Below are 285470 nucleotides of genomic sequence, written 5' to 3'. Positions count from 1 at the left end.
CTTATTTTGAGTAGCACTTAACAAAGTCAGGTTTTAAACGCCGCGAGAGGGAAAAGTAATGATTACTTATTATAGGCCTATTTAATTTTGGCGTTTAATATTCATTTAAAGTTCTATCATGCGCGAGCCACCGGGTTGTGTTCTGTTTACAAATCTCACAAACCGTTCGAAATTAGAATGCCCCACAAACTAACTTTATCGGTTACACAAACCGGTGATAACTGTTTGGGGGGAAACGTTTTTAAACTACAGTCGGTTAGGCTACTGTGTGCAAAATAAACTTTATTCTATCAAAGACAATATTTGTTTTTAATGTCTTAATTTAAAAAAAAGGATGCCCTCGAAATCATACCAACATCCGCCTTTTTGTTTCTTTAAAGCATTCAAAACAAAGTGCTTTTCTACAATGGTAATTAATGCAGACAAAAAAGTCAAGAACACACACGTATTACGCAACTGAAAGGTGAAACCGAACATTCAAATTTATTTGAAATAGTTCAAGAGCGCTCTCTGGTGTTTCTTATGGACTTAAAGGCAGCCTGCTGTAGTTTCTAAAAATAATCACTCACACGTATACAGCAGGTTTACAGTTCAACAGGTCCGATTTAGTCCATAAATGCGCTCCCTGTAGTCAAACAAACATATCATATACCTCATGCACTCTTTTCAATTATAGCAACCCACCCAGTTTGCTGCTCTGTCTGTGACACCCTGATCTAAAACATCATAAAAACCCCAGAGTACACTTATGAGAGGTGTTTGTCGCATAATAAGCTGTCAAATGATTATATTTCTGAATCTGTTGATACTCTAAATGAAATGAGATTAATCTTTTATCTCTATTTGCTCTTCTCTCATTTAGTCTTTGCCGTCCCAGTCCACTCCAACATACTCCTGCATGTTGCCTCCTTCTCCTTCTGCCCTCCCGCCTCTCTCCCGTAAATTTGACTCCTCATCTTACACCTCTCCCCACCTCCCTCCCCCACCCACGGCCAGCGCAAACACAGGTGAGTGACGTTTTGTAACATACTCCACCCTCACATCGCAATCCACAGGCCAAAACACAGCATGAGCAAACAGTGTGTGAATATGGTTTAGCCACTTCTGTGTTACAAATAAGTCATTAGAGCTTGCCACGAGTGAAGAACGCACTGGTAAAGGCCTTGTGTTTCTTCCAGGATTCTTTCCCGGTGTTTCCGCAGCAGGGCAGACTGCAGTTCAAGGCAGTGATCAGGAGCTGGGACATGGTCTAGGGCAGTACTGGACCAGGCTGCAGTAAAAACACACCTTATCATTATCAGACAAAACCAGCAGAGCTTCAATCAGCGACTTTGAGCAAATTATTTAACAAAACGTGTGTCAGGAAACCCTACTTATTTAGATTATGTACACATCAGGGAAGCAGTCTATGTAAGCCATAATCCTGTGGAAGAAATAAAAACGTGGAGCTCACTAACCTGCACAGATGGAAGAGAAAATGGACTCCAGCCTTTTTGATCTGCATGGTTCTGTACTCAGCACCATGCCAGACAATAGCACAAACAAGTCTGGTTAACATTCTCAGCTACTGGAGTTAAAACAGTGCACATCTAAAAAAATAGCTGAGGCCAACACCTTGCCTCATGTTGATGCAACGGGAAAATGTTGTTTAATTGATGTGCCACTTAAAATCAATGTGATAAACTACATGTGTCTAAAAATGAGGATGTTTTAAAACTGCTTCTGTAGCTGCCGTTCAAAAGTTTGGGTTTGGTAAGATATTTTAGTGTTTCTTATGCTCTTATAGAGGGTGCATTTATTGACTAAAAATACAGTTAATGCTGAAATATCTGTAAAACTTAAAATACCTTATTATTATTTAAATATGTATATTTTAAAGTATAATACCTTTGAAGGCAAAGCTGAATTTGCAGCATCGTTACTCCATTCTTCAGTGTCAAATAATTCTCCAGAATCATTCTAATATACTGATTTACTGCTCTATAAACATTTCTCATTATCGATATAAATAACACTTTTGCTGAATAATGTGATACATTTTCCCCAAAGGATTCTTTGATAAACAGAAAGTTCAAAAGAACTGCATTTATTTGAAATAAAAATATTTTGTAAATTTATAAATGTCTATATGTCACCTTTGATGAATTTAATGTATTCTTGCCGAATAAAAGTATTATTATTATTATTATTTAAATCTTACTAACCCCAAACTTTCGAACGGTAATGTAGATTGATGGTACTGAAAATGATAGATTTAGATAAGTCCCATCAGTCACCAGCCGTCATAATATTGCACTGAGGGGGAGAAACCAATGACAATCAAGCTAATACACAAGCTAAGCAGTGACAATCAATCAAGTGCACAAAGTAGCTCAAAAGAATCAAAACTGAAAAATAGAAATAGCTGTTGCCAATGACAATCGAAATACATTATTGCAAAAGGCTGCAAAGACAATCAAACATACTGACCATGTGTAATATACTGAAGTTAATGATTTATTACTGTACATTGTTAAATGGACATTACTGTGAATTGATTATTGCTTTATTTCATCACTCTGTAACATTCATAGGTTTTTTTCCCCGTCAGATCCCATGAACTCACTGTAGGTTTGTATGTTTGAATGTGTGTGAATATGAAAGAGAGAGACAGCAATAGAGAGAGACAGTGATAACATTTGAACATGTATTTATCATTAGAATTGTGAACTTTTTAGTGTAAACCCTTTTGTGGAATTACTAAACATTGAAATAAAAATATAACATTGAAAAGAACTACATGCATGTGTTTTTGCCTGTGTTTTCAGTCTGCATCATGCAAATTATTTTTAATTTTCATTTTAAGTAGTTTTAATTCTTGGTGCATATCCCAGAACACTCTAATGAATTCCTTTTTTTTTTTTTTTTTTTTCTCATCTTTTTCTCTAGAGTAACTGTGAATTGGTTAACTAGCGGCCGTTTGGGTTGTGTTTACTTCTTACTGTCACTGAACAGTAGCATTTCCTGCCTGTGTGCTGGTGGATTTCCTGTTTTTGTTACTTACATCACCACACCCATTGAAAATAATGTTTTGACAAAGCTATTCTCACAGGGACTCGGACAGCACAGCAGTTATGAATAACTTTGATGTCATAAGATATTTTCATCTCACATACCAGAACACAAATATTGATAATATTGACACATGGTTATATATTTGCACATAATAACCAAAGATAGATTCAAATGAAACTTGGTTGAACAGAATTTCCTTAGGGCACTCACAATGCCGATCAGGAAACTGGAACAGATACACTTAGAGGTCTGACTCTGCCCAAATCTGAGATTTATCCTGCAAATTTCCGGGGCACTACACTTGATGAGTTTAATTAAGGTTGATGTTAACGTGCTGTGGAGGGCAAAGCACGCAAATTTCTTCGTTTGAGGAGAGGTCACTATAATAGTCACGTCTCTTCTATTCCCATAAGGCCTTGAGTCCCCAGTCAGTCTTTTATCTAGTCTGTGTGAACATGGGGTCTCCTCCCTCAAACTCATCGCTCCATCTCTACGCCTCCCTCTATCTGTTCATCTCTTGCCCTCTGCACACAGTCGTGGCCTGTGGTTCTCACATCCTCTGTTTCTCATGCAAACCTCCCTGGGACAGCTGAATGAGACAGAGACAAATTCTGATGCATTTGACTATCGTTTAGATTTTAAAAGGACATTTCTTTTTGAGTACAAGTTAAGCTCAGATGACAGCATTTGTGGCATAAAGTTGATTAGAGCTGATAAATAAATAAATATATGTTCTCTAAATGTATGTGCATATATAATAAAAACCAATTTAACCACATTGCTACCATGAAATGTAATGCTGTAAACCCTATAACCTAACAACAAGTTTAACAAAAAAAATATATAAACAAAAAATGTGAACAGATTTATAAAAAATACAAAAATAGATATAAAATGACAAGCTTCACATTTCTGCTTTTAAAACTCCCCCCCCAAATCGGCCTCATTTACTTCCATTGTATAAGTGACTCACACTAATGTCGATTTTATAAAAGAAAACAAAGGTCAAAATGCTTTTGGTGTTAATCAGCATTATGCCATGCATGAATGCTGCTGATTCAGAATCCAGAATATTCTTCCAGCAACTCGCCTCATTTGACAGATCCTTTTCTAATCCAAAATTATTAAAATATTGGGCACATGGCAGTTGGGCCTGATAATCAAAAGTAAAGCTAGTCATGTTACAATTCTAGCACACAGGTTAGGGTTCCTTTACTATATAGCTATATACTATATTTACTATATAGTAAATAAACAATAAGAACAATTCAGATACATTTCTTTTTTTTTTTCAGTGAGGGGTAGCCAGTTTGAACTTTGCACCACATTTGGAGTCCACCAAACTCTCTCTGTGTGTGTGTGTGTGTGTGTGTGTGTCTCTCTGAGAGTTCTTTGCTGGTTTCCTGTCACAGAGGAAGTGCCTCACCCAGCTGTGTTGCTCCCTATTGGCTCACGATCAGGAGAACAGTGATTTTGGGCTGATAGGGTGGCCGAGCGAGGGATAGATAGAGGGAGTGCAGAGCGGAGAGAGGGACAAGCAGTCAGGACAGGTCAGAGGGTAGGCAGGAAGAAGAGCGTGCACAGCTAAATAAAGACAGGCAAGATGAAGAGAGCAAGTGAAGGAGGGTGCAGACGCGAGAGCATATCATCTCTGCTAAAGAGGAAATAACTCTGAGGTAAGACATCAGAGAGCAGATGAAGCTTCAGAGAAGAAAAACATAGTTGCACGGACAGATATGAATTTACAAGTAGAAAGAAAAAGCTTGAGAGTTAGTCAACTTTGGACGATGAAGAATGTTGCTGCTAAGAGGCTTCTGTGGTAACTACAGATTTTATTTTCATTTCTGTACTGATATTTTCTGTAATTTCTTGTTGATGAACGACAGTGTGATCTTTAAAAATGGTGTACACTTTCAACGGTACATAACCCTGAATATTTGCCAAATTGTATATTTCTTAATCTCTCATTTCCTTCTCATAAATCTGAATTTCCTCTTGCTCTTTTTTGGTCTTGTCAGAATACCTTTTTTCTTGTTTTTTTTTTTTTTTTTTGCTAATGACTTACCTTTTCTATCATTTCTCATCTAAACTTTCTCAACAATTGAGTTCATAACATGTTACTATTCTCTGTTTCTCAGTCTGACCGTCCATCTCGGTCTCTCCCAATCCTTGTACCAGTGTCTGATTTACAGATGACGCTGGACGGGGTTTGGGGGGGGCTGAGGGAGGACAAATTCTCCCCAACTTTCCTGTCATCAATAACGACAGTCACCAAATAACTCTCTTTTCTCAGCGGCTGAAAATTATGTTGGTTTTTGACTGAAAATAAACCCTATTTGGTGAAACACATAACTGAGTGATTTTATTTAACTTTTTTTTTTTTTTTTTACAATTATTTTACTTTAGAGTGCATTCACTTCGTCAAAACAAAAGTTTGTCTTTAACATCATGCAGCACACAAGACTGACAGAAGTGAACATTATACCCTATAAACAAAAGTAAACATTGCAAACAGACATTTGTATATACTACAAGTAGCATAAAAATTAGGAGCTCTACTCTTAAAAATAAAGGTGCTTAAAATGTCCTTCATACGCTAGCGATGACATCAACAGTTAAAGTTTTTTTTTTTTTTTTTTACGAATCATCTTTCTTACGTTTTTAAAATCTGAAGAACCTTCTTTCGCCGCAAAGAACCTTTTGTGAAACAGAAAGGTTTTTTTTTTTTTGTTGTTTTTTTTTTGTGAAACAGAAAGGTTCTTTATGGAACCATTAAGACAAAAAGGCTTTTCAATGGCATCGTGAAGCACCTTTATTTTTAAGAGTGTAGACTACTTAAAAATGGTCGAGCTGAGGAAAACTCTAGTCAATGAAAAGAAAGTTTGTTAGGATACTGTACCATTTTAACATAGCATACTGCAAGCTTGAACCCTGTCCATTGGGAAAATGGCTTCGTCCATCGCTGCTCCTCATGACATGCGCAGTGCTGAAGCACTACTGAACTCGGTCACTCCGTAGGACGGACTAATTATTGACGCGGTAGTAGCGAAACCCGTGTAGGTAAGGCGAGGCTCTGCCGGTATCGACAGGGGAGTATCTAAAACATCGATATGAATGATATGAATCACAGCTTCACATCTGATTTGATTCGCTGTGAGATCTGACCCACGTCTACCCACGTCTGAACTCTCCAATAACATCAGACACAAGTGACTCTTAACTCGTCTGAAGTTTGACAGCTCGCGCGGACTGTATCCGTTTTGATAATAGTAGGCAAACCTTGTTTTAATAACACTGACGTTGTCGTTGCGTTCGGTTGCGTTCAGTTTTAACACAACTCCGCTGATTCCTTCGGACGTCGAGGTGACATTATTAACCAGGTATGAACTTTTGTTTGAGACGGGTGTTTTCTGGTGATATTTGATTTCATCCAAAACAGTCTGTTGTTATCATATTTAAGACTGAATATTTGCTTGACTTCAGGTGTAAATGGTAGCTTGTGCCATAAAAAGAGTATCACGGATTCTTCGTATATTTCAAGAGTGAGGCAGAATTAATGTAAACTATTTTATTAACATGTTTTTCCCTTAGTTTCAATCAGTCATTAATTTATGCGTTAAGTACTAACTTGATATTTCACTGACACACAAACAGCCCACATCTCTAACCACATCTATATGATGAACTTTGTAGGTGTCTATTTTGGCTGTTAGTAACTTGTACCTTTAGTAGCGATTTACCTACAGACATACTAGACATCTACAGAGTTAGTTATTGATCTGGGGTTTAAGTTTTTACTTGTAGAAGGCCACTAATACAGCCTTGGTGTACAACTGAAAACATTCAATAAGGGTTGCGTTTCTACATGTCAGTGTGTAAAAACAAAAGCAGGGAGCCACAGTCACTTGATGACACTGAGAGACTTCGAAACTTTTGACTCTCTATGCTTGTTTCACTTGACAGGTAAAATGAAAGGACATTGTTTTTCACTTGTCTTTAACATATAAAATGCTATTCCAGCCTGGCCAGGAAGGTGTCAGTCTAACAGTTTTGCAATGAGGTAAAGTCCTCTTCTGATCTGAGTATGTATCTCTGTATTGTGAGGGATAAACATGCCACTATAGCAGAAGCTGGGTGATGATGATGTTTTCTCGCTTCTGCTGTCGAATCCACACTAACTGGTTAGAATTGTGTTTGTTTACATATTTCTAGCCTTTTATGGTATTATGTAAAAGTATACTAATAGTCTTTAGACCACCTCTTATTTTACATTTTACTACAATTATGGGTATATTTAATAATTCACGTATGCATTATTTCTCACATAAAGTCCAAAGCAACATAGTAGTTTATATATATTAAATAAAAAACTCATTTTCTACCATAATGCGTGTGCCATAAAAACTGGCAGGGTCTAGTCTCAAGCAAGTGGGGTGAGGAGGAAAAGATGAACAGGTCCTGTAACAAACACATGAAAACATGTCAAGTGTTTTGTGTTGTGAAACTGCCTTGTTCTGCTAAAGAGAGAGAAAAAAATTGCATAAACACAGTGGAATTTACAAGATCTGATGAGTCGTAATAACCTGTAAAGAGGAGTGAGTTGCAAGCAAAATGCTCACAGTGAATGAGAAGAATTACTGGATTGATAATATGCTCCACAAGAATGGTCTTGCTGCTGTTCTGATGACAGCTGTCTGATATTAGACTTCTATACCACACACACACAAACACACACACACACACACACAAATACACTGATATGTACTAATATATATATTACCATGAAGACACAAAGTCATGTTTTCTTATGAGTTAAACAAAATCAAGAAGAAATATCTGTCCTTGGGCTACAAAAACTTGTTTTCCCTTTCAATTAAGTTTATTTTCTGATCCCATTTGAACTTTTTAAATCATAAACTGACTTCATTTTGGTCCGTTTCTCTGTCATTTTTCTTTCCGAGTGGATCTTGAATTAAGAACCTTTGAAGTGTTGCTAATACAGCTCATTTTTTCTCCATGCACACTTACATTTAGAGATCATATTAAATAAAATATTGATGAATTCCAAGTTTAATCCAGTAATCAGGCATCATATCTGCAGAATGGGGTGCTTCTGTCTATGATGGGTATATTTTGAGTTATTATGCAATCAAACAGAAACCCTACTTAGAGGGCAGTATATATAGATGAATGTTGTTGTCATGTTTGAAATGTTTGTGAAAGGCTATAAATGACGTAGATATAATGACTGAGGTTAACAGACTGGAACTTCCAGCTCTCATTCTGTGTCTGTGTATGTTTGCGTGAGAAATAACTCATGTAGCCAATGTGTCTGTAGTTGTACTTTCACTTCCTTCATTTCACCCACTATGAATTGAAGTACTGTTGAAGTAACTCACTTCTCTTTCGATTGGATGGATCATTGGCTATATTTCAAAGTGCCCCATTAATGGTTTATGAAAGGTTCATATGTTGGTTTTAGGGTGTCCCCAATATCAGGTTGACAATGATGCAAGGTCAAAAAACACATTTATTGTCTTATATTATGCTTTTATTTTTTACCCTATTTTCTCAACGACTCCCAAACGATTCGCTCAACGATTCATTTTTCCAAACCCCTCCTTTGGGTGACGCTAATCTGTGGTGATTGGTCGATTCATCTCTTTTTCATTTCATCATGAGCTTGTAATGTCCAAGCGGCAACCTCTCGCTCTCTCTGATATGGCATAACATCTGGAAATTACCTCATATATAATAAATCACAATTACATTTCTTTCAAACTCATTTATAAATATTGCCCCAGTAACTTTTTCCTTGTAAACAGATTTAACTAGGATATTACACTGTATACATTTTTTGGTCTACATACAGGAAAGTTTTTTCATTTATTTTGGAGTTGTCCTTGCTCAGCCAATTTTTGGTCAGATTTCTGTTCATTTGTAAGAAAATATATCATGCCCAGCTTTCAACTTTGTTTTGAAAATGTTTTATTTGTTTTTTTTTTCACTTATGACATGTCATTCCATAAGGAATACTATTTGATTAATTTATCACTTTTGCTGGCAAAGTTTAGTTTCATAAATGCAAGTAGGGCAATTATGAACCATTGTTTCTTACTTTGAAATCAGAAGTTAAGCAGTACCTAAAATCTATTTACAATCTGACAAACAAGAAAGCTGTTAAGTGTATTAATGTATGTAAACATTTCCATATATGTATGTAATTTTTTTTCCATTGTAATTTTGTTTTTCTTTTCCTTGTGTTCACCCCCTGGCTACTGTAAAATGTTTAATTTGAGTGATTCAATTAAAAAAAAAATGTAAAAAAAAAAACCCTCTCTCTCTCTCTCTCTCTCTCTCTCTCTCTTTCGTGAAGCCAAGGAAGGGATTTAAATTGTAATTCGTCGACTGGCCGCTTGGAGGTCAGGAAGTCATTCCCATAGACTTATCATGTTAAAAAGCATTACAGCAGAAATAAACGTTTATGGCCTTGTACAAAAAAGGTTTTGGTCTGTATAGCTAATTTTGTCCTTCATGACAACTGTGATAGGGGTGATTTTTTTTTTTAAATATATCTTATCCCTTTTAAGTTATATTAAGCCTTAAAGTTCTGTATAATTAAGGGTGTGGCCACTTGAGTGACAGGTGGATTGCTGATATCACTGCTGTCAAGGCAGGTGGGCTTGGCTTCAACACCCAGCCTTTTTGCCCATATTCCCAAGATGGCGACGGCCCTCTCCGCCCACATTGACATAAATCAACAATGTTTTTTTTTTTTTTTTACAAGATATGTACTTTGAATCAACTTAATGTCTTTAACAGCATACAAAATAATTTCTGCTTTTCATATTTTTATTAAAATATTATTTGTGACCCTGGACCACAAAAGCAGTCTTAAAGGTGCAATAGGAGATCTTGGAAAATACAACAATTAGCCTGATAGTACTGAAAGCGAGCGTCCCACCCTCACTGCAATCGTCGTCCAAAGCCACGCCCCCTGAACGCATTTATGCTCACAGACCAGAATACCAGAGACAACATTATACAAGATAATTACTGCACCTTTAAGTTTCAGTTTTTCTAAATTATGATTTCTACATCATCTGAAAGCTGAATAAACAAACTTTCCATTGATGTATGGTTTATTAGGATTGAACAATATTTGGTCGAGATACAACTATTTGAAAATCTGGTATCTGAGGGTGCAAAAAAATCTAAATACCATAAATAACACATATAACACACACACACACACACACACACACACACACACACACACACACACACACACACATATATATATATATATATATATATATATATATATAGTATGAATATTATATAATACATATTATATAATACATTTACAAAATATCTTAATAGAACCTGATCTTTACTTAATATATCATAGTCTTAATATCCTAACTCTTTCTTTTGAGAGACAATAACATTTTGCAGGATAAGCAATAACAACTTTGCAGGATGTTTTCATTCACTTAGAGCTGTGTTACACACTGCATGAAAGATCATTTTCAAAAATCCATAATACAGTAGGGACACTAATGCACAATTCTTCACTGAAAATTACACATACAAAGTGTGCATTGAACTCCGGTTAGTCAGTGCTCTGGTTTTGTTTTTTTACTTGTGGAAAGAACATTGGAAATCCTGAGTGGTGTTTTTTATTGTTGCATAATATGAAAGTGTCCTCACATTTGAAAGAGTTTTGGTTCTCTCTCTGTCTTAGCGATGGCAGACGGAGTGGTCAGGCCTGCGTCCCCCTCACCCTCCGTCTCCCTCCTGGAGATCAAAGCAGAGGCACGGTTGGTGCTGAAGTCCTTTCTGCGTCACTCTCTCTCGATTCCTCCTGGGGAGCGCCCTGGAAGGATAGGAGGAGAATACAAGGACCCAAACAAATACAGGTGACACAAATCATTCAGACCAATACAGAATTAAACACTGTAATGAAGCAAAATTTAATTCACAATTCATTTTGTAAGTACTGAACATCACAGACATATACAAAGACATTTTACATTTAATCATTTAGCAGATGCTTTTATCCAAAGCGACTTACAAATGAGAACAACAGAAGCAGTAAGGGTCAACAACAGTATACAAGTGCCATGACAAGTCTCAGTTAGTCTAATACAAAACGCATAGCCAGGTTTTTTTTTTTTTTTTATAAATGAAAAGACAAGAAAAGAAGGAAAAGTGCTAGTATTAGTTGGTTAACTGCTGGCGAAAAAGATGAGTCTTTAGCGTTTTTTTGAAAATGAGTAAAGACTCAGCTGTTTGAACTGAGATTGGGAGACAATTATATACTTGTTATAAGCAAGCACCAGAGATTATCATAATCTATCTGACCTGTCTCTGAAGTGGACTTTTTAATTCCTTCTTGGCTTCATTCATGTTATATTTAGGGCTCAAGCCCGAAGGGGCGAAGAGCCCTATTGTTCTTCTAAGGATTATTAGGGCTCAAGCCTGGAGGGCGAGAGCCCTATTGTTTTCCTTAGGATTATTTTTAGGGCTCAAGCCCAAAGGGCGAGAGGCCTATTGTTTTCCTTAGGATTATTTTTTATTAGGGCTCAAGCCTGGAGGGCGAGAGCCCTATTGTTTTCCTTAGGATTATTTTTTATTATTATTATTATTATTATTATTATTATTATTTTTTTCTAACGTTACGGGGGCTTTTGGGGCCCTTAACATGCTTAAAAAGTCTTGAAAATTGGCACACACATTGGAACCTGCGGCCATTAGGGCCGGGCAGAGACTGATACACGGGCGTGGCACAGGGGCTCTACAGCGCCCCCTGGAATATGGAGGGCCATATATCATACATACTTGTACGTAGACATACGAAACTCGGTACACATATAGAACTCATCAATACAAACAACTTTCGTATTGCATATCATAGGCTCCGCCCAACAGGAAGTTGGCTATTTAGGGTTTATTATTCATATTTGTCGTCAAAGTTGTGGGGGCTTTTGGAGTCCTTAACATACTCAAAAACTCTTGGAAATTTGCACACACCTTTGGATCTGTGGCCTTTAGGAGCCTGCAGAGGTTGGGACCCGGGCGTGGCACAGGGGCTCTACGGCGCCCCCTGGAACACAGTCATTAATATTGATGTATAGCTCACACATACTTACACGTATTAATATGAAACTCAGTACACATATAGATCTCATCGTGCCGAACAACTTGCGTATTGCATGTCATAGGCTCCGCCCAACAGGAAGTCAGCTATTTAGAGTTATGTAAAAAGCACATGCTCTGGAATTTGATATACTTGTCATAGGTTTTTTACTCGATTGCCACCAAACTCGGTCAACATGATCTCAAGACATTGGGGATGAAAAATTGCCAGGGGATTTTTGATATCTCGAACGGTTTGCTCGTAGCGAGGCGTTTAATTTATGGCGAGAATTGAGAAACAGGAAGTGTCTAATACCATCCACATACATTTCCTAATTTTAATCAAACTTCATCAGATTATTCATTGTATGATGTCGATCGCATATATGTGACTATTAGGAGTCAAAGTTATAGCGCCACCAACTGGCAGCAGGAAGTGTGTCATTTTCAAAATGCTTTGAATTCAGCATCTTATTTTTACTCGATTTGCTTCAAACTTCATCAGAATAATGTTAAAACACAGCCGATATAAATCTGCTGGGGGTATATTGATATCTAAAAATATTGTTGCCGTGGCAACATGTCAAACTGGAATACTTCTCAGGTGATTTTGAGGCATATAACATGCTTAGAATTTCATCAAACTCAGAACACATATCAGTATTAGTGACAGCTAGACACTGGCAAAAGTTCATAAGAGGGCGTGGAAGAGGCACTCTATAGCGCCACCTTTTGTCAAAAGTGAGGGGGTTAGTTTTAGCTACAGACACCAAACTCAGTACAAAAATTGTTCTTATCAAGACGGACAACTTTCTAATTCACAGTCATCAGCTACAACCAACAGGAAGTCGGCTATTTTGATTTGAATGTGGATTGTTTTTTACATTTAGCTGTGAATTAATGCATACTGCTCAGAGGAGAGTAACACTATACACACCAAACTTGGTGTACATGTTGAAAAAAACATTGAGGAACTTAAATTGTGAATGGGTTTTGGATAGCTTGGATGGTTTTGTCGTGGTGATTTTTTTAAATGACAATAAAGATGGAACTATTAATTTTCCTGCATTTTTAAATTCCAAACACTTCAAAACCTTTTTTCATACAGAAAAAAAGTTATTCTGAGTAAATATGCATAGTTTAATGACTTTACAACACTGTATGGATAACAGAAAATTAAAAAACTGTCAGACATCTCATCTCACTCTGTCCCTCTGTTTGAGTATTATGTGCTGAGACTTACATTGTCTGAGAGAAAATGCGCCCCTACAGGTTCAATTCCTGAAAGGGAAATTCGACTGAAAGGGAGGAGACTCTCTTTTAGTTTCATTTTTAAATCGGTTAAAATACAAATAAATACTTAGATTTAATTCACACTGACAAGCTAAACCAACATATATGATTATTACCGGTTCAGGGCTCATGGATAAATTATTTCTGGCCAGAGATACGTGAGAAATAGGAGAGATGAATCACCGCTGTGACCACGAGCGTCTGGAGTAAAGAGCTCAGAAAAAACGAATTTATTCCTGTTTTAAAGCTTTTAAAAATAAAGTATTGCAGCGATATCACACAATTCACCAATTAGAGCACACCAAGAGCTAAATTAAGATGTTTTTGAACTGTTTGTGTGAAAATGATATATTCGCGGCTGCCTATATCTGAAATCACTGCCTCTGATCAGCGCGCACAGTGTCACAAGTTCAAAACTAACGAATTTATTCTTGTTTAAGAGCTTTTTAAAATAAATTATTGCCATAAACGCACACAATACATCCATTATAACACAACACGAGCTAAATGCAGGTCTTTTGTGACCCGTTTAAGTGTGCAAGACTATTTGAAAGCGCGACTGGCAGAATAACATATATCTCTCGAGCTGCAGGATTCTGCCTTTCGTCGTAAGAACGAACACTTCAAGGACAAGATTATTTCAAAATACATAATAGCTTGGCTAATATAAACGAAAACAGCCACGTGAACATAAACTGTTGAGAAATAAATCTAAAGTGGATCTACTGGAATTTAATATTAAGTGACCGCATACCAGCTGCTTCTGTCTTCAATTTTAATCTATATAAAAAATTAAACTCATTCATCTTGGCTGCTTGTTTAATGTGTGTACGTATCTATTTATTATTTTGCTCTAACAAGACTTAATCTATATTTAATTAAATCAATTACATTTTATTTTACATTTTATTTTTCCATTTCTGCATCTAAACGCCTAAAAACTATTGTATACTATTGTTAGCAATTTCTTTATCGTCCAATTTATCCGGTGTACACGCTTTTATTTTCATAATAAACTTGTTTGTTAGATTATACACAGTTATAGTGGTCTATAATAAATATTGACAGGTTTTATTCAAGCTGTTTAGAATGATTGCCTTAGGCTAATTTTTTAAAATGTAAATCCAAAAAAAAAAAAAAATAAAAATAAAAAACATTGGAAAACAATAACTTGTACTTTTTTATACATTTTGTATAGTTTCATAGTTTATGCATTATAGTTATAAAAACAAACAAATTTAGCCACTCACATAGAAATCTTAGGCCTTATCCTTTTCTGACAGTTTTAGGGATTTTTAAAAATCCTAAAAAACCTTATTTGTGCTGCAAATAATAATTTCAAACTAATTTGATACTGACCTCTGACATCCTGTGACATGATATTTATTTGAATTTACATAATCTCATGGATGTAACAGTAAATCTGTTCAGCTCACAGATCAAGACTAAGCTGTAATGCAAGCAGAACTTTCACAAATGCTTGTAGGTCAATAAAATCATTACAAAACACTTAAAAATCATTTAAGGGATTTGATAACACTGTAAAATAATGTCTAATTTGTTAACATTAGCAAATGCATTGATAACACTTTATAATAACTGCACTCATTAGTAAATAGTCAGTTCATGCTTTATAAAGCCTTGTCCCAATATTAATAGTCAGTAGTAAGCAGTTTATAAATACAGCTATAAATAGCTTGTTCTTGGTTTATAAGCACATTTATTAAAAAGGAGAATAAAGGGTCAGTTATCTTCCTATGAAAAAAAAAATAAAAAAAATAAACAAACAACACAGATTGATACAGAACTCAGAAATGTTATTGTGGATTTATGATAAACTCAGCCTGTAAATGAATTCATACTCCTCCAAGAAGACACAAGTAGTTCACACCAAACTTTTTTAACATGAAGCCAATATACTGAAGATGTTAAATTTCGAATGGGTTTAGGATACCTTAAATGGTGTGGCCATAGCGATTTATTAAAGTAACATAAAAAAAATACAATAGTTATTTTACTATATCTTTAAAATTTTTAATTCCAACTCTTCATAATTTTTTATATACGTAGAAGTCATCATTTGAAGGAAGCACAGTAAGTTTCATAGCTTTATCATTTTCAAGAGCCAGCATAAAATTAAAACTATCATAACATATAAATCAAGCTTGCAATTCTTAGTACCAATAATGGCCACCAGATGGCGCTATAGGATTACTTTTAAATAATTATTGTAGAAACAAGTATGATTTAAATCATTTATAGAAATCTTTCAAAGAAAAATAATATGAATTTTATGTATTTTACTGATAAAATGACCCTCACTTAATTAGAATAACAAGCTGAAGTATTGTGAACTGTATATTAAGAATAATTCTTTATAGGCTTTATGGACAAATACGTTTTGAGTGACTCTTGAAGGATCAGCACCACATCCTCTTTTACCACTGTTTAAAGAATGTATCTAACAGTACAGGTGCGGATGAATTTTGAATGGCTTGAATGGTCTTGTCGTGGTGATTTTTTGAAATAACAATAAAAAAGTAACCGGTAAATGTCTTTACTTTTTTTAAGTGCAGCTTCTAAACACTTCAAAAAAATGTACACATAGAAGACAAGTCATTCTGAGGAAATATGCATGGTTTCATGACTATACAACACTATATGGATGATAGAAAATTAAAAAACTATCATACATCTGATGTCACTCTGTCCCTCTGTCACTGTGGGTAATGTGTGTGTGTGTGTGTGTGTGTGTGTGTGTGTGTGTTTTAAGTGAATTAGTTATTAAGATTGATATGGTTTGGAATTGGTAAAATGTGCTTGGAAAACAATCACAAAAAAACAATGTTTTAATGTTTAAGTTTGGAATATTAACTGACATGAATGAATGCTATATAAATATTGTTCATGTTAACATAATGTTTAGAAATGAAATATTATTGTAAAGTGTCACTAAAGTTATATATATTGTTCTGTGAATGTGATTTTAAAGTCTTGATGATTCTGATTAACCCTTTAACTGCCTTATCCTTTAAAACCTCACTGCCAGAGGGATATTGTGAATGCATGTGCCCGCTGGGCACAGTTTACCTGATGCCACCGGGGTGGCGATGGCATTGGTGGCTTGAGCCCGCCATCGCTGCTTGCAGCTATATTTATTATTATTATTATTATTATTATTATTATTATTATTATTTTTTTCCAACGTCTCGGGGGCTTTTGGGGCCCTTAACGTGCTTAAAAAGTCTTGAAAATTGGCACACAGATTGGAACCTGCGGCCATTAGGGCCGGGCAGAGACTGATACACGGGCGTGGCACAGGGGCTCTACAGCGCCCCCTGGAATATGGAGGGCCATATATCATACATTCTTGCTCGTAGACGAATGAAACTCGGTACACATATAAATCTCATCAATCCAAACAACTTTTGTATTGCATATCATAGGCTCCGCCCAACAGGAAGTTGGCTATTTAGGGTTTAGTATTCAAATTTTTCGTCAAAGTTGTGGGGGCTTTTGGGGTCCTTAACATACTCAAAAACTCTTGAAAATTTGCGCACACTTTGGAATCTGTGGCCTTTAGGAGCCTGCAGAGGCTGGGACCCGGGCGTGGCACAGGGGCTCTATGGCGCCCCCTGGAACACAGTCATAAATGTTGATGTATAGCTCACACATACTTGCACATATTCATATGAAACTCAGTACACATATAGATCTCATCGTGCCGAACAACTTTCGTATTGCATGTCATAGGCTCCACCCAACAGGAAGTCAGCTATTTAGAGTTATGTAAAAAGCGCATGCTCTGGAATTTGAAATACTTGTCATAGGTTTTTTTCTCGATTGCCGCCAAACTTGGTCAACATGATCTCAAGACATTGGGGATGAAAAATTGCCAGGGGATTTTTGATATCTCGAACGGTTTGCTCGTGGCGAGGCGTTGAAATTATGGCGAGAAATGAGAAACAGGAAGTGTCTAATACCGTCCACATACATTTCCTGATTTTAATCAAACTTCATCAGATTATTCGTTGTATGATGTCGATCGCATATATGTGACTATTAGGAGTCAAAGTTATAGCGCCACCAACTGGCAGAAGGAAGTGTGTCATTTTCAAAATGATTTGAATTCAGCATCTTATTATTACTCGATTTGCTTCAAACTTAATCAGAATAATGTTAAAACACAGCCGATATAAATCTGCAAGGGGGATATTGATATCTAAAAAATTGTTGGCGTGGCAACATGTCAAACTGGAATACTTCTCAGGTGATTTTGAGGCAAATAACATACTTAGAATTTCACAAAACTCTGAACACACATCAGTATTTCTGATAGGAACTTAAATTGTGAATGGATTTTGGATAGCTTGAATGGTTTTGCCGTGGTGATTTTTTTAAATGACCTTACAAAGGGAATCATTATTGTATTTTTAAATTGCAGCTTCCAAACACGTCAAAGAATTTTTTCATACAGATGAAAAAGTCATTCTGAGGAAATATGCATAGTTTCACGACTTTACAACACTGTATGGATAACAGAAAATTAAAAAACTCTCAGACATCTCATCTCACTCTGTCCCTCTGTTTGAGTATATGTGCTTCAGACTTCCATTGTCTGAGAGAAATTGCGCCCCTACAGGTTCAATTCCCGGACTTTTACTTTCACTTTTAAATCGGTTAAAAATACAAACAAATACTTAGATTTAATTCACACTGACAAGCTAAACCAACATATCTGATTATTACCGGTTCAGGGCTCATGGATAAATTATTTCTGGCCAGAGATACGTGAGAAATAGGAGAGATGAATCACCGCTGTGATCACGAGCGTCTGGAGTAAAGAGCTCAGAGAAAACGAATTTATTCCTGTTTTAAAGCTTTTAAAAATAAATTATTACAGCGATATCACACAATCAACCAATTAGAACACACCAAGAGCTAAATTCAGATGTTTTTGAACTGTTTGTGTGAAAATGAAATATTTGTGGCTGCCTATCTGAAATCACGCCTCCGATCAGCGCGTACAGTGTCGAGCTCAAAACAAACGAATTTATTCTTGTTTAAGAGCTTTTTTAAATAAAATATTACCACAAATGCACACAATAAACCCATTGTAACACTACAAGAGCTAAATGCAGGTGTTTGTGACTCGTTTAAGTGTGCAAGACTATTTGAAAGCGACTGGCAGAATAACATATATCTCGAGCTGCAGGTTTCTGCCTTTCGTCGTAAGAACGAACACATCACGGACAAGATTATTTCAAAACACAAAATAGCTAAGCGAATATAAACGAAAACAGCCACGTGAACATAAACGGTTGAGAAATATATCTGAAGTGGATCTACTGGATTTGAATATTAAGTGACCGCATATACCAGCTGCTTCTGTCTTCAATTTTAATCTATATAAAAAATAAATTCATTCATCTTGGCTGCTTTTTTAATGTGTGTACGTATTTATTTATTATTTTGCTCTAACAAGAATTAATCTATATTTAATTAAATCAATTACATTTTATTTTACATTTGATTTGTCCATTTCTGCATCTAAACGCCTAAAAACCTAAAACATGCTCTATTATACTATTGTTAGCAATTCCTTTATCGTCCAATTTATCTGGTGTACACTTTTATTTTCATAATAAACTTGTTTGTTAGATTATACACAGTTACAGTGGTCTATAATAAATATTAACAGGTTTTATTCAAGCTGTTTAGAATGATTGCAGTAGGCTAAAAAAATTAATAAAAAACATTGGAAAACAATAACTGTTGTACTTTTTTATACATTTTGTATAATTTCATAGTTTATGCATTATAGTTATGAAAGCAAATAAATGTAGCCACTCACATAGAAATAGGCTTTATCCTTTTCTGACAGTTTTAGGGATTTTTAAAAATCCTAAAAAACCTTATTTGTGCTGCAAATAATAATTTCAAACTCAAAAAGTAAATAGTCAGTTCATGCTTTATAAAGCCTTGTCCCAATATTAATAGTCAGTAGTAAGCAGTTTATAAATACAGCTATAAATAGCTTGTTTTTGGTTTATAAGCACATTTATTAAAAAGGAGAGTAAAGGATCAGTTATCTTCCTATGAAAAATAAAAAAATAAAAATAAACAAATAACAACACAGATTGATACAGAACTCAGAAATTCTATTGTGGATTTATGATAAAATCAGCCTGTACATGATTTCATACTCCTCCAAGAAGACACAAGTAGTTCACACCAAACTTTTTTTAACATGAAGCCAATATACTGAGATGTTAAATTGTGAATGGGTTTAGGATAGCTTAAATGGTGTGGCCATAGCGATTTATTAAAGTAACATAAAAAAATACAATAGTTATTTTACTATATCTTTAAATTTTTTCATTCCAAACTCTTCATAATTTTTTATATACGTAGAAGTCATCATTTGAAGGAAGCACAGTAAGTTTCATAGCTTTATCATTTTCAAGAGCCAGCATAAAATTAAAACTATCATAACTTATAAATGAAGCTTGCAATTCTTAGTACCAATAATGGCCACCAGATGGAGGTATAGGATTACTTTTAAATAATTATTGTAGAAACAAGTATGATTTAAATCATTTATAGAAATCTTTCAAAGAAAAATAATATGAATTTTATGTATTTTACTGATAAAATGACCCTCACTTAATTAGAATAACAAGCTGAAATATTGTGAACTGTATATTAAGAATAATTCTTTATAGGCTTTATGGACAGACACGTTTTGAGTGACTCTTGAAGGATCAGCACCACATCCTCTTTTACCACTTTTTAAAGAATTTATCTTACAGAACAGATGCAAATTTGTTTTGGATAGCTTGAATGGTTTTGTCGTGGTGATTTTTTGAAATAACAGTAAAAAAGTAACCAGTAAATGTCTTTTATTTTTTTAAAGTGCAGCTTCTAAACACTTCTAAAAAATTTACACATAGAAGACAAGTCATTCTGAGGAAATATGCATAGTTTCATGACTATACAACACTATATGGATGATAGAAAATTAAAAAACTATCATACATCTGATGTCACTCTGTCCCTCTGTCACAGTGGGTAGTGTGTGTGTGTGTGTGTGTGTGTGTGTGTGTGTGTGTGTGTGTGTGTGTGTGTGCGTGTTTTTTTTTTGTGTGTGTGTTAAGTGAATTAGGTGTGAAACTATCAGGGAGCATTTAGTCTCCAGCGCCAACATTTTACAGAACTGCCACTTTCCTGGAGTCTCAGAATTACAATGTGTCAGGTTCTGAGAGATCTAAGATTCCAAAAAATGATTTAATTAGAATACCATGAAGTTTTGTGAAATACTAAATATTAAGGCTTTATATATAGGCTTTATGAACAGATTAGAGTGACTCGTGAAGGACCAGCACCACCTCCTCTTGTCCGATGGTTTGAGGAATATATCTTCCAGAATCCGGGATTAAGATTTAGGAGCTCATTTTTATTCCACCTCCTTTCCTGAAAAGTCTGTCTTGCAGAATTGACTAAAAATTTATCTTCACATTAATTCCTAATTATTTTGCAATTCTTTTTGTCAGTTCTTCTTGACCTGTTTTTCTCTTCCAGCTTTCCTGGACTATTGTATAGCACTCATAAATGATTAAATAAAAAATAATGGTAGTTATTAAGATTTATATGGTTTGGAATTGGTAAAATGTGCTTGGAAAAAAATCACAATAAAACATTGTTGAATGAATGCTATATAAATATTGTTCATGTTAACATAATGTTTAGAAATGGAATCTTATTGTAAAGTGTTACTAAAGTTATATATATATATATATATATATATATATATATATATATATATATATATATTGTTCTGTGAATGTGATTCTAAAGTCTAAATGATTCGGATTAACCCTTTAACTGCCATATCCCTTAAAACCTCACTGCCAGAGGGATATTGTGAATGCATGTGGCCGCTGGGCACAGTTTACCTGATGCCACCGGGGTGGCGATGGCATTGGTGGCTTGAGCCCGCCATCGCTGCTTGCAGCTATATTTAGGGCTCAAGCCCAAAGGGCGAGAGGCCTATTGTTTTCCTTAGGATTATTTTTTATTATTATTATTATTATTATTATTATTATTATTATTATTATTATTATTATTTTTTTCCAACGTCTCGGGGGCTTTTGGGGCCCTTAACGTGCTTAAAAAGTCTTGAAAATTGGCACACAGATTGGAACCTGCGGCCATTAGGGCCGGGCAGAGACTGATACACGGGCGTGGCACAGGGGCTCTACAGCGCCCCCTGGAATATGGAGGGCCATATATCATACATTCTTGCTCGTAGACGTATGAAACTCGGTACACATATAAATCTCATCAATCCAAACAACTTTTGTATTGCATATCATGGGCTCCGCCCAACAGGAAGTTGGCTATTTAGGGTTTAGTATTCAAATTTTTCGTCAAAGTTGTGGGGGCTTTTGGGGTCCTTAACATACTCAAAAACTCTTGAAAATTTGCGCACACTTTGGAATCTGTGGCCTTTAGGAGCCTGCAGAGGCTGGGACCCGGGCGTGGCACAGGGGCTCTACGGCGCCCCCTGGAACACAGTCAGAAATGTTGATGTATAGCTCACACATACTTGCACATATTCATATGAAACTCAGTACAAATATAGATCTCATTGTGCCAAACAACTTTCGTATTGCATGTCATAGGCTCCGCCCAACAGGAAGTCAGCTATTTAGAGTTATGTAAAAAGCGCATGCTCTGGAATTTGAAATACTTGTCATAGGTTTTTTTCTCGATTGCCACCAAACTCGGTCAACATGATCTCAAGACACTGGGGATGAAAAATTGCCAGGGGATTTTTGATATCTCGAACGGTTTGCTCGTGGCGAGGCGTTGAAATTATGGCGAGAAATTAGAAACAGGAAGTGTCTAATACCATCCACATACATTTCCTGATTTTAATCAAACTTCATCAGATTATTCGTTGTATGATGTCGATCGCATATATGTGACTATTAGGAGTCAAAGTTATAGCGCCACCAACTGGCAGAAGGAAGTGTGTCATTTTCAAAATGATTTGAATTCAGCATCTTATTATTACTCGATTTGCTTCAAACTTCATCAGAATAATGTTAAAACACAGCTGATATAAATCTGCAAGGGGGATATTGATATCTAAAAAATTGTTGCCGTGGCAACATGTCAAACTGGAATACTTCTCAGGTGATTTTGAGGCAAATAACATGCTTAGAATTTCACAAAACTATGAACACACATCAGTATTTCTGATAGGAACTTAAATTGTGAATGGATTTTGGATAGCTTGAATGGTTTTGCCGTGGTGATTTTTTTAAATGACCTTACAAAGGGAATCATTATTGTATTTTTAAATTGCAGCTTCCAAACACGTCAAATAATTTTTTCATACAGATGAAAAAGTCATTCTGAGGAAATATGCATAGTTTCATGACTTTACAACACTGTATGGATAACAGAAAATTAAAAAAACTGTCAGACATCTCATCTCACTCTGTCCCTCTGTTTGAGTATATGTGCTTCAGACTTCCATTGTCTGAGAGAAATAGCGCCCCTACAGGTTCAATTCCCGGACTTTTACTTTCACTTTTAAATCGGTTAAAAATACAAACAAATACTTAGATTTAATTCACACTGACAAGCTAAACCAACATATCTGATTATTACCGGTTCAGGGCTCATGGATAAATTATTTCTGGCCAGAGATACGTGAGAAATAGGAGAGATGAATCACCGCTGTGATCACGAGCGTCTGGAGTAAAGAGCTCAGAGAAAACGAATTTATTCCTGTTTTAAAGCTTTTAAAAATAAATTATTACAGCGATATCACACAATCAACCAATTAGAACACACCAAGAGCTAAATTAAGATGTTTTTGAACTGTTTGTGTGAAAATGAAATATTTGCAGCTGCCTATCTGAAATCACGCCTCCGATCAGCGCGTACAGTGTCCAGCTCAAAACAAACGAATTTATTCTTGTTTAAGAGCTTTTTTAAATAAAATATTACCACAAATGCACACAATAAACCCATTGTAACACAACAAGAGCTAAATGCAGGTGTTTGTGACCTGTTTAAGTGTGCAAGACTATTTGAAAGCGCGACTGGCAGAATAACATATATCTCTCGAGCTGCAGGATTCTGGCTTTCGTCGTAAGAACGAACACATCACGGACAAGATTATTTCAAAACACATAATAGCTTGGCGAATATAAACGAAAACAGCCACGTGAACATAAACTGGATCTACTGGATTTGAATATTAAAGTGACCACATTTACCACTTGCTTCTGTCTTCAATTTTAATCTATATAAAAAAGGAAACTCATTCGACTTGGCTGCTTTTTTAATGTGTGCGTATTTATTTATTTATCTTTTTATACATTTTGTATAATTTCATAGTTTGTGTATTACAATTATAAAAACAAAAATAAAATTAGCCACTCACATAGAAATAGCTTAGGCCTTAACCTTTTTCTGACAGTTTTAGGGATTTTTAAAAATCCTAAAAAAACCTTATTTGTGCTGCAAATAATAATTTCAAACTCATTTGATACTGACCTATGACATCCTGTGACATTATATTTATTTTAATTTACATAATCTCATGGATGTAACAGTAAATCTGTTCAGCTCACAGATCAATACTAAGCTGTAATGCAAGCAGAACTTTCACAAATGCTTATGAGTCATTTAAGGATTTGATAACACTGTAAAATAATGTCTAATTTGTTAACATTAGCAAATTCATTGATAACACTTTATAATAACTGCACTCATTATTAAATAGTCAGTTCATGCTTTATAAAGCCTTGTCCCAATATTAATAGTCAGTAGTAAGCAGTTTATAAATACAGCTATAAATAGCTTGTCCTTGGTTTATAAGCACATTTATTAAAAATGAGAGTAAGTTATCTTCCTATGAAAAATAAAAGATAAAAATAAACAAACAACAACACAGATTGATACAGAACTCAGAAATTTTATTGTGGATTTATGATAAAGCCTGCAAATGAATTCATACTCCTACTCATACTACTCCATACTCCTTTTTCAACATGATGCCAATATACTGAGATGTTAAATTGTGAATGGGTTTAGGATAGCTTAAATGGTGTTGCCATAGAGATTTATTAAAGTAACATAAAAAAAAATACAATAGTTATTTTACTATATCTTTACAATTTTTCATTCTAAATCTTCATAATTTTTTATATAAGTAGAAGTCCTCATTTGAAGGAAGCACAGTAAGTTTCATAGCTTTATCACTTTCAAGAGCCAGCATAAAATTTAAACTATCATAACTTATAAATCAAGCTTGCAATTCTTAGTACCTATAATGGCCACCAGAGGGAGCTATAGGAATACTTTTAAATAATTATTGTAGAAACGAGTATGATTTAAATCATTTATAGAAATCTTTCAAAAAAAAATGAATTGTATATATTTTACTGATAAAATGACCCTCACTTAATTAGAATAACAAGCTGAAGTATTTTGAATTGTATATTAAGAATAATTCTTTATAGGCTTTATGGACAGATACGTTTTGAGTGACTCTTGAAGGATCAGCACCACATCCTCTTTTACCACTGTTTAAAGAATTAATCTTACAGAATAGGTGTGAATGAATTTTGGATAGCTTGAATGGTTTTGCCGTGATGTTTTTTGAAATAATAGTAAAAAAGGAACCAGTAAATGTATTTTTATTTTTTTAAAGTGCAGCTTCTAAACACTTTAAAAAAAAAAAAATGTACACATAGAAGACCAGTCATTCTGAGGCATATTTCCTCAGAATGACTGGTCTCATGACCATAGTTTCATGACTATACAACACTATATGGATGATAGAAAATTAAAAAAAAACTATCATACATCTGATGTCACTCAGTCCCACTGTCACTGTGGGTAATGTGTGTGTGTGTGTGTGTGTGTGTGTGTGAAGTGAATTAGGTGTGAAACTATCAGGGTGCATTTAGTCTCCAGCGCCAACATTTTACAGAACTGCCACTTTCCTGGAGTCTCCAGAATTACTCGGTGTCGGACTCTGAGAGACTTAAGATTCCAAAAAATGATTTAATTAGAATACCATGAAGTATTGTGAAATACTATATATTAAGTCTTTATATATAGGCTTTATGCACAGATTAGAGTGACTCGTGAAGGACCAGCACCACCTCCTCTTGTTCGATGGTTTGAGGAATATATCTTCCAGAATCCAGGATTAAGATTTAGGAGCTCATTTTTATTCCACCTCCTTTCCTGAAAAGTCTGTCTTGCAGAATTGACTAAAAATTAATCTTCACATTAATTACTAATTATTTTGCAATTCTTTTTGTCAGTTCTTCTTGAACTGCTTTTTTCTTCTTCTTTTCTGACCTCATGACCCAGTCAGTATTTTTTGTACAATGGTCAAGTCTTAACTTATCCATTTCTGTATTGCATTTGTGTTTGATATTTCTCATGGGTATTTCATAATTTTCGACCTTACAGTTTGAGTTAAAAGTCTATTTTAGCGCATTTCATCTGTAAAAGAAAACATGCCTAATAATTCTGCACACATGAATATAAGGAGTTTTTCTCTTCCAGCTTTCCTGGACTATTGTATAGCACTCATAAATGATTAAATAAAAAATAATGGTAGTTATTAAGATTGATATGGTTTGGAATTGGTAAAATGTACTTGGAAAAAAATCAAAATAAAACAATGTTTTCATGTTTAAGTTTGGAATATTAACTGACATGAATGAATGCTATATAAATATTGTTTATGTTAACATAATGTTTATAAATGAAATCTTATTGTACAGTGTTACTAATATATATATTGTTCTGTGAATGTGATTTTAAAGTCTAGATGATTCGGATTAACCCTTTAACTGCCGTATCCTTTAAAACCTCACTGCCAGAGGGATATTGTGAATGCATGTGCCCGCTGGGCACAGTTTACCTGATGCCACCGGGGTGGTGATGGCATTGGTGGCTTGAGCCCGCCATCGCTGCTTGCAGCTATATTTTATTATTATTATTATTTTTTTCCAACGTTACGGGGGCTTTTGGGGTCCTTAACATGCTCGAAAACTCTTGAAAATTGGCACACACCTTGGAACCTGCGGCCATTAGGGCTGGGCAGAGACAGATACACGGGCGTGACACAGGGGCTCTACAGCGCCCCCTGGAATACTGAGGGCCATATATCATACATACTTGCACGTAGACACACGAAACTCGGTACACATGTAGATCTCATCAAACCAAACAACTTTCGTACTGCATGTCATAGGCTCCGCCCAACAGGAAGTTGGTTATTTAGGGTTTAGTATTCATATTTTTCGTCAAAGTTGTGGGGGCTTTTGGGGTCCTTAACATACTCAAAAACTCTTGAAAATTTGCGCACACTTTGGAATCTGTGGCCTTTAGGAGCCTGCAGAGGCTGGGACCCGGGCGTGGCACAGGGGCTCTACGGCGCCCCCTGGATCACAGTCAGAAATGTTGATGTATAGCTCACACATTATCACACATATGCATATGAAACTCAGTACACATATAGATCTCATCGTGCTGAACAACTTTCGTATTGCATGTCATAGGCTCCGCCCAACAGTAAGTCAGCTATTTAGAGTTATGTAAAAAGCGCATGCTCTGGAATTTGAAATACTTGTCATAGGTTTTTTTGCGGATTGCCACCAAACTCGGTCAACATGATCTCAAGACATTGGGGATGAAAAATTGCCAGGGGATTTTTGATATCTCGAACGGTTTGCTCGTGGCGAGGTGTTGAAATTATGGCGAGAAATGAGAAACAGGAAGTGTCTAATACCATCCACATACATTTCCTGATTTTAATCAAACTTCATCAGATTATTCTTTGTATGATGTCGATCGCATATATGTGACTATTAGGAGTCAAAGTTATAGCGCCACCAACTGGCAGCAGGAAGTGTGTCATTTTCAAAATGCTTTGAATTCAGCATCTTATTATTACTCAATTTGCTTCAAACTTCATCAGAATAATGTTAAAACACAGCCTATATAAATCTGCTGGGGGGATATTGATATCTAAAAATATTGTTGCCGTGGCAACATGTTAAACTGGAATACTTCTCAGGTGATTTTGAGGCATATAACATGCTTAGAATTTCATCAAACTCAGAACACATATCAGTATTTATGATAACTAAACACTGGCAAAAGTTCATAAGAGGGCGTGGAAGAGGCACTCTATAGCGCCACCTTTTGTCAAAAGTGGGGGGGTTAGTTTTAGCTACAGACACCAAACTCGGTACAAAAATTGTTCTCATCAAGACGGACAACTTTCTAATTCACAGTCATCAGCTACGATCAACAGGAAGTCAGCTATTTTGATTTGAATGTGGATTTTTTTTTTTACATTTAGCTGTGAATTAATGCATACTGCTCAGAGGAGAGTAACACTATACACACCAAACTTTGTCTACATGATGCCAAAACATTTTAAACAACTTAAATTGCCAATAGATTTTGGATAGCTTGAACGGTTTTGTCGTGGTGATTTTTTTTAAATGACATTAAAAATGGAATTATTAATTTTCCTGCATTTTTAAATTCCAAACACTTCAAAACCTTTTTTCATACAGACAAAAAGTCATTCTGAGTAAATATGGATAGTTTCATGACTTTACAACACTGTATGGATAACAGAAAATTAAAAAACTCTCAGACATCTCATCTCACTTCTGTCCCTCTGTTTGAGTGTATGTGCTTAGACTTCCATTGTCTGAGAGAAATTGCGCCCCTACAGGTGCAATTACCGGAGTTTTAGTTTCTCTTTTAAATTGGTTAAAATACAAATAAATACTTAGATTTAATTCACACTGACAAGCTAAACCAACATATCTGATTATTACCGGGTCAGGGCTCATTAATAATTGATGTGTGGTCAGTGATACGTGAGAAACACAAGAGATGAATCACTGCTCTGAGCATGAGCGTGTGGAATGACGAGCTCAGAAAAAACGAGTTTATTTTTGTTTTATAGCTTTAACAAATAAAATATTGCAGCGATATCACACAATTCACCAATTAAAACACACCAAGAGCTAAATTCAGATGTTTTTGAACTGTTTGTGTGAAAATGAAATATTTGCGGCTGCCTATCTGAAATCACCGCTCCGATCAGCGCGTAGTGTTACGAGCTGAAAACAAACGAATTTATTCTTGTTTAAGAGCTTTTTTAAATAAAATATTGCCACCGATGCACACAATACACCAATTATAACACAACAAGAGCTAACTGCAGGTGTTTGTAACCAGTTTAAGTGTGCAAGACTATTTGAAAGTGCGACTGGCAGAATAACATATCTCTTGAGCTGCAGGTTTCTGCCTTTCGTTGTACGAACGTACTGGATTTGAATATTAAAGTGACCACATTTACCACTTGCTTCTGTCTTCAATTTTAATCTATATATATAAAAAAGGAAACTCATTCGACTTGGCTGCTTTTTTAATGTGTGCGTACTTATTTATTTACCTTTTTATACATTTTGTATAATTTCATAGTTTGTGTATTACAATTATAAAAACAAAAATAAATTTAGCCACTCACATAGAAATAGCTTAGGCCTTATCCTTTTTCTGACAGTTTTAGGGATTTTTAAAAATCCTAAAAAAAAACTTATTTGTGCTGCAAATAACAATTTCAAACTCATTTGATACTGACCTATGACATCCTGTGACATTATATTTATTTGAATTTACATAATCTCATGGATGTAACAGTAAATCTGTTCAGCTCACAGATCAATACTAAGCTGTAATGCAAGCAGAACTTTCACAAATGCTTATGAGTCATTTAAGGATTTGATAACACTGTAAAATAATGTCTAATTTGTTAACATTAGCAAATGCATTGATAACACTTTATAATAACTGCACTCATTAGTAAATAGTCAGTTCATGCTTTATAAAGCCTTGTCCCAATATTAATAGTCAGGAGTAAGCAGTTCATAAATACAGCTATAAATAGCTTGTCCTTGGTTTATAAGCACATTTATTAAAAAGGAGAGTAAAGGGTCAGTTATCTTCCTATGAAAAATAAAAGATAAAAATAAACAAACAACAACACAGATTGATACAGAACTCAGAAATGTTATTGTGGATTTATGATAAAATCAGCCTGTAAATGAATTCATACTCCTCCTCATACTACTCCATACTCCTTTTTCAACATGATGCCAATATACTGAGATGTTAAATTGTGAATGGGTTAAGGATAGCTTAAATGGTGTTGCCATAGAGATTTATTAAAGTAACATAAAAAAAAACAATAGTTATTTTACTATATCTTTAAAAATTTTCATTCTAACTCTTCATAATTTTTTTATATAAGTAGAAGTCCTCATTTGAAGGAAGCACAGTAAGTTTCATAGCTTTATCATTTTCAAGAGCCAGCATAAAATTAAAACTATCATAACTTATAAATCAAGCTTGCAATTCTTAGTACCTATAATGGCCACCAGAGGGAGCTATAGGATTACTTTTAAATAATTATTGTAGAAACGAGTATGATTTAAATCATTTATAGAAATCTTTCGAAATAAAATAATATGTATTTTAGGAATTTTACTGATAAAATGACCTTCACTTAATTAGAATAACAAGCTGAAGTATTGTGAACTGTATATTAAGAATAATTCTTTATAGGCTTTATGGACAGATATGTTTTGAGTGACTCTTGAAGGATCAGCACCACATCCTCTTTTACCACTGTTTAAAGAATTAATCTTACAGAAAAGGTTTGAATGAATTTTGGATAGCTTGAATGGTTTTGTCGTGGTGATGTTTTGAAATAATAGTAAAAAAAAGGAACCAGTAAATGTCTTTTTATTTTTTTAAAGTGCAGCTTCTAAACACTTCAAAAAAATGTACACATAGAAGACAAGTCATTCTGAGGCATATTTCCTCAGAATGACTGGTCTCATTACAATAGTTTCATGACTATACAACACTATATGGATGATAGAAAATTAAAAAACTATCATACATCTGATGTCACTCAGTCCCACTGTCACTGTGGGTAATGTGTGTGTGTGTGTGTGTATGTGTGTGTGTGTGTGTGTGTTAAGTGAATTAGGTGTGAAACTATCAGGGAGCATTTAGTCTCCAGCGCCAACATTTTACAGAACTGCCACTTTCCTGGAGTCTCCAGAATTACTCGGTGTCAGGCTCTGAGAGACTTAAAATTCCAAAAAATGATTTAATTAGAATACCATGAAGTATTGTGAAATACTATATATTAAGACTTTATATATAGGCTTAATAAACAGATTAGAGTGACTCGTGAAGGACCAGCACCACCTCCTCTTGTTCGATGGTTTGAGGAATATATCTTCCAGAATCCAGGATTAAGATTTAGGAGCTCATTTTTATTCCACCTCCTTTCCTGAAAGTCTGTCTTGCAGAATTGACTAAAAATTAATCTTCACATTAATTCCTAATTATTTTGCAATTCTTTTTGTCAGTTCTTCTTGACCTGTTTTTCTCTTCCAGCTTTCCTGGACTATTGTATAGCACTCATAAATGATTAAATAAAAAATAATGGTAGTTATTAAGATTGATATGGTTTGGAATTGGTAAAATATGCTTGGAAAAAAATCACAATAAAACAATGTTTTAATGTTTAAGTTTGGAATATTAACTGACGTGAATGAATGCTATATAAATATTGTTCATGTTAACATAATGTTTATAAATGGAATCTTATTGTAAAGTGTTACTAAAGTTATATACATATATATATTGTTCTGTGAATGTGATTTTAAAGTCTAGATGATTCGGATTAACCCTTTAACTGCCATATCCTTTAAAACCTCACTGCCAGAGGGATATTGTGAATGCATGTGCCCGCTGGGCACAGTTTACCTGATGCCACCGGGGTGGCGATGGCATTGGTGGCTTGAGCCCGCCATCGCTGCTTGCAGCTATATTTATTATTATTTTTTTTATTTTTTATTAAACCTTCCGGGGGTTTTTGGGGGCCTTAACATGCTCAAAAACTCTTGAAAATTGGCACACACATTGGAATCTGCGGCCATCAGGACGCCACAGAGACTGGGACCCGGGCGTGGCACAGGGGCTCTACAGCGCCCCCTGGAACACAGTCAGAAATCTTGAACCATAGCTCACACACACTTGCATATATTTATATGAAACTCAGTACACTTGTAGATCTCATTGAGCTGAACAACTTTCGCGCTCTATGTCAAAGGCTCCGCCCAACAGGAAGTCAGCTATTCATGGCTGTTTAAAAAAAGCATGTTCTGGAATTTGATATACTTGTCATAGGTTTTTTACATGATTGCCACCAAACTCGGTGAACATGATCTCAAGACATTGGGGATGAAAAATTGCGAGGGGATTTTTTATATCTCGAACGGTTTGCCCGTGGCGAGGCGTTGAAATTAGGGCAAAAAGTGAGAAACAGGAAATGCCTAATAACATCCACATACATTGCCTGAGTTTGATCAAACTTCATCGGTTTGTTCGATGTATGATACCGATCGTATATATGTGATTATTAAGAGTCAACGTTATAGCGCCACCAACTGGCAGCAGGAAGTGAGTCATTTTCAAAATGCTTTGAATTCAGCATCTTATTTTTACTCGATTTGCTTCAAACTTCATCAGAATAATGACAAAACATGGCCGATGTAAATCTGTTGTGGGGATATTGATATCTTATATATTGTTGCCATGGCAACGTGTCAATCTTGAATATTCTGTTATGGTGATTTTGAGGCAGATAACAACCTCAGATTTACATGAAACTCAAAACACATATCAGTATTCTTGATAGCTAGACAATGGAAAAAGCTTTTAAAAGGGCGTGGAAGAGGCACTCTATAGCGCCACCTTTTGTCAAAAGTGGGGGGGTTAGTTTTAGCTACAGACACCAAACTCGGTACAAAAATTGTTCTTATCAACACGGACAACTTTCTAATTCACAGTCATCAGCTACGATCAACAGGAAGTCAGCTATTTTGATTTGAATGTGGATTTTTTTTTTACATTTAGCTGTGAATTAATGCATACTGCTCAGAGGAGAGTAACACTATACACACCAAACTTTGTCTACATGATGCCAAAACATTTTAAACAACTTAAATTGCCAATGGATTTTGGATAGCTTGAACGGTTTTGTCATGGTGATTTTTTTAAATGACAATAAAAATGGAATTATTAATTGTCCTGCATTTTTAAATTCCAAACACTTCAAAACCTTTTTTCATACAGAAAAAAAGTCATTCTGAGTAAATATGGATAGTTTCACGACTTTACAACACTGTATGGATAACAGAAAATTAAAAAACTGTCAGACATCTCATCTCACTCTGTCCCTCTGTTTGAGTATATGTGCTTCAGACTTCCATTGTCTGAGAGAAATAGCGCCCCTACAGGTGCAATTACCGGACTTTTACTTTCACTTTTAAATCGGTTAAAAATACAAATACATACTTAGATTTAATTCACACTGACAAGCTAAACCAACATATCTGATTATTACCGGTTCAGGGCTCATGGATAAATAATTTCTGGCCAGAGATACGTGAGAAATAGGAGAGATGAATCACCGCTCTGATCACGAGCGTCTGGAGTAAAGAGCTCAGAAAAAACGAATTTATTCCTGTTTTAAAGCTTTTAAAAATAAATTATTACAGCGATATCACACAATCAACCAATTAGAACACACCAAGAGCTAAATTCAGATGTTTTTGAACTGTTTGTGTGAAAATTAAATATTTGTGGCTGCCTATCTGAAATCACCGCTCCGATCAGCGCTTACAGTGTCGAGCTCAAAACAAACGAATTTATTCTTGTTTAAGAGCTTTTTTAAATAAAATATTACCACAAATGCACACAATAAACCCATTGTAACACTGCAAGAGCTAAATGCAGGTGTTTGTGACTCGTTTAAGTGTGAAAGACTATTTGACACCGCCACTGGCAGAATAACATGTATCTCTCGAGCTGCAGGATTCTGCCTTTCGTCGTACGAACGAACACATAACGGACAAGATTATTTCAAAATAGCTTGGCGAATATGAACGAAAACAGCCAATTGAACATAAACTGTTGAGAAATAAATCTGAAGTGGATCTACTGGATTTGAATATTAAGTGACCGCATATACCAGCTGCTTCTGTCTTCAATTTGAATCTATAAAAAAAATTAAACTCATTCATCTTGGCTGCTTTTTTAATGTGTGTACGTATGTATTTATTATTTTGCTCTAACAAGAATTAATCTATATTTAATTAAATCAATTACATTTTATTTTACATTTTATTTGTCCATTTCTGCATCTAAACGCCTAAAAACATAAAACATGCTCTATTATACTATTGTTAGCAATTTCTTTATCGTCCAATTTTTCTGGTGTACACACTTTTATTTTCATAATAAACTTGTTTGTTAGATTATACACAGTTACAGTGGTCTATAATAAATATTGACAGGTTTTATTCAAGCTGTTTAGAATGATTGCAGTAGGCTAATTTTTTTAAATGTAAATCCAAAAAAAAAAAAAAAAAAAAAAAATTAATAAAAAACATTGGAAAACAATAACTGTTGTACTTTTTTTATACATTTTGTATAATTTCATAGTTTATGCATTATAGTTATAAAAACAAATAAATGTAGCCACTCACATATAAATAGGCCTTATCCTTTTCTGACAGTTTTAGGGATTTTTAAAAATCCTAAAAAACCTTATTTGTGCTGCAAATAATAATTTCAAACTCAAAAAGTAAATAGTCAGTTCATGCTTTATAAAGCCTTGTCCCAATATTAATAGTCAGTAATAAGCAGTTTATAAATACAGCTATAAATAGCTTGTTTTTGGTTTATAAGCACATTTGTTAAAAAGGAGAGTAAAGGGTCAGTTATCTTCCTATGAAAAATAAAAAAATAAAAATAAACAAACAACAACACTGATTGATACAGAACTCAGAAATTCTATTGTGGATTTATGATAAAATCAGCCTGTAAATGATTTCATACTCCTCCAAGAAGACACAAGTAGTTCACACCAAACTTTTTTTAACATGAAGCCAATATACTGAACATGTTAAATTGCGAATGGGTTTAGGATAGCTTAAATGGTGTGGTCATAGCGATTTATTAAAGTAACATAAAAAAAATACAATAGTTATTTTACTATATCTTTAATTTTTTTCATTCCAAACTCTTCATATTTTTTTATATACGTAGAAGTTATCATTTGAAGGAAGCACAGTAAGTTTAATAGCTTTATCATTTTCAAGAGCCAGCATAAAATTAAAACTATCATAACTTATAAATGAAGCTTGCAATTCTTAGTACCAATAATGGCCACCAGATGGAGGTATAGGATTACTTTTAAATAATTATTGTAGAAACAAGTATGATTTAAATCATTTATAGAAATCTTTCAAAGAAAAATAATATGAATTTTATGTATTTACTGATAAAATGACCCTCACTTTATTAGAATAACAAGCTGAAATATTGTGAACTGTATATTAAGAATAATTCTTTATAGGCTTTATGGACAGACACGTTTTGAGTGACTCTTGAAGGATCAGCACCACATCCTCTTTTACCACTGTTTAAAGAATTTATCTTACAGAACAGATGCAAATTAATTTTGGATAGCTTGAATGGTTTTGTCGTGGTGATTTTTTGAAATAACAGTAAAAAAGTAACCAGTAAATGTCTTTTATTTTTTTAAAGTGCAGCTTCTAAACACTTCAACAAAATGTACACATAGAAGTCATGCTGAGGAAATATGCATAGTTTCATGACTATACAACACTATATGGATGATAGAAAATTAAAAAACTACCATACATCTGATGTCACTCTGTCCCTCTGTCACTGTGGGTAATGTGTGTGTGTGTGTGTGTGTTAAGTGTGTGTGCTGAGTTTGTGTGAATGTGTGGGAGAGGGGATGGGCTTGGTGTCAGAGAGAGAGAGAGAGAGAGAGAGAGAGAGAGAGAGAGGGAGGGAGACTTAATCATCTCTTTAATCACCAGCAGAAAAAAAAAGCAATTTTGTGTTGTTGTTGTTTTTTCATCATTACAGCTTAAGAAATATCTTAGGCCTCAACATCAACTGTTGCTGCTTTATATAGCCATCTCCCAAAATTAATAGTCATTAGTAAGCATTTTATAAATACAGCTATAATTAAATTGTTCATGGTTTATATGCACATTTATTTTGAGGAGATTAAAGGCTGTAATCTTCCTAAAAAAAATAAAAAAATAAAAATAAAAAAATAAACAAACACAGAACTCAGAAACATTTATTTCAAGATGCAATAAAAGAAAACTGTACACTATATATACATATATATACAATTGCATAAGTTTATATTTAATTTTTTTTATCAAGTGTACAGCTAATAATAATAATAATAATAATAATAATAATAATAATAATAATGCATTTTATTTAAGGCGCCTTTCAAACCACTCAAGGTCACCGTACAACAAGTAACAACAGTAACAATATTAAAACAAAAAATAACAGCAAATAACAATGTCAGTAAAAAACCACAATAATATTAGAATAGCACAACATATTGTGGAATACTATATTAAGACTTTATATATAGGCTTTATGAACAGATAGGTTTTGAGAGATGCTTGAAGTACTAGCATCACCTCCTCTTGTACGACGGTTTGAGGAATATATCTTCCAGATAGTACCGCCGCTCCCTATATGCAGAATACGCAGTCTTCGTAGGGCACCAACTCCCAGAGGAGGCACCATCCCAGTAAAATAAAACATGCGCCATTCTCCCATCCGCGCTCGCGACCGCTCGGACATTTGCGGATGAATGTTCGTAATTGATGGATGGACATCTATGCCCGGGTAAAAGTCATCAGCAATCCGGCACAGAGAAAAGAAAAATAAAGTAAAAAACAAAACAAAAACAGGCATAAATTTGGCTTGACATTGGACATTCAAGAGTCTCAAATTTAGGGACCGTCTCTTAAGTTACATGTGATATTGTTATACAATTTTCTAACGTCAGTAGCATTTGAAGAGAATGACTTACAGTCATAAAAACAACTGTAATTGTTCATCTAGGTGACAGCTATAATGCACCATTAAATTGAATGTTTGATATTTATTAAAACAAACTGTAAGTCATATGTAAATTATGCTACTTTTTCACATGGACTCAAAAGCAAATTTGAAGCTCAATAGCATTTGAGGAGAAAGACTTGCAGTCATAAAACAATTTTAATGTGTTAATTTAGGTGTCAGCTACAATGTACACCTTATACATTTATATATATATTAAAATAAAGTGTTACTAAAGTTATATATATTGTTCTGTGTATGTGATTTCAAAGTCTAGACGGGTCGGATTAACCCTTTAACTGCCATATCCCTTAAAATTTGATTGCCAGAGGGTTACTGTAAATGCTTATGCCCGCTGGGCACAGTTTTCCCGATGCCACCGGGGTGGCGTTGCACTGACGGCTTGAGCCCGCCATCGCTGCTTGCAGCTATATTTAGGGCTCAAGCCCGAAGGGGCGAAGAGCCCTATTGTTCTTCTAAGGATTATTCTTCTTCTTATTATTATTTTTTTTATTTTTTATTAAACCTTCCGGGGGTTTTTGGAGGCCTTAACATGCTCAAAAACTCTTGAAAATTGGCACACACATTGGAATCTGCGGCCATCAGGACGCCACAGAGACTGGGACCCGGGCGTGGCACAGGGGCTCTACAGCGCCCCCTGGAACACCTTCAGAAATCTTGAACCATAGCTCACACACGCTTGCATGTATTTATATGAAACTTGGTACACTTATAGATCTCATTGAGCCGAACAACTTTCACACTTTATGTCATAGGCTCCGCCCAACAGGAAGTCAGCTATTCAGGGCTGTTTAAAAAAAGCATGCTCTGGAATTTGAAATACTCCTCTGAGGTTTTCAACCCGTTCGCCACGAAACTCGGTGAACATGATCTCAAGACATTGGGGATGAAAAATTGCGAGGGGATTTTTGATATCTCGAACGGTTTGCCCGTAGCGAGGCGTGGAAATTATGGCGAGAAATGAGAAACAGGAAATGTCTAATAACATCCACATACATTTCCTGAATTTGATCAAACTTCATTGGTTTGTTCGTTGTATGATACCGATCGTATATATGTGACTATTAAGAGTCAACGTTATAGCGCCACCAACTGGCAGCAGGAAGTGAGTTATTTTCAAAATGTTTTGAATTCAGCATCTTATTTTTACTCGATTTACTTAAAACTTCATCAGAATAATGACAAAACACGGCCGATGTAAATCTGTTGTGGGGATATTAATATCTAATATGGCGTTGCCATGGCAACGTGTCAAACTTGAATGTTCTGTTATGATGAGTTTGAGGCAGACAACAACCTCAGATTTACATGAAACTCAAAACACATATCAGTATTAGTGATAGCTAGACAATGGCAAAAGCTTTTAAAAGGGCGTGAAGGAGGCACGCTATAGCGCCACCTTTTGTCAAAAGTGGGGGGTTTAGTTTTAGCTACAGACACCAAACTTGGTACATAAATTGTTCTTATCAAGACGGACAACTTTCTAATTCACAGTCATCAGCTACAACCAACAGGAAGTCGGCTATTTTGATTTGAATATTTAAATTGAGCTCTGATTTAATGCATTCTCCTCAGAGGAAATGTTCACTATACTCACCAAACTTTGTCTACATGTTGAAAAAACAATGAGGAACTTAAATTGCGAACGGATTTTGGTTAGCTTGAACCGTTTTGTCGTGGTGATTTTTTGAAATGACAGTAAAAAGGGAATCATTAATTGTCTTGTATTTTTAAATTGCAGCTTCCAAACACTTAAAAAAAATTTCATATTGAGATCAAATCATTCTGAGGACATATGCATAGTTTCATGACTTTACAACACTGTATGATTAAAAGAAAATTAAAAAACTGTCAGACATCTCAACTCACTCTGTCCCTCTGTTTGAGCAATGTATGTGTGCTGACTGAGTGCATGTGTGTGTGTGAGTGTGTGTGTGTGAGTGGGGGATGGGCATGAGCTGAGTGGCAGACACAATGAGAGAGAGAAAGAGAGAGAGAGAGACTTAATCATCTCTTTAATCACCAGTAAAAAATGTATTTTAAATTGTTATTTTTTGTTGCTGTTGCTAACATTGCTGTTTTCATTACAGCTTAAGAAATCTCTTAGGCTTTATCCTTTTCTGACAGTTTCAGGAATTAAAAACAAAATTCTAAAAATACTTATTTGTGCTGCAAATAATAATTTCAACTCATTTGATACTGACCTATTCCATCCTGTGACATGACATGTATCTACATTTTTAAAATCTCATGGATGTAACAGTAAAACTGTTCAGTTCACAGATCAAGACTAAGCTTCTTTCACAAATGCTTATAAGTCATTAAAGGATTTAATAACACTGTAAAATAATGTCTAATTTGTTAACATAAGTAAATGCATTGGTAACACTTTATAATAACTGCACTCATTAGTAAATAGTCAGTTTATGCTTTATAAAGCCTTGTCCCAATATTAATAGTCAGTAGTAAGCAGTTTATAAATACAGCTATAAATAGCTTGTTCTTGGTTTATAAGCACATTTATTAAAACGGAGAGTAAAGGGTCAGTTATCTTCCTATGAAAAATAAAAAAAATAAAAATAAACAAACAACAACGCAGATTGATAAAGAACTCAGAAATGTTATTGTGGATTTATGATAAAATCAGCATGTAAAAATGAATTCATACTCCTCCGAGAAGACATAAGTAGTTCACACCAAACTTTTTCAACATGATGCCAATATACTGAAGATGTTAAATTGCGAATGGGTTTAGGATACCTTAAATGGTGTGGCCATACCGATTTATTAAAGTAACATAAAAAAATACAATAGTTATTTTACTATATCTTTAACATTCTTCATTCCAACTCTTCATAATTTTTTATATACGTAGAATTCATCATTTGAAAGAAGCACAGTAAGTTTCATAGCTTTATCATTTTCAAGAGCCAGCATAAAATTAAAACTATCATAACATATAAATCAAGCTTGCAATTCTTAGTACCAATAATGGCCACCAGATGGCGCTATAGGATTACTTTTAAATAATTATTGTAGAAACAAGTATGATTTAAATCATTTATAGAAATCTTTCAAAGAAAAAGAATATGTATTTTACTGATAAAATGACCCTCACTTAATTAGAATAATATGCTGAAGTATTGTGAAATACTGTGTATTAAGAATAATTATTTATAGGCTTTATGGACAGATAAGTTTGGAGTGACTCTTGAAGGATCAGCACCACATCCTCTTTTACCACTGTTTAAAGAATTTATCTTACAGAACAGGTGCGAATGAATTTTGGATACCTTGAATGGTTTTGTCGTGGTGATTTTTTGAAATAACAGTAAAAAAGGAACCAGTAAATGTCTTTTATTTTTTTAAGTGCAGCTTCTAAACACTTCAACTACACTTCAACAAAATGTACACATAGAAGACAAGTCATGCTGAGGAAATATGCATAGTTTCATGACTATACAACACTATTACAACACTATACAACACTAGAAAATTAAAAAACTACCATACATCTGATGTCACTGTCCCTCTGGGTAATGTGTGTGTGTGTGTGTGTGTGTGTGTTTGTGTGTTAAGTGTGTGTGTGTTAAGTGTGTGTGCTGAGTTTGTGTGAATGTGTGGGAGAGGGGATGGGCTTGGTGTCAGAGAGAGAGAGAGAGAGAGAGAGAGGGAGGGAGACTTAATCATCTCTTTAATCACCAGCAGAAAAAAAAGCAATTTGGTGTTGTTTTTTCATCATTACAGCTTAAGAAATATCTTAGGCCTCAACATCAACTGTTGCTAGCCTACTCCCAAAATTAATAGTCATTAGTAAGCATTTTATAAATACAGCTATAATTAAATTGTTCATGGTTTATATGCACATTTATTTTGAGGAGATTAAAGGCTGTAATCTTCCTAAAAAAAATAATAAAAAAAAATAAACAAACACAGAACTCAGAAACATTTATTTCAAGATGCAATAAAAGAAAACTGTACACTATATATATATGTATATATATATATATATATATATATATATATATATATATATATATATATATATATATATATATATATATATATATATACAATTGCATAAGTTTATATAAAAAATTTTTTATCAAGTGTAAAGGTTAATAATAATAATAATAATAATAATGCATTTTATTTAAGGCGCCTTTCAAACCACTCAAGGTCACCGTACAACAAGTAACAACAGTAACAATATTAAAACAAAAAATAACAGCAAATAACAATGTCAATAAAAAACCACAATAATATTAGAATAGCACAACATATTGTGGAATACTATATTAAGACTTTATATATAGGCTTTATGAACAGATAGGTTTTGAGAGATTCTTGAAGTACTAGCATCACCTCCTCTTGTACAACGGTTTGAGGAATATATCTTCCAGATAGTACCGCCGCTCCCTATATGCAGAATACGCAGTCTTCGTAGGGCACCAACTCCCAGAGGGGGCACCATCCCAGTAGCTCAAAAAAAATAAAACATGCGCCATTCTCCCATCCGCGCTTGCGACCGCTCGGACATTTGCGGATGAATGTTCGTAATTGATGGATGGACATCTATGCCAGGGTAAAAGACATCAGCAATCCGGCACAGAGAAAAGAAAAATAAAGTAAAAAACAAAACAAAAACAGGCATAAAGTTGGCTTGACATTGGACATTCGAGAGTCTCAAATTTAGGGACCGTCTCTAAAGTTACATGTGATATTGTTATACACTTTTCTAACGTCAGTAGCATTTGAAGAGAATGACTTACAGTCATAAAAACAACTGTAATTGTTCATCTAGGTGACAGCTATAATGCACCATTAAATTGAATGTTTCATATTTATTAAAACAAACTGTAAGTCATATGTACATTATGCTACTTTTTCACATGGGCTCAAAAGCAAATTTGAAGCTCAATAGCATTTGAGGAAAAAGACTTGCAGTCATAAACCAATTGTAATGTGTTCATTTAGGTGTCAGCTACGATGCACAACTTATACATTTTTTATATATATTAAAATAAAGTGTTACTAAAGTTATATATATTGTTCTGTGTATGTGATTTCAAAGTATAGACGGGTCGGATTAACCCTTTAACTGCCATATCCCTTAAAATTTGATTGCCAGAGGGTTACTGTAAATGCTTATGCCCGCTGGGCACAGTTTTCCCGATGCCACCGGGGTGGTGTTGCACTGACGGCTTGAGCCCGCCATCGCTGCTTGCAGCTATATTTCTTATTATTTTTTTTATTTTTTATTTAACCTTCCGGGGGTTTTTAGGGGCCTTAACATGCTCAAAAACTCTTGAAAATTGGCACACACATTGGAATCTGCGGCCATCAGGATGCCGCAGAGGCTGGGACCCGGGCGTGGCACAGGGACTCTACAGCGCCCCCTGGAACACCTTCAGAAATCTTGAACCATAGCTCACACAGACTTGCATGTATTTATATGAAACTCGGTACACTTATAGATCTCATTGAGCCGAACAACTTTCACACTTTATGTCATAGGCTCCGCCCAACAGGAAGTCAGCTATTCAGGGCTGTTTAAAAAAAGCATGCTCTGGAATTTGAAATACTCCTCTGAGGTTTTCAACCCGTTCGCCACGAAACTCGGTGAACATGATCTCAAGACATTGGGGACGAAAAATTGCGAGGGGATTTTTGATATCTTGAACGGTTTGCCCGTAGCGAGGCGTGGAAATTATGGCGAGAAATGAGAAACAGGAAATGTCTAATAACATCCACATACATTTCCTGAATTTGATCAAACTTCATTGGTTTGTTCGTTGTATGATACCGATCGTATATATGTGACTATTAAGAGTCAACGTTATAGCGCCACCAACTGGCAGCAGGAAGTGAGTCATTTTCAAAATGTTTTGAATTCAGCATCTTATTTTTACTCGATTTACTTAAAACTTCATCAGAATAATGACAAAACACGGCCGATGTAAATCTGTTGTGGGGATATTGATATCTGATATGGCGTTGCCATGGCAACGTGTCAAACTTGAATGTTCTGTTATGATGAGTTTGAGGCAGACACCAACCTCAGATTTACATGAAACTAAAAACACATATCAGTATTAGTGATAGCTAGACAATGGGAAAAGCTTTTAAAAGGGCGTGAAGGAGGCATGCTATAGCGCCACCTTTTGTCAAAAGTGGGGGGTTTAGTTTTAGCTACAGACACCAAACTTGGTACATAAATTGTTCTTATCAAGACGGACAACTTTCTAATTCACAGTCATCAGCTACGACCAACAGGAAGTCGGCTATTTTGATTTGAATATTTAAATTGAGCTCTGATTTAATGCATTCTCCTCAGAGGAAATGTTCACTATACTCACCAAACTTTGTCTACATGTTGAAAAAACATTGAGGAACTTAAATTGCGAACGGATTTTGGTTAGCTTGAACCGTTTTGTCGTGGTGATTTTTTGAAATGACAGTAAAAAGGGAATCATTAATTGTCTTGTATTTTTAAATTGCAGCTTCCAAACACTTAAAAAAAATACATCTTCATACAGAGATCAAATCATTCTGAGGACATATGCATAGTTTCATGACCTTACAACACTGTATGATTAAAAGAAAATAAAAAAAAACTGTCAGACATCTCAACTCACTCTGTCCCTCTGTTTGAGCAATGTATGTGTGCTGACTGAGTGCATGTGTGTGTGTGAGTGTGTGTGTGTGAGTGGGGGATGGGCATGAGCTGAGTGGCAGACACAATGAGAGAGAGAGAGAGAGACTTAATCATCTGTTTAATCACCAGAAAAAAAAATTATTTTAAATTGTTATTTTTTGTTGCTGTTGCTAACATTGCTGTTTTCATTACAGCTTAAGAAATCTCTTAGGCCTTATCCTTTTCTGACAGTTTCAGGAATTAAAAACAAAATTCTAAAAATACTTATTTGTGCTGCAAATAATAATTTCAACTCATTTGATACTGACCTATTCCATCCTGTGACATGACATGTATCTACATTTTTAAAATCTCATGGATGTAACAGTAAAACTGTTCAGTTCACAGATCAAGACTAAGCTTCTTTCACAAATGCTTATAAGTCATTAATGGATTTAATAACAATGTAAAATAATGTCTAATTTGTTAACATTAGTAAATGCATTGGTAACACTTTATAATAACTGCACTCATTAGTAAATAGTCAGTTCATGCTTTATAAAGTCTTGTCCCAACATAAATAGTCATTAGTAAGGAGCTTATAAATACAGCTATAAATAGCTTGTTCTTGGTTTATAAGCACATTTATTAAAAAGGAAAGTAAAGGGTCAGTTATCTTCCTATGAAAAATAAAAAAATAAAAATAACAGACAACAACACTGATTGATACAGAACTCAGAACTGTTATTGTGAATTTATGATAAAATCACCCTGTAAATGAATTCATACTCCTCCAAGAAGACACAAGTAGTTCACACCAAACTTTTTCAGCATGATGCCAATATACTGAAGATGTTAAATTGCGAATGGGTTTAGGATACCTTAAATGGTGTGGCCATTGCGATTTATTAAAGTAACATAAAAAATACAATAGTTATTTTACTATATCTTTAAAATTTTTCATTCCAACTCTTCATAATTTTTTATATACGTAGAAGTCATCATTTGAAGGAAGCACAGTAAGTTTCATAGCTTTATTATGTTCAGGAGCCAGCATAAAATTAAAACTATCATAACTTATAAATCAAGCTTGCAATTCTTAGTACCAATAATGGCCACCAGATGGAGATATAGGATTACTTTTAAATAATTATTGTAGAAACGAGAATGATTTATATCATTTATAGAAATCTTTCAAAGAAAAATATGTATTTTATGTATTTTACTGATAAAATGACCCTCACTTAATTAGAATAACAAGCTGAAGTATTGTGAAATACTGTATATTAAGAATAATTCTTTTTAGGCTTTATGGACAGATAAGTTTTGAGTGACTCTTGAAGGTTCAGCACCACATCCTCTTTTACCACTGTTTAAAGAATTTATCTTACAGAACAGTTGCGAATGAATTTGGATAGCTTGAATGGTTTTGTCATGATGATTTTTTGAAATAACAGTAAAAAAGGAACCAGTAAATGTCTTTTATTCTTTTAAAGTGCAGCTTCTAAACACTTCAAAAAAGGTACACATAGAAGAAGGAAATATGCATAGTTTCATGACTATACAACACTATATGGATGATAGAAAATTTAAAAACTATCATACATCTGATGTCACTCTGTCCCTCTGTCACTGTGGGTAATGTGTGTGTGTGTGTGTGTGTGTGTTAGGTGTGTGTGCTGAGTTTGTGTGAATGTGTGGAGGAGGGGGATGGGCTAGGTGTCAGAAAGAGAGAGAGAGAGAGAGAGAAAGAGAGAGGGAGGGAGACTTAATCATCTCTTTAATCACCAGAATTATAGGTCAATAAAATTATTACAAAACACTAATAAATTATTAAGAGAGAGAGAGAGAGACAGGGAGAAACATCTCAGAGTTAACATCTCTTTAATCACCAGCAGAAAAAAAAATCAGTAATTTTGTGTTGTTGTTTTTTTTTTCTTTTTTTTTCATCATTACAGCTTAAAGCTGTAGTAGGTAACTTTTGACACTCTAGCGGTTAATAAACAGAACTGCTTGCATCTTGCGGAAGAACATTGTAGCCGGAACTACTTCTCTATGTTTATGTCTGTGAAGAATCACAAAGGTACTGGGTTACTCCGCCACGGTACCCCTGAAGCAATCTAAAATAGTCCGAATATAAACACTTATTATAGGTGTACTTTAGTGATTCAGGACAGGCTGAAAACACGGTTTGGAAAATGGATTCATGGTGTACTCACTTATTATGTACATTTTGTAAATCTTGAACACAAAAAAAAGTTATGGACCGTAGCTCTGATTGGTTGTTTCTTAACGGGAGCGGTGCATTTCTGCAAATGGCAATAGGACCACTGGGAGGAGCCAGAGGAGCTTGATTTTTTTCACAAATTATCCATCTCATATACTACTGTCAGAACATAATGACAGGTTAACAAATATGTAAAAAAATATTTTTTTATAAAAGTTACCTACTGCAGCTTTAAGAAATATCTTAGGCCTCATCATTTTCTTTCAGTTTTAGGGACAAAAAAACTAGTACAAGTTGATTTGTAATCCTAAACCAGTTAATTTAATTAATTTACATAACACCTTAACTGGAAAAGAATTAAGAATTAAAGTGAAGGATTAGGTGTGAAACTATCAGGGAGCATTTAGTCTGCAGCGCCAACATTTTACAGAACTGCCACTTTCCTGGAGTCTCAGAATTACAATGTGTCAGGTTCTGAGAGACTTAAGATTCCAAAAAATGATTGAATTAGAATACCATGAAGTATTGTGAAATACTATATATTAAGACTTTATATATAAGCTTAATGAACAGATTGGAGTGACTCGTGAAGGACCAGCACCACCTCCTCTTGTCCGATGGTTTGAGGAATATATCTTCCAAAATCTGGGTTTAAGATTTAGGAGCTCATTTTTTAATCTTGCAGAATTGTCTAAAAATGTATCTTCACATTAATTCCTAATTATTTTGCTATTGCAGTTCTTCTCGACCCGTTTTTTCTTCTTCTCCTTTTCTGACCTCATGACCCAGTCAGTATTGTTTGTACAATGGTCAAGTCTTAACTGATCAATTTCTGTATTTCATTTTTGCTTGATATTTCTCATGGGGATTCCATAATTTTCGACTTTTCAGTTTGATATAAAACTCTTTTTTAGCACATTTCATCTGTAAAAGAAAACATGCCTAATAATTCTGCACACATGAATATAAGGAGTTTTTCTCTTCCAGCTTTCCTGGACTATTGTATAGCACTCATAAATGATTAAATAAAAAATAATGGTAGTTATTAAGATTGATATGGTTTGGAATTGGTAAAATGTGCTTGAAAAAAACACAATAAAACAATGTTTTAATGTTTAAGTTTGGAATATTAACTGACATGAATGAATGCTATATAAATATTGTTCATGTTAACATAATGTTTATAAATGAAATCTTATTGTAAAGTGTTACTAAAAAATATATAAATATATTGTTCTGTGAATGTGATTTTAAAGTCTAGATGATTCGGATTAACCCTTTAACTGCCATATCCTTTAAAACCTCACTGCCAGAGGGATATTGTGAATGCATGTGCCCGCTGGGCACAGTTTACCTGATGCCACCGGGGTGGCGATGGCATTGGTGGCTTGAGCCCGCCATCGCTGCTTGCAGCTATATTTTATTTTATTTTAACCTGTTTTCGAAAGAATAGTGGAAGCTGGAATAGTGCCGGATGAATCATTTCTCAATCATTAATAATTATTTGAATATATAAACTGTTGCTAACCTCACTACTGTGACAGTTTCTCAAGGATCCTCACTACTAACTCTAACTAACATTTATTCAGTAGTCCAGGGGAACTGCTAGTGGTCATCTAATCTTGTGTTATCCTTCATTATGTAAACATGCTAATTTGGGTAGTTTACCCCAAAAATGAAAATTCTGTCATACATTATTCTCCCTTAAGCTGTTCAAAACAGCTCAAAACTGAGTTTCTGGACACAAAAGAAGTTATTGAAGAATGCTGGTAACCAAAAGATTGCTGGTCCTCTTTTACTTCCATAGTATGAACTGTCCTTTATTAGAAAATGTACCTCTTCAAAAAAGTTGAATATTTTTTGTTAACATGGAAAATGAAAAGGATGATCCATCTTTCTCTTTTTAGAGCCTCAACAAAAGACAAAATAAAGAAAGATGCAAATGGATGGGACTCCTTAGATGAAGAGATCAGTGCCGTAGAGGAAAAGAAACATGGCATTAAAAATTTAATAAAGAGAAGACTGAGACCCCGTTCATCTTTGATCCGCCGTGCTAAGAAAGACGGCAGTTCTGACCCGACTCCAAACAACACCCTGGAGAAGCTGAGTCAGCTGGGACAGTCTGACAAGCCATCAACAAATGGAGCACACAGTTTACCCAGAAAAACTGAGGTAAAATCACAAACCTAAGGCCTTTTTTTATAATGCCAAGCAACATAGGGTTTATTTGTCAGATAATATGTAATTTGCTCATTTTATGTAGCTTCAGAAAAAACTTGCATTGCAAATGAATTTGATAATCAAAACTTAAAAGTGCATTTTTAAAATGAATTGTAGCCTTCTACACTTTCAGCTTTTATACTTTGACTTGTGCTCATGATGGTAGTGTGTGACCTCTTACAATAGGCACCAAAATAAATACGCATTGCCTGACATAAGCAAACACTGTTGACTATATCTGTAGAGGCCAAAACTAGTTATTGTTTCATCTGGTGCATGAACTTCAAAGCGAATTAAAAAACTTTTATGGGTTCACTATTAAAAATTTACTGAACAGCCAATCAGCAAAGATGCATTGCAACTTCTTTCTGAACAGTATGTGCATTAACATTGCTCTTCAGATTTAATGAGACCTTTTCTTTTAGGAAGAGATATTCCCACCATCCTCTGCATCTGAAGAGGAAGGTGACAAGAAATCGGGGGACAAAAATAAGAAAAAGAAGAAAAAACTGAAAATATCTAATATACTCAAAAAAGTGTCATTCAAGAAAGAAGAGCCTCGTCCTCAGCGCCCAGCCTCTCTGAATTTAATAAGTGCTACAGATGCTTCAAAACATGTGGATAGTCCTGTTTCACCATGTAAGTTTCAGAAGTAAAAGAGTTTCTTTAACTTGTTTTCTGGATACAGAAGTTGAGACACAGTTAAGGATGTTTTAGATCGTCTTATTATGCCTGTAGTCTCTTCTGCTCACCAAGGCTGCATTTATTTGATTCAGAATACAGTAAAAGCAGCAATATTGTGAAATGTTATTAGAGTATAAAGTAACTGTTTTCTATTTGACTGTATTTTAAAAAGTAATTTATTCCTGTGATTGCAAAGGAGAAACTTCAACAGTCTTTAGGGTCACATAATCCTTCAGAAATCATTTTAATATGCTGATTTGCTGCTCGAGACACATTTCTTAACATTATAAACGAAAAACGGTTTTTTTTTTCTCCATGATCCGTTGCTAAATAGAAATGTCAAAACAATAGCGTTTATTGAAAATCGAAATATTTTGTAGCATTTTAAAAAAGGCACTTTGCATCAGTTTATTGCACTCTTGCTGAATGAAATGTGAAATCCTACCGAGCCCAAACTCTAGAATGATAGTGTGTGTATGTGATATGTGATCTGTTTTCTCTCAGCTCATCCCCCTGAGTTTTATGACGGCGTGGCAGAAACTCTGGACAGAATCGCACAGAAACACAGTGTGAAAAAGAAATCCCCTGTTAAACCAGAGCCTGTGCCAAGCGCACACAAAGGTACATGTGAAACCATAAGCCAGACTTGTTTAGGTTTAAATGTGATCTTAACGTTCATAGTAGATGCATGGTCAGTATCAAAGCAAGAGCAGTTGAATACTAAACAGATCTGTTGTCTTAGATACAGAAATTCATATTCAGTCCTTTAACAACAGCTCATTGTTATAATGGATTGATGGTCTAGCTGATGTTTTTTGACTTGTATTGTTTGGATATTAAGTTACACTTCTTTTCATTGTAGACAGTGACAAAGATGCTGTGGTTCAACAACTAGTTCAGATATTAACTTCAGAGGGGGATGCCATAAACGGGAAGGTACAAGTGATCCCTAAGTTTGCCAGTCTTACTGGGATAAAGAGTAATCTTGGCTTCTTATCGTAAAGTTTTTCTGACCTAAGCAGTGTTTTGACTGTTCATGGTTATTTTTAGTTGATTAGTTTGTGTTTATCATTGTTAATGTTGTAGATAAACGCCAACCCCTTCCTGCGGTCCACCCTCACACGCCTCTCCTACCCATCGTTTGCCAAACTCCTCGACACGTACGCCAGTCAGAGTGAGGAGCCCCCCGCTCCGGCTCCGGTCAGCCCTACGCTGCGGCGTCTCGCCATCACCATGGATGTGTCTCGACGGGTGGTCACGGCCACTGGAGTTCAGCGTCTGACCGGGTATGCTGAACGCTACATGGAGAGCTTCGCACCATGGGTGAGGAGTCACGGAGGATGGGTGAGCAGTCTACTTTTGGCATTTTGCTCAGTCTCTCTAGGACAGGGGTCTCCAACCCAAATTCTGCAGGATGGTAGCTCTCCAGGAGCAGGGTCGGAGGTCCCTGCTCTAGGATGTGCTGTGTTTTGTATTTGTTACTTTCCTCCAGAAGGGGGCAGAGTTGTCAAGTAAACGTTGTGTGTGTGTGTGTGTGTGTTTTCATTTGCAGGGGAACATTGCAGACCTGGACGATGTTCTGGAGTGTGATTGACCTCTGTCCAGTATGAACTCTGAATCATGTAGCATGACCTCTGTGAGGAAAGGACGAACAAAAACCAGCCAACTGGGCAACTGACACTACTTGATTATATGGTTTTTGTGCTGATGTATTTATTTTTTTACTTGTAATTTGACTTTTATACCAAAATACATGATTCCAATCATCTACTGTTGTATTGCATCCTTATTTAGTTGTAATGTCCTTAACAGACATTAATGAAGTACAGAAAATTGGTTTTTTGGTTGACCACAGGTTCTTTGCAAGGGTATTCAACAAAGAGTGCAATAATACTAGGATTTACTTTTCCACCTGCTGTATACAGTACATTCACTTTATATTCATTTAATCATCGTCTCTTAAGCACAAATTAATTAAGGCATTTACCTGGTAAATGAATTTCTCTGAATTCATCTGAGCCTCTTCCTAAGTGGAACTGCATAATTTATGTGCACATGCATATCACTATGGAAGCATATGGGTAGCATTATTCAATTTGGGATGTAATATGCAAAGTGACGATGCAATATGTAAAATGGCAATGCATTTCTGTATTTACACTTACATTTTCCAATACATTTGTGCAACGTTTGGTGCAAAATGACAATGAAAATTAAATTACATAAGTTTAATTTGCCATTTCATACACCAGTTTTAATATGTAAAATTAATATTAATTTTAACGCTTTATAAGTTGCAAAATTAAAATTAAAATGTATTACAGAAATGATTAGATATGTCTAACATGTTCAAGCAAAAACTGTGGCAAAATGATCTTTTAAATGCTATTTTTCTTAAATGCAGTAACACTTACAGTCAAGACACTTGCGATTGCATTTTCATTCAATTGACAGGGCGGGAGGGGGCGGAGATGTGATCGGCTCGGAATGCATTTTCAATGTGCTCATTGAATTTTGCTACATTCATTGCGGGACTTTGAATGCAAATGCAATCGTAAGTGTCTTGACTGTGAGTGTTAATGCATTTAAGAAAAATAGCATTTAAATGATCATTTTGCCACAGTTTTTGCTTGAACATGTTAGACATTTCTGTAATACATTTTCATTTTAATTTTACAACTTATAAAGCGTTAAAATTAATATTCATTTTACATATTAAAACTGGTGTATGAAATGGCAAATTAAACTTATGTAATTTAATTTTCATTTTCATTTTGCACCAAACGTTCCACAAATGTATTGGAAAATGTAAGTGTAAATACAGAAATGCATTGCCATTTTACATATTGCATAGTCATTTTGCATATTACATCCCAAATTGAATAATGCTACCCATATGCTTCCATATATCACGTTCAGTATCTCTAATAGGCAAGTCCATTTAAACATTTATTACATATTCAGAATTGTGTTTTAAAGTGCCCCTGGCACAGTGGGCCAAAGATAGGGTCAGTCCATGTACTTTTCTGCTCGTAGGATTTGGCAGTACATCAGCATGGAGAACACCAGAGCAAGAATCTGGAGGGAGAAAATGCAGTCGCATTATACCTGAGTGCATGCAGCAATTGAATAATAATCTGAATATATGAGAAACATGAGTTTCAAAGTACCTGAACGATTCCAATGCAAACTCCAAACCCAAGCACTGAGGTGATGTTAGCCAGAAGCCAGTCTTTGGCCTTCTCATAACACGGCTAAAACACAAAATAAAGAGTAATCAGGTTCAGTCAGCTGCTCATTATGACAAAATTAATTCTGACATGACAATCAGGGTCTCTTATCACACTAAAACAGATTATGTTGCTATAAATACTGGATGGAAGTACATTATCTTTGATTATTGTTAATTATTTATGAATTATTCCTGAATTTTCGGCAGTCTTCAGTGTAACATAATCCTTCAAAAATCTTTCTAGTATGCTGATTTGGAACGAGTCAAGTAGTTCAAGGAGCCATATAACAAAGAGCATTACCAGATGTTTGTAAGGTTTGTTCTTGCTTTCATTTTACATTAGGCATATGGTTGCAGTTACCAATAGTTGGTGGGATTTAGGAGTATGTGGTACTTAGCTGACCCCGTGACCCCAGAAATGATCTGACCTCTTCCCAGTGATGGCAGTCCTCAGTATTATCTCTACAGCAGGATTCAGGAGGTTTGCCACTGGATGTTTTGTTGTGCCAGTCAGTGTGGTTGCTCACACCACAGCACTTGAACTGAAGGAAACACAATCCATGATTCACGCTGAACAATCTCAGCCTTCATTTCTGGGACTGTTATAAATTCGACTCACAATTCTCTGCATGTTGTCCCAGGATTTTTTTAGCTCCTCATTTGTGAGATAGCCTCTCATTCCCTCTCTTAGGTCATCCTTGGCTTTCTTGTCCAACTAAATGGGTAAAACAGAGAGAGAAGCAGGAAGCAGGATAAACAGGAAGTTAGAGGAAAAATGTTTTCCTGAAAGGAAAGGCTGAAATATTTGCCAAGCTCAGACGTTAGTCCCTCACCTCTTTATGATACACACTCAAAACCAAAATCAGCGCCACTTCTATCAGGACTAGAAACAGAAGGGTCACGAAAAACTGAAAGAACCAGAAAGAACTATTAGACCACATGAATGATAACTGTATATATCTAAAATGAACAGACGTGGTGTATTCTGACAGGATGCCCATCTAGGAAAGACAAATCACAAATGAAATATTTTTAATATCTCAGTTATTTATCTTAGGCAGCAATGAGATTAAACACAATAGCATTTAGAAACTTTTGTTTCTAATATTTTTTTCTCCTGAAAAAAACTAACAAAAACCACACCTGCTTTCTCCTCAGAAGAGATCTCAACAATGTATCAGTTTGGCCTCAGATTTGTCAAGATCAACGACATTCTTGGATTAAAATATTTCTTATTAAACACTAGTCCAAAGTATCTGAGCCATGCACCAATTTCACACTTCTTTACTCCATAACTGCCTCTCGTTTGTTTTATTTATGTGTCCTCTAAGGAGAAACACCAGGGACAAAGAACTTTATAATCAAAATAAATAAATAGATCGACATGTCATTTTTATTATTTAGCTTTGCAAATTGTATTTCACATATACATACTATAGGTTTGTGGTTGGTAAGATTTCTAACGTCTTTGGAAAGAAGTCTTTTATGCTCAGGATGGCTGCATTAACTGATCGAAAAACAATACAATTATCAAATATTATCACAATTGAAAATACTATTTTCTACTTTCATATATTTTAAAATGCCATTTATTCCTTAATGATGGAAAAGCTGATTTTTGTTTCTTAACTCTTCAAATAAAGGCTTCAGTGTCACCTGATCCTTCAGAAACCAGAAGCATCTGAGATGAAGATGATACAGGAATTAACCTTGTCCTCTGGACAGTTTCGCACACATGTGTTTTACGGATGTCGGTCAGGATCCCGGGATCTTACCGTCATCAAGAGACACTTCTGCTCCTTCAGAGCACCAAGGCATCCGAGGAACCCTGTCACCATGGTGACGCCTCCAGCAACAAGCAGCAGGTTGGCCGCAGAGAGTGAAGGGAAGGACAGCGGTAGAGAGGAAAACTCTGACTGTGTGAAGGCAAGCCACACCCCCACACCAAATAAACCACATCCTCCCAACTGGTGAGGGGAAATAACGGTACCATCATCATCATCATGTTCAGAGAAATCACTTCCCATCAGTGTAAAGCAGATTAGGTTGTTCTGAGGGACTATATTGGCCTTCATAGACTTTAATTAAAGTATAGACTACTTAATTGCACATCCTTACATATTGTATACATGTTAAACAGTTCAGGTTGGAATACATTACATGACTTTAAAATTCTGAACAGTTTTTAAAACACTAAGTACTCGCTACATTTTTTGAGAAATAATGCATTATACACTGAAGAAGTGGGCATCACATCTCACTCCACACACAATAACCTGAAGCAGAAGCATGTTGTGCCTCGTTGCCAGGAGACTGAATGACAAATGGAACGATATGAGTTCTAAAACTGTCTCAAAATATCAACCTGGACAGAATTATAGTCTTAAACTAGACAAGTGATTTCCGTGAAAACGGTCAACTTTAATATAGTACAGAATCTGCAGACTGGCTTTGACTTTCGTCAAGTGTAAATCATCTGCAAACGTTACACCACTAGGGGGCTATAGTCAATGAACCGATTCGCCTAGTGAATTATTCAGTGATTCAATCGAAAGCCACTAGTGTTGTGTGGTTCAGAGATGCTAACAGTTGATAGTCTACTGTTTGGACTTTGTTGGGAATTGTAGATGGAGAAATAAAGTATCGTGTAAGTATTTGTTTAAGTATTAAAGGGATAGTTCACCCAAAAATGATAATTCTGTCATGAATTACTCTTTATGGAGGAACGCATGGGTTCCTCTGCTTGTAAACGAGACGCAGTGCGTGTTCTATGTCTTCAGCCATACAAGCACATCATGAATGTCGGCGGACTGACACAAAAGAGAAGAAATTATTTATTAAAGTCATTATTTTATTTATTAATATTTTTGTGCACAAAAATAATTCAGTAGATTCATAAAATTATGGATGAACCATTATTGTCACATATAGGCTATTTTAACAATGTCCTTACTATATTTCTGTGCCTTGATCGTGGTAGGAACCTTGCTGTCTATGGAGGGTTAAAAAAGCTCTCGGATTTCATCAGAAATATCTTAATTATTTTCCAAAGGTGAAAGAAGGTCTTACTGGTTTGGAACGATGTAAGGATGAGTAATTAATGATAGAGCTTTCATTTTTATTGTTAACTGAACTGGTGCTGTATTACAGAAACTTCCAATCTTGATTCTTGATTTAAGATTGGAAGCGTTTTGTTTACTAAGTGCAATCACCATGGTTACCAGGCAGAATACCTAAGTTAGGATATTTCTTTAATAGAGCCCCTTTTGCCTAAAAACACTAACACTACCTTGTGTGTTTGAATAGCCTCATATCATTAAAAGCTATGGTTTGAGTTCAAGAAACTCTTACGGGTTCGATCACTGCTGATGTTCTACTGAATAGGGTTCCACAATCAGCCAAATTGATATTCGACAGGAGAGAAAAGCAGAACTAACCCAGAAGATGAGGTTGAAAATGAACATGAGGTATTTCACACAGCAGAGGCAACCTCGTGACACAGACATTCTGCATGAAAGAAGAAAGACAGGAATAGGGTCACCAAACGACAATAAACGTATTGTGTGTGTGCTTTTAACATGTGTAAACTCTCACACTCTCCTGAACTGTTGCATGGAGAGGAAGTGCTGTTTCCAGACAGGAAGAAACCACCCTTGTGTTGTACTGCTATAAAGCTATAAAGTTATTATTATTAAAGCTATGATCCATGTCTGAAACATGTACTCATAGGTCCTCTCTTATACGTTAAACTCAACGAATGCTGTGGACTTTTAATAATATGTTCCACTTCATTCTCCATGAGCGATCATGTTGGCAGCAATCATGTTGGTGGTTATTTTGCCCTATTTGTTCCACAAAATACAGTTCACATGTGACCACAGAGTATATTATGAGCCAAAATGTAAACATATAAGCCTTCTCAAAGTTTAGGCAGCTCATGGATTTATGACCTGATTTCAGTGGTATGTCAGTAATGCTTCTGGAAATTGGCACCATATGTATTTGTGAATTAAAATGCGTTCTTTAAATATGAGAACACAGAAACTTAATCCTACATAAAAAAATATATATATATATATATATATTGTCATTAGAATTGCTTAAGAAAGAGGGGAATTAGCTCAAAGCATAAGTTTTCTTTCTTTTCTTTTTTTTTTTCAAGTTCTAAAAGTCAATAAAATATTTTTGTTTTCTGATCTGAATATCAATATAAATATCTGGGTTCCATAAACACATGATACTGAATAAAAATTGTCATTGTTTTCTTTGGTACATTTCAAAATGTACTCAAACAATATATTTATATTGAAAAATGTTTATTAAGCCTGAAGCAAAGTCACTTTACCTTGATTTAGATGGAGACAGAAAAAGTGATGGACAGGCAAATGAAGAGTTTCTATGAACAGAGTTGAGTTTTCACGTTGTCCTGAATCCAGAGCTTCCTTTATTGTCTTTTTGTTTCGTATTGATGAAGTTCATGAGACCTTGCTTTATTTATTTATAGATCAAAATGATCCACATTGCAGATGTGATTCCTCCAGTTCTTCTGGTTGTTAATGACTCTTCATAAGATGCAACAAAACCATAAAGGCTTGAGATATTGTTCTCGCAGTTTTGTGGGTTAGAGAATTCTTCATAAGCTTCTCTTTCTTTGTTGTTTAATTCCTTCAGACTCCTATAATTTCTCTCCCAGTTTTCTCTTAAGGTTCCAAAATATATTAGATTTTTTATGCAACAAACAACTTCAAAGTATTTGTTTGCTTGTTAATTCCCTGAACCCTGATTACTAATTTCTGGTTCTCCCTTGGTTTCTATGTTTTCTCTCAGCTATTTTCCTCCCTCTCTTGTTCCAAATAAGTTCCAGATGTAGTTATCAGCCCTCCCCTCTCACTCTTTCCATCTCTCCTCCTCCCGCTGGTCTCCAGAAATCCATCCTTTTCCAAGACCCTCCTCTCCTGAATCTTTCTCCCTCCCCATTTCTCTTGGTTTTGTCCAAACAATCCTGATGGATGTGGCCAGCAGACGCACATTTGAGGCTTTGTAGTTCTCTGTGTGTGTCGTTCTGTTTAGTCTGTAGACCTTTAATCTATTAAACACAAAACTAACACTTTGTAGAAACCCTTTTTTGTTATTAACATGTGTAGTTTAATTTATTCATGTGATATAAGAGGAGTAGGGGACTTATTCGTGTAATTCTATCACACACACACACATATATATATATACATATATTGCTGAATGCAGAATTTTTTCATCTTTTTTAATTTCATGTAAATGTCAATCAATAGGCTATTAATCACAGCTGAGTGAAATTTGCAGTGAGAATATTTGTCGGAAATCTTGTTGTGCGCTCCATCTGGTGGTCATTTGGAATATAATTTTATTTTATTGAATATGCCTTACTGTATTATTTTTTTTTTGCTGTAAAGATATTTTAAACTAAAATATCTAGCAATGTCTATGTGTGCTACAATTTCAGAAATCCCCAATGAAGTATCTTAAAAATATCTTGTTGGATTTTTATGTATTATATATATATTTAAAAATAATAATAATAGCCCACCTTTGCGCCCTTCCTGTATCACTGAGTGACATTTCTACTTTCTGTTTGGCACACCCTTCCTTTCCAAGATTAGAAGGGTGCTGTCTTCTGATTTTTCTTTTTGATTTGGTGAGGTGTGGACCTGTTGCTAGCTACACCCCAAGCAATATTTTATTTCCAGCCATCCTTGGGTCTCTTAATGTAATTATAGGGTAAAAGAGACACAGCTCAGTAGTGCTGATTTGAATGTTGTGCCTAAGTAACTTCTTCACAGAAGTGTAATGATTATACTTGATCATGTTAAGCATCTAGAAATGTCTGCTTAACACCAGAGAACATTTAAAAAGACTCTGAAAAGTGTTTGCAATTAAAAAAAATATATACAAATTTATTGCATATTTTGCCATGATCAATATCCTATGCCATAAATCTATACTTACAGTAAACAAAAGTTTCATTCTCAGAATGTAAGTCTTAAAATCTTAAAGGCTAGCAGTATTGTGTGCTGTAATCAATGAATTTATGTGCACTGTCAATAACCTCATTCCTGTATCTTTAGATGTGGATAAAGATGCAGACTGTGTGATTTTAGATACATCATAGCAAACATTTGAAATGGATGAATGATGCTTAATTAATACAACCATTAATATCTCTTTTTAAAGTGCGGTCACAAATTTTCATTTTGAAATCCAGTCATTTCAAAAGCAATCCATGCAGTCTGCAAATTTGCATGAAGGTTAAAGCTTTCCCCACAAATATGTTTCAGTTGGTCATATGAATTCGCAATTTTAACGAATGGACTGCTGCTTGGTTTCAAAATTAATTTCTATACGAACTGTGATTCACACACCAGCACACTATTGACAATAATTAAAAATTTTTACTCTGCAAAATTTTGCAGAAGTTGCAGAAATATGACCGCACTTTTAAATATAAACCAACTGAGGAATTTAAGAACATCATTAAATGTTGCACCATTGCTCATAATGAATTGTGACAGGCAAATAATATATACAAAACTATATTACTTAGTCCTTTTAGTCCTAATTTGTTAACACAAACTACGTAATCATGTTCATTTAATCAACAGAAGACTTTCAGACAGCTGTGGTGAGACAGAACGTTTCTCCTTCGCTCATCTTCTTCACTTCCCTTTTTTCAACTCTATTCTGTTTTTCGCTCTCTTCCAGTGTTTGTCCAGTCTTGTCTTCATCCACATCCTCATCTATGTAAAACAGAGGCTCCTCCTCGTCCAGTTTCTCAGCCTCCGTGGGACCGCCCCCACCCACTAGACCATTAGATGCATGTCCTGCATCCAGAACAGTGAATGTGCTGAACACCATATCATCTCCATCCTGTTTCCCATTATTAGACATTAGACCCTCCTGTACCAAAGCGTCACATTCATTCCCCACCTCCATTCTTACGGGCCCCGCCCACGCATCATCCTCCACCCCTTTTTTCTTTTTGACCCGTTTACTTTGTCCATTCGTGTACATGGGGCTGAAATTCCTTGAGGCGGTTTTCCTTCGCCGCTGGGTGCACACAATTATGCCCACACACAGGGCAAAAATAATGGCCACAGACACTACTATTATTATTAATAAAAATGTGGATTTAAAGGTCAGAAAACCTCCCTCAATAATCACGGCGGTTGCTGTGGTGGTGAAATGGGTGGAGACTGATTCTTCGTCAGAGCTCATTGATGGGTAATCAGCATTATTTTGAGGGAGCTGAGTGGTTGATGCTGATGTTGATTTTGATGCTGATGTTAATGTTGACATTGATGATGATGATGTTGATGCTGATGTTGATGCTGATGATGATCTTAATGCTGATATTGATGGTGATGGTGATGTTGATGCTGATGGTGATGCTGATGATGATGATGATGTTGATGCTGATATTGATGGTGATGCTGATGATGATCTTAATGCTGATATTGATGGTGATGGTGATGGTGATGTTGATGCTGATGGTGATGCTGATGATGATGATGATGTTGATGCTGATATTGATGGTGATGCTGATGTTGATGCTGATGCTGATGCTGATGTTGATGCTGATGCTGATATTGATGGTGATTCTGATGCTGATGTTGATGATGATGCTGATGTTGATGCTGATGCTGATATTGATGCTGATGCTGATGTTGATGCTGATATTGATGGTGATTCTGATGCTGATGCTGATGTTGATGCTGATGCTGATATTGATGGTGATTCTGATGCTGATGTTGATGCTGATATTGATGCTGATGCTGATGTTGATGCTGATGCTGATATTGATGGTGATTCTGATGCTGATGCTGATGTTGATGCTGATGCTGATATTGATGGTGATTCTGATGCTGATGTTGATGCTGATATTGATGCTGATGCTGATGTTGATGCTGATGCTGATATTGATGGTGATTCTGATGCTGATGTTGATGCTGATGGTGATGTTGATGAAGTTGTGGTGGAGGTTTCAGTGCTGTTGTCCACGGGGTAGGAGATGGTGGATGGAGACTCAGTCCAGTCTGCAGGTGGTGTGGTCAGGATGGATGTAGTATTGAGGGCTTCTGATGAATCAGTAGTCATGGCCACAGCTGCTGTGGTGAGTTCATCTGTAGGACGTTCTGTAGGACTGGTCGACTCGGGAGAGGTGAAGCCAACAGTTGTTTCATACTGACTTGTGCTTGGGGTGTCTGAAGTTATCTGTTCAATCACTGTTGTTTCCACATTAACAGGCAAAGTAGAGGTGGACAAAGTAGAGGTGGACAAAGTTGGGGTGGTCACTGAGGTCAGCTTCGTTTGTACAATTGTTGATTCAGGAACAGATTCTGGTGATGTTTGTTTAGTACTCAGTGGTGGAGTACTCTCACCTGTTGGTTCCTCAAACATGGTGTTTGTGTCATTAATAAGTGTTGTTTCTGGATTATCCAGATCCGCTTCTGTTTGTAGTTGAGTAACTGTATATTCAGGTGCGGCGCTGGTGATTTCAGAACTTAACATTGACTCCATAGTGTCATTATTTGGTAATGGGATGATGGTGGTCTTTTCATTTATCTCTGTTGTTGTCTCTTGTGCATTAGTGGACTTGAAACTGAGTCCGAGAGCTAGAAACAGAAGCAAATTACCCAAAACAAGCCTCCTAGTGAGCATACTGCCTGAAAACATCACTCAAACTAGAAGCTTCCTAAAACAATTTCAGTGTTTGTGCAACCTAAGTGTTCAGGTGAGCTGATATTGTCTCTGGAGAAACAATTTTTGCCTCAAAAACTGTTGACTATATTTTAAGAGGAAACTGTTGGCAGAAAAAAATTCATCTTTTTTACTTGTTCCTTGTGTGGTTGGTGTTTTACAGAGGTAATCTTGGGTGAATCTGGGCCGGAAGTTTTACACAGGCCTGTTCCTTCTTCTTTTTCCTTTTCTCTGTCTCTCTCTCTCAGTGTAGCATGTGCAATTCCAGCTTTCAAATAAACATGTGACAGTAAAATAGACACTGGAAGAAAAAGACAGTTAGTAAAGAAAATAAAAAGATAACTCTCAAGAATATGTTTTTATTTTTATTTTTTATATTAAATAAGATTTGGTAATGTTTTTTAAAGAAGTCTCTTATGCTCACCAAGGAATTATTTTAGTGCTGTCAAATAATGAATCACATTAAAAATAAAAGTTTTTGTTTACATTATTATATGTAATATGTACTGTAAATGTATGTGTATTGTGTATGTTTATTATGTATATATAAGTGCACACCCATACAGCATTATGAAATATTTATTCATGTTTATATTTATATTCATATTCATATAAATTATATATTTAATAAATAAATGTAGCATATTTTTCTTAAACATAAACATGCATGTGTGTGTATTTATAAGTGGTCGGCATAGATTAATTTTCTGCCTGTTTCACACATACTCCGTCTGCAGTGTGTATGCGTTGCATATTTTTTTACACACCCATGTTAACGGATTCCAGTTGCGTTTCAGGAGCGTTGCGTCTGCAGCAGTGCAGCGATCGTTTACGTACCGAGTAGTGGATTGCAAACGCGTCCTGTGTGAAAGCACATCGAGTCCGTGCTGCACCACATACGTAACGCACACGGACTGCATACGCACTGCAGCAAAGTATGTGTGAAACAGGCGTGAGGGCCATAGCTGGGGTCAGTGGGGACCCGGTGAAGGTTGTACCAGTGGGCCCTGTTTGAAATTGTTTAATTTGTATGTTCGTTATTTTTTTATTTATTTTTGCTATTTACACAATGCTTAAGTTTTTTTTTTCAAGTTTGTAGGTGTCAAGGTACAGAAACCAAATAATTAAATGTAAAATAGCACTGGATAGTCTTCAATGTAAAAATGAAATATATTACAATCAAACCTTCATTTATTCAGACACCTTCAACATTTCTCACATTATTACAGTTTTGCTATATATATCAAAAAATATATATGGTTTCTGAATAATTTTAATTGACTGTTAAAACTACAAAGTAATTCATTCAAGAGCAGTGAGTGATTTTCATTTTCATTTTCTTGGATTAACATTACAGCAGCCATTAGCTAAATTAGGCGCGGTCCCTTTAAGAGACGATGAACGCATCCAATATAATACACATCCCATTCTTTCCCTGAACTGTTTACTTTCACTTAAGAAATAACTGACAGTTTTTTCGAGCATAATTTCCAAGGTGGATATTTTGACATATTTTGTATGTATTTGTCGGCACAAGAGAAAAAAATAAGCAAATTCGATGTTCAAGTGTTTTGAGACGCCTTTCTCTGCGTGAGCCCTGAACACCAGAACACCACGAGAACTGAATTGGGCTCTTTCACATCTTTTTGTTTGTTCAAACTGTGATTTGTATTTGTTCGTTCAGGTGCAGGAGGGACTTCGAGGAGAACTTCGGAGAAGAGAGCTCGGTTCAGTGTCACTGTCCGTGATACGCGGCTCTCTGTCTCGTGCGCGCGCGCAACCAGATACTCTGTTAAGCTTCTCCGCGTCTTGTGTTTGGATGCTTTAATGTTTAAATCGACAAGCAGTAAGGCCTAAAAACACGTGAAAAAGATAAGCTTTCGTGAAGATGCGCAGCAGTGGCCTGTCAACTGTCCTGAGCATCTTTTTAGGCTGGCCTCAGCCAGTCGGTTATATAAAATATCAAGGTGAAAGTCATCATAGCTTGCTTAGTATTGACCCAGCTCCCAACCCAACTTTGAGAATAGATTAACCGATAAGAGTCTCACTTTAACTCAACACGTAAACGCCGATAACGGCCCACCACTATAAATATACCCAATACACACAAATATATTATGTAAACATGACATTATTTTGGATGTGATTAATCGTTTGACAGCACTACTTTATTAATTTGATCAAAAACTGATTTAAAACAGTAATATCCTGAAATATTGTTCCAATTCAAAATAACTGATTTCTGTTTTACTCTATGTGACCCAGGACAACATAACCAGTCTTAAGTGGCAATCATCTGAAAGGTGAATAAATAATCTTTCCATCCATGTATGGTTTGTTGGGATAGGACAATATGCCGAGATACAACTATTTGAAAATCTGGAATCTGAGGGTGCAAAAAAAAAAAAAAAATCTAAATATTGAGAAAATCATCTTTAAAGTTGTCCAAATGAATTCTTAGCAGTGCATATTACTAATCAAAAATTACGATTTGTTATCTTTACGGTAAGAAATTTACTAAACATCATGGAACATGGTCTTTACTAAATACCCTAATAATATTTGGCATAAAAGAAAATAATTTTGACCCATACCATGTTTTTATTTGGCTATTGCTACAAATTAACCCCAGCCACTTCAGACTGGATTTGTGCTCCAGGGTCACATATTTGAAGTATAAGTTATTCCTGTGATGGCAGATCTGATTTTTAGCAGCCATTACTCCAGTCCAGTACTCCAGCCATCACATGATCCTTTAGAAATCATTCTAATATGATGGTTTACTGCTCAGTAGCCTAAACATTTACTTTGTTCAGAATGATTCAGAATGCAAAAATATATCATTTATCATTCTAAATAATATATACTTATTTATTTTTGCTAGAAGGTAGAATTAAGTTCCAATGCTTTTATCCAACTGACGAGTTTTGGGAGCCCCATGAAATTGGCATTGTTTGTGCAACGCTCTCTAACTGAGCTAAACGTCATGTGACGGGCAGAACAGCGGTACATCCTCAGGTTATTTCAGTGCTACCACATTTATTACAATGCAATTCGAGTGCCAGCATGATGTTAATGTTTCTGTATGCTGCATGTAGTGTTTCTCTTTCTTTTTTGTCTACATGTCCTTAAAGCATCTTACACCATCACAGCCACAACCTGTTTACAGTTTGTCCCCCATTTGCTCCCTTTATGAATAAGTGCATTTTCCACTTACCTTCATGCCTCTGAGAAAAGACACTGCACACTCCAACACCTCCAAGACCAAACTACACGTACACACTCCTGCATGCAGAGCACACCGATATCCTGTAAATTTCTCTTCCTCTCTCACTCCTACATGCCCTCTTTCATTTCTCCACCCTCTGAAGATGTCACATCACTGCTTGCATCTGAGAGAGGCTGCAGCCAAAAGATGATAAAAAAAGTGCCAAAAGTGTTAGGTTATGGTATGAATTATTATCTGAGGCTGAAGTAAAAAAAGGGAAGCCAGGCTCGAATGGGAAGCTCTGTGCAGGGTTGACACTTCTGTGGGTTTTGACTATGCTTTGTCTGCACAACTTTGCTGTGTGTTTGAGTGTGTACATGTTATGCGTGTATGCGCTTGTCGGCTGGAGGGTATTGCAAACTTAGAAAAGTGTGAAAATATGTGTCTAAAGTGAGGTTTGCTCAAACACTTCTAAGATGTACATCCTTTCCTTTCCTATTTCATAATCTGAATGACACAAATCTAAAATAAATACAGGATTTGGCAACTTTACCAATTGCATCTATCACTGAGGTTCAAGATGGTTCATTTACTTTGACTTTAATATGTTTTGTCTTTTCTTTTCTTTCTGTTGATGTTTAACTTTAGCAGAAAACTGCTGTGACGAATCGCTTTCATTTCCTCTTTCTGAACATTTAGCGCCTATTAATGATATTTGTCTCACTCTCTTTTTCGCCACTCAAGTACGACGCAAACCTGCATCATCTGTTGTAAATCTTTCAAATGAATGATTCGCACCATCTCAGAATCAATATTTATTTTACTTCACTTTATTTTTAAAAGATAATCTTAACAAGTGCAAACAAGCACTGTGAGATTTCCAAAGACAATGTGTTATCAGAGATTTCTGCCCCTAGAATTTTTCTTGGGCAAGTTATCGCAAGTCCTGACCTACTGATGGTGGCAACCTCTTTATGGACTGAATAGCTTTTTAAATGTTTTTACATTCAGTACTGTTTGCATATCAATAGAAATTGCTGCTTTCTTTTTTTACTGCATATTATTATTCATTGAAAGGTTACTCACAAATATGTGAATTTCTTTATGTTAATAGAGTGTAATGGCAAGAGAAAGCAATGCTAATGTTTATTTTATTCTATTTTAATTAGTTTTCAGGGATTGACCTTTTTTTTTTAAATAAAAAAACCCTAAGAACTTCTGGATATTTCAGCAGTGTATCAACAATGTATGTGGTTGGTGTGGGACTCCCCTTCACTTTTCCAAGTAAGAAGAAGTACTGTTTATCTTTCTGGAGTCACATCACTCTTCTTGTCCAGATTTGAGATCATCTGATGTCTGAGAAGTTTTATTTGACTTACTGACACATGCATTTAATTTCACTCTACAAAAAAAAGTTAGTTGAAAAAACTTGATTATACTTATGGGAAAATGATGTATTAACTTCAATTAATTGGCCTGTGCTTTTATTAAACATAAAATAAGTTCTGAATAATAAACTAATATATAAACTGGTATTTTAAATAAGATGACATTAACATTACAAAAATATTGATGTAGAGCCTTCTTAGATTGCCTAGCTTGTGTATTTGTTTGTTGAGCAAACTGAAAAGTTTATAGCCTACGGCATTATATCTACACACCAAAACAAGTTGTGCATGGGTATGCTCGCATGAAATGGAAGGAACTTCACATTTTAATGGTGACTTTGAACAAAACACAACAAAATAAAATCAACAGCTAAAACCACTCATTCTGTAAAACAAATATTTGTCATCATAAGTCCCCATGCTTTCACCAAACACACAAGTTATTGCATCATCAGCGATCAAACTAAGCATGCTCAGCTGCTGTTAGCAGGACCCTCACCACCAAACTTGAGACTGTAACACTGCCTTCATGTGCGAGCTAAATTTCCAACTTCCCAATTCTGAAGTTGTCACGAGTTTGTTGTGTTTAAGTGCTTTGTTGTTGAAAAGAATAGAAATCAAGGAAGACAGGAGACTCATTCTTGCCCATTTCTTGAGGATTTTACTGGAGCCAAAATGTATTTAGTTAGAAGACATTTAGTCAATATCTAACAGATTTTGAATAAAATATAGCATCCCATTAATTTGCAAGGATATAAACATTACCCAGCACTATTGTACATAGTCACTGTACTATCTATATAGTCATCTCGTTGGTCAAAAAACAAAAACCATTGCTATAGGCAATATGCATCAAATGGTTACTTATGTACTTAAACATACATAAGTTTAATGGTAAGAAAAAGCAATGCAAATGTTCTGGGAAAAACAAATAAACCTTAACAGTCACTATCGATGGTTCTCTCCTCCATCATGTTTAAAGCTCATGGCCCACCCAACTCAGAAACTTGTGTATCACAATGATCTAAATATGACTTAGGCCATTAATGTGCCGTTTCTGCTTGGGAAACTCATATTTAGGATACTTCCAATAGCATGTGATTGCAACATAGGCTCTTCCTGTTTCGTTCATCATTTAATGTCAGCTTTGTCTATTATGAAATACTTCAATCAACCTAGAGTTTGTCTTTTTCATTTTTATTTATTGTTTGATTTTTTTGGGCCACAGCTGAACACAAATCCCTGACAATTAAAGGCGATGTGGTATCACAAACACATCATTCGGACTTCTTATTCGGACTTTTTAAGTCAGTAACTCAAACAAAGGCTCCATCAAAATCCCCTCACGCTTTAGACATAAGTCCAAGTAGATTTCTTCCGAAGCCTTTCAAAGTTTGTATCTACGTGTCCTCTGTCCTCTCCTCCTTGGTGCGTCTGTTTGCGTACCAGAACTCAGTTATGTCTTCCACAGTGACTCTAGGCTGAATCCACAAGCTGTTCTCCTCAGTATCCTGCTCGCGTCCTCTCGTCCTCCTCCTCCTCCTGTCCTTCCTGTCGGCCTCCAGCGTGGATCCGTTGACGTACCAGAACTCCACTCTGTCCTGCACCGAAGCTTTGGGGTCGGCCCACAGGCTCTTCTTCTCACACGTCTCACCTCCTTTTACTCGCCGCTTCATCTTTTTCTTGGAGACCGACAGACGCACCCAAAGAAATATAGTAATTCCTAGAAATATGGAGGCGGTCATTGCTAAAGTCCACAATATGAGGAAACAGACCAGCTTGGATGGCCAAGAATGATTTTCTTGTGTTGGGCTCAAACATGGAGGCCTCGCTTTGTTTTCTGTGTCATTTGTGTTTGAACTGTAGTTTGTGGCATTCAGGCTGTTGTCAGTTGTGACAGAGACGTTGATGTTGGTGGGGGTACCGCCGGGTGTGTCTGGTTCTGTCCGGTTTTCTCTTCCTGTGGTTTCTGTGGGGTTTGTGAACCTGTATATATCCCCCTGTGTCGTAGAGTGAGTTGAGTTGATCTTGAGATGAGTTGAGTTGAGTGAGAGGGGGTCTCCACTTGTTGAGGTGTGGTCTTCAGGCGCATCTGTAACCGTGGGGTAACCTTGAGCCGTTGTGTAAGACGGTGTGGTTGAGGGAATATCTGTGTTTTGTGGAGTTGACCGGTTGTTACTCACTGTTGCTGTTGTATCACTGACATTGACTGTATTCGCTGTTGTGTAAGACGGTGTGGTCGTGGGAATATCTGTGTTTTTTGGAGTTGACCGGTTGTTACTGACTGTTGCTGTTGTATCACTGACATTGACTGTATTCGCTGTTGTGTAAGACGGTGTGGTCGTGGGAATATCTGTGTTTTGTGGAGTTGACTGGTTGTTACTCACTGTTGCTGTTGTATCACTGACATTGATTGTATTCGCTGTTGTGTCATAATGTGCCTCGCTGTGTTCACTTGAGAACGTGTAACTTCCCTCAGTGCCTCGTGTTCCTCGCGACTCCTCGTTCATATTTGTAAATGTGGCCAGGGTGGAGTTAGTTTCATAATTTCCTTCGTCGGCGTTCGTTCTCTCATCCTCTTTCTCTGTGGAATATCTCCAAGGAGCTGTTGAGACACTGTCGACTGGGTCTGAAGAAGTGTCTGTAGTCTGAACGGTGCTCCTGTCAGAGTTGTAGCTCACACTTGGCGTTGTTCCTGTCTCAGTGCTGTCATTCGTCTGTGTTGCGAAGTTCGTGGAAACTGTTGTATGACTTGTATTGTCATCACTCACAGTCACATTACTAACATTGGTTACGCTCTCGCCATCATCCATCATGACATGTTGAGATGGAGAACTGCTGGTGTTCAGTTGTTGCAGGGATGCTGTTTCCTGTGTGGGTGTCACATTTGGGGTTATATTTGTCTGTGTTTGCACTTCACTGGGCAAATTGGTTATGGTTATATGCGTTGTTGCAGTCAGAGGTGACGAAGGTGTTGCATAAATAAGGGTATTTGGTTCGGGGTTTGTTTTTGTTGTTGCTGAAGTTATTTGTGTGGTATCTATGAAGTCACTTGGGGTGTATGTTGGCTGTGTGCTGAAATTAAGAGCCGAGACGATGAGGAACTGAGTGAACCACACTGTGATAAACAATAGAGTCATCTCCATTGTGACTTCTGTAAAGAGCAAGAGACGACATGAGTACAGACAACGTGACACGAAGACAGGAAAACACATTAAAACACACTAATACAAAGTTCAGTTCATCAATGCATTACGTTCCTGTCCTCGTGAACTTACAATGAACATTTTTACATTTTTTGAAGTTATCATTCATTTTTTATTTATATTTGTTCACTATGCATTAAATTGTGTTAATTGAAATGTTAGTTTATTAGTGTATATAGAGACTGACGTTAATTAAAATTAATGCCAATTAAATATATATTCTATCAAATATATCAAAAAATCAAATATATACTTATATAATTTATATATATATATAAAATTAACTTTTTTCTACATACTTAAATAGATTTTACATTGTTACTCTTTCAGATCAACATATTTTACTACTTTTATTATTTTCTACCCTCGTGGAGACCGCAATCCCCACAATGTCAAACATTTCAGGTTTTACTATCCCTGTGGGGACTTTTAGTCTCCACAATTTAGCATAAACAAGTACACACAGACACACATATAGTCTTGTAACATGGTAAATGTCTGCTCTCTCACTTGTGATACATATTTATTGATACCATTTTTACTATTATCACAAGTCAACTCTATAACGTTGTTAATGCTGCTAAATAACAGCTCTTTTAATTTCATTTGACTGATCTGAAAAACAATCCAGGCCTACAATGAACGCAACACGTCACAAAGCTTCACACTATGTTTGAATGTGCTAAAAATAAATGAGAACTCTTAGATAAGCTTCATCTGTATAACTTAACATTGAGTTTTAGGCATTTGATAGAAACAAGTGAACTCTACCTGATGTTCAGAACGCATCACGCCGTCTCTTCCTGATGCACCGTGATTTCTTCGCGTGTGCTGTGGTGCCTTCTGGGATACTTCTGTCCTCTAGATGAAGCTCTCGAATGACATGAGGAAATGACAGTTTGATCACCATGCCAACAGTGGGATGAGGTGAGAGGCTGGGGTAAAGCAGGATGTGGTTCAGTGACTCCGCCTCTTCCCTCCATCAGTGCTGCTGTGGAAAAAAAACTGAGAACAGAGATGTGAACACTTCCTGTTGACTCATATAACATTCAGATTGATCAGTTGCACATCACTAATGAGGACATCAAACTTACCAGAAAGATGTGTGGACAAGGTGACGAAGATGTCACTGCAATTCTGTGGTGTATGTACGTGTATATAAACACACACACACACACACACACACACACTATAAACTATTTCCAGCTAATTTCTTATTTCTAAACATGTAAATATTTAATTTAACATACGAAGTTTAACAGGTGTTTGACAAACAGAAATGGAAAAATGAATCCCTGAAGATCTATAAATCCTTTACTAAGTGATCTTTAGCAGTAGGCTGTATCTTTACCACACACTTGAATATAAATACGTATATACCATATTTATCCTTATTGCAAGTGAATCTGTATTTATTTTTGATTTTGCATAGTTTTGTTCATATAATTCATCCTCCCCATGATGACATCTGCCCATTTTGACTAGCCTATACAAAGTCCATCTATCCATCTTCTTCTGTTTATTCGGGGCCAGGTCACAGGGGTAGCAGTTTAAGCAGAGACCCCCAGACTTCCCTCTCCCTAGACACTTCTTCCAGCTCTTCCGGGGGGATACAGAGGCGTTCCCAGGCCAGCCGAGAGACATAGTCCCTCCAGTGTGTTCTCGGTCTTCCCTGGGGCCTCCTCAAGGTGGGACGTGTCCGGAGCAGCTCCCCAGGAAGGCGTCCAGAACAGATGCCTGAGCCACTTCAACTCCTCCTCTCGAGAAAGAGAAAAACTGAGAAAGCTCATTTTACTGCCTTTATCCAGGATCTCACACAGCTCATGACCATAGGTGAGAGTAGAAATGTAGGTAGACCGGTAAATCTAGAGCTTCGTCTTGCAGCTCAGCTCACCATGACAGACAGGTACATCAACCGCATCACTGCAAAAGCTGCACCTATCCGCCTGTCAGTCTCCCGCTCCGTCCTTTCCTCAATCCTAAAAAAAGACCCCAAGATTAACTGTCACGTGATCTTTCATAAATCATTCTAATATGATGATTTGGTGCTGAAGAAACATTTATTAACACTTTTGAAAACATCAACTGCACTGCTTCACACTTTCAGGATTCGTTGATGAACAGAAAGACATTTATTTGAAACTGAAAACTTTTGTTATGCTTACTATCGCTTTTTAATTAATTTGCATCCTTGCTTAAAAAAGTATTGCTTTCTTTCAAAATTGCATTACTGAACTCCAACAATTGAATATCAGTGTATGGTTACTTGCTTTTAATTTTTGTGCATTTATTACATTTTGTTCACCTGCTGTTACCTTATTAGGCCACGATCCACCAGTTGAGAAGCACTGTGACTTTATTTACAACTTCTCATTTTTATTACACTTCTTTCTGTCATCTCTATTCATTCATTTATCCTAATCTCTATATCCTAAATCTGCTATATTACTCCGTTCTATATTTGTCTGTTTATCTCAGATTCCCTTTTTGTCCTTTCATTGATGCCATACGTGCTGTGTCCGTGTTTAATTGAGGATTGTCTTGGATTAGCTGTTTGAGAAAGCCTTAATCTGTTTGAGTCACTGAGACACAGTTTATGAGAGAAGAGCTGAGGCTAATCACAGAGAGTGCCTGTGCTAGTTAACCTGAGAGAGACGTTTGTGGAAAAGCAGATCTCTTTGAGCAAAGACCTGGGGATGGATGGCGAGGCTGTGAAAGACTTACAGAGTGAGGAAGACATGGAGCAGGAAATGTCCTCTGAGAAAGAGGAGGACAGTGAACCAGAGGAGGAAGACGAAGCCGAGGAGGAAGTGGCAGGAATGCAGGGCAGAGGGGATCTGAGGGACATGGAGGTCTGGAATGGGTTTATTTCGGGAGCAGGAATTGCAGCTGAAGAGGAGGCGCTGCTGGACTGGAAGCCAGGTGACCCTGTGACCCCTCAGTATGTCCTCAGGCTACCAGGATACACAGACGGTGAGGACACCAGGTTATTTGTGTGCTGTTGTTCTTTTACTGCAATACTGTCTGTTCTTTACTGTTATGTGTTATGTGTACAGACTACCTGTGCTCCCCAGAAGACAACATCTACAACATTAGCTTCTCACGGTTCAAAATCAGAGACCTGGAAGGTGGATCGGTCATTCTGGACCTAAAGCGGCACTGTCCGACAGGTGAGTTAGTGCCTTTTAACACGTATTTTCTGTTTCACATGGGTGATTTTGTAGAAGACACGTAACTTGGCTGTGTGATATTTCAGATGGTGTTTGAGATAGGAATGTGTTTATGCTAATGAGGAGCCAAACATGTCATTTGACCTCTACATGATGTGCAGAAGCATTTAAAAAATGTCTTGTATTTTATATTACTCTCTCTTTTTTCATTCTTTCCTAAATCAGTGTTATGTTTGTATTACTTTATTTATATATACAATTATATAATAGTATTTATTAATATTTTGATTAAGCATTTATTTTAAAATTTTCAGTTTGTTTTCATTCAAGATTGTGTTCTTGATTTTATTATGTGATGTTGTCAAATAATGCAATGTATCAATGCATCGTACACTTATGTATAGTGTTTATTTACACTTTGAAATACCATTTATATATATCATGTCATGTTTTTTTTTTCAAATAATACAATGTCAAAGCATTGTTTTGTTTTTTTACTACGATTGTATTTATTAATATTCTGAATTAGCATGTATTTTTACATTTGCAGTTTATTTTTATTTTTGGTTAGGTTTTAATTTGTTTTAATGTGCTTTTGTCATTTTTATTATTACAGTTTTGCTTTAATTAATTTTTTATTTACTTCAGATGCAATATTTCTCATTTTCAGTTGAAATCGAACAAGCCCTGTCCTAAATATGGTATAAATTCCTCTTCTTTCTCTCACAGAAATAAAGGATGTCATAGAGCTGGATGCAGGCCGTTTCATTCAGTATCATTTCAGTCCTGCTTTTCTCAGTCTCAGAGAGATTGGAGCCACGTATGTTTGTTTTGTTGTTGTTGTTGTTTTGTTGTTTTATGCTTTGAGGTCTTTAGAATAGACTAAATTTTTTAAAATCCAAATCAGTATTTGCATGATGTGCAATCTCTCTTCTGAACAGGCTTGAGTTTACAGTGGGTGGTAAGGCAGTCAACAAGTTTCGGCTGATTGAGAAGCATTACTTCAGGGATCTGCTGCTGAAGACGTTTGACTTTGAGATCGGTTTCTGTATCCCACACAGCAGAAACACCTGTGAACACATTTACTGCTTACCAGATCTGGATGCCCACACAAGTGAGTAACACACACAACCATTTTACAACTTGCATGAAAAATATTCACGTGAACATAAGAGTACAGTGTTGACTATGTTGTGTTTTTTCAGTTGAGGAGATGATCAACCACCCTTTTGAGACACGCTCAGACAGCTTCTACTTCGCCAATAACACACTAATCATGCATCATAAAGCAGAGTACTCCTTCAAGCAGTGAGAACCAAGCCTAAACATCAATCATAAAATATGGCAGCAGAAGACATATGCAGAGTAGTGCTGTATATTTGGTTTCATAAACCATAAACTATAGGAAAAGGCATTTCTTTGTTACTTTCCCGATGTTTGTGCTAGAGAGATGTTGTGTTGCTTGCACACTAATAAAAAGACCTTTATCAGAGAACATGCTGGTGATTTGATGTTTTGTCAACTCAGCAAGAATAGATGAGATAAAGGGAAGCCCTAATATCTTGAGGATCCATAATATGCATGGCTTATTTATTTATTGCAATTAATGTTTGCATTTATTCATTCACTTACTCCAAAGCTCATAGCATCCTGTCTTTTTTTTTTTTATCTGTGAAGTTAGTGAAAATGTCCACTGGCTGCACACTTGAGAATCTCAGCTGATGGGTAATATAGAGACTGTTTGTCTGTTTCTTGAGTACTGTGTATTTGGGCATCTTTTTGCGACATCCTCCTTTCTACAAACTATAGAGCATACACTGTAGTACACACTATGAATGAGCAGTGTTTAGTACACTAGTAGATAGTGTCAAAGCTAACACAGGGGACTAAAAGCTAAAAACAATATATTTAAATCAGTATTGGATTCTCTTCAGAAAAAAACTATAATTTCTTTTTATGTAATTATTCTTTCTGTATTAGATCTTACTGAATAATGTAGTAAAATAAAACACATGAGGCTTATTTTCTGTTTGTTGTTTACATCCAAAATGAATTCAGCCAGAAGCAGGCTTTATGATTTTTTCCACCAAATTAGCCCACTATTAATAGTTTTTGGAGATCATAAAATAAATACACAGAATATAAATTTCTTATTCTTTATCATACTTTATTCAGCACAGGGATGCAATATATTTATCAAAAGTTCCAGTTATGACATTTATAATGGTACAAAAGATTGTTGGAAAAAATGTAGCACAAAAAATATTAAGCAGCACAACCGTTTTTAACACTGATGATAAGACATGTTTCTTGAGCTCTGATTTATAATGATTTAGAAAGAACGGAAGAAAGACAGAAACAGTGACACTGAAGAGTAATGACTGCTCAAAATTCAGCTTTGCTATCACAGGAATAAATATATTTTTATAAAAAAAGCTAATTTAAATTGCTGTTAAACTGACGTTTTTACTGTATGTTTGTTCAAATAAACTTAAAAAAACATCTTACTTTGAAGCACACAAACACGCTTGCGTGGGTGAAGCGAGTGAGTGGAGTTGTGGGAAATGTAGTCCACAGTCAAACCTCGAACTTTATCGCGAGGTAGTCCCGATGACGTCTAAATGAGCGTTATCTATTCATTCTAGGCAACGTTGCGTACATCGTTTTTATTTTACAAGGATTATTTGCTACAGAATCGCTGTGTTTTCGCTCGTTTTGCCACAGTTGCTCGGTGTTTGGCCTGTAACGGTTCCACTGTCGTTCTCTCCCTGAGCGGGACCATAGAGGTACGTAGCTCTCGCGTTACTGTAGCTCGGCGAGCCGTTAGCATGCTGTACCGTGGAGGGGTCCTGCTAGCACACAAGGCACAGCTAGCGCGCTGAAACAACTCAAATACTGTTATACAAAGAAACACTGAGGGTATTTAGTGAGTAACGTCGTTACATAAACACTTAAAGTGAAAGAATATCAGCGGGTTGTTGTGTGGAGGAGGCATTAGCAGCACAGAAGGCCTCGGCCTGTTGCTGGCTTCAACACTAGTGTGTTTAAAAGCCTTGTGGGCGCGATACAGTGTCTCTAACGTTATTAAAGCACAATGAACAGGCTACCTAGACAGCATGACATATTATGGCACGTTGGGAGCGTTTACCTCGGCTTTAAAGCTACATTTTTAACATATGTTTGTGTACAACACAGTCTCTGTAACGTTAATTATTAAACAGCCCATAACTGATTTTGAACCAAACTGCTTTACTCTTCATATACATATATCTTTCCAGTAATGTCAGAGAGAGTGCTGAATCTTGGTACTTCGGGACCAATGGTGTTAGTGATTCAGCACATTAAAAGATGCACTTAACGTACATGTCTGTAGAAAGCCATTGGTTTGCATCATGGTGTGATTTGGAAAAACATTGTAAATTTGCAATTCTGGGCATTTAAGGGTTGCATAAATTCACTGCTATTTTCGAGACATTGAGTACAATACAACTACATCCCAATTATGACAATAAATGTCACTATTTGATCATATAAAATAAGAAACCATATGTTAAATGTGTCATACTTCATAAAATAACTGTGTAATGTTAATTGAATTAGAAATTAATTGAATGGGTTCCCTTTTGTGTGAACAGATTAAAAAAAAAGGAAAATAAATAAATAGGCTAAGCTTAAAAATAGGCATCATATTTTTGGTCAACTTCAGGGCATTGTAAGCATTTTCCAGTAACTAGGCAAATAGAAATAACATTGAAATTATTAAAAACTGTGTTAGTTGCCTGGCACAATTTTGTGTGACCTAAGCAAGTTCTTTATTTACCCCTATTTAGTGTATGTTAGGTATTATTTGTTTTATACAAACTTGCTGTTCTGCTAGGGTCTCGAAATAAAGATAAATCCGCTCAAGCTTGGCATTTTTGCATGGTTAAAAATAAAGTCAGCACATCAAGTTGTCATTTCTGTTAAATCTGTTTTTGTTACATTGTGAATGTGATGAGTCAGCAACAAGAAACTAGTACTTCTGTAGTTTTAATTCCATTTGGCGTCCTTCCTTCTCTATTAACTGTTTACATGTTTTAGTTTACTCCAAAAAAATTCAAAAAGGTAATAATTGTTATTTACATGGTTAAAGCTCACCATTAACCACAGATGCAGAAGGCAGCACTCGTTTATTCACATTATTTATGTATCAAATGCTTTTACCCCAGCCAGGGCCTCTTACGGTGTTGTGATGTGCAAAGTTGTTCAGTTCAGTGCTCACTCATGAGTTCTCATGCTGTGTCTGGCCTCTCAGAGCAGAGATGTATAACGGTATCGGTTTGACCACGCCGCGAGGCAGTGGCACCAACGGCTACGTTCAGAGGAACCTGTCCAGCATACGTGCAAAGAAAACCAGGGACGAGCGCGGAGGAGAGCGGGACGAGAAAGACCGAGAGAGACTGGAGAGCCAGCTGAACAGACAACCTAACGCTGATATCCTCGAGCACCAGAGGAAGAGACAGCTGGAGGTGAAATGTGCCGAGCTGCAGGACATGATGGAGGAGCAGGGGTAAGATCAAACAGAATAGGAAAAAAGTCCCTGTATTTTTGGGTTGCATTTAAAATGAATTAATCTAGGTGGGCACTATATGAATTTTGTTTGGAGTCTGTAAGATTTAAAAAAATTATTCAATACTTTTTATTCAACTGTGATGCATTAAATGTATCAAAAGTGACATTAAAAATGATATACAAAATATCTGTTTTCAATAAAAGCTGTTTGAACTTTATCACAGTTTCCAAAAAAAAAAGAATAATTATATATATATATATATATGTTAGTAATCTGCTGTTTTAATCATTAATCTAAATACTGTAGTAATGACTGCTGAACATTCAGATTTGAATTCAGATTTGTAGGGCTGCACAATTATGACAATCATAATTGATGATTATTGCCTTGAAATTGCGACTATTAATTATGATTATCACAATTTATATTAATGTTTATACCATTGTTTAATGCAACTACATTGCTGCATTTTTAGATAAAAACAAGCTGAAAACTAAAAAAAACTTTTAGTGCTTTTCTATAGTATTAAGCCTCAAATGTCAACTATTTATCAGATTGGTTCTTCTTAAAAAAAAAAAAAAGGTATTATAATGTTGAGCTAAAACGATGGAAAACCCCTTAAGGTAACTTGTAGAAAGAAAAAAACGCATCTTAAGCAAACTTTGAATGATTAATTGTCACTTTGAGCGATTGTACTTGTGGTATCCATAATTGTAATCACGATTAGAAATTTGATAACTTGTGCAGCCCTACTTGGCCGTATAAGAGACTTCTTTCAAAAACTTGACAAACTCCTCCTGACCCCAACATTTTGAACTGTAGTGTTTTTATGATTTTTCCTGTGCTCTACACTTGGGTTTGTGTTCTGGAGAAGGTTCTTCAGGAGCAGATATTAAGAGCATGCTGTGTGACAGGTACTCTGCAGAGGAGATCGAAGAGAAAGTCAACACCTTCCGCTTGATGCTGCAAGAAAGACAAGAACCTGCCCCTGCTCCAGCAGACAGGCCAGCGTGAGTATTACTTCAGATCATCCAGACAGACGTGAAGGAGCTTTCATTGCCTTTCTGTGCACTGTTAGTAGTTTTATTCCCTTCCATGTTTCGCTCTTTCTCACAGCGTGACTGAGACTCATGCACTGGCAGCTGCTAACCAGCAAAAAAATGACCGTCTGAGAGAAGCGTTCGGGATCAGCTCTGACTACGTTGACGGCTCATCCTTTCATCCTGACCGGAAGGAGCGAGAGAAGGAGAAGAGGGAGCAGGAGAGGCTGGAAAGAGAGAAGCAGCAGCAGCAGAAGTACCAGTGAGTAGACGGAGGGGAGATTGAAGGGGTCTTATCATGAGCAATCACTTTTATCTTTCTCTTTTGAAATAAAAGAGCTTGATGTACTGTAACTTTCAGAAGTACAGACTTTGACGTCTTGTATCTTATCTGAGGAGTTACCTTATGTTCTGTCTTTGTCTCATCATTTTGTTTCAGAATTATTGAGTCTGATAAGTCGGATTCATCTCCTGAGCGAAAAAAGAGCCGGAAGAAGAAAAAGAAAAACAAAAGCAGAGAAAGGTAAACTGGAGAATGGAGAAGTTATTTGGAACACTTTAAGCGTTAAGAGTTTTATAAGAACAATATATTAATGAGTCAATTTTCACTCTTGTAACAGCTCTGAGAGCCCATCACCTTCTCCTCGACGAGAGAAGAAAAAGGACAAAAAGAAGAAAAAGAAAAGGTTTCATTTAATGCCCTTAAATTACAATATTCTGTTCATACTAGGTCTAGATGTAGAAAATCTGTTTTATGTGTTCAAGAAATGTTTTAGCATTAGAAATGCTCAAGAACTTGAGAAGATTCTGGATAATTTTTTAAACTGCTTAAAATATAAATGTTTGCTTTCAGAGAGGAATCTGTGAAGAGTGACACAGAGAGGTAGGATTTCTCCTCCTCATCACTCCGTTACCTCTGATAACTAGATGTATTATAATTGAAATGTTATCATTTGTCTTCCCACAGTTCATCAGATGACAGAGAAACAGCCAAAAGAAAAAGAAAGAGTGACAATGAGTCTCCTCCTCCCAGTAAGAGCCGAAAACGGCAGAGTGCATCCTCCAGCCCAGCTCACAGGTATCACATGCACGCTGTGGGATCCATAATATAGTATGCCTTCAGGTTTTACTCTTTATATTCTTATAGCAATTACAAGAACATTTTCCACTATAAACAAAATTTCTCCTTTTCAATGTTTTTGGTTTTAATTGTCCTAAAATACATCAAATATGTATGCTTGCTCAGCGTTTCAAATTTAGTTTATCAAATATTCCTAATTAGTAAGAGTTCATGTAAATATAGATGCATGACTTCTGTTTTCAGCCCGTCCCCCCAAAGAGGGAAACCACAGAATAAATCAGATTCTCGTCCAGACGAGGGGAGGAAAGGGAGATCACCTGACAGAAGGCGCCGTGGCCGTAGTGAGGAAAGCCCAAAACGGGTGGAAGTCCGAGAGGTAATGTGTAGTTTTGGAAGTCACGGAGGCATATGCTGTAATAATTTAATCCTATTTATTCATTGTTTGTTTCATTGTTGTATTATAGTATTTTCTTTTTAAGTAAGCATTATAGTTTTACAGTAAACTTACTAGTATGTATTCTATTCTGTAACAACAACCAAACACATTCAGATGGTCTTTGGCCTTTGTTGCATCTCCTGTGTTGTATTGTTTTTTTGATCCTCTTGCCACGACAAGCATTGCATTTTAATATAGTATGTCAAGATAAAAATAGTCCAGTTTCTAAAAATGCACCTCAAGAACTCATTGAATGCAAGAACTTGTCTTGTAAACACTTGATGGCTTGGCCGAGATTAGTTGAGCAGTTCAAGCAACCCTCTTACTAGTAAAAAAAAAAAAAAGTTTTGCACCTCTGTAATTCTTCGTCTTCCCCATTTTTAGAGGTCACCAAGACGCTCAAGATCGCCTGAGCACAGTAGAAGAGACAAAGGCAGAGAACACGCGAGAGAAAAAGTGCAAGAAAAACCTCAGAGAAGACGATGCGACTCCTCATCGCTATCTCCTCCACCAAAGCAGCAGCAGGACAGACGACCACGGAGCGAAGAGAGACGGAAACCCCCTCAGACAAGAAGACATGACTCTTCACCCTCTCCACCACAAAAGCAGCAGCGAGGGCGGCGACAACAGAGCGAAGAGAAAGAGAAACCCTCTCAGCCGAAAAGACCCAACTCTCTGTCTCGCTCTCCGTCTCCTAAGCGGCAGAGAGACAAGAACCGAGGGGACAATGAGAGAAAGGACAAAGGTCAAAGAAGACATGACTCATCCTCGTCCCCGTCTCCTTCTCCATGTAAAGATAGAACAAGAAGAGGACACAGTGGGGAGAAAGAGAGAGCTGTATCCCCCAGGGATAGGGACACAGAGAGGCATGGAGAGAGAGCGAGACACAGACAGAGGAATTGTGATAGAGATACAATCCCATCTAGTAGAAAAGATGACCGAGGACGGGAGAGTGATAGAGGGAAGGAGAGAGACCGAAACCGATCAAGTGACTCCATGTCTCCTGCCAAGCCCTCGCCTTACGCCAACGGAAGGCAAAAAGAACGAAATCATGAACTAGAGAAGGAACGAGAAGAACAGCGAGAGAAGGATCGAAGACGGGAGGAGGAGATGAAAGAAGAAGCTTTGAGAAAAGCCAGAGAGAGTGACGTAGCACAGGAGAGAAACCGCAACAGAAGAGAAGAGGTGTCTCGATCAGACAGGACGTCCTCCTCTAGCGGTCAGCCTGAGGACAGACGAGGCGCCAGAGGAAGCGAGACAGAGCAAGAGGTGGCCAAGAAAGACGGGAGAACAGAGACGAGTCCTCAAGACCAGAAGATGGACAGACCGATGCAAAAGGAACCGCCTGGGAAGAAAGACAAACTAAAAGCTGCGAGCAGCAGCAGCAGCAGTAGTAGCAGCAGCAGCAGCAGTGAAAGTGACAGTGACAGCTCCTCCTCGTCATCCTCATCCTCCTCCTCCTCCTCTTCATCATCGTCATCCTCGGAAGATGAAATGAAGAAGAAGAAAAGTTCAAAAGACAGCGGTGCTTCAGGTATGCCAGTTTCTAATGCTGTCATAGCTCAGGCTATTGCGCGCCGAGAGAAGGAGAACCGAGGAAGGAATGCAGAGAGTGATGAAGGCAGGAAGATGTACCCTCCTCCCACACAAACACAGAGCTCACCTCCTGAGTCCCAGAGAAAAAGGGACGAGCGGAGACCTGGCCACTCCTCGTCTCCTTCCACAGGAGCCAAAGATCAGGAGCGTGGAAAAGAGAGGTACACTCCCACAGGGAGTTCAAGTCCACCTCCCTCACCCCCTCAGAGAGGACGGGACAGAGGAGCCCCAAGTGGGGACAGGTACACGCCTCCAGTAGAAACCAAATCTCAGAGCAGAGATCGAGGAGGCGAGCGATACACCCCGTCAGAGCTGGAACGAGTCTCTTCACTTCCCTCTCCTGACAGGGGAAGAGACCGACAGAGTGACCGAAAGAAAGATGCGTCACCTTTGTCTCCGAGGGGGAAAGGAAGGAACGACGTGCCACCGGTCAAACAGACGGCTTCTCGACCTTCACCAAAACGCACTCCACCACGACAGTACCAGAACCCACAACGCTCTCCCAGCCCGAGACGAGGAGCGAGGAGACCATCACCTCCACGAAACTCATCCCCTTTCCGAAGGGACCGCAGCCGGGAGCGCCTCCGAGAGCGAGAGAGAGACCGATTCAGGGCAAGACCATCGGACAGAGACCGAGAGCGTTCTAGAGAGAGGAGAACAAGGAGCAGCAGATCTAGGAGTCCCCGAAGACCAAGTCCTCTTTACAGGTTAGTCAGAGAACCAGTTTGTGGAAAGCTAAACTCAACCTTAAAAATAGACAATACAGAAGACAATCTGTGGTTTTTATTTTTGTTTTCACAAGAAGTCTAACAGCAGTCAGTGTTCCACACAGAGATCTGATCATCATCAGTCTGTCAGGAATAACATGAAGAAACAGAACAAACTGAGACAGACTCAATCCAGAAGAACTGTGGACCAAAAAATCTACCTGCAAAGCTTCCTGACAAACTACGCCCAAGTGCATCTAGGGCAAAACTGCTTTAAACGCAAAGGATGCTCACACAAAATGTTAATTTAATTTAGTTAATAGAAGTGAATTGATAAAGTAAATCTAGTTATGACATTATTTTTGAGAGCCTCTTCATTTTACAGCATTTTTACACAAGTGCCTAAAACTTTTAGCTTGTAGCTTTGCAGGTTCTTGGAGACGTTGCCACAATATACACTTGTCAACATTTGAAGTGAATCAAAACCTTTCATCGAAGTTGTCATAAAAGCTAAACCTAAAATGTGTTCTTGTCTCAGGACAAATTTGAGGTACTTTTTTTGATCCACTACAAATGTTGACTACTGTATATTTTTATGATACATAGACAAGACGGAGTGACCGAAAGAATAAGGGTTTTCACGTGTCTTGCCAGTGACATGCTTGAACTATTTTAAATTTATAGATATATTTAACCCATTATTATATATATTAAAACCAATTTCAAGGATCACATGATGCTATAGAAATCATTGTAATATGTTTGTTTGGTGCTTAAGAAAAATGTTTTCTCAATCTCTGCAATCTCTTCTCTCTCTGCACCCAGGTCTCGGCGTTCACCGTCTCCTGTCCGCCGACGCAGAAGTCGTTCACTGTCAAGAGAGCGAGAGCAGGAGAGGAGGAGGAACCGAGAGCGAGAGAGACAGCGTGAACAGGAGAAAGAAAGAGAACGGGAGCGAGAACAAAGAACGAGGGCGCCCCCCAAAGATCCCACTCCTCCACACCGCTCTTCATCATCATCCTCTTCCTCCAGTTCATCCTCTTCAGCCTCGCCCTCTCCTCAAAGACAGATGAAGGGTGTGAAGTCTACAGATGCAGAGATTGACAGATCAAGGGAAAGTGATGAAAAGCAATCAGAAAGGAACTCGAAACGTCCGTCTCCTTCCCCTCCCAAAGACAGCCGTCTCCATCCCAACCAATCACATCGTGAAGCACCTGTCCGTTCTAGATCACCAATGACCAGCCTGTCACACAGCAGGGGTCCACCTGGTGACCGATCAAGAGGCCAGTCCCCGTCATCTGTCCCTGAGCGGCACCACGGACCGCCAGCAAGAGGGAAGACTGCCTTGAATGGGAAACCAGAGAAGGAGAGCTCTGGCCAACAGCAGAAGAGAAGCAGCTCAAGCTCTTCTTCATCTTCCTCATCGTCGTCCTCTTCCTCATCCTCATCATCATCATCCTCATCCGACAGCTCAGACTCTGAGACGGAGAAATCCAAAGGGTAAGTGCCAAAGCTTTCTGCATTTATTCAGTTAAATGTGTGTGTATATATGGTACCCTTCGTTTCAATGTTTGTTTTTCCAGGGGTGTTAAAGCAAGTACAAATAAAGAAGCAAGCAAGAAGGCCAAAAGCCGAGCTTCTTCATCCTCCTCATCCTCTTCCGAAAGTGAACAAGAAGATAAGACAAAAAGGTAGAATATTTTGCTCTCTTTTTTCTCAGCTAAAGAAATGTCGAATTTTCCACTGCATTTAATTCAAATTTTAATTTGACCCTCCAGGTTTGCATGCATGAACCAACAATCTTACATTTTCAGTCTTAGGTTACTAAGGTATTGAGGAAAAAACAAAAAAACTTCACATTGGCTGTGATTTAGTTAAAGAAGGAAACATGTTCTGTGTTTTTCAAAGTAAAACACTGTGTTCTATTACAAGAGAGCAGCTCTAATCCATTGATTTCAGATTCTCCGAGTGGCTTGGTTTACACACATTCCTTTCTGCATCTGCTCTGAATCTGGGGCACTTGTAATGAGTGTTTGGGAACACATGAACCACCATCCCAGACTCGTAATGAGGAGCGCTTACAAACTGCCTGTGGTCAACAACCGAGAAGCTTTGTGTGCTCTCTGCACCTTTCCACCAAAATAAAATCCCACTTTTATGAATATTTTATAAAGGTGTGCTGTAAAATAAAATTAATATTATTTTTATTTTTATTTTACAGTAAATTTACAATAGTACAATTTTTTTCTTGTCTTTTTATAGTCTGATTGACATAATTAACAAGGTTTTGGTCATTGTCCAGCCCTTTAAACAGCCACAGGAAACTTGGATTTCAAAAAAAATTAAAATAAAATAAAAACACTTTTTAAGTGGCAGTTGATCATAAAAAAACTTCTGTGAATAATGAACAAGTAAAACTAATTAAAATTCTGTCAAAAGTTAATAGTAATTTAATGCCAGATAAAAAAAAGTTTATAAGACAAAAAAATCTATCTTCCCCCATGCATTATTAGATAAACTTTTCACATGAATTGCATCCCATTTCACTGCTGTACTCTGAAACACTGTCTCAATCATTTCCTTTGACCTCTGCAGTCCTCCGCGGCCGAAGAGAGTGCCAGCAGACTCCCTGAGAGACTCTCGCTCACTCAGTTACTCTCCTCCAGCGAGGCAGCGAAGACCTGCACGTTCTCCAGCCTCACGACGGTCAGTTCTGAACAGATCTACATCTCGTTACTGTCATTTTCAACTCTCGGCTCTGGCTGATACTGATCTTCATCTCTGTTTTCCACCAGCACTGCGAGGAGGAAGTCGAGAAGCAGATCTCCAGACAGTCGACGGAGGAAATAAGTGAAGCCTCTTTTGTTTTCTGGACTCTCTTATCTGACCCTCACTGGACTGAATCATCTCAGTATCAGACGGATGAGACTGGAAATGTGACTAGTTTTAATGGTGATATTTTCACCATTAGTAGAGGAAGGTCTCTCGGCACCTGGTTCTTTGTAACTCAATTTATTTTTTACTTTTATTATGGTGTAATTAATGGATAAGGAAGAGCCAGCTGAGACACTGAAGATCTTGACAACTATTGTTCTTTGCCCACAGATGCTGGACACTATTTGTACACACACACACACACACGCATGCATACACAATCAAATAAAATCACATGAGTCCGGTGGTTTTCTGTCTGCTACATTGTTCTGAATGTAGATGAACATCTGTAATTTGGGGATCAGAATGGACTATATTCTGTTCCTGCATATGTGGACGGGAGTCTGTTCCTTTTTGTTTATTTGTGGGAAAAAAAATTATGAATAATAAAATGGCAGTAGAATCTTGTCTGTAGTTTGTGGCACCGAAGGAGAAGCTGATGCTAATAAACAGCACATCAGAAACCGTACATTGATTCACACATACAGAGGTTTATATATTCCTCAAAACTGGTGTACATCTTAAAAAAAAAAAAAAAAAAAAGACATTTCTCATTGGTAAGATGAAAGGTTGGATCTGACCCATTCTCATGTGTTTGATATTATTATATCAATATAACAAACGAAATGTAAGATAATATAAAAAGTGACTTTTTAATTATTTTTATTTTTGCTTATTTTCCCCTCTTGCGTGTTTTAAGGTTAATCATGGTTTTTTAGAAAAAAAATTAACACTGAATTAATTAAATTGAATAAATAAATAAATAAAAGCTATATTAAAACCATCTGTCTTGCAAAAACGTGCCATGGTGTAAGCGGTTTCCCACAAGCACTGGTAAATAATACAAGCGTTGTAATGTGTCATAAAATGATCTTATTTCGAAAGATTACTAAAGTATTTTACCATATTCATGTTTGTTTGTAATAACGAAGGTAATGTGTCTGGTCACCGAGGTAACCGAACTGTTGTAGCGCGCGAGTGAGTAGAGGCCGGTTGTGTGTTGCGTCATATTTACGCGATTATCTCTCTCTCCCTCCCCCTCACTCTTTCTTTTACTGTATGCGCTCCCTCCATCTCTCCGTCTCTCTCTCAGTTATGGTGGCGTTGTTAGCCAGCTGGTCTCTCAATGTTTGTTAATGCGCGTGTGTAAGCTCTTCTGTCTGTATCTAGTGCGTGTTGATGTTTTTGTTCTTACAGTCTTTCAGTTGATCTGAGTCCAGATGCATCCGAGGGGAGCCAGAAGCCCATCCTTAAACTGGTTAGGCTCAGATTGAGTTTGTATGGATAAGCAAACCCAGTTATGAGCGAGAGACTGATTCTCATATACTGCAGACGCACAAGAGAGTGATAGTTGGGTTTGATGACTTTCATTATTGTGGGAACTACCTGAATCTGGTTTCAAAAGGTTGTTGCAATGTCTCATTTCTTACAGGACTAGTTTTGAAATCCCAGAGATCAATGCAACGATCGTTAACCCAAAGGTCTGTACTTCATCTATTTTTGTTGGTTATTTCTAAAACATGCTCTTCCTTAAGTAATCATATTTTGTTTTTTACTCGTAATAAATGGTTTAGTATGATTAGTATACATTCTTTTAGCTCTGTACATAAAAAAACAACAAGAGATAACATATTTGAGGAACACTAGCTGTTGCTTTTGTTTTTAGAGGGCAAATGGCACACAAAAATAGTCACTATTTTGTGCAAATGCTGAAAAATACATTGGGGAAAATATAAAATATATATACACACACACTACCCGTCAAAAGTTTGTGATTATTAAGACTTGTGATGTTTTTTTAAAAGAAGTCTCTTCTGCTCATCAAGGCTGCATTTATTTCAAAAATACTGAAAAAAAACAGTAATCTTGCAAAATGTTATTACAATATAAAATAATGGTTTATATTTTAATATCCTTTAAAATATAATTTATTGTGTGATTAGCCATTACTTCAGTATAAAGTGTCACATGATCTTTCAGAAATCATTCTAATATGCTGATTTAGTATTCAAATGATCAATGTTGGCAACAGTTGTGCTGCCAAATATTTTTTGGGGAAACTGCAATATTTTTTTAAGGATCCTTTGATGAATAAAAAGTTTAAAAGAACAGCATCTGTTGTTGTTATTTTTTAATGTCTTGGCTCCAATGGGCTGCATATTCAGCTTTCTAAATGAACAACTTACAACACAGTAGGATGAGGATCCTTGTCCTGCAGTCTGTTCTGAAGGGCCACACTGACTACATCCACTGCCTGTGCTTCAAAGAAAGGGAAGAGGAGATCCTCTCTGGTGGGGAGGATGGTGCTGTGAGGATATGGGTCAGTGAATGACACTGCATCGTTTCTATTTCCCTTACTCTTCTTTGATGAAGATTAAACCAGGAATAGATAAACATCATTTAATAAAAGTATATACTTCCTCTACCAGACTCACGGACAAATCGCCCAGTTCACTGTATTGAAGTTTTCAAATATGAGGTAAAACACTCCTCTGCTTATGATGAAGAATAAACAAATAAGCTAAAACAATGCATTCATGCCTCTAAGAAAAAAAATGAAATCCCACTCTCTTGCTTTCAAACTTGCTCTGGAACGGTGGGTCAGGAATGTGTTTGGGAAGTGGATTAGCTCTCTTGCTACGGACTCTGATTGGATGGTAAGATGGACTTGTGAATGATTGGTTTGCAGGAACAGTGAAGCTATTGTCTTTATTTGTTCTTGTTTATCTCTTCACAAAGAGTATTACTCTTTGCCCGGCTGTCAAAGGGAAGCGGTCTTTCACCAGGACCTGGTGAGAAGGACTAGTTGTCAATTTAACATGACAGAAAACACGCAATTATATATATATAGAGAGAGAGAGAGAGAGAGAATTATTTAAAAAAAATGTTGTGGTTGTGTTTAGATCACGTCAGTTGGTGAGGGTCCATATGTGTCTCACTGTTTACATGGAGGAACAATGAAAGCTCAGATTCCCTGCACTCCTTCCTCACTCAACACACTGGCTCTCAATCTCAAAAACACTAAACACAGGGTAGGCGCATATATATATATATATATATATATATATATATATATATATATATATATATATATGAAGAGTTCAGATGCAAAAGCCTCTAAATGCCATCTGAAATTTGCATCTAAAATTAGGATTTTTATCAAGCTCCTATGCTTAGGTTGAGTCATTTTACTTTAATGGCAATGTGCAGGTCCTTTGTCAGACTATTAAAGTGAAATAACTGAACATAAATATAGGAGCCTGATAAAAATCCTAATTTTAGATGAAAATTTCAGATGGCATTTAGAGGCTTTTGCATCTGAACTCTTCATATATATATATATATATATATATATATATATATATATATATATATATATATATATATATATATATATATATATATATATATATATATATATATATATTCATATCTTCATCGGTTATGTGTGTGGACTTGTGAATGGAGTGATCCTAACTTTTCCCAATCTTCATCTTTCAGGTTATGACAGTAGGGGGCAGCAGTCACCAGCTCGATGTGTTGTCTGAATTGTAATTTGGTTAAGAATTACGATTTGCTATAATGCTACTAAACAATGAATTTTTATAAAAATATATTTTTTCGGTTATTGTTTGTCAATTTTTTATGTGTTTCTTTAGCTTTACATTTGATTCATGCATTTAACCCTGAAAAGGTCTTTGAAGGTGCACTTGGTGGTTTTTGGTGTTACACTAGTAAAATACACAACGTATAGTATTACTCATGTACATATACATATATATATATATATATATATATATATATATATATATATATATATATATATATATATATATATATATATATATATATATATTATTAAAATATACAAAATTATGTTGGATTTACAATGTTAATTACTGTATCTAAACTGTATTATCTGAGTCTAAGGAAATGAAGACATCAGTAACAGAAATGCGGTGTGTAGTATTCAGTTGGTCAAAACAACAGCCCTGAGGCCACATGAGGCGAGCCGCTCCATGTAAAATACATTTTATTAGGCTGCTGATACAACGGGAAAATTCATTTCATGCTTGTGATAATCATTTTAAACTTTTTTCAGATTTGCTGGTCAAAGAACTATTATTATTATAATATTATTATTATGTTGAAAACGGCAGAGTATCAATTTTTTCCAGGTTTCTTTAATGAACAGAAAGTTCAGAAGTACAGCATTTATGTCAAATAGAAATATTCTGTAACTTTATAAAAGTATTCATTTGATCATTTACCCCCCCCCCCCCCATAAATAAATAAAATAAAAAATAAGCTTTTGTATGGTATAGTGCATTAAGTTACAAAAGCTTTTTATTTCAGATAAATGCTGATCTTTCTATTCATCAATGAATCCTGATTTTTTTTTAAAAAATGATAATAATAGATGTTTCTTAAACAGCAAATCATATCAGAATGATTTCTGAAGGATCAGAAATAAATTCAATTTTGAAATATATTCAAACAGAAAGCAGTTATTTTAAATAGTAAAACATTTCACAAATATAACTGCTTTTGCTCTATTTTGGATCAAATAAATGTAGGCTTGGTGAGCAGAAAATACTTTTTTAAAAACAATTAAACATCTCACTGTTAAAAAACTTTATACATAATTTCTATACGCCAATCAATGCATTATGGGCAAAACCGCGGTTCCTGAATGCAGTCCTCCCAGTTCTGTGTGCGGCAGGAATGTCATCATCTCGTGTGTTGCGACAGAATAGCGCAGTCGGTCTCAGCAGCAACAGGAGTGTCATGAGGAGGAGGAGACAGAGGAACTCACTCAGGCACATGATGAGGAGGAGGAGGAGGAGGAGAGTGACTCAACATTCAGGTGCGTCGGCCTCAGAGAGGCGGATCTGATCTGATATGATCTCTGCGGCCGCTGGGGCACTGTCCGAGCTCCCCACTGCCTGGAGGACCGACCCCACACCCGACACAAACTTGGACCAAGTCTTTCGTAGTTCCCCAGCGTGCTCCGAGTCCATGCTTTAACGCATTCTCGGTGAGCTCTTCTCTAGATCCGAGTTTGATCTGATCATCTCAGAGACTCTGCGGCTAGTTAAGTAGCTAGCCTAGCCGCGTCTCACAAATCACAAGCGAGGAGTCGTCGAGTTGAGTAATGGACACAAGTTTGATGAGGCGGCTAGAAGAAACGGAACTTAAGAAGCAGACCGAGGCGAGAGTTCAACTTGAGGTCTGGTAGGATCGCGTGTTTTTACAGCTGTGTGCGTTAAATCGCAGCATTTGCCGGACTTAGAGTTTCTATGGATACGGCGCGTGACCCTTTGATTTCCATACAGTAAAGTCACTCATCTCAGAGGGACAGTCTGTTTATGATAACCTTACATATATAAAGTAGACCTGCTTCGACAAAATGATTAACCCTTAATGATATTTTCCTTCGAATCGACTGTTCAATCCGGTTGTACTGCATGGTTAAACCGTCAAATAGTTTCGCTTTTAATTGAAGCATATTTGTATTCTGGAATTTCGCTTTGTTGGCACCGAAAACCGTTTCCTCTTCTCGCCTGATAAGCGGATCTCAGCCTAGGTGTGTCCGTTTCACTTCTCTTCCACCTTATTTTGTGTTGAAATGGTCCCATGTTCGTGTTTAACCTGCTGCCTCCTTTGAGACCAGAAGTGTTTTTACTGTTTTACTGAGGAACCTGTGCCCTCCTCGCCAGGCCCGCTCAGGAACAACACGTCCCTTCCTGTTTTCATGGAACAGTTTTGGCAGTTTGCTAAATCTCTGGCTTTCTCTTGACTCAGCAGCTTGTCTTGTGCTGGCTTCTAATGTTTCTGGCCATTGTTTTGGTTTCAGTTGTAAGGAGACATGTGTGGGCTCATCTCCTAAACTCAGGGGTACAGCTGGTAACAGAAAGAGTGTCATCTGTCTGTCAGAGTGAGAGGAGCTGAAATTAGTTTAGCGGCTGCTGTTCTGCTTAATGGGGTAGAGGGAGTAACATTGTCTAAATACAAAAAAAAATAACATAATACCTGTCTTTTTTTTCCTTTCCTTTTTTTCAGGTTTAGGGCTTAAAGGGTCCGGCAGGGACTTTTCTCACTTCCGGTTTGAAGCTGCATTCCTGCAGTGTTTTGGAGTAGCAGTGATCTTTCAAAGTGTGGGAAGCTACCAGTCCCTGCATGCATCGGTTAGACTGGCGAAATGGGATTGTTGTGACTGAGATGCCATCTGTATATCTAAGAAATCAAGATTTGGAGACGAAGCAACTTGGATCTCAAACAAGCTGCCCTGTTTCAGGATGATTTGGTTCTTGATGCACTCATAGCCCAGCGTTATGAGCGCCACCAGCGATTAAAGAACCGTTTACTTTGTAATCTGAGTCATTTGATACTTAACCACAACAATGTGGTAATGTGTTTGCACTTGAGGGTGAGGCGGCAGAGGAAACTTCACGTAGATTTTAACTGTGGGTCTCTGATGTGGGCTAAAGCAATGGAAATGTAACTGGAAATTGAAAGAGGGTTTAAAGATGAACTAACAATATTGTTACAAACGAGTTACAGACAGTACGAAATCACTGATTCAGGAATTGGAATACACTGAAATCACACTGATGGATCATTTTGCACTTGAGATTTGAGGAAAACTGGAAAGACGATCGCATGATGCCCGCAGGATTTCACCCAGAACCCTCCGCACTAAACATCCTGGTACTTTAAGACACAGGAAAACGTGACTGAGGACTTGAACGCTGTTGTTTCATGAGGACACATTCTGAACAGTAGAATGGCGGGAAAAGACTACCATCATCTCTTCAAGTTGCTCATCATCGGTGACTCCAGTTAGTATTGTTCTGCTTTTTCATACATATGTCTTTTTACCAACTCGGATGTGTAGCCTTTTTTAGAAACCCGGCAAAGCACAGTCTCCATTAAAGAATCATTAATATATGGCATAAAATAAGTGATTATTTCTCTTGATTATGCTCATTGTTGGAAAGCTGGAATGAAGCTACTGTGTGTAAGTGTGTCCTGTCAGTCCTCATCCCTTCAGTGCATCGAGTCACTTGATCAGGTCACTAGGATGAACTTGGGAGGGATGCGTACCATCAATGTTTGGTCTATGAAACCGCTTTGTCCTAGATTGATTGGAGATTTCTGTCACTGGAAAGTCCAGTTCTGTCACTGGAAAGTCAAGTTATGACGTTTTTATTAAACATTACCACAGTAAAAAAGAAAGCGTATACATGTATGAATTATTCATAGTAAGATCAGTAACATGCATTTAAAAAAAATAGGGGGATTTTATAATTTAATGCCATCTTTAGCGATCCTTTTTATTCGTCCGCTTTCAGATTAGAGAACTTTTGTTTGTAAGCAAATTTCAGTGGTGCTATCTCACAGATCATGTTTGTAATTTAACTGTGGTATTAACCACAGGCGCCTCATTCAGTCCACTGTGGCCACTTACACTTACACGCTAACAGTTCAGCTAGTGGCATGTCTCTATAAAGACTGTAGGCTTGGGTTAGGATTCTGGTTGGTTTTTAGGCCTTTGTGACAAAAGGACATGTTAAGATTACATTGCCTGCTATAGATCGACTATGTGAGATATTTGCTAGAGCTGTTTACACTGTGCAGTTGTTTTTATTTACTGTAGGGAGTTATTTAAAGCTCACATTATCAGTTTTGTATGTTTAGGTTTAACTGTTCATTTAGTAACATCTAAATATTATAAGCATGTTTTATAAAAGAAATGCTTTTTAAAAAGGTATTACGGCTGAACGTTTCACACATGTCGCTCTGACTCTGTTGCAGATGTAGGGAAAAGCAGTTTGCTCCTACGATTCGCAGACAACTCGTTCTCTGGTGAGTCTGCTTTGCACAAAGTGTGTGTCTGTGTGAGAAAGACCGGGTCTGTGAGTCAAAGGGTCTGTAAATATATGATCTAATTCACTGTTCTTAAGCAAAGCAAGACAAAAAAAGAAAGTGTATGTTTGCTTGAAAGTGTTAAGGAAGCTCAAGTGTTATGACTAGATATAAAAACATGCTTTTGCACTCTTCACAGGCAGTTACATAACTACTATTGGAGTTGACTTCAAGATCCGCACGGTAGAGATCGATGGAGAAAGAGTTAAACTCCAGATCTGGGACACTGCAGGGCAGGAGAGGTTCAGGACCATCACCTCGACGTAAGCCCCGCTCCCGTCTAACTGCTGATTAAAGATGTGCTGATCTCTGCCAGTCTCCCCCTCACGTGTCTGCTGTACTTCTCTAGGTATTACAGAAACACTCATGGAGTCATCATTGTGTACGACGTCACAAATCCTGAATCGTTTGTCAACGTGAAAAGATGGTTAAACGAGATCTCACAGAACTGTGACAACGTCTGCAAAGTTTTAGGTTAGATTTTCTTGAAGTTGCAATGTGATGAAAAAAGATGTTTCAGTTGTATATTCTCAGTCTGTTGTAGTATCGAAAGCAAACCGTTAATATGCCGTTCCACTCTGATCCCTAACAGTTGGAAACAAGAATGATGATCCCTCTAAAAAGCTTGTGGACACTCAAGATGCTCAGCGCTTTGGAGAGTCGGTGGGTGTGCGGTTCTTTGAGACGAGTGCTAAAGAGAATATCAATGTAGAAGAGGTGAGGTGGTATTTCTTAATTGCTGGGATATGTATTGTTTATTTAAACTCATATTCATTTTAAAATATCATTATTTAAGATAAACAGTAGTTTTAGTGAATTCTATATCATATAACCCTAAATTAATTGTAAAAATCCACATTAAGTTTCTCCTTTTAAGCCCAATTTCTTTCAGAAATCCTCAGTATTTAAATTAATCTAAGCCTAAATTTATTTAAAACTAAAAATGTATTTATTCCTCAGCATTTAAGCTCAGCAATTAACCAAAATATACAAATTTTATGTTGGCTTGAATGGAATAATAGACTATATATCTTTTATATATTCTTTTTTGTCTCTCTGTGCACTCCGATTTGTTAAAAGTAATATGTTATTTTTGTATTCTGTTGTGTTTACAGATGTTCATGGCTTTCACCCACATGGTCCTTCGGGCAAAGAAACAGAGCCAAAATCGAGCAGAAAGAGAGAGGGGGAGAGAAAAGGACACCGTCCATATAAATTCCCACAGAGACAGAGAAAGGAGGAAGAAAGGGAAGAAATGCTGTTAGAGCAGAAGTGCTAAAACAGACGGAAAGAGGGACAAATCAAACACTTTTGCTACTCTGATCCTTTGGGTCACGTTTTCAGCTGTGAAATGTGACTTTTTTTATGTTAACACTGCTTAGATAAAACCAAGAGGAATAAAAAATAACTTGCTATTATGTGCCGAACATCAGTGTTTGTTTACACCGATGTTTATCAATGTAATGTTTAGGTTTTTTTACAGAAGGGGAATTGACTGGCATGGATTTACACTGGCATCAGAGGCCTGGTCCAGGAAATACACTATATACAAACGGTCTCATGTGTTCCACTGTGATTAGTGAGAGATGTTAATGGTTGGATTAAAACTGACTCGATATATGTCATTAATGTATGCAAATAATAAATTAGCAATAAAATATGATTTAAAAAATCACAAACCCCATAACATTGTTAATTTTTTGTTAAGTCTTGCAGTTGTGAAAGAGGCATGTCTTTAAGTGACTTCTGCTGGATTGACTAAACACTCGCAGTATAAAATGTTAAAATGCATGTGTTTTTCAGCCAGAATTGTTCCCGAGATCAACCTACTAAATGGTGGAAGGACCATTTTTCTTTAGATTATTAAATTTGACCCCTGAGTCATATGGTTATGAATCATATAAATAATGAATCAATGAAATTCCTATCTGTCAGTCGGCTGTCTTCTTTCTTTTGATTTTTTTTTTTTTTTTTTTTTATGCACCAAATAAGTTTTATATCAAATTACACTGAACTGAACAATACGTGAAGGGTTAATTAAAAAAAAAAAAGACAATAAACTACCAGGGAGTATATATAAAGGAAAAAAAAAACGTAACGAACATGTAACCGCAATCAAATATTTCCTGGAAACAGATCCAAGAACCAAAGAAATTGGCAATGTATAGTGAGGACATTACTATGCAAAGAATTTCTCCATAAAATGGTACAATGTATCATTCGTTTTGTTTCTGATTAATATTAAAAAAAATTTTTTTTCATCGACTCCATTTAGAGTTACATTTCCATTACTACACTTCCATTAAAAATACATCACAATTAGATATGCGTTTTGCAAACTTTTGTTTGTGAATGTAATATTTACCATGCAAAATATAGAAATTCAAAACATACTCAAACCTTTTACTTTGGTGTGTGTGAGAACATACAACATCTTTTAGAGACGGAATAAAGTTAACATTTTTGGGGCTGAACATCAGATCAAATTTTTAAAGACAAATTACACATATGAAACAAATGAGCCAAAAAAGTGCAGTTGTTGTCGGTGTTCATGAATTCCGATATATTGGGTACATTTTTGTGAATTTTAAAGTGTAGCCTACACCTTAAACTTGGTTTAAAATACCAAAAAAAGCATCTTTCTAATTAATATCGGAGAACTGTGCATTCTAATAATAATATTAATAAATAAATGCGGATTTAATGTTTAGATCGAGATGAAGAATGTTTTTACCGTCAGCTCTGTGTCAGCTGACCGATGTCGTGGAAGGAAGAGTGACGTCACCGCGGAAATGGCTGCCGAGAGCGAGTGAGTGTTGGGCTGCTGATAAATACTGCCAGAAATATGTATTTATTGTGAATTCTCATATAAATCAGTAGTTGTTTGATATACGAACTGAAAATATCTCATTTGTAAGACTAAAATTATTTAAATTACACACCACAGTTGGTTACGATAAAGGAGAGCTGTCATAGGTGACATGCCGTTTAAAAAACTAATAGTAACGTTACATACCTATAAAAGTATGTAAGAAGATAATTTGGTCCGACGCTAACATAAAGAATCTATAGTTGACCAGACTTAACCGGTAGGCGTTAGATAGTCAATGTCGAAGTAAAAAATGGTCGAGTGTGTTAGTGCTGTGTCTATCTTTGGCCCTTTGGCCGTCTGATGTGTCATGCTCAGGGTTGTTATAATAACACTAGTTCTACACGAAGTTCAGCTCACATCTGTTTGACCCCACAGTGTCCTGTCTGAAATCGAAGTGCTGCAGTCCATCTACTTGGATGAGCTCAGTGTTGATCAGAGAGATGAGGGGTAAATATTTGAGCATCTATTGCTCTTTTAGTTATTCATGAATTACTTGAGATACTAATTCTGTATCCTTAAAGCGTACAAAAATAAATCTGTCAAATCCGTCTCATTTCTAGAGGGTGGACAGTCAGTCTGGTGCTCTATCCCTCCACTGCGGAGGACTGTCTGTCTCAGTTTGTCCGTCTTACTTTGACAATGGATCTGGACTCTCAGGTTTGTTGGTCAAATTGCTGTAATATTATGGTAATGGTACGTCTTTACTGACAACTCTGTGTTCCTGTTGGTCTTCTGAGAGTATGTTTTATTCACTTCCAGTACCCATATTCATCCCCTGGCATCTCTATTCACAATCCACGTGGACTCTCGGATGATAAACTACTCAGGTGTTTGATTATTATTATTAGAAACTGCTGTTTTAAAACTTTAAAATGTCCTGTTCATCTGTATACTTTCTTATCCGCTGTTTTCCTCTGTTAGTTTACGGAGGAGTTTGCAGACGGAGGCAGAGTCATGTATCGGGACACCTGTACTGTATCAGCTCATAGAGGTTTGGATTCCTCATTCAATCCAAAAATACACCGTTTGTAGAAATGTAGTTCAGTTCAGTTGATCAAAAGTGACAGTCAAGACATTTATAATGTTACAAAATTCTCTTCCAAATAAATGGTGTTCTTTTAAACTTTCTATTGATCAATTATTACGTAGCATAACAGGCATTGAAAATAGTAAGAAATGTTTCCTGAGGAGCAAATACAAATATTAAAAGAAATTGCTGATTAAAACTTTGCCATCACGGGAATAAATTACATTTGAAAATATATTGCATTAGAAAAAAGAATATTTCACAATATTGCTGATTTGCTGCCATTTATATCAAATGAATGCAGGCTTGGTGAACATTAGACACTTCACTCAAAAACATCTTTAAAGGGTGAGGTATGTGCCTTCTAACATGTGTTAGTCTCAAACAGTTTCTCTCTGTCATCCTCACAGAGAGCCAAAGAGATCCTGACCGAGAGCAATATTCCCCATGGAAACTGTGTCATCTGTCTGTATGGCTTTAAGGTTTGCTGTTCTCATTGTAACATTGCACTTAGTGTGGTTTGTGGCCTGTTTGTACAAGTTGTAAATATTGTTGCGCTTGTTCCTCCTCTTTCAAAACCATAGGAAGGGGAAGTATTCACTAAGACCAGCTGCTATCACTATTTCCATTCTCACTGTCTCGGCCGCTACATCGCTCACTCTGAGATGGAGCTGAAGGACCGTGAGAGGGAGCTGGAGGAGGACAAAACCAGAGACAGGACGGAGGAACCGGTGCGGCTTCTTTTTAGACATGCTCATATGTTTTCCTTACTTCAAGCAAAATGCTACTCATTTGGTTTTCAATAAATTCCAGTCAACAGTTTTGTGTATTACATTATTACTATATAATTTAATGTAGTGTTAAACTGTGAAAGCTTAGCTAATTGCAATCCATAAAGAGGCAGTGAGGTGAGCTTGAATAACAGGAAGGGTTTTTAATATTATGTTTTTTTCGTTTCATTAACAGGAGTTAGCTGTTGTTTGCCCCGTGTGTCGAGAGCCTCTCACCTATGATTTGGATGCCCTAGTTTCCTCTCCTGCTCCAGTTTTCACACAGGTAAGACACTCGGACACACTGTTGCATTCTCCGTGGATTCGGTGTTTGCAGTTGAGTCAAGCTAAACTGGCCTGACGTTTGTCATTGTTAGAAATGTCAAGTGGACAATGTCACCCTTGTGTTCTGTGCCAAGCAGTACACAAGCAGTGCCAAGCAGTGCGTCATTGTCCCGTGTGCAGTCTCTCTTGTTAGCTGACTATGCCAGGATGTCTAGTTGGAAAGCTCAGCACACTCATGTATGCTCACTGATCACATGCTGTGGACACACATGAATGTTGTGTTTATTATTCTTTCACCCACAGCAGGACAATGCAGTCATGGGTGGGGAATTTAAAAAGAAGTGGGCAGCACTCCAGAAGGTTCTGGAACGGCAGAAGGAAAAGGGCGGAGTTATTGATCCCGAAGCAGAATCCAATAGATTCCTAATTCACATTAATGAGGTAAATGCTAGATGGAACATAGTAATAAAGTAATAAAGGGGTCATGAACTGGCTCTGTCTTTTTTTTTTCATACTGTTCTTTGAGGTCCACTTATGATGTTCGTAATCAAGGTTTTTACAGTAAAAAAACATCATAATTTAGAAGTGAGGGTGTATTCACACCAGGCAAGTCTGCTAGTTCACTTGCTTTGGTCTCGATCAAATACAATGTAGATTTTTTGTTTTTGTTTGGTGCAGTTGGCTTTGACACTGCCGTTTTTTTTTTTGCAAGTGTAAAATTGTAAACAAAGCCACGCATGTGCCAATATCCTCCATTCATTGGACAGAAGTTCTCAAGCTGATTAAAACAGGAAGTTCAAAAACAGGCTAATCATGGAGCTCTTTCATGGTGCGATTTCTATTATTTTATTGATTTGGTGTTATCAGTTACTAACGCAATATGAAGAAATTTATGAGCATCAAATGAGACAATGTCATAAAATAATTACGACTTAATAATTAAATCTATAGATATAAAATACTTAAAGCATATCACAATGTTTGTTTAAAGGGGATCATATGATGCTTTTTTTAAAGATCATTATTTTGTGAATTAGGTGCAACAAAATATGTTGACATGCTTTAAAAAAACATAATTGTTTTTTAAATACTGTGGATTATTATAAGTCCTCTATGCCTTTTTAAAAAAAATAAAGAAAACCAATAGGATGTGCTTCCATTCTCGGTCTTTAAACAGGAGCGCTTCACAAAAATACACTAAAACATATTTCCCATTGAATATTTTCCTCACAGACATGAATATATCTATAGAAAGCTTTAAATGACTACAAAGTGAAATAATTCAAATCCAAAACAAAAACTCTTATTATTATGTAATCCATAAAGATGCATTTCTTTCTAAAGGCACATCCGTTGATGAGATGGTGAGTCGGGATCATCAACTTCATTGCAACACTGACTTATAAAACATTAGTTCATTAATAAATAATTGAAATATCTCCTTACTGTTAGCATAAAATACATATAGTCATGGCAATTTTTGTGACAAGCTTTAGCCTATTTGGTGCACTGTCACAAATATGCAATATTTGCATATGTTTGTAAGCATTGTGGGTTTTAAAACCAGTGAATTAAGCAATTGAAATGCAAATAACAGCACTATATGTGCTAGCTGTCGCTTTCTGAGCGTGATTTCTGCAATTGGGTCGGATTGAGGTCGGTAGTAGAAGGGTCTCGGTGCGGTTGTTTGGTCAACACCCAGTGTATTCACACGTGCCAAAAATGTCAACACCCAGTGCGATTGCTGTATTCACACGTGCCAAAAATGTCAACACCCAGTGCGATTGCTGTATTCACACGTGCCAAAAATGTCTGCACCAAGAGGGGAAACAAACTTAAGTTTGATTCAGTCTAACCAAACAAGACAGGTGTGAATACACCAAATACTTTTTTTTTTTTTTTTTTCTGTCGTGTTTTGACCCCCTCATCTAAACGCTCTGTTTGAAGAGACGGTGGCGGATTGTAGACTCTGAAGTAAAGACTTAGGTTAAAAATACATAAAAACTCATAAAAAATACATATTAATCAGACAAAGCAATTGCGATCATGTAATGAAAACAGTTACTCACACTTGTATTGTACAACATTGTATTCAATAAAACAGTCTGCACTGCATCATCCGCAAAATGAAATAAATAAAGGAACAAGTTCTTACTGGTCGGGTGCTTCCTTAAAAATAAAGTTCCTCATATAAAGTTTATAATTTTTTTTGTTTCTACGTAGGCCTGCAATTGTCGCTCTTGTCATTTACCAATTATGTGCGCAAATCAATGGGGGGCTAAATAGGCAGTGATGTAGAAGCAGGCGCTGATCTTCTTCTGCGGAGGCAGAGTTTAGCCACACCATTACATCATAGAGTGGCACATTCTAAAACCTGCTGTTTTGGCAGATTGGCTTTAATAAACGCTGTTTTTAGACTAACAAGAATGTTTTAAGTTCTGAAACAAACTGAATGTTTTATAGCACAGTGACATCTGATGATAAAGATCAAGGTAATTTTGATTTCTCAGTTCAGGACCCCTTTTAATATTTATAATATTTAACAGAAGCGATGATCGTATTTAGCTGCACTGTGTTCATTTCCTGAGTTCTCAATGTCAGAATGTGAAAAATAAATCAATGTGTGTGTTTCCTCAGGCTCCAGCTAATGTTTCTGACACTCCTGCAACGGAGGATGCCTCCATTGCCGAATCTTCTCAGTCAGTCCCTTCCTTGTCCCAAGATTCCACCGATGCAACCCATGCCTCTCAAAGTCATCACACTACAGGCCAATCACAGCGCCTGGGCACTCATGAGAGAAGGCAGCAAGGTGACTTCAAGAGAGGTCGTAGAGGAAGAGGAGGCGGAAGAGGGGGATCAGCACGTCACACGATGACTACACCTGGGGTAGAACGACTGGGCAGGCTCATGCATTCTTCTGTTAAGATTAATCATGTCAACTCCGGCCCAGTGAACCCCACACCACGGGGAGAAAGTACAGCACAAGGACAGGAATGTGAACTCAGTGATAAAATAACACAGCCTTTGACCAATGAAGAAGAAAAAAATATATCTCAAGTGAAGTTTACGTCAGAATCCAACAGTGGACAAGAGCTGAGTCAACAAAACGTGTGTATTTCAAAAGATGTGACTCAGACAATCTTACAGGAAGGACGCCCAGAAAGGGAACACGTGGGTCGAGGATGGAGGCGTGGCGGTCGTAGCTCCGGACGACAACATGGACACTGGCAGGAGAGGAACTTCAAGGGACCCAGTCACTGGGATACTTCTGGGAGTGTTTGCCACCGTGGAGGAGGACAACGAGCCCGAGAGGGAGGGGCTGGGCATCATCACAGAGGGGGCGGGGCTTATAGGGGTGGCGGCAGGGGTTTGCATCAGAGAGTGGAAAAAGAATTTAGGAAGGAGGGAGTGCTCTGACAATGGGAGAGGGGAGGTACAGGCAGAGGAACAAGCGTACCTCCCAGTTTCACCAGCTGTACCATCATTATGTCCATGTCTATAATAAAGTTGTCCACAAGCAGTAAACTGACCCATGTTTTTCCTTCCTCTCTTGGGTTAGCATTGTTGTTAGTGAAAATGAAGGAGTAAACATTGCAATTAGGTAGGAGTCTAGCCATTGTTGAAGTTCAAAGATGTTTAACTTTTTCCAAAGCAATTGTGAAAATGTCCTAAATCCATAAATCAGAACTTCGAAAGGAAGTAGTATCTTCTTTCTGTTGCAGGTTAAATAAGATAAAAGTTAAATAAATAGGATAGATGTATATGTATTTAATTTATATATATATATATATATATATATATATATATATATATACACGCGCGCGCACAGGGGATGTATAATTACATATACAAATGTATAATGTGTTTATTCTTGTTAAAATATTTTATATAAAATGTGTATGTATCTATATAAGTTAAACAAAACAGAGGCACTATTACACAAAACAGACCAGGACTAGATTCGTTCTGCGCATGCGCGAGTCAACGCGGCGTGCGCAATGTTTTCAAATAGACAAAGATGTCTTCCGTAGCGATGTCGATGTCAAACAATCGCCACCCAAACATGAACAATTCATACGATAACTGCGGTTCAGAAGAGCGAATGGATGTTGAAATAGACGTTGGTCACGCTGGAAGCGACCGAGGAAGCTTGGAGACGGGAACGCGAGCGACATGTTCATCAAACGGCAGTGGCGGGGAAGAGGACGAGGCGGAGGCCGCGGATCGAGAACGAGAAGCCGCGGGCTCGAGTACTCCGCACTCAGGGGATGGGCTGTCGCACATCGGCGGCAGAGAGCAGGAGGTGTCCGTAGAAATCGGGGGGACTTATCTGTGTCAGCGTGCGGACAAAACATGGCGTAAGCTCAAAACGGAAAATGCTTAGTATTATATTTTTTCAGAAATAATTAATTTGCCATTTGTGGTTAAATTCTGTATTACTTCTGTATTATAATTGAATCATTATCGTTACGAAAACATGATTGAGAAATTCATAAGCGACAGCCCATGCAAACCCCAAATGTGCATGCACATACATTTTATTTATTCATTTGTTTTCTTCTTTTCTTTCAGATTCAGCAGAGGTTATTCAGTCTCGGCTGAATGAGCAGGAAGGCAGAGAAGAGTTTTATGTCCACTATGTTGGATGTGAGTGGAACTACTTTACAGATGCTTTACAGGTTTGTGTATTACAGATTCAGTGAGCACAAGCTCTGTTTTGTCATTGGCAGTTAACAGACGTTTAGATGAGTGGGTTGGAAAGGCACGTTTGGCCCTGACGAAGACTGTGAAAGACGCAGTGAGAAAGAGTGTGGAGGAGGGAGGTGGAGGTGAACTCGTGGACCAGCCTGAGAGGAAGATCACCCGAAACCAGAAGCGTAAACATGACGAGATCAACCACGTTCAGAAGGTACCTGTCATCACGTCTCTGCACATGCTGATCAGTGTTGTGTCTGAGGAAGGCCACATCAGTCTGACAGCAACATGTGTAATTATTTGACTGCTTGTTTTCTTCTCTCAGACGTATGCAGAGATGGACCCCACTACAGCAGCCCTGGAGAAAGAGCACGAGGCGGTATGAGGGGGGCAACATTTGCATAACACGCTTGCTTTGCATCCTCACACTGCTTATGGTGTTTTACATCAATGTCAGTAACCAACTATGTCTACCCGTTTTCTGATTTTTATCCAAAATGTTGCTTTTATTTTCAGATCACAAAAGTAAAATATGTGGACAAGATTCAGATTGGGAACTTTGAGATTGACGCATGGTACTTCTCTCCTTTCCCTGAGGACTACGGAAAACAGCCCAAGCTCTGGATCTGTGAATACTGCCTGAAGTATATGAAGTATGAGAAGACTTTCAGATACCACCTGGTCAGTCCACACAATGGTTTTTTTGTTGTTTCACACAGTAACGGCTGTTATTAAACCATAGGGGGTGCTATACATCTGTGCTGATGAGTTGAATGGCTTGGAATAGAGTGCAGCAGTGACTGCTTCTGTCAACTAAATATCAACAGGATTTTTCCAGTGGATTTTCTTTTTTTAAATAAGCTTTTTGACCAACAAAGGTTGAATAGAGTGTGTATGTATTAGACCTTGATTCAGGCATTTAACCAAAAGCCTATTCAAAAAAACCCACTGACTTCGGTACAATGGAACCGGAAGTGCACTTTTTACAAGTATTTGTTCTTAGATCAGTGTTGTTCATTGTCGATCAGCTGATTGTGTTTTGTGTGTGTGTTCGTTTTATAGCATTTCCGTCTTCCCGGAGTTAGGTTAAATGTTCTTGCTGAATTTACACTGTCTTTTGTTTTGCTGTTTCTTTGTTCCTCAATGGCTCCTGTTTCAGTCGCAGTGTCAGTGGCGTCAGCCTCCAGGCAAAGAGATTTATCGCAGGAACAATATCTCCGTGTACGAGGTTGATGGGAAGGACCATAAGGTGAGCCAGATCACACCTGCCATTAAAATGAAGCATAGAAACGAATTATTTTGGGACTGATTTCAAATCCCTATGCAGCTGTACCTTTTCCCCACAGTTTGTTTTTGACACTGTCCTTCTCGCTGTAGATCTACTGTCAGAATCTGTGTCTCCTGGCGAAGCTCTTTCTGGATCATAAAACGCTTTACTTCGATGTAGAGCCATTCATCTTCTACATCCTCACTGAAGTCAACAAACAGGGAGCACATATTGTGGGTTACTTCTCTAAGGTGAAGTGTTTCTTTGGTTTGTTTTTAAAGCGTATCTCTGTATTTGTACCTCGATTAACAATGTATTCTTGATGAGCAGGAGAAGGAGTCTCCAGATGGGAACAATGTGGCTTGTATTCTCACTCTTCCTCCATACCAGAGAAGAGGATATGGAAAATTTCTAATTGCATTCAGTAGGTTTCACCCCTGATTCACCTCTCGGCAGATGTTCCCTTCTGATTTAAGCACATACACTGATAACTGGAGTCATACTCTTCTCAGGTTATGAGTTGTCTAAGCTGGAGAGTACGGTGGGGTCTCCAGAGAAGCCTCTGTCAGACTTGGGGAAGTTGAGTTACAGGAGTTACTGGTCTTGGGTACTTCTAGAGATTCTGCGCGACTTCAGAGGGACGCTGTCCATCAAAGACCTCAGGTACACATCCAGTCCCAAATACAAGAACAAACCTGCACGTAAACAAATGCATGAGGTTGCATGCAGAGTTAACTGCCAAGGCTTTGATGAAGAGATTTAACTAATGCATAATGTCTGCACCCACAGTCAGATGACCAGCATTACTCAGAGTGACATCATCAGCACACTACAGTCTCTGAACATGGTCAAGTACTGGAAAGGTCAGCACGTCATCTGTGTCACACCAAAACTAGTCGAGGAGCATCTCAAAAGTGCCCAGTACAAGAAACCACCAATAACAGGTAACAGATCTGCCCCTTTTTCTATCCTTTGCTTTGTATATGTGTTAACATGCTTTTAAGAGTTTAAAACATTTGCATTTTGTTTCTACAGTGGACACACATTGTTTGAAATGGGCTCCTCCCAAACACAAGCAGGCCAAGTTCCCTAAAAAGTGAACGTGGCAAAGACGGAGAGTGAAACCGCCCCTTCTCCCAAGATGTTTTTCACAGCTAACCTAAATATCATGTAGAAATACTTTCTCCACGAGGGAAAGATCTAAGATTGTACATTTGCATTGTAATGAGTCTGTTATTTTTTTTAAATAAATGAATAGTAATATTCATGTCATTGTTTGCGAGTCATCTTTACTTAAAAATGAACATTTCAGTGCAACAGTATGGTAGGCCTACTTCAGTTATGTGTTCTGTGAGCTAGTTTAATATTATACCAGACTCCCCTTCATCTTCACACAACTTTTGGATGAAGAAAGTTGTAAAGTCAAGCTACATTATGCTGAATTATTCATTTGGCAGTATAGAATTACTGATGCACATGAAGCACCTGTCTGGCTTTTAGGTGAAAGTTGATCCCTATATACACTATACTGAGAATAAGTTATGTGTGTGTGTGTGTGTGTGTGTGTGTATAAGATAAAGTGGGTCAAATGACTGACCCTTCAGCTTGAGGAACAATAACTTGGTTACAATAATACTTAAAGGATACCACTGATACTGAACCTTATACAGTTTCATTCTTATTAATGGAAAATTATTTAATAAAGCTTTATTTATATTTAAATAAAATGTTATATTATGTATTCTAGATGCTTCAAGATAACCATGGTGTTTTTGGCAGACTTCTTCTAACCAGTTATTTGTATAACCTTGGTTTTAATGTGAATACAGTGATTAAAATATGGTTACTCTAGTGATACAATGACGAATTAGTTGTTACTGCTGTTTTACTAAAAAAAAAAAAATTATGAATCTAAATAGAGAAAATGTTGTTACAAGATGTTATACATTAAAACAAAACTAACTGTATTTAAGTATTTGGAATATGCATAATTATTTAGACTGTAAAACAGCGTGAGAAAAACTACGGCAAAATACTATTGTGTGGCGTGAGAAAAGATTACTTAGAATTGAGTTCATTATTACCAAAAAGACTCTCAATCTAACCGAGAGACACGCAGGCCTGCGGCGGGACCTGTGCTCTCCTGATGAGTCTTCTCTCTGAAGAGAACAACGGGCTCATTATTTCGGGAGGAGATTGAGACGCGCGCTGTGATTGGACGCTGGCAGCAGGTAGAGACGCACAGGTACTTCAACGCCTTCTCTGGCAAGGGAAGATTCCTGCGTGTTCACTCGCTGCTCTTTTCTTACTTCTCGAGCACATCACCTTCTTTGTCTTCAGCTCTCAGTAAATGTAAATGAATGTCGGAAAGAGACGAATATGTTTCGTTCTCAGAGCGAGGCTTCATCAGGAATCTCTAACCTGGCCCTCAGATGTTCGAGGACGTTTTCTTGTGCGTTAGAAGATAACCTTTTAAAGTTGATTGACTTCTTCATTGTTCGGATATAAGTGACTGGATTATTTTTTTGAATATAGGACCTCTAACATTATAAGTGAGTTTTTGAACCTTAACTGTTGATTAAAAATGTTGGTTAGGTTTTTTTTGTTGTTGTTGTTGTTGAATAAGAGCCCAATAAGTGTAAATTAGTTTATTCATGAACATGATTATTTACAGAAACTTGTCGAACTGAACAGAATGACTGGTTCATGGCTGCAGCTCCTTGTCTTGATGTTAACAGGTAAGTCTTTGGGGTGCAGTAAATGTATTTTGCTAACTATTTGATTCAATGCATTCATTAAATTCATCATTTGTCATTTTGTGTCTTAAAACATCAGGTCTGTCGACATGTGTGGCACAAGGTAAACATATATATATATATATATATATATATATATATATATATATATATAATTTTTTTTGTTATTAATTTAATATTTGTACTCATGTTGTTTTAATAATGATGAGAATTGAAGAAAATTATGTAATAAGTCTTAGTACAAAAATACTGGCACCAAATACTTATTTCAGTAACAAAATCTTCAAATATTTTTCCAGGTAGAATAATATTTAAAGGTACACAGTGTAAAATAAGACATAACTTTCTATTATAAAAAAAAAAAATTTTAAATAAAAATAAATCTTTTATAATGTCATGATTGTTTCTGTATTGGTATAACTGTTTTACTGTTTTCTTGTCACATGACTCCAAATTGTCCTTCTATGTCAGTTAAAGTTAGAGTTGGGTATCGTCTGAATTTCCTCAATTCCAATTCTGATTCTTATCGATTCACAGTTTCTATTACAATATGGTTAAAAAAAAATGAAGTCAATCATTTAGATTTAAATTTAGATTTCACACATATTGATTCTGTGTCTCTTTTTGCAAAACATATAATTGGTGCTGCATACCATAAACAAAAATCAGCTAACTAGATGAAAACGGGAGCTGTTTACACTATTAAAAACAAAGGTGCTTCAGGATGCCATAAAATAACCTTTTTGTCTAATTGGTTCCTTAAAGAACCTTAGAGTCTAAAGAACCTTTCTGTTTCACAAAAGGTTCTTTGTGGTGAAAGAAGGTTCTTCAGATCATAAAAAGAAAGGAAAGAGATGGTTCTTTAAAGAATCTTTAAATGAATGGTTTTTTGTGCTACCAAAAATGGTTTTCTATGGCATCACTGTGAAGAAACTTTTAAACACTTTTTGTGTGTGCAAAATACAGTTGCACGATTCTTGATAAATTTAGATAATTTTTTTAATGTAAATTGTAGTTCTCATAATTTTGAAGGAAACAAAAATTGACAACTAAACTAAATCTCATTGAATTTATGAATGGAATGATTCAATGACTCACTCAAGATTTACTTGTTTCATTACTGGATACCGGTTTTGTTTGAACAAATCTTCTGAATGAATGATTCAACAGCCCCTTTTCACCACCTAAAGACAGAAGATGCGCACACAAAAATGGATTTTTATTTTCAATTTAATTTCTTTTTTAAATAATAACAAAATGTTAAGCTAAATTATTTTTGTCCATTTACATTATGAATTTGGCAGATTTGTATTTTATTTTATCCAAAGTGACTTGCATTATATTTGAAGCCTCATTTAGATTAAATCCAAATGGCGTTCACAAAGTCCAAACTTGACTTGACTTGAAACATGTTCAGAGTAAAGAAAAGCTCATTTTTGGTATGAATTTCGTTTTCGTGCAGTTTTAATAGCTCAAAAAAGCAGAGCATCACATCGTCACGTCTTTGACCTTTTTAAACCTTCTCCTTCTTACCCACAAGAGTTTTCACTCACACTTATGCTCCTGTTTGTGTAGCTCCTCATTAATACAGTGAGAAGATGTAATGATACTCCAGGGGTGTTGTAGGGCAGATGTGATCTGGTATACACAGTCTCTACCATGTATGTACACTAAATCTCCTCTGACCTGTTCATGTTAAGTGTGCGGCAGGCCTCCGCTGGGGACGCGTATCGTGGGAGGAGCTGAAGCAGCAGCAGGGGCGTGGCCATGGCAAGTGGACATTCAGTTGGGAGCCAAAGGCCATGTTTGTGGTGGATCCATAATTGCAAAAAATTGGGTCCTTTCTGCTGCACACTGCTTTCCTAAGTATGTCTTATATCCTATAACCAATGACAGTGTAGATTATAGAGAAGTTAATGTTCTTTATCTTCTATCCTCAGCCCCTCAGACGTGTCTTCGTATCGCCTGTACATGGGACGCCATCTGCTCAATGGCTATAACCAGTTTGAGATGGTCAGTCAGGTGCAGCAAGTGGTCGTTCCAGAAGGATACTCAAGCCCTCAGGAGGGCAGAGATGTAGCTTTAGTGCAGCTGCGCTCTCCAGTCACCTGGTCAGACAGGATCCAGCCTGTGTGTCTGCCATACGCTGGGTTCCAGTTCAACAGTGGAACCTTGTGCTACGTCACGGGCTGGGGATACACTCAGGAGGGTGGTAAGAATCCATCATAAAAGACATAAGGGGAAACTAACAGATTTTACTGATTAAAGTCATGCCAAAGGATGTGGATTTTTCTTTCTTTGGAGTGACAGCTGGATTTCCGTCTCATTTCTGTAGTGGTAGGAGGAGTAGAAATAGTTAAAAAGCAAGAGCAATGAGTAGAGCACTTTTATTTCACTGAACTATTGATTTTTCAACTTTATTGACAGTATAGGTTCCACATCTGGTGAAGATCTTTAGGGTCGGGACAAACTGACCCAAAATCACACTGAAAATCAAAAAAAAAAAAAAAAAAAAAGCTAACCTTAAACAATAATACGTCTCACCTATTACGAAAACAAAAACCTGTCTTCAAAACTGAATTTATAAATAATTTGTTCTTTTTTCCATATATAATGTAAATATTATAAACAGTATTGTAACTGTTTTAAAACATTTCTGTGTATGAGCATCTTCCTGAAGCTCAAACAGTAGAGCATGTTATAAGCAACACCAAAATCATGGCAGTTTCCAGCGAACTGAACAAACACACATTATCTGATAAAAACATATTGTGCCTTCAGTGCAATGCAGGTCTTCAGCTGCCATATGTACACTGTATAAATGTTAATATCCTCAGAAGGTAGTTGGGACGCTGACATTACGAAATACATAAAAAAGTTTCTATTTAGAGTCTATAAAGCTGTCTTCAAGGATGAAATAGACCGGTCAGATTGACCCTCAAACATCCTAATCGTAACAGAAATTTTGCATGAACAGTAAATTCGGCAACACGTCAGAGTGCAAGCATGTTCAGGACCCTGAGAAGACACAGTTTGAAGAAAAACATAAGTTTTCCAGTATTTCTAACATCTCTGAAATCAATCCAGAGCATAATATAAGATTCAGAAGATTTATTGTCCTCCAGAGTGAGAAGAAAAAAAAGTTTCCTGATGCCTTGCATTTATGCAAATTGCCCATTGCTTCTGCATTGACAAGATTAAAATGATTTGACATGGAAATGAGAGACAAGAGATAAGACTGCTTTCTGTCAGTAGCGAATACATGTATCACATAGCAGTCATGCAAAAAAGAAAAAAACAATGTCCAGACAAAGCCTTCCAGCTTATCACAGATCTGTTCCCTATTTTATGTTATGCTAGTTAATGTTTTGGACATTTTGGTAATTATTTGCATTTTGCGTTTGTCTCTGTTTTGTCTTTAAATAGTTTCTCTCGGTGGAGTCGGGGCACTACAGGAAGTGCTGGTGCCCATTATCAACCAGTCCTCCTGCCAGTCAATGTATCAGATATTGTCATCTGATTTAGTACCAGTCAACATCTTATCAGACATGATCTGTGCTGGATACATGCAGGGAGGCAAGGATTCCTGTCAGGTATGTGAGACTATCACACTGCCATTGTACTGACTATATCTACCATGTAAATAACATGATTTGTCTCTCACAGGGGGACTCTGGAGGCCCTCTGGTCTGTCCTGGTGGCAATGGGACTTGGATTCAAGCTGGAGTTGTAAGTTTTGGACTTGGCTGTGCTCAGAAGAACCGGCCAGGAATCTATTCCAGAGTCTCCAGCTTCGCGAGCCTCATCCGCAGCACAGTTCCAGAAGCTCACTTTCTCGGTCACGCTCAGAGGAGTCAAAGTCAAACGCTTCTGGTTCTTGGCCTCTCTTGTGCATTAGTACTTTTGAGGAGATAGTATATTAGTTAAGTATATATACAATGTACATGTGAAACACAGAGTCAAGTTTTGAAACACCACAGGTTTCATTTGTGTGGCATTGATTTGCCATGTTTTACATGCTTTTGTGGGGCACAAGATGTACCCAATGCTGAGCTTCATGGGTATTGAAAATTGTTTTTTTAACAATAATGTAATATGTGACATGTTTTATGATAGAGAGATCTGGCTAAGCACAGATCTAGTTGTTATATACTGTTGTTACTGTGAATTATATTTCTTTTATTCAGTTTTAGTAATGTCACCAAGACATCAGAACACTGTAAAATGCCAATATTCAACAGGATAAATACAATATCATTTTCTATTTCTTGTACTGATAATTTGTACTGAAAAATCAAAATGATTTGATTGCATAAGTCATATTATTGCACACTACACCTTTGTGTGTTCCGCTGTTTTCGTTCATTCATTTAGTAACAGTATTGTAACTTCTTAAATAATTATAGGATGTATATTAAATTAGAATGCCACCTGTGTTTTCCCTTTTGCTGTCTTTTTATTTATTGATGTTTATTATCTTTAGGAAGCACAGTTATAGCCATTGCAAAAGCCTTTGAGGGTTTTTTTTTTTTTTAATGCATCATACCTTTTGGGACTCACATATACCTAAAGATTTAACCCTGTATGGTACAGAGTTGCATTATGGCAATACTTAATTTCTATTTATTTTCTTTTTATTCTGAAAAAATATATATGGGAGATATATATATATATATATATATATATATATATATATATATATATATATATATATAATACAATATGTTAATGAAAAGGGATTGCCTTAGACTACCTTAAGGCCATCCCTTTTCATTAACATATTGTATTATATATATCTCCCATAGATGTGCTGTTTTTAAGTCAAATGACATTTGAATGTTCCTTCAAAACACTTTTCTCACTGTCAGCTGAACATTTGTTGAAGTGCTCCAGAAATTGCTCTGTTAACCGTTTTTCTGATCATCTCATCTCAAGGGCCATTTTTGTATTTATGGCACCATGTTTGGTTAGTTATTTTTTATTCACAAATCAACATGGTTTAACATAGTTTAACTGTAATGATTATTTATTTATTTGAAGTGTTTATTGAAGTATAGTTGTATTTATGTATGAATAAGAAAATTATTTATTATTTTCAGAAAATGAAAACAGCAGTATTTCACGGAAAGGGCAATAGGAAGAGTGTATAGTTGGCTCTTCCGTGTAATGACAATGTGTAATTGCACGTGTTTACTGTATAATGGTAACTTTAGTGTCAATATTGTGTAAAAATCCAGATCTGAACGGATGATAGTGTGACATCATCCCCGGTGCCGCCTGCAGGCTCACGCCGACACAACCGCGTCCGTCTCCGTGCAGCTGCGCAGTTAATATCGGTAACCGAAGGTGACTGACTGTGCAGCAATTTTCAAACTGGTCTTCTGCAGAAGCATCTTAAAAGATTTCAAACGCGATTATGGCGTCAAATGGTAAGAAGATCTGTTCAGTGCAATATGATTTCGCGTTTTATTAAAGTGTATAGACTGCGTAAACACAGAAACTGATGCAAAACGCTACTCGCAGTTTTCCGCAAATAGGTCACTTGGCATGGGTCACTCGCTCTTGGTGAGGACATTTAGTGATGTACTTGTTACAGAAGCCACAGACGTATTTAAAGCAATTATGGTTTAATTTATGAAAGATAAAAACGAAGAACATGTCGGCACCCGCCATTTTGTTTGCAGCTCTTTGCTGGCTTGTTCTAGTCCTACTGACCTATATTTGCACCGAACCCACTCTATAACAATTTAAATTCCGTTTCAATAAATTTAGAGTGTTAAATATGATTAACGTTAATTAGCTCTATCTGGTGTTCTCGACACCCCACATACACTCGACGCGACAAAACTGGAACGCTGCATTACCATTAGTGCGTTATTTGAGAGATACGGTTATTTGGGAGCTTGTTTACTTGTATGAAGAGGATAGTTCATTGTTACCTTTGACTTCTGTTGGATGGACCAAAACAAACAACCAAAACAGAAGACAGCCCATACAGGTTTAGAATGACATGGAGGATTAAATAATGACATATCATTTTGTTGGAAACTATACTCTCTACTTTATCTTCCTAAGGCCGACTTAGACTGATTTCTGATCTCCCAAATACTTGTAAATGACCAAAATAGCCACCATCTAACGTTGTCTTTTCCCTTTAGATTATGCCCAAACCTCAGGCCATGGGTAAGTTTACTGCATCCTTCCCAAAGTGGTGTCATAATATTTAACGATTGCTCACATTCATGATTAAAACAAGAAATTTATGTTGCTGTGCCCAGTTACGGTGGTTATGGAGGACAGTCCAACCAGAGTTACGGTCAACCCTCCGGCCAAACCTACAGCCAGCAGAGCTATGGCGGATACAACCAAAACCCAGAGAGCAGCTCTTCTCAGGGTGGATATAGTTCCAGCTATGGACAGTCCCAGTCAGGTAGTAGTCATTGATGCCTCCAATTTAACCAAACATATTGTGAATAGGCCATCTTTTGCTATCATATCTAAATCCTTGTGGTTTTATAGGAGGATATGGGTCTCAGCCCCCCTCTCAGGGCTATAATCAGTCCAGTCAGTCCTACAGCTCTGGAGGCTACAGTAACAGCAGCCAGCCTCCTCCAGCTCAAAGTGCAGGCTACAACCAGCAGTCCTCTTATTCGGGCTATAACCAGCATCAGTCTGCTCCTCCATCTGCCTCTAGGTCAGATTTCAGCTGGATGTCAGTGTCTATAGCTAGTTTTGTTAAAGATAATACTAGTGCTCAGTGTTGTTGTTTTTTAGTGAACAGAATGTGATGATATTGAGTGGAATATGTTTAACCCATTTTGTGTTTCAGCAGCTATGGCAGCAGCTCGCAGTCATCTGGCTACGGTCAGCAGCAGCAGGAGGGTGGGGGTGGATATGGTGCTAGTGGGGGTCAGTCTGGAGGATACGGGGGCAGTGGAGGACCAAGTGGTGGATACGGGGGTAGTGGGGGGCAGCAGCAGTCCTCTCAGCATGGAGGAGGGCCTTACAACCAATCTCCCAACTACAGCTCTCCTCCACCTCAAAACTATGGGACACAAACTCAGTACGGACAGGGAGGTGAGCTTGAGAGACTCGCTCGGCATATAGAATTGGGTGGTAATAGGAACTAGTTCAGTTTGTAGTTCAAAACCTAAAAATAGAATTGGCTTTTTACAACAAGCAACTCAACTTGGCTTAAATATTTGCTTCGTTTATTTATGTTGTAGTACTAAACAAGTAATTCTAAGCACAACCCGTATTGACTATTAAATGAAAGAAGAAAAAATATAAATTTCCGAAGAAATATTACAATTTTGCATCTTGTTACTAAATGAGTACTATAATAAGCTCAAAATATCAACCATGTTTAATATCTTCTGACTGGATGGAATCATGGACAAAAAAAAAACACAAGAGTCTATGGCCATCATATGCTGCGTGGTTTTCTGTTAAATCTGTCAACTCAAATATGCAAACTATAATTCGGGGGGAAAAAATTTGGGCCAAAGTCGTGTAGTGTCTTCCAGCATTTATACCACAACAAATGTAATCTAAATGTAAAAGTAGAGGAAAAGAGCATGCACCGTTTGTTCTCTAGCATTGGTCAATATACTTCCAATCATCAATACAGATCAATTAGAAAAAACTATATGGTGTCAACAAGTCCTACATATCTACTTCTTTCGAAGTACTAATGCAGTGTCAGGCTGGAATGTGTAAGGCAGACATGATGTATTTCAATCTCAATGTGTTGGATTTCTGTTGTAGGCTACGGCCAGGATTCCCCACCAATGAGTGGAGGAGGAGGAGGCGGCTATGGGGGCCAGGAGGGTGGATATAGCCAGGATGGTCGAGGTGGACGTGGTCGCGGAGGTGGAGGTGGCTTTGGAGGTCGAGGAGCGGGTGGGTTTGACAGAGGTGGCCGTGGAGGACCCCGTGGCAGAGGAGGAATGGGGTAAGCAAATATTCACCTCACGCACTTTCCCTGTCACCTTCACTGCATAAAGTCCACCTGTATGCATCCGCGTTTCATTTAGGAAAAAACAACAGGTAAAAGGTTAAAATAGAGCCAAAGGTGTTGCACCTTATCAACTGGCTGGGCTGATAGTAAATGGTGGCCTAGACTTCAATTTACTACAGTTAAAGTGTCTTGAAATGTGGTGTAAAGTCACGGTCTACACAAAACATTAACATGGAGTAAAACTTGATGCAGAAAATGCATCCAATTATGACCCAGAATGGTCTGGTTTATGATTTATTGGTGATGCTCACATTCATGTATTTACCTTAAATGATACATGATGTTAAGCTGGTACCGGTGTGCTGAATATTTCCATGTCTTGACCCTTCACTAGATGGAACCAGCCAAAGGTTCACATAAAATTATACAAAAACCAATCGAAAGTTGCAATAAATGACCAGGTCTTTATAAATGAATTATGGGTTTGGACATGACCTGTCCTATGACAATAAGATGATCATTTTACTACTTGTCTGTGGGAGTGCATCACATCACTTTTGCCTTCACACATTGCACATTGAGACCGAGAGTTTAATACTGTTATAATTGATGATATTTTTTTAGGTTTTATTGACCTTTTGTTTAGTGTGTAGTGTTAAAGTATAGTACATTGTTTTCATTATGATTTCTCATCAGTTATGCTTTTACTATGTTTTAGTTTTCAAGTACTTATAAGTAAGGACTACTGAATGGTATTTAAGTTTAATCCTATGTTAATAGGATGCATATTATGTTCTGATACCATTTCAAAAAGTTAACATGCAGAGTATTGTGAACGACTGTATTGATTTGGCCTTTTTTTTCTTTTTTAATCCGCATTGAAGTGTTTGAGTTATTGGTGTAAATTGATTCGGTATGATGTTTTAATGGGAAAAACCTCTTTCTATCACTACTTGAAAGTGAGGACATGAGTGTTAGAGTGCTAAAATGGTTGCTTGTTTCTGCTTCTGCTGCATTTTTCCCCCAGATACCAAAACCAAAGTATTGGCACCTGCATAGTATCAAGAACATACAGTCTTTCACAAACATCCCAAAATTGTATTAAAGTGCCCCGTTATGGATTTTTGAAAATTATCTTTCATGCAGTGTGTAACACAGTTCTAAATGAATGAAAACATGCTGCAAAGTTTTCAATCTGAAAGTGCACCATGTATAATGTTATTGTCTCTCAAGAAAGAGACACCTCTGAATCATTGAAACGAGTCATTTTTAAAACGAATCCCAAACCACTTCATGTTGACATCAACGCACACTTGTTGCTTGTGCAAACCAAGGAAAACTTTATTTTGGCTTTGGTCTGAAAGAAAATGCTAGTTCATTCTTTGCCACTGGGTTCTGCTTTTGGAGCGGTAAAAATAGCCGTTTCCCCAAAGCACACATGCTTTTGTTTTCCACAAAGCAGCACTGCGCTCAGAAACACTGCTTTATCAGGCATTACAGGCAAAATGAAATTAAAATGAGATCAATCACCGCAGATTAGCCTCACGCAAAGGAGGGGTTTGTAAAAATGAATCGTTGAGCAAATAGTTTGGGAGACATTGAGCAAATGAGGTAAAAATGAATGCATATTTTAAGAAAATGAAAGTGTTTATTGACCTTGCATGCATGTCAACCTGATGTTGGGGACACCCAAAACCAAAATATGAATCTTTCATAACCCATAATAGGGGCACTTTAATGGGAAGGTTAAATTAAGATAACTGTTTGAAGCAGCAGATGGCTGTGATCTCACATTCTGGTCCACACCTTAAGGTGCTGTCATGTAAAAACACTTGTTCTCTAAATCTTCTCCATCCTCTCCTACAGGATCATTGTGTATTGCAATGCTTTAATGAATCTTTAAATCTTCTCCTAGGCTGTTTTCTACAAGGTTCAGCGGTTTTAGGCTTATCCTTTTGAAGAGGATAAAACAGAAACACAGGCTCTAGAAAGCTGGGAACTGGGAAAGATTAGCTTCAAGAATAAATTAGGCATGTGTGACTATCAATCAAATAATTAAAAAGACTTATGGGCAAAAAAGAAAAAAAAAGAAAACAAAAAGGTTTTGCATTAGGGAATGTTTAAAGATCCTTTCAAATCTTCAAAGGATCCTAAAACAGTATGGAACAGTTGGTTTAATCCAAAAGGGGGGAGAGTGGTCACATCAGTCATGTCTCTATTAATTTAAATGCAAAACTGAATGCAGTGTGTGCAGTTTCTGTCCAAAGTAACAGAACATGGATATTTTGGGGTGAAGGTCCTGGGTTAAAGAACTGATAATAGAAAATAATTAATTTGGTGAAACAAAATGATTGAGTTCACAGATGCACTGCAAATCTGTACGGTAAATAAAAATTATGGTAATTATTTTGAGTAAAATGGTTATGATATAGGGCCCCCACATGTTTTTGGGAAGGATATATCAAAAGGGTTTCCCAGAAGCCCTAATGGGTTATGGGGAAAGGTGAACCTAGTGAGAGGGGACAGCAGGATGGGGGGCAATGGGGATCTGGTAGAAAAGATGATGGAGATGGGTGGGGCCTTTCCAGCCTCAAGAGTGAAATGGGGCACAACCCTCATCAACCTTCAATTCGTCTCGCTTCTCTCTCCTTCTCCGTCAGAATGGGTGATCGTGGAGGATTCAATAAGTTTGGTGGTAAGTGACAAACTCTTTAAACAAGGAAATTAAGGGGTTTAAAGAGATCCTGGTCAAAGGGGTGGAGTGGGCATCTGGTTGTGTCACAGACAAACTTGCATTAAAGACTACACTGAAGTGAAAGTGGTAACCTCTTGGTGTGTGTGGTAAACAACTGCGCTTTAATAGATTTAGCAAGAGCATGCTCATTATGGATGGTTAAGAAAGAAATGCAAGCTCATTTGAAAACCTTCACAGAAAGAAAAAAAAATCTTTAATTCGGTAATTTACTTCCCCTCATGTTGTTTAAAGCTGCGGTAGGTAACTTTTGACGCTCTAGCGGTTAATAAACAGAACTGCTTGCATCTTGCGGAAGAACATCATAGCCGGAACTACTTCTCTCTGTTTATGTCTATGATGAATCACAAAGGTCTTGGTTTACTCCGCCACGGTATCCCCGAAGCAATCTAAAATAGTCCGAATATAAACACTTATTATAGGTGCACCCTAGTGATTCAGGACAAGCTAAAGACACGGTTTGGAAAATGGATTCATGGTGTACTCGCTTATTATATACATTTTTCTACATTTTGAACACAAACAAAGTTACGGACCGCAGCTCTGATTGGTTGTTTTTACTGGGAGCGCATGACTTTCTGCAAATGGCAATAGGACCACTGGGAGGAGCCAGAGGAGCTTGATTTTTTTCACAGATTATCTGTCTCATATTCTACTGTCAGGACATAATGACAGGTTTAACAAAAGGTTTTTACAAAAGTTACCTACTGCAGCTTTAAGTGTAAACAACATTTTCTTCTGTTGAACATAACCTTTAATTTAATTTTTGGGGTGAATTATTGCTATTATTTCAACATTCTTTCTCGTTAATGTTTCTACACACTTCAAAAACAACCTCAATATAAGGAACAAATATAAGGAATATTTAGGAGTAGGAGTCTATTGAATCAGAAGCTTTTGAGCTGACTCAGAAACATGGAACAAAATGGTTACTACGTGATCGTTTTGGTCACTCCAAGTGTATTGTTGTGGTTTATTATGTACTTTTATCAAAAAGAACCATTCTGTAGCTGATGTGCAAAAATAGTCCGTTGTGTTGCAAAAAATACCTTTTTTTTTTTTTTTTCAATGCTTGCATCTACTGTGGCAGTATCGTTTTGTGGCGGTCGGACAGTAAAAGTGATACGCACATACCTTTATCAGCTTGACTGTTCTGACAATGCATGTAATGCCTCAACAATCATTCAAGTCAATTTGAATGAAAAACTTCAATACACTTTACTTATTTTACCGGGACCCTTAATTTTTGTATATATAACCACACACAAATAAAATATTGTTAGAATTTACCTTGAAGAATCCAAGTTTTTTTTTAAATAGTTTTATTTTGAATCTTACTTTTTGATGCACCCAACTTCTACTCTGAGCACTTTTGCTGTTTAAAAGGTGGATTCAGGTGGCCAACAACTGGATTCTAGAGGTAGTCCAAATCCAATGGTGTCAGGTGGTTTTAGTGTTGTACTTGTCTGATAAAGGTCCTGATGGAATAATTCAACAGGAACAAGTATATGATCTAAAACAACAGGAATGGAGACCTGGAGATAGAAGGGGTCCATATTGCAAAGCATGTTCACAATATATAACAATTTGAAACATGCGTAATATGTTCATAATTGCTTGAACATGACGCATCGGCTGGAGACCAACATGCTGGTATTCTTCACATGGTTTCTAACTGGTAACTACGTCAAATGGCATCTAAAGGTATAACAAGGTGTTGAAACTTATCTGGCTAGCTCAAATACAATTTGATATGCAACCAGATCCAGTGAAAATTGTCATGGGTTTCGTATGGAAAGAATATTTGCTGGAGATGGTGGATTGTATGGGACACTTCAAGATGATTTCAAAACTTGCTACACTTTGGGGTAAAGGAACATCAGGCTGTCTAAAACAGTGAGTCATGGTCCTATTTCCTAATGCTGAAAGTACAACATATGGGTTTCAGGTTTTTTTTTTTTTTTTTTTTTTTTTTTTTTTTTATGATAACTTCAGATTAGACTGGTAAAATGTGTAAGGTGGTTCATCGTCGATCATCGTAATCTTAAAACGTCAGTGGTGTTGGTAACTATTCTAATGGTTTGCCAAATTACTTACAGTTGTGAAAAATGGTTGCTTAACCTGGGAAAATCCAATATCTAGATGTGCACAGAGAGCAAAAGCAGTGACACAGCCCAGTGTCTGACTGTTTGGAAATCTGCTTTTGCGGGATGGAGGATGAGAACCTTATCATATGGCCAATAAATGTACGGTCATTGACGTAATGTGTCCAAATATCACGTATTACTGTGATGTGCAGTGCTGATGATGGAGTTACTCCTCAATAAAAAGGTGAATGATACTGGTTTCAAAGTGGTATCCAGTGGTATTTTAAGGTGGAATATTAAAAGTTGTCTTCATTGGCTGTGCATGTTTAAAAGTTGACCAAATACCTACAACTAATAAAGATGACCAGAAACCAACAACAACAAAAGACCCAATCGCTGCTCTTTGCTTAGCTGACAGTAAAAGGATGGTTGCAGGGGTTTGAACTAGACGGTTATTGCATGGTTTCCGTTTTGCAATGAGGGATAAAAAGTCACTACATGGAGTTGTCTGAGATGTATTTCGGATTGCCTATGAGTATAAATCAAGCTACAACTATTGGTACGGGAGGAAAGAATCTCCTACTTGAGACCTTGGGCTTCTTCAAATGTTGGCCAGTTTTTATCAGTTTTGAAAATGTGTGGTGTTGGTTGGTGCTTGTGTGGTGTTCCTCTCTCAAATATCCAGCTACAGATGTGCATCAGGCTCTGTTTTCTATATCTGGAGTATACATTATATGGTACAGAAGTATATGACCGGCAAAATGATTAAGAATGAGTAATGTAAGTGTGTGTAGTTTGTGTATTTGTGTACATATGTAATATTAATGACCGTTCCTTTCACTTCAAAGGGCCCAGGGATCATGGAGCTGGTGGGCCCAATAGTAAGTAATCATGTGTATGTATTACTTGCATTATTAGACCATTTTCCAGTCTGATTATAAATTATTATTTTTTTATACAGTGCAGGAGCAGGATAACTCTGACAACAACACCATCTTTGTACAAGGTCTTGGAGACGACTACACCGTGGAGTCCGTAGCAGATTTCTTCAAACAGATCGGCATCATCAAGGTGGAAAAGAGAGAGAAAACCGCCACTGTGCAGCAAACTATCTTTGCATAGTTCTCCTCGTGTTAATATGAGTTTGTGTTCTCACACAGGTCAATAAGAAAACCGGATTACCCATGATAAATCTGTACACAGACCGAGAGACAGGGAAGCTTAAAGGGGAGGCCACTGTTTCCTTTGATGACCCTCCTTCTGCTAAAGCAGCCATTGATTGGTTTGATGGTATGTTGCTCAGAGTCGATCATAATAGTGCCTAAAACAAGTGTTTATTTTCATTTGTTTCATTTTTCCTGGACATCTAAGTCGCATCTTTCCTCCTCAGGTAAGGATTTTAGTGGAAATCCTATCAAGGTGTCCTTCGCTACCCGCAGAGCTGAATTTGGACGCGGCGGCGGTGGCAGCATGAGAGGGGGTCGTGGTCGAGGAGGTAAGATTATAGCTCGCTGTGGTGTTTTAAATCATCTCCTTTTTTCTTTAGTCTTTTTGTTTTCCTGACATGGTGGTCTTCTCTTCTCACAGGGCCGATGGGCCGTGGGGGATTCGGGGGGGGAAGAGATGCTGGTGGTTTTCCAGGCAACAATGGTGGTGGCGGCAGCGGTGGCCAGCAAAGAGCAGGAGACTGGAAATGTTCAAACCCGTAAGTGTTGGTTTGTAAACGCTCACCAAATTGTGAAGCGTTTACAGTTACACAATACAAATTATATACAGTGCACTCACGTAACGTATTAAATACTACATCAAACCTCAACTGGTGGCTTTTACGTTAACATTATTGTAATGTTGCTTTTCTCTCGTGTGGGCAGAACTTGTGGTAATATGAACTTCTCGTGGCGAAATGAGTGTAATCAGTGCAAAGCTCCCAAACCGGAGGGAAGTGGAGGAGGAATGCCACCGATGGGAGGTAAAGAGAAACATTTCTGCTGAGGAGAACAAGATGCTGCAGTCGTGTGTGACCGAGTGAACTCCTGTGTCTGTCTTTTGTAGGTGGTTTTGGTGGAGACCGGGGCAGAGGCGGTTTCGATCGAGGTGGTTTCCGTGGCCGTGGTGGCGATCGAGGGGGCTTCAGAGGAGGGAGGGGAGGTGACCGCGGAGGATTTGGATCTGGCAAGATGGACTCAAGGTGAAATTACTGATGATTTACACTCTTGCACATGTTAAAATGTTATTTCGCAGAAAACTGATTTTCAATATACGGTGTTCATCAGTGAAAAATTTATTTAATTGCATGTGTTGTGTGTTTTCAGGGGTGAACACCGACACGACCGCAGAGACCGGCCTTACTAATGGGAGCAATTCTCTTTTGACTTTAATTCGATGTGGGACCAGTATTCACTCCACTTCAACATGTATTACCTTGTTGCTCATGTTTTGTGTTGTATGTTGTCAAAAAAGTGTTTTTGTTTTAGTTCCGGTAATATGATTTTTTTTTTGTGTTCTCTCTATTCTGATATTCTTGATCAGTAATTTAGTTTTTTCTCTCTGAATTCGCTGGTGTTTAAATCACAGTTGTATTATTTGTGCAGTTTATTAAATGTACTTCCTTTGAATTTTTTTGAAAACCGTTGTTTAAAATTCTAAACTTGTAATGTAAAATTACTTTATTTCAACATCTTTTTATCCTATCTAAATGCTTTATCTATGGCATTAAGACGAAAAACAAACAAATGGTTTTTCTCTAAATTAATATTTTGTTTAAATTCAGGTTTATTATAGTCAAGTAAAACAAACATTTATTACTTCTCATTTACCGAGAGTCATTTAATAATAAATTCACTTCATTTCCGGTGTTAGCCAAGTTTCAATTTAATTTTCATTTAGTTTAAAATATAATTGAATAAAACCTAAATTCCTAAAAAAAAAATGACAACAAAATAAAAAAGAAAATATAAAAACAGAAACAGTCAAAATATCAATAAAACTGATAATATATAACCATCAAATTATACTAAAATAATTACTTAAAGATGAATGCCTTTAAGTTTTCCCAACAGTAATTTATTTATAGTTTAAATAATAGGAAGGCATTTCACTGTCAAGTGACAAATGATGGTGAGCTTGAGGTGCGTCCCAGTTACTCAGTGCACAGTTGTCTATAACATACCTGCAAACTCAGGAGGACTGAAAAAGGTGACAGATCCCCCCCATAGAAGAAAATAAATTTTATACATCCTATTCAGTCATTATCTGCCAGCACCATTATTTAACATGCAAATAAGATTGATATATAAAATGGAGGAGAAACTGATAATCGTTGTTGCTGGGTTTCCTATCATTTATGATATGACGTTATTTTTTCATTCAGAAAGAATTCAAAAGACCAGTTACAAAAGAGAGAGAGAGCCCCGGCCATGCACCGTCTTGCTCTCTCTCCCTCGTGCATATTAATCAAAATAATTTTTTCCCCGACGGTTATAAAAATGCTGTCATTATAAAGGTGTAAAATGTCATTGATGAAAATAATGACGAAAAGTACTCGTAAACGAAATTAACATTAATGCAGTGGAGAAGTTAACTTAGCCTTGCCAAAATCCTTCACAGTGACATTGAACTAACATTGTAAGCTAATAACACAATTTGCTGATCTTACTAGCTGACTAGGCGACACTTCCATTATAACGTTAATGTTAAACATGTTAACTAACAACAACGTTAGAGAAAACAATTATATTGTTAGCAGCTAACAGCACTTACCTCAAAACTAATGTCAGTGTCCAAAGTGTGAATTCATCCGCGGGAAAGCTGCCGCTATCTTGCCTGTGATTGGCCAAATGACTCGCGTGCAGTAGGTTCTTGAAATAGGGAGACTTAGGTCTCTGCAGAGCAAAAGTGGGCGTTTATCACCATGTGGGTGTTTTGAAACTGCTGGGTGTTTCTGAATCATGCAATCTAAATGATCCCCCTTACCCAACCCCACCCCTAAACCTAACGTCACTATTACATCAACTAATCAGGTATCATAGTGTAAAAACACCTTGATCTCGTAACTCCCATTACTTTCCTGCAGAGACCTATACTTGGAAATAGGCGTGAATAGGCGCGAATTCATTCGCGGGAAAAGCTGCTGCCAGGGCTTTTTCAAAGAAGACGCTGCTGTTATCTTGACTGTGATTGGCCAAATGACTCGCGTGCAAGTATATCACCAAAGATGTTTGTGAAGAAGACCGCAGAAGACCTACACGATTCACGTGGATGACATTTTCCCATTCAAAACGGCGATTTTCGCCGAAAAGCGACTAGTTTGCAGGTATGAGAGAACCAGAAGGCTATAAAAGTATAACATGACTCCCCCCAATAAAGTTATTTCTAATCAGTCCTAGAACAGTGATACTGAAGGTGAATGAAGGTGAGACCACAACACAACAGTTCATTTCTTGAGGAAGTGTGAACTCCAGCTTGCACCTCAAGGGTGTTGTTGTCAGGTTGTTGTGAACATTGGCATGCAAAAATTAGGAGACAACAAAAGCACAGGTAAAAGAAAGAGATTATACTTACCTACCAGTATATTCACAACCTCATATCGCATTATTAATAGTGCAAAATACCCTTCAATTTTATTGAATAACAAATCAATAAATGTTGAATTACATGTGAGATGTAGCACCACCTGCTGCCCACTAACGTGTAGGGGTATATTAACTTCTGGACAGAGGAACATAAAAATAATAGATGTGAAATGAAATTGAATAATAAAGACTAAAAATGTGATTGGAAAGCTCGGATATTCTCTGACTTGTGTGCTATGTGTAGGTTATAGTGTTTTCTCCCCGTATCTGAAACACGCATGCACCAATATCGTTACAATATGTTGTTCAATGATTAATAATCTCATAATGCCTCGCAGGAGTCTACGGAGTATAAAACATGCTGCAGAGCTACTTTATATATCATAACTTTATATTTCTTTGCATTGATTCATTGTTTATTATATCGCGATTATACTAGTTATTTAGAAATGCGAGTTACATTTAAATTATTTTTTATTATTAAAGCTTTTTTGCAGCTCGTTTTACTCCCAAATTATCGGTTGTAGTAGTAGCGCATAACTCCTCATTTATAAGCACCCTTTTTCTAAATTTGTTGTTCTTACCGTTTAATAAAGTACAAATTATTATAAATCTGCTGTGCAATTGTTTTGCATCTTAACAAAGGTCTTGTGAATAGAAAAAAATCTTTTAAGCACAGGCAGCTATTTCAAGTACGCACTTCGATGACGTAAAAATTAAACGTAAATGCAGATTCGCTTTAAAGAAGTCACGCTTACATAGGTCAAAAATATTTAGAGCAGTTCTGAGAAAACTAAAGGCACGAAAATAGTTTAATGTCAATGTATATTACATTTTTTATTTTTATTAGAACAAATACCCACAATCTATTTCAACGTTATTGGACAAATATTAGATAGCAACAGTCACGTAGCCGGGAATAATGTGGAAAGTGCGAGTGCCAATGCAGCGGTTAGTATTTCTAGTGACTGATGGCGAGCAGGCGAGGCTCTCAGGTTAGTTACGCGATGGCCGCTTACTGTATTATGTTATTCTTTTCAGTACACTTCATTTTCTGGCGGATTTTAAAGACGTATGCTGCATCGATATAGCACCGGAATACAAGCGGTGCTGCTTTAGACCAGATTTAGGGCGCATAGTTCAAAACGGAGCCAAATTTGAACTGTGGATTGTGTGTTTTTCTGCGCCGCTGCAGGCCTAGCGTTAGCTGTAACGTTAGCGAGCTAACGATCCTCCCCGAGACGCGCGCACCGTGCTGTGAGTCCTTTGGTACGCCGTATAGCAATAATATTTTTTCGTTTTTGGGAATTGGTTTGATTTCGTTTGCTAGAACTATATTTGGCATTGGTTTACTATCACATCATTTTGAAGTTGAAGTTCAGCTAGCTCGCGCTGGGTGCAGCTAGCAGCTTCAGTGTTTATGTTAGCTTGTTGTTGTTGCTGATGCTGCTAGTCGGTGTGTCAGATAACATTTCTAATACAAAACTGCAGTGCTTTAAGTTTATTACTCCATTATCACTACGGGGAGCCTTGCTTTTACTTTCCACGCTCTATTACGTGTGATAAATGTGAAATTTAAAGTTGAAAATGGCATATTTATCTAACTCCAATATAAGGAACGTAAAATTAGCTTGACATATTGACTACAAAATATCAGTCAGTGCCTTAATAAAGAGGTGACAACAAATTATAGCTCCCCAAACAGAGACCTCTTTGTGTGTGTTGTATGCTTCTATTGTTTTGATGATTACAGTGAGGTTTTCACGATCATAGTGTCTGCTGCTCTTCTGCATGTTGACTCTGAATGTCAGATTAAATGAGTTTCTCTTACTGTGACTTCACCACGAGTCGTTGAGTGCTGTGAGCCTCTGCACAACATCTTGCTCTGGTCTCTTTCTCTGCAGTGATAGCATGGATCCGGACAGTGGGGCGGACACCCAGCGAACTCTCAGTCTGCAGTGGAAGAGCTATAAGCTCGTACAAGACCCAGCTCTCCGACGGGTAACTCAGAAAATCTACAGATATGATGGGATTCACTTTAGTGTACAGGTACGGACATGCATTATAATACACATGGACTGCCAAACAGAGCACAATTGCACACAAAAGTTCATACTTATGTAAAGTATTATGTCTGTGTGTTCTGCTTATTTTTAGGATTCAGGATTCCCGCCTGTGGGGGACTTGCGTGATCCAAGACCCCGCAGAATCTGGTCTAGACACACAGAGCTGTCGCTGCCAGTGCCCAAATTCAAGGTATGAATCTCTTTTATTATTTTCTGGTGAGCACTTTGTGCTTTTCTGTTTTTGTAGTGTACCTACTAACCCCTTTCTTCATTTCTTGTTCTTGATAGTTGGACGAGTATTACGTAGGTCCCATACCACTCAAGGAAGTGACGTTTGCGAGGTTGAATGATAACATCAAAGAGCCGTTCCTGGCCGAGATGTGCGCCAAGTTTGGGGAGGTTGAGGAAATGGAGATTCTGTTTCATCCCAAGACTCGGAAGCACTTAGGCTTGGCCCGCGTCCTCTTCACCAGCACTAGAGGGGCCAAAGACACCGTCAAACACCTGCACAATACTTCTGTCATGGGAAACATTGTCCATGTCCAGCTAGATATCAAAGGTGTGCTTCTCTCCCGATTGTTTTGGATCATTAATATTTTGAAGTGCTGTTAGGAATTTCAGGGTCAAGGATGTTTTGTTTTGGGGAAAATGCTTTTATTCAGCAAGGGTGCATTAAATTGTTCACAAGTCACAGTTAAGACTTTGGTAGTATTACAAAGGATTTTTATTTCAGACAAATTGTTCTTTTGAACTTTCAGTTAGCCAAATGTGTCTGTCATGGTGTCTATCAATAAATGTACAACAGCACAGCTGTTTTCAGTGTTGCCGATTATTTAAAAACAATGTATTGAGCACCAAAGCAGCATATTGCAATGAAAGTTTATGTAACACTGAAGACTGGCACACTGGCTGCTGAAAATTCAGCTTGTCAATCACAAAAATAAAATATAATTATGTCTCACAGTATTAAGCCTTATTATTAACCAAATAAATTCCGCCTTGGTCCAAAGAGAAGTCTTTGAAAAACATGATTAGATATTAAATCCTGATTGCTCTTCTTTCGCCCTGGTGTCATTTTAAATGACTCTTGTCTTCTTCTAACTCTCATTAAAAATTAATCTTCAAAACCACAAATAATTTAATAACATTATTAAATGTAATCTTTAGAAAATCTCTAAAAGAGTATCACTTTTTCATCCTTTACATTATTCATTTGTAGCATTTAAAATGTTTGGTTTTACTTTAGGTATTTATCATACATTTATTTAGATAATATAGAATAAATAGTACTATCCTGAAGAAGGCTGCGTAGCTGAAACGTCTAGATCTACACTTTCAACAATTTTAATGACTTAGCCCAGAATAATGAAAGCATTTTTATCTTTATTATATGAGTGCCTTGGAGTATTTAATCTTTCCAATTTCATATTTACCTCCAATTATCCAAAGAGCCCCGGTGTCTACCTCAAGAGACCAGAGCAGGATTCTCGCCTTCTGTTGTTTTGCAAAAATTGTAATATGTTTGCATCCCTGCTCGCAACGAAATGTCCAAATTCAGTTTAGATCGATGCTTGTTTATATCCTCTCATCTCTTAATTTCTTGAAAATATGGAGCATAGTGTTAACAAAAAGTGGGAATGTCCAGCATTGCATGAAAAAAATACACAACACTGTAGTTAAATTTATATTGTGTGTGTCTTCTAGGCCAACAGAGGATGAAGTACTATGACTTAATAGTGAGTGGCTCATACACCCCTCAGACAGTGCCGACTGGAGGCAAAGCCCTCACTGAGAAATTTCAGCCCCCAGTCCCGACTCAGCCAGATACGGTGAGCACACAGACGTACCTTAGCTCAGCCACACTGGAAAAAAAAAACGCTTTGCTTTCCTATAAGAGTGTGTGCGGTTACCAGCCAGAGTTTCTTGGCGTCCTTGAAGAGCAACGGCCTTCCTTGGATCAAGTTGTCTTGTAGTTTATTCTGCACATTACAGTCACTCTCAGATACCCCGGTCCATGTTTTTATCTTGACCAGAAGTGGACCACAACATTTCTGAAAGACAAATAGCCATCACGCCCCTCAGTGCTTTCAGATTTTCCAAATGTAGACAAAACTGTTCAGTAGGTAGAAGATGGCTGCTGCCATTGAGACTTTTCACTTATTATTGATTGGCCTCTTTTTACCTTGTGTTACCAGCATTATGATATTTAGTTTCCATAACTTAGCTGGAGGAGTTTTGGATTGCTTTAAATAATGTTTCCTTCAAGAGATCAATTATGGAGCCACACCCTTGTAATAAAACAATATTAGGGGATTCAGTTGTCATGTTGAAAGATTTTTTTGTCTTGATTTGATACCAAGGGCTTTTAATTGCTATCTTCCTAAACATTCAGTTTAAGTCAGCCAGTCAAAAGTTTGGGAATTTACATTTGAATTTTCTCTGGGTCCTGTTTAGAACAGTATTTACCATATTTGTATTAGAAATGCAATGGAATTTAAAGGATTGTTCACCCAAAAATGATTTACTCACCCTCAAGGCATCCTAGGCACGTCTGACACTCCTCTTTCAGATGAACACATTCTGACTTATATTCGACATTGTCCGGTCTCCTCCAATCTGAATAATTGCAGTGAATGGTGCCCCCGTTTCTGAATCAGAAAATAAAAAGTATCCATCCATCATAAAACTACTCCACACGGCTCCGGGGTCTTACTTTTTTGTTTGGATTCAGAAACAAGGGCACCATTCACTGCAGTTATTCAGATTGGAGGAGACCGGACAATATCGAATATAAGTCAGAATGTGTTCATCTGAAAGAGGAGTGTCAGACGTGCCTAGGATGCCTTGGGAGTGAGGAAATCTTTGACTATTTTAATTTTGGTTGAACAGTCCCTTTAAAAGGAACGATGACGCTGATAAAGATAAGTATTTTCATGGCTAATAGCTCATATATTTTAAATATTAAGGTTGCTTTTGTAAAAAATACAGGTGCTTGATGTTAAATATTAGGCTCAGTTTTTTTTTTTTTTTTTTTTAAAGTGTCATTCACACTAAGTCTCTATTTATTTGATCAGAAATACTGTAAAAGAGTAATGTGAAATATTATTACAATTGAAAATAAGTGTTTGCGGTTTTAATATTTATAACAGGTTATTTGGATATAATTTGTGATCAATATTTGTGGAAACCCAGATTGATAAATTTTTCAGGATTCGTTGAATAGAAATTTCTAAGGCGCATGTTTTTTGAAAGAGAAATCTTTGTATGGTAATGTAAATGAGCAAAACACTACAAACTAATACTGAATGAGAAATATACATTTTTAGATTACATTAATACTGTTTAAAGATAGAATTTAAGTGATTGTTAAATGATGAAGATCCTAGAAATCTTGAAACTACATATTTGCAGTATCAACAAATACCAATAATGGAAATTTTTTTTTATAACTGATAATTTTTTTTATCCTTTTTAAATGATTCGCTGATATTGAATGATTTTTTCTCTTTTGTTAGTCGTCTGATGTCCGGCGGAGGCTCTCCACAGATCAGATGGCAGCTCCTGCTGCGCCTCTAAACTCTGGCAGCACCACCCCCTGTTCTGTGGACACTGGATTTGCAGACCAGCGCCTCGACACCCCTCCATCCTCACTGGGAGGAGCTTATACACCGGGCTCCTCTGCTTCTTCACAGGGTGGCGGCACCCCTTACACCCCTCGCTCTGGAACCCCTTTCTCGCAAGACTCGGGATACTCAGTGGGCAGGTTGGTTTCCAGAATAAAATGAAACACTGATTAGAAGTTACTTGGTTAAGTTTCTTTAGAGATTTGAGAAAACATCCTTTTCTTTCAGGCACAGTGGCTACAGCGGCACTCAGAGTTATCCCCAGCAGGATATGCTTCCATCTTCCTCCTGCTCCTCTTCAACAGTCTCTTCATCATCAGGATTTAAGCCCCCTCACTTTCATGACGACTTACATGCTCCACCTCCGCAAGAGCCCTCCATGTTCCACAGGGGTCGGCCGGGATATCCTCCTTCAGCGCCCTTCAGACCTAATGAACCTCCCTATCCGTATCCCACTGTTGGAGGTTCAGGGATGCACATGCCTCTGCATCCACCAATGGCACCTCTAGGGGCTCAGTTTGAGCCACCACCGCTGTCCGACAGAGATAGAGACCGAGATCGAGAAAGGGGACACAGGGATAGGGATCGGGAGAGAGACCCAGGAGGGCGCTATGGAGGTGGGATAAGCTCCCGACGTTCCTCTTACCACTACCAACCGGAAACAAACTCCTTGTCCACATCCAAATCCTTCCATTCACATCACTCGCATCATGCTGATCGGCGGGAGGACAGGGACGGCAGGGGCTACCGGCGCGACAGCTCAGGTTCCCGCTCAGGAGATCACGGAAGGCATCGGAACCACCATCACTCCCACAACCACCACAGCAGCGGCGGAGCGGGAGCGAGCCGGCGGAGGAGCAGCCGAGACCGGGAATGGGAGCGAGACCGAGAAGGAGACTATAACAGCTCCGATCCACGTTATGGAGGCCACTCGAACTCTAGCCAACACTCGTCCAATAGCCTCTCGCCTCCCTCTGCCACCTCTTCTTATGGAGGAAACTCGTCGTCTAAAGACCTGTCCCCCTACGACACACCTTCTTCCTCCAGGCTAGAGCCCTCGCCGGCCTTCCGTCCTCAGCAGGGTGCAGGCGAGAGGGGTTTTGGGATGGGAGGAAGCATGGATAATGACTTCCGTGCTCATTCTCACCACACGCCCCTGGCGCCGCCTCCTCCACCTCCTCCCCTCCCTCCAGCCTCCGTCATCGCAGCCGCTGTGGCTGAAACGCTCGGCTCTCTTGATTTTGGTCAGGACAGTCCCCTACGAGAAGAACAGTGGACCAAACCCAAGCGCTATCCCAGCACCCCGCCCCATCCACCTCGGACACCTCCGACCTCCTCGCCTCCTCACGTCTCAATCCCGTCATCCTCCACCTCTCCATCCTCCACCTCCCTGCCTCACCACCTCCCGTCTTCGACCGCATCCCTGTCTCCGCCTCCTCCTCAGCGTGACTCCTCCCCGGAGCCGGACTCCACCAATGAGAGCCTGCCGTTCTTGCACCACAGCAGCAGCTTGGACTCGCGTATTGAGATGTTGCTGAAGGAACAAAAAGCCAAGTTTTCTTTCCTTGCCTCAGATGATGAGGACGATGAGAAGGAGGAGGACAGAGAGGGTGGAAAAACAGGAGAGAATGCAGACGGTGGGGGAAAGAAACTCAGAGAGGAGAACGGTGAAAGGCCTAGTCATAAAAGACAAGGAGAGATGGAGGGAGGCCAGCAGAGGAGGAGAGGAGAGAAAGATGGACGCCGCAGCAGGGGAAAGAGGCAAGGGGGTGGAGTCAGTGAAGGCAGGAAAACACCTCCAGAGGTGGCCTCTTCCACTCCCACTACGCACAGTTTGGTGTCAGAGTCTCTTCAGGGCCAAATGCCACCACCTCAGGAGGAGCACACAACCTCTGACTCACACAGGGCTCCACACACCCCACCCACCTACAATGGAGAGGCACAGGTGAGACCTCCTTGTTACATGGTATCATTCACCTTATTTTTTGAAAATAAGACCAGGTGCTATCATTTGTAATTTGCTTGTTGATTCTGGTGTCTTGAGCCACCATTTCCAGGTTTGGACACTATCGGATCCCGAAAGCATGCATCAAACAGTGCATGTGTTTAATCATGTTTTTCCGTGGTACTAGCAAAAAAAAAAAAAATTATTCAAACCTTTATCTCCATTCGGAGTACAAGAGTGATTTGTCGTTTATCAGTTTATCGTTAACCTAGAGACTGCGGTGTACACCAGACATCTTAAAATCTAAACTTAAATGCTTGATGTGGATGAAGAGTACTCCTAAATGACTGTTATGCTTGGAATCCATAATAAAACCAAAAACATCAAAACCTCAAGACTCAGCCAGCAGATAGCATCTAATTAATCACAAGTCTGTGCCATTAACAAAAAAAAAAAAAAAAAAAAAACTTCTCCGTTGAAAATTGTGAAGTGTTGAAGTGAATATATTAATGCTAGATTACAAAATGCTCTTAGATTTTTTTTTTTCTGTGGCAATGCTCAGCAACAAACAGTAAGGGAGACGTTGCCTCTCATCCTTTTTTAAAGCTGATGTGCTTATATATTTTGCAGTTATAACTATGCACTGTTATTATATGGTTCGTTGTGTTTATTTGCATTAGCTTTGCTTTTCTTGCCATTCATGAGTCATGACCCTATCAGAACAGATTGCGACCCATTATTGGTAATACAAATTTTTTTTTTTTTAAATATGAAACCGTATTATGTGCAAAAGTAGCTTCATGACTACCTTAAAAGGCCCATAAGACTTTAATTTATCTTTGAAACAAATTAAGTTACTTTCATTGAAATCCAATTCACTTGCTTATTTGAGATTTAAAAACATCTTCATCTTCGTTCCAAATACAAACCATTTTCTAATAGTTTTGGAATGCATGAGGGTGAGTTAATGATGGAGGAATATTTTTGGTGTACTCTCACCGTTGAAGTCGCATTTTATTTTTATAAACTTGTGTAGTTCTGTTAACAGAAGTGAAACATGCTTTTGCTCTTTTTCATGCTCTGGTAGGCTCAGGCATGGTACTTTCTGCTGTCTGAGAGTAATATTGCTCCGTTTCGGTGCAGCACTATATTTGTTTCTAGCTTGAAAATCCCCTCTGCCTCCAGTGTGTTTAACATGTAATCTTCACATCCTCCTCTCCAGCCTTCACCTCACTCCTCTGGGGAGGATATGGAAATATCTGATGAAGATGACAATGCCATCACCACAGCCACCTCCCATCCCGCTGCCTCTTCATCCTCCTCACCGGCCACCTCCTCACAATCTGCCCTCCCCTCCCAAACCCCAGACCCCTCTGCGAGTCCTGTCCCGGACACCAGCCAGCACTTCAGCGCCGCCATGCCACCTCCGCCCATCCCGTCTTACCCTCCCCACCTCCCACCCCCACCTCTGCCCGGCTTCTCCCTGCAGCCCCCTCCACCCCCCGGCTTACCACCTCCGCTTCCTCACATGGAGCTGCACCCAGAGTACCCTCCTCCCCTGCCGCATCACATGTACGACTACGCCAGCTCCATGGAGCTCATGAGCCAGTACTGTGGAGGGGCACCCATGTCATTCCAGATGCAGACACACATGCTCAGTCGCCTCCACCAGCTGCGAATGGCCTCCTCCAACAGCTCTACGGTAACCCCTGGAGAAGTCCCGCCTGCCTCTGAATATCCCCCGTCATTTCACCTCCATTCGATACCACCTCCGCCGCACCACCCACACCACCCATACATGGACCAAGATGGGAATGTTGCCACCCACTATGACCAGGACCACCGCTACATCCCACCTCACTTACCATACGCCTACCCGGACCCTCACGCCGCACAGCTTCCGCACCATCACACCATCCCGCCTCCCCACAGCCCCTGGCCTCCTCACCTGCTGCCCCAGCAGTTTCCTTCCCACTATCCTCCACCTGGCTTCAGCACAGTGCCTGGCTTAGACGGAGAGCTGTACGGAGTGGCGGATGACCAGATGGCCATAATGGGCCACAACCCCTACGAGTCAGTAGTGCAGCAGGTACTGGCAGCTTTGATCGAGGAGATGAAGAACATCATGCAGAGGGACCTGAACCGCAAGATGGTAGAAAACGTCGCTTTTGGCACCTTCGATGAGTGGTGGGACCGCAAGGAACAGAAAGCCAAGGTAACTTCAGAGAGTCTTCTAGATGTGACAATGGACAACAAAACCATTCTTAATGCTCATTTTGAATAAATAAGCTTTCCATTGGTGTATGGTTTGTTAGGATCGGACAGTATTTGGTCGAGATAAAACCATTTGAAAATCTGGAATCTGAGGGTGCAAAAAAATCTAAATATTTGGAAATTTGCATTTAAAGTTGTCCAAATGAAGTCCTTAGTAATGCATATTACTAATCGAAAATTAAGTTTTGAAATATTTATGGTAGGAAGTTTACAAAACAAATTCATGGAACATGGTCTTTACTTAATATCCTAGTGATTTTTGGCATAAAATTAAAATCTATCATTTTAACCTCTACAATGTATTGTTGGTTATTGCTTTAAATACCCGTGCTACTTATGATTGGTTTTGTGGTTCAGTGTTGCATATGTTTTTGTGTATAACCTTCGGTGTTCATGAACTGTACCATTTCTTGCTCTCATTTTCTCAGCCATTCCAGACAGCCATGCGGGGAGTTGCAGTGGTGCGCGAGGAGGACAAGAAAGAAGAGAAGACCAGCAACCGACCTCGGGAGCCACTCACATCTCTGGTAGACTGGGCCAAGAGTGGAGGCATGGAAGGTTTCTCCCTGCGGGGGGCCTTGCGTTTGCCTTCTTTTAAGGTGCTTGAGGTTATTTACCAGCTATTAAACATTTAGAATCTATTTATGACATTCATGTATGATTGTCACAATTCACCCTCTGGTGACCATCACGTGGAGCTTTCAAACTGGTCATAAAGCTCTGGGGATTTTTACTCTGTGGGTTGAACTAACAGCCTCCACAGCAAAAAATATGAATGTTGGGATTCTGTCTAATTCACAAACTCTAACACACATAACGCCTATCTATGTCTCAAAATATGAGGAAGGGGATATATAAATTCAGGGATGTGTCATTTGATAGAATAGCTACCATCAAATACACATTGAATCCGAATTATCTTCACAACAAACCAGCAAAATAAAAGTTTGGTTGACCTTGAGGAAATTATAACAGAAATCAAAATTTATTGCAATTGCATTGATAAGACTGGCGCACTTTATTACCATGATTTGAAATAATCTTGTGAAAAAGATGTTACTAATGAGGAATATGTTGTTCAGGTGAAGAGGAAGGAGCCTCAGGAACTTGTGGAGGGTGGTGAGCTGAAGAGAGCCAGGCCTTCGACTCCACCCGATGAGGAAGATGAGGGTATGTCACTGATGCTATGTTGTAAAGCTGGATTAATAAAGTGACCTTAAATTCTAATTGCTGTGTATTTTTTCTCTCTCAGACTCGTATCAGGGCAAATCTGCCGACACTGCTGCAGGAAGAACAGAAGAGAGGCGTGTGGCAGACAGAAGAGCAGCCAGGAGAAGAAGCAGAACAAAGGCACGCAAACCATATGACCTGGACAGTGAGGGAGAAGAAACATCAGATGGTTCTTCCTCAGAGAAGGTAGGTTTATTTACCATTATGTCTGTAATTTTTGTGTGTCTGTGTAGTAGTGGGCATGGACTGGTTGGGAGCATCCCATCCACTGCAGCTAGAAGGGTGCATTCACCCAAAAATAAAAATTAGGGCATAAATGATTTACCCTCAAATCATCCTTGGTGTATATGACTTTCTATTATTAGTTATTTAAAAATTTGTCTTTGATTTAATGTTTTAATGGCACTCAGCGGGTGTAACAGTGCATAAGTCCAAAAGTAGTTAAATAAAAAGCGCTCATCCATTAAAAAAAGTGTCTCAAATGGCTCTGGGGTGTTAAAGTCCACCTAAAGCGAATCGATGCATTTTTGTAAGAAAAATAACCATATTTAAAACGTAATAATTACAAGAGCTGTTTGAAATTATGACCAACTTAACTAAACAAACTTTTAATATATAATGTTTGTGTGTGTATGGCAATTAGGTGATTCTTTATCTACAAATGTAAATATTTATAGGCTCATTAAAATATTAATAAAATATCATCAATATTAGATCCACTGAACTTGTCACAATACCATGTGTGATGCCTGTGAAGGCAAAAATCTGACAACAGTGGTCAGTAGTTTTGTAGAGTGTTGCCCTTCTAAGATCTGGTTTTGAATCTTATACTTAGCTGTTGTAGTTTCACTGAAGAATGTCTAGATGGCAGCATTTCTTTTTTTTTTCTTCAAATGCTGAGGGGAAGTCCTCACGACTGTCAGCAGATGAGTGAAAGCATGTTATTTCAACTACTGATTCCTTGTTCTTTTATTTTTAGGAGGAGGATGAAGACAGTGACAAAGTGGATGAGTCCGAAGGTATGCAGCTGTCTTGTTTTGTCTTTTGTACTGTGCTCATTAATTTGGCCTGTTGTTGCTATGTGCACTTTATTTCAGGCTTTTATGCATTTATGCAATCATATCTTGAATCTGTATCTTGCAATTTAAAGCCCGTTCACACCAAGAATGACAACGATATTAGCTTCCACACCAACGAACGTATCGTCTGTTTATACTAAGCACACACTCGTCTGCTGCTTTAAATTCTCCAGCTCGTGATCCCAGGATTGATTCTGATTGGAGTATCAATATTTTTATCATCAGCTGGAAAAAAAAATAGTTCTGAAAGTGATTCCAACAATATTGTTTCTCTGGGCGTTTATTGTTATAGCTGTGGTGTGGACTATTCTTTAATATTGAGAAGGAGTTTTAGAACCTTATATCGTTATCTTTATAGTTATCGTGCTTAGTGGGAACGACCCTTAACTCTTTTCTCTATTTCTCATGCTTCTCAGATGAAGCCCTTAGTGCAGACAGTGATGGCGAAAGCATTTCTTCCTCCTCTTCCGAGAGCTCATCATCATCATCCTCAGCATCATCATCTTCCTCCGATGAGGAGGATGAAGAGGACGGTGAACAGGCCATTGAGAGTGAATCATTGGACACAATGGATGAGTCTACGATGGACAGTGTGACCGCTATAGATGCAGAAAAGTATGATGGGTACGTCCCTCTTTGAGAACTGATATTGAGTAGGAAGTTGTGTCTTCACCAATTCATTGACATGCATTATGTCTGTTTCTTACAGGGACAAAGCAAATCTTGACCAATCATCAGTGACTGCTGCAGAGATCAAACAAGGTCAGTTAAAGATCACTTTTTACAAAAACTAACCGAAATACAAGGGATAGTCTGCCTAAAGATGAAAGTTGTTTCACTTACTCATGTCGTTACAAACCTGTTTGATTATCTTTTTTTTCTACAGAACACAAAAGATATTTTGATCCAAACAGTTTTGTTTCACATTGAATTCCGTTGTATTTTTTGTCCTTGTAATGGAAGTTAATGGAACAAAGCTGTTTGGTTAGAGTCATTCTTCAGAATATCTTCTTTTGTGTTCCACAAACAAAGTCAGTCATACAGGTTTGGAACAACGTTAGGCAGAGTAAATTGTTTAATATTCCAGAATTGTATTTTCAGAAGTGTGCAGTTTAGTTCACTTTATTTTTCCTTTCACTTCCAGAAGGAGAGAAAACGGCTACAGCTGTGCCTCCATCCTCCCCTTATCCCCGTCCCCCTTCACCCATTCTCCTCCTTCCCCCACTCAAGAAACGGCGCAAGACCGTTTCCTTCTCAGTGGAAGAGAGCGAGGTCAAGCCCTCCATTCTGTCACCTTCTGCTCCTTCTCCATCTCCCACTCCTGTCTCACAAGCTTCAGATAGTCCTACTTCCTCTTCTCCCGTAAGCACACCCACAGCAGCTGCCTCCTCCAAGCCCACCCCGATACTCCTTCCGTTTGCTTCTCGTCCTAGCGAGAATAACGCTCTGACCTCCCCTGCTTCCCCTTCCACCGTTCTTACCATCCCTCCACCGGTGCGTTCCCTGCGGCTTGATGAGCCCAAAAAGAGTCCAGGTCTCCCTCCATCCCCACAAACTCCCACAGCCAAAAACTCCTCCAAACGTGGCAAAGACTCTCCCAGAACGCCCCCGACGCCCGTCTGCCTCACTGTCCAGAACCTTCCGCTGGACCATGCCTCCATGGTCAAAGTGGCATACGAGGACCCCGTCCCTACTCCAACCATGCAGAAGGGTCGTGCACGTGGTCGCTCTCGGACACTCAGCCAGTCGGCTTCCGCCCCTCACCTGCATCCCTCTCTGGAGGAAGAGGAGGAGGATGAAGAGGAGCTGGAGCAGCGGCTGAAGCTCAGGGAGCAGCTGGGAGTGTCCAGCCTGCTGCAGCTGGCCTCTGCCCCCAAGCCTGACCTGTCGGTGCTGGCCGATGTGGCACTGAAGATGGACCCGGAGGCAGATATCGACTCGGAAGAAACCGAGACCTCCGATGAGGCAGAGGAGCACAAGCTGGAGGAAGAAGAGGGAGACTTCTTCGCCCCGCACCCACGCCAACCACTCCCGGATCCAGAGGGTCTGTTCGTCATGCAGGAGCACAACTATTCCAAAACTCCTGCCCCTCTGCACCTCACGTCTCCACAAAAGAGGACGAAACAGGACCCCACCGTCCTGCTCCCTGCCGACCTCAACCAGCACGGTGTTCAGGAAGCCCCCGAAGAGGTCATCGGGGATGCTCTAGCCGCAAGAGGAGTGGCCCCAGAGATATACGGGGACCTTTCCGGGATGGGCCTGCTGTGTGATGCCAGGGAACCGGCTGAGACGCAGACCAAGACACTTGGCCCACCGCACAAGAGGAAAGGATCAATTAGCATTGAGATGGAGATGGAAGAGAGTGGGAAAGGGAAGAGCAAGAAGAGAAGTAGGAAGGACAAAGAAAACGAGGAACTGCAAATCTCTAAGAGACAGAAGGAGAACCAGATCAAGAAGCAGAGGAAACGGAAGTTAGAGGTATGTGTATCTGTCTGGTTTTCATTTAATAACATGTTGCAAAAGAATTCACCCTAAAGTAATTTTCGTATGAGGATTTTGACTTTCTCAGCATGTAGTAATAAAACCTGAATAAACTGATGTTGTGGGTTATTACCGTGTTGCATTTATTGCCAGTAGAACAGAGACAAAAATAAAGTCAGATGGGGTAACTAAAGAATTTTCTTATTGAATGTGAATGTCATTTGAAGAATTTTTTTTTTTTTTTTTTTTTTCAAACTCCCAGGACTTGACCTTATATATATGCCTTTTCTTTCTTTCTTTCTTTCTTTCTTTCTTTCTTTTTTAAATCAGCAATTTCACACCTTTACTCAAATATATATTATCATAAATTCTCTCTCTCTCTCTCTCTCTCTCTCATATATATATATATATATATATATATATATATATATATATATATATATTAGGGGTGTAACGGTTCACAAAATTCACGGTTCGGTTCGATACGATACACTGATGTCACGGTTCGGTTCGGTTCGGTTCGATACGTTTTAGATACAGCAAAATGTAAAAACATCTCAACTTTTCAGAATGCCGCAAGCGCACCGCGGGTCATGTGACAAGAACTAACCAATCAGCTTCATCCTTTCCCGTAACAACGTTGAGAGCTCAGCCAAGATGAAGGATCAGCTGATCATAGTTGTATATGGATTGCAATTTTGAAATAAATTTAGTAGCAGAGCTACTGCAAGCGATTTTTAGAGCTGCAAATCCATTTATCCTTCGCTGAAATGTCCGCGTCTCATGGAGAGAGCACGTCATTGTTGCTTAGCAAAGACAGACGCCTCATGAGCGCTTCTGCCCAAGCGCTTTGGAAAGGAGGAGAAAGACGCGCTTAGTCTGTTGCAGATGCGACATACCGTTGTTTTTTTATCCACCACTCTCTTGCCATCACCATTATAGCTTAAAGGGAATCCAAAGTGCACCCAAACACCAGACCTGTTGGTTATTGGAGGATCTTCTCATTTCTAGTCTGTTAAACGCATTGGCTATTTTGCAACGAGCCTTCAGCGCGTACTGAGTGAGCGAGCGCCTGCTGAGTAGCCTAACATAAACATATAAGATGGTGTTTTTTTCTTCTTCGGGAGTGTCAGGGGCGTTGCCTGTTACGTTGTTTGGGTTATTGGGCTACCTTGTTGAACGCATATCATTATATTTCTCTCTCTCTCTCTTTTTTTTTTTTCAAATATAATTAATTACTCCAACGAACCGTTCGGTATACATAATGCGTACCGCGTACCGAACCGAAAGCGTCGTACCGAACGGTTCAATACGAATACGCGTATCGTTACACCCCTAATATACATACATACATACATACATACATACATACATACATACATACATACATACATACACACACACACACACACACACACACATACATACATACACATATATATATATATATATATATAAAGATAAAGGGGAACTGACCTACCAGAATGTTTAAGATGTCTCCCTAATAGAAAAAAACCCTGATTTCTTAGTTTGTTGAATAGGGAGGCATCTAAGGATTTTTGGAGGGTGGGTCCCATGGTCAGTAGTTGCAAAATCACAGAGAGGCTCAAAATCACTTCCCAGAACATTCTCGTTCATCATTCCTGGCTGGTGGAATGATCTTCACACCCCTATCAGTAATGTTGAATCCCTGACAATTTTCAAGTGACACCTGAAAACTCATCTCTTTTGATGCTACTTTACTTCATCCTAAAAAAAAAAAAATCATATTTTTTCCTTCTCCTTCTAGCTTGTACTTAATTGAACAATGTCTAAATCATGGTATTGCCATCACCTATTTAAGAAGAATTGCTTTGTTTTCCTCAACTGTAAGTAGCTTTGGATAAAAGCACACTAATATTCAAAGTTTTTTTTTTTTTTAAGTATTATTCTCACCGTGTCTCTATGTGATCAAAATGACTAATATTTTGAAATCTTAAATTTTAAAATAACTGCATTCTACTATAAAAAATATATTTTAAAATGTATTTTATTTCTGTGAGATTGGAAAGAGGAATTTTTAGCAGCCTTTGCAGTCTTAGTGGCCACGTTTACATGCAACCAAATCATCTGTTAGTAATCAAATTGATGGCTCAGTCGGACCGAAATGCCTTCATGTAAACACTTAAATCGAGCAGATTGAACCTGAATGGAATTTCTACCAGATTGGGATGGGTGGTTTCCTTCGAGAGTACATGTAAATACTTGATCAGATTGAATTCAAAACTGAAAGTATTGTGCTGATGTATTGACGTAACGATGAATGACACATGGAACGAGCTGTTGTTTTTGTAGAATGAAATGTCATAAATAACTCGTGCTATTCTAAAATTCTCTTTCCACTCATTGTCTGCACCACAGTGAGGGGGTTACCGTGATTTACTGCTTGATAAAACTAAGCTGCACGGCACAAAGCTTCATGTGTGCGTCGTCTCCTACTTAGGACCTAAAAAGAGAAATGTTAACTCTGTTCTTTTAAACCAAACAAAGATAAAAGAAGCAGTGTTTTCAGAATATTATGTACAAAGAGTGAGACAATCTGCATATTTGTGGAGTGTGTACAGATCCGAAGATCAAATCCAAAATTGAAGCTTTTGAAAAATAACCGCAACATCAACTCAATCATTTTATTTAGTGTTTGAGTAAACACTGCATTGTGATTTATCAATCAGAATGATTGCATTCTGACAAAAAAAAAAGTGTATATATATTATACACAGACACACACATGTATGTTCTCAATGATCTATATACTAGTTCAGTGGCACATTGCATTGTTAATGTAGCACTGTTGCAACAATTTTAACGTGCTGGGATGTTTCAGGCTGTTGCGGTATAACAGTTTGTCCTGCAAACCCACAGAACTTGAAAAGCTTTCAACAGCTCTGTATTGTTGGGTAATAGGGTTGATTGCCAAATAGTGCAAGATTATCCCACCATTTGGTCTGCTTTTTTGTGTGCATTTTGTCTGTTTTCCAACATTTTCCTATCATACTTTATTGTCAGGAATATGAAGAAGACGTGGATGTAGAACAGCTGGAGTCTGGCGAGCTTTCCAGCTCCAGCTCGGAGTCGGGAGACTCTGACTTCGGTCTGGAGAGATCGCTGGAGTTTGAAAAGGAAGAGGTTCGAAAGAGCGAACGACTTTTCCTGCAGGAAGCAGGCTTGACCCCCTCGACTCAGCGGCGGCCCAAACACGTTCCCACCCCAGCTCCCGTACCACAGCCCTCTTACAAGAACCGTAGCGAGTTTGAGCAGATGACCATCCTCTATGACATCTGGAACAGTGGCCTGGACCAGGAAGATATGAGGCTCCTGAAGAGCACCTACGAGAAACTGTTGCAAGATGATCACGGCACCGACTGGCTCAACGACACACACTGGGTCCCTCATACCAATATCCTTACAGCTGCTTAAGAATGAAAATGCAGTTTATACAGACAAACATGTGCTTTAATTAGTGATACAGACGCCAACAGAATTAACAATTTCAAATGTACAGAGTCAGCAAGTATAAGTACATACAAGTAAGAGATTAAAAGACTTCATTTTCACTTTGATGCTTATTTCTAAGTACACTTTACCCAAGTTTTGCTCCCTTAACCTCTTGCCTGCACTCACCAACATCCCCAACCCTCGGCGGAAGAAGAAGGCGGCCGTTGGGCAGCTAAGACAGCATGTCACGGGCTGTGCTCGCAGTGAAGGCTACTATGCCATCAGCCGCAAGGAGAAAGACGTCTACCTTGAGCTAGACCAGCCAGTGACTGTCCAGGAAGCTGGAGACTATGATACCTCAGTAGGTTCACTTTAGGTTTTAATAACTCAAAGTTAGTTTTTTGTTGTGGAGATGTCAGATTTAAATGCACATACTGTACTGATGTTAGTGAAAATAAATGACCTTGTTTAGCATGGACATGGCAGACAGTTTGTGTCCGTCTGAGCATCTCTCTCTCTCTCTGTGTCTGTCATAGGGCTCGAATCGTCTGCTCTCTGAAAGACGCTCCGAGCAGCGGCGTCTCCTCAGCGCTATCGGCACTGCAGCAGTGATGGACTCAGACCTGTTGAAACTGAACCAGCTGAAGGTAAAGGTCTTCAGTTCATTTACACAACCGTGACCTTGATCTATCGACTATCAGCCCTTTTATTACATTGACCTCACCACTCCTTCAATTCCCCTTTGGCTTGTTTTCAGTGTAGTACTTTTGATAAGATCTTCGAGAATGAGTTCAAAGTTAAAAGGTGCTCCTTTTTAAAGCAGTTCTTCTTTGGACCTCCTTAATTGCTTGTTCTTTGAGTAAAGAATGAATGAATGCACTCCGTATGTTTGGAAAGGGCAGACATGTGTCTGGTTGGTTTGTTATACATTATTATTATGTTTATTATATGTTATTTTGCACTTTAATCATCGAACTGGATGTATATGCTTTCTGCTGTAAAAAAAGCATTTTCCAGTCCATTTATCCATTTTATCACAGTTACGATCTGTGTTTGGAGCGGTTACTAGGAGGAACTGTTTAAACTGTCTGTTTGAAAGATGTGTATAGAACAATGTTTAGATGGATAGGAATGCTCTAGCCAGGGGGGTTTTGTGTTAATCTGTGTTTAGTCTGGTACCACTCATGTCTTTCAAGCAAAATCAGTCGGTAGGTTTTTTTTCCCTCACCTAGGAAACTTTTAATTGATCGCAAGTGACCGTAAAGACATTCATAATGTTATAAATTATTTATATATTTTTTTTTAGTTATTTTGAACTTGCTGTTCATCAAAGAATCCAGAAAAAGATCAGGTTCCACAAAAATGTTAAGCGGCAACTAGGGATGCACGATCATGATTTTTCATGGCCGAGCAAACTGGCCGATTCTGATACCGATTTCCCATTTGTTTGGTTTTTTCTTTAGTTTTTGGTTTTTTCTTTAAGCAACAACAACAAAAAAAAAGCTAAGTGTACATTAACAGGATGATTATTTGGTATTTAATAGGCCAAACTGGCTTTTGGCTATTGAAAACAATAACCTTAACCATCTGAAATGATCGGCAGTAACGGCACAGTAAGTAGCCTACATTCAGTACACACACAGATGATACAGACATCAGCATTTAGTTTTTGTTTTTGAATTGGGTTGAAACTACATAGAACTGGCCTTAAATGAAAATATTAACTGTAACCATGTGAAATTAAAGCAGCAACTGCATAGTTCTACAGTCCAACAAACACAATCAACACACATTTAATAAGATGTTACTTAATCAACATTGAGTATTTGTTTTAGTTTTTAAATGTGGTTTTAAATTAAAAAAAGGTCTTTACCAGTGAGCCTTGGTGAGCATAAGAGGCTTCTTTCAAAAACATTCCAAAATCTTGCTGACCCAAAACTTTAGAGCAGTAATGTAAAACATGATGAAAAGGTGTGTGCATAATCCAAATTTAAATACATGGATCTCTCTTATTAAGAATTCAATAACCAACATATTAGAATACTGGTGTTTATACTTTCTGTATTTGGCCAAATAATGGGGTTAATGTTCACATGGTGTTCTTGTGCTTTTAAACATGGCCAGTCCTGAATGTTTACATGTCTTCATGCTTGTAATTCATCTGCCTGCAGTTCCGTAAGAAGAAGCTGAGGTTTGGCCGCAGCCGTATCCATGAATGGGGCCTGTTTGCCATGGAACCCATTGCTGCAGATGAGATGGTCATTGAATATGTGGGACAGAGTATCAGACAGGTATGACTAACAGCTATTAAAAGATCTCTGCTTGGAAATGAGTTTGTTTCCTCTTGAGGAACACATACTTGTTCATTCAGTGGCAGTAACTCCTTGTTCAAGCTCTTGTTCTGTCCAGGCTGGACTATTGCAGTGCTCTCTTGGCAGGTCTTCCAGCCAGTGCTTTTAAACCTTTACAACTAATCCAGAACGTCGTAGCAAGTTACATTTTTAATGAGCCAAAGAATGCACGTCACACCTCTGTTTATCAGTTTGCACTGGCTAACAATAGCTGCTCGCATTAAAATTCAAGGCACTGATGTTTGCCCACAAAGTCACCATCCTTTTGCCCTCTAGAAGCTTGCGTTCTGCAAATGCATATCACTAGTTTGTACTATCCCAAAGAAGCACAAATTTACTTTCACTGACTTTTAAATGAACTGTTTCCTCCTGGTGGAATGACCTGCCCATCTTCAGCAATCAGCTAAAAACACATCTCTTCCATTTCTATTTGATCCTCTAACTCTAGCACTCTCTATTCTAATTCTATTCTTTAAACAAAACCTGCCCCTTTAGTCATGCACTCCATTAATTTACTGCTTTCGGTTTTATTTTTATTTATTATACACTTAACAAAAGTAAAAAAGGCCTCTAACACTAGCCTGCTCTTTTCTTTTTCTATTCAATGTTTTCTTTTTTTATTATATATATAAAAAATTGCATTGCAAAATCACATGTTTGTGATTTGTTATAGAACGATCATATCATTACTCTCTTGTTGATTTCAATTGCTTCCATTGTCACTTTGGATAAAAGCATCTTCTAAATGTAATGTAAATGTAATTGTGTTTGCTGCACCATTTGTAGATGGCTGCAGATAATCGGGAGAAGCGATATGCCCAGGAAGGCATCGGGAGCAGCTACCTATTCCGTGTCGATCATGACACTATCATTGACGCCACCAAGTGTGGCAACTTGGCTCGGTTTATCAACCACTGCTGCACGGTAAGTACCCTCCTAGTGACGCATACATATTCATATATCTCAAAAACCATATGACGTCTGATAAACATATTGCAGCCACTCCCAAAGTCAATAACTGCCACGTTTATATAAACCTACTTTCAGTATACTACATGTACATAGTAGGATAAGGGTTTGGTTTAGAGTTACTTGCAATTATGCATAATTAATTCCCGTTATAAATAGTAAGTACACCTCAAAATAAAGTGTTGGCAAATAATCAGTGCTTTAAGGCTTTCAAGTAGGTCTTAGACTTCCAGACAATTCCTTTTAAAAACCTAATGTCTTTCACACTGACATCGGATAATAATCGTTGTCAAATCCAGTTGTGAATGTCAATGTTTACGGAACTTTTCCAGACCTGCAGATTTTTGTCCCCATCTACTGGGCTTAATTATGCTAATGTATTGCTGATAAGACTTGGATAATGTTGCTTCTGGTCTTCCCATGGTTTATAAATGCCAAAACACGCATTTTGTGTTCTTCCTCAAGCAGCAAATGCAATTTGTATTTGCACCATGTTGATAATCCCCTCCAGAAACAGAAATGGCGCTCACATAGAGCTGTGCTGAACACAAACAGAAATGCATCATCTAAATTTCCAACACTCCTATTGGAGGCCATGTAATTCAAGAAACCTGCACTTGTTCTGCATCTTATTCATGATTTAATGCATCCTCTCTCGCAGCCCAACTGCTACGCCAAAGTGATCACCATCGAGTCCCAGAAGAAGATAGTCATATACTCCAAGCAGCCCATCGGCGTGAACGAGGAGATCACGTATGATTACAAGTTCCCCATTGAAGAGAACAAAATCCCATGTCTGTGTGGCACGGAGAACTGCAGAGGAACCCTCAACTGAAAGTGTCCTAGACCTTCCCCGATACATGACTTGCCAATCCTCTTTCCTGGCCCACAAGCTACTGTTCTCGGCACACAACAATGTAGATCTCAGCACTGCCGCAACACCTCCAGTTCTTTCTCCTCCTCAAGTTTTTCTCTTCTGACCTGGCCCTTAGTAATATCCGGAGGTATTTTGTTCCTCCTGTTGCAGCTGTGTTTGGTGATGTTGTTTTGCCAAGGTCCGTGCTTTAAAGTTGTTCAGCGACTGCACACACACATATTCCGCTCACTTATGCACAACGTCTAACAGTGGCAAACACCCTTAAAGTGCTGGGTCTTTTTCTCCAAGGGCAACTTTTAAAGTCCTACCTAAAAACATGGATTTAAGCCTTCACCCCTGTCGTGAGAGAGAGTATTAATTTGAGTTCATTATTTATTGTCCCTGTTCTGAGCCCTGTTCGCTTGTGTTGTTTATTTAGCTCAGATCTGTTGCTGTAGATTCTTCAGATTATCTGCATAGTATCACTTTTTTTTTTGTTGGCTGTTGTGAAGCTATTTTGGCACGCACATTTCTTTCTAAACTTGCTCAAAGTTCAAACGATCTTAATGTCTCCCTTTCCAGCATGATGTGCTGGTGTTCAAAAATGGTCTAGTATTGTAAGTTTGTTACATTTACTACTACTGTTTTTCACACATTAGTTGTTACAATGCCAGTGCACTGTAAAAACAGTTATTCCAGAGGTCATCATGCACCCGCCATCATTTTAATTCATGAAGTGAGATCCCTTTCGGTCATAGTTTTTAGCAATACATGAAAGACAGGACAGATGAGGTAGTCTTTTTGGCGTGCTGAAATATATGCGCATCGATATTTTAGTGAAAGGATGGCTATATTGATTGGGTTTTCCTTTGGCATTGATATTATTGTAGACCACTGATGAATTGTGGAGGAATTGGGCACATGTTTTGAGACCAAGCACTCTAACTCCACTGCTAAAGAGAATATCATCGTAAAATATGTATTTTCTCATTACTGACTGTCCAAGATGCAAAATTGGGTGTGCATATTTATACATTTCACAACAAAATGAAAGTCCCAATTCCTCTGAGAGATGTGCGTGAGCAGAGTTTCACTAGAACAGATGGTTGTGTTCTGTACTTTCATATTACTGGTTGTCTCTCTCTCTCTCTCTCTCTCTCGCTCTCTCTCTCTCTCTACTCCGCTCTGCCATAAATCTTTTTTCGTTTTTTGTCTTTTTCCTTACTTTGTTAGAGGGCCTTGCCAGCATTCTGTTCCTTTGAAAGGAAAACCTGTAAAATATGTAGATTTACTGCAGTCTTTCAGTAAAAACTGCTCCACAGAAGTGTAACCATAAAAAAACGAAAACGACAAAAAAGTTCAAAAGAATTACATGTAAATATTGTAGAGGTGTTTGTTTCTCGTAGAAACACACCAGTTCTAGTCTGTAAATATGTTCATCCTTTTCCTACTTCCCATTGCAAGAAAATAATTGTACATACCTATCATTCAGTTATTGGTTTTGTTTTTGTTGTTGTTTTTTCTCCCTTTTTAATTTGATTCAAAAGTTTTAATATTATTTGCAATATTTCTCTTGTATTAATGCGTTGGACCCTTTATTAATGGTGCATTAAAATATTTTTTAAAATAATTGCTCCGTTTTTTTCTTCCCCCGCTTTGAAGAGGTTGAAATAAAACGTCTTTGCACAGTTGCTCATGCATGGGTTTGCAAACGACAGGCCGCTGTATCTCTTAAAATAGAGGTATGTCAGAGGTGACTGCTGCTGCTTCTGTGCATTTATATTTGTACGAAATATGACCCATCAAGTTTTGTTACAGTCAGGCATGGGCTCTGCTGGAGCTCCTGCTGCTTGGAAATGAAACCAGAAAAAAAAAAAGATTTGAAGGCCTGTTTTAGGTTAAAGGGACCGAACCAAATAATTTGATTTGTTTAAAAGACACTTACCTTGGCAAGATTACCTAATATCGACACATAGTTGATATTACAGACTGTAGCTGATTATTATTTTGTTTCACAATCCAACTACATCACCCCACTGAAAGAAAAAAGCAACACCACTGAAATGCAATCTCATGGCATGATCCACTTTAACAGTCACTGATCTTTGGTGTCCATGTCAGTATTTTCCACCTCTTTTAGCTCCTGCATTGTGCACTCTGCTGAAGTTTTATCTTTCAGTCTGCGTCGTGGCTCCTGGCAAACATTCCAGAAGGATTAAGCTGGATGTGCATTATCTCTTGATGTTAAAAGAGGCTTGAGCAGATAAAGCATTGAGAGTTGAGTAGCATCTAAAATGTTTTTAGAAATTTTGTTAAAAATAATAGACTATATACTGTAGACGTTCAAGATGAATATGTATGCCAAGTTATTTTATTTTGATCCACTAAGGCAGTATAAATAACTTGTCTCGATTTCTTCATCTCCTTCACCATGTTTCTGTATTCGAGCTGCTCAATGTGTGGCGGAAACATGTGGCTTGCAGAGGAAGACACACACCTCCTTCTCTAAAATGACACAGGAAACAAACGTCAAGTTTGAGCTCACTGGATTCATTGAAGAAAATTAGGAAATCTGCTGAGGTAAGGGGTAATCTCACATAGGAAAGCATGTGGTTTGTATAGACCACCTGCCAAGTAATATCTTCTGTGGCTGCAGCTAAACTCATCTTATTATTATTTGTAAGACCGTTAAGCAAAGATATAGGAGCAAGGAGAGAAAGCGAGCAAGGGAGGATAAAATGGGTTAAAATATTAATAATGTAGGCCTATTTTTTCTGGGTTATAAGTAGTAATTTCTAGTTGACAGCGGCCAAACCCGCTGTGTGAAATGTGTGGCTAGATAAACTCAACTGGTGTGACAAAAGCCACCGTCAGTCATCACTGTGGTATTCAGAAAACCTGAGTTAGAGCGGGAAATGATGCGATGACCAGCGCTGTTTCGCGGTAAAAGACAGGGCAAGCCATTCATTCATTCTGGTTTACTCTGAAATATTTCCTCTCTGTACGACGTCACACGTACCCTCATCGGAAGCTGTTGTAATTTCCCGAATCACCGGTGGCGAACTGGTAATGCGGATAGCACTCCTCACAGCCGCGTTGCGTGATTACAAGATGCCAACATCTTACCGTGACCTCTAAACAGTACCTGGATTTAAAATCAAAAACTGAAGCATTTCCTGTAGTTCGCGGTAAATAAATAGGCCTAAAAGAAAACGAAAATAACAATGGAATAATTTGTCAACGTGACATGCATATATTTGTATGCAATGGACCGTGGAAGCAATCAAAATCAACATAAAGTAACAAGTTATTTTTTATTTTTTTATTATAATAAAAAGAAAACAGAATAGAAAAAGAATAAAGCAACCTAGTGGTAGAGGACGTTTTGTTTATTTTATCTATATATATCTATACTTACAACTTTACTAAGAAGTTGCTTCGTAAACTAAAACCTAGAAACCATAACAAATTGTTGCTTAGTAAATTGAAACCTAGAAACCACAAACAATTCCAATCATAGTGAAACACTCTCTGTATGTGAAAGAATAGTTCAGTGTTTTACTCTCATTTGTAAAATCGTTGCTTAGTAAATTAAAACCTAGTAACCATAAAAAAATCCCAGGATACATTATACATTATATTCCAATGTATGGCCCTGTATATCTGTTTGCATTATGAACACCCACCTGTAAGCTAAAAGTGGTATCAATAAAAAATTATAGTGATTTCTAACAGTTAAAAGCTAATAATCGGTTAACAAAGTTTCTGTACTATATACTGTGAATAACTGTAATTATATTTAATGTAATTTTTCAGTAAAAGTTTGTGGAAGTGAAAAATAATAAGTCATTGTAAATTGACATTCCCTGCATGGCACTTAAAGAGCAGGTCACACATATATACATAATATTACACACACACATATATATATATATATATATATATATATATATATATATATATATATATATATATATATATATATATATATATATATATATATATATATATATAATATTTTTTTATATCTAATTTGTGGTTTATATCATAGCTATCCTTAAATGAAAAAAAAATCTACAAAGATGTTAGTTGAAAAAGTGCATAATAAATAAAGATATTGTTTCTCAAAAGAGAGCGTCGATTCTAAATTGCCTTAATGAGTCATCATATTGTCAAATCTTTTGCCTGTTTCCAGTATAAGTCACTGGGTAACACATTCGCATAATCCCTGCCTGTCCGTCAAATACAAACAAAATCTGACCTGCCCACAAACACTTCCACTAGTTAGTGTGTTTACATCATGTTGAGAAGATTAGATTAAAATCGACTTTATTGTCAGTATGCAGAGTACAAGTACAGATCTAATGGAATTCATTTAGCATCTAACCAGAAGTGCATGAATATAGAGTTTTATATACATATAAGTGCAGAGTAAGTGAAGCTATGATTTACAGAATTTACAGTGGAGTTACTATACAGTATAGAGTATTTTACAGAATATAAAAAGAAGTGCAATGTATTATAATATGTACATTATGAACCGCAGAAAAAAGTTGGAGGATTTCGATATAAAAAAAAAAAAAGTGGAGACTGGTTCCCTTTCAATTAGGTCACTCTACAGTGCTATGGGAATTACCCTTTCCTCTAAATACTACTGAAGCCTTATTGAATCGCTCCAGTGAAACTGGCCAATGGTGTTCAAGCGTGTGAAATATGAGTGGCTCCCACTCTATATAAAGCAGCGATTGTACGTCATCCATTCACAATCTTTGCCTTCAGCAAACCTACAAGAAACAAAAAGCATATTCAATTCAATACAGTTCAATTGAACTCAAGTTTACTTGTATAGCACTTTTTACGATACAATCATTGCAAAGCAATTTTACAGAAGATTAAGTTTCAACTATTTAGTTATTAGTGGTGACTCAGTTTATGTGCATATGGCAGAAATATTCTGAAAAATACAAGATGTATTGAACCAGACAACACTATTAACAGCAATTATTATATGATGCAATCACACTTGTAGTAATATCTGGTAGTATTGCATGTTTTAGGGTTAGCGTCCTCTGAGGGTCAGCATCATGTCTTCTCAGGTGTTCTGGATCCAGACTAAAGCTTGTGTAAATCCTAGTTAGCACGGGATGTCAATCCTGTGGCGAAACAGAGAAATAAATAGAGACATAATTAGCATAGCTGCTGATCCAACAAAGTAAAATTAATTAGTTTAACCCGAGCTAAAGAATAATATGCATATTTGATCAGATACAGCCGCGGTCACAAATTATGAGATGCATTATTGTTTCCTAGCTTGGTAATGTTTTGAAGATGGAAGAATGCTGTTTTTGTAACATGGGAAATATGTTTTTCAAAAGACAAGTTGCTGTCTAATATAACACCCATATTTTTGACTGTAGAGGAAGTAATAGTACGTCTAGTTGCAAACTGTAATCTATGAGATTCTGTGTACTGTTTTATCTGTGTCTTAACTATCATCAAGAGTACTCACTGTGATCTACACGCTACAGCGGACACACCTTGTCTCCCCTGCTGTATTCCAGTGGGCTTCAGACAAAGATGACCTCTCCTGTGCGGAGCCAATCAAACTATCTGATATCCACAAATCGTGCAACTTTTGCCTGGGTCGCACCCACTTATAGGTGGCTCTAAGGGGGATCAGACTGCCCCCACTGCAGAGATATGAGCCTTCGGACTCTCAGGGTCCGTGTGGCCATCGTCCGAGATGATGAACTTGCCCAAATAGCTCTGCTGTGCTCTTTCTCTGCATCCTCTTTTGAGCCAAGGAGTAAAGTGCCGCAAGCTTCCAATTTGGATCTGTCCAGGACAGGTGACGAGCACAGTGCCCACCCATTCCTCACCCACCATTGCTGTTTCCCTTCCAGTGTGCTTCATGACTGCTGATCTCCATCCCTCCCCCGGCGTGTGGGATGTGATATCTTTCAGTGCCATGGTACCTCCAGTCGGACCATGACAACATGGGGAATCTTGTAGTGTTGGATCATCACCTATGGCTTACCCAGACTGAGTTGAATGACTGAGAGGAGGTGGCTCTTCTGGACGGACCCGTGAATCCATCGGGTCTCTTTGGAGCAGCGGTGGAGATGATCACAGAGTGCTTCATTGAAGTGCAGAAACAGTCTAAGGTTATTAGCCACTTCCCGCCAAACCGAGCTGGCGTGAACCCTCCTGCACGTTCCTGCTGCTCCTCAGCACAGCTCGTGGGACGACTGCACGTCTCAGGGCTGACTGTGATTATGCAAAAGAGCATGCAGGTACCGAGCCAGAACATCTCCGTTTTAGGAGTGGAGTCAGAGGAGCACACACAAAAACAGAGGACACTTGGCGAGATTGCTTCCACCTCAACAGTGTGCAAATTAGGACTCCTACATAGGTGACCACTTCAGCTCTGACAATTTTGTTGAAATGAACTTCAACTAGTCTATACATGTAATGATGCTGGTGCTTCCACCATTTCATATTCCCTTTTTTACCAGCATTAACTCCGCCCCGGTGTGATGCGGCATCATCTAGTTGCCTCACCCCCCCTTAACTTTACATGGTTTTCACTAAGTCCTGTAGACCTGAGCTGTGTTTAACAAGAGCACCAATATCATCACCACTCATATTACGGTTCCGTATGTGAAACTTGACATTTTCAGTCGAGCCAGGCTCCATCACTGTGACACGGCAGGATTTTTTATGTTCTCACAGCAATGTAGAGTGACCGAATCAAAAGGGAATGCTCGGGGTTATTCATGTAACCTCTGTTCCCTGGGATGAGGGAATGAGACATTGCTCTTATTGCCATGTCACATAGCTTAGGATCTTAGGATTCCAAGTTGCTTCAGTCAAGATTCTGAATGGATGACGTACAAGCACTGATTTATATAGAGTGGGAGCCCCTCATATTTTGCTTCCTTTACTCCTATATGCAAACTCACGAGACTAGCACATCGCAGAGGCACGCGCGCTGTGCATACATCTTGCGTCATCCACCGGAGCGGCTATGACAGATAACTGATGGTTAATGATAAAAGGTATAATAGATCCTTTTATGAAATATGAATAGTTTTCTTACAAAAATGTTTGCATTTACTACAGAAGGCCTTTATTTACAACTCGGAGCCTGGTGAGACACGTTTTATGATGAATGCACACACTTTATTTGACGACTTGTAGACTGTTCAACTGCAACACCCTGCACTGCAATGATAGATCTTTGAATAGCCAGGACATTTTTTTATATAATTCCGACTGGATTTATCTGAAACAAGAGTCATATACACCTAGGATGAAACAGGAGTAAAAACAGGAGTAAAAACAGTCTAACTTTCATTTTTTGGTGAACTAACCCTTTAATTAGCCACTAGTGTCAGACTATTAATAGCTAGCGATATGGCTAGTAAGCTGTGAAAGCTGAGACTTAATATGAAATCAAAATTTAAATTAATTCTTAAGTTTAAACTTTAGATTTTAGTTAATTTTATAAAGTAAATTGTGTTATTAGCAAAATATGTACAGTGTGCACTTTGACAAGACCATGCAAGACTCATTTCACGAACATTACTTAAAGATTAAATTTATCATCCCTTGATTATAAGGATTTCTTAGCTCATCATAAACCTGTGGACTTATATTTGATAGATTATTTTCCCCCTTTTTAGCCAATTGCAAACAGGACAGTGTAAACCTTCAGGAAAGCTAAAGAAAGCCTGTTCTCTGCATTTCCAAGAAAGTAGGCTATATTTCCACAGCTTAATGTTATATTTGTACTAGTTAAAACCCAGAATAGCCCTGAATGAATGGCCAGAATGACTTTCAAACCACACACACGTGCACACACACACACTCTCTCTCCTCCTCCCCTGACTTTTCTAAATTTGTGTTTTCTCCATGGGTGTGTGTAATTTGCATTGTCAAGCTTTTAACTAATCAAGTTATTCAAGCTTATTTGAAAGCTTACATGGGCTGCATCCAAAAACTAAAAAATGCTGCCTTCGGAGGACGCATTCCAAGGTAGTAAAGCATTAAAGTACTGTCCGAATTCAGTGATCGCTTCATTTCCTGTCTCCTGAGATGCCTTCATCTGGCCGATTTTTGAAGGCAGCCTATGTATCCTTTGCGGCCTTCGAGATCCCACAATTCGGTGTTCCATTCGGTGACAAAAAAATAAAGATGGCACCTGAAAGTTGCAGTCGATGGTCAGTTTGTGTGTAAATGTATGTATCTGATTAACGTTTTCCACTTTTTATGTCATTTCTAGTGAGAAATTAATATTGCAGTAATTAAATATCCACTTAGTTATCGCCAAAGATCTCTATATTTTGCTGTAGATCATTAAACCATTACTCCACCTCAGAAGCCTGTCTGAAATCCGTTTCATGAGGTGCCTTCGTGCAAAAACCTTGCCTGCAAAATCATTGTCTGATTAGACAGCAAGGCAGGAAGTCACCTGACTAAGTTTTTGGATGCAGCTATGGTATGCGAGTTGAAGCAAGGTTTGAACAAAACTCCAGCCCTCCACAAATTTAATTTGACATCCCTAGTCTATGGCTTCAAGTATACCTAGTAAGAGCTTGATTAGCTGCTTTAATTAGGGTTGGAGCTAAACTCTGCAGGACACCGGCCCTCCAGCACCGAGATTATTAACTCTTGTTCTACAGGTGCTGATCATATAATTAGAATATCATCAAAAAGTTGATTTCACTAATTCCATTCAAAAAGTGAAACTTGTATATTATATTCATTCATTACACACAGACTGATATATTTAAAATGTTTATTTCTTTTCGTTTTAATCCCAAATTCAGTATCTCAGAAAATTAGAATATTGTGAAAAGGTTCAATATTGAAGACACCTGGTGCCACACTCTAACCGCACCCTGGAGACGTTTGTGAAACAAAACCCATTCAAAAATGTGGGGGAGATTCATAAAGAGTGGACTGCAGTTGGAGTCAGTGCTTCAAGAACCACTACACACAGACGTATGTAAGACATGGGTTTCAGCTATCACATTCCTTGTGTCAAGCCACTCTTGAACAACAGACAGCATCAGAAGCGTCTCGCTTCAAAAAGGACTGGACTGCTGCTGAGTGGTCCACAGTTATGTTCTCTGATGAAAGTAAATTTTGCATTTCCTTTGGAAATCAGGGTCCCAGAGTCTGGAGGAAGAGAGGAGAGACACACAATCCATGTTCCTTGAGGTCCAGTGTACAGTTTCCACAGTCAGTGATGGTTTGGGGTGCCATATCATCTGCTGGTGTTGGTCCACTGTTTTCTGAGGTCCAAGGTCAACACAGCCATATACCAGGAAGTTTTAGAGCACTTCACGCTTGATGCTGCTGACCAACTTTATGAAGATGCAGATTTCATTTTCCAACAGGACCTGGCACCTGCACACAGTGCCAAAGCTACCAGTACCTGGTTTAAGGACCATGGTTTATCCCTGTTCTTAATTGGTCAGCAAACTCACCTGACCTTAACCCCATAAAAAATGAAGATGCGATATGCCAGACCCAAGAATGCAGAAGAGCTGAAGGCCACTATCAGAGCAACCTGGTCTCTCATAACACCTGAGCAGTGCCACAGACTGATCGACTCTGTGCCACACCGCGTTGCTGCAGTAATTCAGGCAAAAGGAGTCCGAACTAACTATTGAGTGCTGTACATGCTCATACTTTTCAGTTTTATACTTTTTAGTTGGCCAAGATTTCTAAAAATCCTTTCTTTGAATTGGTTTTAAGTTATATTCAAATTTTCTGAGAAACTGAATTTAAGATTTTCCTTAGTTGTCAGTTATAATCATCAAAATTAAAAGAATAAACATTTGAAATATATCAGTCTGTGTGTAATGAATTAATATAATATACAAGTTTCAGTTTTTGAATGGAATTAGTGAAATAAATCAACTTTTTGATGATATTCTAATTATATGTCAAGCACCTGTATAGCAGTGTTTCTCAAACCTGTCCTGAATTACCCCGTTGCCCTGCACATTTTGTATGTCTCCCACAATTATCACACCTGATTCAACTCATCAGCTCATTAGTGGAGAATGCAAGACCGTAAGTGGGTGTGTCAGATACAGGGAGACATAAACAGTGTGCAGTGCTGTGGGTGCTCGATGGAGAGGTCTGAGAACCGCTGAACTATATATTAGTATTCACTCCTCAGCTTGTGTGAGAGCTGTTTGTGATGAGTTATCCTGTTGTTCGCCACCTATTTGTGGTGGTTCAAAGTAGATATAATTAATTCAGAGGAGTTTGCATATTAACATTATATCAGATATAGAAGCAAGTGTATTTTTTTCAGGGAAATGAAGTCCGTAACCTAAAATGCTGTTACTATATTTTTACGGTAAAGTGGCAACCACATCCTCCGGTATTTTGCAGGAAGTGTCACTGATTGTTGGTTTATTTTATTATTATTATTATTTTTCTTTTATTTATTTTTTTACTTGTTTATTTTGAGATTTTTTTTTTTCTTTTTCTTTTTTTTTTTTAAGACAAACTCAAACTAGATTTAAAATGACAGAGTGAATGACAGGACTTTATATTATATTAATGCCCAAGCTGGCTGCTCGGCTTATTGGGAAAGATCCTCAACCTGAAATTGTTGCCTCATTCTTTTCCTTGTCTTTGTTCATTTTTGTTTAAACACTGCACTGCTATTTACCTTGACCTAATCTTTTTTTTTTTTTTTTTTTTTTTTTTTTTTAAGAAAAGAATCTCTAATAAAGTTCTTAAGATTCTTTTGTTTATAATGTTTCAGCTCTTAAGTCAAGTTAAGAGCTGTTGGCCTGATGTAACCAGTTAAGTAACAGGCTAACTGCTAAACACTCTTGCAAATCCTCTTGCTTAAATTTGCTTTCATCTACAGTTTTCTCCCATGCAGCGTTGAAGATTATGCAAAAAGAAGCAAGTTTAAAAGTGCTGGGAGGGTGTTTTTTTTTTTTTTAGCGTTCAAACATTAACACACTCCCCTCTCTCTCTCTCCACGAGTTATCATGTTCTGTTTTAACAGGTTAAATTATAGCTCATATGGGTTAAATGGCCTTATCCTTGACTGGAGATTGTTTTTGTGATTAAAGTTATGATCATTGTGTTAATTTTTAACTTCTCACGCAGATTGTGATTTAGCAAATTACAGTACAGGAGGTTCTGTCTGTGCTATCTGGCTCAAACAGGTCAAAAGAGTCTTATAGATCTGTCTAACATTTCCAGTCATACTGAAACTGAACTGACTCCAATTTCTTGGATTAGTTATTCCAGACACAACACATGACACTAACATTACGGTATAAGAATGAATCATAAGTTGAATTTCTGTGTGCGTGACTTCATGCCATGTTATGGACTTGTAAGTGGTTTATTTAAGGTGTGTGCAAAGTAGACAATGTGATGGTGGATGCGTGATCATGCACATAAAGACAAAATAAAATAAGCTCCAGTGGGATGGATGAGTTTCAGGTATGTGCACATCACAGTCTATTTTAAAAATACTAATATTACATGGGTCTCTGTTAACCTATGGTAAAATATTTACTTGAAGATTTCAAACATTCACGGATTAAAAAAATCTAAAATCTAATAGGTAAAATTTAGTAGAAACGTAGGCTACATTTTGACAGCGTTTTAACGTTCAGTATATGGGCGGGCAGATTAGGAGGAGGCAGTTTTATTCACAGGCTAAACCCCCGACCCCGTTTAGGGGAGACCTCATTCAGACTCTGAACTATACGTTGATTGACCTGACTCGTCCTCTTCTCCGTTATATTCACAGAGTGAACCAGTTGAGCGTCTCTGTAAACACTGAAACACTGCAGTCAACACCAGGAGAGGACTCAACGGCGTAATACAATGACTAACGAGAAGTCGAAGCTAACTTACGTGATAACCGGAGGATGCGGTTTTCTCGGCCAGCACCTGTTGAGAGTTTTGCTGGAGAGGGAAGAAAATATCAAGGAGATCAGGCTTTTCGATAAAACCGTTTACCCTCTACAAAGTCACAGTACAGGTGAGAAACGCTTCAAACAAACTGTTCATTAAGATGACTACTAGCTTGTTAGCGTCCACGGTGATCATGAAATCGGTTTCTTGTTGAACATTACGTTCGTTGTTGTGTTTTACGTAGTTAACTCACCCTGCACAACACCATGTCATGACCAGATGTTTCTTCAATAATTTCACACTTGGACTAATTAATCTCCAAAGTAGGCAACGTAGCCTATAAATAACCGATGATGCTATTCATTGTTGTTTTGATGCAATTAAATTGTGTTTTTGATAATTGTGTTTTTTAATTTTGACTGGAAATGACAAATAGGCCCTTTAAAAACAGCATATTCACAAGATTTACATTGATCATTCTCTTTTTTCTACATTATGCATCATATTTCATGTCGAGATGCTCTTTCACTTCTCAGAATGGCACTGTTGACGCAGTCTTGGTGGTTGTGTTAGAAATAACGCCACAAAACCTAGAGACGTGTGATTTTTTTTTTTTTTTTTTTAGAAACATTACATACTCCAGGAATAAAGAAATTGTTTGTATATTCTTTATCTAGGTTACCATAGTTTTAAAAAAAAATTTTTTTTTTTTTTTTCATGGAGGCATGGGAAAACATTTTCTAAGTTGGGGTGGTGAGACACAAAAGTGGCCATCATTAAAGAAACACTCTTTGTTTTATTAACAAGTTCCTGATAATTTGTCTGCATTCGTGATGTTCACAGTATAGGGTGTAGTTTCTGTACGTGCCCACGGGAAACATCTTTTTCTGTGACTCCAATAACGGGAAAGGGCATTGAAATGACAGAGGAAATGGAAACGTTTTTCATATCCTTGGATTTATTAGTGTGTATTTGGGCTTGGTTCAGGTGGTAAGGTCAGGCCGCACCAGTCATTTCCATCCAGTCCAGTCTCCTCCTCTCACTGTGCATCACCAGAATGCTCCATCCGGCTGATGTCTTGCTTCATACAATGGGATTATGGGATGTTATTCACTGTATTCACCCACCCTCATTAATCACATTATTATGGAGAAACTGATCTCTCATTTTCAGCAAATATGTAGTGCTTCTTAGCTGAAGCACAATGTCCTTTTGCACTAAATCCTCATGCAACGTCAGCCAGAGGAATAGATTCACGAGGTAAGTTAGACTTAGAATTCGGTTATCTGGTTCTAATTTGTGTTCCAAATGTTTTTTATTAGCCAGTGTTTTTTTTAATTTAATTCTTTTATCTTGTGGGTCTCATACAACGAGTATCCAATGTCCTGCCCTAATGATATTCTAGCCCTCACATATTGCTAGTTTTTATCCCAGGGTCTAATAGGGGAGAGTTCACTTTACTTCAACAGAGATGCTTGAAAAAACAGCTTAGCATGTGGACAAAGTCCATACGGCTACAGAAATAGGTTAGATAACATTTTTTTTATCAGAAGTTTCAAACATTGACCTACTTGCATAGTGAGCTAGTAAGTGATTTTGTACGTGACTGATTTTGTGTTACTACTTGGAAAGCTTTGTTCATAGGCAGATTTTTACGATTATAAAGTGAAGTTAACTAACCATCACACAGATGTGAGAGAGCCTGTTTTATTTGAACATCTGCAATGCACAGCAGCTGATAGCGGCTCACATTAATTGTTTGTTTGTGTAGTGGTTTAAAAACCTGTAATTCTGTGCTGAGTTGTTAAATGCATGTGTCCAAAAGCAACTGGAAAATGCAGAGATCAGAAAGATGCCACAGGAGTTCTTTGCCGAGCAGTCATGAATGGCCGTGTTCATTGTGTGAAAAATATCTGCTGGTGGGAATGACAAACACTGCATTTTGTTTACCAAGATGAGGGTGTTGCTTCCACCAAGTAGATGAAGTTTATTGTTTGTTTCCTGCTTCAGGAGAATTGTCATTGTTATCAAGAATACCACTTAGGATCCTCGAAATCATCAGGAAACTTCCAAAGGTGAACTGTAGAGATAAAACACAACCCTGGTTACACCCATATTCACTGGAATACATGAAGCTAACACACACTTTGTTGTGCTACTAAGAATGCAGATGATTGTCAGTAGACTGGACTACTATTGAAATCGTTTCATTATATAACCGTAGCTTTATTGTATGTACTGGTAGTCACGTCAGTTCTCAGCTGCCCGTCTGTTTGCATGACAGCTACCTCATTGTACATAAAAACCCTTTATATAGATACACCTGCATATCAGCACTCTAACAATATGCTGTTAACAATGTACTGTATCTTTCTCTTTCATGCGCAGAGCATGTGAAGGTGGTGGTGGTACCTGGAGATATAACAGACTATGGGAGCGTACGTGACGCCTTTCAGGGAGCAGACCTGGTTTTCCACGCAGCTAGTTTGGTTGATGTCTGGTATAAGGTTCCTGAGAAGGCCATCTATGCTGTCAATGTACAAGGTGAGCGAAGAATAAGGAAGCAGTGACTTCGTAGAAGTGACGTCAGTGTTTTGCACTTTGAAAGGGTTTAGGAGTTGCTTCAGAATACGGTTTAGGAAATAAACTTTGAAATAACGGAGTAGATAGACTGGAGATTACTATAAGATTAAAAACACACTGCTGTTTGGAAAGTCTCTCATGCTCACCAAGGCTATATTTATTTGATCTAAAATACAGTAAAAACTGCACAGTCAAGGCCAAAAGTTTTTGCAGTGACAAATTTTGTTTTGCTAAATTTGTGGTGTTCATTCACATAGTTTCTAGATTATTATGTAGACTGATCAGATACATTTTAAATAATTGCTAAAAGAGTCATTGGCCCAAAAAATTAACTTTTCACAAAAACACACATTTAAGTTTTTTGATCCTGACACAAAATGACCAGCCAACATTAATTGACTAAACATACCAGCAGCAGGTCGGTGTGAGGGCATCTGCACACACAGTGAGGCCAAGAGTTTTGGACAACAACCTGGAGTCAAGAAAGGCAGCAAAGACGCCACTTCCTCAAAGAAAAACATCAAGGACAGACTGAAATTCAGCAGGAAGTACAAGGATTGGACGCCAGAAGACTGGTGCAAAGTTATTTCCTCTGAAGCTTCCTTCCAACTTTTTGGGAAATCTGAAAAATCAATTGTTCAGAGAAGAAAAGGTGAATGAGTCCTGTGTTGTGCCAACAGTGAAGCATCCTGAGACCATTCATGTGTGGGGTTGTTTTTCTACCGAGGCAGAGGGCTCTCTCATAATTCTGCCCAAAAACACTTCCATGAATAAAGAATGGTATCAAAACGTCCTGCAAGAGTGACTTATTCTGTGCATTTTCCAGCATGATGGAGCACCATGTCACAAAGCAAGAGTGATAAAGAAGTGGCTCGAAGATCATAACATTGAAATTTTGGATCCGTGGCCAGGCAGCTCCCCAGATCTCCATCTCATGGAGAACCGGTGGTCAGTCCTCGAGAGGTGAGTGGACAAGAAGAAACCCACAAACTGTGATCAACTCTGAGAACTAATAAGACAACAGTGGATCTCCATCAGTCAGGATTTGGCTCAGAAGATAATATCCAGCATGATAAGAGTTTCCCTCTCTCCTGCGTATTAGGACTGCTTTGCCTATTACTCACCTCTGCTCATTATCTCCTGATTAATTTCCTTATCATTGCATGATTATCACCTGTGTATCCTCAGCTCCCCTTTATCTGGACTGCTCTGCTGATCGTTCATTTCTGAAGTCTTGATTTACCCTAACTCTGCCTCTAGCTTGTTTCTGGGGTTTTTTTTTTGTGATTTTGACTTGGACTCTAATCTCGTTTGTGAACCTAAGCGGCCAGCCCTTTGACCCACACCTGTTTGAGTTACGATTCTTGGATTGCCCTTACCTGTGTGCTGTTTTGAGTAATTTATACTGGCCTTGCCTAGTCTCCTTGAGTTCTATGACTGTCTTTCTCTGCTGGCTTACCTGTGTTAATAAAATACTGCATATGGATCCGACCGCCTCAGCCTCTTCGTCACAGAAGACTTCACCAAAACAGGATCCAGCAGATTTCCATCGACTGTCCTCTGAGGTATCCTCTCAAGCTAATGTGCTGGCCGCCCATCAGCAACAGCTGGTCAAATTAACAGCTCTTACCGAGGAGCTCGTGAGATCTGTCCAGGCCCTATCCTCGCCGAGCACGGCTGAGAATCAAGCTCTGAGTCCCGCTGCACCCGCTCCCGTTACACCTGCCGTGATTAACAATACAAACCAGCCTAAATGATCCCTTCCTGAGAAATTTGATGGCTCGCCTTCTGCCTGTAAGGGATTTTTGTTGCAGTGCAGCATGTATTTTAACCAGCAGACACAGTCCTACTCCACTGATGAGAGCCGCGTTTCCTTCATATGCTCCCTACTCACCGGCCGAGCTCTGGAATGGGCTACTGCACTCTGGTATGGAGGTCAGCTCTCTTTCCCCTCTTATGATGAGTTTTTAACCCAATTTAGAGAGGTGTTTGAACATTCAGCGGGAGGAAAGGATCCAGGAGAACTACTGCTCACGTTACGTCAGGGTAATTCTACCTCCGCGCACTACACACTCTCTTTTCGGACCCTCGCAGCTCAAGCTGGATGGGAGGAGGAACCTCTTAAGCTCCTGTATCGCAAGGGACTCAACTCGGACCTCCAGGGAGAGCTGGCGTGGCGCGACGATGGTAAATCATTGAATCAAATTATGGAGCTCGCCATCCGCCTCAACAACTTGATTCACTCCCGACGCACACCTCTCAGGTCCAGTTTCTTTGAGTGTGCTTCCCCCAGCATGGAGTCGGAGCCCATGCAGATTGGTTACACGCGCTTCTCTACAGTGGAGCGGGAGTGGAGACGCCGTAATAATCTCTGCATATATTGTGGAGAGGCAGGACATCCGAGAGCTACCTGTCCAGTTAATCCAGCGCTCAAGAATTCTGCTGCAGTGAGTTCTAATCACTCTTCTAAATTATTCTCTGTGGATAGTTCTTTGAAGTTTAACGGACAAACTTTAAACGTAAAAGCCTTGATTGATTCTGGAGCTGCTGGAAATTGTATTGACCTTGCATTTGCCAAAACCCATCATGTTTCTCTCCTCGCATGTGAGCCTTGTGTGACCGTGGAAGCACTGGATGGACGCCCCCTGGGGTCTGGAGAGGTGCAATACACCACGCAACACCTCACGCTCAGCTTCAGGACACAGCATTTTGAAACTATCCAATTCTTCACGATTCACTCACCTGGGCATCCGATAATCTTGGGGCTTTCATGGCTAGAGAGTCATAACCCTCAGATTTCCTGGTCAGATGGGAAAATAACCCGGTGGTCCGCATTCTGTCAAATCATCTGTATGTAAATGTTTCATCACTACTTGCTTCCGCCGGATTCTTTTTCGTTAAGAAGAAGGATGGGGGTCTTCAGCAGTGCATCGACTATCGTGGTCTTAATGAAGTAACAGTGAAGTACCGCTATCCTCTCCCGTTAGTCCCAGCAGCCCTGGAGATGCTTCGTACTGCCTGCTACTTTACCAAGCTGGACTTAAGGAACGCATACAACCTGATTCGCATACGGAGTGGTGACGAGTGGAAAACTGCGTTTTCTACTACATCCGGGCAGTATGAATATCGGGTAATGCCTTTCGGCCTATCAAACAGTCCTTGAGTTTTTCAAGCCTTTGTAAATGAAATTTTCCGGGACATGTTACATCACAGAGTTATTGTCTACATTGATGACATTTTGATTTATTCTGATTCCCTTGAGGAGCATGTCCAAGATGTTCGTGCGGTCCTCAAGCGCCTGATTGATAACCAGCTCTATGCCAAGCTCTCCAAGTGCAAGTTCCACCAGACACGTATCTCCTTTCTGGGCTATATTATCAGTGCGGACGGAGTTTTGATGGATTACAGAAAGGGCAAAGCCGTGGTGAAGTGGCCCCAACCTTCCTCTGTTAAGGTGCTGCAACGCTTTTTGGGCTTCGCCAACTTTTACCGCAGATTCATCTGCAACTTCAGTGTAATTGCATCTCCCCTCACATCTCTGCTTCGAGGAGGGGGTAAATATTTGAAGTGGACAACGGAGAGTGCTGCGGCCTTTGCTCAGCTCAAGGAGAGATTCACTTCTGCTCCTATTCTCCATCACCCGGATCCTAAAATGGAGTTTATCATTGAAGTGGATGCATCTAACACAGGAGTGGGGGCTGTGCTGTCTCAGCGGTATGGTAACCCTGCGAAAATGTTCCTGTGTGCCTTTTACTCCCGCAAGCTCAACTCTGCAGAACGCAATTATGACGTGGGTGATCGCAAACTCCTGGCCATGAAGACCGCCTTTGAGGAGTGGAGGCACTGGCTGGAGGGAGCTCGTCAGCCTTTTACAGTGCTCACTGATCACAGGAATCTGCAGTACATCAGGTCAGCTAAGCGTCTGAATGCTCGCCAGGCTCGCTGGTCTCTGTTCTTTTCAAGATTCGATTTTAAGATCACCTACAGGCCGGGCTCCCAGAACAGCAAAGCGACTGCCCTGTCCCGACAGTTTGATGGTCCCTGTGAAGAATCTAAGCCTGAACCCATGATTTCCCCTGCACTAATCGTGGCTCCTGTCCAGTTGGACATAATCTCTAAGAGATCACAGCGTCTCTAAAAAATCATCTCTGTCACGGAACGCTCGATAACGCCTCCTCCTGGTTTCACCAGATCCCTCTCTCCTAAGTACTCTAACAAACTGAGCCAATGGACAATGGTTCCTCTCAATATTTGGTTCAAGGAATGTAAAAAATTTTAAGCTCGAGAAACAAGCACGGTTGTTAAGATGGGTGGTCTATGACAAAGATTTTAAACCTGCTCAATTGGACTCAAGGTTTAAACAATGGACGTTGAAAGGCATCACATCATATTGTACAATCTCATCCAATAAAGGTTTAAAGAGCTTCCAACATCTTAATGACACCTATATATTAGAAAAACAGGACTTCTTTAGATATTTGCAACTTAGGAACCATTATAATAAAAATATAAAAAATAATGAAAAAATTGAAATGACTATTATCAATGTTTTTATTGATGCGTATAGGAGTGGAACTCATAAGAGAATGATATCAAGAATATATTCAAGTATACAATCTTCTAAAAATCACTCTACATTATATGTGAAAGATAAATGGGAGAAGGAAGCAAACATAATTTTATCTGATGAAGAATGGCTAAATATTTGTAAAACACAGTATACTACCTCTAGCTCAGGTCAGTGGAGAGAATTATCATGGAAGAATATAAGATTTTTTATTACTCCAAAAAGAAAATATTTACAGGATGGAAATCTGGAATCTGCACTCTGTTGGAGACAACATAATAGTTATATGGCTGATTACTTTCAAATATTTTGGAAGTGTCCTGCAATTCAGTCTTATTGGTTAGGGGTAATCACTGAAATAAAACTGATATTGTGATTTTGAAATTGAGAACAGCTTTGGTACCATATATTTAGGAAACATACCAACTGATTTTAGTACTCAAGATAAGTACCTTCTCAAACTTTTATTGGTTGCTAGTAAAAAAGCAATAACTAAGAAATGGTTGAATGAGAATCCACCAACAAAAGCAGAATGGATAATGATTGTAAAAGATATGTGTGACATGGAGAAACTCACCTTCTCTCTAAGATTTAACATGGATACATTTTACAAGTACTTGTCAAAATGGTTAAAGTTTAGGAGAATGGATGGAACATAGTGAGTTATTGTAAGTGGACTGCAATGTCTGGTTTTTTTTTTTTCTTTCTTTCTTTCTCTTCCGAGACCATTGGGAGAGCAACCCCTGATATGAAGTTAACTGTATATGAACAACATAATGGTTTGTGATACCCCTAATGACCTGTCTGTTCTGTTCTTTTACATGTGTTGCATAAAAAAAATTTAAGTATAAAAAAAAAAAAAAAAAAAACATCTTACTGACCTCAAACGGAAGTGGGTTTTTTATTGTTAGAGGAAATGTTAGTAGGTGTTTTGCGTGCTTTGGTTTGTCCGACATTTCAAGTAACCTTAAAGCTGGTCTCTTTGGTCCGGAAATGCATCGTTTACCCTCACAAAGGCGGCAGGAATTCTCATCTCACTCTTCCTAATGTAATAAAGTGAGCATAATAAGAACAAAAATATGTTGTTTTTAACCATAGTTCACAGCATTGTACAATAAATCCTCTTGCAAGCCTGGACAGATCATGCTTTATGAGAAATAAAACATACGTGTTTCATAAAGGTCAACGCATTACCACCTGAATGCGTAAAAACATCTTCTGAATATAACCACAGATAAGAGTATTTATGTGTTCAGATCGCGTTCATCCGTTTCATTGTTTTACACTTAATCATCAACATGTTTTCAATTCTGACTGTTTGTGGTACACCTTACTGGTTAAAGGGATAGTTTCCAAAATAAAAATGTTCATTTATCACTTACCCCTATATTTTTGCCTATATTCTTCCTGTACAAAAAGTGTTCTCGTTGCTTCATAACGTTACGGTTGAACCACTGATGGCAGATGAACTATTCTAACGATGTCTTTCATTCTTTCTGGACCGTGACAGTTTAACTTACTTGGCAGTCTATGGGACAGTTACAAGCCTCCTGGTTTTCATCCAAAATATCTTCAATTGTATTCCGAGGACGAGCGAAGCTTTTACGGGTTTGGAATGACATTGGGGTTGGGGGTGATTAATCAATTTTCATTTTGGGGTGGAGTAACATGTCTTGAGGCCTGTTTCTTTATTGCATTAGTAGATCCAGATAAACCCATGGGTTACAGATGAAAAAAAGAGCTAGAGATGATGAATGTGTGTTCGTCCTGGAATTTTTCTTTACTTTGGACCCTCTCCTATCATATCATTCTTTCCCTTGCTCTCACATTTGCACTCCACCTTACTTCTCTAGAAATCTTCTCGTTAAAAACCCACTGAATGATCTGATTAGTAAAAAAGCCAATGCACATCTGGTTACCTTTTGTTTTTCCTCTTATCACTTGATCTGTTCAGTTTCAGACTCATTAATGTCAGCTTTTAAGTCCTTCTTTTGTTTTTAACAGTGTTCCTGTTTTCTTCACCCTGTAGCTGTTTGCCGTGCGTTTTTAATATTTATTATTTTTGGATTTTGTTCTCCTTCAGGGACAGAGAATGTCATAAATGCATGTGTGGAAATTGGTATTCAGTATTTGGTCTATACAAGCTCCATGGAGGTGGTTGGTCCAAATGTGAAAGGAGATACATTCGTCAGGTAAGTGACTTTATTTTAATAGCTGTTTGATATATGCAAGAACTGCTTACAAGGTGGCATGTTTTAAATTCAAAACATTGCCTAAAAGTGTTTAAAGATTTGGAGGGAATGTCTGAGATAACTGAAGGGAAGGGTTTGAACATGCTGAACACATTCTGGAATGACAGCAGAATTTTACAACATTCCATCTTGAAATATCTTTCAAGCTGAAGAATAACAGGCCACAGTCTGATGGACATGCCCTGGGAATGCTATTCCAACTTAAATCTCAACATTCAAAACAAATTCTATAGAGAGAGCGTCTGTTTATGCTGTTTTCCTATAAGTCACCTGATAAGTGGCACTAACATGTCTCAAAGCACGTCTTGTGATGATTTGTCACCTGATTCCTGAAATAGCAGTTTTCAGCTCTGTAAATAGTTAGCACAGATGGAATCTGGTCTTTTTTTCCTCCAACATTTTTTGTGTGTGCTGATTTTGAAGGAAGCCCATGTATTTTGCCTGTTATGTGGGTTTAAAAGTACTACACTGATATCGGTTGATTAAAGGACAATCCATCAGCCAAAAACAAATTATTAAAAAACAAACCTGCAAGGGGCGGATCATGTGTAGGAGTTTGTGAATGCTCTGTTGTGGTTTGTCCTGGAAATCAACCAAAGAAAAATGTCACTCGCTTTAGGATTATGTTTCAGTAGTTTCACATCTGACAGTTTAATAAAGGCTTTTAACTGAAGTAGTCTAGCTAGAACTCTAATTAAAACAGCACACCGAGCAAAGCCTTGGCTTGAAGGTTTCCATTACTGCCACATGCTAAAAGCATTAACATTTTCCTTGGAAAGTGACTAACACACACAGACACAGATATTTTTATTTCTTCCTGAGTAATATCAGTAAACCTAAATATTTTCCTTTATTTTTGGAAACACAAACATGCACACATTCAAATGAAAATGTCATTATTTAAACCACATCAGTATTATATTTCATCTCTCTCTCCCCATTTCTTTCTCCTTTCATGCACATTTTTATGAAGTCCTTGTGGAGTGTTTTGATATTTTATATTGTTGCTAAACATTGGTTGCATGCCATTGGTAATGCCTTTCTAAGGTCATGGTAATAAAAAGAGTTTTTGCAGGAAAGTTTGTACGTGCTGCCATAGCCAACTTTATATATAAAAATAAAAATGAAAAAAAAACCTTCACAACCTCATTGGAAATGTTATAATGTCTGCTGCTTTTGCATTATATTAAAAATAACCCAACGTTATACTTTAACTAATAATCATACTAAAAATAACTAAATTACTAATAATCATACAAACTCAAATCCAATATTTTACCTAACATTTTAGATTTTAAACTCCCTTTGCAGGATAGACAGGGATAGGCATCAACATTTTTTTGAATCTGTTATGTTTGGGTCATTGTTTGGATATAGTGTCATTCTTGTGCAAGCTGTAAGAATGCATCTTTGTCTACTCATTTAGAGGGGAGAATCTGCATTATGGGTCTGAGTTGGGGTATAACTTGGCTGCACTGGTCGGTCAGGCACATGATTTCAGTTAAGGACCTCCTGAGCTCGTCTCGGAGTGCAACTGGGACTTCTAATGGCAGCTGCAGTGACGTGCTGACTTTAACGATTAGCGATTGGCTCTTTCATTTAGAAGGCGGAGTTTCCTGCAATTGAGAGGCCATATTGAGCATTGCATTTTTCCCCATTCAAAACTATATGAGTGACACGTCATGGGTATTCTATAGTCTTTGGTATGAGTAGTTCTGCTACCTATTACTTGAATACCTTTTCATTTTGCAAAGATTTGAACTCTTGGTGTTGTTCTTCCTTTGCACAGAGGGAATGAGGATACTCCATATAATATATTCCATGAGATGCCCTACCCTAAGACCAAAGCTACAGCTGAGAAAATGGTGCTGGGAGCCAATGGCACAAAGGTACAACACAATCCAGTGATTTAGAATGAACCCTGAATTTCCCTTTTTAGCGTGTTTAATTATATCGAAGAAGTACAATCTGCATTTACAAACACAGAGTTTGATTAATTTTGATTAACATTCTGGAGACACATACTACATGTTAACATTTTTGCCAGTCTAGAAAGTTTAACTCCGTTTTATACAATCTACTGATATTTTGATGAAATTGGAACTCATGCTTCTCACTTTGCACAATGCTGCCCCCACCCAAGCCCAAGGGAAAGGAACTGCGTATAGCAGTCAAGTTGGAAGCCTTAAATTATTGTTTATGGTTGGTTTATAGCTCTCTTTGTTTCAGCAAGCCGTGCATTTATTGGCGTTTCCCAGTTAATACTATACATCTTTGTAACACTGTTGATGGATCTTCTGCATCTGAGTGAACTGTAATGTAATCAAAAGACCGTTTCTTTGCTTTTCTGCTGATGTGAGTTATTGATTTTCACTCTCCATGATTAGGTCAATGGAGGGAACTCTCTCTACACATGCTCACTACGGCCAACAGGCATCTACGGGGAACAGCATCAGCTCATGAAGGACTTCTATCTGAACGGGGTGCGGACCGGTGGTTGGGTGATCAGAGGAGTTCCAGAAAACACTGAGCATGGAAGGGTCTATGCAGGTAACCATGGTGACAGCAGAAGACAGTGACCATGGCAACAGTGTGACCCCTTTAGAACTTCCGGATAAAGAGAATTTTATATGTGCCAAATATATGTAGAGACTCTCTATGATTGTATACGCAGAGGTAATGCCAGGAAAATGCCACGACACATAACTGTACATGTAAATGCTGACAAATAAACACTATCGTAACCGTTTAGGCCGTTAGGCTAATGTCTTAAACAACATCGTATAGGGATTCTCAATAGTCAATATTTACATTCATAGCCATGAACAATTTATAAAAGCCTTTATTATTTTTTAACTCTGTGCAGTGAAATTCACTTTATTGAAAGTTGAGTTTTCATTCTTGAAGTAATGTGCCAAAAATGTGTCTCTAGGTAAAAAATAAAGACACTTTAAGATGAAAATGAAGTTACTGTTAATAGCATGGGATGGCAGCTGAGGATCACTCATTGGCTGCAGCTGCCATTTATTATAAAATGAATATTATAACACATTTAGTACTTTATCAAAGTGAAGTATAAAGTAAAGCAAGTGCAGGAAGTCACAAAATCACTTATCATTTGAAAAAAATAAATAAGGCCAGACAACAGCTTATAATGCTGAATTATTTAAATACCTTTATAGTTAAATACATATTTAATTAGCTGGTATAACAATTAAATAATGCATTAAATACTTTGAAATGTTTCAATATTATTAAATAACTACATCGTTTAGGTTTTCTCCAGCACAGACTTGTTGCTGCTGTAGTTTTGTTGTTCTGAATTTATTCTGACTCACACAGCTCTGTTTTGACATCAGCTCTTCAGATGATTAATTCTATTACCACCGTCAATTATAGCAATGACTCACAGCATGATTTAACGGATTCCCTCGCGTAAATGTAACATTCCTGTTTGCTATTCCTGAAACTGTTTATATGGACATTTGCTCCTCTTAGACCAGGAGTGTCAAACTCAATTCCTGGAGGCCTGGAACCCTGCAGACTTCAGTTAATTGTAATGATTTAAATTTTTGTCCAGTCTTTAGAAAGAATCGTAATTTAATTGAAAACTAAACTTAACTTAATTCTGTAGTCCCCCAGTACTTTTGGCTTTTTTAAAAAAAAGGAAAAACAGCTGTACATAAAACTTGAATTGATCTGTGCTGTTTGTATATTTATGTAATGGTTTTATAATTGCTGTAATTAAATTGCATACGGTTCAGCCCTGTAATCTTTAGATTATGTCTTTTTGTGCATGCAGGAAACGTGGCATGGATGCACTTGCTAGCAGCACGTGCTCTGCGGGAACATCCTGATAGGTTGGGTGGGGAATATTATTTCTGCTACGACGACTCTCCATATAAGAGCTACGAGGACTTCAACATGCAGTTCTTGTCGACGTTCAACTTTCGTTCGTTGCACGTGCCCGTGTGGGTGCTGTGGTTCATAGCGTGGATGAACGACTCGATACGCTGGCTCCTGAAGCCGTTCTGCAACTACACCCCACTGCTCAACGGATACACGCTCGCTGTGGCCTGCACATCCTTCACTGTCCGCACAGACAAGGCTTTCCGTCACTTTCAGTACCGACCGCTCTACAGCTGGGAGGAGTGTATGGCCCGCACACAGAGCTGGGTCAACACGTTCCCTTTAGAAACCCACACTAAGGACTCCTAACAGCTGCTTCATTGTCAGGAGGACAGTTTTCATAAACACATCTGTGTCCAAAAATGAAAGATGAGAGGTTTTGTGACTCAGTGTATCAAGCATGTGTCATGGCTTTTCACCTGATGATGAACATTTGGACGTCGTTTTGCAGTATTCAGTATGTGTTTTCATAGAAATACACTTAAACCGAGCACCTCTTAATCATATAAGCCCTTTTGATTTGTTCACAGTGATCTATTAGGTTAATAAAAATATTTAATTATTGATGTCATAGTAACAGCTGGGAGCAAAATCTTTACATTTACATACAAGCACTTTCATGCAAAATGCACAAGTGAAGCTATTTAAAGAATAGTAATCCTGCAATAAATAAAATACATATTGTATTCTGTTAATCTGATATCTGCATCTACTTTATCAGTTAAGTTTTGTGTATAGTCCACCATATATGGGGGTATATTTATACATTTCTTTGTCCGAATCATTTCACAGGAACATTACATAACATCACTGTTAGACGATTATGTGCTAATAAGCACAAGCTTTTAAGTTAATTGTTTATTAAAATATTTAATTGTTTGTATGAAATATTGCTAATATATACACAAGTATTAAGCTTTTTGAACTTTATGCACATATAGTGCATGGACAATATTTCGTTTTCAACGCTGCTTTAACAAAAGCAAAACGGCAAGATTGATTCACCTAAGAACAAAAACTTAAAAAATGCTCTCTAATCATTCTTGTGGTATTTTGATGTTATACACAGAATGGTCGGTCCAGTGCTGCTTCAAGTCAAAGACCTTCTGTGTTTGTCAGGAGACGCACAACAGTGATGTACGGGGAAAAAATCAATAGAATAAAAAATAATTTGTGATTAATCTCATGATTTCTGACTAGTTTTTAAACAGCAAAAGGAAACCTAATTTGGCTATTTTTTTATTTGTTAATTATTTGTGTGTGTGTGTTTATTAGTTCAGTTTAGAAATCTACATCTTACATATCTACATTTTACACCTTTTACACTCAAAACTTTTGCCTTTTAGCACATTTGGGTTTATTTAAAAAAAAATGGCAGCACATAAAACTTTATAATTTATTGGTGCTTTTTAACAACTTTTCAATTGCTATAATTAAGCTGCTAAATCCCTTGTGTGTAATTCGATTGCAGTTTTGCCCTCTGAAACACATCTTAAAGAATTATGACAGTGACTCACAAAAACCATCTCTGCCTGGACAAGATTGAGACCAGATTTTCCACATCAGCTCTTATTGTTATAGACTAGAGTTATCATAGCAACGATTCTACGTATAGACGATTCTGTCTGTTTAAAGGTGAACGTTTGAAATGCATAGGACACGAGATATATCTTTTGCTAATTTAGTTGAAAAGTATCGTTTTTTTTTTCTGTGTGTGTTCCACAAAAGAAAGCAAGCTCGTGCATGTTTGCTATATCATGATGAGGGCCGGAAAAAATGACCGTATTTTCATTCCAATGTGGACTATTCCTTTGAATGTTGTTTGAACCTTTAAAGGGGCAGATAAAAATCGAAACCTTGAAGGATCAGAAAAACACACGAGTGTTCTCAACTGGCTTCAATTCATGGGAATTATCTAACAATGAGCTGAAGTACTGTGACTCATGGGAGTTCCTCTGTCAGAGCTTCCATAGTGATCCTCACAATATTTACTCTTCTGTAATGGATGAGTGACATTTGACAGTATAACAACCATAACTGCCTGTGGTGTAACCTCGAGTGAAGTATTGACATCACCGTAGTTTAAGTTACAGAAACAAACTGTGTCCACTGCGACATCTAGTGGTTAATAGTAATACACATGACCTATCCGAGTAATTCACTCTGGCGTGTGCATTTCACCCAGTTCCCCCAAACCCACGTCATTTAAAACTTGGTTATATAAAACTCCATAGATTAAAAAAGTTAAGACCAATTCATCGCTGTTCTAAACAGAGTTATTCTTCTTATTATTATTATTATTATCCTAGTTACAGATGAGTTATTTAGTTAGATTAATCTTTAGAATGACCTGCCTGTTTTCTTGACATGACAATATGCCACATGTATAGACATGCATGCATTTTTTGTCAAATCTAGATTAATTTGCTTTGTTGCCCTTCTTGAGTAATACATGTATGCAGTAGTGTGTTGGTGCCTGGAGAAGTGGATGTACTCTTAATTTTTGCCCCCCATATGGAGCCACACTTAACAATGCTCTTAACATAGACTTAGACCCTAACCCCTTGTCAGTTCATTTTGGCATTTCCACGAGACCATGATTTGACTGTCTCAGCCTGCCAGGTCATCGCCTTTATGCTGTTTTAGCCAGACAAGCTATTCTCCTCAAATGGAAACCTGTCATTCCCCCATCACATGATATGTGGATCTGATAAATCGTTTGCTGTATAAAACTTGAAAAGTTAAGATTCTCATTTTCAGGATCTCTCAAATCTTTCCATAAGACCTGGAAACCCTTTTTTGGATCACATCAAAGGCTTACCTGTTCTATGATACCAGCGCTAATACACATGAATTAACTGCTATTGGAAAGAGGAAATATTGATTCTTGAGAGAGGAATGTTCATTTATTTTATGTATTCGTTTAGTTTTGTCCATTTATTTTTACAGAGGTCCACATGAGAAACAATTACCGTCCAAATCAGGCTTAAGTGTATTGTGAAGTTCATACAGTATTATAGAACATTAGGCTACATATCTTTGCACAGTCATAATTATCAAGTCCTGCAGCTTTCAAGACCAATCTGGACTGTTTAAAAGCTAAAAGACAGGATCGTTTAGATACAGATTAGATATAAATAGATTTCGATTAATTTCACTTTACTCTATTTTGGATTCGTAGTGATGTTAGAGCCTTTCATGTCATCTCTGCTTCAACAGGTGTAATTCATGTTTTGAGAGTTAAAGCACTTACCCACTCCTTACCATGTAACTTATATTTAGGCATTATGATCACTCATACACTTAAAATTAGATCCGTTATCGCCCTAAAAGCCTGTCACTCATGAATCATCACATTTGTCAGCAGATCCATAGTGATTGGCTAAAAGTACGGCCTTGATGTCAACATCAGAATCAGCGCCTCCGCACTGCAGTGTGCCTGTGTTTATAACGTCGTGATGACTGTTTGAATGCAGTACATGCACATTTGGGCTTGTTTGTTAACCAATTAGCCTATACAATTTACACTGAACAAAATTATAAACTCAACACCTTTGTTTTTGCCCGGATTTTTCATGAGCTGGACTCAAAGATCTAAGACTTTTTCTATGTACACAAAAGGCCTGTTTCTCTCAAATATCGTTCACAAACCTGTCTAAATCTGTGTTAGTGAGCACTTCTCCTTCGCTGAGATAATCCATCCACCTCACAGGTGTGCCATATCAAGATGCTGATTAGACAGCATGATTATTAGGTGTGCCTTAGGCAGGCCACAATAAAAGGCCACTCTAAAATGTGCAGTTTTATCACACAGCACAATGCCAGGAGCATGCAATTGGCATGCTGATTGCAGGAATGTCCAACAGAGATGTTGCCCGTGAATTGTTCATTTCTCTACCATAAGGCGTCTCCAAAGGCAGAGAATCAGAGAATTTGGCACTACATCCAACTGGCCTCACATCCACAGACCACAGACCATGTGTAACCACACCAGCCCAGGACCTCCACATCCAGCATCTTTCCCTCCAAGATCGTCTGAGACCAGCCACCTCGACAGCTATTGCAACAATCGGTTTGCATAACCAAAGAATTTCTGCACAAACTATCAGAAACCATCTAAGGGAAGCTCATCTGCATGCTCGTCATCCTCATCGGGGTCTGTGTGAGGCAAATGGTGGTCAAACCAGATACTGTCTGTTTTTTTGGACCAGCCAATACAGTAAACAAAGTGGCCTTTTTTTGTGGTAGCCTAAGGCACACCTGTGCAATAATCATGCTGTCTAATCAGCATCTTTATATGCCACACCTGTGCAGATCAAACACAAAGCCCGTGTTCCACCCCACGTTTGGCACCTGGGGTGGCTTTCTCTCAGGATAGACCATTGCTGTATCAAGGCGTGGCCCCTTGCACATCCTCTCACCCGTTTCAAACAGGAATGATGTTAGGGCTGACCTCCAAGAGGAAGGTGGTCAAAACGGACACTTCCAACTCAGGTTGGGGTACCTTGTTGAAGGGCAATCCAGCATTCGGCTCCTGGTCAGTCTCGGAGCGGTGTCTGTCTTCTTTTAGTTTGCAGCCCCTTATCAGTTAAAATGCCTCATGCCTTGAGTTTAGGCCTAATTACTGTAAAATTGATCTAAAACCAAGACATCATTATGTTCTTAAGTGCTCTCAACTCCGTTCAGAGCTCAGGTGATCTCCCTATTGGTGCTCCACGTTACAGATGGTGAGCAGGGCCGAAAATGCTGTCTAGTAAGTGCTCTGAGAGTATTCGTAGAGCGCACCTGCCTGTTTAGGAAGTGTGAGCAGGTTTTCATTTGCTTTGGAGGCAGCCATAAAGGACCGCCGGCCACAAAGCAGCGTTTTTCTTGCTGGATTGTTGATGCGATAGCCTTGGCTTACGACGCAGAAGGCTTACAATGCCCTATAGGTGTAAGGGCCCATTGCACAAGAGTGATTACCAACTCTTGGACATGGCCCAGTGGAATTTCTTATTGGTGAGATCTGTGCGGCTGCCGGCTGGTTGTCGCCATCCACATTTGTCAGATTTTATGACTTAATGTTCCACTCTTTCCCCTTTGGCAAAGTTGGTTATATTGGTGCTTCTCAGCTACTAGCTTGGAGCACAGTGTGCTCAGGTTCTTAGGGGTCATTATGAGTGCTCCGAGACTGGGGTCACAGAGCAGGATGTCCTGTATCTGCTTATAGCATGGCATGACTGAATGCACTCCCCATACACAACGTGATGTGAATGTTCGAAAGGGAATGCTCCAGTTACTGACATAACCTTGGTACACGAAATGAGCGCTCTGTCACTTGCCATGCTATAAGCTTCACGCAAATCGATGACTGACACTTCAGTCAAATGATTTGATGAACTGGCGCTCCAAGCCACCTTATATACAAGTCGGCTCCAATGGCAGGATAAAGTGCCATTGGTTTGGCAGCTACACAAACGTGAACAAATCAGGCTTCAGTACAGAGTAAAACGTCTCCGGTTACTATCGTAACCTCGGTTCCCTGAGAGGCGGGAACGAGACATTACGTCAGCTAAGACGTATATGGGGAACTCTTCCCTTCTCCACTTTCACTGAAATCTTATTGGCTAACGCCAGCTGGGGACAGCTGGCCAATTGACGCGAAGCATGCAAATACTGGCGGGTAAGCGTGCAGTATAAAATGCATGGGCGCGAAAATTACGTCAGAATCACGACTGAACGCTAGCACAGCTGATCAAACAGCGACCACGGCGGCTAACGTAATGTCTCGTTCCCGCCTCTCAGGGAACCGAGGTTACGATAGTAACCGGAGACGTTCCCTCTCGAGGCGGTAACTCAACATTACGTCAGCTAAGACGTATATGGGAACTGTATAAAATCCCGCCGTGAGAGCAGTGAAGATAAGCCCTGAACGGAGTCAATCACCCTCACACAAGCAGTACAGTTCTAGCCAATGGCCGTGTCGCTAAGAGTGCTTGCATCTGATAGGCGGAACTAGGCCAATGAGACATCTGCTCCGACCCTAACAAAATATGCATAACTTCAAGCAACATATCGAAATCTGCACTAACCAGGGCAGACACAAAGCAATAAGCACTCAAGCATGAGAGTTAAACAGAGTCGACGGCGTTTGCGGTGACTGCTGCATAACCATTTAAACCATAACACAGAGTTAGCAGCCATGGTAACCACTGTATAGCTGGTTATAACAGCTTTAATGAATAAAAATTTAACTCACCGAAAAACATGTGACGCTACAGAGGGTACATCCAGCTTGTAAAACCTGGCGATTGTGTTCTGGGAAGACCAGCCAGCAGCAAAACATAAATACTGGACAGACATACCTCTAGACCAGGCCCATCAGGAAGCATATATAATGTCCTCGCAGAATGAGCTCTGATGTTGAGGGGGTAATCCTTCCCCTGGCATTTGATAGCGTCCACGATCCAGTGAGAAAGTCTCTGTTTAGAAACAGCACGTCCCTTATTACATCCACCAAGCACACGAACAGCTGGTCCGACTGACGAAAGGCGGCCGAGCAATTCATATACATCCGTAAAACCAGGGTCCTGGCGCTCTGAGCATCAGCGTCACGCGAGGCTGACGGCTCAACAGATAAGGCGGGCAGGGAAACAAAACGGTGTATAGAGTGACTTAGAAACGAAACCCGGTCTCGGCCGGAGAATGACATTACAGTCGCCAGGCCCGAAACCAATGCAATATCGTTCACCAAACACTCACGAATTCTCCAAGGCACTTCGCTGAGGCGAGAGCAAGAGGCAAGGCAGTCTTCAGGGAAGCTCCTTAACCACAATCGAAGCTAATGGCTCGAACGGTAATAAGAGATAGAGCCCTCAAAACTAGAGCGAAATCCCACGGCGGCACGGAGGGCGGCCATGAAGTACACAATCGACTTGCTCCCCTGAGAAAACTGAATACCAGAGCGTGCTTACCGATCGTTTACCCGTAACCGGGGAACGAAAGCGGCAATAGCGGTCACATACACCTTCAGCGTGGATGGTTTCAAACTCCCGCTATCCAACTGTGCTGTAGAAAGCGCAAAACATCCGACACGGAACAGGTCCCCGGGTCAATATAAATGTTCTCGCACCATTTTGTGAAAACTCACCACTTCTGCGCGTAGCAGCGAATGTTTGATGATGCTCGCGTCTCAGTAAGTGTGTCTAGCACTCGTCAGTGCAGAGAGTCCCGCTCATTAGGGTCCCCGCAGCGGCCACACATGAAGGTTCCACAGCTCGGGGCTGGGGTGCTATATTGTGCCATTCGCCTGAGACAGCAGGTCCTGCTTGAGGGGGATTCGCCATGGGGGAGCCATCAGTAACTCTCTCAGGTCCGCGAACCAGGGCTGATTCGGCCAGTTCGGGGCCACGAGTATAACTGATGCTTTCTCCTCCCTGATTTTGCACAACACAGGCAGAATCTTCACAGGAGGGAATGTGTAAGCCTGGCTTCCGGCCAGCGCGATGTCAGAGCATCTCCCAGCAGGGGGAGTGAGATAGCAAACGTGTTCTCGCTCGTGGCAACAAATCCACTTCCTCCCTCCCAAATCATTAGATCTGATCTTGGGTGAAGCCAACATCTCCTTGAGGAATCCCGTTCCTCAAAAGCATGCTCACTCCACGGTTCAAAGTACCGGGGATGTGCGACGCTCCTATGGAGATTAAGTGTCGGTCCGCCCACAACAGGAAACTCGCTGCCTGTTTGAATAGAGCTCTGGAGCGCACGCCGTCCTGGCGATTTATGTACGAGACCACAGACGTGTTGTCGGTTTGAATCAGTACATGTTTCCGCTCCAATCTCGACCGAAAGGCTTGCAGGGATATTAGGACACCGCTTCCATTATTCCAAACGGTTTATGTGTCACCTTCTCTGTGACTCCGACCACAGGCCCAGACGCACTGCTCCCCAGTCTAGATTCGCAGAGAAAAGAACTCCTGGGCTGAACATATCCGGGCTGTTCCACGGTCTCAGAGTGCTGACGCAACTGTGAATGACCGTAAGTGCTTGTGGACCGAAGACCACGCCCTCGGCGGAACTCGAGTTATAGCCAAAACTGTAGCGGCCGCAATGTAGCAGACCCAGATGGCACACTGAAGAAGCCGCCGCCATCAGTCCCAGAAGCCTCTGAAATTCCCTCAGTGCAAACGACCTGCCCAGTCAGAAACAGCGCAGAGTCGATGAAATGCTCTAGAGAGAGATGGGCTTGTATCGCCATCGAGTCCAAACATATTCCCAGATATGTTACAGTCCGACTCGTAAAAACACGCTCTTCTGCATATTCACACGCAGTCCCAGCGTATCCAAACGGCGAAGCATTGTTTCCACGTGACTGATAGCACATCTCCTGAGTGGGCTAAAATCAGCCAATCGTCCAGATAATTCAACATGCGCATTCCGCTCGATCTGAGGGGAAATTTCGCTCTATCGCTCTCTCTCGAGCAGACTGAGAACTTCCTGTCGCAGAACAGGACGGTTTTGGGGCAAAGTCAGTGACGGGACCACGCCATTGAAGCGGGGAGGTCTGCGTTTGAATTGGAGAGAATATCCGTCGTGAATTATTCCCAGTATCCACGGTGAAACGCCCGGGATAGCCCTCTTACCGTCCATGAGATGACACGGCGGACGCGTTACGTCTACAGCCACTGATGGCTTCTTTTAATCAGGGCCCCGCCCCCGCGAGGCTGGAAGCACTGGCGGGAGGGCGGGCCATGGTGTGACACTCTTGCGCCATCGTGAGGCCATTATAATTATGGACTGTGGCTCTGCGCTGTTTGAGACAGGGCGAGTGACACAACGTTGGGTGCAAGAATTTGTATATATGCTTCTTTAGTACAATTTTTACTCACAAAAACATCATTTAAACAAATATAGCAATTGTCACCCATAGTGATGTGGGGGACATGATGCATATGTCTTTGTGGTGTTGGCACTCGCGCTCCTTCGCGAGGCCATTATAATAATCGGTTGTGGCTCTGCACTGTTCTGAGACAGGGCGAGTGACACAGAGATAAGTGTAAGAGGAAGTAAAGCTCTTTTGTTGATTGTAACATGCTTTTATTGTGGAACTCACACAAACAGCATTCAAACAGACATATAGCAATCGTCGCCCGAAGAAACATGGGGGACATGATGCATCCGAACATTGAGGGTGACACCGAGTTCATGTGGTGTTGGCACTCTCGCGAGGCCAGTATAATCATGGGTTGTGGCTCTGCACTGTTCTGAGACAGGGCGAGTGACACAGAGATGAGTGTAAGAGGAAGTAAAGCTCTTTAGTTGATAGTAACATGCTTTTATTGTGGAACTCACACAAACAGCATTCAAACAGACATATAGCAATCGTCGCCCGAAGAAACATGGGGGACATGATGCATCTGAACATTGAGGGTGACACCGTGTTTATGTGGTGTTGGCAACTCTCGCGAGGCCAGTATAATCATGGGTTGTGGCTCTGCACTGTTCTGAGACAGGGCGAGTGACACAGAGATGAGTGTAAGAGGCAGTAAAGCTCTTTCGCTGATTGTATACCTGCTTTTATTGTGGAACTCACACAAACAGCATTCAAACAGACATAGCAATCGTCGCCCGAAGGAAATGGGGGACATGAACATGGCGCTTGGGGGCGGGGCCTCCCGCTCACTCACTCTTTCACCGTCAGGGAGACGGCTCGTATGGCGCGCTGGGTCTCTCGCGGCGCGAGATCCTCAACTGACCCTGACGTTACCTTCAAGGCTCTTACCTCTGCTGGTTTTGGCAGAAACGAGCGTCCGATTCAGAGCGGGGTGCCACAGCGGGTTATTTTAGCTGGTTTTAGAGCCTGACCCGGTGCATAAGAATCTCGCAGAGAAGACTGGGGTGTGCGACGGGGTATCACATGGCTCATACTTTGGCGCGCTTTCTGCGTCTCTGAGAATAGCTCCATGACGTCACCAAAGAGGCCGGAGGGAGCAACTGGAACGTTTAGGAGCGGCCTACGGTCTGCGTCTTTCAGGACAGCTAGGGTAAGCCATAGGTGCCTGTAAAGACGACCATGAGCTCCGTGAAACAGCTGAGCAGAGCGCTTAGTAGCAATCAGCGCGAGATCAGTTGCCGCGTGCAGATCCTGATGACGTCAGCGCTACTGTGCCGCCGTTTGCCTGAAACACCTTGAGTATTGCCCTGGCATGAAGAGCAGAAGCTGCACTCGCTCTTTCTAGACTGTGGTCCGGACCAAAAGCAGAGGGAGACGAGCACAGGTGTGTGGTAACAGTCTCCTAGACGGGGGGGGGAGGGTTTCCGTCCCGTCCACGTGCGTGATATGGCCTTCGTAGCAGAGTGGGTGCGCGCCGATTGGGGTGCAGCCCACGATTTCACCACGAGCTCTTGCATGCCTAAATGCCATCTGGTAGCAGCTCGACTGGAGGAGCCACGAGTCTAGTTACCTATCACAGGCTCGTCATGTGCGTTGCAAACGAGACTCAGCTCCGTGACGACCTTTCCGAAGACCCTGACGAGCTTCTCCTGGAGGTCTCAGGGCCCTCTTGGTCGGGGCGGTCCCACTGAGAGGCCCAAACCTTTTTCGACGTCGAAGCGACATGGAGTCGTTCTCCTCGCCAGCTCCGAAGAGGACGAAGTTCGCGGAAGCTATAGTCCACCACGCCGACGTCAAACTCGTCTTCGGGCGGGGGAGGGCCCACCAGCGGCTCGCTGGCGGCAGTGGGCCTCATTCCCGCCGTCCTCCGAGCCACTCTGGCTCTGAGGGCGCGCACTGGCAGCTCGGTACAGTGGGCGCAAGTGTGGTCCGTCTGAGAATCCCAGGCAGGTCACACATAACTGGTGAAGGTCCGAATCTAGCATTAGCAGCCATCGGATGCGGAGAGGAAAAACAGGGTGAGTAGTCCTCTATTGCAACTTCCACGATGACTTAGATAAGACTTCTAGCGTGAAGAAAGAGATTCTGACGTAATTTTCGCGCCCATGCATTTTATACTGCACGCTTACCCGCCAGTATTTGCATGCTTCGCGTCAATTGGCCAGCTGTCCCCAGCTGGCGTTAGCCAATAAGATTTCAGTGAAAGTGGAGAAGGGAAGAGTTCCCCATATACGTCTTAGCTGACGTAATGTTGAGTTACCGCCTCGAGAGGGAACAAGAGTTTTTCCATACACAACACTCATTCCCTCAGGGAACCGAAGTTACGTCAGTAACTGGAGTGTTTTTTTTTGCTTGTTTAGAAAGTCAATGGAGAATGTGGGATTGCCCCCCCCCCCAACCGGTGTGGGTGTGGCCTAAATGCACTCTGTCTGTATAGTCCTTTGCCACATCACAAATTGTGACGTTAACATGGTGTAGATTTTAAACCCATAAAAAGAAAATAGAAGAAAAACAATTGTCTCCAACAATTAAAATGAATGGATGCTAACATTGTCTTCTATGATGTGCACCACAATGACCTTGGCCTTTATGAAAGACAAGATCTAGGCTACATATCGAAGAATTGATAGGAAAAGACATCCCAGTTTGTACTTCCAATTTGAGGCCTTTTATTTAGTATTTTAATTACTGATTCACCGATCATGACTGACTCAAAATCACTTTTTTTTTAAGGTGTTTTTTTGGGGGAAATTGGTTGATTCTGATGCTGGTTGTTGTTTTTTTTTTTAGGTGGTTCTCTGCCTGCTCCAGTATTTTCTCCTCTTTGTGCTCATCTTCAGCACCTCTTTAATGGCCTGTGCGATGTATTTTTCTTTATCACTGTCCCAGTAGCTCCTGAATAACAGAAAAATAAGCACAAGATAATAAAGTACAAAGAATGGAGAAATGTAATGCTTCGATCGTGATTGACGGGTTGGCGACCACTGCTTTAAAGTCACCCTGAAATCAAAATGGAAAATTATTTTTTTAATGGAATACAGTAGTGTTTATTATAAATTATTTATTTTTGCACTTTTTTTTAATTCATGTTAAAAAAAACATGAATTACTCAAAAACATTAACCTCCCCTCCCCCTCAAAACGCCTAATTTTCTCTTCCAGTCAAGGGCTATGGCACAAGCCAAGGGCAGAGCTAGTGAGGTGAGGGGGAAACTCTGGTTGGTAAAACAGAAGCTGATGCTTCACTTTATAGTAATCAATGCATTGACCAGTGCTGACACAAGCCATGCGGAGTACACTATACCCTTAAAAATGTAAAGGATATTAGGATATTTCCACAACATTACTCTTAGGACATCTCAAACTATTATTATATATATATATATTTTTTATGAACCTGACTTAAACTGATGGAGGACGTGCTCAGTCATTCAGCCAGTCTCTCTCTCGCGTGTGCATGTGCGACAGCTGTACAGGTGCATCTCAGTCAATTAGAATGTCATGGAAAAGTTCATTTATTTCAGTAATTCAAATCAAATTGTGGAACTCATGTATAAAATAAATTCAATGCACACAGACTGAAGTAGTCTTTGGTTCTTTTAATTGTGATGATTTGGCTCACATTTAACAAAAACCCACCAATTCACGATCTCAACAAATTAGAACATGATAACATGCCAATCAGCTGATCAACTCAAAACACCTGCAAAGGTTTCCTGAGCCTTTAAAATGGTCTCTGACAATCATTGACACCTTTCACAAGGAGTGTAAGTCACAAAAATGAATTGCCAATAAGCTGGCTGTTCACAGAGTGCTGTATCCATGCATGTTAAAAGAAAGTTTAGTGAAACGAAAAAGTGTGGAAGAAAAAGATGCATAACCAACAGAGAGAACCGCAGCCTTATGAGGATTGTCAAGCAAACTGGATTCAAGAATTTTAGAGAACTTCACAAGTAATGCACCGAGGCTGGAGTCAAGACATCAAGAGCCACCACACATAGACGTTGGCTACAGTTGTCACATTCCTCTTGCTAAGCCACTCCTGTACCACAGACAACGTCAGAGTCATCTTACCTGCTCGAAGGAGAAGAAGAAATGGACTGTTGCCATTGGTCCAAAATCCTTTTTTTTCAGATGATAGTGAGTTTTTTGTATATCATTTATAAACAAAATTACTGATTATAATGACTTATACTGTCTTTTTGCCCGTTGTGTTACGTATCATGCGTGTAAACATAAAACCATGTCTGCATTTGTGATCAGAGAAACGATAAAGAACAAGCCTACACTACACTGCTCAAAACTCACGTTAGAATAATCAGTGGCAAATTCTTTAAATATAAAAAACCTACTTACAGGCTGTGAATCAGAAGCGCTAGACTGTCCTTGCAAAGGACACGGCTGTCGGCTAGAGTGAGGCCGGGGGCTTGCGACACCCACATGTGATGACCTCATCCTTGAATTCCGCTTCATCCATGGTGAAAGCCGATCCGGTGATCCACAGCACAAAGTTGATGTATTTTCTCAGTGACCAGCACAGATCAGCTCCAAGCATGACAAAGCAAACAAACTCGTTTCGCTTTCACAACGAAACACAGCACAACATGGTGGCAGCGGCAGCAACAACAATACTACAGCAAGAATAAAAGTTACGCCTTCTTTTTTGCCTGAACATTTGGGCAGTGTTATGCAAATCTTCCCACACAGTGACATAAGCCCCTTTCACACTGCACGGCGGACCTGGGATATTGCCGGAACATTGCCGGGTCGCCTTCTGTGTGAAAGCAAACACGTCCCGGGATTGATTCCGGCATTGAACCTGGGTCGGGGACCTAGTAGCATTGCCGAGTTCAACCCGGGACGAGCGCTGTGTGAAAAAAAAGGTAGATCTAATGCCGTGTTGAAGTGATGATGCACGTTATCATGCTACTCTTTTACCGGCTGTTTTGAAGGAAGATCAACGTTCGCGACAAAAAACATTACACGTTTTCAACTCGTACATTACACGTCACGCCCTGATGTCAAGTGTCTTTACGGGATCTTTACGGATTGTGTATGAAAGCACGCACATATCCCGGGTAATCACTGGCAGTGTGAAAGTGCAAAATCTAGTGACCCGGGAACAATTTCCGGAACACTTTACCCGTGTATTTGCCGGAATGGCAGTGTGAAAGGGGCTATAGACGGGGCGTGTTAAAACAACGGTATTTAGGAAGGTGTGGACAAATCTTACATTTTATAAAGAATATCTCTTTGGATTTGAGACTTTAGTCTTTGCAACTTTTACAGATCTTCTTTATAAACCAAGAACTTGTTACACTCCAAAGAGAAAGGAACATTTTAAATCGCATCATACGACCCCTTTAAACCATTTCAGCCCGAGTGACTTGGCTGGGCGTCGTGGCGTCAGTCGACGCTGCGTGGCGGGAGCGCGCACGTCGCTGTCACTCAGAGTTGGTTGTAGGAAATGCGGACACGGCGAGATGACAGCAGGGCCGTGTTTATCTTTTCCAGCGATGCTGCCCGGTTCACAATTCAGGGAGGTTTCCTGACTTTTTAAAACGCACCACACAAGTGTACTCAATGCCAGCAGTGCTACGGGTCTGTTTCCGCTCGGATAAGTGTTCACGCAGTGCGGAGCGGCAGTGTTTAGCTAACACCGTTAGCCCAGCGGCACACTCAGACCCCCAGCCCCAGCACTCTCGGCTTTATCTTTAGGACTTTTCAATCGGCCCGGCGGCTTCCCAGCAGCCTGCCTCGCTCTAGCCTGTACATCCGTTCAGCGGCGGCGGGGGGGTTACGGCAACCGGAGCAGACAGAAGCCCCCCCTCCCCCGGGACAGGCGGACAGATAGCTGCGGGTGAGTCTGAATAATGAAGGTCTTCTCTTGTATCTCTTCTCAGAGGGAACAGATATGTCAGAACAGATGATCACGATCAATAGCACTGCCGTAAACCGGGAAGTTGATCTGATTTGCCGCACCGGATAACGTATCGTAGACGTTAGCAGGCCAATCTCACCAGCTAACAATGAGTCACGTTACATCACCATTAAAAACTTGTCAATCCCAAACCGTGGGGCGAATGGTGGTTTTAGCAGTATACAGGCCGTGTGTGTTGTTGACAGACAGCACGATTAACGTTAGCAGCTTTACGTTAAACTTGGCAGTCCCAAATCCAGCGACTCCTTGTCCTCAGGTGCTGTCTGCTCACTTCATGACCTTGTGTGTTTCATAACTGTATAGTCTTGTGTTTAAAACCGTAATGTTTTTTGTGTAGAGGTTGGCCTTTTTAAACGGTGGCTTCCCGTTATCCGGTACCCTGTTATTGTCAAGTCACCTCACGTGTGGTTAATCACAATATAACCGAAAGCTCACAGGTTTATATTATTGCCTTTTTAAAAACAACAAAAAAATACCGCGTAAAAAACACATGTGTGGTTTGTTTATTACTCATTTGTCCTCACGCTTCAGATATTACTAGGCTTAACACCGGAACGAGCACAGTTCTTGTGTATGGGTGGAGTCCAACAAAAGTAGCATTGTCCGATTCATGAACGGATTGTTCTTCTGAATCGAATCTTTAAAGTGAATCGATTGAACCGATATGAACGATTCATTCTCGATGTGGGCTTTTTAAATGGTCCGAGCTGTTCGTGAGTGGACAGCTTACGGTCTCCAAGTGTGTTTGGAGAATTTGACTGTTTGTCAATAATATAAAAATAATAGCATAAACGTTACAAATGTATTTCAGTTCTATCACCACATACAAGTTAATAAATAATAACGTTTTATAAAAATGCACAATGCATTAACAGCCAGGGTGTGTCATGTAAATGATCATTTATATTTAGATACCAACGAACTTTGTTCTTTTTGAGCTGACATCATGAACATAACTAATCACACTGTGTCAAATGAATCACTAAATCATTTTTGCACCTGTTTGGAAAAAGAAAAGATTTGTGAAAATGAGTAAGACTTCCTATCTCTACCACAAAAACACACTGATGAGGTTTGTGTTGAGATCATTAATTGCCCGTTGTGAGATAATGCTTCATAACTTTACGTCATAATAGTCATCTGACTTCTGTGAATGTTTCATCAGCTGTTTGAAGACAGCCCACAGTCTGACCATCACATCTAGGCTTTGTCCAAATGCCTCGACAGCATTTGGGCTTCACAGGCGTGTTTGAATGTTCAGCCACAGTGCTTCTGTCAAGGAACCACTTCCTTTTCTCCTCCTGTTAGCATCTGTACTCGGACACATTTATATATAGATCGTACGGAAGTCTAGGAGGCAGATCTCATTGTAAGAGGAAATACTGGTACCCTGCTCCTATACACCTAAACTGGACCTGTATTACTATTACTAGTTTGTCTGAATCTTTATATATGAGACTCTGTGAAACAGATGACCATTTTATTTACTTCAGGTCCTCTGTATCTCTTACTCTTCAGGATATGGTTAAATATGGTGCAACATGTTGTTACCTTTTATTTATTTAAATTCTTATATTACGTGTAGTAGACTGATGAATCTTCTTGTTAACATTATTTATGTGGTGTAACTTTTGTACAAATGGCTGTATTTCTCCTCTTTATCTTCTGCTGTGTTGTATTTTTTATGTTTTTTGGTGCTTTTATATAGCAGCCTGTATGTTTAGAAGTACATTTATTTGAGATGGGTCATATTTTGTTTTATATAAATGAATTCAGAATCTATAAATGTTACCTCTAATTTCAAAGTTGTCAAAGAGAACGGTTTTAAGGTAGGCTACCAATCAATAGTTTGGGTTATTCATATTAAAAAATATAATGTTAAAATGATTTGTTGAGTACAAGAGAGTTCTTTCAAAAAGATCTGAAAATCTTTCAGACCTAAATTTTTGTGTATTTTGGTCTAAATACACATTTTAGCTCTCTCTAAGATCTACAAGTTAAGCATGCTGTCATTACTACAGTAAATATTTAAACTTCTGTTTCCGTGTGTAAGCAAACAAGAAATGTGTGTTCTGTTACCCCATACACTCCCATTGCAAGTGCATGCATTTCTTTACACATTTTTTCAATTGTCAATTTAAAAATAATATTCCTGAAAAATGAATCTTTTATCTCACTTGTAATATGAATATTATGAGGATATAGAGGATATGAGAAATATAGAATCTACTATGTTCCACAGTCTTCACAATATCTTGCAAATGACAAATTCATTTTTATTTATTTATTTATTTTTTGCTTTGCTTTGGATTAGATTCATCATGCATCTCTTCCCACACAGACTGGCCATACTTTAGATTTTTTATAAAGTATTACATTTCAATGTAGTTTCTCCCCTCATTTATTATAATTGAAAGGACAATATGAATTTGCGATAATTGTGACAAAGAGACAGTCAAAGTGCTCAGAGATTGTTTTTGGCAACGCCTTTTTAGTTCAACGCCTTTTAGGCGTGTATGTTATTATTTTCGGGTGAGAAAAATGTTTCTTTGGGGAGTTGTATGTGAGACATGCTTGTGGAATTTCATAGAGAATTTATTTGGTACAAAAAATTCCTGCATCAATGTTTTCTTTCTTTTCCTGCCAACTGTGAGTGTATTATTTACATCTAAGAACCTGCTTCATTGCATACAGTGCACGAAATGGGTTTGTGCTTTTAATGCTATTAGTGTTTCTTTATTCTGGTCTTATCTGAATAATTACTGACAATGGGCTTGTTTCTCTCTCTTTTGATCAGTGGTATCAGCGAGGAGCAGCTATGTCTGAAATCTCCGCCCTCACTCCCTCCTCTCCCAGTATGGCTGACCAATCGATGCCTGCTCCCTCCAGCCCACAGCGTCTCCCCTCAGAAACTCCCATCCCAAAATCATCTATCTACGGGGACCGAGCCGTGATGGGAAACCCAACATTACAGACAAGCGGGAAAAAGTCCTCTTCTTGGGAAAGCACACCTGGCCAAAACAGTGGCGCTCTGTCTTCAGCAGCATCAGAGAGCGCCGCTGGAGCACCGGTTGAGCTCCCAGCTGCTACAGACGGAGAGACTAATGGGAGAAATGATTTAGTTGGCCAAACAGAGCGGAACACTGAAGCACAGGAGCAACAGATGTTGCTGTCGCCTGAACATAATCCCAGTCCTAATCTCTATCCCAACGTTCAAGTTAACCAGATTTATAGTCCTGCTCCCTCTGTGGTCATTCCTCCTCAATTTACACCTCCTGTTCCCGTCTCCAACCCGGCCCCCTCTTCACAAGACTCAAGGCAAACTGAAGCACAAACAGTCCCCCAGCCTGAGCCTGCCGAGAACCCTGAAGCCAACAGTCCCAGCACTGCCAGGATGACCCCTGAGCCCCCCTGCACGCCCTCCAAGACTGAGCCCCCAGCCGTGCTGGTGCAGGAGTCCAGTGGCTCCTGGGTTCTGCCCTCCTCGTACTCGCGACCAGCCCCGGACACGCTCAGCTACCTGGAGTCGGCCAGCCTAATGTCTGGCACGCTGGAGTCTCTGTCAGGCTTCGGCGAGGACGGCAGCTCGGTGGGGTCAGACTCGGAGATCAATGGTCCAGTGAGGCGTACTGATAAATACGGCTTCCTGGGAGGAGCGCAGTACAGTGAGTGCAGGTGGGTGTGAACTGAATGACACTAAACCACATTAGCACATGCTATTTTTATTTTTTCCTTTTAAGCACTCAGAGCGAGGAGAAACCACATTCATTTATAAGAGCATTTGACATTTCAGTATGTGTGTTACCAGAGTATAAATTTATCCTGCAAGCATATTATACGCTTTCTACATTTGCATTTCGACCGTACGTGCTACTTAAAACTAAATTCTTAGATGAATGTGATAATTTGAATATAATTTATCTTAAAATGAATGTACTGTAGTCAACATGAAACCCTTCATAAACCATTTTACTTCCATAATATGATGTGTTTTTAAATATGTCAAGATATTCATCTGAATATAGCAATGCTTTTAATGCTGTTTTACAGTATTTGAACTTTGTGCGTCTTAAAAAGCAGACTAGTTTTGTGACCATTCCTTGTTTTACAACTCACATTTCTAGTTTAAACTTAATTGTCAAAAATAGTTTTAACAAGAACAGTAACTATAATGATATCTTTAAATAACTGTGTAAGCATGCACATTACTGCACACAGCAGCGTTCTGTTTATTATAAGTACATGCTGCGGTTATGTTGTCTGTCACTCTAAGTGGTCACGCTCTTTAACAGCAGCTGGATTCTGATTGGTCAATGTTTTTATTGCTCATCAGCTGGAAAAAGAACTTCTGAAAGTGCCCTAACAAACATCAATACTCTGTCTTTATCATTTTCGGGATGGTGTTGACTTCCCTTTCTCATTAAATTAGACTATTATTACATCAATTACAATTATTCCTTGGTTGTGAACTGTCTTTAGGAGTTAGTTCATTTTTATGAATCAGTTCAAATTGTCAGTTACAAAGGTAGAAATTAAAACTATACTTCATTTTCATGATTCACTATGACTACAAATATTCAGATAAATGTTTTTTCTATAATAAAAAAAAATAGATTAAATGTTTTAGTAAAATAAAGTAGGGAAATATTTATATTTATTGCTTAAAGTATATTAATTACAATTATACTGTTAATTTTGAGCAAAACATTGGGAGAAAATTAACAAGCATTGATTGTTTTAAGCAGGTGCTTTAGTGTTTGTAAGTCATGTTTGAGTGCATAAGCACACTGAAGATTGTTAAAAAAGTTCAAGAGATTTTGTCTAAATCACCCATCCCCATAAAGATTAAGAAACTATTTGATTGACTGTGTTTGAGGTTCATTATTTATATAATTGAAATTTTTATATGTATATATAGTTCAAATTGAAACGGATATATTTTGTATTATTTCATTATTCTCATTCTAGTTCATTCCTTGGTCTGATAAATCAGAGTAAGCATTTATAATGGATGTGAATGGCAGGGTAATTGGCAGCACCTGATGTGAAGTGTGCTGTTAGGATATTAATAATTCACACCTCCAACCGAGAGCAGGATGAGCATTTGGTGAAGTTTTCCTGTGTCTACATTCACACTGTGAGCCTAAGTGCTCAATTAAAATTTTTTTCTCAGATCCTATTTTTCGTATAGGTGTTTACATTGTTGTTTTAAATTTGGCCAATATCAGATTTCCAGTGTGAACAGATCATGGTTCTTCTGACCCGCATGCGCAAAAGAACAATATGAACAAGGTTTTCAGATTTTCAAACCAAATCCTCCCAGTTCCTTCTTAAAACTAGTCCAATCATGTACAGGAGGTAAATATTGTGTTAGTGTGGTTGTATCAATCCACTAAGTTGAAGAACATCCCATGGCAACAAAGGAAAAAGTAGCCCAATTTCGTAATGAAAATGTTGATTTGGCAACACTTGCACAGCGCGTCATCATACTGAAATAAACATGGAGGATATAAAGTAAGCGATTATGGGGTTATTTATAGTGCGATCAGCAGCAGAAGCCAGAGAAACTATGCATTTTTTCATACACAAGCAGTATGTCAAAATAAAGACAAGGATGTGACAAAAGACAGCAGAGTTTTGAAACTTTTATGAGACCCATCTCACTTCCACTGATTACCCTTCACTACTGTCTTGATAAATTTCGGTATGTAAAATCTATGAAGTGTCTACCGTCAGCGTGGAATTATGACGTTTGTCTAGAGTGACGTAAATCCACATGAAATCCGACATGACCGTTCACACTGCAGTTGCTTTGCAAAGCATCTGACATGGATCGGATTTATGGATATGCCAGTATCAAATTTTCCTGTTACGATTAATTGCTAATGCTTTTATCACGGTAAACGGTGTTATTACGGTATTTAAATTTTGTTGTAAAAAAACTGTTCATAATACAGTATATATAGTGTACTTACAGTGTATTTATCTAAGAACGTTCTCGTAACAAAAGGTAACTACATGGGGTAGGGTTAGGTTTAGGGGTAGGTTCAGGGTTAGTACCTAGTTATTACGTAGTTATTGTAATTACTATAATAAGTACATAGTATGTACATGAGGAACAGGACTGTAAAATAAAGTGCTAATATCACTTTACAATAAGACCTCATTAGTTAACCATTAATATTCACACTGAGCAATAACTATATTTGCTACAGAAGTTACTTAATACTTAAGTACTAATTCTTCATGTTAGCTCATTAAATAACACAGTTGCAACATTAAATTTTAACAAAGTGTTATTAAATATTGGAATACCTAAGATTAATGTGTTATTAATGATTAATTATAGTCTTCCTGTAGCTCAATTGGTAGAGCAAGGTTGGGGGTTCGATTCCCGGGGAACACATGAAAGGTAAAAATTGATAAACTGAATGCACTGTAAGTTGCTTTGGATAAAAGCGTCTGTTAAATGCAGAAAAGTTAAAGGGTGTTCAGAAGAATTTTTAATTGGCAGTTTTTTAACTAATTAATTATCTAATGAAGCCCTATTGTAAAGTGTGAATGAACAATAAAGAATCAAAACACTTTCAAACAATATCCAGGGCATGTTGTAGTCCAGATAAAAAATGAAAAACAAAAGTCTGAAAATAAATAGCCTATTAAATCTAAATATTTAAGTATTTGGCGCTGTGATGAGCATCGTAGCGAATACCCAAATCTAATTGGTTAATTAAAATGATTTAAACATATTTTAGAAAGTAGTGCAGCAGCTTTATTTATGGGGTTTCCAGGGTAAAGGCTGCATTGTATGCAGTTTAGCGCCATCTGCTGTCAGAGAGTGAATGTTCTTTCATTCAGTGCGTCTCTCACTGTTCCCCCATGTGCTTCTCTTGATTGTTTGTTCACATCAGCAGCACACGTGTCTTTCAAGCAGCATACAGTGGTGTTGTGCATTTCGACCAGTTTATGGGAATAGTATTCTTAAAATGCATTCCAAATTTCGGAATAATTTGTAATATATAATTATTCACGGTCTTAGAAGTGCCCACGATAACAATATCATGCATATTCATTAGCGTGACATATTGCATTGCTGAATACCGTCACGTCTAATCGGATTTAGTACCACATATTGAAGTGGCAATAAATATCTGAATTAAAAAGATAATATTATATGTGTTTTGTGCTGTTCATTGTGTCATGACAAAAACAGATCTGAGTCCCGTGTGAGCAAAAAAAACTGATTTGGGTGACTCAGATCGTGCTGAGAGGCCTCATCTGAGTCAGAGTGCACTGACTGGCTCACTTTTTGTCTCCCTCTTCCCCCGACTGCCTCTGCTTTATCTCTAGTACTGACTAATACTGCTTAAATGGGCATTAACACTGTCGTTTACTTATGAACATTTCCTTTTTTTAATTCCTGTTCAGCATGAACTTAAACCGCATTAACCACCACATGCTTTTTCAGCTATTTAAAAATGGTCAGTGTGAGTTAGTCTTTAAATAGACTTTCTCTTATGGTCAGCGTGCTGTCTGTCAGATTAAGTTTTCTGTTATATTTATTTAAAATTTGTAAAGCCATAGACAATTTCACAAGTAACTGATGTGGCATTCTGTGAGGTTTCAAGGCAAAACCATGGAAGCCTGTTCCCACCACAGTTTAGAAAAATATGATTCTGTAAGTCATAATAATGAGAAACGTTCTCATAATTATGACTTAGTGTCTCGTTATATTGAGAAACTTTCTTATAATATTGACTTAGTTTCTCATAATAATGAAAAATAGTTATGGCTTCAAACATTCCAGACTAATATTTCAGTTAAGAAATCCAGGCATTTTACGAAGAAATGAAAGCCATTACACATAAATTTAATTTATGGATGTTTATTTTGATGATTTATTAGTTTTATTAGTTTTCCCTTTCCCTTTCATGCATCGCATGCATACAGTGTTCATACAGTAAGCCATCTCATTTCAAAAGCACAAAGCCTCATTGTTCATTACCACTGCAATAGTCTCAGCCTCGGACGTCACGCCCACGGACCGGCACGTTCTGAGGGACAGGACTCGATGGTGAGTGGTTGGGTGGCTTTGACGGGTTGCGCTTCGTTCGCAAGACTTCCTGGATTGCGGGTTGCTATGCAACGGAGTTTGCTCTGGAGCGACTCAGAGGGTTTTCTTTGACGAAGTTTGACGAAGGATGTTACGGAAGAGTTGATGAGTTTTGAGTGAGCTCTTGGTGGTTTGAAGAGTACACGCTGGACGATGGAAAGGTCAGCACAAAACATAAGCAAGAGCAAAGTCACTGCAAAAGCTTGGCAAAAAGCAACACATAGCTGCTTGTCATTGCAAAACATCTGACATGGTGTTTTGATGTTTTGTCATAATTTCCACGTGATTGCGTGTGTCCAAACTCCTGAGAGTTTAGTTTAAACGCTTTAATAAGCAAACTTAATAGTTTAAATATGGTGCATCCTACACACATCTACTTTATATACAAATTCTAGAAATCATTTACCCATCAAGTACATACACTTCCCATAGTTGAGGTGGAAGTAAAAGAAGGATTTAGCCGTGATAAGTGTTTAACACACAAAATTAACTTGAGTAATATAAAGCATGCATAATACAGAGAATACACATGTGTGAGGCAACTTCTGGTGATTAGTTCCTATAACTGAGGTAGAAAACCCTGCGAATAGGCTGTAATGAAAGTTAAACAGAAATAATTCCACAGGTTATATAAAGCATACATAAAACTTAAGATATATGTGAGGTAAATACTAGTAATCAATTCAGCTTATTGGAAGCAGTTTTGAGACTGTTTTTTGTATTTAATTTCAGTCTATTGGTTTTGGAGACACAGTCTCTGGAATTTACAGCTGCAGAAAGGAGGTGTTCCTTGGCTTAAGGTTTTTGGTGATCCTGGGCCAAAGGAATGCCTTAGCATCCTTCCTTTCCTGATAAGGCTGTGGATTCATGCATTGGGGTCACCACATGGTTTCCTGGTCATTTGGTCTTAATTTTGGGGAAAAGAGAGAGATATTTTCCTGCTGTCCTGTGCAGAGTTTAGCTGCAACCCTGAAAAAAACCTACCTGTATCCTGAAGACCTTGATTAGCTTGTTCAGGTGTGTTTGATTAGGATTGGACACAGGCCCTCCAGGATCAACGTTCCCCACCCCTGTCTTAAAGGGGCAGTACTAAACATACTGCCGCTTGTCATTAAAGGGATAGTTCACCCAAAAATTTAAATTCTGTCATTACCTACTCAATCATGTTGTACCAAACATTAATTTGTATTAATTCTTGTGCTGAACACAAAAATAATATATTTTGAAGAATGTGGGTAAGCAAACAGTTGCTGGTCCCTGCTGACTTTGATATTAGGATAAAAAAAAAGAAAGTCACTGGGGATCAGCAACTGTTTAGTTTCCCACATTCTTCAAAATAACTTACTATGTTTAACAGAAGAAGAAACTCATTCAGGTTTAAACAACTTGAGAGTGAGTAAATGATGACGCAATTTAGGGCTGGACAATTATGGCCTAAAGTAAAAACCTCGATTAATTGAACATTTTACCTCGATTAAGATTAATGAATGATTATTTTGTTTCTGTTTTTTTTTTTTGCCCTCATAGTACATTTACAAGGTTTGTACTGTAAACAGGGCCATAGTTGGGGTTTGCGGGGCCCCTGTTCAGGTTGTACCAGTGGGCCCTGTTTGAAAGTGTTTAATTTGTATGTTCATTCTGTTTATTTGTTCGTCAACATGCCCGCCACGTCCCAGAATACAACGTGGTGCCCAAGCCCTATTAGGCACGGTCACTTTAAGAGACAATGAATGTATCCAATATAATACAAATACAATTTTTTTCTCAACTGTTTACTTTAACTCAAGACATAACTGACAGTTTTTTCTAACACACTATCCAAGACGGGTAAATATTTTTTATGTAGTACAAGAGCAAAAACAGACAATTTTGGTGTTCAAGTGCTCCCTCTGCATGAGCCCTGAACACCAGAATACTGCGGTGCTGAAGTGGGCTCTTACACTTCTTTTCTGTTTGTTTAAACTGCGATTTTGTTTTTGTTCGTTGAGGTGCACAAGGAACTTAAAGGAGAACTTTGCAAACGAAAGGTTGGTTCAGTGTCGCTGTCCATGATACGTGGCTCTCTCTTCGCGGACGCACCGAGCACAACGCGGGAGTAACCAGCTACTCAGTTCAGCTTTTCCCTGTCTTGTGTTTAAATGCTTTAAAGTCTTTTAAATGGTTACATTTGCAAGTGGCTTAATAACACGTGAAAATGATACGCTTTCGTGTCGACACGCAGCGGCATTCTGTCAACTGTCCTGACCGTCTTTTTAGACTGGCCTCAGCCAGACGATTGAGATCGACTATTAAAGGTGGGGTATTTTTTCCTATTGAAAGAACGATCATAGCTCACTATCAGCAGTTATTTTATCTATGTTCATAACATTTCTTACATATTATTGCTCAGTGTAAGAGATAAAGATTAAAGGTAAACAGTACCAGTATGAGTGATTGCGTGTGTGAATTAGTCAAACCGTCTCTATATTATTGTGAAGCTGGGGGATGTAAATAGCATAGTTCCTTCAAAAGTAGAAAAATATGATATAATAAGTTTTGAGATTCTAAGATACTTTAGTGATAAATCACAGGACAGCGCTGACAACTGGGTTCCTCTGTGCGCGTGACCTTCACAGCTATGAGTTTTCGTGCCACAGTGCAGCTTCGCGAACATGGTAGCTCGATATAATAATGCACATCCGATCGTCTAATCGCTTGAATGTCCAAACCATAAAACAAATACAACTGACAATGTTTAGTGAAGACTCAAGGCTCACTGCTCGCGTGCCATTACTATGTGTTGAACCAGCGTTCACCTCCGTGTTTTGCTTTTATGCCACTGACTGGCAGAATCACGTGGCTACACACGCCTTTTAAGGGGGAAGTATTAACAGGAAATAACCGAAATAACCGACATGGGAAAATTACGTCGGTTAGAGGTTCTAAATTTCGGTTTCGATTAATTTTCGATTAATCATCCAGCCCTAATGCAATTGAAATTTTTGGGTGAAGTATTCCTTGAATGTTAATAAAATAAAACACAAAGAGAAAAATAAATCACTGTTCTTGACTGGAGAACATTAATGCAGTTGCTAAAGTACAGCAGTAATATAATTTAGGGGTGCTCGATCGGCCGATCGTTAATGCGCATCTCATCAGTAAAGCCGGTTCTGTAATCAGCGGTTAATTCCATCAGGTGCGTGATTTCACATAGAGCAGCTGTTACTACACAGAGCCGTTGTTTATAGAGAAGATGCGCAAATCCACTTCATTTTCAGCTCTATGTGAAATCACGCACCTGATGGAATTAACCGCTGATTAGAGAACCGGCTTTACTGACGAGATGCGCATTAACGATCGGCCGCACCCCTAATAAAATTACTTGAAATTTTCAACAACTTCATATCTTTTTACACCAAATAGTATCGATAACAGTATTAGTATTGGTAAGCAGAATCAGACCTACACACACACACACACGCACACACGTTTGTTTTTGTGAAAAGTGGGGACATCCCATAAGCGAAATGGTTTTATACTGTACAAACTGTATATTCTATCGCCCTTCACCAACCCTACACCTAACTTTAACTCTCACAGGAAAATTTGTGCATTTTATGTCCTCATAAGTCACCTTCTCCTTGTAATACCTGTGTCGTACCCATGTCATTATACGGAGTTGTGTCCTGATATGTCACAAAAACAAGAGCGCGCACACACACACACACATACACACACACACATACACACACATATTATTCTCTATATTTAATAAAATATTGCATTTTAGGGTACTTGCTGTTTGCTCGTCAAACTGGTGTAGAAATTCGCTTTTTTACTACTACTTATCTATATAGTATATAATAAATTATACATTTTAGTAACAATATTAATACATTAACTTAAGTCAAGACATTTTTTGTTACTAAAAGATTCCCAAACAGTGTAAGTGCAGTGTCTAAGCATCTTTACCAGACTGAAATTGTGATTGTAGCTTAATCATTGGTGTGAGTTTGAGGCTGGATTAGGTTTTTTAGTTTTTTTTTGGACTAATGAAAGACTAGAATTTCTGTCTTGATGAAACATTATTATTTTTACAATTCAGCTCGGTTGCACAGAAACTGCACACTTTGCCTTTAGGTAGGACTCAGTCAGAGCCTCAGTTTCTACCTCTGGTGTCCATCACTTTTGTCTGGTATCATTACTGCTGTGTGTGCCGAGAAATGCTTGTTTGTTTGGAAGACTTGCATTTCTTTACAAGACCTCAAAAACTCATAATGATTTCATTATTAGTTCACCAGTAACAGAGGATTTCAGGGTTTCTGATTAGTTTCAGGTGATTCAAAAGCAGTAATGTATTTTACAGGTGTCTGTTCTCTCAGATTCAATATAAGCCTTTTGTCAGAAGCACAACATTATCTCAGGGCATGAGTGTGTGCTTCTAGCGTCTGTGAATCCCTCTCTGTCTTGTAGTGAGGCGGAGATCGCTGTGGCCGTGGCGAGGCAGAGAGAGATGAAATGGTTGGACATGTTCAGAAACTGGGACAAATGGGTATCTCGACGCTTTCAGAAGGTCGGTTTCTTACTTAACGTGTCACGGAAGGCATTCCTGACTAGGTCTAGAAAATACTGTGCCACTGAATGTGTATAGTTGCTGAGTTTAGTTTTCTTTCTGATGCAGGTGAAAATGCGCTGCAGGAAAGGAATCCCCTCCTCGCTGAGAGCCAAAGCCTGGCAGCTGCTCTCCAACAGCCAGGAGCTCCTCGAGTCCAACCCGGGAAAGTTTGATGTACGGTCAGGTTTGATACCTCTGTGAAACAGTCATAGTGCTACATAAACTACTTCCAAGTTCATATGCTGTTGCTGTAAAGACCGCTGACAACACCTTGTTAAACGTTCAAGAAAAATAGCCGTACAATCTTCTTGAGCCATGTCTTACTTTACATGTCTTGTAAATCTCAGTTAATCTGCTCAACACGCTCCTCTATTCGTATTATATTTTTTCACTCTTCTTGTCTCTCAGGAGTTGGAGCAAGAGGAGGGAGATCCGAAGTGGTTGGACATCATAGAGAAGGACTTGCACAGGCAGTTCCCTTTCCACGAGATGTTTGCTGCTCGGGGAGGACATGGGTAAATACAGGTTTTATCAAGGGGAAGGGTGATGTAAGGCTTTTCTTTAGAGCATTACACAATCTAGGAAACAGAAGGAGGGGATTTTTTCCCCTTTGTTTTTAAGTCTATATTCTTTACTCAGTGCATAATGTGCATATCGATACCATCTTTGAACTTCCCCTCGCCTTAACCCCACCTCTGCTTCACATTTCATCTATATTGGGCAATATATCTATCCCTAATATCTAAGCATGTAATGTCTCATCTGATTCAAACAGTATACTTAAATAAAAAAAAGGACTACTATTAACATGAATGGTATTCTTTATATATCCATACCACAAAAATAAAAATCAGTAGTTCTTATTGTCCGATCTTTCATTAATTAGTTCCATCATTATTTTTACCTAATATATATGTGTGTGTGTGTGTGTGTTCAGGCAGCAGGATCTGTACCGTATACTGAAGGCCTACACAATCTACCGGCCTGATGAGGGCTACTGTCAGGCTCAGGCGCCGGTGGCAGCAGTGCTGCTCATGCACATGCCTGCTGAGGTAAGACAGAGTCGAACAAAGCTAGAAAACTGTCTATGTTGCTCCGCTAGGCTGTTTTTCTTTTAAAAGAGCAACGGGTGAAAAAAACGTGACTTAGAGAAATATTACAGGATATGAAGCCATCACCATCTTCTTCACTCTCATTTTCTTCTAGCAAGCCTTCTGGTGTCTAGTGCAAATCTGTGAGAAATACGTGCCAGGCTACTACAGTGCTGGGTTGGTGAGTACTCCAGCTTAACAAGACTATTACCAGCACCAGAGCGGAGAGAGTTCTTTTGACTCCTCTTTCTCCTCTTTTTCTGTCTCTCAGGAAGCTATCCAGCTGGACGGAGAGATTTTTTTCTCTCTGCTGAGGAGAGTTTGTCCCATGGCGTACCGTCACCTGAAGAAATTTAAGATCGACCCCATCTTGTACATGACAGAGTGGTTTATGTGCATTTTCTCCCGTACGCTGCCGTGGTCTTGCGTCCTGCGTGTCTGGGACATGTTCTTCTGTGAAGGTCAGTCATATACATTATAAAAAAAGAAAATAGGTTGAACAAATTCAACGTGATTTCAGTTCAATGCAAGTTTATTTGTATAGCACTTTTTACGATACAAATCGTTGCAAAGCAGCTTTACAGAAAATGAGGTTCCCAAAGTATATTTAGTAGGAGCTTATCAGTGGTGACTGTCAAATTAATGTACATGTGGTAGAAATCCAGTTAATGATGTAATCAAATAGACTATGAGAACACTATTATCAGCAATAAATATATATGTTTCAATCAAACTTGTAGCAAAATTTGGTAGTTTATGTTGTTTCAGGGTTAGCGTCATCTGAGGTCCTCTGAGGGGGTGGCATCATCTCTTCTCAGGTGTTCTGGATCCAGACTAAAGCTTGTGTAAATCCTACACTGTAAAAACTAAAGGTTCCTGGAGGCACCTTTTGGGGTTCTTCACTTCGCCACACCGGCTGAATCCTCTGAAGAGCCTTTAGGCACCGCTCTAAAAGGGGTGGTTCTCTGAGGAACTTCTTTAAAGGGGGGGTGAAATGCTATTTCATGCATACTGAGTTTTTTACACTGTTAAAGAGTTGGATTCCCATGCTAAACATGGACAAAGTTTCAAAAATTGAGTTGTACGTTTGAAGGAGTATTTCTGCTCCAAAAATACTCCTTCCGGTTTGTCACAAGTTTCGGAAAGTTTTTTTCGAGTATGGCTCTGTGTGACGTTAGATGGAGCGGAATTTCCTTATATGGGTGTTAAGGGCGCGTCTGCTGGAAGAGCGCGTTCCCGTATAGCAGAGCACTGAGAGCACAACAGACTTCTCTGATCAGAGCGAGAGCGTCGTGAAAAGTCACAAAAGAAGTGTGTTTTTGGTTGCCAGGGCAAGACAACCCTAGACAGATTACCAAAAAAAAAAAAACAACATTAAGGGACCAGTGAATGGAGTTTATTTTTACAGAGCATCAACGGAGTTGTGCAAGTGTTTGTGTTTGTTCCCTGCATTTCGAAGATGCTTATTTTACAAACAAGGCCCAGTTTGACGCTGGATTTGCACATCGTTTATTTCTTAAGGATAATGCTGTCCCAACGAAAAAGGGTCACGATCGTCTGTTGGAACCGCAGGCGGTGAGTAAAACTGCTTAAAATATCTCTGCCTCCTTGTTAGTGCGTCCGCCTCCCATCGGAGACTCGGGTTCGAGCCCAGCTCGGAGCGAGTCGTTGCCGCTGCTGCTCTCATTCAGTTTCAGCCTCGGGATCTGATTCTGGATCATAAATAAACGGCTGAATCTGACTGTAAGCCATGGTTTGTTTTGGATGATGGTTTTTCCCTCAGGGTAATGTCACAGCTTTCAAACGCTCTCAACGCAAAAGCCTCCTGGCACTCGTGATTCTTTAGCTCCGCCCACACGTCACGCCTCCAGGCGCTCGTGTTTTTCCGGGAAAAATCGGTACAGACTATCTTTCTCTTATGAATATAATAAAACTAAAGACTTTTTGGAGTTATGAAGGATGCAGTACTACTCCATAGGTACTCAAGATTAACAGGATATTGAGTGAAAATTAGCATTTCACCCCCCCTTTAATATTTACACCCCCCACCCCTCCCACTAGTTTATTTTTCTTGCTATTGCCATTTTTTATCATTTTAAAAGACAAACTGAAAACAAATACATGTAAAACATTGTTGATAAACAAATAAATAATCAACTTATATAGTCAATACTGCACATCACAGTCCCATTCATGGAAACAACAGTGTTAATACTGTTATAACAGAAAAAAAAAAAAAAACATTTACACCTTGACAAAACTGTAGAAAAATAAATGTGCCTCAGATATCTTAGAACTAAAAAAACATTTAATGTACCTAAAAAAAAATTTTTCATGTACAATGCAATCAATAGTAAAATTGTCTTTCCTGTTTTAAATGGAGGTCACTGATTGGGAAAATTCACACAGGACATTTTAAGAAACTGTAGCTTAATAAATGAGTGAAATAAATTAATAATAAATTAAGCATTAGCATTAGCGCTAACTAGTTTTTTTAATTTGATACAAATGTGAAATAATACAAAGTATAGACTATTTCAGTTATTTCAATTTAAAATAAATAAATAATTAAGTAACTTACTTACATAGTACATAGATCTGTGAACCCTTTGAGATTTGGAGAAAATTATAAAAAATACAAATAAAAAAAATTCTGTTTTACGTAAGTTATGTGTAAATGACTCGAAAAATTAGAAAAATAAAAATTGGCTAATAGCTTACTAGATAGCCTACATGTAACATGAATGTGTAACTATTTAACAAATGTAAACGGCAACAATTATTCAGAAAAGTAAAAGATGAGTTGCAGTGTAAGTAAAGATAATGATTAATGTTAAACCTAACAAAAAATTATTGTTTTGTGACCTTGTGAGTGTAACTTAGTCTCCATTTCGACCCACAAAGTGCTTTAGATTCGTTAGCATCGTTAGCGATTACATTTTGAAATAAAAACGTACAGTTTAATGTATCAGTGTAGGAATTAGGGTACAGATAATAAATCTGTGTATTTATTTCAGAGCCTCTACTCACCTCGCGCAGCGGTTGTTTCTTCTTTGTATTTGAAATCGCTCTTGCACACAGCAGGAGCACGAGGACGCCAAGCCTCATGCATTTTCTTCTTCTTGACGACAGATAAACAATTATTTTGGAATAATTTAAACCGAAATTTCATAAAGTCATTACTATTAAACTGCAAGGGAATATTTAGATCAGGTGGCATCTGGTTATTTGTTAATCTAGCCACTGTGCTAAATAAAAACCTTGGATTGTTTTGGTTATTTTCGAAGAGTTTGTGGATATGCTCTGCCTTGGCAGTTTTTAGAGCCTGTTTTTAGCTGGACATAATGTTTTTCCATGCAATTCTAAAATCTTCATAGTCAGTTTTTCTCCATTTGCGCTCAAGACTACGAGTTTATTTTTTGAGAGAGTGGGTATTACTGTTATACCATGGCACAGTACGTTTTTATCTAACCTTTTTCAGTTAGATGGGGGCAACAGCTTCTGATGTATCAGAGAAAATAGTGCCCATGTTGGCAAGTCATTTGGTCTAGTTCATGTGTATTGAGTACTCCTGTCTTCAGTGTTACATGATCAAATCACTTTAATTAGCAAATTTTCTGCAGGGTAAACATTTATCATTATTATTATTATCAATCTTGAAAACAGTTGTGCTGCTTAATATTTTTATTGGAACCCGTATTTTTTCAAGATTCTATGATATAGAGGGTTTCAACGGCAACAACATAAACAAACGTTACTGCGCATGAGCGATTTTGTGGACCTAACTTAACTTCCGGTAGACTCCAAATAGAATCAATAACAACAGCCAAGTCCCTCTAGAGTAGATATTTTTTGATAACAAACAAAATGTTTGCTGCATGGATCAGGCGGACTTAATGAAAATGCAATTCATTATTTGCCAACAGCAGATGTTTTAAAGCATAGACATAAAGCGCGAGAAATAGAGGTTTCCCCAGTAACAGCTGTAAACGAAGCAGAGCTACGCTCACACGCTGCTATCAGGCATATAACATGCAAGTCTTTCTTCAGAAATACAGCGATATAAAAACACCTGTGCCTCGCTTTGATATTTAAACATATAAATGTAAGGAATTATTATTATTAAACGTGCAGTACTTAACGTTACTCAATGAAGCCTTTTTGAAAAAAAATCCGTTTTAAAATTGTGGTGAGTCTCCAAAAATAAATAAATGTATGAGAAACACATCCCACAGCACAAACACCGGAGCCCAACTTCAGTCTACTCATCACCTTGCCTTTAACTGCGTTTGTAGAGGGCACTGCAGCCAGACCGATATACACAACACAGACCGGAAGTTAACCTAGGTCCAGGCGCGTGCGCCCGATGAAACCGTCTATAAAGAGAAATAAAGAGAAGATATTTCAGAACCAAACTTAATTGAAATGGAACTTTGATGTTAAAGTTTTGTTGTTGTTGTTGTTATCAGGAGTGAAGATTGTGTTCAGAGTGGGTCTGGTGCTCCTCAAGCAGATGTTGGGGTCTGTGGATAAGCTCCGTGAGCTGCAGGGCATGTACGAGACCATGGAGCGACTGAGAAACATCCCTCCTGAAACTATCAGGGAGGAAGTTCTGGTGCAAGAGGTATGCACACAATTGCGCTTTTAAGAGAGAACAAGCGATAGAGAAGTACCAGTAGAGCTTGCCAGATCCTTTCTCACACTCTCTACTCTGTTTTCAGGTGGTGTCTCTGTCTGTGACGGAGGCCCTCATCGAGAGGGAGTGTGGTATTCAGGTGCGCAAGTGGCGGGAATCTCGTGGAGAGTTGACTCACCAACCGGGTCGGCGTTTGCACGGTACACGGGCCATCTTTGAACAGAAACACCGGGCTGCTGCGATCAGCTCTGGCGGCAGCCTGTCGTTCCTGGCCAGTCACATCCCTCCCCCTGGACCCTTACGTGCGTCTTCAAGCCTACTGTCACTTCCTGGCCTTAGAAAGTCCAAGATGCCGTTTCCCTCACAGAATAAGAAGGGCTCCACTTCTGGCAGCTTTGGCCAGGATATCGTCCCACTGCAGCCCCTTGGGGGCGGCACCAGTGCAGCGGCCTCAAAACCTCCTGTGCCATCTGCTTCTAACGCTGGAGCCGGTGGAAAGCCACCAGCGCCACATGGGCCCAGTCCGCTAGCTACAACATCATCTACTACCACGCCACCAGCTCCAACCGCACACGCGTCCAGCACGCAGATGCACCAGCTGTCGCCTAAAGTCGTCTCTGAACACATCACCCCCACAATCCCATCGCCCACCGCAAACAACGCCCCATTACCACCTTGCCCAGAAACAGCAAAAACGGCAGTGGAGGAAGATGGGAAAAAGAAAAAGAAAACCAAGGAGGACAAGAAGCGAGAGAAAGAGGAGGAGAAGCAAAAATCACGGGAGAAGAAAGAGAAAGAGAAAACCGAGAAAGAACGGCTGAAGAAGGAGAAGGAGAAAGCAGAGAAAGAGAAAAAAAAGGAGAAGGGGGGGAAGAAAAAAGACAAAGGCGGAGGGGGAGAGACTGAGGAGAAGAATGGAGCCGCAGCAGCAAAAGATTTGGCCTAATTCCTGTCCCGTCATTCCTACTGCAAGAATAAAAGCATGAGAATAGTGGAAAAAAGAGGACATGGCTGATGATTGCTGATAAGAGAGAGAGAGAGAGAGAATTGCCTGGAATGCCCATTTCATCTCAAGTACTCATTTCACAAGGATAACTGGATCACGGCATCTGCCCAACGACTCCATCAACTTGTGCTTTCACCCAAGGCCGAAACAGGAAGCAGTTATTACTCAGCCTTTTGTTTTGAAGGTGGATATCTGATTGACGAGATCAGCTGTAATTAGTAGTTGTTTCTAGTATACTGGGTGCCATGGTGTATATAGACCTCTAGTGCCATCTGTGCCAGTCCAGCCCCACAATCCCCTTCTGTCCATCACCCGAGAGCGGTCTCAACCAGAATACCTGGATAAAACTGTTCTGTGGAGAGAAAAGTGCTGCGATGGCTAGTAATAACTTATCTTTGAGTGCTCTGGAGGACCTATTTATTCATTGTAGTGTTGATTGTTAGTGTGTTAGTGTGTTGTTGTACGTCTGTGCCTTGGCAGTGTAGTGAATCGTGTCACAGTCTCGTTCTTCTCTCTTGTCAGTCTCTCAAAGGAGCTCGTCTTTACAGGCGCGCTCTCGTAAGAGGAACTGATAAGTGTTAGGGGAGTAGAGGAGCTAAACTGAAATGAGGGGAAAGGTACGTTCTTCTTTAAAACAGTGGAGAAAGACACTTTTAACTATTTAAGATTAAAAAAAGGTTTGACTATCCAAGTTAACATAGTTACTAAAAGGAAATTAAATTAGTGTACCTGTCTATCTCCGCTCAAAGACTCAATCTGTCATTACATCAGACTCACCAAAAATTCCCTTTTGACGCGGAAGAGCTTATTTGCTTAATTTATTTTTCCAATGAAATGCATAACATAAGCATTCAATTCTGCCAAGCATGTCAGTCACTCCAGATATCTGTGGTTTGATGCTGATATGGATGTAGAGTTCAGACTAGAATTTTATTATATTTATGCACTGAGGCCTGTTGATTTTCACCACTAACCTGATTGTTTTTTAATGAAGGGCACTCTCTAATCCAGCTCACATGACTCCTGAAGTCTGCGCCTTGGTGAACAGGAAGGGTTTGGTGCAGCACTGTAGCATTAACCTTTGACCTTTGAAGCTCTTGACTTCAGGCTGTAATGCTTTGATGTGTAAACTATTAATTTAATCGGATGAAACCATATACTATCTATTACATCTATGATTAGTCTCCTTTTGGATTAGATTTTTTTATTTTTGTATGCAGAGGCCTGGTAGACTGGAGTTTGGTTTTAGGAGACCGATGTATTTAATCACACGATTTATTTGTCTTTTATTTTTTTAAGCGCTGAAGATTATTTTTGCACATTTTTCTCCCAACATCCTGGAGAACAAAAGCAAGCAGTTGTTATTTATTTTTAGACATTTTATAATCACTAGCTTATCTAATAGTACTGCAGTATTTGTGTTATGGGAGATACTGATTTCATACTGATTATTATTTCATTCTGACCTTTTTTAATATTATTATTTTTATCCCAACGAAGGGGGAAGTGATCCCAAAGAGTTGTGAGAGAAAAGGATTGGATCAATTAAATGTGTGCTACGCATTTATGTGTTACTTAAACATGTAAAATATAATCCTTAACACAACCTTCACCCAAACAGTGTTACTCTTGATTTGAAGTGAACACTAGTGTTTTGAACTCCACCGTAATCCACTGACCTCTCAGTATTATCAATTATTCTGATACATTCACCAGGTGACTGGACCATACTTACTAGACTCCTACTCGATATATATAGTATTTTCTGTCAAGACAGAGGGGACCTGAAGTGTTTTCTAGGTTCCGAATACTCTGTCAACGGTTTAATGGTGTCTCCTGTGTTTACTGGACTTGTTCAGTTTCAACTGCAGGGGTTCAAATCACTGACCTCAGTGGTCGTTGCTTCCTCTAAAGGCACTACTGTTCAAATGGAAAGCAAGCAAATTATGTCTATGCAAATTATATGTTCCTAAATCTGCACAATGTAGATGTTGACATTTATGGTGTGGCCAGTGGGGGCTCAAGCTACCTTCACTGTTGACAGCAGCACAGTGGATGTCTTATTATCCTGAAGAACAGCTATAGCAAGTCCCAATAGCATAAACCTGGTTTTGTGCCACCTTCACTAACGCCATCTTGTCTGTACTGCCAAGTGCATGACAGGTGGACTTAAAATGGTTCGGATGCTGTGCTCACCAATAATTAATGCAAGGCCATCCAGTGTTGGTTTACTTACACTCTTGAGACAGCTGGGACTGGGTGTAAAGTAGTTTGACTTGTCTTATGGATTTCTGCATTGCTAAATATGACCCAATGTATGTTGTAGGGTTGTTGTAAAGTTGATCTTAAATCATTTCAGTTTTCTTTTTAATTTGTTTAGGCTAGATTTCTCATCCTGTTGTTTGTATGTTTCATGCTTGTTTTAATGTTTACATTAAACCATTTACAGTTGAAGATGAAATAAATTAATAGATGAAGACAGTTGTTCTAAAACTGCAGAGGAGTAAGTTCACAGTGTATTTAATAATTACAGTTGTAATGAATAATAAATCGTAATATATTAAAATCTCTCTCAAGAGTGGGTTTCTTTCTGTTTATGTAATCAACCGAATTCTTTTGTTATGACCCTATCGTGATAACGTTCATCTTACGACAAAAGTGTGATGTACGGCCTACATGATTCATGCGTCATGTACATACATATCCAGATTAATTTAATATATTTATTTTTGTTCTCTCAGCTAACTGGGGTGTTGGGGTGCATTTTAAAGGAAACGTTTATTAAAATTCCTTATGAATGCACCTTACGCGCCTAAACCTGCTCGCTTCGCACGGCTCCAAAAGCGCGCGCATACAACAAAAGAATGGCGCGAATTCTCGAAGGGACTCTCGGAAACATGATATTCTAATCATCAATTAAGACTCTCATTTTTTTCTTTTTCTATGTAACGGGGATATTTATAGAAGAATGTCAATTAAGTGTTTGTTTCGGCCAAATGAAGGTAAGCAATAAACCCTGACCAGTCTTGTATGACCTTTGCTATTGTATTTGCTATATTGTCTGTTTGATTGTGCATAACAACCATAGACCATATAAAAACGCAATACGTAACCAATAAATAAATACACTAGATAGCGTAATAGAGCAAATCGACTTTTGGTTTTACACTTTAAGATCTACGTAAACTTGACTTTTAGTTTGGGATCTTAATTATTCATTTAAATAGTTAATAAAAGTATAAAAACAATTCTATTGGATGTTAAATCAGAAATTCGCGGTTTTAAACAAACCTTTCATTTTATGGCAGATTTGAACATTTTTCTATCTTAATTAAAAAACGAGCAATTAATGCTGGAAATATTAAAAACATTTGGACTGATGTGGAAGCTATTGTGTGCTATTATTGCAGCTGTAGTACTATCATTGTCCAGCAGAGAGCATGATCTCAGTATGTTCTCATATACTGCTGGTCACCCTTGTGATTTACTGCAGCATAGACCTGCAGTCTTATGTAATCTAACTTATATTACCATCTCTATACTCTGTAACTACAGAAAAGACAGTTCTGTCCCGCCTATCACACACAGCCAGCAGACACAGCAGTACAAAAAGATGTTTTATTCACAGTTTGTGTCTTTTTATTGGTTACAGAAGAGTTCCTGACAGAGCAAAGCAGGCCCAGATGCAGAAAGCAAAAGGTTAGATAAAAAAAAAAAACCTTGACAGAGAAATAGTGAAGAGGAGGGGAGAGAGGGAGTGAAGAGGATATGTTTTCTTTCAGTCCCTGCTCTCCTCTCTTCCTTTGGATGGTCTGTCTCTCTCACTCCCTCCAAGATAAGCTTGGCATCACTTTTAGGAGGCCAAGCTCTCTCGGTACAAAACCCTAATTTTCTCTTTCTTTTTAGTCAGTTATCAGGGGAAAGAACAAGAATGATGACTGTTTCCTCTATTATAGAGTGAGATCACTCCATCTTGCCTCTTTTTCCCTCCGAATGAGCACTCTTCCACATTTATCTAGAGAGAGATTTCAGCCAGAAGTTACAGATGCCTTCAACCCTCAAGACAGCAGCAGAAGATGCAGCAACTTTCATGCATGAGAGGTGGTCGTGGGTAATGAGTGAGAAACAGAGAGAAAGAGAGAGTATGTGAGAGATACAGAAATGATGCTCCTTTTATTGAAAATAATCCCATATCCCCACTTGACAGACACCGTGGTCATGAGCCTCTCCACCCTCCCGATTCAGCCTCGGCGAGACAAGTCTTTGGAGAGATGGAAAGAGTAAGTGCTTGAGAGTAACAAAGACGATGGAAAGGAAGAAAGGGAGAAAGAAGCACAAAGTAAGAGAAGGAGGACAGAGAACAGACTGGGAGAGTAAAGCAGTGAGGGATGCACGTTCATCTCTTCATTTTCTGTCTTGACTCCACGACCGTTTACTCCTCCTTCTCCTCTCCGTGTGTGATGACGTAGCAGATGTTCTTGTAGTCAACATTGCCAGCAACATCTGGGGGGAAGGCGGCCCACAGATTCTTCATCTGATGGATGAAGAACAAAGAATTCGGATTAAACATACATTTTTAGAGACTGAAACATATGCATGGATGAATTGTTCACCAAAAACTATGAAGAGCAAGATCTGATCTCACCTCCTCTGCGGAGAACCTGTCGCACTGAGTGGTCAGAAGCTCCTCAAGGCTGGAAAGAGAGAGAATGAATATCAGCTATGTTTTTTTTGACACATTGAAATAAAGAGTAAGTGAATACAGGCTTACAATTGCTTCTTGATGAAGCCGGTGCCCTCTGGGTCCAGCACCTTGAAGGCAGACACAATGACGTCTTCGGGGTCAGCACCTTTCAGAGACACGGAGAGCGAGTTACACTGAGTGAATTCAACAATGGTTGGAAAACCAAAGGGAGAACAACCAGTAAAGGGGACTTTTGCATACCCTTCAGCTTCTCTCCAAACATGGTGAGGAAAACGGTGAAGTTGATTGGGCCGCTGGCTTCCTTGATCATGGCCTCCAGCTCCTCATTCTTCACGTTCAGTTGGCCTACAGAGAGACAAGGATGGTCAGCACACATTCATGGATATATTTACAAAGGACACAAGTGACACAACTCACCCATTGAGGCCAACACGTCCCTAAGGTCGTCTTTGCTGATGATACCGTCTCTGTTCTGGTCAATGATTGTGAAAGCCTATGCGTGCAGGACAGAGAAAAGCACATTGTTACCGCAGCTTGGGGGAAATGAGGCTGCAAACCAATGACTAAAGAGTCGATTTAACAAGAAATCTTCCCCTTGTAGCCTTTTCTCTTCCCTGACAGTAGTAAAACGTCCTTCTCAGTCACATGAAACTCAAGAAGGGACTTGAATAGCAGCAGCTGCTAACTCCCACCTGGCCCCCACAGAGACCCTCGCTGATCCTTCTTTCCATCTGGGAGACATGTTAAGTCAATCCCAACTCTAATGTCAGACATTCCTGGAGAGGCACTTGAGAAGGCTGTATCATTTATTAATAAACCATTCAAACCACTTCACATCCTTACTTAGCCCTTACTTAGCTCAGTCACACACTTGCCTGACGCTAATTCCAGTCAGCTCACCCATTTAGCATGTGTGTATACATACTTTTTTTTTTTACTTAGCATCTTAGATTAATTAATTAAGATTAACCACAATGTTTAACAGCCATAAGTCAACTACTGGTAAATCAGATTTTTTTTTCTTCTGATATTTCTTTTGTGCATTATTTGTCATATAAAGGTCCATTCAGAAGTCTAATATGCATTTAATGTTCCCTTCCTGCAAACTAATTCAAGGGCCCTTAAACATAATCCTCATTAACTGTATTTTATTGCAACTGTGCCTTCTCTTTTATCTTGCCCATTGTATGTCACACATGATTTCTTTCTGTCCCTCTGGCATGCACTAGGATCTTCAGCTGCCACCCTGGGATCAGGAGTTCAGGAGTGTCGGACAGATGGGAGGGCTTTTTTTTGGTGGGGGGTGGGGGGGTGGGGGGCGGGGTATTAGCAGACAACACAAAAAGACTAGATGATGTCAATCTGTTGACTCAGATTGTCCATTTGCTCAGCCCTAATACAAATAGGTTTTAACCTGATAACAGAATTTGATCATATTAGAATTAGAATTCCAGTTCAGAAGCAATATTTAGGATAAGATCCATGTCTGGGAACATTTACCCCCAGAAATCTCACTTTAATGAAACTAAAAAAACTGAAATAAAGTAACTAAACATATTTACAATATATATTGTTCTAAAAATATGGAGTTTACTTGTAATAATTATAAGATCTGAAAAACTATTTACCTCTTTGTACTCCTGAATCTGGCTCTGCTCAAACATGGAGAACACATTGGAGGAGCCCTCTCCTCCTCCTGCCCTCCTCTTGGCCTTCTTGGGTGCCTAGAAAGAAAAATATATTATTATTATTATTATTTTTCAGTCAGCACGGCTAAATAGTGCATATTTGCTCTGTGTTGTTGAAAATAATACATAATGACAGAAAATCATGCACTGACACTGCAGTGCCACACAAGTCTCATTCATAAGACAATATTTATTGTTAATAAAACCCTGTTCAGCCATATTCTAATGAAACATACATGTTTACATGTGATATACATCCAAATAATGCTCTTTGCATAGGTCGCTCCTCAATGATTCATTAAACTGTTCGTACATTATGCTTTCTGGTAAAACGTGCAATATTCTATATATTTTTAATTTAACATCTTACAGAAAATTACAAAAAAAAAAAAAAAATCCCATATATCATGGGAAGTGAAAGCAAAACCACTCAGTTTAGCAGTTTATAACTGCTTGTCCAGGATCAGAAAGAACAGCTTCAGAAACACTGCCCAGTCTGTCTCATCCTGTTAAATGCATTATAAGTCCACAGTTCAATTCTCCAAGAATCAGACGCTCTCTTCCATTCAACCCTGCTGAGACTGATGCATTATGTCCTTGGTTCCTATGTGTCCAGGTAACACCTAAGGTTCAGGTTACTCACCATGCTGAGACGGTATGTGTGAAGTCTAAGAAGCTCAAGAAGTGAAGACTGAAGCCGCGTGGTGACTTGTTCCTGGGGGGCTTATATACTGCCGAAGGCCCCTTGCTAATTATAGATCCAGCCTTAAGTGTGGCTTGGGAAAAAGACAGAGGGAAGGAATAGAGACAGGGAAAACTATGAAAGGCGAGAGAGATGAGGTAGGGGTAAAGCGATGAAGGAACACAGGGTGGGATGTACTATCATCTTACAGTGCTCAGAAATAGCTATTAGAGTCTTGGAATGGGATGAATCTGACACCGGTGGCAGCAGTCTGCGAGTCTCACGTAGACTAATAAGGACATGGAGACGTAAGGGTCTGTTTGAGCTTTGCACAATCACATAACTTTGCACAAATGATTTGAAATGAATGGTCTGTAATGTTTAGTGGTGGATCAATATCTGGTTTAATGTTACTTCTGAATCCTGGCGTTGGGATGGGGGAGGATGCAATAAAAGATACTGATTGATGTAAATCCAGAGATTTTTTGAGCCAATGATTATGTTTTTCATATATGCGTACACGCCCCCCTCTGAAATATAAGGAGGCAGAGGTAACATCTTAACCCTTGCCATCTTGTCACCTCTCTCCAAATCAGCCCTAATCAAAAATAGGTTTTAATGCCTTTCCTAGTATAGTGATGCCATAAGATTTGGGTCCAAGTCCCCCCACCTCACCCCGCCACATGGCCATGCCCAAATTCAGCACTCTCTCTCTCTCTCTGGAGCTCTTTGAGCTCGCTCGGTCACTCTGCAGTCACTGTGAGGTGCAGTTTGAGAGGCTGATCAGTGTATGGGCACGCAATTATCCTGTTTCTTTCAGTTTGAGATGATCAGCAGCACAATGTGAGGAGTTGGTATAGGACACACATGAAAGGAAATCTGAGGCTTAATACAGGTTCTTTTGGATAGGCGGGGATAATGGACAGCTGAGAGTGACCAAAATAGCAAAACATAAAAGTTGTCTGCTCCTTGAGCTCTCCTTTTCTTCTCTGTTTAATCCATCATTCTAGCAACACTACAGTTTGTTTTGCATTCCTTTCCTCCTTTAGGCTCATCTGATACCTTGCGAGTCTGTCCTTCACGTGTTTAGTTCCCTCTTCTAGATCTTGTCCAGATCTTTCATTCTTCATTTGCTGCAATTTTTTAAAGGTGGCATTTCTTTATGGAGATACTGTTAAAAGTCAGAAAGTCATGTAAGTTGTAATGGAAGAGCTTAAAGGGTAATAATAAGCTCTAAAAGTAAATGCTTATACAGTATAAAATGCATTTTCTTGCATTTCCTAATATATGTATGCATAATAATGTATTCCTTAGTAATGATTTAATGTTAAGGCTACACTGATAACTCTTGCAGTCATTGAAAAAGCAGCTGAATGATTAGCAGGTTCTCAAATTATATATAGTATGCTATATTAATACACCCCTCCTATAACTATATATGGTGGAACAGCATTCAATGTGTATGAGAGAGATTAACAGAGAGGGGAGGGAAAGCCTGGGTCAGAGGAAGTGTGGGTCATCATTGAATGATTCTCTCAAACACAATACAAACTCAGTGTAGACACTTTTTAAGTAAGTCTGACCGGTGACTGATCAGGTTGTGTATACACCTGATTTGGTATTTTGTAGGCCACTGTGTCAGTCATCTTTGTTTTGTTTATGAACTGTCAAAGTGTACATGTCTATATGTACAGTACATGTTACGTGTAACGAGATCTACTGACATGTATCGTGAAAGCTGTTTATCACAGCAGAGACGTCTGGAATCTGGATGAGGTGAAAAAGGCTGTCGGGGTTAGACATAGCTGGGGTGTAGATGTCATGCTTGAAATGAGGAGCTTCGTGTTTTTAGGTTTTTGTTGTCAGAGCTCCGATGTATGTCACAGAATCCCTATAACATTTCATAATGTGAGTTCATGAATCATTTTACTAACCGCAATATCTAGACTGAATTTTTGTTACATCTGCTCACAATATTTAAAGATGAATCTGTCCACATTCGAATAAATAAAATAACATCAGGATCTTAACAGAACAATTTATTAGGACTTTTATTCTAATTTGATTCTTACAATAATATAATGGTTCAAAATAAAAGTTGAATTAAGTATAATAAAATACATACAAACACTGAATAAATCAACTGATAAAAAAATGATAATTCTTACTGATGCTGTGCAATATGCAAAGGCTGAAATACAGACTTAACATGTAACTTACTAAATTAACTTAGCATTAAATTAAACTTATTTTTACATGATTTATTATAATTTACATTTGAGGACAGATACTAGATAAAACAATCAAATGTATCCCTAAACAAATTATCATTCGAATGAATCATATAAAATATATTCTAACAAAAATGTATCTATATTAAATTAAGACATTTGATAGTTAAAACATGTTAATCCATCCAAATAGAATTAACTAGTGACCCTGTGCCTGAAGTAGGGCTGAATAAAAGTAGTAGAACTGTTGATGAAGTGCAGTGTCTCTGGTGAACCTACACTATAAAGAGCTGCACCTCTGAAATGCTTGATGCATACAAACTTTATTTTTGGTGCTTACTGATAAGACTGTAATATGTGACCCTGGGCCATAAAACTCAAGTGTCTTAAGTGTACATTTTTCGAAAATCTGAATAAATAAGCTTTCCATTGATGTCTGGTTTGTTAGGATCGGACAGTATTTGCCCGTGATACAACTAATTGAAAATCTGGAATCTGAGGGTGCAAAACAATCTAAATACTGAGAAAATCCCCTATGAATTTGTCCAAATGAATTCTTAGCAATGCATATTACTAATCAAAAGTTAAGTTTTGATATATTTACACTAGGAAATTTACAAAATATCTTCATGGAACATGATATTTACTTAATATCCTAATTATTTTAGTCAGAAAAGATAAATCTATAATTTTTTACCCAAAGAAAGGTTGTTTTTTTTTTGGCTATTGCTACAAATGTACTTAATACTGGTTTTGTGGTCCAGGATCACATAAAAAGAACTGCTGCTTCTAATGTTTTTAACGTTCCAGATGAGTTAAGTACACTAGAAACTAAAAGAAAAAAGGTGCATCTACATCCCCAAAGAGCTGAGACGTTGTGAAAGAGGAAGAATATAAAGGGCGTGTATTTCAGTTTGTCTGCGAAACCTCCTGAGCTGTGCGAAACAAGTTCTGTAAGGCAGAACTAAACAGTCACTTTTGTCACCCTCTTCACAAGATCACATTATTGATTAGGCTCTCTCAGTACACATTTTAAAACATATGACAATAAATAAAATATTAGTTATTATCATGCATTTACTGCTCTACAACTAACCTGTAGACTTGTAGACTGTAATAAAACCTCGCCTGACAGTATCTGAAGTACTTTGGAACCAATATGGAAATTTGCCGTTGTAAATGTCTGCACATAGTTATTTTAACAGTGGGGGTAAAGCTTCTGGTGGTTTGGGTCTGTTTTATGACAAGCAAGAAGGAACTAGGCTGAGAGACCACAGAGAGGAAATGAGAAATGTTTTATCAAAAAAAAACGCCACAAGATCTGTGTCAGTCAGTGCTAATCTGCATGCCTTCATACAATTAAAAAGACAGCAGGATTCTACTAGCACTGCATCTTAATACATTCATCAAGCTATTGTTTTTGAACAAGGTTTAGTATTTAGACGACAACATGAACAAATGCATATATGTGATATAAGCATTCATATATATTAGATGCTGCTCTAGCTAAGATCAATGAGGTCCTCCTCGACATGTCCCACTTCGTTGTGCTTCTTCTTCAGCCAATCAGCTCTGAGTTTTCTAACCTCCTTTCCATAGTACTCGTGCAGTTTACTAAAGTCTTCCAAAGGATCAAAGTTCACAATCGGCCACTCCCCGGAAGATGGTGCCGGACCATTTAAGGGTGTGACATGCGCATTTCTCTTGGGCCAGAGCTTTGGAGATCGCTTACTGGTATTCTTGAATTGAATAGGAGGGCCATGAAGACTATAGCTGATGGGTCTGTTCGGCGTAGACGGAGGTGGTACAGATACAGAACTGGTGCTGTAGCTCCGCCCATCTCTGGGCACTATGGTAGTCCCATGTAAGAAATAAGGTTGTCCTGAGTTCCAGGAAGCCATTATCTTATTGGGTGAAGATGTCACTTCAGAGGTCTCGATGGAATCACAAAGGCCTTTGTCTCTTTTAGCTTCTGCTTTGTTAAGGGCATGAAAAAAATCCAATCACACATGTTAATTGTCTTCAAGCCAGTAGACACAAAAAAAACACATACAGATAAACGCACCTTCGTAGCGTCTCTCCAGGTCTTTGACGATCATGGAAAGGTAGATGTGACTGGCGCAGAACAGTGCACCGATCCAGCTCTCCTGGCTGAGATGGTCATCGGCGGCTAGTCTATACGTGCGGAGGCCTGGTCCAGTGAACACCAGAGAGATACAGAACTGACCATCCGTCTCACACGCCTGCACCAGGCAGCCCTCCAGAACAATCACACCCAACAGGTTACGATCGCCTGGACGCTCCTGATAAAACAGCAGATTCCCCTTCAGCACAAACCAGCGGCGCAGGTACGTGGTGTTCCTCTCTCTCTGTGGAGAAGAAATGTGGTAATAGGGTCAGTGCAATTAGGATTCATTTAAAGAGAGAAAATTGGAGATGCGAGATGCGATTTTTTTATACATATATTTGATACTGATATATTCTGACCCTGAATTAGTGTCACTAATTATAAAATTACATTAGCCAAAGGCATGCTTTTAATAAGTTTTAGGTATGTGTATTAAATAAGTGTAACAGTCCCGTGGTACAATTTACGGATAAAGAGGCTGGTTTATTTTTAGGTTGTTCTGAAATATTGGTTATTGAAAGAGATTATTATTAGATTTAATTTAAAATAACTATTTAATTACCAAGTCATATAGTCCTGCTTGCCACTATTAGCATTACTTTTACCATACATTTGAAATTGTAGTGACCTATAATTGTACATTTCCCTATTTGATTTGAGCAGGTAGATAGCATATTGAAACAAAAAATGAAAATATAAATCTATTAAATTTGTTTTTTTCATAAAGAGCTCAATACAATGATACTGAAGGTATAGTCTCCAATGCAGCATGAAGAAGATAAGATAGGATGTGTCAGATATAATGTAGCCCACTTCACTTTCCTGAACCCGGCTGACATGATAAACCAATCCGACAGCTGAGGCAGTTTCACACCTGTCAGAGGAGAACTGGCCTAGTTTGACAATATTTTGGTTAACTGGCACATTCAGGTCCTTACCTTTTTGTAAAGATACCCCTCTTTATCGACAGGTGAAGTGCAGGACAGGTAATGGGTTAGAATCTTCTCATGGATCTTCATTACAACGCCACCTGGCGTGCAGCCGTGTCCTGGCGCGAGCTTTACATGAACAAAAATTAAAATCCATGGATACATTTAATCTGCCATTGATATTGTTCTTTGTTTTTTTAAGAAAAAAAAAAAAAACAGTGCTTCTAATTCTAAGCAAGTATGAAACCATACGAGAATAACTTGCCTATCCGGTATATGCGGTGTCTGTCAATGTGCTAGACAGTATATGTTGCCACGTAAATAGTATGTGCCCTTGAAGCAGCTATATGCGCCGTTTAAAAAGATAAATAAGGAAACGGTGGCACAGAATTGTGATCGCGTCACCGCATCATTGACAGACCGACTCGCTGTGTGTCAGGTGCAGCAACTTACTTTTGTCAATGTATTTCCGTTGATTTAGCGTGGATATCCATACAGCCTTCGTGGCAAAAACATCCCTTCATGCCAAGCTCCTCAATCCCGGGGAATCGTATAAAGAGCAGAATGATATTATAAGTTTCGTATTACCAGCGCGCGCCCGAACGCCGGTCTCGCAAGTGTTGAAATATAAATAACGCGACCCACTTCCTGGTAACAAAAGCCCATGCCCTATTCTCTTTAGACTTCGTGATGAAACAGCAGCGACATATGCGCTTTCACAGCCCCAACAAACAGGATATTAATGAATTTATCTATAGACAAAATGAGGGAAGTAAACGCTTATGAGTAACAGAACAGATCATCTGCATACAGTGACAATTTGTGTGTTTTGCAAAGTTTGCTGCTTCAGTTTTTGGAAATTATTTATTTCCCCACGCTTCTATGGTATACTGAAAAACAAAGATACGCATATCATACGTTTTAGAGGCTTTTATTGGCAATATGAGTCAATATTTCCAGTGTTGACCCTTGTTCTTCATAACCTCTGTAATTCACTCTATCATGCTGGATATTATCTTCTGAGCCAAATCCTGACTGATGGAGATCCACTGTTGTCATTAGTTCTCAGAGATGATCACAGTTTGTGGGCTTCTTCTTATCCACTCACCTCTCGAGGACTGACCACCGGTTCTCTATGAGATGGAGATCTGGGGAGCTGCCTTGGCCACGGATCCAAAATTTCAATGTTATGATCTTCTTTATCACTCTTGCTTTGTGACATGGTGCTCCGTCATGCTGGAAAATGCACGGATCACCAAATTGCTCGTGGATCGTTGGAAGAAGTCGCTCTTTGCAGGACGTTTTGATACCATTCTTTATTAAGTGTTTTTGGGCAGAATTATCTGAGAGTCCTCTGCCTCAGTTGAAAAACAACCCCACACATGAATGGTCTCAGGATGCTTCACTGTTGGCACAACACAGGACTCATTCACCTTTTCTTCTCTGAGCAATCTATTTTTCAGATGTCCCAAACAGTCGGAAGGGAGCCTCATCAGAGGAAATCACTCTGCACCAGTCTTCTGTCTAATCCTTGTACATCCTGCAGAATTTCAGTCTGTCCTTGATGTTTTTCTTGGAGAGAAGTGGCTTCTTTGCTGCCCTTCTTGACACCAGGCCGTTGTCCAAAACTTTTGGCCTCACTGTGGATGCAGATGCTCTCTATGTAATGATAAAAACTGCCAAAACGTTTTGCCATGACTGTATTATCAATTCATTTTTCTAATTCTGGCTGTCATCAAATATTTACTACATACATTTTACCAAAACACTGTGTTTGCAACTGGTGGCTTTTGCACAGTTGTTCTGCTTTTCAAATGTACCTTTCTGTATTTAGTTTTCATAGAGACACATATATAGACATTTGACATTTAGGCTCTGAGGCCTGTTTGACTCTATTGAAGCAGACTGGTTCAAAAGACTTGCTTGTATCAAATGTCTGTGACACGTCACCAATGACGTTTGAGGCTTCATACGTCACTATGAAACACCTGAAGTAAAGTCTTTGGCGCAGCTTCATTCATTATAAGGAGAAGCGAAATGCTTAGTTCCCTGCTTCATAGTAACATAGATAGTAACACGTTCATGTATGGACAATGATTATCAGAAAGAAGACACAGCTGCTATTGCTGAGCAATGCTTTTGTATTGAAACTGCAATCAACAAGATGTTGAATAATTTAAAAAGTGGCTGCTGTAATAGCAGCTGACCACTAGATGTCACTGGTACTGTCTGTCTTTGAGGCTTTGAGTATCTTTTGGTACAATCGGGGAAAAGACTCAAAAGCTTCACAATGCTTCATCTGCCTATCTCTAATATTTACAATAAAGAGGTTTTTCTCTATCCAAAGAGTGAGATGTTCCCAGAAAACATAAAGCCCAGTGTTCTAACTGTAACATCAGATACTCATCTGAAAACAACAAAACAATAGTTTGAAACGGAAATCAAAAGGTTTTTGTAAAATGTCCGAGCAGATCAAGTGATGGACGTGAGGTCACAGAAATGCTTTAATCGTCATTAATCCGGTTTACCTGCAGGTGGCGAGAGAGAATTTCTCGAATGACGTAGTTCCGGTTTTAGTGTGCTTGAATGGCGCAGCGGGGAGAATAACATCCAGGTAACCAAACATTTCACAGTGGGTTCATTATCTGTATTTTTTATTTTAATATAATTATTATTTTTACTACAGCTGACCAGTCTGTGTAGGTCGAGCTCAGGTTTATTTTATATACGGTCTTGTATTTTTTTGACGTAAGTTACGCGCTCCATACGCACGATCGCAGCATTAGCTCGCGCATTGCGCAGCAGTGGTGTAAATACTGAACAATTAAATGTGATACTTGATACATTTTTGTTTGTATTAGGTTATTATATATTATCACAGTTTTGTAGATGTGCATAAAGTATAGGCCCAATTCTTTATGCTGTGTAGTTAACTGCTATTAGTTTGGTTTTATACAGAGTCTCGCAAATTAGGTTTAAACCACTCCACGGGTTTCATGCATCATCAGGATTTATGTTAAGAGTATAAAACTTAAAGGCAAAACTCTTTTGATAGTCCACTTTAGACATTGTACTAAGAGTAAGCTAGTTTTGAGCAAGATGTCAACTAGCAGTCTTTAGAGTATTAGTAGACTTTCTGCTTGATATCTTCTAGCACCTTATTTTGATCCACAACATACTGACTATAAGAAACTTTGTAAGTAATCTCAACTGCTTATATTAAACCTAACCTAACAGTCTACTCTGAGAGTTAGTAGACATGGATTTTGAAATGAATGATAATTAGTTTACAGTTTCAAAGTTACTTATACTTAGTAGAATGTTTAAAGTGGACTATCAAAATAAAGTGTAACCAACTTTCACAGTGTATACTAGATGAGTACACTATACACGCACAACAAAACTGTAGTCAACCGTCTTATGCCTCTTTCAGCATGTCGAAAAGGAAAGTGACATTTGAGGATGGAGATGGGGAGATTACTTTGGAAGATGTTCCGAAGAAGAAGGTCAGTTCCATATAACACTTTAAAAAGTGTTCTGTTGCATCAACAAGCATATTGTTATTCTGTTTGTAATAGGACTGTGCTGTTCTGTGAAAAATATCATGCTCTGTTCTGCTCTAACCAACGTCTTTTTACAGATTGTTGATGGCGTGATTGGCCCAGGATCCAGATTTAAGGAGAAACACTCTTTGGACAGTGATGAGGAAGATGAAGGAGAGGAAAGAGAATATAGCAGCAAATATGACATCCTTGCCAGTGACGATGTGGAAGGTCTGTGGATAATAATTTCATGATTGGCTTCATGCAGATAATGAAATATACACACTGAAGAATGTTTTTTTGGTTCTTTCTCTAGACCTTTGTAGTGCCTGCTATTTAAAAGGCAGAGAAATGACAAAGTAATTTGAAACACTAGATTGCTTGTGTTTTATTTTTTATTTTTTATTTTTTTTTAATTATTACTCAACTAAGACTTGCTTTGTGTTTACAGGGCAGGAAATGGCAACCATTGACTATGACGAGGGTGTCCGCATCACCCCTTTCAACCTCACCGAGGAAATGCAGGAGGGACACTTTGATTCAGAGGGCAACTATTTTGTCAACAAAGAGGAAGATATCAGAGACAACTGGCTGGACAATATCGACTGGGTACATTTTATTGCATGGATTTTGAGAAACAGTTGATAATCTAAGTATAAGCGTTAAAATAGACCCTATTTTATTAAGAGACTTGACCACAAAACTACTCATAAGGGTCAGTCTTTTGAAACTGAGATTTATACATAATCTGAAAGCTGAATTAATAAGCTTTCCATTGATTTATGGTTTGTTAGGATAGGACAATATTTTTACTGATAGATACAACTATTTGAAAATCTAGAATCTAAAAATGTAAAAAAAAAAAAATAGAATGAATGAAAAAAAAAACGCATTTAAATTTGTTCAAATTCTAAGCAATGCATATTATTAATCACAAATTGTTTTGATATATTTATTGTAGAATATTTACCAAATATCTTCATGAGACATGATCTTTACTTCACATCCTAATGTTTTTGGCATTTAAGAAAAACTAGTAATTTAGACCCTTACAATGTATTTTTGGCTATTGCTACAAATTTGTCTGTGCTATTTATGAATGCTTTTTTTGTCCAGGGTCACAAATCATTGATCACACTGTATCTCTTCACACAGGTGAAGATAAAAGAGCAGCCCGTGAAAAAGAAGAAAGGCCTCGCAGCTAAGCGGAAGAGAAGAATTGGTGATGAAGATGAAGCAGAAGAGGAGATAAAACGTGAGGAACAGCAGAAAGACGGTGAGGAAGATGAGGAGGAAGAAGAGGAGAAAGGACCTGCAGAAGACCCTCTGGCCACGTACAGCCATCATCAGCTCGCAGAAGCCGTCATTGAGCTGATGCTGCCGGGAGAAACAGTGGCTGCTGCTCTGAGAAGACTTGGTGGTCTTGGAGGACGCAAGAAGAAAGGGCGACTGAGAGAAGGGGAGGAGGAGAAAAAAGAGACTTTGAACAGAGACGCTGATAAACTGGACAAACTGACAGCATTGGCAGATAGACTGGTGGGGATTGGAGAATTTGAAATTTATCAGCAGACTTATGAAAAGCTTGCCTACAAGCTGAAGGGGATGACTCGAGGAAAGGCAGCCAAGATACTAGAGGATGATGAAGAGGAGAAAGATGAGCTAGACATGTTCGGCGAGGATTTTGATGAGAAGCAAGCTGCAGAAAAGGTTGAGGATAAAGACAACAGCAGAGGTACGTGATTATACAAGGATGGATTTTTAAGGGTGGCATGATCAGATACAATTTAAAAATGAACTTCTATTAGTACTAGCAGTGGAGCAACCTTTTGTAACGAGTCCTGAAAATTGTATTGCCAGTCGTCTTTCATGATGACATGATTCTCGGCTGACCCCTTAGTAATAATGCTTTGTGTTCCTCTCTAGTCAGTGATGAGGTCATGTGGGAGTACAAATGGGACAATGAGGAAAACTCTGAGCTCTATGGGCCCTTCAGCAGCCAACAGATGCAGGTAAGACATTATCAGTGCTTTAATATCAAACTTAAATTTTCAGAAGTAATTGACACTATATTTCTTATATTAAAATGGTTTAAAAGATGTAAACACTGATATATGCATTATTTCATTGTTCATTCTATTTTATGTATCCATTTATTTCTTTTTTGGAGTGGTCTAGAGGCATTGACTTAACCAGTGGCAATTAATAGTAGATGGGAAAGAGTGGTTTGGGAACCAGTTTAAAAACATTATTGCATTTATGTTTGTTGCTTCAAGTAGCAAATAATTACATGCATCACAACTGCGTAAATGTTTGCTCTTTATTTGATGTTTAAGTATTTTTTTATTAAGGATAAATAGTGTTTTGATATTTATTTATTTTGGTTAAATGTAAATGTGGCTGTATCTTTTATCCCAGGGCTGGGTGGACGAGGGCTACTTCAAGGACGGAGTATATTGTAGGAGGATTGAGCAAGAAGGTGCCCCGTTCTACAACTCAAAGAGAATAGACTTTGAACTTTATACATGATCTGCTGATTTTACTGATTTAATTTGATTTCTTCCTCCTCTCTCTGAAAGGGCTTCTCTGAATAATTGTTTACTCCTCAATAATTGTGTTTTGACTTAAGTACGCGCATTAATTAGTATGTGCATCTGTGTTTGAAACATGATGTGTTTTAAAATAAAGACTTTATGGCTGGATCCAATCTGGTGTTCTGGTTAATGTTACAACTTTCTGACTCGTGCACGTTTACTGGATACACAATTTAAAGAGTGCCGCTATTTTGCTACACTCAAGATTCAAGATTCAAACCGCGGGGACTGTACAAAAACCAATGAAAGCTTTGTAGTTCACACGGGGACAAAGACGGCTGTTCGCGGCCTCGCTATTGGTTGCGTTTCTCCCTCCTGAAACACAATTGGTCAGTGCGCTGGCGTTGAACAGTTCTAATTGGCTGAGATCGTAGAATTTACCCGATGGGCGGGCCATTCTCATGCTTGTCGAGCTTCTGATTGGCTCTTCGTCTTACCGGGAACACGCTCGCGCCGAATGAGATCATAGGTCTGAACAGTCAGTGCAATGGTGAACCTCGGGCGCAGTCCGGCGTGGAAATGTCACACAAACAACGCCTAAACGAGATGCTCACACAGCCTCACCGCACGTTTACCCTCAGACGATTTTAGGTTAGTGTGTATTTTAGTTCTATATTTTACATCTGTGTCTGAAGTTAAAGATAGTAAAACACCCTTTAAATGCTATTTATTTGACGTGTTTGTGCGTAGATAGCAGCATAGCCCAGCTAGCCGCAGTTTACGTCGACGACGTACACAAAACCACAGCAGTGTCTGGACACGTATCGTTACATGTCTCATAGAGCGACTGCTGGGCGACACAATTAATTACTGTAACTCCTGAAGAATCAGTCTGGGTTCATCTTTTGTGTTTTGAGAGATTAACCGTGTATCTGTTTGACTGCTGTTATTTGTTTTTCCGTTCAAGCGCATGTCTGAGATCTGAGACTGCCGTTGTTTGATCTCTTCTCGGTAGAGTAGTGCTGAATGTCGAGTCTGTTACACATTAAAACGACGAGAAAACGTGTAATACTTATGTTAAAACATCTAATTCTAATACTAAATTTGATCTCCAACCAAAATATTAGAAAACATATTCTGCCGGTTTTAAGCGCAGTGCTGACTGTTAGTGAGCTCAACGGTACGATCTGTGACAGTTCACAAGTTAATCATCCTTTTCTCCAATATTAATACATTCACTGACAACAGAACCGCGTTTAAACAAACACGGGCAATATTATAACCTCCCTGTAACGTACACCGCGTCCGTGTGGGAGAACTAATCAAAGGGTTTCGATTTCTTTATTATTATCATTATTTTTACGCGATTGAGTAACATTACTGTACTCACAGCGTTACATCTGTTAATACATAATCCAGCGGTCGGGAACGACAAGATTTGATAAGAGATATATAACTGTACACACACAAAAGCTCATGACAGTATTATGACAATACAGTTTCAGCACTACCTACTTCTCAAACAGGTACCAAACGGAAACTGATCAAGACGTTATTTAAAAATATTTATTTATGTTCAGAATCGGTCGTTATTTCTGCGCCTTCATGTCATTCCAAACCTGTCTGATATTATTTCATAAACCGAGATCTTTTGAGAAATGTCTTGTTGGGATACGTGGTGCTTAGGTTGCCACATTATTCTTCAAAATACTTTCTTTTATGTCCCTCTGAAGACAGTCATGCGGGTTTAGAGCGATATGAGAATTAAAATAATAATGACGCAGCTAAAATTTTTTGAGTCCCTTTATATAATCACTATCCCCCTAATTATTTGATCAAGGTTTGTGCTTTTGGTAGACTAGGAAATATTGAAGAGCCAGATGCTAAACTTGTTGTCAAATGGAAATTTATTATAGCTTTTTAACTTAAGTAAAAAAAAAAAAAAAAAAAAAGCTAATATGTTGATTAGTACCCTTATATAATATGACACTAAACTGTTTCTTATGCATACCTTGTAAGGCTGTAGCTTATTATTGCATGGGATATTATTGCCTGTTCCTAAAAGGGGAATCCAGTTTTATGTTGCAATTACTGCATGGAGGTTATTTATTAACTAATTTTCATATTTAAATTGCAAGCAAAAATTTTGCTTAAACTTTTCCTATCCTTTTGTTCATCCTTAGTAAATTCTAGTGAAGTGGATAACCAATGACCTGCTTGTTCCACAGTTGTGGTGTTTTAGAAATAAGGGCAACAAACAGAAAGTGGACTGCATCTCACGACTAGAAAAGAGACTCAACGATGAAGCTCAGTCACCACAGTCTCAACACTTGAGCTCATCATCATGAAAGACAAAAACAGCATGGTAATGTCATCCCTCAGCACCTTTCACTTTCCTTCTTGGTCACTGTAAACACAATTATCTGATTACTTCTTTATCAAGACCCAAGTCACAACTGTCGGAGCAGGCAACGGTTTTCTCAACTCTTATTCTGCTGCTGCCTTTTGGTTGAAGGTGTTGACATTGGACATGCATCAAGCTTATTTGTGTTGTAATGGTCATATTGGGAAAATCACCCAAAGATCATTGGTTGACTCATGTTCACTGGTGCAATCCAGTGGGAAATGCCCAAAGATGGGCCTCTGAAGCTCACAGTCTACAGGATTGGAATAATCTTCATATTGATCAGTCTGTTGATTTCTGTTATAGCCATACATCATATTTTTGAGTAAAAATGCTCGTCGTAATCGTGAGGTGTTACTGTTATAAGAGTCATATGATGGTGTCAGGGAGGGAAGACCGACACAGAGCAACTAACAGTGGCACACCTTTGTGAGCCATTCAGATGGAAACAAATGAAAAAGGGGAGAAAAGTATTGACCGTAAGTTTTAAAAGCAAAAAGGGAGGTTATGGGGTTTTCTAATCATTTAGTTCTGTCACTAGTCGACACACTGGTTCTGTGATCACATGACTCCAGTTACACTTGTTCTCTAAATCTCTGCATGGTGACAGGAGGAGGAAAATGTATTTTTCTCACGTAGTTTACCTGTAAGTCATTTGTTGTTTAATAATATAAACTTAATGTATTTTGAATTACACAAAAGCAAAAAGTTAACTTGGGTATGAGAAATGGGGGAGAAATCTATCTTCACAGTTAATTAATTAAGTATCAGATGACTTGTCTTTGTTCAAACTGAGTGCAACAGTTCAGTAAAAAAAAAAAAAAAAACTTGTTTTTATCCATGGTGAAATAGTGAACTCCTAGGTGTATACATTTGACTTTATTAAAAAAAAAACTATATATATTTCAATTCCTGGTGAATAATTATCGTAGCCCATGTCACAATACTACGGGCCATCAAGGAAAGGTGCTGAGGAGAACAGGGCCCAAAGTCCCACACATGCCACGCTTACCCTATTTGTTGTTATTGCTGGTGTTTTTTTTCTTTTGTTGTTGTTTTTTTGTTTTTGTTTTTTTTCCTCATTTATTGTTAAATTCGTGATAGACATATATGTATGTCAATTAGTGTTTGTTGGATTAAAAAAAAGTGTCATGCAGTGTGGAGCCCGCTCAGCCCAAGGCTTGGAAAGACTAGTTGAGTGATCTACTTCAACCACTAGCCGGCGCTGTCGTAAACAATCGACTACTCGAGCATGCTTTAACCATAATGGATGCACAGAGTTTGCAAGTATGTGATTTTTAGGATTATAATATTGTGTGTAGCTGTTACCTTCTATGACTTTGGCTTTCTGTGACTTGTCTATCTATGTTGCATGTAAAATGTCAAATATGTCATGTATTAATTAGGTGTGTGCCTGAAACCGAAAACCTTATCTGGAATGGCATGGATAATGGCTTCAAAAACGATTAACGGACGAGGAATAATTCAAATATTCGGCTGAGGCTGGCACATTCTGGTGTTTGCTAGATAACAGATGAGCAAGTGGATCAGTGCAATATTATACACAGACCTTAACCCACACAATTAGAGTGTGAAGTGAAAGATTGTAAACTTTATGATCGAAAAGAGCGCAAATCAAACACCGCATTGGTGTTGCCTCTCTGTGCATCTTTAAGAAATCAGAGCTTGGCAACAGTAATATCACCTATTATAATACATCATACACGTTATATTATTTTGTATATATTTAAAAGGCAATGATTTAACCTTAGGATACAAATAAATGAAATAAGCACAGTGCGCTCATCAATCAAACAGCCGCGTTACGACTCTCAAGTCTCTCAAAAACCAAACCAGTTCTCTCTCAAGAGTAGGCTAATGATCAGCTTAGATACAGATAGATTTTCTGCTTGGCCTACATGTTTGCAGCTTTATCTTTTGCTGGTTTGTGTGGCACATGCACATATTTGTTTAGTGAAGTTCACAAAAATACTGAGTTCTGCATAATAAAAATGTAAAGTTCAAAGTTCACATTTTCAAGTCTTGAAGATTTTGTCTTTTTTGTCACTAAATGTTTGTCAGGACATCTTTCTGCATGCATGAAAAATATTTTTTTAGAAATTATTAATTATTTTAGTTTAACACTGCACACTTGTTCAGTGATAACTATGAAAAAAAGTCATAACTGTCTTATCAAGTAACTGGATGATGTTCCGTCCTGGTTTTCTATGAATGCAGATACAAATCATTTTGTGATTGTTAAAGATACAAATAATGTCATAATTATAAAGTTTTGACAGTTTATATAATTGTTGCATTAGGCTATGAATTTATAAATGTTTATTGATAAGAACTATTGAAAAGACTTAATGTCTTTTAAATTACAGTAGCATGAACGTCGAGTATTTAAAAAAAAAAAAAAAAAAAAAGAGCAGAAATCAGTAGTTTGCAACCCCTAACATGTATGTTTAATTTCTTCCCACTTTCCCTTGTTTGAATAAATGTATGTATATCATCTAATATGTGAAGCATTAAAAAAACAAAGACGTAGTTCTGAACCAGCCGGAGGCAAGAAATCCAGGGCAAAGCTGCTAATATAAAAAAAAGGGGGACGAGAGAAAGAGAGAGAAAAAAAATACATTTAATCTTTAATAAGCATTTCATTAGGTTTGATATTAGTCAGTGTTGCTACCTCCTCCTAAGGCCCTTCCCCCAATCTTGTTTAGATATTGATGAAAGTGTATCGTGAGGATGGCTTCAGACAAACAAGGTTAGCTGATTTGTGATTGTTGGAAGTTTTTGAGACCTAACCAAGAGGGGTGTAATTCTAATGTGTTATTTTGAACGGGAGTTGACCGGTTTTCCATGGAGATGTACTATATTAGTAAGTTTTTCCAAGATGTAATATGAATGGTATTCCTTGATTTCCAGTTCATGAGGGTAGTTTTCTTGGTGATAGTTAGAGCCACTAGGAGTATTTGACTATTTGTATTGTTTAAATTGATTGTGGATATGTCATCTAATATACAGAGGGAGGGAGACAATGGCATGTGACTTCCCATAAGGTTGGACAGTGAGTCAGTAACGTTTTCCCAAAAAAATTTAATTGAGGTGCAGTGCCAAATGACATGAAAATAGGTGTCTGGGGTGTTTTGTGTACAATGTGAGCATGTTTTGAAGTTAAACACATTTTAAATCATTTCCCTCCAGTTAGATGACTTCTGGAAACTTTTTTTTTTTTAAACCAACTAATTCTTAAATACTTGCAAAATATTTGTTCATCCACTTTTTTTTTTTTTTTTTTCAGAAAAGCTCTGGAGTTGAAGCTGGGATGGAGGAGCAAATTTCAGAGTGAGTGATGCTGCATCAAACAAACAAATTAAGATCTGTAATGTTAGTCCGCAAACAAGCTTGAAATGTCTTTTTGTTTCTTGATTTTAGAGAAGAAAACCACAAGCTGGTATCACCCTGTGTGAGCTCACAGCCAGGAGATGGCAGTCCTGCAAAGGAGCAAAGCCACGGCCAAAAGCCAGCGGAGAGGGATTCCCCAGAGAGCCCTTCAGCAATAAAAAGATGGGAGTTTGGGCCGCTTCTACAGTCATTCAAATCCAAGATGGCTAGCTTTACTGAGATTGTCATGAGCCCTGTCCGGCTTTTTAAGCCCAGTGACTCTCTGTCCTTGAACGCACTTCCTAATCAGCATGAAAAGCTGATAGAGTCAAATGTTGAAAATTCAACGTGGTCTGAGGAAGCCGAGACTGACAAATATAGAAATGGATTGTTTCCAAAAAGGCCTTCTTCAGAAAAGGTGCAATGCAACACTGCTGTAAAACGCCACAGAGTTGCACAGAGACTGGATTTTTGTACAATTACGACAAGTAACAACCACAAGCCAGTATTGGATCATATTCAAATGCACAACGAGGCATCATCAAATGAAGAAAATCAGATAGACCGTCCTTCAAGCCAGTCACAAGCCGTCCTTCAGGATGGGACACGAGATGTCAGTCCTTGTAAAGCACAGAGCCCTTTCCTCAGAACTAAATCAAGTCCGTCCACAGACAAACTTTTGAATCCTGCCAGTCCCGTGAGTGTGTCCAGCCAGGCCAGTTTTGAGACGGATGGGCTGGTTGTTCTGCATCGTCTGTCAGGTGAGAGACAGACCCGTAGCACTGACACAGCCTGTGGACATAATCAGAAGTCCAACTTTTCAGAAGAGGAATCAAACCGGTTGAAACCCGTGTCTGACAGTAGCGTAAACAAACCTGATCCTGGAGTCTCCTCTTTTAGCACTTTCTCTGATTTTGATTTGAAAGATAAAGCCACAAGCACAGTTGGCGGGAAAGAATCTTTTTCACGTATGGCCACCAGGAAAAGCCCTAGAAAGAAATATATGTCAGGGTCGGCAGAACCCACCTCCACTGAACTGGCCACTTTTGTGACCAGATCAAAGCCTCTGGATCTGGAGATGAAGGAATCGGCGTCTGAAAACAGTATGGACTGGACAGTATCAGACGCTTCAAAGAGCATTTCTGTCAGAGAAGTGAGGCCAAAGAGAGGCAGAGAAGCTCCTCAGACAAAGAGAGACTTGCAGGCGAGGGGGAAATGTGATTTGCAGAATGCTAAAGAGGGAAGACCTACGAGGAATAATAAAGTAAAAAACAATGACATTGCATTGGAAATCAAACGGGTGGAAGAAACATTTGTTCAGGTTAGGAAAAAGAGGAAAGAGGTGTCTATAATGCAACCACTCCAAGACTCAAACGTGCCAAAAGATGACAAGATGACAAATAAAATGGGACGGGACAAGACAATTAGAGGTCAGTTGAGAAAAAATGTAAAATGTAGGACTTCACTGACCTCTAGCAATGAAGTTGATGCCACCGATACTACATCCTCTCAAGATGGTACTCAGAATGTCCTGATTGACAAGACCATGAATGGTTCATCAGAAGAGTTTGAGAAGTCCATTGAAACACGAAAAACAAGACGGCATCTTAAAAATACAGCCGATGCTTTGCAGAGGAGAAACATTCGTCCACTCAAGCACAGGTTTGAGGAACTTGGCGTGACTTCAGTGGTTGATCCAGCGGGACCAAGTCAGCCTTCAAAAAGAACACTACTGCGCAGCGAACAATCAGTTATTTCGGCTGAGGAGCAGGAGTCCTGTATTTCTGGACTGAAAGCAAGAAGAGAAATAAAGGCACTTCCGTCACCTGGTTCGACAGCTCCAGTGCATTCAGAAAGAAAACTAAGCAGACCCACAAAGAATTTAATCCGATCAAGAAGAAAAAATGGTTCGGTTGCAAAAAGGAGAGGTACTATTGGAGGTAACAGTGAAGCGGAGAGCCAAGAAAAGACGACGGAAGCCGTTCCAGTAGTATCGTTGTCAGGTAGCGGTCCCAGCCGCCTCCTGCGCAGCTACTCCTGCCCTGAAATCCCGTCCCTAGTATTCAGTGACTGTCATTTCCCCCGGTCCCACACGCATGACATCAGCACTACCTCACCCAGCAGAAAGAGCTCACCCGCTCCACTTCCCATCCACCTTCACTCTCCGTCCAAGCGCACTCGCCGGCACACCGTCTGCAGTGTGGAGATTGAGCGCGAAATTGCCCCTTTGTGTCTCCGTAAAGAGGTGTACCCTTCTAGTCGGGGTAGCCCTTTGTGCCCCTTCTCTCCTTATTCTCCCTCCACCTCCCTCACAGCCCTTGCCTCGTGTTTTTTGTCCAGTCCTTTAGCGTTCTTGTCTAAAGGCTCAAGCCAGGGGCGTAGTCATACTAGCGACACCAGCTCTGGCAGTGTTTCAGATGCCTTTAGTTTTGTCGCCTCTTCTTCGTCATCATCATCATCACCGTCCTCCTTCAGTCCCCTTTTTTCCTCCACCCTCACGTCCTGTCATGCTTTAACCGGCCCTTCCTCTGTCACTCCCAGCCCTGAGACACCTTCCACCTCTGTGTCATCACTCTGCAGGTAATTTAACAAATTCCCAGCCTTCCTACCTGAGTTCGCCTGCTTTTTGTTACCTGTTATCGTATAATCTATCATGTCGGTGAACTCATACGTTTTCCCATAAGAAGATGTTAATAAAGATGCAAGTCAGTTTTTGAAATCCTACTTTTTCTTTCCTCAAGTGCGTTTTCACAAAGCTCTTTGGAAGGAGACAGTCGGCTGCATCAGATGGAGTGTGAGGAGTCGATAGAGGAAGAGAGATCCAGCTTTGACCGTAAACTCTCTGCAGCCTTCTCGGAGGAGAAAGCACTATCAGACTCTGAAATCAAGGTGGAAGTTTTCTCGTAACTTTGGCTTCTGGACTAAAATGTGTAAAATGTTTCCTTAATCCTGATTGCATCCTTGCTCTCTGTGTAAACAGACAGAGATTAAAGATGGTCAGCGTGGAAAGGTGTCCTCGATTCGTATCCGTAAAAAGATTCCAAAGCCTCAGAATAATCTCACCCCTATGGGTCTTCCTAAAGTCATCAGGTGTGTATGCATAGAGAAGGTTTTAGGCTTGGTCATAACTATCTGTGTGTCTGTACTTCAGCACAGCAAAGATACATTTCTTGTTTTGTGTTTTACAGAGTAAAGAAGAAGGATTTCAGCTTGGAGGAAATCTACACAAACAAAAACTTCAGCAAACCTCCAGATGGGTGAGAGATTTTCCAAATGATTTGTTTTCTAATTAATGGAGTTACTCGCCCATTTATCAACTTAAAAATTGGTTACCTATATATTTGGTAATTATTATGATTTACTCATACTCATGTTGTTCTAAACCCATGGGACTTTGGTTAATCTTGGAAAAAGCTAACTAAGATAAATACATATATATGTGTATTTGTGAAAGTTTCGGTCACTCCACTGAAAGTTCAGATTAACCAAAACATCCAACCAGGTCAAAAAGACATAGTAAAACAAAACCATATGTGTTAATAAACTTATAAAGCATTCGTATCTCTTTACAAGTCTTTGATTGAATCAATTCATATGGATTAATATTATGACATCTTTGTGACCTTTTTGGATCTTCAGTTTTTGTTACCTGGACTTTCAGTTGAGGGACAGAAATCTCTGTGGTTTCATTAAAAATATCATGTTCTGTTTTTCAAGACTTTTGGGTTTGGAAAAACATGAAGGCGAGTAACTGATGAAGTGTTCATATTTAGCCAAACTATCCCTTTAAGACTTGAAGAGCATGCGATTATGTTTTTAGAGTTTAGTGGGCTGTTTTATTCTTTTCTCTTTTAAACTCTGATCAATGAAGCAAGTTTTGCAAACTCTTTCAGGCGTTTGGAAACCATATTTGAGGTGCCTCTTAACCGGCGTGACGGCTCTCAGGCTGTCGTTGGCCCAAAAAAGGTGAAGCGCTTTGTCGAATTCCCTGAACTGGGTGTTGCCAGGAAGCCCAAGAAACCTCTGGTCGGTGTAATATCTGGGGGCGGAGCCCAGAGGAGCGCTGGGATCTGTAGAACCAGACGAGGTGTCGAGGCCTCTTCCAGAATGGAGGATAGCCTCAACTTGCAGCAGCTGGAGTCCCTCCTTTGCTCCAAACTTGAGGAGTTAGACACCTGGATGGCACTCCAGCAGGTTGCGGCCTGAGGCAGAGGTCTTGGTTGTTTTGTACCAAACAATGGGATTTGTATGTATTATGTTCAAATTGACTGTAAATTCAACAAGACGACAATAAATAGACTTGCAGAGCTGTAAAATGTTTTATTACTGATGTACTGTAAAGAATACATCACATTCTTTATATATTTTGCAAGGTAATGGTGTTTATTTTGTAGATTTAACAAGAAACGGCTCCATTCTGTTTTGTCCTTTAATAACCATTCAAAGAAAGCACTTGTTTACATGAATCTGTGGCATCTGTTAAAGATATCTAGGATTCCTGCTCGCCACATCTCCGTATCAGAGAGTGTTTCATAAAGCTTTCCTCTTTTAAAACATTTAAGCTTTGGTTCAATTGAATGCCTTATTAATACACTCTCAGGAAGGCCTGTGGCTTTCATTATAAAGGAGACGCCACAAAGGACTTTGTAGTGTCAGCATTGAATACAGCGAGTTACCAGTGAGACAAAAGTTTGCATTGTTGATTTTTTGATTATGCTTGATGCTTCTCATCTCGACGCATAAAGGATTTAAAGGTTTCGGTGCATTCTGTGCTTTTACTCAGGGACTCTAACTATAGTCCATTCACTTCATTTAAGCTTCTGTTCATCTTTGATGTAGTGATTTCTAATACTGCTTGTGGTGTTTGAACACGTTGAATGGTTTGTGTGTAAACTTGTATAGAAGTCTGCGCTCTGTATTTCTAATAGAATACAATTGAACTGTGTTTTGTATTTCGGTGTTTTGTCGAGTTGTTTGTAAGAAGTTCACAATAAGCAGGTGCTTTTTGACTGTTACACATTTTATTACAAAGTCTGAGATACATGCAGTGTACAAAACATTAAAAGCACACGATATTAAACAATACAACTTATTTACAAGAACAGAATGTTAATAATGTAACCACATCTGGATCTCCACATTTGACTTGTCATGCTCTCTGTGAGTGTCTCAATGTTTTATTTCCAATTTAAGAGTATAAATAAAATCAGCTTGCTGAAGTGTAAAAGTTGCTTTTTGTTTGGACAGTGCTGATGTATTTTTATGCATGGCTCCATCTCATGCATGTAACAAATTCCTGAAAGTTACGGGGTTTTTTAATGGCAGTGATTTAAGTATGTTACTATTATAATCCAGTATGTTTTGCTACTACCAAAAGGCATCCAAATTATATTTAGTCCTTTTGTGCAAACTGATGAATCCTCTTTATGTTGTAGGTAGCAGGTTGTTGACCTTTGATCCAAACCGAGGACAAGCAAATTTTAAAACAATTTAAAATATGACCGTTAATGTCCAACCTATTGTCAATAAGTTACTTCTTGGATGGTCTGGATGCAGTGTCCAATGCAGGCACTGAAAGAGTCTGTTTCTGCACTCCTACAATTCATTTGCTTTCGTTGCTCACTGAACTGTAGAAAGCGTCTTCACTGTCAGTCTATGAAGGTTACAACATAGGACAGGAATCCCAGAAGCAATGGAAAGATGAGAATTAAAACCACCCAGGCTACAATGGAGCCGATTCCCCATTTACACGCCTTTTCTGAGTATTTCTTAAACATCTCTCGTGTTTCTGGACTGTCTTCATTTTTAAGTCTTTTTTTTGTCTCTCGAGCCTGAAAAAGGAAAAAAAAAATGAGGAAGGGTGTTAGATTTCCTTTTTTTTTTTTTTTTGATTCTTAGATAAAAGTGCATGCATACGTGTTCATCACTAACTGCCGTTAAGTTTCATTGTACTCTTGTTTCATTGTGTGTCAACAGTATCTGTTTCTGGCAACAGATCTCAGCTGAGTGTCTTTGAACACAGTATATGAGAACAAACTGAAACGGTTAATTATTCAATAAGATCATCACTCATGAAAATAGGCCTATCTTGTGTTTGTCTACACTCTTGAAACCTTTACTCAGACTTCATGGGTGGGTTACTAAACCAATTAAGTAAAAAAATAAGTTTAAATAGAGCTTAGTTGTACTTCTTACAATAGTAGTGCAGTAATACAATCAAACAGCACTGATATTTCAATAAAATCGTTCTAATAATCATTAGGTACCTTGACCGAGTACATGAGGGACATTATTCCGAAGCAGGAGATGCCACATATGATGCTGCAAATGGCCAGTTTCCGATGGTCCGTGTGCTCGGAGATGTCCTGACAGGTGATTCCGTGCGAGTCAGCCCCCGGCGCTGGCTGTGCAAGGAAGGCATTCTCCTCAACTTTCACTTCGTATAGTTTGACTTCGCACATCTCTGTTCAAAATAACAAAGTGTAAATATAATGGAGTCGGCATGGAAACAGTGGCACATTACTATATTTTGATGATCTTGTACTGCAATGGTTACAGTGTAGTTATAAGTTCTGTCTGAATCCAGTTTTAAACAACAAGCAGTGATTTATAGCAAGCTGGTTTAACTGGTTCCTGACAGTGATTTTCTCTTCTCAGTTTTAATAGGAGTAATAAAAAAAACAAAAAACATAACAAAAATAATAAATAAATAGTGACACTAAAAGTAAGAGGGGAAATAGGTGTATATTAGAACAGTTTAAAAGGATTTTTCTGAAGCATTTAAGATGAAGTGCTTTTCTATGATCTCTTATTGTGCTGGAGCTTGAAAAACAGGTATTGGCAGAGACAGTCATGGTATGATAGTAACTGGCAACAGTATTACAAAAGAATGTTGACAGAATTTCAGTTGCTAGTTTTGGCTAGACTGTCGTGATAAATCGAAATCTCAGCTGTGTAAAGTCAGCCTCCAAAAAGATAATCTTTCTGAAGGATAGCAGCAATGAAAAACATGCCAGTTGAAACACAGTTATTGAAAGTAAAGCTCTCAGTACTTACAGACCGGCCCAGACTTGATCTTGAGGGAAGAAGGGTCCCAGATTCCTCAGGTTGACCAGAGATCCAAAGCTTTGGTGTGTTTGCTTGAAGAGAAAGTGACTGGTGATCAGTACTCTGCTAATAACTCTTTCAGTTTATGTAGTGATAGAAGTTCAAGTGTCCTGTGTCACATGTCGCTGTCACAACTTGATTCGAGACCACTTCCCATACAAACTTCCTCTTGTTGTCAACTATGTACGAGAACTATGAAGTTCTGCCTTCAGCTCCAGTTTTGACCTTAGAGGAGGCAGAGAGTGAAAGAATTGTTTTGAATCAGCAGTGACCGAATGATACACCACACCTACACTTTTTGCTCCCTCCCACTGTCTTATTCACTCCCACTCAGCACGACATACTTCCTCTCACATTCTTTAGCTCTTACGCTCTCTGGTCTGTTTACCGTACATCGGTGTCCCTGTGAATCATGAGTTTTGGCTTCGTGTTGCTATTAATCATTCTCCCACACTGTTTCTTTCTCTTTCTATTTATGCGATCACAGAGTCACAAGGATCAGGTTCCTGAGGCCTCTGGCCCACAGGGCTGGTGTTTGGAAACAGAGACTGCATGTGTTTGATCTCTTAATTGGACAGAAATGTAGGACAGCTGCATGATTTACAGCCTTGACAGATTCAGTACTGTTTCTGGTCTACTTCCTTTGGTAAAAAAAACAAAACATCAAGCATGTGGATTATTTTATATGGAGTGGGGGGTCTAGGGGAACAGTAGACCAGACCTGAGGGGTAGATTTTTGTCTGCATTTTTCAGATGCCATGTTCAAGTCCAGGCATGAAGGTAAATCACTTGTCTTGTGTCCAAATATGGAGAAATTTGCTCACTTGTATGTTTTTTTTCTCATTCTTACTGACCCCACAGTCCCCAGAAATATCCGGTGGCCCAGTTGTTTGTGATTTACTTGATGAGAAAAGAAAGAAATAATAAATTGACTCAATTTTACTCACTTTGAAAAAAATAAAATAAATAATAATAACTGTATTAATTACAATTATTATTGTAAATACTTATTTACAAGATGGGGATCCAAGGTGTGGGGATGAATTTTCAATACTAAAGTAATAAAATCATATGTTTGTTGTTGTTTTAGCTCATTGAATTTGGAATGCTTATTTTGTCTTATTTTAAATCATTTTAGGTCATCTGACAAGTTTGCTGAGGCCCCTGGTCCAAGATAGAAATATATTGCTTTACATGATTGTTTTGAACTAATAAAAGTAAAGGTAATCCGTGTTGGGCAGTAACTAGTGACTAGGAACTTAGTTACTGTAATAGTACTACTTCTAGCAGTAATGAGCAGTGTATCAGAATATTACAGTTACCATTTTTAAAACAGCTTTAAAGCTTTTAAAGCCCTCTGATTTAAAATCCAACAATCAAATAATTCCTCATTTATTATCATGATTTTCATGACACGCACGTGGCATGTGGTGTCCCCAGTGCAGCAGAAAAAGCTTGGAATATGGAAAAGCTTACATTCAGCAGATATGATTCAGCAGAAATTGATTGCATTATATTGATTTTGTCAGGAAAAAAGATGATGATCTGAACACTATTGTGTAACTTGTGGCTTTACTTTACTCTGGCATTACATCCCACCCACATCTCTCTGATCAAACATTATATTACTATAATTAAAGATATTTTTGGAAAATGGAACTCTTTCTTACAAACTTGTGGGATTTGATTAAAAAAAAAATTATTGAAATATAATCCTACATGTGTAGAATGTGCAGAAATATGTTGTTAAATATTCTAGAAGCATTTTAAGTGGAAGATACACACGAACCAAGTAAAACAAATCAGTGTGTATGATGTAACCACACAAACAAGGAAATGAAGTAAAGTAATCAATAAAACTAGTAGCAGAGGATCTTCTCACACGTTTTGTATGTTTTTTATTGCGCCTACGTAAAATTCCACGAGCCAATCAGAAGCCGCGCCATGCCCATGACGCAGCGATTCAAACACGGAAGTATGAGGAGACGTGGGACGTGGATGAGGTGGGCGATTCCAGTCAGATCTACTGAAAACGGAAGCAGAAACTCCTTTACGTATGAGTAATTTACGAACTTACACAGTGTGGCAACATAAAGAAAACTCTACTGCATTCAAAAATATATTTTGTTATATAATGTGCATGAGGTGCAATGTGTGAGACTGCTGTTACAGTTGAGTGTGAAAATTCAAAGTAAAAGACCTGAAGTTATTGCTTTTGGTTTTTCATTTGGCTTTAAGTTTGTGTTTAATGCACGCGTGTTAACTGATGCTAGATGGCAGAGAAGGAGGACTGTGAAGGGGTGATAGCCACAGAGCGCTATGGCTCACAGGAGTCATGGAAATACATGCTGAAGGATGATGGGAGCATGAAGAGACAGAAGGATGCAGCGGACGGCAGACTGGCGGGAAATTCGATCTCTGGCGTGTTTAAAGTGCGTGACTGACACCTTCAGATCCCTCACACACACTCTCTGAGCCCTCACTAACTGCTCTCTCCTCTCCTCTCCTCTCCTCTCCCAGAGTGTGTTCCTGCCGCAGGGCTATCCCGAAAGTGTCAGTGAGGATTACCTACAGTATCAGCTCTGGGACACTGTGCAGGTACAAGTGACAGAGATCTGACAATCATGTAGTGCTCACGTTTATTTGATTTGGTTGTTTGGGAAAAAATCATTAGCCAAACATGAAACTTTTTGGTATAAAATAATAATATTAACCCTTTATAATGACAGAAACAGAAGAAATGCCCCAGAATTAATTGTTTGATAATACTTAATACTAAAAGTACTTAATAAAAGTACTTTATTTTATGTATTTATTTCTTTTTTTTACCTTGAAATAGCAAAAAGCTTGGGGTTGGTAAGATGGAAAATGTCTCTGACATTCACCAGGTCTGCATTTATTTGATCAAAAACATAGTAATAATTAAGAAATATTCTTAAATAATGTTTTCTATTTGAATATATTTTCAAAGGTAATTAATTATCTTAAAGTTTCACATGATTTTTTCAGAAGTCATTCTTATATGCTGATTTGGTGTTCAGGAAAGATATATTATCATTATCAATGTTAAAACAGTTGTGCTGCTTAATATATTTGTGCAAAAATGGCTTTGCTGTCAATTTTGATCAATTTAATTAATCTTTAAAAGTAATAGTTTATTCATTTAAAAAAATCTTACTGACCCCATTGAGATAGATAGATAGATAGTTTTGTATTAATATAGCACCGTCTTCTGTTTTCCAAGGCATTTTCCAGCTCTCTGTCTGGCACGCTTGCCACTCAGGCTTCACTGAAGGGTGTTGGTGTTGGAAATCAAGAAGCAACAGTTGCAGCAGCTACAATAACGTGGCTGCTGAGGGGTAAGTGCACAAATGACTTATGTTCATTTTTGAATGCATGCTTTTCTAACCATTTTCCCCCACTCTTTTTTTTTTTTTTTCAGATGGAACTGGGATGCTGGGAAGAATAGTTTTTGCTTGGCTCAAAGGGTAATATTTGACCAGCCACTCAGATTGTAAAGATGTTTCGTTTTATTTAATACTTAATTGTGACCTTGTATTTCAGGAACAAGTTAGATTCTGAAGCCAAAAAATGGAGGTACGGTACACCAATGACTTTAAAAAGTGTACTCAAACTAAAACACTGATGTAATACTTTTCATAAATATTTTACATAATCATGTCTTGTCTTTTCAGGCTCTTCGCTGACATTCTCAATGACGTGGCAATGTTCATTGAGATTGCAGCTCCTCATTTCCCTCCATTTTTCACTCTAATCGTCTGCATTGCTGGGATATTTAAGGTAAAACATTAACTACATCTTCCTCTAAACCTTAAATCAGCTTGACAGTAAATATCTAGACATATTCCTTATTACTGTAATTCCAGTCCATTGTAGGAGTCGCTGGTGGAGCAACAAGAGCTGCCTTAACTGTCCATCAGGCTCGCAGAAACAACATGGCTGATATCTCCGCCAAAGATGGGAGCCAGGTTTTTATTCACTTTCTCTCATATACTTCATAATAGCTTTCCTTTCTTGATTTTCCCAGCAAAATTCCCTCTTAATGTAGGTCAAAATGTGTCAGTGGTTTCATGTATCAGTGTGTCATTTCTCTTCTTTCTTGTCCTAACAAGGAAACCCTGGTGAACCTGGCAGGACTGCTGGTCAGCCTGGCACTCATCCCGCTTGTGACAGATAACCCCTTGTGAGTCACACCCAGATATGTGAGCCACGATCTACATCAAGTGTGTAGCAGATACTGATTTGTGCTCTTTTATTCAGGTTGACGTTCATCCTGTTCTTCCTGTTCACTGTCCTCCACCTGTTTGCCAATTACAAAGCGGTTCGTTCTGTGGTTATGGAAACGCTCAACGAGGCTCGCTTGTCCATAGTCCTGCATCAGTACCTGCTTGATGGTCAACTGCTCAGTCCAGTGGAGGCCAATCAGAAGGAGCCCGTCTTCTTGTGTATGGCCCTTAAACCCAATCTTCTTCAATTAATAGGATTCATTATGATCCTATTACTCATAAAAATACTCATAAAAAACAGTATTGACTGTTAAAATGATGTCTTATTGATTTTAAGGCCAGGAGAACTGCAGCTGGCATTGAAGAACAACAGCAAACCGTATCTCATTGGAATCAAAAATGGTACGAAAACCTCCCAAATTCTGCTATACAGTGTAAACAGAGGTCAGACGTAATAACATGATCTGAAATGGCATTAGGGAATTTATGCTTAACTGTGCCAGAACAGCAATGACAGATTTATTGGATGCATTTGTTTTTGTCCCCAGGTACTGTGTGTGTGTGTGTGGGAAGCGATGCTTCTGTGCGTGATGAAATCATGGCAGCGTGTCAGGCCTTGTGTCTCCGTGCTGTGCTGCTGGATGATTCCTCTCTGAGCGGTGCGCTCAAGCAGCTCTCAAACACTAAGGGTAAGCACTCGTTCCGTTGTGATCTTCAGGTCATGTTTATCTTTAGATGCATAGTACTGGTTACGCTTGCTGATCAAGGGATGGTAGCTTCATTTCTTTAAGTCAGGTTAGACACCAAATTAAAATAAATGCAGATGAAAGCAAGGCTGACATATTGTCGATATGTTGTTAAATCTATTGAATACAATATTCAATCTATTGAATGTCCTGTACTTCTGTTCTTCACAGCTTCGTTTTAATTTCTTTCAAAAATGAAATCTGGTACCACCCTAAGGTCTCTGACACTGTTTTATTTTCCAGACCCATGGGAGTTAGTATCACAGAGTCATAAGATGATTAATCACATTTTCCAGACATTCCTAAAAGGTAAATGTGTAATGCATGTTGCAATAAAATTTTGCATAGACAGACAAAAAAAAAATGTTTTTGTTATCCTTTCTTTTGTTGATGTTTATCAGAACTGGATCAAGCAAAGTGGCAAACAGACCGGACACTGCTGGACTGGAATGAGTGGCGTGTGGAATGGAGCAAAAAGAGAAGCTGAAGCAAATTTCGAAAGAAATAGCAGCTGGATGTTTTGGTTTTGACTGATATTCACTTTGAAACATCTGTCAGTTTTAAAAGATTTGAAGTGCTGAAAGAGTGCAGATTTCCGCAAGTGTCTTAAATACACCATACAAATAAAAACAAAGAGGAGCGAGTCATGTATTCTGTGCATTCCTATAGTCAACGGTGGGGCCTGATTCTAGAGGGTTATCCTACTGTTTAAAATGTTGCTGTCAGTAAAGTTTTTTTTTTTTTTAAAGAACTATTCAGTAAGGTTTTATGAAATTCATAAAGCAAGACAGTAAATATATTAACAATGTTTAAACAGATTTCTATTGTAAATAAATGCTGCTCTCTTGATCTTTCTTCAAAGAATCCTGAAAAAATTCAACAGCGATGAGAAGTTTCTTAAGTGATTTCTGAAGGATCGTGGGACACTGACGACTGGAGTGATGGCTGCTGAAAATACGGCTTTGCCATCACAGGGATAAATTACATTTAGATTATATTTAAACAGAAAACTGTAATTGTAATAATTTCACACTATTAGGGTACTTTTTTTACTGTATTTTTTTTTATCAAACTTTGAAACAGTAGTGTATGTTTGTTTTTGTACACATTTTAATACAAAAAAACAAACAAAACAACAAAAATGCCACACAAATTAATTAAAAAAACACTGCTGTAAATACAAACAACATTGAAAACAAGAATCCACTGGAGTTCTGCACTTTGATAAATGAGAATTTTACCACATATCATGTATTCTCATTAGAAACATTTATGATATTTATTGATTATTTTTCTATACAATTTGATGGAAACAGTTGACAACATACTACATTAAAAGTGGGGGAACAAACAGGCCTTATGGGCTGAGCAACTATAGTAACCTTTGAGATATGAATATTCAATGATTTTGTTGAACAATCCAAAACAACATGCTAAAATAAATGCTGAGAATTTAAAGCTCACAGTCCTGTTCCATAATGAACCTACTCAAGTGTCTTCTGAGAATCTCTGTTCGGTTGAATCTTCGTCTACAGAGCCAACTGTATATGGCCTTTCTCCTGTATGAATGCACTCGTCCTTATTCAGATCGGCTGAACCTGAACTTGCAGCACTTGTAATCGAAAGGTCTCTCGTGTGAATGGCACATGACGTGTGGTTCGAGGCTGGAGGGTGTTGTGAAGGTCTTGCTGCACACGTGGCAGCTGTGCAGACTCTCACTGACGCTGTGAACACCCCCCGTCTGGACCATATTCTCCACCCATGACCTAAGAATGTGTTTGGAAGCAGAACTGAGTAAATTACTAGGTTGGTTACAGTGGACAATGCTGTTGGAAAAGGACGAGACAGGCAGCTGGTTGTGTTGATTTGCTGGAGGATGTCTGTCTCAATGTCTGTCTCTTCTGTACCACAACATCCCAGAGGCTCTGGTTTAGATTCCTCTTTGACTTGAAAAAATTGACTTGAAAGTTTGTATTTTTTTTGTCTGTCGGATTTGGTCCAAATTTAGCCCAAAAATAGAATTCTGCGTGACTTCCACGTGCTGTAATGTGCGCGCGCGCGGAACTGGAGCGGAGGACGTCACCATGGAAACGAGGCGGCAGCCCAACCGTCAAGCAGCTGATCGCTGACACTCAATGTGGTTTCACTTTTTTTTAGGTAAGTTTAGTCTATTAAATTACACAAATAGTACATTAAAATGTTCCTGACACTTTATTTCATGTAAATTGTACGCTTTCGTTTAATATTTACTTTATAGAAATGGTTTAGCGTCGTCAGAAAAAGTCCGTTAGCATCTCAAAGGTAAGGCTAACTACAAGAGGTAACGATAGACATGGGCTCTTATTTATTAAGTTTGGGCTTTTAATGTCATCTTGTGTGTAGATGCTCTCTCTCTCTCTGTCTCTCTCTCTCTCCATATATATCAATCAACAACATGCTAAAATAAATGCTGAGAATTTAAAGCTCATAGTCCTGTTCCATAATGAACCTACTCAAGTGTCTTCTGAGAATCTCTGTTCGGTTGAATCTTCGTCTACAGAGCCAACTGTATATGGCCTTTCTCCTGTATGAATGCACTCGTCCTTATTCAGATCGGCTGAACCTGAACTTGCAGCACTTGTAATCGAAAGGTCTCTCGTGTGAATGGCACATGACGTGTGGTTCGAGGCTGGAGGGTGTTGTGAAGGTCTTGCTGCACACGTGGCAGCTGTGCAGACTCTCACTGACGCTGTGAACACCCCCCGTCTGGACCATATTCTCCACCCATGACCTAAGAATGTGTTTGGAAGCAGAACTGAGTAAATTACTAGGTTGGTTACAGTGGACAATGCTGTTGGAAAAGGACGAGACAGGCAGCTGGTTGTGTTGATTTGCTGGAGGATGTCTGTCTCAATGTCTGTCTCTTCTGTACCACAACATCCCAGAGGCTCTGGTTTAGATTCCTCTTTGATTCTGTTCGAGCCCAGTGTCTCAGTGTCGCTGGACTCTCTCTGCTGTCAGCGTTTGGGATTCTTCTTGGAGGGCTACTCTTTACCCTGGGAGGGGTCTCTGCTTCTTCAAAGAATAGTCACAGGTCCCTTGCGGAGTATGATGCCTGTGTCTAAAGTCATTTAATCTAAAACCAGCTTCATGTGAACAGTATTGTCACTCAAACATTCTAGCTGCTCTGTCTGCTTGCTCATAAATGAGATCTTCCTCTAAATGAGGCTTCTCTATGTACAAAGAGACTTTTTTTTTTTTTACAAAAAAATTACTATTAAAATAAAGCTATGCAAACACTTGCATTTTTACAGTAATATAAGTGTGTCTCATCAGGTAATGAAGTTTTACTTACACTTGTGGTCTTCATCCTAACTTGGGCCAAACACAGGAAATACGTCATATAAGTAGTCAAGGGTTCAAGTCACTGATCTATATATGTTCTATTATAGATTAGTAAACCATCGCTGTTTTTTTTTACAACTACACCTCTGGTTCTATATTATAGATCAGTGGTTCAAGTGCAAAGACCACAAGTGTGAGACATGATTATGATCATGTCTTTTCTAGTGTCAGTGTTGTGGAAACGGATGTTGGTAACGTACTTCGTTCACTGCTTCCTGTGTAACACTGCCAATGGCTCTTTTACGGTCTATGAGTTTATCCCGTCTCAAATAAAACAATGAACTGTAACCTATTGGTTTATGGTGTTTTATCACTTGATTAACCACTCGAAGAGGAACGGTCGACCACAGCCTCAAGTGTTTTTTTTTTTTTTTTTTGAAAAAAAAAAAAAAAAATGTTAATAATAAATAAAGAATAAACAAAATAAACAAAGTCATAGATGTTTGGAACTAACGTTACACGCTGAGACCGTTAATCTTCAAGTTTAAATTTTACTAAAAACAGCCCCTGCTGAAAAAAACAATAGAAACCATATTGGAAACCAAACAGAATTTGTAATGGTTTTAATGGTTCTTATTGGAATTCTAATGGTTTTAATGGACACTGTAATGGTCTCTGTGGGTCTCTATTGGTAATTTGCTTTCTTCTATTGGTGGCGTGTATTGTCTATTGGATACCATTAAGGACCAATAGAACACCTTTAGAAACTTCTAGTGGTATCTACTGGACACCAGTAGAAACCATTATGACTCCAATAAATTGAGTGGTTTCTTTGGAAAACTGTAATGGTCTTAGTGGGTAGGCTACTGCTGAAAAAAAATTAACACACAAACAATAGAAACCATTACAAAATTTGTAATGGTTTTAATGGTTATAATGGGAATTATGTTGGTTGTAATGGTCACAGTAATGGTCCCTGTGGGTCTCTATTGGTAAATTGCTTTCTTCTATTGGTGGCATGTATTGTCTTGGATTGCCACCATACGTCATTTGGAAAGGTTATTTTTAATTTTTAAATCAACTCTACTCGTCATGGCCTTCAAAATTGACTTGAAAGTTTGTATTTTTTTTGTCTGTCGGATTTGGTCCAAATTTAGCCCAAAAATAGAATTCTGCGTGACTTCCACGTGCTGTAATGTGCGCGCGCGCGGAACTGGAGCGGAGGACGTCACCATGGAAACGAGGCGGCAGCCCAACCGTCAAGCAGCTGATCGCTGACACTCAATGTGGTTTCACTTTTTTTTAGGTAAGTTTAGTCTATTAAATTACACAAATAGTACATTAAAATGTTCCTGACACTTTATTTCATGTAAATTGTACGCTTTCGTTTAATATTTACTTTATAGAAATGGTTTAGCGTCGTCAGAAAAAGTCCGTTAGCATCTCAAAGGTAAGGCTAACTACAAGAGGTAACGATAGACATGGGCTCTTATTTATTAAGTTTGGGCTTTTAATGTCATCTTGTGTGTAGATGCTCTCTCTCTCTCTGTCTCTCTCTCTCTCCATATATATCAATGGATGAATGGAAGTAACTTAACCGAATTAATTTAACCCTAAAAGTATGCACTGTTTAATCCTAAAATGTGCACTAACGTAACCGGATAACGTTACATCACTTACATAGAGCGTGAAAATGGACAAAAACCTTCAGGTTTTGATCTTTCATGGTAAACACATAAATACAAACTTGTTCTGTGATTTCAGAAGTGCCAGAAAAAAAACATCTATGACACAGGAGAAGTTCCTGATTTTAACATTTCTGAAGGGAGCTTCTGACAGAGAGGATGAAAACATACACATTTTGATGTCCACGCTGTAGGAGCATTACTACATAAGTAAAACTAAAATATATATATATATTTATTGTAAATGATTATATAAATGATATATTCTGTGAATTATTATTTTTCTTTTTCTGCATTTCACCTCTGCTATAGTTTATGCCTTATGCCTGGCATTGTATAATAAATATTGTTGTCTCTGTGACAGTATGCGTATGTTCCTAGGTTCTTCCATGCTGATGGCTGTGCTCTAGTCATATCTCCTGTCGAAGAACATTTTTAGACCTTATGAACCATGAATAGTAAGCAATTCGTCAAACATACACCATTCAAAAATGTAAGGGTCAGATTTGTCATGTATTTCAAAGACATCTTTTATGCTCACCACTGCTGCATTTATTTGATTAAAATACAGTTAAATTGTGAAATTACCATTTTTTAATAACTATTTTCTATTTAAGTTTGTTTTAATAAGTGATCAAAGCTGAATTTTCAGCATCAGTCTCCAGTGTCACACAATCCTTCAGAAATCATGCTTTGTGAAAACAAGAATAAAATTGTACAAAATATTCATATAAAGCAGTTATTTGAAAATTTACTAATATTTCACAACATTACCATTTTTATTTATGATCAAATAAATGCAGTTTTCTTAGTTTACATGAGACTTATTCCAGAAACATAAAAAAATCTCTATCTCCAAGCTACACACTCTCACACCAAAGTGACTGTTAAAAATCATTCAAACTTTGTGTCAGTACATCATAAATAGGAAAAGGCATCAGATCACCGTCTGTGATTTGTTGTTTCGTGCCGCATCCAGTGTAGAGAGCATCACTGATTATAAAAGGCTCTGTTGTATTTTGTTGTGCTGTCCAGTGACGACACAGTGTTAGAACTCTTGTTAAATATCATTACATATGATGTATGCATGATGCCATTCAGCACTGATAGATCTTTTCTATTTCAGAGACTGAAAATCATTGATAAAGCACAAGGTTACTGTAACATATTTAAACAATCTTGTCTTCTCTTTTTTCAGAGTTTAGCTCCAACCCCAGTTAAGCAGACCTGAGCAGCTGATCAAGGATCAGCAGAAACTCTGCAGAACGGTGGTCCTTCAGCCCAGGACTGGACACCAGTGTTGTAAGTCATTCTGTCTCTTTATAGTGCATGTTCAGGACATATTGCAGGAGATCTCAACATTGTCTCTTAAGGTCCACTTACATGCAGAGTTTTGCTCCAACCTGCAGTGCACTTGAACACATTAATCGAGGTCTAACTATTAGTGTTGTCACAGTACCAATTTCAGTACCAAAGCAAAACACAAAAACATGCTAATTATTATTATTTTTTAATTATTATTATTAGCCGCACTTATGCTAACAATTAACTACTCTAATAACAGTGTTCATTTCAATCCGACATTCAAATTACAGTTATATATATATCCTGATAAATACAGGTGCTGGTCATATAATTAAAATATCATCAAAAAGTTGATTTCACTAATTCCATTCAAAAAGTGAAACTTGTATATTATATTCATTCATTACACACAGACTGATATATTCCAAATCTTTATTTCTTTTAATTTTGATGTCTATAACTGACAACTAAGGAAAATCCCAAATTCAGTATCCCAGAAAATTTCAATGTTGTGAAAAGGTTCAATATTGAAGAGACCTGGTGCCACACTCTAATCAGCTAATTAACTCAAAACACCTGCAAAGACTTTAAATGGTCTCTCAGTCTAGTTCTGTAGGCTACAGAATCATGGGGAAGACTGCTGACCTGACAGTTGTCCAAAAGACGACCATTGACACTTTGCACAAGGAGGGGAAGACACAAAAGGTCATTGCTAAAGAGGCTGGCTGTTCACAGAGCTCTGTGTCCAAGCACATTAATAGAGAGGAGAAGGGAAGGAAAAGATGTAGTAGAAAATAAGTGTAGAAGCAATAGGGATAACTGCACCCTGGAGAGGATTGTGAAACAAAACCCATTCAAAAATGTGGGGGAGATTCACAAAGAGTGGACTGCAGCTGGAGTCAGTGCTTCAAGAACCACTACACACAGACGTATGCAAGACATGGGTTTCAGCTTCGCATTCCTTGTGTCAAGACACTCTTGAACAACAGACAGAACCAGAAGTGTCTCGCTTCAGAAAGGACTGTACTGCTGCTGAGTAGTGATATGCCAGACCCAAGAGTGCAGAAGAGCTGAAGGCCACTATCAGAGCAACCTGGGCTCTCATAACACCTGAGCAGTGCCACAGACTGATCGACTCCATGCCACGCCACATTGCTGCAGTAATTCAGGCAAAAGGAGCCTCAACTAAGTATTGAGTGCTGTACATGCTCATACTTTTCATGTTCATACTTTTCAGTTGGCCAAGATTTCTAAAAATCCTTTCTTTGCTTTGGTCTTAAGTTATATTCTAATTTTCTAAGATAATGAATTTGGGATTTTCCTTAGTTGTCAGATATAAATAAATATATCAGTCTGTGTGTAATGAATGAATATAATATACAAGTTTCACTTTTTGAATTGAAATTATGATATTCTAATTATATGACCAGCACCTGTATACATAGAATGACTAATTGAACTGCTTTTATAGTTTTAATAATTAATTTATTTGTAATGAATAAAGGGATTTTACATTTGATTATTTGTTTTTCTTACTTGAATGCTTTTGTTCGGATGTAAAATAAAAAAGTGAATTATTATTAAGAAAAGAACTGCAGGAAAAGATGCAATGTTGCTCAGTGATTTTGGTTTGGAACCTTTAGAAAATAGAAAAGAGTTGACTTTGCCAACTCTTTCAACTTCAAACGTGTGTAGCTCAGTCATTTTTTTTATATATATACAGTCATACATCATTTTTTCAAGGACTTTTTAATGAGAAAAAAAACCTCTACTGATTTTTGCTCATTGTGACTAACTTTGCCAGCACAGGTCACATATGCTACTTAATTTCCACTTGAGAGTGGTCAGATTTAAAGTCTGAGATTAGTCCATCAGTTCTTGAATTTCAATTTTTGTTTATGTGTGTGTGTTCAAAACAGGAGTGTCTGTCTCAGAAGCTGAAGAAAAAAGGCCACACCTTATAGGAAATAAACGCCCCCTAAGTGTACGGAAATACCTGGCTGAGGAGATCAGTGACACGAACCAGATAAAACTGTCAGTGGTAAGTGTTTACATATCCATATCCGAATGGAATTGCTACAACCTCTTATCTAATATGACTCGAAGTGAATAGAGACTATGTACCATAAAAAGTAGACAATGTAATTATTCAAGCCTATTTGTGAAACTGGACCACAAAACCAGTTACAAGGGTAATTGTTTTTATTTTATTTTTTAGATTTTTATTTCAATAATAATACTAAATAAGTTTTCCATTGATGTATGGTTTGTTAGGAGGACAATATTTGTCTGAGATACAACTATTTGAAAATCTGGAATCTGATGGTGCTAAAAAATCTAAATATTGTGAAAAATATTTCAAATCCAAAGCAAAGCATTTTATTAATAAAAAATTAAGTTGATACATTTATGGTAGGGAATTTACAAAATATATTCATGGAACATTATCTTTTTTTAAATCCTAATGATTTTAGGCATGAAAGAAAAATCAGTAACTTTTTTGAGACTGCCATTTAAATATATGTATGGATAATCTCACATACTGGTAATGTGGTACATTGTCCTAATGAATTGTCCCTTTTTTTTTCAGGTCTGAGACAGCTACAAGCCACAAAAACAGTTCATAGTTCCTGCATTTCTATTAATGCATTAATGAATAACAATAATTAAAATAAAATGTAATGTCAAGGTTTTGTGTTAATTCCAGCTATGTTGAGTATTCTGTGAATAATTTTGATTTTATGTGCATATTCTTAATTCTTTGCAAAACAACCTGAACTGTTTGCTATTGAAAGGTTGGTATGAAGTTTAAATAAATAAAAAAATTATATTCTTGACAAAACCTGTGTACAGTTTGTATTAATAATTTAAATTATTTACTTATAATAATTAATGGCCTAATTACCAGCTATCAGTTAAACATTCAAATCAGAACCAATATAAAACTGCAACGAAAACTATTAAATATATGCAAATAAAGACCAGTACAAACTTGCAATGGAACCATCACAACCATTACAAAACTGACGGAAACCATTAAATTTGTTTTAATAAAGACCAATACAAACTTGTAATGGAACCATCAGAACCAATACAAAACTGTGATGGAAACCATTATGTGCAAATCGTGACCAATACAAACTTGTATTGGAAACCAATACAAACCAATAAATCCTAATGGAATATGCCCAAAACACACTATGTAATGGAAACCATTTGGTAATGGTTAATTGCTGATGGTTTGTAATGGTTTTGTAATTGAAACCATTAGAACTTCTGTAATGGTTTCTATTGTTTTTTTCAGCAGGGAGTATAAATTATGCCTCAAATGACTAACTTTAATCAATGACTATAACCAAAGAAACAGCGTAAAGTAAACACAGGAAACAGTTCGCGCACATAACAAAATTATTAGTTAATTAACATTCACTTTCGTTTGTATGGGTGATTAACGACGACAAATTTATTTTTTTGATCAACTTCCTTTTAGGAATTTCCACATTGTTTATTAACAGTTAAACCCCATGAACTCACTGGACGTCATCATGTTAAACAGTGACGAGTTTATTTGAGAGGAGAGCGAAACTCAAGAGCAACTCATGCTGCTGGCACATTAGTGGAGTCTGAGTTAATCCTGCAGGTGGAGTTCACAAGTCTATCAGCTAACTAAAGATATTCTGGCTGCTCACAAATCACAGTAACTGCAAGACATGCTATAAACCAAGTGAAGCTTCCACTTAATAGATTACGTTGTAGGCTTTAGAAAAGATAACACTTGATGAAGGGTTAATGTTTCACATTTACTGAAATGTGTCTGTTCCAAAATACAGGTTTGTCTCACTTGGTTAATGTTTCACATTTACTGAAATGTGTCTGTTCCAAAATACAGGTTTGTCTCACTTGAGCTAATAAAATACTCTTTTAACTCTGGCTAAAATGTCAAAAAGGGCTGGGAACACATATCTAGTTCAAAGGAAATTAAAAAAAAAGAAGAAGCTCTTTAGCTCACAAAACCATTAGTTACAGAAACACTGTAATGGTTTTTCCCCCCACATAAATATTTAACAGTCAAACAGTCGTTTCAATAAAACAAAGAGATGCAATAGATGACTAAAAAAACAACAACAGTAAAACAACTGCCAACTGAGAGTCAAACAGTGAGTTAGGTGATAGTATCTCCAACGCAGCTGTTCTACGATGCTCGCTGAAATGTTAACAAGGTTTAAAAAACTCAAACAGAGCAGTTAAGGTAACTCAAAATGTTTGAACTGAACCATGTGACACATACAGGACACAGTTAGGACTGCAGCTTTACTTGTATCTTACTGTAACAAAGAAACCACTTTCCTATGTGTTGAGCTATTCTAGTAGTGACCAAGACCTGCTGAGCTACAGAAACATTGAAGAGCATGCAGATGATTGTCTTAGGTTCCTTTGGGCGGGCTCCACTTCAAGGCCGCAGGGTCAATAGTCTTGCTGCCTCCACGTTCTGACTCTTTGGTTTTCCAATCATCTATCAGATCCTAGAAATCATTCAACCATTTAAATGCATTAAAAAAACTCAAAATAACAAGCATGTAATTAATGCTAACAGTCTGTTGCTAAAATGACTAGAGACATAAGAATCAGAGTTACCTGTCTTTTTAAGATCAGGTGCTTCCCTTTCCAGTACTTCAGCATCTGGAGCGACTGTAAAGTGCTGACGATGTCTACAGGATTGACAGCTGTTTCTTGGCTGATTTCTGCTCCCAAGTGTTAATATATGCCAAATAATGAAAACAATTATTCATAATTTTAAGTGTTGCATCCACAGATAGAAAAGGAAGATAAAGGAACACACACTACTGTTCAAACGTTTATGACTTTAAAAGAAGTCTCTCATGTACACTGATAATAAACATTATCATAATATATATATTTCAATTTAAGATGCATAATTTTAGGTAGGGTGAAGAAAATCTTTTGGCTCATCGATCAAAAGATTACTATAAAATACTTATGTTTATTCAAAGCTTAAGATAACATGATCATCTGTGAAAAATGTGCATAATGTTTAGAATAATGTTTATAAACCAATTATAACTAAGTTGCTTAATCAACTATAAACAAAACAGCATCATGTATGTATGCATAGTTTAATACAAAGAGTGGAAAGCCAATCACACAGAGTACATTTTTCATGTTTTAAAAACCTGAGATGGAGTGTGATGGAGATAAAACCCACCATTAAATCTTCATATATGCAACGTTTTTGCATTCAAATGTGGATTTTTATTTTAAATTCAACGAATATTTTAAATAAAAAAAATGTTGACAGCCCTAATGCTCACCCAAGGCTGAATATTTGTATAAATACCATAAATATAGTCAAATATTATAATTTTGTGATGATATTCTATAGGAATAAATTTTAAATGTATTTTATTCCTGTGATTGGAAAACAGAATTTTAAAGCATCCATTACATCCTATATTCTAAATGTCTTTATTGTCACCTTTGATTAATTGAATGCATATATGCTGAATAAAATAATTTCTTAAAAAAAAAAAAAAAGTAAGTAAGTACTGAACATAACACTAAGTACCTTTAATGGAGATCTCTTTGCCCTGGAAGTTGTTCAGGTAGCGCAGGAGCACTTCCTTCCAGTAACTCCTGTAACTGATGAGTCCCAGGTCAGAGAGAGGCCGTTCAGGGGAGCCAACCTTCTCCTCTACTTTGGACAGCAAGTAACCTGAGCAGAAACAAGCCATGCACACATTAACACATTCAAGTCTTCCATTAAATGCAGCATCAACAAGTGCACATGCCCTCATGGTAAAAGAAGCATTCTGACATGTTCTTAAGGTTTTGTTTTTTTTTAGACAAAATGACATGGCATAAATTATGTATTCTATGATTGCAAATGTAACTTTAACATCACCATGTGAATCTTGTTTAAGCTTAACAGAGTACTGACATAACATATAAAAAGCATACAAGTGTCTAGATCTACTGCACTCACTGAAATCAATCAGCATCTTGCCATAACCCTGCCTCATATACTGTGGCATGGTCAGGATGCAGGAGACATTGTAGTTCAGGAATGAATTCTTTTCCTAAACCCAGATACGTATTTTGATTACTACAAAATAATCACGTGTGCAAGGTTACTGAAGCTCACTAACACACAGCGTCACGGACGGAGTACCTTGGAGAAATATCCTACAAGATGGCAGCCGGTATTATCAGCTTCAGTCATCACATAGAACAGGAACGGCTCCACATCGTAATACAACGTTTTGTGGTCCAGGAAGAGTTTGGCAAGCAGGCAGAGGTTTTGGCAATAAATCTGCAAAAGGCAAATGACAGTGTCAAAGCAGAATCAGGTACTGATTGTAAATGACTGACCGGCAGTTAGCCAGCTCTAAATCAAGAGTCGCTGTGTGGAATGTCTTTGCTCTTGCCTTGTTCTTCTTGCCGTCCACTTCAAAAACAGATATAGCCCCTTTTCTGTAAATCTCATCACCTGGTGGATGTTTCCACACACATTTGGCCTGATTGAAAGTGAGATAGAGGTGTATGTGTGAATACAAAAAACACACACACACACACACACACATCAACATTTTGACTCAAGGTTCAAAGAGTTACCATGTGACGTCTCAGAATGGTCTGACTCTTCATGTATTTGAGGCAGAACTCGCACATGTAGAGACGGCCGAGGCGGGCGTACTCCTCGGGGTACGGCGAGTGGTACCAGGTGTCCAGCTCGTAGCGGCCGAACACTATGGTCTTTATCATGTTGCTGCCCTCCGTGACCTGTCCCTGCAGCCGGAGCTTTTCCTGCAAGGAGCAATGAAGGGTGAGAAACACCAGTCAGACTGGAGGGACTGATGACAGAGATAGCCCACCATCATTTAGAAATAAATAATTTTATTCATGAAGGATGCATTAAACTTTACTGTAAATACACTGATAATGTTACAAATGATTTCTCTTTCTAATAAACACTTTCTCTATACTTTCTATTTATCAAATGAGCCAACAAAAATGACAGTATCACAGTTTCCAAGCAGCACAACAAATTGCAATCGTGAACAGTTATTTAAACAGTTCTAAATGCAGCCTTGGTGAACATAAGGTTTGTTAACATTTAAAAAAAAATATTACTGATCTTCAAACCTTTGAATGGAGTTTTTTCAGAGATGGTACTAATTAATAAACAGAAGGCGACGTAGAAATTGAAAAGCTCAATGAAAAGTTAAAGACAGAAATCATCTGGAGAAATAAGATGATGTCATGTCATTCCTTCTCAAGATTATGGTTTTCTCTTGTTGGAACGGTTCAGTCAAAAATAATTCTGTTATTATTTACTCAATTTTGTTGTTATTTTCTTTTTAGTCAAGCACTTTACAAGACTGAAATGCCACGAGTTAATGTCAGAGTTTTCATGTTTGGAGCTGTTGCTTTAAGGTAGGACAGATAAAGTACGTTGCTTATAACTCTGAGTAACACCCATATGCAACAGATGAGAGAAATGCCAGCAGTTTGGAAGGGACTCCAGCGCAGGCCCATCACACAACCCAGAATGCAGTGGTGAGAAGGCTCAGACCACCGCGGTCTTTACAGATTCACGAGAAAGAGAGCGAGAAGGAGAAAACAAGAGGGAGAAAATGAGATGGGTCTTCTCTCTTACAAGATCGTCCGAGGCACATGCCTGGGCTTTTCTGAACAGCTCCAGGTCATAGTCACTGGTGATGTTCTCCAGCAGAGGCTCACGACTGCTGCAGTGGGTCTGTTTGTGCTCCTGGAGAACGTCAAACAACGAGAGCTCAGAAACCGACACATCTATCTGCTACGGGCATTTGATCATTCTTTCTGCAAATATGGAGCATGTGACACTCACTGTATACTTGTCTTTCTGCTCTTTGAGAGGAACAGAGTTTCTCTTCCTCCTCATCTCTGTCACCTTCTCTTTATACCGCAGCTGTCGCTCTGTTTGGGCCTGAAGGGGAGGTAACTCAGACAATGTGAGAGCTAGTTGGGGCTCATTAACATGTGATGTTCACTGCACATAAAATCTGAAAGCAGCTCTTAGAGAATGCCATCGATTGGGGGTCACTAGTAGGACACAAACAAGAGTCAGGACGTTAAAGTCTTGGTGCGCAGCTTTACCTGTTGCCGAGCGGAATGACGATTCTCATCCTGCCGCTGTGACAGCATCCTCTCCTCCACGTGTTTGTCTCGAGAGCTTGCCTTCACCTGAGCACAAGGTGTGATTGTGTTGGTAAACCTTGCCGTTGTAGCGAAATACAATCTGGATAAAGGTTTAGTCAAAATGACACATAAGCTTTACCTTACACTCGTCTGCTGAAAGGTTATGGTACAGTGGACATCCAGATATTGAAAAGTGCCTTTCATGTTTCCCTGTCAAATGTCCTGGAGGAGGAATGAAGGTGGGATTGAAATGTTTAAGCATACGCCTGTACACACAACAATGCTGCTAGAAGAGACGTAAAGCCACTATTAATACATAAATGAAACAAATACATTACCATTCACAAGTCTGGGTTCTGCAAATACTTTTTTTTTTAAAGAAACAAATACTTTTATTCAGCAAGAATTCATTAAATGGGTCAAAATGGACATTTTAGCAATTCAGAAGTACTACAAGAGTTTTCCAGAATAAACAAAAGCTGCTCTTTTTAACTTCCTAAATATCAAAGAGTGAATGTTTTCAACATTCATAAATAAAAACATAATAAAAAGAAATGTTTTTCAAGCACAAAATCAGTATATCAGAGTGATTTCTGAAGGATCATGTGACACTGTGACAGCTGATGAAAATTCAGCTTTACAGCACAGGAATAAATTGCAATAAATGAAAATAGAATACGGTTATTTTTAATCATAATCACAATTTTACTGTTTTACTGTATTTTTGATAAAATAAATGCAGCCTTGGTGAACCTAACTGACTTTTCTTTTTCTTTTTCTAAAACAACAACAAATCTTACTCCAAATTTTTTAATGCTAGTATAAATATTCATAACAATTAAGATAAAGGACTGGAATCCAATTACCGAGTGAATTACAACCAGGTGTGGGGCACTTCATGTTAAAGTTGTAGCTCTCATGAAAGCGTCGTCGTTTGGGCCGGTGAGCAAGGCCGGATTCTTTCAGAGACAGCTCCTTTGCCAGACTCTCATCATGAGACACGTTTGGGCTGGACATGTCGATGTCAGACTCAGAGGAAGCAGCGTTACCGGTGGGCGTCCTGGGTGGGGACTCGTCGTGGTCTGCGCTTTGTTTCATGTCTGGATGACCAACACAACAGAAAACAGCACTGAAGTGAAAACTTAGAATGGAATTATCGATTGGTAATCTGCAGTATAAAACTTTTTTGTATCAATGATATGAATCATTCATGTTAAAAATGGCATTTCTTAATTATAAAATGGTGATTGTTGCTATAATTCATGGCAATATTAACAAAATATTTTTGCTTACTTCAGATAAACTTTTTCATTCTAATTTTAAAACTTAATTTAATTAAATTCGTAAAAAACTGGATGCCTTTGAAAAAGAGGTTGTTTTATTGGTGTTTAAACCAACATATTGTCAAACACAGATTAAACGGAGGTTACTATTTTAGGGTGTTTATTTTCCAGTATTTATGGCTCAAAGACGTTAAGATGTCCGCATCAAAATACATTTACAAAAGTGATTTTATATCCATAGAAAGCACAAAACAAAAAAAGTCTACATTTAAGGTTTCAAATAAGTTTTTAAAGAATAAAATGTAAAAATTTGGTTGTAATTATATTCTATTGTTATTCAGTGTAACACTTGTAGTTATGTAAAAAATAAAAAAAACATGCACCTGTACTTATTAAAATATATGAAAGAATAATTGAGCATATTACATTTTATTGGGTTTTAAATTAGTAAAAAATTCTTACTAACAAATGGGCAAAACCTAGGATAGTGGCAAATTAAAAAAAAAAAAAAAAAAAACTAAATAAAACCTATTTAGTATTTGGGGTGAAAGTAATTACTCTTTTAATGTCATAAATGGAGTTTTGTTGTAAATATGCCTGACAATATTGTTACACTGAATGACATTTTAGAGGAGGTCTTCTGTAAATCGGGGGAATTGTTTTTTTTTGCTTGTTTTTTTTTTCTTTGGAAAATCAACAACAATTTAAAGCAGTAGCCTACTGTTTTTATGCTCAAACCCTTTTTTTGTCTTTGACTTTTCTTTCCTCTTTGAACCTTATATATATATATATATATATATGTGTGTGTGTGTGTGTGTGTGTGTGTGTAAGTGTGTGTGTGTGTATAAAACAAAATCAATAGACAAACGAATAGAGAGTGGTGCAAACTACAACAGAAAAAAATAGGCAGAAGCCACAAAATCACATGAAATTGAATATTATAAAAGTCTAATGCATTACTTCAAATAATTCTAATTTTACAACTTAACAAAGAATTATGAAAATGATGTACTCTACCATTTCAAGATTTCAAGGTCAGTAAGGCGGCATTTAACATGTTTTTAAAAGAAAATCTCTCTGGCTCACCCAGGCTGCATTTACTGGATCAAAAATACAGGTTAAACAGAAATATTGTGAAATATTATTACAGATTAAAAGAACTGTTTTCTATTGTAATACATTTTAAAATGAAGTTTATTCCTGTGATGCAAAGCTGAATTTTCAGCATCATTACTCCAGTCTTCAGTGTCACATAACTCGTAACTCTGATATGATGTTATTGTGCTCAGCAAACATTTCTTATTGTCAACATTGAAAACATGTCATGGTGCTTAATATTTTTTGGAAACTGTTTTCAGGATTGTTTGATTAATAGGAAATTTGAAAACAAAATTCTTACTGACCACAAACTTTTGAATGGTTAACAAGTCGTATGAACTGAGGAAAATCTGTAATGAGCCGTTAATAAAAAAATAAAAAAAACCTAGGCGAATGAAGAGAAGCACTTGTGAGCAGAGCAAGGCATGGAGATACTCAAGCCATGTGGTTTCTCCTCCTACCCCTCTCTGAGGTTTCCCCATGCTGCTCCGTGTCTGAGCCAGAGGAGCGACTCTGCCTCAAGGGGTATTTCTTGTGCAGGACTGACACCCCCTGCTGCTGACTACGAGTCACGCGCCGGCTGGAAGAGTTCACCACCTCCTCTGAAACCAGGGCAGACCGGTTCCCCACAGGACTGCAATCTAGAAACAAAGCTCTGAGGTTTGTTCCCCATCCATCATGCTTCCTACCAGTCAACCCATTACCAAAGATTTAAACCTTTTTTACATTTTTATTAAGGGTCAATAAAGAAAATCACATCATAATTTGATTATTCCCACAGCCCGAAGTCACTGTCAGCATCATTATTAGTAAATCTCCACTCTACCTGGAGAGCTCAGAGTACGTGATCAGTACGAGGTCTCCAGTCTTACCTTGTGAGTTGCGGCTGAGGCGCAGTGAGGAGCGAGTGAGCCGCGTGTTTCTCACCGTGTGGACGTCACTCTCTGAGCTGTCCGTGTGCTCAGCGGAGAAGTCAGAGTCCTCTGTCCCTTCAGAGCTACTGCCCGCATTTCTCTAAGTGTTAGAAACAGACAAATACAAATTAAATCTTACTAACACTTTACAATAAGGTCCCATTAGTTAGCATTAACTAACAATAAGCATACCATTATTGTTGTTGATGTTGGTTAATACAATGTTAGTTCATCTTAGCTCAGGTTGAATTTTAACAGATTCAACTTTTGATTTTAATAATGCTTTAGTAAATGCTGAAGAATTAACACACATTAATCAATGCTTTAGAAGTATTTTTAGTCTGTGTTTTATTTCATCTTAACTAGTGTAATCTAAGGTTAACCAATGAAATCTTATGGTAAATTGTTAGTTATGTTTTTTATATTGATATGCAGATACTGAAACAAATGAGAAACAAATACGTTTAAAGGGACGATAAGCTTTTCATGAAGATGCACTCCACACTTTAAGCTTGATCCCGCTGTTAATTCAACTCACGTCACATGACCCGTGAAAATGAGCCTTTCCTCATGTCTCTCATTTGAATTCCAACAGTTTAAATAATTATCTGCATTATATTTGTAATAATGTTTGCTCGTATTTTAATAAAAGTTGAGAATTAGCTTATAACTATGTTATTTTCTATACTAATAAAGTGTTAGTGAGAAAATCTACATTGTTTTTTACATTTTAGTTTGATTGAATCAAAATATTCTTACTAGGTTAAAATAAATATGGGCGTACAATGAACCAATATTGAATAAAGTCATGATGCTTTTAACACCCTTGAAGCTCATTTCTGGACCTCTTCATTATTTGGAGTGAGTCAAATGAATCTTAATAGCACTGATCAAAAAAATATATTCTCCTGTCAGTAAACACAGCTTTATCAGAAGAATACATGACTTGATATAAGGCAATTATTACTATATGACTTGGAGAAAAATACCTTATTTTAACATTCTGCCTTTTCACAAAAACAAATGTCTGAATTGACAGAACAATAAACACAAATGATTTGTGCATGCACTCATTACATACATATAAACTCTTATCATGTAATTACACAGAGCATTCAGTTGATACTTCCACTCAATTGAACTAGTCACTGGCTTATGATGACTGTAACCCCATGCAAACTGCTGGATGTCATGCGTGTACACTATATTCCCACAAGTATATCGGGACACCTTCTTCTAATGAACAGGTTTGACTGCTTTAGTAATTTCCATGAGTACAAATTTTAATGTTTCAGCATATAATGATATTCAAGGGAATTGTGTGCTTCTAATTTTATAGCAACAGTTTGGACAGGACCCTTTTCTACTCTAACATGACAGTGACGACTCTGTGTATAAACCAAGGTTCAAAGAGAAATGACTGATTCAGTGAGAGTGAAGAACCTGACTGGTGTGCAGAAACCCAGCTGAACACTTCTGGTGAGACTTCAAATGCAGACCTTGAGCCAAAAACTCATCACCAAACATTAAAGACTTGTACATGAGTAAACTCAATTTAGACACTTTCAAAACTGTTGGAACAGAGATGGAAATACTATTTCTGAACACATGAATTATGTTTCCATATTTGTTGCCACAGTTTTGGAAGTGCCCTTTACTGTGGGGGGTCCCAATACTTTTGTCCCTATAGTTCATGTGCAAGTCATTGGTGTTTGGTGATGAGTTTTTGGCTCAAAATCTGCATTTAAAGACTGACCAGAGGTGTTCATCTTTCCACAGGGCAGTCAAGACCTTCACACTGACTGAATCAATCATTTCTCTTTTGAATCTTGACTTATACACAAAGGAATTATCATGTTAGAATAAAAAAGGATCCTGTGTAAACACATTTCCCCATTATAATGCTTACACTTTGAGATGTGTACATTTGAAATTGAAGTTCATTAGAGAGGGGTGTCCCAATACTTTTTGTGTGTGTGTGTGTGTGTGTGTAGCGAGCAGGTGAAGACTGCTACATGAGCACGCAGGTGCGCGAGGCTGCGCACGATGATGGCCTGTCGGATGCAGTCGTACCTTGCGCCGCGGCATCGCGCTTCTCCGCGGAAGATTCACGAGCTCTGACTCCGGCTGGATTTCCGAATGCAGTTAGATCGCCGAAACCCGTCGAAGGCCGCTTTAGTGATGCATCCCTGTGGAAGTGAGGGAAACATTCATGTGGTGCAAGGAAACACTGCTTCATCACTGACAGTCACGGGTCATGACTGCGCGCGTGGTCTGTTTACACTCTCCACTTCCGGTACAGAATTCTAATGTAAGGGTCTCACGGAAAATGATAAAGACGAGGAAGTAACCATTGTTTTAAACAGACGTGGACGATTTATGTACGATCACCCTATTTTCAGCCGATTATAAAAGTGTATCAGGTAAAACACAAAGAAAAGAGATATAATTAACGTCGTCCAGTTCCTGTGGTAACTTAGTTGTTCTGTCGCTCGATGGCGGAACTAATGTCACTGTGTCTGATGAACACATGTCAGCCTATTTTAATGCTTTTCATCGTGACTTTGAATTTTTTAAGGTCTCTGTAAACAGATTTGTTTAATACACTGTGCATTTCTTAAAATAATTATAATAGATTAACACTTGATATTGCTTTTAGACTGTAGCATATTTCATACAACCAGTTGTGTAGTATATATTTTCCTGCTATTATAAACAGTTGTTCAAGATCAATAATAATAATAAACAGTTTGATTAATAATTTCTTTCAGCATTGGTTTATTATTTCTTTATCAGTGTCTCTTTAGGCACATTGGACAGCATTTGTCTATTATAGAGGGGCATGTTGTCACATTATATGGGGCAAGTTGTCACAACTAAACCTGTCATTGAACAGTTTATTATAAGTTTGATAAAACACAAACAAACAAACAAACAAAAAACTAATAAAAACACAAACAAATAATTAGAAAAATGATGAAACAAAAATATATCACGGCATAAATATATCTAAATTATATAATTATAGCTCTTTGATCTCTTTTCATCATGACACATTTATATTATGTATTGCTCTATATAATATTTTACATTATATATATGTGACCCTGGACCACAAAACCAGTGTAAATTTTTGTTAATTAATCAAAAATGTAGTTTATATATATTTACGTAAGGAATTTTACAAAATATTTTCATGGAACATGATCTTTACCTTAATATCCTAATAATTTTTGGAATAAAAGAAAATTCAATAATTGTGACCCATACAATATATTTTTGGCTATTGCTTCAAATATAACAAAGTGACTTAAGATGGGTTTTGTGCTCCAGGGTCACATGCAACATTGAATATTCCTGATGATATCTCTGCTTAATTCAGTTTGCATACATTAAAATCAAGACATATCAAGTAATCTTTTTTTTTTTTTTTTTTTTTTTTATAATACTTACATTGAAAGATTTTAAAACAAACTAAGTGAGGGAAATGGCTAATATAGACTTAAAGGCAGACTTAAAATCTCAGCATGTGTTTTCCGAGTTTAATATGCTTTCATTCTGTGGTATACATTTGCTAATGTGCTTATGCAGTAAGGTACAAAACTTATTGTGGTTAGAGGCACAGTGGCGCTCTTCCAGAAAGACAGTGTATAGAAGAGCGCTCGAGTGCTTGTGGGAGGTCTGAAGGAGTCTAAGAGGCTCAGAAGTGGCAGTGTTGCTGCTGTGCAGGTCAGCCTGTAAACGGCGCTGTTTCCAAAGTTCCTGTTTCTTTGCAGATCACCATGAATAGGCAAATGGAGGCTCAGCCCTAGGCCGAACAGGACCCCGGTGTTGCGGAGGAGGCCAGCGAAAGGTGTGGTGTCCAGATGGACCCATTCAGGCTGAATGCACCACTTCTGTGCCTTCATTAAGCTCCAGTAGGGGTCTATTGAAGCAGCATCCAACAATGCATAAAGCCCCAGCACAATAAACACAAGACTGAGGATGGTGTGCACATAACTCTTCAAGCTTGCTGAATAGATCCAGGACACTCTATTAAAAGCCTTGGCCACAGCGATTCCTGTGTAGTGAAAGTGAACAATTACTTAAGAAGTAAGTTTCGAAAGGGAGACTAATGTGAGAAACATCCAATGCAACTGACCCGAAACAACTCCTGCAATGACTTGATGTGGGAAATGAGCTGCAATGAAGACTCGAGAAACACTGACACAAACCTGCACACCCCAGAAAAGGGCCCAAAGAAGACCCTGCAAGCACCTAGAATAGGGCACAAGTGCAAAAGAAGGAAAATGTTTATCATTAATACTAAATAGTAAAACAAGATGACATAAACATTCAAAATGACATTCAAAATCTACATATATGAGTAACTAGCCCATCATCTACCTGAAATAATCAGCATCTTTACAATATACAACTTGATATGGTGATAAAACCGAGCTGCTAAGGTAAATGAGTTTATTAGTAGTTAATGAGGTATTTCTGTCCGACTGGAGGCTGGAAAGATTGAGCAAATGTTTTCCTTCCTTCCCTTTTATCTCTCAGATGTTCTGGATGATTTCTTGTGTCTTCGGAGCATTTCCATGTATTCAGTTTGTATTATCTTATAAATTCGTACTGAAGACTATATAAAGATATAAACAGGAAATAATCCCTCACCATCTTTTTAGGGGGTCACATTCCTGCAAAACGGTCAGCAGTGATGTGAGCATGGCATAGTAAACCCCTGCAGCTCCCATCGCGTGACCGGAGGGACTTCCTAGAAGAGCAGCCAGAAACCTCGGTGAAATCTGCTTGTGATTTAGTGTGTTGGAAATACAACGAGAAACACTAGGAGACACTCACCAGGGCCGGTCTCGCATGTCATGGGGAACTGTTTGATTTGTGGCACGGTCAAGTTGCCATAATAAACAGTTTCTTTAACCCACCAATAAGGACGCTCGCCAAACATAAGCCTGTTTAGGGATTTAATAAATAAATCTGATTTAGTCCAGAGAAGATAAATTCATTACATTGCCAATAGACATTTAATATTGAGATTTTTAACCATTCGGTTACTAATCCATTCAATCTGACTCCAAATGCTTCTTTTAAGATTTTTTTTTTCTTTTTCTTCTTGGATATTTACAGAAGCAGTACTTACCACTTGAGGACTAAGTTGAGCCAGTCTCCCACAACAGCAACCCAGACCAGCTTCACTCCCACTGCTGATTGTAGATGAAACCAAATGGGAAAAAAGTATAAAAATGTTGTACGCAGGTCAGCCATTGTAGATACTAATGCAAACCAGCTTTGGGCATGTCCATAATGCATCTGCAGGTATAACGTACTGCTGATCCCATAACCATACAAGACTTCCATTACTACTGTCAGTCTGTTCTAAAACAGCGATATTACAGATCCTCGTTCATGTTTTCAGTTTTTGGGTAACATTATGAGTCTTATAAGGCACAAGTCGCTATTTGTAAAATCTCGTAATCTTTATTCCCAGTGTCTTGAATCCAGACTGCCATCCCTGAGACGACCTGCATGTGTCCAGCCTGCTCCTTTTATCCATCCACTCTGCCTGGTCACTGGGCACCACCTGAGCTTTGTACTCTCTGGAGTAAATAGAGGGGAAATTGTCTCCAAACACTGAAGTGTGGTCATTAAAGCGGGCATGTGCGGTGCATGTGTGTGAAGTGGCAGGTTTGGGGTGCTAAATTTAGCTCTCGATTACGAGAAAGACACTCACTAGTTGAATGAGGTCATGTGCATTGTAGGGGAATTTACAGTTAAAACCCAAGGACCAGATATGTCGCAATTAAGACCAGGAGTCAGAGATGAGTTCAATTAATAATAATAATTTTACTTGAAGAAAATAGTTTGCAATTTCATCAGCAGAAGTCAGCTTCAACACTCTCAAAGGAGTTCGCAGGCCGCCCCCAGTACAATACAAAATCAACCACAATTATACCCTGACAGAGGATACTAATTGCGTCAATACATGAGTCAACAAAATTCTGATTGGTTCCAAAACCTAGATAAAACTCTCCAAAGACGTATATCTGATATGCTGGACACTGGCAGTTGATCGTTTGTCCTGGGACTGTCTGAGCTTCTCCCTGTACAGACAGATACTAACACACGTACACAGAGAACTTATCTAAAATTCAAGGCTTTCTAGCACTGGCGAGTGTCTTATCATTACGGTTTGATACACACACATAATATGTGGACATTAATCTTGAGGAAAAGAAATACAGCACACATAAGGTTACACATTTCACTCTTGCTATAACTTGATTAATAGTCAAACAAGAAATCATGTAATAAAATAATTAATATCAGTATGAAGGATATGGCAAATCGGCATCCACTCCTTCAGTCCCCCGTTTTAGATCAATGTGGGGTCTAATACCCCACATCTGGTCTAATAAATGAGGTCAGGTGTAGTTGTGATGCATGCTAAGAATGCAGGCTGTTGGTCAACTTAAACATGTGCATATACTTAAGATCTCTGGTACTGGCTGACATTTCTAGTAATAAACACATTATTTTGTACAAAATACTTCCCATAATCATTCTTACTTCCCTAATACATTCATCTACTTACTTAATCCCACAATATCGCCACTTGCACTAGTCTTTCTTCACATAATGTCTTTTCCAGTGAATTATTCTGTGTGTCCCTCTACCTGGAAAAGTGTCCTCCATCCATATATACTTTCATCAACATATCTTTGTAAATACCTCTCTTCCTACTACAGCTACTTCACACTTACCCTCTAAAACAAAACATTTATCCAACAGCCTTAAGACTAAATTTGCATATTCATTAACCAGATTTAACAAATCATTAAAGAAAACCGCATACACTATAACCAATTCATTTTTTTTTTTAACCCTTAAGAAGGATATTTGCCTTATTTGTTTTCTTTTAGCATGTTTTATACAACTATGATGAATTTTAGTTAATTTGGTCATATCTTAAAATAAACTCATTACAATAAACGTATATATATTATTCTCTGGAAGACGGGCTAAATGAATAACCACTGTTATTGCATTCCTGACATATGTCAGACCCTCAGTCACCTCACAGATACCAAATATAGACATTGCTTATAACCTAAATCCCAGTAAAGATACCCTTATTTTATGAAAATCTATAATTTTCCCCATCAATGGTACAATTATAGACATTGATTATCCATTTTACCCTTTCATTCCAAACTTGGTGTTAAAAACACAAAAATAAACAAACCAAAAATAAGTAAGATCAATATTGAGCCATCTTAAAAAAATAAAAATAAAAATAATCATAATCATAATCATTATTTCCTCGAAAACCTAGAGCAGTTCCTAGTTTATTACTTAATAGCCCTTTTATTAAGTTTTAGTTTCACCACGAATCCATTTGCAGTCATCATAGTTCACATGCTGTTTAAACATACATTAACCATTAACCCAAACTTGTCATTGTTAACAACATTTGATCAAAATTACATTTTAAGTATCGAAGTGTCTAACTTCAAAAATACACCTAACCTATCCACTTATTGTCATGCATGTATTTTATACCAGGACATTACTGTTAACCATACTCATTGCCTTATCATTACCTTTTTTTTTTTTCAAATGCAAATCTTGTCAATTTTCATACCATATTACTGTACTCAGACTATATTAATGACACATTCAGAAGCAAATCCTCAATACCTCGTATTAAGTCAATTTAGTTCTCACTGTTTTGTCAGTGATAAATGCTTACACATCAGCTACGAGATCAATGTCTTTAAAACCCTCGTTCATGTTTGTCAATTGGTAGTGATATTTATTTACTCATAAATTATTATAAACTAAAAAAAAGCACACAGATTTCCCAATACTATTACTAAATGAACAATACTATTACTTAGTTCTAAACGCCCAAATATTTATTAAAGAGACATCCTCAGTTTCTGTAAATCTATATTGAAACAGTATACATTATCAAAAAGCCCTGTCAGTGTTCACAATATTAATTTGATTTGACCTGACAGGTGTTCATAAGCAGCTCCATAGAGCCTATTACAATTGTTTGGTTCAAACTAAATTTATTATTATTATTATTTTTTTTTTTTGCTGTGCTATTTCAATTAATTCAAACCTCTTGTTATGGATTTGCTCCATTAAGGGGCTATCCACACGTTTTTGTTCAACTTATCTCTGTTCTACATAAACCACTACATAAAGCTTTTGCACTATATTACACAAGCAGGATTCACTCCTTTGTTTTCCCACCAGGCTTCTTTATGTGAGGGTGCTCTCTGGATAATTTGGTTAGTGACGTAGCCAATCTGTCACTGTTTTTCTGCCGTCTAAAATATTTACCTTTACCATTCAAACAACAAAGTGTTAACTTGTTAAAATTTAGACCCTCATTTAAATTTAGGCATGGATTTTAAACCCATTTTGGACGGCAAACTTAAATTTCACAAATCCAATCATATAAACACTCTTTAACATATTAATCCAGAGAGTGATTTAAATCAGCATTATAAAAGACAAAACAAGTCATTATTACCAGTAGCAGACAGAGCTGGATAACCAATCCACTTAAAGCTCGTCCCATGTTCGGCATTGTCTTTTCATTAGTTTCACTCAGAATTACCGACTTCTGTAAAGTAATTTCACTCAACACATCTGTAATGATAAAACACTCATTCCAGAGGTTAGTAACTCAATTGAAACAAAACAGGAACAGAATTGTCCCCCAAAAATTTATAGTAGCCATCCTTGTGCATGCACATACTTAACACATTAATATTTTAACAGCTCATATTTAAGGTTTTCCTTTTGGTATTAAATCGGAAGGATTTAAACTTAAACATTGTCTGTGCATTTTACCTAGTTTGAACCTAGTCTCTTATCTAATCTCAAAGTTTGCCTGTTCTTTAATGATTTTTATTTAGAGTAAAATCAGCTTGGTTGTTTTGGTCTTCAAATCATTGCTCTGTTTTGGTTACTCTTTCTTAGCAGGCCAATAATAGAAGAAGAGCACTATCCCTGCCTCCACTCAAGCACTCTCTCTCTCTCTCTCTCTCTTACTGTGCAAAAAATTATTTATTTATTTATTTAGACAATTTTTGCCAGACTATAATATAAAATTCATTACAACATATAACCCTAAATTATTCAAATAAGTTAAAAATGTCAAAGTTTCTAGATCTAAAATCTCAGTTTAAACTGTTTAAAATACATAATGCTAGGAATATTTCTTTAAAATTATTTTTACCTTACATGCTTAATTCCCTTAACCTTTGTTATCTAAACCATCTCTTGATTAAGCAGAAGCAGTCTTCATTTTTAGCCACCACCATATCTTGTTATCATCTTGTGTCATGCCTAATGACCTGCATGAGTAAAGACTATGATATAGACATATTAGTTCAATATCATTTTAGCCTCATAAGAAATTTTTGTCTCAAAATAATGGCTGTCATCACATGGTCTCAGATGGTTCTTGAAAGCCCATTGCCATTAACTTTTTATAAATAAGCTCCTTGTCCTCAGGGTGTGATCCACTGGCATAGTTGCATCAAGTTGTGGACGCTTGTCACAACAATCAGTCAAGGAATGCGGTTGCTGGTGATCAGGTCTGGAGGAGCTCACATTTTGAGGCAGATTGCTGTACTTCATACAGTTCCCCTCTTAATGATGCTCTAGGCCTATCAAGCATCCGCTCAACTCCACTACCATCTCACATAAAACACCTCCCTTCAGGGCAGGTGCCCAGTGGCGGTGACCCCCTGCCTTAGGTTGTCCCCTATTGGCCAGAAGAGGATCTTACCCGTCATTGAGAAATCACCTCATGCACACTGGTAACCACTCTTTCCCGTTGCAACATCCTCGACAGTCTTCTTCCAGAATCCAGTATTTCCTGCAGCTTAGGAAAGGTGCACTCAAGAACCATGAGAGCCATTGACAGCACCTACTAGTGTTAAAACATTGAAAAAGGTTAATCAAACTAATATTTAATCGCTAAACTCAATTGGATACCTCCAAACTATCATGCTGAGATTACTCAGTGAATTTATTTTTCACACCCGTCCATTCATTGTAATTTTCTGTTGCTTCTGTAGCTGCAGCCATCAGGCCCTGTATGATGGTGGAGACTAAAAATAAGACAGATAAGTTACTGGTCATAGAACAAATAGCAATACAACTGTTTAGCTATTCAAAATTATTACATCTATAGCTCAGGGTCTGTATTATGATTTTAAAGACCTCATGTCTCTTCAACAATTGCTCCTAAATTGTTATTCATTATTTTTATAATCTCTTATTTCTTACATGCATTGGGCAATTGAACATTTAACTACCAATTGCCCTCTTAATACATTAAATCTGAACTCTTTTTATCATGTCCTTTAGCATCTCTGCCTATGATTTGACTGAAACACTGTGCTGTACTATAAATATCTTATCACTTAAACACAAGCTCAGATAACGGCATTTTAGCTTACTTTGAATGAGAGAGAGAGAACTCTGAGGGATTCAGGACTCGTAACAATGCATTTTCATTAATTTTTAACATAATTTCATCGTACTATCATTTTATTCTAGCCCAGTTTAAAACTTGTCAGAAATTATATGCATTTTAAAAATAAACATCTTTATATTTGTATTTTTACTTTATTTTCGCAACTCAAATGTTTCTCAAAGTTCTTTGCAGTCATTGTCATTACTTTTACATCAACTTATAACGTATTTATCCATTCACTTAATTCTGGCCATGGCTTCTGAATTTCAACATTGGTTTTAAATCTGTCAGAGGTTATCTGACCCAGGTATATTACTTTGGGTCTTGCTAGCATGCTGTCTTCAAAGTTACTTTGAAACCCCCGTTTATGTTACTTGTTTACAACTTTATCATCTCATAAACAAAAAATAATTTTCTTTTCTCTTCTTTTTTCTTTTTTTATGATGCTGCGTGACTACAATTTTGCAATCCAACAATAAAATTACTCTTTTGGCCAAACATTAGTAAATATAGGAATTACATTTTTTTTTTTTTTACTCAGAACATGTCTCTGGTACTTTTAAAGCTTAAGCCAGAGTCATGGTGGGGGCCAGCATGAGATAAAACAACGGCGTCATTGTAGTCAAAGTAATTTTATCTTTTTTAAAGCAAAACATAAGCTTCTAAGTTTTTCCAAAATGCCACTGCCAATTTGTGTGCCTTCAGTTTTTTTTTTTTTTTTTTTTTTCACTAACCCAGAATTCTGTTCAGTATTCCTTGTCAGGACTTTCAACAATTATATAGGAACAGGAACAGGTCTTATGATATCATTCTTTGTCATTTAAACCTTCTATGCACAGAGAATCAGATTAAATCATCACTCAGTTACTTCTGGGATTATTTTTAACAAATCGGCACATACATTTATAAATGTTTATTTCTCAGGTTCTTTCTAAGTTTAAAGCCAATCAAGTTTTTGTTTTAACATTACAATCAGAATTAAAGCTCAGACTGATCATTCTTTAAATGAATTCAGAGAATATATATATATTTTTAAAGTCAGAGCTTCAGAGCCAAACTGTTTACAGCATTTGCTCTCTTCTGTTTCATTATTTCTATCAGGGCTGACCAGGTTACCTAATTTGTCAGTCATATTTCTATCATAAACCAAAAACATATTGAGGCGGCGATCTTACCAACAGCACTTGACTTCTGCGTGATGAAATTGCAAAGTATATTCCAGAATTTCCATATACTGGTCCAATCCAATCAGGGTCATGAAAACTACATTTTAGCTCTTTTGGGGTTGTTCCTGAGGCATCCCAGATCAATCAATACTTTCCCTTTGCATATATCCCTATATTTTTATAGGTGCACATATGAATTATCACTATTTATTTTTAAACACTAATTTTGGATACTCTTTTCCCTAACCACTGACCTGGCCTATTTCTAAGCTCGGGGCGCCCCTGTCTGTAATGGTGGGTGATCGAGAGTTGGAAGAGCGAGATACGACTAGAACCCCCGTCTAGCGTCTTACATTCTTCTCGGGATTTCCCATACCCCTACTTTGGCTTACCCGGCCGTAAATGCACTGCCCTTTATGGCCTCTCGTGCTTTTTGGCTCTCTGTGCTTGACCCAGCACTGCCTATTTACGGCCCTATGTGTCCCTTGTCCCTCGGTGCTTGACCCAGCACTGCCCTTTACGGGTTCACATGCCTGTTAAGAATGCGTTTTTGTCCCCCCCTGGACTGTGCACACCTAGAAACAAATTTTTACGTCTCTCTCTAAGACCTATAGGTGTGCACCTGTTCCCTCTGTAACTGTACACATCTCTAAATATCTTATATCAAGACCTACCGATGTGTACTTGTACCCCTTATACTCACAAGGTTACTTATTTACAGGTATATTGTGACACCAATTTACCTACTCCACCCTGGAGCTGGTGTCTACCCCCTCACGTCTGAGTGAGTCTATCGTTCCTCCTTCTCTCGACCCCCTCCACTTACAGACAGTTCCTAACCAATAATATTAAATCTAAAATCTTTCCTACCTTGGTTTGATGATTGATCAGGGATGTCAACAAAGAACTATTGCCCGCCGATCCTCCACCATTAACTGTAGGGGAATTTACAGTTAAAACCCAAGGACCAGATATGTCGCAATTAAGACCAGGAGTCAGAGATGAGTTCAATTAATAATAATAATTTTACTTGAAGAAAATAGTTTGCAATTTCATCAGCAGAAGTCAGCTTCAACACTCTCAAAGGAGTTCGCAGGCCGCCCCCAGTACAATACAAAATCAACCACAATTATACCCTGACAGAGGATACTAATTGCGTCAATACATGAGTCAACAAAATTCTGATTGGTTCCAAAACCTAGATAAAACTCTCCAAAGACGTATATCTGATATGCTGGACACTGGCAGTTGATCGTTTGTCCTGGGACTGTCTGAGCTTCTCCCTGTACAGACAGATACTAACACACGTACACAGAGAACTTATCTAAAATTCAAGGCTTTCTAGCACTGGCGAGTGTCTTATCATTACGGTTTGATACACACACATAATATGTGGACATTAATCTTGAGGAAAAGAAATACAGCACACATAAGGTTACACATTTCACTCTTGCTATAACTTGATTAATAGTCAAACAAGAAATCATGTAATAAAATAATTAATATCAGTATGAAGGATATGGCAAATCGGCATCCACTCCTTCAGCATGGACACATTAGACTCTTGGCTGTCTCTCTAAAGTTGTTTTGTTCAAACGAAAACGTGTTTATTTATGTATTTACATAAGGATGTGTTTTGTTTTTATATACGTCATAAGTCTCTTCTACTGCATTTATTATGTTTGATCAAAACATGTTGTTTAAGGTTTAAAATTATAACAATTATTTGAAATAGAAATCTTTTGAAACATCATACTGCAAAATCTTTACGGTCACTCTTGATCAATTTAATACAACCTTTCCTCTAAAAACCTTACTGACCCTAAACTCTTGAGCAGTAATGTATATATGTAATATGTAATGTGTATTGAAATTGGGTGGGGGGGGGGGGTTATATGCTTTGACAAGAAACAGACACAAATATTGAAGTAAAGGTAATTACATAAAATGTCATTCTCATGTTCCGTAGCTCAGGCCTGGTTCAGTTGTGTGGCCGTCCAATGAAGAATTAGCAGGACATTATTAGACTTTGACCGAGACCTTCACATGACACTGTTTACCTTGACTTGACATAATGGTTCATTTCCAGCAACCTCTAGAGGCGTGTTCGTGCGAAGCCTCACGACTCTGTGAGATGGCACACATCTCAACCACGACTCAACCATGTGGAAAAACAAAGAGGGAACATGTCGAGAGCAGACTGTAAACAAGAACACTACCTGCAGGATGTTAAGAGCTCCAAAGTGTTAACAGATGCCATCTCCATGTAGACCCATCAGCCTGTCATGTGCAGCATATACAGTGTGTTCATGCTATTACCATGATCTGAAGGCTCATTTGTGTTGTCTTCATGCATGCATGCTTTGCATTAAGGTCTACTGTAGTTCAATATTCTGTAGAACCCAAATGTAGCTCAAATACACACAAAGACATACAGGAAGTGCTCAGTTCTTTAAGGCAGTGCAATCTCACGCCCTCTGGTCACGTCCAATCTGAGAACTCTTTCCCCCTGAAACCAAAACAACAATGGTCAGTTCCTGTGGACATACAGCTTTGAAAATAAACACTGTATGCTTTCAACCACATGTTCTACTGAATTGTGCACATTATGCTGATCTAATAAAGGAGATATTCTAGTGAGAAAGCAGACAGTCATAAAAGTAGGTAGATTGTAAATATAACATCTGTCTCAGGGCATGTTGGATATGTTAATATAGCAGTCATTTTGTTAACATTACTCCGATGTAGTTTTTGCTTTAACTTTGTACAGTTAGGCTTTAATGTTGTATTTGAATGTGTCAGTACATTTAGACTCTATGTTTGTTTACTTGTGTGTTTGCTGTTGCATATCATCACTAATAATAATAATATTTTTTTAAAAATCTGGATTGACATAGGACCTAAGTTTTATCACTTTGGGGTTGTCTTTAAATACCCAGTCTTTGTGGTTCACCGCTGAACTGCAGCGTCTAAGTATGCAGGCCACATTTGGAAATCGTGATGTGTATTCCCAGTGGGAGTGCTGAGATTGTTAAAGGAGCAGCTGTAGAGCTTGTGTAACTCTTGGAACCTATGGAATTTTATGCACAAGCCAGAAGATACAACCCGTTTCTGGGATTTCTTGGAATTCTTGCAGTACATGATACACAACCACTTATCATCCCTCCTGTGAAACTATACAGCCTGGGAAACACGGCAGAGCTTGATAAGTTGATTCTGTGCCCTGTGAAACACATTTGAACTGTACTGCAATCATATTCATAAGCTGCAAGTAAAGTTTGCATAGGGTGCAGGATAAAATCTTCAAATAAAACGTACAAAAATGTACAGTGCCAAAGTATTCATTTGCAACTTCCTATGCACTCCTACATTGTTTTTCTAAAATAAACATCTTTTTCTTTTTTTCTGTGACAGTGTTTATAGTTTAAAAACAGACTGATAGAGTTCATTGACTGAGAATTATGTGAAGATGTCCACTAAAGGCCATTTGTGACCCTCGACCACAAAACTTAAGTTTTAAGTAAGTGTCATTTTTTCGAAACTGAGATTTATACATCATCTGAAAGCAGAATAAATTAGCTTTTGATTGATGTATCAGACAATATTTGGTCGAGATACAACTATTGAAAATCTTGAATCTGAGGGTGCCAAAGAATGAAAATATTGAGAAAACTGGCTTTAAATTTGTCCAAACAAAGTTTTTAGCAATGCATATTAATAATAAAAAATTAAGTTTTGATATATTTACAGTAGGAAATTTACAAAATATCTTAATGGAACATGATCTTTATTCAATATCCTAATGATTTTTGGAATAAAAGAAAAATGTATCATTTTTACCCATGTTTATTTATTTATTTTGGCTATTGCTGCAAATATACACCAGTGACTTAAGACTGGTTTTGCGATCCAGGGTCATATTTCACAATGCACTGAAAGACAAACAGCAATGGAGACATTTGTTGGGTTTTGTCCGATCAGTGTGTTCTGTTAAACATGTTGGTGATGGCATTGGTTAGTGCATAAAAGTTAATCCAAACAGAATATTTAGAATTTTTGAATATTTCATGTATGAAGACCATTGCAGACCCATGATGTGCTGACATTTGTTTTCTTCAGGTCTCTCAGTATATCGATAGATCTGTCTGTTCTTTGTCAGCAACAACTTGTTCATCACTCTGACAGTCCACTTTAAGCTCACTCCAGCAAGTAACAAACACAGCAGATACTCTAATTAAATAGCCTTGCTTTGTTTGTTCAGAACATCAGTTCGTCTGTTTGTGGATATAAACTGTTGTGTTATTGTTAGTAACTGTTTGAAATGACATGTGAAACACATTGTTTAAATCTGAGAGATCACAGCACGTGTAGGGCTAGCACAGTCATAAATTCTTTTACCTTATAGGGGAGATGGGGCTAGTTGTCACACAGGGTGTTTATTACAAGAGCTGTAGGCCTATATTAACTATCAGTGATGCCAGTAACGCGTTACTTAGTAACGCGTTATTCTAATCTGACCACTTTTTTCAGTAACGAATAATCTAACGCATTACTATTTCCAAACCAGTAATCAGATTAAAGTTTTCCTTTCCTTAATAAAAATATATATTTATTTATTCTTGCATCTCGGGTAGTGAAGTCACGTATGCGACAAGTCACGTTTTCAGCATGCACGAAGTTTACGTCACGTGTACGTACCATGAAGCGACACAAACGTAAACATTGGAGGGAGGCGAGAAATGTGCGTTTTCTAGATGGAACAGTCACTATTTTGAGTTTGTATCAGCTAAAGATGACAGCATTAAGGTCTGTTGTACACTCTGTGCTGGCGGCAACAAAGTGTTATCTAGCTACAAAAACACTACGTTGAATTTGAAAAAATATTCAAGCTGCACTGCACGGTGTTCTGAAATATCATAGACAGTAAAAGAAATGGACACAGCGACCCCATTGGAACTCAATTGAGACAAGTGAAGGCCATTTTTAGCGTTTTTTAGCACTTCCGTTTCTGACGCGCAGACTCAAACGAAGCTTGACGACGTCAGCAACCTGTGTGACAGATGTAAATCTTCTAAGTGGCTGTGCGTGCAAACTGGCATCGTTAATCTTGCAGAGACGGTGATCTTGAGCGGGGAGTTCTTTGGCGTGAGTGAGCAGGAGTAAGTATTCTGATTAATTATTTTGTATAGTATTTTAAAATGTAACGCCAGTACGCCATATTAAGTTTATTGCCTGTGAGCTTCTCCTCCTGTCTGTACGGTAATGCGACAGAGAGTCGAGTGGTTATGACGCAATCGTTAGCCTATTTTTAAAAAAACTGTTTATACAGGGCCATAATGTAACATAGAAGGTAATGGAGCCCTTTATACATTGTCGTGTATCTTTAGAAATAAATAATGGACAAACGGAGTCTTTAAACGCCTCAGATGTAAAGTTATTCGCTGTCAATGTCTAATGTCTAATGTCACTAAATGTTATTAATTGTTTGCTGTTTTAAATGTTTACTTGACGATTACGGCCACTGATTTGCCAGAGGCAGCCCATCGTTGGAATACGCTACAAGTAAATGGGCCAGCAGATGTTAAATATTTTCTCATATTCCTCTGTTTAGCTATTAAAAGCATGTCATTTGATAAGTATGTCTTTTGAAGTTGTGTATCATATGGCGGCACAAACTTGCTCACTGTTTTGTAAAACTGTAAGGTGAGAAATAAAGAACGATGAAAAGACTCTTATGAAGTAACAACTATTTAACTTTTTTTTTCTCCTTAAAAATGCAGTTTGTTTGTAATTTATATATCTGTTTACAAATCAGCAGAGTTTGATACTTGCACTTCTGCCTGTCATTTTTTTCCTAGTTGCAGAAGCTCTTCTATTGGGGGAGACTTACGTTTTCTCAAGTTATATGAGCCACTATTGCACACATGAAGACATGGGTGAACATTCTCAGAATTAACTTTTGGTTTTTTATCTGATGCAAGGGATGGTGGATGATGACCAACAGAATGTGTAATTTAGTGTAGGCTAATACTTAAATCATATGCAAAATAATAATAAAACAAATTGTATAGCCTACTATTTGATACAAATGTTGTATTTAACCAGTTTTAAAGTTTTACTTCATTTTATTCCTGAAATACACACTTTTGAAATCAAGATAACCAAAAGTAATCAAACCAAGCACAACCTAATAAAACAAGTTTCATGGATAAAGGGTTTTGTAAGAAAGATCATGTAGGTGGATATTCTACTAATATTAAAAACATGTTGGTTATTCTTGAATGCTTATTCTGCAGTGGGCATAAACATGTTTCTTCTCCCAAAATTTAGACTGATTTCATTGAGTTTGTTCATGGAGTTTAAATCTCTTTTTGCCATTTGTTGTTCATATAGGAATTTACTTGAATAATGTATTTAATAATTGATTTACAACAGAAATCTTATAACATGTGCTTGCTTGGGTTGATCAGTAGTCCTATACCTAAACGCATATACAAGTAAACTCTTGTGCTTTCAGGGTTTTTTTTTCAACATGTATTTTATATTTATACAGGTGCGTACTAAATGTCATTTATGTAATGCCTTCACCATATCTGCTAATAAAACTTTTAACACAGAATCAGTTGAAGTCTTTATTCAGCAAAAGCAATCTACTTTTATCTTTGAAATGAAAATATACAAATTACTGTATGTTTTGATATAGCCATTTGTTATTAAACTACAAAACATTTTAATTGTTATAAGTTTGTAGAAAATAAGCAAAACATTGTTAAAGTACTGCAAGGCTGTGGATTTCAAAACTTGACCAGTAGAATTTGAGTCAAATTGATTTTCAAGAGCACCACAATGCAGCATATGATTAAAGACACAAATAAAGTGTATAAATACATTTTTTTACATTTATTTTAATTATATAGTGCATTTTATCTACAAAATTTCAAATTTTGGGCCAAATAAATAAAAAATACAGAGATTAAGAATGTTTATATTCAAGTTCATGTGTGCATTAAAAAAAACATTCAGCTTTTACTTTTGTAATTAAAAACATTTTTTTAATGATTGAGCAACCTTTTTGAAAATCGTTTAGGTTTCAGTCACAACATACTAGTATTTTCAGAGTCGCTTTAACGCGAAACAGGAAACTCATTAATATTCACGTATGCTCCGCCCAGCGTCACCGAAAATCTCTGAAACCGAATATTTCAGAACAACGGTCACAGCAGGTGATGAGGAGCAGAGAGCAGGAGATCCCCAACCACTCAAACAACAAAAGTTGGACTTCGGTGCAAAACCAGTAAGTGGGGGACAGAGGAAGAAGTTAGTTCTTGACAGAAATCCCAGCTTGAAAACTCTCTGCCATTAAATACGGTTGATACGCCCTTGTTTCGTGCCATAATAAAAAAGATCCCTACCACTGTCAGTGCTGCGCTGCCTCACAGAACAGCTTTTTCTTATTACATGGAGGAGTATGCAGTGATGGAGAGAAATCTAATATTTTTTATTAATAGTGGTGTATTTGTCAAGAAAAGACTGACTTTATTTTTTATTAAAACATTTATGTTAAGTGAAGTCAAGAAAGACTGCCTTTATTTTTTGTAAAAACATGTATTTTCAGGAAATAGTTTTTAAGTTCAACTTTAATTGTCAGGAGATAGATTGTTGATGTTACTGTTAAAAATATATGTCCAATAAAGTGAGTGTTGGCAAAACCGGTTGTCATTTTTATGTTGTTGGCAGCTGCTGAATGTAACTAACAAAGTAACTTGTAAAATAACTTAGTTACTTTTAAAATCAAGTAATCTGTAAAGTAACTAAGTTACTTTTTCAAAGTAACTGTGGCAACACTGTTAACTATACACAAATTGTGTTGGACATTTCAGGGCAAGTTGTCACACTTTATCAGGGCAAGTTTTTCATGTGGTTTTAAAGGAACACTACACTTTTTTTGAAAATAGGCTCATTTTCCAACTCCCCTAGAGTTAAACAGTTGAATTTTACTGTTTTTGAATACATTCAGCCGATCTCTGGGTCTGGCGATAAAACTTCTAGCTTAGCTTGGCATAGATTAAAGACTTTCTATATTTTACCTATTTGACATTTCACTCATCTGTAGTTACGTCATGTACTAAGACCGATGGAAAATAGGCTTATTGAAAGTTACCTAGCTGGGACTATTATACGAGATGCTAACGGTCTAATCAGGTTCAATGATCTATGCTAAGCTAAGCTAAAAGTGATATTGCCAGACCCGAAGATTGGCTGAATAGATTAGAAAATGGTAAAACTCAACTGTTTAACTCTAGGGGAGTTGGAAAATAAGCCTGTTCTATTTATTTTTTCTTAAAGTGGAGTGCTCCTTTAAATGTATGCTATTCATTAAATAACAGTGTTTCTCAGCCACAAAAATGGTTTGAGATTTTTGCATGTTGCTTTCTATTTTGGTTAGAATGGTCGAAATGTGCAATAATTTTTTTTTTGTGGTCAGTACTATTAAAAAAACAAAAAACAAAAAGAGAGTAGAAAAGAAAAAGCCATTGGTCTATAGCCAGTCTCTCACATATAGTATCTCATGAGAGGAAGGTAGTATGTATAAACTTAGATAACATGGACATTTCTGGCATGACTGTTCTCCAAGTGTACCATCTGGAAATCATTGACTGCTGACATCTTGACAGAATAGCTGTATATGTATGGATGTGTATATGTGGAGGAAGGGTGTCTGTTTGAGACACAGAAAGGGAGAAAACGAGATGGGAGACAAACAATCATCAATCCTTGAAGAAGTTTAGAGCACAATGTCAGTTCTCATAATTTATAGTCCTCCTTCAGAGCTGTTAAGAGGTTTGGATTCCTTATCTGTTCAGCTGTAAAACCAGGCCTGTGTTTTGCATGTGTCTGCTGGCTAATAAGGAATAGTATTAGGCTTTGATTCAATAAAGCTGAACTCCTACAAGGATGGAGGATGTGTAACAGGCCTGATAATTACTCCAAGGATAGAAACAGGATGCACTATTAAATGATTTTACATGAACTTGTAGAGCTTGATGATAGCCATGGTCAAGTGTCAAATTCTCAGTGTCCTGAAAAAAATCTGCCTTGTCATGATGATTTGAAAGTTGCTCTTAATCAGCAAAAGGTAAAGATTTTCAGTATATAACAACTAATTTCAGTCCTTTAAAGCGGTCATATTCAGAGGATTTGGAATGTGGTGCATGAATCATATGGACTCATTTGACCAAGTTTCAGTGTTAATGTTTTTGAAATTTTATTAATTTATTATTATTATTTTAAATCTTATTGGAACTTTTAAATGAAAAACATCTGCTTGAAGGTTATTTAAATGTCTTTGTGTTCCACACAACAAATAACAGCATACAGATTAAGAACGCAGGTTGCTCTGGTGTGATTGACTGCTTGTAAAAAAAATAATAATAATAATTGTTTAAACCATATGTAACATGTAACTGTCATTTCTATGCTTGAATTATGGACATTGAGTGCTTATATTTATTTCTTGGACATACTGCTGAATGTCCAGGCTGGTGATTCATACTGATAACAAAAGACAAAAACATAAAATAAATCTTTTTTTTTTTGTCTGATATGTTTATTATATGTCATTATGCCATTCACACAAAGGATGATCACTATCCTATAAAGTTTTCATAATCATTCTAAAGGTCATTCCACACTAGGGATGGGCGTATCGATCTGAAGTATCAATATATGGATACTAATGCGAGTATCGAAAGTATCAATACTCAAACAAAACGTACAGATACTAAGAGAAGTTTTATTTACCAGTGATTTTGTTTATTTAACAAAAAGAAAATAATGCATTAAATTGGACGAATAATCTATGTTAGCAAATAATTGTGTAGTCATCTGAAAACACACAAATGTTGCAAGACAGGACCAATCCATCACGAGCGTTCACTCACTTCTGACAGTGTTCAAGCAGGGCTGCGTTTCCCAAAAGTATCATAAGAAAACATTAAAGCTTTTGGGAATGGCAGCCTTTGAACGTTCAAAGATAATATTGATCATCTATTCTGTAATGTCAATATAAATCATACAATGTCAAAAAAAAAAAAAGTTGCATTTTATGCATGCAACAGCTTGTCACTGGCAGTCCCTTACGAAAACTAACCATGGTTTTACTAAGTGACCATAGTTCAATTGTAGTATTTGTAGATTCGTATTATGTTTAAACAAAAAACACATTTGAACCATGTGTAAATAAAAAATATAACCTAATTAAGTTACAATTAAGGCATATTGAATGTTATAAAAGGGTTTTAAACAAAGTGAAGTGGTTATCATTACCCATTTTACTCTTTGTAATTTAATAATATTATACATTGCATAATTTAAAAGTTTAGTTCAGAAGTATCGTATTGACAATACTGTCTTGAAAAATATCGGTATCTTATTGAAAACAAAATAAGTTGTATCGCCTATCCCTAGAGTACGAGATTTTTTGCATCATAAAAAAAATAATATGACCATTGATTGAATGTCAGTCACGTTTACACACTGCCTCAGAAACTTTCGTCCATTATAAAAACATTTGGATCAGGTTAGAGTTTCTGCATTTTCTCATCGGTAACATGCATTTTTATAGGAAAGGATGACGATTATGAAAAAAAAAAATATTAATTTTTTTATTACCACAGAAATATTGACAGCCAATCAGAATCCTTTAGAATTTAAAGAGCTTGAGCATTTAAAACAGCAGACAACAAGCTTATTATTAGCATGTTATACAAACCTTGAATACAATTATGCCATTTAAAAATGAAAGCATGAAAAAATGACAACAAAAAATAAACTACACTGTGGTCACCCTTCACATTTTATTGCATGGATGAACATTTCCATAAAAATAAGAGTGCATTAGGTGAAGTGTTTTATCAGTCTATTTCAGTTTTCCTAAATCTCTCTTTAGATAGAGTTTACACAGTATAATAAAAATGGCCTTCACAAAAAATACACTGCATAAAGAAAGGCAGGGTATAACCTAAATAATATGCTAGTTTAATAGTCTGAACTAATCACATCACACAATCATTTTGCTACAAACTTCATAATATTTACATAAAAAGCTTTAAAAGCAGGAAACTGCCTGTCAAGATAACTATCAGTGAGTGAGGATGTATTATGTAATATACTGCAAACGTTTCTAACAAGACTGTAACAGCATACATAGATTACAATCTGAATTAAGATCCCTATTCAAACTTCATAACACCTTCAAAGCCGTGGTAAGTGAACGGCTCCAGTGTGGAACTGCATTGATCCTTTTCCAGACACGCCATTTTATTGTACTGACAGTCACTCTCAGAGCCTGGCCCAAAATACACTCCATCAGGTGAGTTGATGGATGGATCTTCATTGAAATAGTTATGCGGCCTAAGGATGACGCCGCCCCCATTGCCTACAGTAACCGTGTTGGGGATGTCTTCTGCATGCGGAATGTGTAGGAAACCTGCGGTCACCCACGCTACCAAATCCTTTAGAAGACATAGTGAGGTTTAAGGTATTATTTGCATTCAATAAAAGCATCTGATAAATAAAAACATTCTGATTAAATGGTCCATTAATACCTCATTGACGATCGTCTCATTATCTTCGATATATTTGCTGAAGTCAACAAATGGAGACCACATGTAATTCTGACTGTACAGACTGCTACTAGTCTGCTCTGCATCTTTATGCTTGGTTATAGCAACTTTATACCTAGAAGAAAGAAAAAAAGCAAATGGGAGAGAAGCTAAAGCAATAAATAATTTCATCTGAAACATACTTCCTCTCAGCGTTGTGTGCATGACTCAAAACACTCACCGAGCCCAGGACATTGACCTCTCTGTGGACTCACTTTCAGGGAGGTGATCTCCAGCAAAGCTCACCACCTGAAGCCTGTAAGAGCGATGGTGGCCCCAGCGATTAGTCTGATTACTGGCTATATGAAGGTAACGGGGGGTTTTGGCACCATGACGCATCGCTGCTTCTTGTTCTGTCTTGATTTGCTTCTCCACCAGTTGTGGTATCTTTGCTTTCTCTGAGGGCATCCAAGGTAATGGCACTTCCTTATACACCATGTCTTTAGTCTGAAATATATTCTTCACACCTTTATAAAAAGAAAGAACATTTTGTAAAACTGATTTGTGACTTTTAAAAGTTTTTCATTTCCCATGCTATTATTTGCAAGCTGATGGAATTTAACTTGGGAGTTTGTCAGTTCTATGCGAGTCGAGATAGTTTTCAGTGTGAACAAAATGAAAGGAATCCACAGAAGAAAAAAACCTTATGAAATTCTTAAAGGGATAGCTATTTGTCCATAAAATTACTTATGAGTATCATTTTGATAATATGAAAAATTATTTCTAAATACTGATGAACAAACAGCATTAATATCCTTACTTAATGTATATGTATATATTTTTTTAATACCTGCAAGCCAGAAGGAGTGTGGGTGACATTTCTGGGACTTATACGTCAGCTGACTCTTCTCAATGGAGCAACAGTCTGGCAAGCTGTCACATGTATCTTTATTAATGGTCTGTTTTTCTTTTTCTTTTTTCTATGGTTTTCTGAATTGTTTTAGTGAAAATTTTGCTGAAAAGTCTATAAATATTACAAATGTTCCCATACAAGATGTCACAACATGCCAGCATCTAAGTTTATTTATTTAATGGAAATGTTCAGCTGATATGTCCATGCATTGATCAAATGTAATTAAAAGTGACTGTAAATAAAAGTAATTAGGCCTACTATAACTTCAGTAGCATAAATGTGCTTGTTAATTTTAGCTCTTACCTACAATATCCAGGTCGACTTTAAAATTGATAAAATGGGTGTGGATATTTCCAAGGACATTCTCTGCAACCTGGTGGCCGTACTGCAGATTCCCATCATCCGTGAAGGAGGATGATATGTAGCCAGTGGCGTGAACTCTCGCTTCCACGGAGCCGCTTTGATAGAATATAAAGTCCCATATGTAATCATAGTTCCCTATAGCAGTGATAGTGCGGAACACCAGAGCGCTGTTTGCCATCCCGCCATACCCGTTATGAAAGAAATCGGAGAAGTGTCGCCGCAGAGGTCGCCCAATGTCATGTTCAAAAACACAGATGGAGTTTCTGAAACGCTGCGCGACGTTGGTGTCAATATAGCGGTACGTGTCTACATAGGTGGCAGCGTACGGACAGTCGACCCCACGCACGAGCTCGTGAGCGAAGCGACCGATCCCGATACTTGAGTCCAGGAACTTCGTGAGGATCATCCCAGGCGTGACAGAGCCGTAGACAGACATCGCCTCCTGCACGCTGAGCTCGTACGCAATCCTTTCTCCTTTAAACCGAACATCAAACACTCGCATCCCAGTCAGAGAGCTCAAGCCAAACGCGAAGCTCCAGTCCAGATAAATCACCTGGTTGTTTTTAACGCTGAAACGTTTCCCTTTAAGGTAATACTGCTGTGGTCCTAAACCAGAAGGCTTCTTCCTTGGCTTCAGCGAAGCGTGATTTGGGATTTCTTTGTAGACTATCTTTTTTAAACCACCAGCTTCGTATTTTGACATAAATTCATTAATGGTGTTAAAGTATTGACCGTTGTACAACAACCTGTCAACAGTCCATTTGGACGAGTTGCTGCTTTCGTGATTGATCAGCATCTCGAAGCCCACGGGATGGATGTACATGCCACTGTAATCGCGGAAAAAAGAGATCCAGGTCTTACGGTCACCAGCTTTGATGCCCCTCGGCATGCCTTCAAACGGCAGCAGCTGCCTTTTTTGGGGGATATAACCAAAACTTTCACTCAGAGGTTTTTCAAGTTTTTTGAAAACTTGATTGAGGAGCGTGAAGAGCTGCACATACTCTCCGATTGTCACCGTGCGGGCTGTGAAGGGTAACTGCGAAGTATTGTACTTCTCCTGAGTCACATCACGATGCTGCAGTCGACCAGATAACGGTCCCACCACGTACTCCTTCAGGTAACCGTGCTCGCCATAGAACACAACGACGCTCGCTTCGCGTGCGGGCTTCGGTCCGCTGGAGTCCAAGTAGCGCAGCACATCTTCCTTCCTCGGGAGCAGGAGGTCAATTAAAAATAGGAAATTCTCCGAAGTCTTTGCCGTTAACGAATGGGAGATCTTTAATTCTTCTTCGGCCCACATGTAGTCGCGAACAGACTTGTACTCCTCTGCTGTAAGATCCGCAAAAACCAGACTTTTATCAGAGTGTGTCACTTGTAGGGACTCTTGCCGCTGCTGGGACATACATTTTGGAAGCCTATTTGAATTTAAGCATATCAACACGATGTTGATGATCACTGAGATCAGTCCCAGAAGTATTAGTAAGTATTTTAAGAGAGAATTCATTATTGTAGCGACCAATACCCTCTTGAGCTTGAAGGCAAGGCTCGCGTCTCGAGCGTGAGAGTGCAGAATGGGTCTCAGACACCACAGTGTGCTGTTAATAAATATAACCACACCCGCCTGGGCTGTCCCCCTAAAGTCCACACACGACCCCAGAGCTTTAATGCAATCATGTTTATTTATTTAACACCTGCAGGTCTATTGTAAGAGCTTGAACAAATGTGCGTAATTTAGTGATTCTTGAATTTGTAGGTTTCAGCGGGACTCTAGTTTGAATTTGCAACTTTTAGAAGCATGTCAGATTTAGCTTTTCATGTGAACGTTTCTTGACATTTGGATGAATCTAGTATAACATAATTAACCTTTAACTGCTAATGGATAGGCATCAAAAGTTGATTAAATTGTGTATCATACATATATATATACATGTGTGGACTTTAGGGGAACAATATATATATATATATATATATATATATATATATATATATATATATATATATATATATATATATATATATATATATATATATATTACTTGCAGAATTTTAGCTAAATTGGTACTAAAGTACAATTGGACTAAGTATTGGATTAAGTGTGAAGCAAGCATATTGAACAAGCAATGTTGCAATGTGAAATGATTATTATTGCTTTGATTCAGACTTCCCCTCTAGTTCTTAGAAACACATTTGAATTAATAGAACGCAGGAAACAGGAAATGCCAGAGGAAAATTAGGTGTGACCATACCAAACTTAAGTTCCCTTAACGGAGGGTCAAAATGCAATACAAATACTCTCTTGTGCAGACCATGCCA

General features: G+C 38.2%; 23 protein-coding genes and 2 long non-coding RNA genes across 40 annotated transcripts in view; 16 read left to right on the top strand and 9 right to left on the bottom strand.

Moving 5' to 3' along the window:
• LOC127953818 (paired box protein Pax-6-like) overlaps positions 1–2775 on the top strand; it is an 8410-nt gene extending 5635 nt beyond the window's left edge. Inside the window, exons 7-8 of the mRNA XM_052553141.1 lie at positions 863–1007; positions 1179–2775. Coding sequence (XP_052409101.1) covers positions 863–1007; positions 1179–1279 — 246 coding nt within the window. The 3' untranslated portion in view covers positions 1280–2775. The remainder of the gene's footprint in view (positions 1–862; positions 1008–1178) is intronic.
• A 1943-nt stretch (positions 2776–4718) lies between these two features.
• LOC127953808 (uncharacterized) lies at positions 4719–50166 on the top strand. 3 transcript variants are annotated; one of them, XM_052553124.1, is made up of 8 exons: positions 4720–4873; positions 10802–10976; positions 47402–47666; positions 48140–48353; positions 48903–49019; positions 49261–49334; positions 49485–49742; positions 49951–50166. In XM_052553124.1, exons 1-8 carry the CDS (start codon positions 4849–4851, stop codon positions 49990–49992), a joined length of 1170 nt encoding a protein of 389 aa, XP_052409084.1. In that variant the 5' UTR covers positions 4720–4848; the 3' UTR covers positions 49993–50166. The 3 variants fall into 3 exon arrangements, with proteins under 3 accessions (XP_052409086.1, XP_052409084.1, XP_052409085.1); XM_052553125.1 differs by lacking the exon at positions 4720–4873 and adding an exon at positions 6164–6434; XM_052553126.1 differs by lacking the exon at positions 49951–50166 and having other exon boundaries at positions 4719–4873; positions 49261–49377; positions 49485–49729.
• On the bottom strand, positions 50087–57388 carry LOC127953820 (tetraspanin-4). Its single transcript, XM_052553144.1, has 8 exons — positions 55976–57388; positions 55068–55137; positions 53406–53597; positions 52464–52538; positions 52250–52345; positions 52059–52172; positions 51569–51652; positions 50087–51476 (listed from the first exon to the last, which is right to left on the bottom strand). The coding sequence occupies exons 2-8, from the start codon at positions 55134–55136 to the stop codon at positions 51408–51410; spliced, it is 699 nt and encodes a 232-aa protein (XP_052409104.1). The 5' UTR covers position 55137; positions 55976–57388; the 3' UTR covers positions 50087–51407.
• Positions 57389–65594: 8206 nt separating this feature from the next.
• Positions 65595–69098, bottom strand: LOC127953803 (mucin-5AC). The gene is made up of 2 exons (XM_052553118.1): positions 68934–69098; positions 65595–68110 (listed from the first exon to the last, which is right to left on the bottom strand). The coding sequence occupies exon 2, from the start codon at positions 68100–68102 to the stop codon at positions 66357–66359; it is 1746 nt and encodes a 581-aa protein (XP_052409078.1). The 5' UTR covers positions 68103–68110; positions 68934–69098; the 3' UTR covers positions 65595–66356.
• A 1438-nt stretch (positions 69099–70536) lies between these two features.
• LOC127953819 (protein unc-119 homolog B) lies at positions 70537–72827 on the top strand. Its single transcript, XM_052553143.1, has 5 exons — positions 70537–71135; positions 71219–71332; positions 72062–72152; positions 72274–72446; positions 72538–72827. The coding sequence occupies exons 1-5, from the start codon at positions 70859–70861 to the stop codon at positions 72642–72644; spliced, it is 762 nt and encodes a 253-aa protein (XP_052409103.1). The 5' UTR covers positions 70537–70858; the 3' UTR covers positions 72645–72827.
• Positions 72828–73927: 1100 nt separating this feature from the next.
• On the top strand, positions 73928–84085 carry LOC127953798 (serine/arginine repetitive matrix protein 2). Of its 2 annotated transcripts, XM_052553109.1 has the most exons (14): positions 73928–74118; positions 75627–75881; positions 76799–76894; positions 77001–77186; positions 77364–77447; positions 77545–77610; positions 77778–77807; positions 77892–78002; positions 78249–78381; positions 78826–80744; positions 81570–82244; positions 82328–82435; positions 83340–83450; positions 83540–84085. In XM_052553109.1, the coding sequence occupies exons 2-14, from the start codon at positions 75634–75636 to the stop codon at positions 83592–83594; spliced, it is 3822 nt and encodes a 1273-aa protein (XP_052409069.1). In that variant the 5' UTR covers positions 73928–74118; positions 75627–75633; the 3' UTR covers positions 83595–84085. The 2 variants fall into 2 exon arrangements, with proteins under 2 accessions (XP_052409069.1, XP_052409070.1); XM_052553110.1 differs by lacking the exon at positions 77778–77807.
• A 4339-nt stretch (positions 84086–88424) lies between these two features.
• On the top strand, positions 88425–93286 carry LOC127953822 (ras-related protein Rab-35). Of its 4 annotated transcripts, none has more exons than XM_052553150.1 (7): positions 88425–88545; positions 89742–90520; positions 91497–91547; positions 91747–91870; positions 91957–92081; positions 92200–92324; positions 92723–93286. In XM_052553150.1, the coding sequence occupies exons 2-7, from the start codon at positions 90466–90468 to the stop codon at positions 92870–92872; spliced, it is 630 nt and encodes a 209-aa protein (XP_052409110.1). In that variant the 5' UTR covers positions 88425–88545; positions 89742–90465; the 3' UTR covers positions 92873–93286. The 4 variants fall into 4 exon arrangements, with proteins under 4 accessions (XP_052409110.1, XP_052409108.1, XP_052409109.1 ...); XM_052553148.1 differs by having other exon boundaries at positions 88446–88716; XM_052553149.1 differs by having other exon boundaries at positions 88446–88908.
• Positions 93287–94309: 1023 nt separating this feature from the next.
• LOC127953804 (E3 ubiquitin-protein ligase RNF25) lies at positions 94310–100086 on the top strand. The gene is made up of 10 exons (XM_052553119.1): positions 94310–94416; positions 94855–94926; positions 95040–95136; positions 95239–95306; positions 95401–95470; positions 95917–95988; positions 96091–96237; positions 96473–96562; positions 96865–97002; positions 99199–100086. The coding sequence occupies exons 1-10, from the start codon at positions 94325–94327 to the stop codon at positions 99976–99978; spliced, it is 1626 nt and encodes a 541-aa protein (XP_052409079.1). The 5' UTR covers positions 94310–94324; the 3' UTR covers positions 99979–100086.
• Positions 100087–100529: 443 nt separating this feature from the next.
• On the top strand, positions 100530–103790 carry LOC127953806 (histone acetyltransferase KAT8-like). The gene is made up of 11 exons (XM_052553122.1): positions 100530–100919; positions 101134–101208; positions 101292–101470; positions 101582–101635; positions 101773–101937; positions 102416–102505; positions 102634–102774; positions 102854–102947; positions 103036–103186; positions 103313–103467; positions 103559–103790. Exons 1-11 carry the CDS (start codon positions 100580–100582, stop codon positions 103621–103623), a joined length of 1509 nt encoding a protein of 502 aa, XP_052409082.1. The 5' UTR covers positions 100530–100579; the 3' UTR covers positions 103624–103790.
• Positions 103791–104720: 930 nt separating this feature from the next.
• On the top strand, positions 104721–109733 carry LOC127953814 (serine protease 33-like). The gene is made up of 7 exons (XM_052553136.1): positions 104721–105075; positions 105198–105261; positions 105359–105382; positions 106980–107145; positions 107220–107491; positions 108706–108872; positions 108946–109733. The coding sequence occupies exons 2-7, from the start codon at positions 105219–105221 to the stop codon at positions 109192–109194; spliced, it is 921 nt and encodes a 306-aa protein (XP_052409096.1). The 5' UTR covers positions 104721–105075; positions 105198–105218; the 3' UTR covers positions 109195–109733.
• An 806-nt stretch (positions 109734–110539) lies between these two features.
• fus (FUS RNA binding protein) lies at positions 110540–120693 on the top strand. The gene is made up of 15 exons (XM_052553120.1): positions 110540–110708; positions 111438–111462; positions 111558–111709; positions 111799–111973; positions 112112–112356; positions 113047–113233; positions 115900–115934; positions 118927–118959; positions 119040–119149; positions 119239–119368; positions 119469–119573; positions 119666–119783; positions 119950–120047; positions 120131–120266; positions 120391–120693. Exons 1-15 carry the CDS (start codon positions 110696–110698, stop codon positions 120428–120430), a joined length of 1602 nt encoding a protein of 533 aa, XP_052409080.1. The 5' UTR covers positions 110540–110695; the 3' UTR covers positions 120431–120693.
• Positions 120694–123480: 2787 nt separating this feature from the next.
• LOC127953796 (histone-lysine N-methyltransferase SETD1A) lies at positions 123481–146627 on the top strand. 4 transcript variants are annotated; one of them, XM_052553103.1, is made up of 21 exons: positions 123481–123644; positions 124554–124698; positions 124807–124905; positions 125004–125274; positions 126420–126544; positions 128231–128478; positions 128567–130283; positions 131506–132498; positions 132986–133156; positions 133640–133727; positions 133810–133973; positions 134767–134806; positions 135283–135481; positions 135576–135628; positions 136011–137344; positions 140393–140783; positions 141004–141182; positions 141358–141468; positions 142993–143112; positions 143959–144096; positions 144803–146627. In XM_052553103.1, exons 2-21 carry the CDS (start codon positions 124561–124563, stop codon positions 144974–144976), a joined length of 6753 nt encoding a protein of 2250 aa, XP_052409063.1. In that variant the 5' UTR covers positions 123481–123644; positions 124554–124560; the 3' UTR covers positions 144977–146627. The 4 variants fall into 4 exon arrangements, with proteins under 4 accessions (XP_052409063.1, XP_052409060.1, XP_052409062.1 ...); XM_052553100.1 differs by having other exon boundaries at positions 135283–135490; XM_052553102.1 differs by lacking the exon at positions 123481–123644 and adding an exon at positions 123665–123906 and having other exon boundaries at positions 135283–135490.
• Positions 146628–147440: 813 nt separating this feature from the next.
• Positions 147441–170913, top strand: LOC127953810 (3 beta-hydroxysteroid dehydrogenase type 7). 3 transcript variants are annotated; one of them, XM_052553132.1, is made up of 7 exons: positions 147441–147577; positions 156801–157034; positions 159296–159451; positions 166141–166249; positions 168099–168198; positions 168697–168859; positions 170112–170913. In XM_052553132.1, exons 2-7 carry the CDS (start codon positions 156878–156880, stop codon positions 170525–170527), a joined length of 1101 nt encoding a protein of 366 aa, XP_052409092.1. In that variant the 5' UTR covers positions 147441–147577; positions 156801–156877; the 3' UTR covers positions 170528–170913. The 3 variants fall into 3 exon arrangements, with proteins under 3 accessions (XP_052409092.1, XP_052409091.1, XP_052409090.1); XM_052553131.1 differs by lacking the exon at positions 147441–147577 and adding an exon at positions 156327–156487; XM_052553130.1 differs by lacking the exon at positions 147441–147577 and having other exon boundaries at positions 156674–157034.
• A 13563-nt stretch (positions 170914–184476) lies between these two features.
• Positions 184477–207040, top strand: LOC127953801 (TBC1 domain family member 10A). The gene is made up of 10 exons (XM_052553115.1): positions 184477–184949; positions 187828–188705; positions 197596–197695; positions 197804–197911; positions 198146–198252; positions 198675–198789; positions 198944–199009; positions 199100–199289; positions 203298–203452; positions 203550–207040. Exons 2-10 carry the CDS (start codon positions 187849–187851, stop codon positions 204408–204410), a joined length of 2559 nt encoding a protein of 852 aa, XP_052409075.1. The 5' UTR covers positions 184477–184949; positions 187828–187848; the 3' UTR covers positions 204411–207040.
• A 1034-nt stretch (positions 207041–208074) lies between these two features.
• Positions 208075–211695, bottom strand: mylpfa (myosin light chain, phosphorylatable, fast skeletal muscle a). The gene is made up of 7 exons (XM_052553155.1): positions 211507–211695; positions 210804–210899; positions 209593–209668; positions 209416–209520; positions 209242–209320; positions 209116–209164; positions 208075–209004 (listed from the first exon to the last, which is right to left on the bottom strand). The coding sequence occupies exons 1-7, from the start codon at positions 211507–211509 to the stop codon at positions 208903–208905; spliced, it is 510 nt and encodes a 169-aa protein (XP_052409115.1). The 5' UTR covers positions 211510–211695; the 3' UTR covers positions 208075–208902.
• Positions 211696–215052: 3357 nt separating this feature from the next.
• On the bottom strand, positions 215053–217567 carry LOC127953817 (sesquipedalian-1-like). Its single transcript, XM_052553140.1, has 4 exons — positions 217287–217567; positions 216843–216962; positions 215842–216145; positions 215053–215748 (listed from the first exon to the last, which is right to left on the bottom strand). The coding sequence occupies exons 2-4, from the start codon at positions 216921–216923 to the stop codon at positions 215279–215281; spliced, it is 855 nt and encodes a 284-aa protein (XP_052409100.1). The 5' UTR covers positions 216924–216962; positions 217287–217567; the 3' UTR covers positions 215053–215278.
• Positions 217568–219367: 1800 nt separating this feature from the next.
• Positions 219368–223079, top strand: cd2bp2 (CD2 (cytoplasmic tail) binding protein 2). Of its 3 annotated transcripts, none has more exons than XM_052553127.1 (7): positions 219368–219447; positions 220267–220339; positions 220474–220606; positions 220827–220984; positions 221531–222107; positions 222299–222384; positions 222791–223079. In XM_052553127.1, exons 2-7 carry the CDS (start codon positions 220268–220270, stop codon positions 222899–222901), a joined length of 1137 nt encoding a protein of 378 aa, XP_052409087.1. In that variant the 5' UTR covers positions 219368–219447; position 220267; the 3' UTR covers positions 222902–223079. The 3 variants fall into 3 exon arrangements, with proteins under 3 accessions (XP_052409087.1, XP_052409088.1, XP_052409089.1); XM_052553128.1 differs by having other exon boundaries at positions 219441–219465; XM_052553129.1 differs by having other exon boundaries at positions 219446–219581.
• Positions 223080–223417: 338 nt separating this feature from the next.
• On the top strand, positions 223418–233930 carry prr14 (proline rich 14). 2 transcript variants are annotated; one of them, XM_052553112.1, is made up of 8 exons: positions 223418–223557; positions 225135–225271; positions 228618–228661; positions 228752–231280; positions 231442–231589; positions 231681–231790; positions 231889–231957; positions 232594–233930. In XM_052553112.1, exons 2-8 carry the CDS (start codon positions 225251–225253, stop codon positions 232904–232906), a joined length of 3234 nt encoding a protein of 1077 aa, XP_052409072.1. In that variant the 5' UTR covers positions 223418–223557; positions 225135–225250; the 3' UTR covers positions 232907–233930. The 2 variants fall into 2 exon arrangements, with proteins under 2 accessions (XP_052409072.1, XP_052409074.1); XM_052553114.1 differs by lacking the exon at positions 225135–225271 and having other exon boundaries at positions 223449–223557.
• On the bottom strand, positions 233703–236081 carry LOC127953826 (uncharacterized). The gene is made up of 3 exons (XR_008153343.1): positions 235757–236081; positions 234967–235163; positions 233703–234531 (listed from the first exon to the last, which is right to left on the bottom strand). It is a non-coding gene; the product is annotated as an uncharacterized LOC127953826 (long non-coding RNA).
• Positions 236082–237849: 1768 nt separating this feature from the next.
• On the top strand, positions 237850–241443 carry rusf1 (RUS family member 1). The gene is given in 13 exon segments (XM_052553123.1): positions 237850–237998; positions 238081–238239; positions 238328–238405; positions 239052–239166; positions 239250–239295; positions 239372–239404; positions 239503–239608; positions 239695–239796; positions 239941–240011; positions 240089–240456; positions 240603–240743; positions 241044–241109; positions 241202–241443. Coding segments are annotated over 12 exon segments (1371 nt in total). The 5' UTR covers positions 237850–237998; the 3' UTR covers positions 241288–241443.
• A 1821-nt stretch (positions 241444–243264) lies between these two features.
• zgc:113090 (uncharacterized protein LOC553741 homolog) lies at positions 243265–244182 on the bottom strand. The gene is given in 8 exon segments (XM_052550666.1): positions 243265–243290; positions 243293–243343; positions 243346–243398; positions 243400–243692; positions 243695–243775; positions 243778–243839; positions 243842–243900; positions 244178–244182. Coding segments are annotated over 8 exon segments (630 nt in total).
• A 1186-nt stretch (positions 244183–245368) lies between these two features.
• Positions 245369–249956, top strand: LOC127953827 (uncharacterized). The gene is made up of 7 exons (XR_008153344.1): positions 245369–245430; positions 245531–245574; positions 245889–246019; positions 246191–246267; positions 247008–247111; positions 249034–249219; positions 249705–249956. It is a non-coding gene; the product is annotated as an uncharacterized LOC127953827 (long non-coding RNA).
• A 701-nt stretch (positions 249957–250657) lies between these two features.
• On the bottom strand, positions 250658–261032 carry kat7a (K(lysine) acetyltransferase 7a). 2 transcript variants are annotated; one of them, XM_052553117.1, is made up of 15 exons: positions 260679–261032; positions 258564–258705; positions 258153–258332; positions 256177–256410; positions 255450–255532; positions 255269–255355; positions 255000–255098; positions 254811–254900; positions 253745–253936; positions 253558–253647; positions 253302–253442; positions 253116–253209; positions 252699–252845; positions 251750–251856; positions 250658–251637 (listed from the first exon to the last, which is right to left on the bottom strand). In XM_052553117.1, the coding sequence occupies exons 1-15, from the start codon at positions 260691–260693 to the stop codon at positions 251539–251541; spliced, it is 1800 nt and encodes a 599-aa protein (XP_052409077.1). In that variant the 5' UTR covers positions 260694–261032; the 3' UTR covers positions 250658–251538. The 2 variants fall into 2 exon arrangements, with proteins under 2 accessions (XP_052409077.1, XP_052409076.1); XM_052553116.1 differs by having other exon boundaries at positions 254790–254900; positions 260679–261027.
• A 362-nt stretch (positions 261033–261394) lies between these two features.
• On the bottom strand, positions 261395–264193 carry g6pc1b (glucose-6-phosphatase catalytic subunit 1b). Its single transcript, XM_052553133.1, has 5 exons — positions 263749–264193; positions 263451–263560; positions 263265–263364; positions 262747–262862; positions 261395–262665 (listed from the first exon to the last, which is right to left on the bottom strand). The coding sequence occupies exons 1-5, from the start codon at positions 263964–263966 to the stop codon at positions 262148–262150; spliced, it is 1062 nt and encodes a 353-aa protein (XP_052409093.1). The 5' UTR covers positions 263967–264193; the 3' UTR covers positions 261395–262147.
• Positions 264194–280929: 16736 nt separating this feature from the next.
• Positions 280930–284739, bottom strand: aoc2 (amine oxidase copper containing 2). Its single transcript, XM_052552797.1, has 4 exons — positions 283098–284739; positions 282123–282408; positions 281885–282017; positions 280930–281791 (listed from the first exon to the last, which is right to left on the bottom strand). Exons 1-4 carry the CDS (start codon positions 284659–284661, stop codon positions 281510–281512), a joined length of 2265 nt encoding a protein of 754 aa, XP_052408757.1. The 5' UTR covers positions 284662–284739; the 3' UTR covers positions 280930–281509.
• Between the last annotated feature and the right edge of the window lie 731 nt (positions 284740–285470).

The sequence above is a fragment of the Carassius gibelio genome, chromosome B3, assembly GCF_023724105.1.
Source record: "Carassius gibelio isolate Cgi1373 ecotype wild population from Czech Republic chromosome B3, carGib1.2-hapl.c, whole genome shotgun sequence".
NCBI classification, from domain to species: domain Eukaryota; kingdom Metazoa; phylum Chordata; class Actinopteri; order Cypriniformes; family Cyprinidae; genus Carassius; species Carassius gibelio.
The sequence above is the reverse complement of the archived record's forward strand: the minus strand, read 5'-3'. Positions and strand labels throughout refer to the sequence as shown.

Bases quoted from the DNA above. Each gene is read 5' to 3' on its own strand.
- LOC127953819 (XM_052553143.1), top strand. From the start codon at position 70,859: ATGGATGGCGAGGCTGTGAAAGACTTACAGAGTGAGGAAGACATGGAG. The intron at 72,153-72,273 runs GTATGTTTGTTT...TCTTCTGAACAG, and splicing joins CTCAGAGAGATTGGAGCCAC to GCTTGAGTTTACAGTGGGTG. The intron at 72,447-72,537 runs GTGAGTAACACA...GTGTTTTTTCAG, and splicing joins AGATCTGGATGCCCACACAA to TTGAGGAGATGATCAACCAC.
- LOC127953796 (XM_052553100.1), top strand. From the start codon at position 124,561: ATGGATCCGGACAGTGGGGCGGACACCCAGCGAACTCTCAGTCTGCAG. The intron at 133,728-133,809 runs GTATGTCACTGA...TTTCTCTCTCAG, and splicing joins ACCCGATGAGGAAGATGAGG to ACTCGTATCAGGGCAAATCT. The intron at 133,974-134,766 runs GTAGGTTTATTT...TTTTATTTTTAG, and splicing joins ATGGTTCTTCCTCAGAGAAG to GAGGAGGATGAAGACAGTGA.
- LOC127953806 (XM_052553122.1), top strand. From the start codon at position 100,580: ATGTCTTCCGTAGCGATGTCGATGTCAAACAATCGCCACCCAAACATG. The intron at 101,636-101,772 runs GTATGAGGGGGG...TTTTATTTTCAG, and splicing joins TGGAGAAAGAGCACGAGGCG to ATCACAAAAGTAAAATATGT. The intron at 102,506-102,633 runs GTGAGCCAGATC...TTCTCGCTGTAG, and splicing joins TTGATGGGAAGGACCATAAG to ATCTACTGTCAGAATCTGTG.
- LOC127953820 (XM_052553144.1), bottom strand. From the start codon at position 55,136: ATGTCTGTGTCACGAGGTTGCCTCTGCTGTGTGAAATACCTCATGTTC. The intron at 52,346-52,463 runs GTGAGGGACTAA...TTACCCATTTAG, and splicing joins TGAGTGTGTATCATAAAGAG to TTGGACAAGAAAGCCAAGGA. The intron at 51,477-51,568 runs GTACTTTGAAAC...TTCTCCCTCCAG, and splicing joins TTTGCATTGGAATCGTTCAG to ATTCTTGCTCTGGTGTTCTC.
- LOC127953808 (XM_052553124.1), top strand. From the start codon at position 4,849: ATGTTGCTGCTAAGAGGCTTCTGTG. The intron at 10,977-47,401 runs GTGACACAAATC...TTCTCTTTTTAG, and splicing joins AAGGACCCAAACAAATACAG to AGCCTCAACAAAAGACAAAA. The intron at 49,020-49,260 runs GTACATGTGAAA...TTTTCATTGTAG, and splicing joins TGTGCCAAGCGCACACAAAG to ACAGTGACAAAGATGCTGTG.
- aoc2 (XM_052552797.1), bottom strand. From the start codon at position 284,661: ATGAATTCTCTCTTAAAATACTTACTAATACTTCTGGGACTGATCTCA. The intron at 282,018-282,122 runs GTGAGTGTTTTG...TCTTTCTTCTAG, and splicing joins AGGTCAATGTCCTGGGCTCG to GTATAAAGTTGCTATAACCA. The intron at 281,792-281,884 runs GTATTAATGGAC...TGTCTTCTAAAG, and splicing joins ATGAGACGATCGTCAATGAG to GATTTGGTAGCGTGGGTGAC.
- kat7a (XM_052553116.1), bottom strand. The intron at 255,533-256,176 runs GTAATTGGATTC...TTCCTCCTCCAG, and splicing joins ACCTGGTTGTAATTCACTCG to GACATTTGACAGGGAAACAT. The intron at 252,846-253,115 runs GTGAGTGCAGTA...GTTTCTGCTCAG, and splicing joins CAAGATGCTGATTGATTTCA to GTTACTTGCTGTCCAAAGTA.
- LOC127953822 (XM_052553150.1), top strand. From the start codon at position 90,466: ATGGCGGGAAAAGACTACCATCATCTCTTCAAGTTGCTCATCATCGGT. The intron at 92,082-92,199 runs GTTAGATTTTCT...GATCCCTAACAG, and splicing joins CAACGTCTGCAAAGTTTTAG to TTGGAAACAAGAATGATGAT. The intron at 92,325-92,722 runs GTGAGGTGGTAT...TTGTGTTTACAG, and splicing joins AGAATATCAATGTAGAAGAG to ATGTTCATGGCTTTCACCCA.
- LOC127953801 (XM_052553115.1), top strand. From the start codon at position 187,849: ATGTCTGAAATCTCCGCCCTCACTCCCTCCTCTCCCAGTATGGCTGAC. The intron at 198,253-198,674 runs GTAAATACAGGT...GTGTGTGTTCAG, and splicing joins GCTGCTCGGGGAGGACATGG to GCAGCAGGATCTGTACCGTA. The intron at 203,453-203,549 runs GTATGCACACAA...CTCTGTTTTCAG, and splicing joins AGGAAGTTCTGGTGCAAGAG to GTGGTGTCTCTGTCTGTGAC.
- LOC127953798 (XM_052553109.1), top strand. From the start codon at position 75,634: ATGTATAACGGTATCGGTTTGACCACGCCGCGAGGCAGTGGCACCAAC. The intron at 77,448-77,544 runs GTAAACTGGAGA...CTCTTGTAACAG, and splicing joins AAAAACAAAAGCAGAGAAAG to CTCTGAGAGCCCATCACCTT. The intron at 80,745-81,569 runs GTTAGTCAGAGA...CTCTGCACCCAG, and splicing joins AGACCAAGTCCTCTTTACAG to GTCTCGGCGTTCACCGTCTC.
- LOC127953817 (XM_052553140.1), bottom strand. From the start codon at position 216,923: ATGAAGATCCATGAGAAGATTCTAACCCATTACCTGTCCTGCACTTCA. The intron at 216,146-216,842 runs GTAAGGACCTGA...TCTTCTCCACAG, and splicing joins AGGGGTATCTTTACAAAAAG to AGAGAGAGGAACACCACGTA. The intron at 215,749-215,841 runs GTGCGTTTATCT...TTAACAAAGCAG, and splicing joins CCTGGAGAGACGCTACGAAG to AAGCTAAAAGAGACAAAGGC.
- LOC127953804 (XM_052553119.1), top strand. From the start codon at position 94,325: ATGAAGAATGTTTTTACCGTCAGCTCTGTGTCAGCTGACCGATGTCGT. The intron at 95,137-95,238 runs GTTTGTTGGTCA...ATTCACTTCCAG, and splicing joins CAATGGATCTGGACTCTCAG to TACCCATATTCATCCCCTGG. The intron at 95,307-95,400 runs GTGTTTGATTAT...TTCCTCTGTTAG, and splicing joins TCGGATGATAAACTACTCAG to TTTACGGAGGAGTTTGCAGA.
- g6pc1b (XM_052553133.1), bottom strand. From the start codon at position 263,966: ATGGAAGTCTTGTATGGTTATGGGATCAGCAGTACGTTATACCTGCAG. The intron at 263,365-263,450 runs GTGAGTGTCTCC...CTGCTCTTCTAG, and splicing joins GACATGCGAGACCGGCCCTG to GAAGTCCCTCCGGTCACGCG. The intron at 262,863-263,264 runs GTGAGGGATTAT...GCCCTATTCTAG, and splicing joins TGTGACCCCCTAAAAAGATG to GTGCTTGCAGGGTCTTCTTT.
- LOC127953810 (XM_052553132.1), top strand. From the start codon at position 156,878: ATGACTAACGAGAAGTCGAAGCTAACTTACGTGATAACCGGAGGATGC. The intron at 159,452-166,140 runs GTGAGCGAAGAA...GTTCTCCTTCAG, and splicing joins CTATGCTGTCAATGTACAAG to GGACAGAGAATGTCATAAAT. The intron at 166,250-168,098 runs GTAAGTGACTTT...TCCTTTGCACAG, and splicing joins AAAGGAGATACATTCGTCAG to AGGGAATGAGGATACTCCAT.
- LOC127953803 (XM_052553118.1), bottom strand. From the start codon at position 68,102: ATGGAGATGACTCTATTGTTTATCACAGTGTGGTTCACTCAGTTCCTC.
- prr14 (XM_052553112.1), top strand. From the start codon at position 225,251: ATGAAAGACAAAAACAGCATG. The intron at 231,590-231,680 runs GTGGAAGTTTTC...CTGTGTAAACAG, and splicing joins TATCAGACTCTGAAATCAAG to ACAGAGATTAAAGATGGTCA. The intron at 231,958-232,593 runs GTGAGAGATTTT...AAACTCTTTCAG, and splicing joins TTCAGCAAACCTCCAGATGG to GCGTTTGGAAACCATATTTG.
- fus (XM_052553120.1), top strand. The intron at 119,369-119,468 runs GTATGTTGCTCA...TTTCCTCCTCAG, and splicing joins AGCCATTGATTGGTTTGATG to GTAAGGATTTTAGTGGAAAT. The intron at 119,574-119,665 runs GTAAGATTATAG...CTCTTCTCACAG, and splicing joins AGGGGGTCGTGGTCGAGGAG to GGCCGATGGGCCGTGGGGGA.
- cd2bp2 (XM_052553127.1), top strand. From the start codon at position 220,268: ATGTCGAAAAGGAAAGTGACATTTGAGGATGGAGATGGGGAGATTACT. The intron at 220,985-221,530 runs GTACATTTTATT...CTCTTCACACAG, and splicing joins GGCTGGACAATATCGACTGG to GTGAAGATAAAAGAGCAGCC. The intron at 222,108-222,298 runs GTACGTGATTAT...GTTCCTCTCTAG, and splicing joins GGATAAAGACAACAGCAGAG to TCAGTGATGAGGTCATGTGG.
- mylpfa (XM_052553155.1), bottom strand. The intron at 209,521-209,592 runs GTGAGTTGTGTC...GTCTCTCTGTAG, and splicing joins GGACGTGTTGGCCTCAATGG to GCCAACTGAACGTGAAGAAT. The intron at 209,321-209,415 runs GTATGCAAAAGT...TGTCTCTGAAAG, and splicing joins GTTTGGAGAGAAGCTGAAGG to GTGCTGACCCCGAAGACGTC.
- LOC127953814 (XM_052553136.1), top strand. From the start codon at position 105,219: ATGACTGGTTCATGGCTGCAGCTCCTTGTCTTGATGTTAACAG. The intron at 105,262-105,358 runs GTAAGTCTTTGG...TTAAAACATCAG, and splicing joins CCTTGTCTTGATGTTAACAG to GTCTGTCGACATGTGTGGCA. The intron at 107,146-107,219 runs GTATGTCTTATA...TTCTATCCTCAG, and splicing joins GCTGCACACTGCTTTCCTAA to CCCCTCAGACGTGTCTTCGT.